The 267,899-nt window shown below is 38.7% G+C and overlaps 2 protein-coding genes and 1 pseudogene across 3 annotated transcripts; 1 reads left to right on the plus strand and 2 right to left on the minus strand.

Annotated features, from left to right (window-relative positions):
- Nucleotides 1-4,118: 4,118 nt before the first annotated feature.
- Nucleotides 4,119-34,596, minus strand: LOC145984365 (CAP-Gly domain-containing linker protein 3-like). The gene is made up of 3 exons (XM_083118024.1): nucleotides 34,474-34,596; nucleotides 19,419-19,716; nucleotides 4,119-4,262 (listed from the first exon to the last, which is right to left on the minus strand). The coding sequence occupies exons 2-3, from the start codon at nucleotides 19,695-19,697 to the stop codon at nucleotides 4,251-4,253; spliced, it is 291 nt and encodes a 96-aa protein (XP_082974150.1). The 5' UTR covers nucleotides 19,698-19,716; nucleotides 34,474-34,596; the 3' UTR covers nucleotides 4,119-4,250.
- A 23,051-nt stretch (nucleotides 34,597-57,647) lies between these two features.
- Nucleotides 57,648-214,691, minus strand: Zir (dedicator of cytokinesis). 2 transcript variants are annotated; one of them, XM_083117050.1, is made up of 41 exons: nucleotides 214,593-214,691; nucleotides 207,046-207,148; nucleotides 205,427-205,605; nucleotides 202,212-202,431; nucleotides 191,937-192,116; nucleotides 190,359-190,480; nucleotides 188,238-188,517; nucleotides 187,200-187,368; nucleotides 181,339-181,529; nucleotides 180,926-181,106; nucleotides 173,115-173,240; nucleotides 168,458-168,596; nucleotides 165,053-165,194; nucleotides 162,017-162,205; nucleotides 161,440-161,543; nucleotides 154,207-154,375; nucleotides 153,367-153,548; nucleotides 142,454-142,551; nucleotides 137,809-137,823; nucleotides 123,010-123,139; nucleotides 120,786-120,954; nucleotides 119,868-120,026; nucleotides 113,804-114,060; nucleotides 112,020-112,201; nucleotides 110,711-110,853; nucleotides 109,905-110,081; nucleotides 105,519-105,645; nucleotides 105,006-105,196; nucleotides 103,884-104,018; nucleotides 101,962-102,114; nucleotides 100,673-100,831; nucleotides 99,406-99,582; nucleotides 95,975-96,235; nucleotides 91,961-92,055; nucleotides 91,172-91,343; nucleotides 88,256-88,436; nucleotides 75,926-76,071; nucleotides 72,693-72,819; nucleotides 69,261-69,387; nucleotides 62,324-62,479; nucleotides 57,648-59,684 (listed from the first exon to the last, which is right to left on the minus strand). In XM_083117050.1, exons 1-41 carry the CDS (start codon nucleotides 214,631-214,633, stop codon nucleotides 59,630-59,632), a joined length of 6,309 nt encoding a protein of 2,102 aa, XP_082973176.1. In that variant the 5' UTR covers nucleotides 214,634-214,691; the 3' UTR covers nucleotides 57,648-59,629. The 2 variants fall into 2 exon arrangements, with proteins under 2 accessions (XP_082973176.1, XP_082973177.1); XM_083117051.1 differs by lacking the exon at nucleotides 137,809-137,823.
- Nucleotides 130,975-132,288, plus strand: LOC145984313 (uncharacterized; annotated as a pseudogene).
- Nucleotides 214,692-267,899: the final 53,208 nt, after the last annotated feature.

Below are 267,899 nucleotides of genomic sequence, written 5' to 3' on the forward strand. Positions count from 1 at the left end.
GTCGGGGTTTGGTTATACTGGATCCTGGGGTGTCCCTGGAATGAAGGGTTGGGGTAGCCCTACGGCCTCTCTGTCTTCTGGTGTGACAAAAATAAACAAGAAACAGTTGATCTGAGAACAGCAAAGAAGAAAAAATTATGGGCTTGCCAACAAGGAAAGAAAATAAGAAATAGTACTAATAACAACAAAATAAAGGTGTGCAGCACAAAAGGTTTGAAAATGTCAAAAATGATCAAAATATGAAAGTATATATGTACACTGTATTTACTTGTGTAGAGTTACGGACACTTCTGGGTTATAACAATTCCATTAACTTTCAATGGAATCGTTACAACCCAGAAGTGTCCATGACTGTACCCTATACACCCTTAAAAGAAAGTAAGAAAAAAGAAAAAAGAAACTATAATTGTGGTAGATCATGAAGGTGCAAGACTTACATGGGTAACAAGCTCCTAACCAGACATAAATAACATTTGTCTTGCATAGGCAAGCAACCCATTATGATGAGAAATGAGAAAAATCATTTAAAGAATGTTCAGATTTCATTAAGCCACAATTAAGGACACTTCAATAAAATGTACTCAATTCTGCCTTGTAATGCTTAAACATGCAAAAAATTTATTGTATCAATTGATCATTACAGTTGAAACTATGATGTATCACTATTACTTCCCCTGCATCATAAGGAAGTGACTGATAACCAAAAAGCTAAAACACTTTAAAATTATAAGCTTTGTTCAACTATGCTGTATCAATAATGCAAAAGTTTTATCTAAAAATTTCTGATACTTTTTCTTTTTTGTTCCTTGGATATGTATTATTTTTATTTCTGCTAAAAGTAGATTTTTATCATGATTTGAGGAAAATAGCCTGAAAAAACTCACTATGACTTGTATTACATTCATTATTTTTAGCATTATAAGCTCTCCTTTACAAGTTTTCCAAAAAAAAATGACAATAGTAGAACCTCAAGTATTTAAAGCAATAATTTACAACATTTTCTGAAGAAAAAAAAACTTTTTGACTCGGTTTTTTGGTGTTTTTCAAGGTGTTTTTTTCTGAAAAAACCTGCATGGGGGAAAACTGGGCTGGGACAGCACTGGTTTAAAGTAGGTGCCTCCTCCGGGTATCGAACCTGGTACCCTTTGATTATAAGGTGACAACACAACCATTGCGCCATCGCCTTTTCATGAATTGCTGTGTGTCAGATAGATTATTCTGCAAATAACATTAATAAAGTATAGAGATTGAGAGATTTCGGTTTGTTTTCACTGCAGCTTTATTATTTTCCTTACTCAATTAAAATAAAAGCTAAACTGTGAAAACATGGTACAGGGCATTTATAAATACGTATGGATTCAAAGATGTTTGGATTAACAAAAGCTGAAATTTTTCACGTCTACGGAGAAAAGTTCACGCATAATTCACATATAATTCCTGGAGCCAATAATTCATGCATAAATCCTGGAATTCAAGGAATTCCTCGTGAGTAGCCACCCTGTCAGCAGCATCTTTATTTTACAATTATAGATGCCATTGCCAAAATGAAGAGTCTGTGTACTTGAACGATGGTAAAATGTTTGAGTTTGGCTCTTATATTGTCCAACAAGGCCTTGATGTCACACCAAGATCCAGATTTGAACTGATAACCTTGAATTGTTGTTGGAAAGTAGTTCAGCATGACTGTTTGACAACCAAAGTATTATCTCTCTTTGGCTGAGGAACTTTGGGAGCAACTTCGATCTCCCTTTCTATTGCATGGTTGCTGCTGGTGATTTATTGTAAAAAACACTTTTTGGAAGAATTCTATTTATACACATGCTTGGGGGTGAATGGGAATTTACTGTTTGCAAATGTAAATGTGTTTCTTTATCAATCCAACAAATGCCTTGCCCAATTTCATCTATCCAACTGTATGTGTTTGCACTTGCTGCAAAGCATATGATTGATTTTGGAATAAATTATTGGTGTATTGTATTTACACGTCATCTACCACTCGGGGTTCCCAGCAGGATCTGACACTGATAGATAATATGTTTCTATTGCTGCCCCTCCCTTCCCACCTCTCACTAAAACATTATCCTCTACAACTCTAGCAGGATAATTGAAAACATGTGGTCTTCAGGTGAGGGATCTCCCTCTCCCATGAGCTCGCAAGGTGGGAAAACGTTCTCAAACTGTAGCACACCAGTCCCCACATGGAAGATGCATTAACATAGATTTCCTTTTTGGTCTCTTTCTCAGCTTAACAATATGGATTTGGAGCAGGAAGGGGCTTTTCTTTTTCTCCTCCCTAGCTAAAGGCACAGGCAGAAAATATCTATCAAATAAAATACTTGCATATGTGCATAACGACATGTATAAACACGTCAAATGTCAAGAAATTAAGTACTGGTTGAAAAGCAGCTACAAGCTACTTGTTTACAGATAATACGAGGGAAAGTCAATATATAAGTCGCAAAATGAAATAGCTTTGAATTGCTGCAGATCAGCAATTCTCGTAACATCGAGTAGCTGAGGGACCAAACACTTTAAACTTTCTCTTCTGATAATACAGGTCTATGGACCTGATTGTTGATTATAACATAAATTAGATTATCACTTATTTTCTCTCTCCCATGGAATAAATTATCCATGGTTACGCTAATTAAGGGCATGGTCTTCGTACCATCAAAGAAGTTAAATTGTCTTAGCAATTTTCATTTTATTGCAATTCATATTTTTACTTATATACTATATATTCATCTTTATATTTCTTCTAATTCTATGTTGTTATTTTGTATATATTATTTTTAATGGTGTTCTTTGTATGTTTTTCTACTGTCTTAAAGAGTAAGGAAGGAAGGGAAAATGGAACTGGAAGAAGAAAGAAGAAGAAGCGATTAACCCACCTTCTAAGGGTTACAAGTTTAGCAATTCTCCTAACATCAAGAAGCTAAGGGTCTAAGGACCTTATACATCATAACTACTTTTTTTATGGAAACAGGTCCACAGACCTAAACAGTGTCTGTTACACAACCTGAACAACACTCAGATTATATTCCACTCATACAATTCTTTATTTTATTAGACACCACTTATCTAAGATTATAATATTAAATTATATTTTCACTATATTCTTTAATAGTCATATTATATTATTCTTATACATGTATTTTTCATATATTATTTATGTTGTATTTCTTATTGTTAAAACATGAAAACAAGATAGGAACCCATAGTACACAGACCTTGGTTTTAATCTTCAGGAACTAAGGTAGCTTAATCTTGATCTTTCCAATGTTCCTTTTCCCAACCCCACTGTAGTAAAACCATAATCCTAGAGGGGCACAACTGCTCCCAGCGATTAATAGGCAAAAAGGAAATGCCATCTACGGCAACTAAGCTGGGAGAGAGGGTTACATTGTGAGCAAGGAGAGAGGTGGCTGGATGACCTCGTCCCCTGTGCCCCCCCCCCCCTTTTAGTGGCTCACATACGGTCCCTAGGTTGGGAACGACTGGAACATCCAGCCTACAGCCCAGATTTGGCACCATCCGACTTTTGTCTCTTCGGCCCACTGAAGAATCACCTGGGTGGTCACAGTTTCTAGGATATGGAGGAGATCCATCGGGAGGTTACCAGCTGGCTACAACACCAACCACAAACCTCCCTCGATGCCAGCTTTGAGGGACTTGTAAAATGCTGGAACACATGCCTAAATGTTCACGGAGATTACGTTGAAAAATAAGCCACATTTCATCACGTAACTATTTCAACTTTTCTTTCTATTCCATTTTGCGACTTATGACTTACTCTCGTATATTGTTCAAATTACAATAAAGCTTCAAAAAACAATCACATTTGTGATTTGATACATAATGTGTTAAGTTAGGCCAAAATTGACAAATTTGGAGCTAAAAACAGCTGAAATTTGCAATTCAATTGTGTTGCGATGTTTCACAGCTGCAAAGGTATCCCTTCATATCTACAATATCGAGACCATGCTGACAGTCCAAGTCCTGGCTCACTGTGAGCAATATTTTCGAAGATATTTTCCTTTTCTAACATGGGTCATAACAATGTCCTGATGACAGTGGTGGTACTAGTGGTATTAAAACAATATGTGACTTACCCAAAGGAATTCATCCTAAATCATCCTTCGTCACAAGATCTGCTCCAAACTGGATAAGAACACCGGCTGCTTCCAAGCACAAATTCCCAGCTGTTATGTGCAGTGCAGTGCCATTGTCATATTCATGGCAAGAATTATTTATATCCACTCCTGACAGAAAATTAAAAAATCTTGTGATATCCAGAAATTTAACATTGCATCAGCTGCTTATGAAATAGTTGTGAGGTATAAAATTAAAAAACACAATCCAAACACCAAAGTTAACAATAGAGGCACACAACGTAAAACTAGTTGTGGACAAATTTCATGCAAAAGCTCCTAATATTTGTATAGCTGCATTTAAAATTTGTACATGCTTTTAGCTTATTTAATACTTCAACCAAAAACAAAAACAAAAAACATGCTGGACCATTAATCATTGGATGACAACATGTTTTTCTTTGATAAATAATTACAAATTCTTTAGCCACAGGCTTGTGAAAAAATATATCCATGGCTTAGACAAAGAAAATGCAAAAGGATATTTATACGTTTTGACAATAAAAAAAATAAATACTATTTCAGAGTATGCCACCATATGAACACCATAAGTGATGTTTTAGACTGAGTATCAAACTGGCATTCATAACAGTCAACAATATTTGCAAATGTTTGTAATGTAGTGTTAACCATTCACCATGTCTGAACATTCATCTCAAGCTCCAAAAATATATACAATATATATAAATCGTATAGTACATAAATACACACATGTCCATTTTCAACAGCAATTATTTATTTATTTATTTGAGAAATCCTGAATACAGAGAGAATCCATTTTATATCAGGATATCAACAGCAAGAGAAATAGAAATTAACAAATGAGAAGCACATATGTAACAAGAATAATACAATAAAAATAATAAAAATTAAACAATAATAATAAAACAATAACAAGGGTATAAAAAATATTAATTACTCTTCAGCTGCTTGATGCATGCATTTCTGAAAGCCTGCTTAGATAGATGGAAGCCTGGAGGATCAACTAGTGTATTGTATCTTGTTTGTAGCCTATAGAGCAATGACCTTTGTTCTAGGGATAGCCTTGAGGTTTTTGTATAAAAGAAGTTGTTGCATTTGCTGTTGGTACGTGGGATCCGGATGTGAAGATGTGGCAAGAGTTCGTTAGTGAAAAGTTGTCCATTCATGATTTTGAAAAGAAATGTTAGATCTGAAACTTGACGGCGAAGGGAAGGATCGTGAATTTGAAGAGTGGATAGAATTTCATGTTTGGAAAAGTTTGCAAGGGCTGGGCATCTATGTTTGACTATTCTGATAAAGAAATTTACCACTTTGTTTGTTCTCTTTATATTGCTATCACAGGCCATTGACCAAATACAGGAACCATATTCAAGAATAGGTACGACGCACGATGTAAAGTAGGTTTTGAGGGCAGAAACATGTGTGATATCTGTGAATCTGTAAATTAGCCCAAGGGTTTTCATGGCTCTCGAAGTTATGTAATCTATGTGGTGGCTGAAAGTGAGTTTGCTGTCGAAAATGACTCCAAGATCTTTGTGCTGTTGTACGAACGGGATGATTTTGTTGCATAATCTATAGGATGGTGCTGTAAAATTGGATTTGAGGGTAAACCTCATAAAAACAGATTTCTCGGGATTTATTTTTAGATTCCAGTCTTGGCACCAGCGTTCAATGTGTGTGAGATTGTCTTGCATGGAACAAGTGTCTTCAACTGAAGCGATGTTTCTAAATAACTTACAGTCATCAGCATACAATAAAATTGAGCATTCTGGAGAAATATATTCATGAATATCGTCCATGAAAAGAGTGAAACACAGGGGCCCTAGAGAACTTCCTTGAGGCACACCGGAAACTACAGGGAGCCATGACGAAGAGCAACCAGATATGATAACCTTTTGCTTTCTATTGTGCAAGTAAGATGATAGTAATTTAAGAAGAGGTCCGTGAATGTTGAATCTGTTTGAAAGTTTATGGATGAGTTTTGTATGAGGGACAGAGTCAAACGCTTTAGAAAAATCTAAGTAAACGACATCCATGTCTTGCTTGGCACTCAGGCAGTTAACCGCGTTGGTGAACAAACAAGCAAGGTTTGTGTCACATGAAGCATGAGGAAGAAAACCGTGTTGAGTGGGAGAGAGGAACGGAGTAGCATGCGCAAGGATACGATTGGAAATTATTTTTTCGGCTAGTAGTGCAAGTGCAGGAAGTAAGGAAATTGGACGATAAGAAGTAACGTGAGTTTTGTTTCCGTGTTTGAGTATAGGAACCATATTTGCTTGCTTCCATGCAAGAGGAAATACACCCTCGGAAAAACATTTGTTAAAGATTATGCTGATTGGTTTGGATAGAATATGGGCTAATCGTTGTAGAAATATGCCAGGGATATCATTAGGAGCGTTAGCTTTAGAACATGAAAGAGATTTTAATAATTCGTGGACTTCATTGCAGTTAGTTGAGATTTGAGAGAGTGTGTAAGGAGTGATGGGCTTGACTTCAGGCAGTGCGATATCGATATTATTTGTAAAGTTGCTGTGAAAATACGAGTTAAAAAGTGATGTGCGCTCCTTCTTTGTAGCAGACTTACCATTCCAGGAGACTTGAACGGGAATACGGTCGTGTTGTCGGCGTGAGTTAATTAGCGTCCAGAACATTTTGGGGTTTTTAGCAGCACTTTCCGTCACAGTTTGAATGTAATATTTATAGTATCTTTGCATTAAGTTTTTGCTATGTTTTCTTAATTGAGTAAAAGTGTTCCGTGTATGAACGTTTGGGACTTGTTTCCACAGGATCCATGCATTATAAATATATAATCATTACTAATCATCTAATGTGGTGCCACTTAAAATGTGGAGCTTTTTCTAATCCATCCTCAATGCAAATATTTCATTCAAATTGCAAAAGTTGCACATTATCATCATAATAATACACCTTAATAAAATAAAAATACTAATATTGCCATCTGTAATTAAATGTCAAACTAAACAATGATTTATTGCATTGCAAAATTGCTGCATTCATTTTATCACTTTTCTGATTAATGAACTTATTTAATGTACAATGACATATCAGAAATCAACAAATTATAACTTGTATATCATTTGGAGCTGTGGATATATTGTATAATTGAATTATGCCCCACTGGGTATGAATCAATATCAAGATATTTCAGGCCAACTTTAACACTGATTTGTCCATGCAGGTATGTGATACAGGTTAAAATTTTAGGCCACTCACATGAACCACCATGCTCTCTACATACCATAGTTACTATGATAGCAAGTGGTCAATATCATATCATATCATTACCAACAGTTATATCCAGGTGCTACGAATCATGGAAGTGGCATCTAACTACCACATGGGAGACCGAGAGTGGGTGATCTCAGACACGCATTTTCCGTTGGAGAGCTCTCAGCGACAAATGACACGGAGGGTTCAGACTCAAGTGGCAAGCGGCATAACCATAAACTGCACACACACAGAAACAGGCACTTTCCCTTCCAGCCTGCTGAAATAAAGCATTCACTGCACATGCGCCATCAACAGATCAAGGTGATACGATGAAAGCCATTGAGAAAATAGACCAGTCCAAGTGACAAACAACAGGTGTAGCTTGTGTCACTACAGTATGAAAGGTCACATTTATTTCTCAGGGTTTCTTTTCAAGTGACACATATCATTTGTCGCTTCTGTCTAAATGCTCCCCAAATATCCCTGCACAAGAGGCTCTGGGTCCAGTCACTCTCAACCAGTCTGATCCTTATCTAATCACTTTCACTATGACAGAGATAGAGAATATGTGGAGCCTTGCCACCACATTTTAATGTCTTCATAGCACAGTGCAATGTATGGAGAAGAGCTTTAAATCTTTGAATGAAGATGGTCTATTTTACAAATATCATAAGCCTTGTGTTATATTTAGAAACCTTTCAAATATACTCAAAAGAACCTCCCTAATTTTATAGTTCATGAGTATAAATAGGTACCATTATGCCAAACTTTGGATTGCACAGATAAAAAGGGGGATAAAAATAGGTATAATACATTCTCCTAGGCTACACTTCAAGAATTCTTCATGTGAATAATCGCACATCTCTAGCTGTTATAATTCATGAGATACTGAATATGATATCAGTTGATGACAGTAATGGAGGAAAGAAAAATTACTTCGAATTGTACATTTTTTGACATTTTTTGGATTTCTTATCCCCATAGCACTTACAGTTGTTGTGATCTCATCTACAGAATCCCTGCTCTAGAGGTACAAGAGATAACCAGACTATTAGAAGTTTGTCTAAAACACAATTACTTTCAGTTTGAGGATAAATTCTACAATCAATCCGAGGGCCTTGCGATGGGCAATCTGCTATCAGCTCCTTTAGCCAACATCGTTATGCACCTGGCTGAAAAAGAGATACTCCACAATCCAGAACTACAATACATCCGATATGGAAGGTACGTGGACAACACAATAGTTGTATAAAAAAAGACAGAAGAACTCAACCTTCTAGTGAACAAACTACAGAAGGTCGTTCGGGATCTATGAGGACAATGTTGGAAGGGTGATAAGTTCATGAAAACCCATGTCGCCACCAACAATCATGCTCAATTGGAAAACCAGCATTCCGCGCTATAGCCCGACAATGTAATTTCCATTGCAACAGACTTTTCCGAAGAGTTATCATGTCCAACTTTTCCAACTCCTCCTGACAGGCTTTCCAGAGGCCATTGAGAGTGCATGGATGTCTATCCTAAGGCCCGTTTTAGGAGTCCAAATGCACAGAAGTCCATGGGTGACCCATCTGGCATCTTGACCGGAATGTCGCTGTAAGGAATTGCACAGATGTCAGTTTCCACCTCCATTCGCTGTAAGAACAGACGAGTCGAACGGGAGGTATGGCTGGATGCTTTATCTTGGTGCACCCAGACCTGGTTTTTGGCCTCCCATACAGTGCCGGGATATCTATGTTATAAATGGGTGCTAAAACCTCATCCTGATAGTACGTGGAGTTCACCTTCACATTATTAGCTACACAGCGAATTGCTAGCTTGCCATTATAACAGTATCCAGCGATGATCATGAAACCCCGTGGAAAACTTTCCTGGAATTCTCGATACAATGTTTGATAATTGTTTTTGTCGCGAGGGCGGTAGTAAATTGCGCGGGGTTTGTGACAGTCACTAAGGTACACATATGCTTCGTCTAATGTCACCACATTTTTCCATCTCTCCCCTGCAAGGTATCTCATAGAGCTTTCTAGCGTTCGTGCGACGTTCCACAATGTGACGAGGCAACAGCTTGTGAACTCGCCACTTATGCCGCATTTCTAGTTGCAGGTCCTTCTTGATTATGGTGTTCACTGTTGACACAGACATTCCCAACTTACGTGCGATACTCCTTTGGGGGGCAGGGTTACCACCTGACACAAGGGCCTTCACTTTTCTCACTATGTCCGGTGTACGACTCGTAGCTGCTTGCGGATTTGCCTGTTTCTTCCCCTGTGGAATTAGGCCCAGTCAGCCTTTGCCTTTTTAGTTCAATACCGCACCGATCCCGTTCTTCGAGATCACAAAACCACACTTCTTGCACATTCCTTTGATTGGTGAATAGCTATATTTAGCATCGGAAAGGGCTGTTATGTAGCCCTCCCAGTATGGTCCAATTTTCTTCGGCATCATTGTAGGTAAATGGCACAACACTCTGCACACGCATTCTCGGTACTGACGTGACTCACCATGCACCGTTTGGATGGACTGACGTTGATAACAGCGCCGCCAGCGGCTTTCAAAATCGTCACCAGAGATCCCGAACAACCGTCTGTAAATAGCTTCCACCCCAGGCTCAACTTCATTGTAGAACAAGAAAAACATGGTAAAATCAACTTCCTGGACATCACCATCAGCCGTGCAATTAAAAAATTCACAACCACTCTCTATAGAAAACCGGATGCAGGCAACCAGTATATACATGCTCTCTCTAGTCACCCCCTCAAGCAAAAAGCAAAATTGTGGCTGAACTTTTATCAAAGAGCCTACTCCTACTGTTGAAGAGAAGAGGATCTACGATAGGAGATAGATAGCCACAATCACTGAAATAGCCCTGAAACATGGTTACACTGAAGCACAACTTTTCACTTGGTGCAGTAGAGCGGAAATACAGGTCAGACACCCTAACCAATCACATTCAACACATCCGCAAACAACCCAACCACAATCAACCTCCAGCAGGCAATATAAATGGTTTGCCTTCCCCTACCATCCCACCACTTCCAACCGCATATCCAAAGACCTTCTCCTATATGGCATCAAAGTAGCACACAAACCCAATTCCAAAATAGCTGATAAATTGAACAAACACAAACGGTACTTCCTCTCCCACATTGATAACCCAGGTGTATACGATACAGAGTGTGAATGCAAGGCACATTACATCGGCATGTCCATCAGATCAGTCAATGAAAGAATCCAACAGCACCTAGCAGATGCGAAAAAAGCCCAACCCTCTACTGGTCTTGCTAAACATATGAAATACAATAGCCATAAAAATCAAAATATTCAAGTCAAACACGCTGCCCACATGCTCGTGGACACCAAAAACCAAGGAAACGCATGCCATAATGCACTTCCCGCACGAGCTAAACATCGATAGTGGGCAAGCGCACCACACTTGGATTCCACTACTACAACAGTTATCGCCCGGAAATAGCAGACGACACAGACTGAGATGCACAGTTAACAACAGTGCACCTAGCGGCAGCCAGAGAACTACAAACAAAATACGCATGCCAAGCAACAGTACAGCAAGTTCCAACGAGGATGGTGGCAGTGGCCACTGAAATTAATCGAAAAAGAAAACACAGCTTCTTGGATAAAAGTGAGTACTAGTTTCTCCGTATTTATAGAGATCTGTATCAGGATAGAGAAAAAAACAAAATAAGAAACTTCAATTTTCATATCAAATGTGTTAATTCCTCTAATTACAAAATCACATACACATACATGTACATATGGCATCTACAGTCCTTTGAATCAGTCTCCCAAAGAATCGAACACACGCTGCCAACGATATGGAAGGCACCAAATACCCTCAGCCTCACCATGAGAGAATCTTCTGATCTCATGTCTCATTACTGTGGCAATCCCATATCCCATGCAATGGCTCCTTCAATTTTGGTATGAGGTCGATATCACAAGGAGAAAGGTCCAGCGAATAGGATGGATGCAGGTGCTATTCATGCTGAGTCACATTCATCCTGCACGACTGTTAAAACACGCACTGACTTCCCACTTCCCTAAGTTCAATGTCTTGGCAGCCAATTCCAACTAGTGGTGTCACAATACACTGCATGTGATGGGGTCTCCACTGTATATTTTAAAATTTCTTGCCTGACCTGTATTATCATGACAAAAAATTGTTGCCATGACTTTTGCTGTAACCCTTGTATAAATTTGAATATTTTCCAACCTCAGGAGGCTCTTCCACTATGACAAATTTTCAAGTGAATCAAATATGTGAGGGTGAAATGTGCCTCTTGATTGGTTGATTTCACCTCGAATAACTCATTATTTAAAAATGAGAAATAAGCATAATTTTTAAACAGCATATGTTATAATGAAATGTTTTAAAAGCCAAGGCTACAAATATAAGTCATACCTTAATTTTTAATTCTTTTTTGTAGCTAATCAGTGGTGATTTATTTGGTGGAGCCTACGCCACCTAGAATAATCCTCCAAGGCAACCTTTTAGACATGCTACCCTGAAGACGGAGGCAGATGCAGCCTCCGAAACGTTGGTAAATCTCTTTCAAATAACAGTGGTTAAAAGTCCAAAAAAACTAGAATGAACTTAATTTTTAACATTTGAAATTTGGGATAAAAAGTGTAGCTTATTTTTTGGTCAATATGGTATAACTATGAGAGCAAGTAATGCTAATAAAAAAGTATTCCATATATGGGAGAAATTATGATCAAGTGGGATTTATCACCAAACTACACACATACAAAAGTTCCATACAACAAGATGTATTGATGAAACACACGTGAAAAAGGAAAGGAGAGGCACCAGAAGCATGGATGGAATCATTTATTCTTGGTACTCATTATAGATTGATTGATTTGGTTTACTTTACTTAGCTTTTTTGCCATTTTTTGCTAATTGCGAATATGGGGATGAGTTATGATATGATGAAATTGATTAATGAACATGCACATACAACCATGCCCAGGCCAGGATTCGAACCTAACACCCCTGGAGTCATAGCGCTATGTGCTAACCACTCTGCCACACAGGCCAGCAGCTCCTAAGTATCAATTTGAATGGCAGAATTAACCCCTTCCTTGCAGCGTAATTGAACAAAAGTGCTTTAAAAAAAATTATCAATATATAGATGCAACTGCAAATTTATTTATCATTGAAAATGATAACTATAAAAAGACTTGCCACATAATGAAGCTAAGCAAAGCAATCTATAAGGAGAGACTGTCAGAAATTGTAAAACACAAGGAAACACTAATTACAAAAAACAGAAAAATAAATATTCAGGAACCGACAAAGCATTAACAATGGATTGTTTGCCCATGTAGACTAATAAAAGCACAAAAAAGAGGTGTCTATAAAAATGACTTGCCACGATATAACTGTCAACTTTGAAATGCCACCTATATATAGATGCTCAGCCAAAAATGACCACTTTTCGAGTGCCTATATATAGATTCACTGCAGGTAATGGGCTAAGCTATTTATTTTCTCAGAATTAAATACATTAACTGTGAAATTAATTACATTCTGTAAACAAGGTGCTCCTCTTGACCAAATTGGTCTGCTCCAATGAGCATAAAATCCTCTGATGTTATTTCTTGTTTTCCATTCACATATACAATTAATCAGAACAATGAATTTCTTAAAATACAAGATGCAAGAGGTGGTTTACGCCTGTGAAAGTTCCTTTGAAAGAGGTCAGTGTACACCTTTGTACATGATTTCTGGACAATCCATTCTGTTCAGTACTGTAATATAATTAAAATTTAAAAATTATGTTAGTGTTGCTCGCTAGATGGCAGGGGGTCTGCCACATGAAGCACGTGTCATATGCATGATGCAACAGGACTGACTGAATTCGAATGTCTTCGTGTGTGTGTGTGTGTGTGAGAAAGCGCGATGCGACCACAAGTGGTGGTACTTCGTTGTCGTATAACCTGTGTCTTTGTGTATAATATCCATTATTATAATATATGTTTGTATTTCATGAGCTATGAGAGATTTCATTATTTAACCCAACACGAGATCAACACACTCCTGGACTTGGGAACGTTACGCCAGGTGTTTTATTGGTGTAACGCCCCTTCATTGTCCTCCAAACCCGGATTTGCGCAGAAAGTGCAACGTGCAGTGATTGACTTAACCAGCAGTTTTTGTGCATTCTCTCCCATGCCGGGTGTGTTCAGACTTTTGTGTCTGGACTATAATTAGTGTTGTGAACTATGGAGCAGATACTTTCGTGCAAACGTGTTCTGAAACGCGAAGTTACACGTGTTGAAAACAAGATTGCATCAGACGCCCTCTCACAAGAGAGCGTCATCGTGTACATCAACAAAACCGTGCAATTAACAGAGGACACTCAGAAGCTCTTACGTGATCTGTCTTCAGAGTGCAGTGATGAGCAGTTTGCGGAGTTTGATGCAGAAATCAGCTCGATTCAAGACCAATTAGAGCAGATGTTGGTGACATTGTATCGTGCTCAAAAGCAGCAGGGCGTGGCAATGGCTGCCAGTGCATCTTCGGTTAAAGCCGGTAGTGATGTAAGACTACCTAAATTGGACTTGCCTGTGTTCGCGGGAAACTTACAGCAGTGGCTGTTGTTTCGTGATTTGTTCATTGTGTCTGTACATAATAATAGCTCTTTGTCCACTGCACAGAAGCTTCAATATTCGAAGTTTAGTATACGTGGTGAACCTGCATTGTTGCTGCAATCTATTACGATTACAGACACAAATTACAAAGAAACATGGGAAATTTTGAACAGTAGATATCAGCAAAGGCACATTCTTGTGAATGACACGATCAAGTGACTCGTGTCGCAACCTTGTATCCAGACAGAATCAGCTGTTGCCTTGCGAAAACTCGCAGATGTAACAACCGAGTGTGTTCGTGTACTCAGAGTTCTAGAAGTTCCAGTTCAACATTGGGATGCAATTTTGGTTTTCAATACCATGGAGAAGCTCGACAGTGTGTCACGACAGCAGTGGGAGCTAAGTGTGTCAGCCGATCAACTTCCGACGTTTGAACAGCTACGAGCCTTCCTCGATACGAAAGTGAGAGGTTTGTCAGCATCTTCCAGACCCCCCAAACAACAAGGATACTCAGTGAAACAACCCTTTAGTGATTCCGGTCCCAAAAGAAATGCGAGTTCATTTCATGTGTCAGTGTGTTGCCCTAAATGTTACCAGGAGTCCCACCCGCTGTATAAGTGTAATCAATATAATAGCCTTTCGGAGCCTGAGAGAGAGGCATTTGTGAAAAGTAGTGGCTTGTGCTACAATTGCCTTAGTTCTTTTCATAGAGTAAATAAATGCAGCACTAGTTTGTGCCGTACTTGCAATAAGAAACACCATACATCCCTTCATCGTGAAGTGACACCCTCCCCCCAAGGAAGTTTGGCAACTTCGCATCAGACTGTGACATTACATTTAGCGGCCGATCACGGGAAATTGACCACTGAAGTGTTACTTCCGACAGCAATTGCAAACATAAAGGATAAAAATAAACAGTGTCAGCCCATTTCGGTTATTAGTTCCAATGCAGTTCAAATGTTACGTCTGAAAAGAAAGAGCGTGTTTGTGTCAGTAACATGCATTTCTTCTGTTAACGTTGGGAAGTCACATTCAGTTGTTGATATCACGATTGCGTCCCGAGATGGTAAACATTCCTACACAATCTCTACTTTGGTGGTGAAAAAGATTACGTCACCACTGCCACATGTGACTATTCAAAACACCGGGAGCTGGAGTCACGTACGCAGACTTCACCTTGCTGATCCCACATTTCATACAAGGGAAAACATTGACCTCCTTTTCGGGTGTGATATATATGCGTCGCTGCTAATGAGAGGAAAACGAGAAGGCAAGGAAGGAGAACCGATTGCCATTCAAACTCGCTTAGGTTGGGTTATTTGCGGAGGAGTAAAGCAACAAACTTCAAAACATTAATTCACCTCTCTTCACGTGTCAGTTGAAGAAAATAATGTAAACCAGTCATTAAGACAATTCTTTGAGATTGAAGAATTGCTGCAGAGAGAGTTCGTAACAGAAGAAGAGCACTTATGCGAAGAGCATTTCGAAACTACACATCGTCGCAAAACAGATGGACGTTACATCGTAAATTTGCCATTTCAGAGCACTTGGGAAGAGTTAGGGTTCTCAAAAGAGAAAGCAAGAAAGTGTTTGTTATCACAAGAGCAAAGATTACAGGAAGAAGGAGAAATACAGTGGGCGTACGTTGCTATACCTGCCGCAAAATTAGTTTGGCATTGACGCTTGGCAAGCACGTGTTGAAATAGGGTCTACGTCACTGCGGGAGGGTGGGTTGCTGGCATGCGAGCCAATGAAAACCTTCCCAGTGCTTCGGCCAAGCCCTGGTTACCTAGCAACAGAAACGTTTATCTTGGTGTTGCCGCTTATCGGGCAATTCTTCCTGCAATCAGATTTCATGTTGTTGGGAGAGGACGTGTTGTTTGTTTGTTGTGTTGCTGTGATATTTTAACCGGTCCTTTTGTTTAGTGTTTATTGAATTTAGAATATTCTTTGCTGTATATAGCATGTTGTTTTAGTGTGTTATTTTTTGTACATAATTTTCTGTGTTCTGCTTGAGCGTGTCGTGAGCTTGTGTGAAGAATGTCAAGCACAGGAGGCAATACTCGAGATGACAATGTACCAAAGAGGCCATGCACTAAAAGAAAAATGAATTCTTCTCATAGGACAAATGCGGGAGAGGTTTGTTCTGAGCGCAAATAATTTGAGCAAGAGAAAAACAATGGGGGGTCCAATCTTTTCTGTAAATAAAGTTCTGGACAGGACTGCTGCTGCTTTCGGCATGTCTAAGAACACTATTGTTACCATAGGGAAAGAAAAATATAATGTGGTAGAAATAAATAAATAAATAAAAAAATGTGAGGCTTCAAAATTGGAAACCCCAGGAAAGAAGAGGAATATCAGTAAACGCGTGACAAATTTAGATACCTTTCAGCAAGATGCTATTCGTCGTCATATTTACTCTTATTATAGCAGGAAAGTTCATCCCACTGTTGGGAATCTGCGCATTTCGTTGAAAGATTCAGCATTTTTTCAAGGTGGGGAAACATCTTTAAGGACAGTCATAAAATATCTGGGATTCTCATACAAAAAAAATAATGGACGCAAAATAAAGTATGGAGGCATATGGGGATGTGGAGGTAGAGCTCCACACATTCTCGACCTCGACCTAGGCCATATTATGGAGGTGATGCGGTGATGTGCTTCACCAACCTCCTTTACCGCAGGTTTGCCCCAGGTACTCACTTGGGCTGAGTCGACCCCGGAGCCGCTCAGGATATTTGAAAAAGTTCCACAAACCACCGCGGGTCTCACGCGTGAAAGTCCAACTGGACTTTGTGCAATTCAGTTGCGGAATAATTGAAAGACGGATAGACTTTAACGGCAACTTCGGAAAGAAATGATTATTGAAAAGGTAACCTGTAAACAATGCTCGTTTTGTTCATGTTGTAAGGGAGATGGAAATGAAGAAAGGAAACAATAACACATTCATTGTTGTTGTCATCATTGTTATTCCGTTTTCCTCGAAAAACAAGAACACATTTCATCATTGTTATTCCTTTTCCTTCCTCGACACAGCATCAGACGGCTGCACTGCATTGCGTACCTAACAGTACCACATGATATGGCAACACCGTGACACGTGTTCCTTCAGCTCTCAATACCAAACTAATTTTGCGGCAGGTATAGCAAGGAAAATCCAGCAGACAGCGCGAGCCATGGAATCTCGACTTCGGCCTTACTTAATCATCCATTATGGTGGACTGGCCCCCCATTCTTAATAAATTCAGTGTTGCCAGTGGAACAGTCTTACACATGTGATACTGATGAAGTGACATCAGAGCAGAGACAGTCATTTGTAGCCATGGTGAGTACAGCAGAAAATACATTATTTGAGAATTACTCGTCGCTGAGTAAATTGCAGCGGGTTGCAGCATGGTGTAGGTGCTTTGCATTCAACGCCAAGCATAGGGACAACAAGCTTCATGGTCCATTGAGCGCATCAGAGCTGTGGTTAGCATTGCTTGCATTAGTAAAACTAGCCCAACAAGAAGAATTTTCGTGTGAGATTCAAGCCCTCAAAAAAGGAGCAGCCTTACCTTCAAAGAGCAAATTACAATACTTGAATCCATTTGTTGATAAAATGGGTGTTATTAGAGTAGGAGGAAGTTCGGAGCATAGTAACCTTCTGCATAATGTCAAACATCCAATTGTGATACCAAAATCACACAAATTAACAGAGCTGTTAATCACACACGAGCATAACATTAACTTATACGCAGGTCGGCAGCTTGTCCTGTCAACACTGCGACAAACATTTTGGATAATAAATGGCCGAGACAAGGTTCGTCAAGTGCTGCGAAGGTGTGTCATCTGCCACAGATATGCTTCCGTGACATCACAACAGATAATGAGTAATTTGCCTCCACCAAGAGTGACTGTTAGTCGACCGTTTTTACACTGTGGTATAGATTATGCTGCCCCAATTCAGTTGAAGTATATGGTTGGAAGAAGTGCTCGAAAATACAAGGGGTACATAGCTTTATTTGTTTGTTTCAGTACTAAGGCTATCCACTTGGAGCTGGAGTCCAATGCATCTACAGTGGCCCTCAAGAGATTCATCTCACGTCGCGGTAAACCTAGTGATATGTATAGCGACTGTGGTACTAACTTTGTTGGAGCAAGTAGGGAACTGAAGGAGCTATGTGAAGTGACAAAACAAGTAGAACGTGATGAAACCACATCGCATTTCATTGCTTCCAGTGAGATCGAGTGGCATTTTAATCCACCAGGAGCTCCTCATATGGGTGGACTTTGGGAAGCAGGTGTGAAGTCTGTAAAGCACCATTTCAGGAGAGTAGCTGGAAACACAATTCTCACATTCGAAGAAATGTACACTGTTATCACGCAGATTGAAGTGTGCCTCAACTCACGACCAATATCCCCAATGTCGGATGATCCAAATGACTTGCAAGCCTTAACTCCAGGTCATTTCCTCATTGGAGATTCTTTAGTGGCGGCACCAGAAAGGGACTTCAACAAGACTTCTCTTAATCAACTATCAAGATGGCAGCTAATGCAGAAACTTACGCAATATTTTTGGCAAAGGTGGTCAAAGGAACATCTGTCCAGACTTCAGCAGCGTCCCAAATGGTTCTCGAAACATTGAGACTTCAGAGAGGTCGACATTGTCATTGTAGGAGAAGATAACACCCCTCCACAAGAATGGAAACTGGGGAGAGGGGAAGAGGTTCATGCTGGACGAGATGGAAGAGTGCGATCAGCAACAGTAAAGACTGTAAATGGACTGTGGAAGAGACCAATTGTGAAATTATCATTGCTACCATTTGAAGTAGAGAAGTAAACTTGAGAAATCTATATGTTAATGTCAAATATTCAATATCAGAAGTTATGTTTGAAGTGTTTATATATGTTAGTCTACATTGTAATTTCAATATTATAATCAATGTGTTAAAGGTTAAAAATATGTTGAAATGTATATTTCAAGGTGGGAGAGGATGTTCAGTACTGTAATATAATTAAAATTTAAAAATGATGTTAGTGTTGCTCGCTAGATGGCAGGGAGGTCTGCCACATGAAGTATGTGTCATATGCATGATGCAATAGGACTGACTGAACTCAAGTGTCTTCATGTGCATGTGTGTGTGAGCGAGCGCGATGCGACCGCAAGTGGTGGTACTTCATCGTTGTATAACCTGTGTCTTTGTGTATAATATCCGTTATTATAATATATGTTTGTGTTCATGAGCTATGAGAGACTTCATTATTTAACCCAACACGAGATCAACACACTCCTGGACTTGGGAACGCTACGCCAGGTGTTTTATTGATGTAACGTCGCTTCACATTCCAAGTTTCATGAGATAGATTCTACACTATACATAATAAACCAAAATGAACAAATTCAACAAGTATGGTACAAACACAAACTAAATTATCCTCGTAGTGAATTCTTACCTCATTTACAAAAAGTCCAATGTTCTGCTGAGTCTGTGGAACCCATTGCCTCATGATAGCAAATATTTCTGCAATAGTTGTATTTGGATTTTTGAGTATTTCCAAACATCCAGGGCAACTAGGATCGAAGAAAGCCAAATCTAACTGGCGACAATCAGCGCAAAGAGGTGCATCTACAGCTGGATGGGTTAATGGTGTGCTTCTAGATGGAGCTTTAAATTCCACTAGAACAACATCCCCAGGGTCCTTACTGTCTTGCCTATTTTCTACAGTCACCATGGTTGATTATGGCTACATCCTAAACAGGAAAAAAGCAATGAACACTTGTAAAATTATATATTTTTATTAGCAACATAATCAAACATTACAATTAAAAAGTATTTTAAAAAACACATTCATTGACTACATTTACAGATATCTGTCTGCATCTCACACTATTGAACCAATAAATTTTAAAAGTTTGCTGCTTCTGTTATCAAAGATAAAATTATGATATCCACCTCCCAAAAAATGCTGTTTGAGAAAAGAATAAAATGGGAAATTTAACACAAAAAATTCCCTCTTTGCCGAGTGTCTGTGAACCTTCTAATAAACCAAAGTTTGAGTTTCTATTTTAAGTCCACTTTATGCACAGGTGAGCTAACACTTTCTGCTGTTTTGTTGCTTCAAGTTAAAAATGAAGATAAGGACATATACTCTTTGGTCAACAAGTTTAATTTTGTCTTGGCTGTTGCTGGGTGGGACAGTCATGTGAAGTGATATCACTAGGAAGTTTTTGTTGTTCTTGCAAACTGCACCACAGAAAACCACTGAGAAAATATTTATTATGTTGCATTTTTTTTTTTTAGAAAAGTTCCAAGAGATTTCAGAAAAAAAATTAGATAGATAACCAGGACTCGAAAAATCCCGGTCGCCATGGCGACTAAAAATTTCAGCCTGGCGACTGTGATTTTTGCTGTAATATGTATGACATTTTGATTATTCTAACTTCAAATTGCAGTAGCTACAGCGTAAGTTAGCAAATGATTTTTTTTTTTTTTAAATCAACGTTGTGAACATTCCAGAGAGTCAGTAATATTGTCTTACTTCTTGTCCACACCGCATTTCCAGTTTTCTCGAATGATTTAGCATTGTTTTGAATGCCATGATGCTCAGCTTCATATACAGTGTGTTTCAAAAGTTGAACAACCCAAACTTTGAAAATGTATATCATGAAAACCGTAAGAGATATTTACACCGAATTTTCTCATCCAGTGAAATATTTTTCAATGCTTAAAATTATCAGTTTTCTCCATACAGAAAATGTAGATAAATTAATAACTGGCGGAAGGTAGCGTTAACATTTTTCCAGAAATGCACTTTTGAATGAGAAAAATATATAAGAAATTATCGAAGGTCATTATTAGATGTCTGATGACTGATGCCATGTCAATCTGTCATTTGCGACCAATATTGGTCATGTGCAACATTTGATGGATTTTATGGGTTGAGTGAAAAAGTGCCATTTTTGGGACATATATGGCAAGGCTAGCAGGTCGAAATATTGTCAACAGATGCATGCCACACGTGCCTAAGTACTGGCTATACATTTACGTGAAAAATCATAAACCAAGATTTTGTGAAGAAAATTGGACTCTTGGGAGAATCCTAGTCTGCCTCTGGTTACAATGAATTCTCTTCGCTCACTTTCGATGCTACTATGCCTGTTCCTTTAATTGATTCAGCATAGCGTATTCTTTGGAGCAGCGCATGTGCATTGCTGAAGAGTATTCTACTACTCATTCTTACACTCATGTGCAAGAGGTTTTCCAAGAAAAATCTCCTGCTTCCACTGTACCTCACAAGCAAATGTTTTACGACCAGTCAAACACCAACAAATGATACCACATATTATTAAGAGTTGGCATTATTATTGAAGATTAGGCGCACACAGAAGATGTACATACTACGTAGAAATTTTCAGTGAGAAATGCAGGCTCAACCAAGACTTGAACCTGGGTCTCTGGCACAGTGGCGCAGGAACGTTTTTCATTTGGAGGGGTACAAAATTCAGCCTCCCATATTATATATGTACCTATACCTAGCAGGCACGTATCTAGAAATACATTTCGGGGGAGTCCAACTAAGTGTCGCAATAATAATCAAAATAAATAATAATAATTAGAATACTTATATTTAATTAAATTAAAATATTAATTAAATATGTAAATTAATTCATATTGTTTTATTATTATTACAGGAATAGGTAAAAGATAGTAAAATAATAGAGATATAACAGCACGTCCTCATTATCTAGCTTACATGTCATTAATATCGCCAAGATTTGCATAAAAACAAGAAACACATGAATGTTCTGTTATTTAATGCAAAATTTGCATAATTTTTTCTTTGTTTTTCTTATAATTCTTTTTAACATATTTTAAAGCAGATAACAATTCTGCAATATATAAAGCTCTGGACCTCGTTCTGGGTTTATTTGGATTTAACAGAAAGGAAAATCAGGAGTTCAAAATGTAAAAATTGCGAACAAAGATACATCTATTCATTTTAATGCACATTGAGATTAAAGGGTTTGATTGATTGATTGAGTTAGTGTTTTAAGTCCACTTTAGGCACAGTAAGGCTAATCGGGACTGGACCTACAGTTTAAAGTGGGATCCGAACCACTATCTTCCTCCACCGGGTATCGAACCCGGGACCTTTTGATTACAAGGCGACGACGGAGATTAAAGGGGCTGACTGAGATTAAAAGGATCTTGAGTCACCCAACCAGGAATAATCATCTCCCACCCACTGGATATAAAAACCACATTATTGAATATATCATACTTAATAGAGATCCAGTTCAGTTCATTCTGTTTTTAAAGTCCCATAGCTACACATAAAAGTATCTTTAAACAATATATGGCAGATGTGTACCACATCCAATGCCTTTTAGAAGCCATGGATTTGGTATTTTCGCAGACATCTATAGGGCGTGGTAAAAAAAATGAAGTTGAGATGATTCCCGATCAACAAGTAGGATGTCTAACTTTGAAATATTTGTGAAACATTTGACAAAGCATTTATTTGTTATGTAATTAGCTGTACCTAATGGCACTCTTCAAGCACTGAAAGTACTATCATTACATATACAAAAAAGAAATTCTTCAGATCTCAGAGGAAGCAAGGAAAGCCATACGCTCAAAAGTTTCTTTTTCTTCTCAATCTTTGGTGGACAATGTGAAGACCCGATCAAGGTATTTTTTTTTCATATATAGTGGTATTAAATGCTGATACATGCGTGTGTCTTAGTGTGATATGTCAATTTCTCGTTTATGTGAAAAGGTAAACTATAATATAAGCAAACGCATGTGCGCATCACAATTAAAGATTTTCGCATCTACAAAGAAAATCCAAAACCATTTCCACCTTGCCGGCCTCTGTGGCAGAGGGTTTAGCATAGCACGCTACGATGCCAGAGGTCCCAGGTTCGAATCCCGGCCATGGCATGAGTGTTATTTTTGAGTGTCCATCAATTTCATCACTCATCCTCATCTTCGCGAAGAGCCAAAAGTGGCAGAAATGCACAGTAAAATAAACCAAATAAATCAATCAAACATTCCCATCTCATTCAAAGACCTTGTGAATCCAATCCTAAATCTACCAATAGTACCTGCAATGCACTTATCTCGTGCATTCATATGACTAATGTAATTTTCTTACAGTTTGACTTTAGGATTTAACTTAAAATGGTGTTGTGCTTGTATTGCATTGGATATCAGAATTAGATTTTAAGCAATTTATGTCCAATTATAAGTATACCTAATTAATAGGTAAAAATAATAAAAAAATCGCAAATTGCACCTTGTTTAAATGTCTAGGAAAAATTTCATTTCACGTAGGAATGATATCGCGATGCAATAATTGATTAATTGTTAATTGTCACAGCCTCATCTTGTCTCCTGTGTGGTGAGGTCTTTCTTATCCTTGTTTGTGCTTATTTTTGTTTCGGTTTCCACTCTGAAGTTATGAAAACTTATTATAGATGCACTTCATGCTCAGATAGGCTATTTGAGACTCTATTTTCAAAAAAAATGTCTGAATATGTAGATTTAAGTATAGTTTTCCGAACACCCTCTTACAAAGTTATTAAAAATATGTGTGTCAGGTACAGGAATACATTATACCCCCCCCCCCCCACCAAGTTGGTCTGTCCTGTCTCGTCTCGTTAGTGTAAGTATTTTGTTTCGGAAAATTCCATTTTAAATAATCAAAAGATAATGGGATCAGTCATATACTCTTCTCATGAAGATTTGTATCTTATCTTCGAATCAACGCGACCACTTCATTAGAATAGTGTATCCTCTACCCCCTTACCCAAAGGAGCATTCGTCTGCAGCATGGTTTTCTGATGGAAAATCTGATTCAATTGTTCCACACACATTTTAAACAATTTTCATCTCCTTAAAGACGTTTCCAAGAACATAGATCAATGAAATAACTAATAGCAAGCACAATGTAGTAGAATAAGTTTACAATGGTTTGAATTTCTGTTTTAAGGAAGATAACGCTTGTAGTCATAAAAAAAATACACTTTTTATTGGGCGAATTGAAAATATGTTCTTTTAACAGTAGCACCTTGCGTCTGCTGTCAAAGTACCAAAGGTGTGGGGAGGGGGTACAACTCGATTTATGGATTTAGGGGGTACAGTACCCCCTTCAAAAATTTGAGGGGTACAATGTACCCCTGAAACCCCCCCGTTCCTGCGCCACTGCTCTGGCATACCATACAATTTCTCTAACCACTGAGCTACTGAGCCGGCCTGGCCTCGCCTGATTTTTTGCTGTCGCTGCTTTACCTACGTGGAATCTTCTCTGCCAGTGCTACCGCAAGGGGATCTGTTGCCTTTGAAACACAGTAGACTTTGACGTTGCCTGGTTCCAAACAGCATAGAGATGTTAATGCATTTTTTGCTGAAACTTTCTACGTAGTACATTTCCTGTGTGTGCCTGATCTTCAATAATTAACATCTCTACCTGGGAGGAACCAGGCAATGTCGAAGTCTACTGTGTTTCAAAGGTAACAGATCCCGTTGCAGTAGCACTGGCAGAGAAGATTCCACGCAGGTAAAGCAGCGACAGCGAAAAATCAGGCAAGGTCATGCCGGCTGGCTCAGTAGCTCAGTGGTTCGCTACGACGCCAGGGGTCCTGTGTTCGAATCCCGGCATGGGCATGGATGTTTATGCGTGTCCATTCATGGCGCATGATGACCATGGTGGCTCAGTCGGTAACGCATCTGACTACGATGCTAAAGCTCCAAAGTTCGATCCCCGGCCGGTTCAAATCCGGGAACTTTTCTAACGTTGGAAGCAGTCCCGGTGCCTACCCAGCATCGAATAACATGGGTACCGGGGGGAAACCCTGGGGGGTAAAGGCAGTCAGGGGCGTGATTCTGATCACATCACCCCCACTCATGACCGGATCAAGAAAGTGTGGGGCGTTACCCCCACACCCCCTATATGCCTTCATGGCATGGTGCTAAGCATAGGGGAGCACTTTACCTTTTTTTTTACCTTTACCATTCATCAATTTCATCATATCATCACTCATCCCTATCTACGCAAATTAGCCAAAAATGGCACAAGAAACAAAGTAAAATAAAGGAAGTAAATAAAAAAAAAGTGGTTAGAGCAATGCCACGGTATATCAGACCCCCGTGTTCGAGTACTGGTCAAACCTGCATTTTTCGCTGAAAATTTCTACGTTGGTATATATTGTTGAAAATCAATTCTCAGATGTTTTCAGTATATTAACAATATTTTTTAAAATAATGTAATTGCTTTTATTTGGAAACATGCTAACATAAATTTATTAAACCAGTGATAGCGTACATGATTAGTTTAGTGCAGAAAACCTGGTGTAAATACCTCTTACGGTTTTCATGATATACATTTTCAAAGCTTGGGTTGAGCGACATTTGAAACACACTGTAGTACGCACAATTGCTAGTAGGTAGTTTCCTGGTGCCTAATTTTCCTAGCTGGCGCCTAGCTTTGAAGAAAACTTTTCGAGCACTGTACATAACCACGCATGGATAGAAGGCCTTTATGACTGTCAGCTCATGACAGTAGTGTACACAACCATGCTGCAAGTTCTGTTACAAAACATTCTCATGGAAAATAACTGAATTAAAAAGTTACAAAGCCTAAAAGTTTTATAACCTCAAGGCCCCTGTGACTAAGATAAATCAAGTGTCTCCATGGGTAGCAAAATTTAACTATCGCTGACAACACAGTGATGCGTGAGTTGGACTGAAGCAACTACATCAAGTTTCAAGCCTCATTACAATGTACTAGGGTAGGCAAAGTCAAAAGTCCCTTAACACCCATTAAAAAATTTATTTATTTATTGAAAAATTTCCACATACAGCACAAGTGGACATTTCACACTGAAATTGTCAACAATGAAAAAGCAATAATAATAATAATAATAATAAGCAAAAAATTGAAAGTAACAAAATAATATAAAAGTGAATAGCAAAATAACAAAAAAAAACAAATTTGATATTAATTACAAACATTTATTCTAATAGAAGACCGAAAGGCAAACTAGGAGGAAAATATATTGATATTTGATGGGAGATCATTGTATTGTGTAGCAAATCTGTAAAAGAGAGATTTTTTTCGAATTTTTAGTCTAGGTTTTATTGTATAAAATAATCTTGTGTTGCATGTTGTGCTCATAGGTACTTGAAAATGGAATTCCTCAAGAAGTGTGTTGCAGTGTATTTTGCCATTGACAATTTTCTATAAATAATTGAAATCATTCTGCAAACATTGCTGATATGCAGTCTGTAAGTTTAGAAAAGACGAGAGATGCGGAGATGAAAAATTGCATAATGTGGGAACCCTGTAAAGAACTATAGCGAGAAAAACTTAAGAACAGAAGTGATTCTAGAGCGCTGAGTGGGACATGCCATGGACCAGATGGGACAGCAGTATTCTATTATTGGGGAAATGAATGATTTGAAGTACAAGCTGAGGGATGATATCACTAATTTCAGTGAAACAATACAGTAAACCTAAGAGATGCATGGCCTCTTTTTGGAGTGCCTAAAATTTGTTCCACAAATGTGAGCTTTCGGTCGAAAACAATACCTAGGTCTTTGTGAGAGGATACTGATTTGATGTTATTGCCAGAGATGGAGTAAGATGACTTTAACAGGTTCTTCTTGAGAGAGATGGTGAGAGTAGTACACTTTTCAGGATGTAATATAAGGTCCCATGTGAGACAGCAGGATGACTTAGCAAAATAATAAAAATACTGCATTTTAAATATTTTAGAGAAGTAGTAAAAAATAAGTCAGAATGTTCTCATATTTGTGTGAAGTAAGCCAAGTGACACCATGAAACAGCAGAGAAATATGCAAGGGATTCGCTAAGTTTAGCGCATCGGAATGAGAGCCCAGTACTATGTGAATGGTGTTCGCTGGCCCAGATCATCACAGAAAATGTGATGTTTATGGCAGAGTTTCTCTGACATCATTAGGATTATTTTTTTTTCCAAGTGCTATTTCCATCATTGTAAAGCATGCAATGCAATGCTGCTGCAAGTAAAGAATCTCGACATTCTTCGAGAAGGCACACTGGACTGTTTTTATATGGTCTATAGTAAGAGCCAAGGAGAAGATTTTCCGCATAGGTCACTCAAACTTCCACCCACAGTATTTCAGAGTTCCGTTATAAGTCATGGCATTCTTTGATTGGCCATTTTTGAATTAACACAGATCAAAATGCACCCACCGTGAGTCACACAATTGTTTCGATATATAATGAAATGGCTCACGAAAGGCAACTCACTGTTACGAACATTTTCTGTTAACCACGTTTCACTAAATATTAGGCAGTCACATATCATGAGTTCAAATGCAAAAGTAGCACAGTCTGCAAGCTTATTCTTAATGCTGTGTATTTTGGTAATGCACAGAGAAATTTGCCATCATTTTCACAGGTCCCGCATTCATTTGTATGTCCCCACAGATCAAACCCATGCAGAGGAGGTGAAAGTACCGGACCGAGGTCCCCTTTCCTGCAGAGTGCTGTTCCCTGCTCCTGGGTGAAGTCATGGTGGAATCACGCACACGTGTTGCCACGAAACCAAAAACTTCTTACAGCACAATAGTGCAATAGCTCATGAGAATCTTTTGGCACAGCAGAGGAAACACTGCACCGGAGACACGAGTCCACCAGAACTAAACACAGACTGAGAAAAACCACTGAACAAATCTATATATAATAAAAAAAGAGGACGATGATGAGCACCACTTCTACAACTTGCCACCAGCTAGGATTCTAATTGAAAATAATTAATTATGCTGGGTACAATTGGTCATGATAGGCCCAGGGGGAACCATAGTTGTGTGTGTCAAGTAGAGGTCCACCATATTGAATTCAACTCGAGCATTTTCATCTGCAGAATTTGTGCAGAGGGGAACAAAGAGAAGAAAACAAATTTCCAGTGCACAGAATGTCATGTTTCCCTCTGCACCTTATGCTTCCGAAAGTACCATGCCTGGTAGGAAGTACATGGCAGCCAGGTCAAGGTATGATGATATATTATTCTTGTAGCTTCGAATTTTTTTGCTCTATATTGAAAAATATTATTTTACTCCAAAAGTATTAAAAATAAGTGTGTAAATTTGTCCACATTTTGGAAATTCGTCCTGGCGTAGCCTGCGTGCGGGTCCAAAGAATTTCAAATTTCGTGTAAAAAAATAGTTTCTCTCCCTTTGTCTTCTTCTTCTAACTGATTATGGAAAATTATTTTATCCCATCAGGATTATAGCCCAAAGCATACTGAACAAAACAAGGTATCATTCATTTGTACCTCTTAACATTCTTAGTCCCGGAAATATAAAATTTCATTTAGAAGAATGCAGAATTTAAAATTTCCCACTGAAAACAAGCTGGACATTAGTACAAATACCTGGAAAATCAACCTCGGCATCTAAGGGTTAAGGAACTTTTGTCTTAACACATTCGGGTCTGGCCTCATAATACAGCATTGTTACCTCTGGTCTGCGGTTTTTGGTTGTTTTTCAAAAAATCATAGAAAATATATTTTTAATTTGTTTTTATTTACCATTTTGAGCAAGACGTGTAATGTTCTTTAATTGTATTGTTCATTGATTCCATTCACATGAAGATGAATGAAGTATTATTTCTTGTACACAAATGTGAATGTTAGCAAAATTTGTACCTTGTTGGAGTGCATTTTTTATCATCACTTGTAAGTTCAGACCCACCCGTTACTTACATGTAATTGTTATTTGGGAAAAAACTTTTTTATCAACGAACCACTTATTTGTTAGCTATCAGAAAACACTGAAATAAGTTCCATACAATGAGCAGTTTTTCTCAATTCATCTTTTTATGTGGAAAATTGTAATTTTTTTAAAAAAAACAATAGAAATTCGATTATCTCGAAAACCACTAATTTTCGGAAGGGGTATCATATGGTCAAATTTATTGCAAATTGACTCTACTTTAACCCCTTTCAGGGAATACATCTAATTACCAGTCACCCTGTATATAATATACATACATGCGCGATTTGTAATTAATACACTTACAAGGGAGGTCTAAGTCTCCCTCTCCGATTTCCATGAAACTTGGCAGGTGTATAGAGCCGCCAAAAGAAATATGTGTTTTTTGTTTCGACTAAAAAAAACTGTTTTAGGTGGCAACCCCCCTCAAATGTCAAGATGAGGACAAATTGAAGTGGGAATTGACCCCTGTGTCCCCATCCAATTTCCATTAAACGTGGCAGGTGTATGGAGGGGCCGAAAGGAAGAAGTACATGTTTTTGTGTTTCAGCTAAAAAATTGTTTTAGGGGGCAACCCCCCCCCCCCCTCAAATGTTAAGATGAGGAGAAATTGAAGTGGGGATCTGACCCAAAAACCATGTAAATATGTCATAGGAAGAAACAGGGGGCATAGGGTGCCTCTATGCACCTGCCAAATTTCCTGGAAATCGGAGGGGGACACTTAGATAACCTCCCTTGTTAGTCTTACACTTTGTAATTATATAACACTGCATATATTATAATGTTTTATTTTAATTTGTAAAACTGTAACTGTAGAACAATTGTATAATTTTTGTTGCTCCCTTAAACAGTTTTTTTAGCCGAAAGAAAAAAATCACGTATTTCTTCCTTTGGGTCCCTTTATACACCTGCCAAGTTTCATGGAAATCGGAGGGGGACACAGGTGTCAGATCCTTACTTCAATTTGTCCTCATCTTGACATTTGAGGGGATTTTGCCCCCTAAAACAGTTTTTTAGCTGAAACAAAAAAACACGTATTTCTTCCATTGGGCCCCTCTATACACCTGCCAAGTTTCATAGAAATCAGAGGGGGACACAGGGGTCAAATGCCCACTTTAATTTGTCATCATCTTGACATTTGAGAGGGGTTGCCCTCCAGAACAGTTTTTTAGCCGAAACAAAAAACACGTATTTCTTCCTTTGGGCTCCTCTATACAACTGCGAAGTTTCATGGAAATCGGAGGGTGACACTTAGATAACCTCCATTGTTAGTCTTACACTTTGTAATTATATAACACTGCATATATTATAATGTTTTATTTTAATTTGTAAAACTGTAACTGTAGAACAATTGTATAATTTTTGTATAACATTTCTATCTTGTTAAATGTGTTAAAGGTTTCATCCTGGAATGGAATGTCTCACATTTATGTGTGTTTCCATTTCCAATACATTCGAATGAATACATATTCTTTTCAATGGCATTTACAAAATCACCTCTGACATTTTATGTTAAACAAGTAAGATTATTTTTGTGCACGAGTGTGTTAGCCGATGCGTAGCAAATTATTTTAGGAACAACACTTGAAAAAAAATTGAAGGACTAACTAATGAAAACTTTCTTTGTAATCGAAGATTATAATACCTTTTAAGGTGTGGTAATATTATAATGGGATTGAGATACGAAACTCTCGGATCTGGATTTTTCAGATCGGGATCCATTTGGCCATCCCTAGTTCGATTCCCTGCACAAAAAACTTTATTTCAGCTACCTAGGCAATATAGAAGCAGAGTTACAGCACTTATAGTATAGCTAAACGAGCTCAGAAGGGGCAATTTCTTTGAACAAAACCTTAAGTTTTGCAATTTTTAGATGATTTGATTTCGATGTACGTCTGTTAACTCATACTGCAGAGTTTTAGCGATTACTTAAGGTATTGTTCAATATATGCTTTCGTAGTTAGGTTAGGCAGGTTAGGTTTGGTTCCCTTAGCATTAAAATAAAGTCCCTAAATGGATTCTACTAAGGTTCTGATTTACTTCTACATTCATTCCAATGCTTCTACAATATTTACTGTCGCTTGTCGACTGAGAATATCTTGTCCATGAGAAGTGCGTAAGGTAGTTTTCAAGTTGTTTTTTTTCAACATAAATAACTTTTTCCAGTCCAAACAGTGCTCATTACTTTAAGGAAGGTTCAAATTTCATGTGACAATGATTTCCAAAATTCTACGATAATTAGTCTTTGTGCTAGGAGAAATCATAAAACAATCGGAACCGTTACCCACGTTTCAATACGTATGTTCATTTGAACGTGCTGAATGTATTTAAAATGACACGTGCAGGATGCGTGGTACAGTTGAAAGGCATTGAAGATGTAGTAGATTTCGTAGTAGAGCATGGTATTGTGAAAGAAGAAAAGGAATGTCTGAAATGTGGTAGCACATGTAAGCTGCACATTTCACATACATGTAACACCAATTTCAACTATGTTAGCCTAACCTAACTTCACCTAACCTAACCTAGCCGTGCATGTTTCATGATGATGTATCATGATTGACTGTGATTTTGCATTTCTAACATGCCTTTAACAGGGACTCTATAGAGAAAGCAGTGTAGCCGGAGCTGAGTATAGCGGAATGGAGGCAGGGCCGTGGTAGCGGTAGGTCAAATACCCCAGGGGCAGAGCCCAGAATCAGTTGGAAATCTCAACTCAAATTTTTTTTTTTCACGAAAATAATTTCAATCTTTCACATTAACAGTAATTACTGTTCTTCCTTTCTTGGCTTCCGTAACACGCAATATGGCGGGCACAGCTTAAGTCGCATCATGGATCATGTCGGTATGCAGTGTTTCCAAACTTTGTTACCGAAAAATACCTGAATAGCCCCACAAATGATTGAGGGATAGCCCCAAAAACCATTCACGGATAGCCCAAAAACCATTTAATGATAGCCCCATGAACCATTTCCGGCAAGGTTAGGTAAGCATAGTTAAAATTTTGTTCGTAAAACAATTCGAAACTGCTTTTTTTTAAAAAAAAAAAAATCACCTTCACTTATTACAAAACAATGGCGTGATTGAAAACACTGAAAGAAGGTTACGTCATGAAACGTACAGAACATCCTGTTGACAAATACAAGCAACGGTCATTGTGCATCGGAGAGAAATTTTTCTTCAAAAATACATGAATTCCCGGTCAAATAGATTCCACGATGGAAGAAAATACGATAACAGTTAGATATAGTGAAAACACATTTCTTCAAATTTACAGGAGAAAAGATGGGAAAGTACTTATGGAATCGAGTTCCTGTGGACGTTTGGAAGCTGGGAATAGTGTTTTATCCATTCGGCTGGTAAATAATGTCATTTTCGACATTAATGTATCTCCGTTGCACGATAGCTCGTGCCACCATTACCGTCGACCATGTGAATCAAATGTTCCATGCGTTGGATTATGTAACCCCCTGTCAGTGTAGCAACCTTGCGCTAGTTTTACAAAATGACACATGAATCTTTTTTTTTTCAATTTAATTATGTATGCTTGCCTAACCTAACCTTCTGTGAATAGTTTGTGGATCAATTTTAGCCCAAAAACCATAATTTTTTCGGTCAATAAGTGTTAGTGTAGCAACCACGCACTACTATAACTAGATGACATGTGAGCGGTTTCTTTTTCCCCAATTTAATTTTATTTGTTTGCCTAACCTACCTTTCCGTGAATGGTTTGTGGATCAATTTCTTTTGATTATGTAACCCCGGTCAGTGTAGCAACCACGTGGTAGTTTTATAAGATGACGTATGAGCGTTTTTTGTTGTTGGTTTTTTTTTTCAATTTAATTTTCTATGCTTGCCTCACTTAACTGAACCTAACCTAACCTAACCTTCTGTGAATCGTTTGTGGATCAATTTTAGCCCAAAAACCATAATTTTTTTTAGTCAATAAAAGTTAGTGTAGCAACCACGCGGTAGTATTACAAGATGACGTGTGAGCATTTTTTTTCCCCCCAATTTAATTTTCTATCTTGCCTAACCTACCTTTCCGTGAATGGTTTGTGGATAAATATTCGCTTAAAATTTCTTTGTAAATAGTTTGTGCGGTATTTTTCGGTTCATAAGTTTGGAAACACTGCATATCAGCTGGCAATAGACAACGTGAATCAGGATTTGCCCACCATATTTGTCTAACGAAAGCGAATTAGTAACGACCAATAAATACTTGTAATGTGAAAAATTACATTTGGCACCAATCTGATATTCCCAGGACTGATTTATTCAATTTTTACAGAATAAACTACTTACGGTAATAAGTTCCTGTAGCATTGTCTAACATCTGGAAGGTGTTTTGTGTGATGTAACGGATTTCTTCAAATTTAAAAGTTTGGGGCTCACTTGGGGGCAGGTGACTCCGGCCAATTTCTAACATGCCTTTAACAGGGATTCTATAGATAAAGCTGGGGAGCCGGAGCGGAGCAGGCTTCTACAATGTTTACTGTCGCTTGTCGACTGAGAATATCTTGTCCATGAGAAGTGCGTAAGGTAATTTTCAAGTTGTTTTTTTGGTAAATGTTTACTATCCTTCGAACACCCATAACTCCCGAGTTTCGCCAATTTTTGACATTAGTACTTACCTATCAGCTTCGCGGAACATTCCGTGAATGGTTTTTGGGGCTATCCATCCTGGAATCGGTGTAAAATTTAAACCAAAAAATTAGGTTAAAATTTGGTGTCGTGTTAGTATCAGGATCTAGAAATTGGAAATAATTGCAAACCTTTGGCGCTAGCCCCACGAGCCATTAGCAGGTGGTTAGGTTACTTCTGTTAGGTTAGGAAACATAGTTCAAATTTCATCAAAACAACGTTGATACACCTTCAGGAATGTTCCGCGAAGCAGATACGTAATTACGAATGTCAAAAATTGACGAAACTCAGAAGTTATAGGTGTCCGAAGGATAGTAAACATTTACCTTTAGTTCCTCTGGACTTTCTGAAGCTGGGGAAAGTGTTTTTTCGAATCGTGCCACTTATTCGGCCCGTAAATAAGGTATTTTTCGACATTCATGTATCTCCGTTGCATGATAGCTCATGCCACCATTACCGTCGACTACGTGAATCAAATGTTCCGTGCATTCGATTATGTAACCCCCAGTCAGTGTAGCAACCACGCGGTAGTTTTACAAGATAACGTGTGAGCGGGATTTTTTTTTCCAATTCAATTTTCTATGTTTGCCTAACCTAACCTTCTATCAATGGTTTGTGGATTAAAAACAATCGTTTTTCGGTTAATAAGTGTTAGTGTAACAACCACGTGGTAGTTTTACAAGATGACGTGTGAGCGGGTTTTTTTCTCCAATTCAATTTTCCATGTTTGCCTAACCTAACCTTCCGTGAATGGTTTATGGATCAACTTTCGCTTAAAAACCTTTTGTGAATAGTTTGTGCGGCATTTATCGGTTCATAATTTTGGAAACACTGCACATCTGCTGACGATAGACAACGTGAGTCAAAATTTGCCTGCCGAATTAGCAACGACCAATAAATAACCATAATGTTAAAAATAATGCTTTTTTCATGGGAAAAAAGTGATCCTAAGTTGAAAAATGTTCCGCTATGCATATGAGGTAAGTAGAAATGAATTGTATTTGAAAATAAACGAGTTAAATGTGTTTCCGGCATATCTAACTGGTACCCAATATTCACCTTGAGAAATATCTCACAAGAGACAAACTGAATTGAGAAGCACGTACTAAAAAAGAAGAAAAGCACATTCCACTATTTTTTAAAAAAAATAAATCAGCACGCACGCAAACGTGAAACCACAGAGAAGATAATTAACAGTAATAAGCATAAACAGCATTTACAGTGCAACAGGTGTCGTTCTTGTAGAACCTAATATATACAGTGTATAATACAATTCCCTAGTTACACGGGAAAGTAAATAATGATTATGTACTAATGTGAAAAATTTCGTCATTTATGGCTGAAAAAAGACGTTATAGAAATTTAGTTTTATTGATAAAGACAAAAGTCGAGTTGTTAACAGACAAGTATAGACGATGACATCACGATGTATATATTACTTTCTTACCATAACTTGAAGCAACGTGTAGCATGCCACTAGTGAATAATCACGTCGCATGAAAAAATTGTTATTAAATAAAATAAATAAAATAAAATAATAATATAATTTTCTTTCTCTATTACTTCATTTTCTTCCTACTAGTCCTTCACCTAATTCAGAGACAACAGCCGCTGCTGGTGTGCTCCAAAATACTTCAACAGATGTGGCGTTGCCAAGGCGTGTTGGTAACGGTCATAACCCACCTTTGGTGCAGAATCTTTAGATAAAGAACCTCAAAGGCAGGAAAAGATGGCAAAATAAGAAATATTTGAATAATATTCTACCATTTCTTTTCAGCATTTGACACTTCGTCGTCGAAATGTTTAAAGCGAATGCCACATACTTGATTCGAATCAAATCAATAATTTGATTTATTTTAACAAAGCTGTCAGCTTAGATAGCATTCACATTTGAAATATATATATAGCCTATATAAGAAACAAACATACATTTACATGAACGATCGCAGAATTCTCAGGAAGAGGTAAGCAAGTTATTGTTTCCGGGAGAGGCAAACCAGGGACATTTTCCTCCATAAAAGTGTTGTTCCCTCAAAAAACACTGCTTAAATTTAAAGTTATCATGATCCATCAAGCCCTCGCAATAACCAACACATTTATTATTAGCTGTGAATGAAATTAAATAAATAATACAGTGGAATATATAATTTTTTGGCGAATTTCATTTTCCAGGGGGGCCGAGAGCCCTTGCTCCACCATCTGGACGTCCATGATATTTATTTTTCTATATAGAGAATATTTCGACTTACCTATTGGTTAGCACAGCGCGGTAAGGCGCCAGAGGTCCCGGGTTCGAATGCCAGCCTGGCTAGTGTCCCCTCATCAGTTTCATTATCTTCGCGATTAGCCAAAGAGGCAGAAAAACGAACTAAAACAAACCAAATCAAACAATCGCCTTGCATGTTGCTACTGAATCAAAATGCACAATAAGTTCGAAAAATTTAAACAACTCGTGATATTCCGCTTTGCTCATTTTATTTAGGCGGATCATTGTAAGGACAAACCTTGTATGGGTATACAAACGAACAGACCTTAACATTCGTGATCATCTATGCTCCGACCTTCATGTTCTACTCTCAACAGATATTTAGCCTAATTAAAGAGTTAGTGTTTTCCTGTAACTTCTCCGTGCATTGTAAGTGTTAGATATTATATATTATTATATATTATATATTAATCATATTAATATTATATTCTATTAAAATATGATATGAAATGTACAGAAAATAATAATTATTAGGCTACATTTCATATTGAAAAGCTGCAACTTTTAAGTTACAATTCAGGCGAGAAGATGGCTAACATTGATTTTACAAACGTTTATAATATGAAGTCTAAAAATATATTACATATAAAAAATATATAAATATGAAAGAATGTTAAGTGAGACATTAAAGTAGGCCTGCTAGCATAATATTGAGTATTGCTTTCCCGATGTTTCTCAAATTCGTCTGAACGTATATCCCATAATGTGCTGAGCTTGTTAGCATTGAAATAACGCTTTATAATTATAGGTGCTGAAATTTGTTAATCGTATGGTATGAGTTCTGACAATTGTACCCCATCCATTATTATGTGCCCTGTATTGGTAAAGGAGAAATACGACAATCCTAGCTTGAAATTTTATGTACCTCACTCAACGGATTTATCACTGCTGACTTGAAAGTGAATACAATTTGTGCATGTGTGTTAATAAAGATGATTTTTCTGAAGTTTTAAGAGAATCGAACTTGGATCAAAAGTGTCACTGAACCACAACAGGGAATGTGATGTGGGTTATTGGCCCTCCCAACTGCCTAAATCAGGTTCTTGCAAATGTAATGATGCTTGAGGATCAGAGTTTGTGTGATGATTTTCCTTTCACTTTCAGCCTTTGAAGTGGAAATTTTTAGGTGGAGGATGTAGAGTCTTTGGAGCAGCTGGAGATGATGGTGTAGTCATGCCAAGGCACTACGTCAGTTCTTATATGTAACCAGGGCACACCCTGCCTCACAAAATGACAGGAAATGTTTAGTTTCTAAATTTCCTTTATTTAACATTAATTTGTTATGTGTTTATCTAAACAAACCTAGCATAGCACGATGACTCCTTTGTTTACAATAAGAAGATAATGATTTTATTTGGAAACAACGGAGATGAAACTATCCCACAGAATTTCCTTTGATTTCCTTAAATTTCATTTTCCTGTATATTTAAAATCTGCTGAAACATCTATTAGTCAGTGCCATACCTTAATTGTGTGTAACCAGTTGTACAGGGTTATTCATAAGTCTGTGAAACATTCGAAAAAATTCACAAGACATGAACTACTGAACAAAAAATGAACTTTTTATATTCAGAGTAAAGACAAGTTTACTTTACAAGTTTTGTTTCCAATATCACAAAAGTCACAAATGCTCTCTGTGTCCACCTTTAGTGATGCGGCAAATGTCTATGCGATAATCCATCTCATAAAAAAAAGTAAAGGTAAAGTGCTCCCCTGTGCTATGCACCATGCCATGAAGGCATATAGGGGGTGTTGGGTTAGGGCCACATACTTTCTTGATCACGGCCGAAGGTGGAGGTGATGTGATCAGTACAACATCCCTGGCCACTTTTACCCCCCAAAGTTTCGTCCAGGTACCCACTTTATACGATGCTGTGTGGGTGCTGGAGCTGCTTGAACAGGTGGAAAAAAATCCAGAATCTCCCCCGTCGGGGATCAGACCTGGGTCTCTCGCATGGTAATCAGATGCCTTAATGACTGAGCTACCGCAGCTCTCGATAATCCATCTCATGCCAGACACAAGTTAGCACATCACTGTTGATAAGTGTCACGACATCAGTGATTCAGCCCGTGAGATCCTGGATATTAGTGGGCAGTGGGGACACATGTCATTGAGAGAGGCGGCAATATCGAAGCAAAATATTAAAATTATTGCATTTTAAATATTTTAGAGAAGTAAAATATAAGTCAGAATATTCACATAATTGTGGGAAATAATCCAAGTGACAACATGAAGCAGCTAGAAATCTGAGGCGTGGCATGCATGTAACCGGTGTTACCACAATGTAAAGAAATTTAAGAGCTTTTTCTCAATAAAATAACAACATTGTTAAATAAGTTAACTGACAGCATTGCAGTTGAGCGTATATTGCAGAGGACATTTTTTCTGCAGCCAACAAAAGCAAAAAGACAGGCCGTTGCGCTACCCTCAAGAGGCAACAGGAGGAAAGGGCGCCAATGCAAGGGAACAGTGGGGCAAGACTTGGAGGCAAGTGTGCTAGGGGATTGTTCATATACCTGTTTAAGAGGCCTGTTGCTGCTGTGGCCTACCGGATCAGCAAGTGTTGTCACATTTTATTTCCAGAAAAGAGCTAAATCCCACCTTAAATGGGGATACTATTTCTCTGAAGCAACAAGAGCTAGACTGCAAAGCCAAAGCTGGATTTAACTACAACTGAGACCGTTTACGTAATAGACGAAAAGATAAGTACTTGATGCGATTCGTGATTTGAACAAACATTTGCTCCAAAAAACTAAGTTGGCAACAGTAGAACGTACATCTGGACTTCCCTTCCACTGCTGGAGAAAGGGAATTCTGTCGTCTGCTCACCGCAGAAACATCAAACTGACCCGAATGTGTGGTTCTTCTTCTCCTTTCCACCTCCTTGCAAAGAAACAGAGATGGTTCACAAGGCTCGACCACTATTCACTGGATTTTCACGGTAACTCTCTCATGAGTGGTAGTTCTTTCTAGGAGTGATTGTGGCTAAATAAATCATTGAGCGGATTGAAAAAAGACCCAAAAAAAATCCAGATCAAAAGGATGTTTTCTTTTGGGTGGGGGGGGGGGGTAGGGTGGAGATGATAAAGTCTGATGACCGGTAACGGTAACACTATTGAAAAAGTCACACCACGCCACTGCTAGAAATACACGAGAGATTTGCCAAGCTTAGAGCATTGTAATAAGAGCCCAGTAGTACTCACCTCACCGAACCCTCCTGCTAAGTTTCTTATTGAGTGCAATGGTGTTATACAGCCCAGCCCAACACAGAATTGTCTGAATCCCTACTATGTTCGGTAGCATTCAGCTGTTCTCGGCAGACATCCTATGACAAGAAAGACGAGAGACTCCGCTGCCCATGGTCTGACCATATGACAGGCCTTTTATTTCAGCCCCTATGTTTACAATTCCAGCAGGGTTTCTCTGATGTCATCAAAATTAAACTTCTTCTGAGTGTCTGTTATTTCCAGCATTGTGAAGCATGCAATGCTCTTGTTTTTAAGAGGAACAATACATATTGAGTGATTTGAAATATGCTTTGCATTATCAAAACCAACGTAAAAGCTTCACTTAACATGACTTCAGATTTTGATGTATCGAGTAAGTCCCATGGAAAAGTCTCAGTGATGTTCCTGTGTCTCCCTCTCACAACAAACATTTAAACGTGACAATTGGGGTGTTTGTATTTCAGTTTTAAACATGGTAAGAGAGAGAAAAAAAAGAGAATGGTTGCTTCTTCATTTTGCCCAATATAAATAGTGCTGTCTCCAAATTATTTTCTTCCAAGTTTATAATTTTTTGTGTTATTAGTAGTATTATTAAAGTTATTAACACTATGTAAACTGACAATTTACAAAGTAATATCAACATGAAAATAAAATACAATAACATGCTGTACTGTAGCCTTTATGTTCACTTTGTAATTCATACAGGTGGTGGACATTGAAACTGAAACACCTGGAATGAAGACACTAACTTTTATTAGTATGATGGAACACTGCAACACATCTGGGGAAGGACTGATAGAGGTCCTTCACAGTGGTAAGAGGGATTTGCAGCCATTCCCTCTGAAGCACGCCAATGAGTTCATGACATGTTGTTGGTGGAGGGAAATGTCGCTGCATGTGATCCTCCAAAAGACCTCATAAGGGCTCAATAATGTTTAGGTCCAGTGACTGGGTGGGCCATGGCAGATGCTTGCCTCACATTCATTCTCATCAAACTATTTTGTGACCTGTTTAGTGGAGTGTATTGGTGCGTTATCATCCTGGAACACTACACCACCATCCGGTAACAATATTTGCACCATAGGGTGTAGATTGTCCTCCAGAATGGCCCTATAGTCCTTGGCAGTGACATGTCCCTCTAGACTGATCAGTGGTCCCAAAGACTGCTACTATATTGCATCCCACACCATCACGGATCCACTCCTATGCTTCACTCTGGGCACTAAGCAGTCTGGTTGGTATGATTCGGGTGGGCTTCTCCACATGTAAACTCTTCCAGATGTTGGTAAAACAGTGAAGGTGGACTCATCTGAGAACACAACATGTTTTAGGTCATCTAAAGTCCACGATTTGCACTGCTGGCACCAGTCAACCTACTTTTGGACATTGGTGCTAGTGACCAGGGGTTTCAGTATAGCAACCCTGCCATGGATGTTGGTCCTATGAGTTCTTGATGGATGGTTGTGGTAGAAACAGGTTCAATCAAGTGTATATTCAATTCTGTGGTGCCATTTCCAGTGGTGGTTTTACACTTTTTGGACACAATCCTCTTCAATACCCTGAGTCCCTGTCAGACAGCTTCTGCTTTCCTTGACAGTTACTACTCCTGGATGTGGTTCATCCTTCATTCTGGCTGTGGCTCTTGAACCCTACCAGGCCAGTAGCGAGAACTTTATTTCGGAAGGGGCTCGACCCTTATCAACAGCTGCCATCTAAAGGGTAAAAAGTATGAGGTAGAAGCTCTGAAGATGAATTTCTCAGTATATTACAACTTATTATACAAGATGTTTAATCCTGCTAAGGAATAAAAATTACTTACTACTATACGCTATTTAAATTAGAAATTTGTAGGATTTTAGGGAGGGTTTCAGCCCACTGGGCCCATCCCTGGCTACATGCCTGCATCCTACAAATATTCACAGTCTCCATTACTGATGCACCGGCAAGACGAGCACCAACAATTTGCCCTCTTTGGAACTCTATGTCCCACATTCTATTGCATGAAACTGAATATTGGATATGCAGTCCAGCTACTACTGTGCCAATGTGACTGGCAGGCACACACCTACGTGCTCAAATGCATGCTGTGCTGTGCATGACCAACAGGTGGCACAGACAAGCCCTCCAGCAGCACGTTCTATAATAACCGGTGTTTCAGTTTCAATGTCCACCAGCTGTACATGTTAATTTGTTATAAATACGGAGATACTAGTACTCACTTTTATCCGCGAAGCTGTGTTTTCTTTTTCGATTCATTTCAGTGGCCACTGCCACCATCCTCGTTGGAACTTGCTGTACTGTTGCTTGGCGTGTGTCTTTTGTTTGTAGTTCTCTGTCTGCCGCTAGGTGTGTTGTTGTTAACTGTGCGTCTGGGTTTGTGTCGTCTTCTATTTCCCGGCGATAATTGTTGTAGTAGGGGAATCCAAGTGTGGTGCGCTTGCCCGCTATCGATGTTTAGCTCGTGCAGGCAGTGCATTATGGCGTGTGTTTCCTTGATTTTGGTGTCTACGAGCATGTGGGCAGTGTGTTTGACTTGAACCTTTTGAATTTTATGGCTATTGTATTTCATATGTTTAACAAGACCAGTAGTGGGTTGGGCTTTTTTTCGCATCTGCTAGGTGCTGTTGGATTCTTTCATTGACAGATCTGATGGACCTGCCGATGTAATGTGCCTTGCATTAAAACTCTGCATCATATACACCTGGGTTATCAAAGGGGGAGAGGAAGTTCCGTTTGTGTTTGTTCAGTTTATCAGCTATTCTGGAATTGGGTTTGTGTGCTGCTTTAATGCCATATGTTCGCCTACTGTCTCACACATGCGAAAAACAAAGGAATAGGCTGGAAACAACACTACCACCCACTAGGTGGGAACATGCAAAGGATAACATCAAATACATGCTGCAAATCTTGGAAAACAAAAAAAAACGAGGTCTCTCCGTAACAAACTTCACCACCTGGGAGGAACATGGCCAAGTGAGAATACGATCAACCCGGATGGCGGACAAGAAAAAATCATCATAAATCTCTCGATCCCAAACAGATTCAAAGAACTACTTGCTTATGGTGATAAGTTTAACTTACAAAACAGTAAGTCCACCACCCTCGACCTCATATGTGTGGCAGAAAAAGCAGCTTGTTTTGCCCCCAAACCCCAAGATTCAGAAAATATCATAAAGTCAGCAGCCGGGATGTTTCAAAAAGTGATGACCAACAGTGAAACCAGGAAACCTAATGCAGTGCACCAAGAAATTTCTTCTGTCCTCTCCAAGTTTGGCAAATGGCTAAACACCAATGAAGTTTGGTGTCTAAAATCTGACAAAACTAACCAGTATGTAATCATGCACAAGGGCGTTTACTCTACGAAAGTAATAGACAAACTAAACAGTGACTCGTACAGTGTCATCAAAAAGGACCCCACAGACAGGTACAATCGAATTGTGAAAAATGCAGTGAAATCTAGTGTCATACTCAGTGAACAAGACCACAAATTCCTTTTCAACCCCCATCCTTCACCTGTCATTGCCTATGGCATTCCCAAAACTCATAAACCTGGAATCCCCATGCGCCTTATAATAGCTGGCTTCAATTACCCCACGGTCCACCTAACAAACTGGCTAAAAAACAAAATATCTCAATTCAACCACAAACTAACATATGTGTTCTGCAACAGTGCCGATGCTAAAAATCTGGTGACTTCAATAGTGCAAGCTGACAGTGCAAAATTAGCCAGCATTGACATAGTAGATTTGTACAGTTCAATCCCCATAGACTTCTAGCACTGCATTCAGTTGAAAGATGGCTGACAACAAACAGAATCCCTGCTCTAGAGGTACAAGAGATAACCAGGCTATTGGAAGTTTGTCTAAAACACACCTACTTTCAGTTTGAGGATAAATTCTACAATCAATCCAAGGGCCCTGCGATGGGCAATCTGCTATCAGCTCCTTTAGCCACCATCATCATGCACCTGGCTGAAAAAGAGATACTCCACAATCCAGAACTACAATACATCCGATATGGTAGGTACGCGGACGAAACAATAGTCGTATACAAAAAGACAGAAGAACTCAACCTTCTAGTGAACAAGCTAAATAGCATCCACCCCAGGCTCAACTTCATTGTAGAACCAGAAAAACATGGTAAAATCAACTTCCTGGACATCACCATCGGCCGTGCACTTAACAAATTCACAACCACTGTCTATAGAAAACCGGATGCAGGCAACCAGTATATTCATGCTCTCTCTCTAGTCACTCCCTCAAGCAAAAAGCAAAAGTGTGGCTGAACTTTTATCAAAGAGCCTTCTTCTACTGTTCAAGAGAAGAGGATCTACAATAGGAGATAGATAGCCACAATCACTGAAATAGCCCTGAAACATGGTTACACTGAAGCACAACTTTCCACTTGGTGCAGTAGAGCGGAAATACAGGTCAGACACCCAAACCAACCACAATCAACACATCCGCAAGCAACCCAGCCACAATCAACCTCCAGCGGCCTATATAAATGGTTTGCCTTCCCCTACCATCCCACCACTTCCAACCGCATATCCAAAGACCTTCTCCCATATGGCATCAAAGTAGCGCACAAACCCAATTCCAAAATAGCTGATAAATTGAACAAACACAAACAGTACTTCCTCTCCCACCTTGATAACCCAGGTGTATACGATGCAGAGTGTGACTGCAAGGCACATTACATCGGCACGTCCATCAGATCTGTCAATGAAAGAATCCAACAGCACCTAGCAGATGCGAAAAAAACCCAACCCACTACTGGTCTTCCTAAACATATGAAATACAATAGCCATAAAATTTAAAACGTTCAAGTTAAACACACTGCCCACACGCTCGTAGACACCAAAATCAAGGAAACTCACATCATAAAGCCCTTCCCTCATGAGCTAAACATCGATAGCGGGCAAGCGCACCACACTTGGATTCCCCTACTACAACAGTTATTGCCCGGAAATAGCAGACGACACAGACCCAGACACACAGTTAACAACAGCGCATCTAGCGGCAGACAGAGATCTACAAACAAAACATGCACGCCAAGCAACAGTACAGCAAGTTCCAACGAGGATGGTGGCAGTGGCCACTGAAATGAATCGAAAAAGAAAAAAACAGCTTCGCTGATAAAAGTGAGTACTAGTTTCTCTGTATTTATATACTACCGTATCTCACTTTTTCCAATTATGAACTAATTTGTTATATTTAATTACAGGAAGAATACAAATGAAACAGTTTCATATTTCTCATCATATAGGATAGAATAATTTGTCTTTTGTAGTCGTAAGGTGTATCATACTGTAATGAGCTTTTACATTGAATAGGCAATGACCTTGGCATTTAGCACAGAGAAATATTGTGCCTGGTTGAAAGTAAGTCCTGAGATGACTTCGTAAAAATGTCACACTTTGCCACTGCTGGCGGGATGTTTGGTCAAGTTTAAGGATGGGTGGGTGGGGGGATGCTTATGCAAATTATCCTAGCTGGAGGGAGGCTTTATGCAAATTTTCCTTAACTCGGGGGATAGCATCCCCCACTTTGAGCACTGATCTTTATGTATTCACTACTACTGGAACAAGGGAACAAGAGAAGAACCTCTACCTTTGCCATCTCCTCCCTGTCCTCTTTTGGGGGAGGCAAGAGGCTTGGCAACTTCAAACTCACCTTACTTTGTCAGTGTGTACTACACTCCAAGACTGGCAGATCGTAACCATAAATTTGCATTTATCTCGCAAATGGTTTGTTTGAAACCCCATGTTTACATAGACTTTCTTTGTTCCTACTATCCTGTACTTTTCGCAGTTTCAGTTTGTGCTATCACTTTTGGTACACCCTCTACATCAGATATTGGTTAAAAAGATAACTAATTAGAAAATAGTCGAAATGGTTCTATTATGTAAAAGTTTTGGCTATCTATTAATACAAATCAAATAGAGTTCATACTTATATATTTGTGTGGAATTCTTGCTTTACTTTTACTATGCATATGTTGTTATTGGTGGAGATCTATTAATGGTCTCTTGAAAGAGATAGAAAGAGAAAGCATAAAACACTCACAAACACATACAGAGACAGATATTATCCTTTGTTCTTTTGCAACTAATTGCTTATCTATGTTGTTATAACAAGAACTCTCCCCTCAGGAAATTTTCTGTGGGAGGTTAGGACAAGATTTTTGATTTTATCTTTCTCCCATGTGTTCACATGCTGCTAAGGGTGCAAAAATGACACCTCTCCTGCAAACATTTCAACAGTCAGGTTGAATCCAGACCCGAGCCACGTTTACTCATTTCTATGCTGTCACACACTGGGAGAGATCATCTGATCCTTTTCAGGAGCACTTGCAAAGTGTAATGTCAGTCATTCTTAGTTTTGGACTTTTAACCACTGTGTTAATTTTAAAATACCAATGTTTTGGAGGCTGAATCTGCCTCCATCTTCAGGGTAGTGTGTAATCTACTAAATCATATGGTGTTTTTATGGAGAGTGAGATAAATTGTTGCCCTGGAGGATTATTTATTTTCTGTGGGAGGTTAGGACTAGGGTGACCAGACGTCCTCTTTTATCTGGACGTGTCCTCCTTTTTAGGTGTCTGTCCAGCATACGGGCGGATTTTTTAGAAATCGGTAAATGTCCTCCTTTTTTGGAAAAAGTATGGCATCGACCATAGCAAATGTGCTGCATTGAGAATGCTTCCACACATAACGATCATCATATCACTTGGGACACATACAGGGCCGGATTAAGATGAAATTGGGCCTGATGCTTGAACAATAAACACAACAACGTTATAGTTACGTCACAGCGCAAACAATAATAGTAACTGTATAATAAGTAACACTGTGTCTAGCTGTCCGAAATTGGGGCTCCAAATTTCATTCTAAGATTTATTTTCAGGTTAATATAGCAAAAAAAAACAAAAAAAAAAAACTGTTCAGCTTTTGGAAAATTCTCATCTGTTTTCATCTGGGCCTATTTCAGGAATGAGCCTAATGCTGCAGCATCAATAGCACCCACCTTAATCCGGCCCTGGGCACGTAAAGTATTCTAACAATGCTCACGTAGCATCTGGGAGCTGAACACGATTACTTTCCCAGCTGTCATTAGTAGGGTGCGGATTTATACACACTAAAAACCTCTCAAATAGGCACCAAAATGATAAAAATAGGCACTTAAAAGAGCACTATATACTAAGAAATGCACGAAAATAGGCACCCTAATATTAGAAGAAGGCATTAAAGTGTGGATATGAACAAATGATAAGAAAACAATTTTCATCATTGTGACCAAAAAATGTAAACAGTGTTCCAATTGTGACCCTCAAATCTGGCGAATACCATATATCAACAAAGCCTTCTCCAATGCAGGGAAAGCCAAAGGCACGTAAAAATAACTGAAGTATGCAAGAATTGCAGAATAGTAATCTTTTTGGCACAATTAAGCGAAATAAGCATTAACCTTGAAAATAGGCATTTACAGGCACTATAAAAATTCGTTTTCGGACTAGAAACACCATGAAACGAACTCTAAACATTAAAGCCTATGTTTTACTACAAAGTAATAAAATAGGCAAAATTCCACATCCTAGTCATTAGTATTATTCTAACTCGTTGCTTCGCACGTAGTCTGTAAAAGTAAAGTGCTCCCCTGTGCTTTGCACCATGCCATGAAAGCATATAGGGGATGTGGAGTTAGGGTCCCACACTTCCTTGGGGGTGATGTGATCAGCACCAAGCCCCTGGCTGCCTTTTATCCCCATAGTTTCCTCCAGGTATCCACTTTATATGACGCTGGGTGACCGTTGGAGCCGCTTGAACAGGTAGAAAATATCCCGGATCTCCCCCGCTGGGGATTGAACCTATCTCTCACATGGTAGTCAGACACCCTAATGATTGAGTCTGTGCAGTTCCTTTTCGATTGATTGATTTGGTTTATTTTACTTCGCTTTTCTGCCACTTTTGGCTAATCGCGAAGATTGGTAGGAGCGATGATATGATGATTTTGATGAAGGGACACTCACAAAGAACACCCATACCAGGCCCGGGATTAGATTCCGGGACCTTGGAATTGTGGCACGGTGGGCTAACCTCTTTGCCACGGAGATCGGCCAGCTCCTTCTTGAGTTATACATAGGTGATACAGAAATGTGTAGTGAGAATTTTGATTATTAAGTAATATTTACTTTCATGAAATAACAAAGCAAAAGTATGAATTCAACAATGATCTTGAAAGAAAATATCGTGCATTTAAAAGGATAGAAGAATAAGGTAAGTGTAAGGTGGCTGTCACTTTCCCCTGCTCTTGAAAGAGTGCTAGAAATGTTCCTGGCATTAAAATCATATTTCTTGAAACAATCTAAACTACCTAAAATTTTAATTCGGTTTTTGGAAATAAGATAAAATAAATCTTACTTGTTACATTTGCATTCACATGTGGGGATATTTCCTTCTAATATCCAAGAATTCTGTGCTTCAAAATGTAGATATTCTTTGCCATTTGTTAAATAACAGATTAGGAAATTGCTTTCTTTGCTTAAAGGCAAGAGAAAGTTATTGAAGGAGATCACCTGAAAAGTGTCTGTGAGCAAAGTGTTGGTAATTTTTTTTTTTTAAATATTGCTTAAATTATGAGTAATGACAAATGTGGTGCCATTTTTTGCGGTGTCCTCTTTTTTATGACTTTGTCCTCCTTTTTTGCCATGCTCTGTCCTCTTATTTTAATGTATGTGTCTGGTCACCCTAGTTAGGATAAGATTTTTTATTTTACCTTTCCCCCCATGTGTTCACATGCTGCTAAGGGTGCAATCCTCCACAGGATTTATTCTCTCTATATATATAGACACCATATGATTTAGTAGATTACACACTACCCTGAAGACGGAGGCAGATTCAGCCTCCAAAATGTTGGTATTTTAAAATTAACACAGTGGTTAAAAGTCCAAAACTAAGAATGAATGAATCACCACTTATCAGCTACAAAAAAGAATGTAATGTCAGTGTCTATTGGCATCACCAGGAAATTTTGATGGAACATCAGGTCATTGATAATTGTTGCAATAATATAATGAATAATCATTGTTATATTGATTGATTTAGTTTATTTTACTTCACGTATTGTGCCTCTTGGCTAATTTGCGAAGATGGGGATGAGTGATGAAATTGATGAATGGACATTCACAAACAACCAAGACCAAGTGGGATTCGAACCTGGGACGTTCGCATTGCAGCGCGATATGCTAATCACTCAGCCACAGGGTCCGACTAATCAGTTATAAAATAGTATTATTTCTATAATTATATATTTGGGAAAAACTCTTCTACATGTTTCCAAAACACACCTAAAGTCATACTATTCTTACATGCACCTCTACAATCAACATTTTCAGGTATTTGACCGTACCTTCAAATCCTTGTAATTTTCATGTTCAGCATGTTTATTTACAAAGACATCTTATCATGTTTAATGAAGAGCAAAAGTTAATGTGTGGGGAGCCCTATTTTTTATAGTAGTCTGCCTCGCACCTAAATTAAAAAAAAATAAATAAAAAGAAACCTCTCTCAAAGTAATGGTGCAAACATCCTGGCCCCTGGTAGTCATTTTAATTATGGATATTTCTTGCTTTCACTTCAGGTGGATATGGCTGATCCAACCCAGAACTACCATCTGTGCATGCAAGAGAAGAAAAGAATGATGGCACTGATGGAGCGCCTGAGTGAAGAGATGAGTCGAGCTGTTGACGCTGAGACTCATGCTCAGCTCCTCGACAGATTGAAGGCAGTGATTGTCGAGTACAATCGTAATGAGCAACTGATTGCAGTGCTCAAGTGCAACAGAAGATAAATTAAAGTTGTGTGGGCCATCAGCTAAGTGCCAAGTGATCAGTTGTTTGAAGTGTTTTCTGTTAATGTTTGATACTAATTTGTGTTTAGTTTTCTTCTCTTCTGGTCAAGTTTCATGTTTTCTTCTATCTCTACTCTTGCATGATGATTTTCTTTGAAGGCTATGCAACACAAGCCCAGCTTGGAGCAACTGAAATTTCATATGATGATTTACCTGTCTTCTCAAAATTAGAAACAAGAAGAATTCCACAGCTGCCATAATTTTTTCAAATAATCTATAATCACATGAGGTTTCAGGGTGAGTCAGAATTTGTATCAGTTTTCAGAATAGGATGTGAGAAAAAATTGTTGGGGATAGTGTTTCCTTTTTTTGGTTGCATGTTAACAAAGAGTTTTTCATTATGTAATTTATCTTCATGTTCTTGTTTTGAATACATGTACATTTTGAATTAAAATGGGAATGTCATTAATTTCTCTCACTTGTGCATGAAGCATCACTGACATTTTATGACGGGGTCTCTTCAAAGCAGAGAAATCTGCCAAGGGATTTCTCGAGGATCCGTCGGAGGTTGTTCGTGCATGAAGGAAAGAAATAGGGCAGCCTGTTGTTAAATTATTTGTATATGTATGTAAAGTTTATATTTTCTTTCATTTCATACATAAGTATTTTTGTAACTTCACAAATTTTACATTACGCTGTTAAGTGATAAATTTTACATTACACTGTTAAATGATGAAAGTGTTGTACATTATGCATTTGGTAGGCCAAGAAAAACACGTGTGTTTGGTAATATGAAATAGGTTTCAAAGAATTGTATTGTGTCAATTTTTACCGGATTTCTCTTCCTTGCTAGGAGAAAAGGCTGGATGTACTTTTCGATTGGGAAATTCATGTTCAAATGTCTCTTTGACGGAAAAAATTTTGACTTAAAGTTTCACTCTTTCGTGTTGGAATTTTGTTGCTCAAACACAAACAGAACTGGGGTATTATTCTGGACAGGGCCTCTTAATTTTATGGAACCATCGCACGTGTTTAACCTGTACAGTAAACTGCATAATTGAGTGGGCTGTAATCAAATTGTAAGTATTATCAGCGACGGAAGGTTACCTAATAAGAATATGTGTGAACTACAGTTATGGAAACAATTCATAAAGTAATAAACTTTTTCTGAAAATGTTGCAGCAAAACTACTTACAATATTCAACTGTTTAATAATTTACAATGGTCTATCTGAGTAAATTTGTCTCCATGTATTAGTCAAACATTACATGATGTATAAAAAGTGAATTTCATGTTGGGAATATGTTTCTTTTATTTCGGATAGAAAATGAAGTAAATATATTTCCTTGTAACAAAAAGTGGAAAATACAACTTTCCTGTTAATAATATAGCACTTCACCCAGCACCTACCAACAGTATGTCAGAGGAGAAGAGAAGGACTTCCTGTGCAGCCCCCTCCCCCAAAATATATAAGAAAAACTTTTTGAATGAACTATTACCTCAAAGAGTACATGTAGAGTGCAGTGGCATGGAACAGAGGGAACAGGCTGTTCCCTCCTACTTATCGCCTATTGAAGCTATTTAAATTATCTATATCAACATAATAAGAAAACTTCTTTCTCCTGAAAACAACATGCCGAAGAAAAAAAATTCACCGTGACTGGACTGGACGTTTGTTTACTTCACCTACCCTCATCGTTCCACCCTCTGGTGCCTGATGAAGAATATTTCCGACCACGCAGGAAGGTAAACGATTCTGATGGTCCTACCTACGGAAGCTGAACTCTATAGCTGTTCCCTACGAGAGAAATAGCGAATTCGTTTTCCTTTGAGTTCTTGCTATGTGCTAAAGTTTAATTGCATCCTAGTGATAGTTTTGAATGTAGTAAGTCTATAGTTTTCTAATCTCATTGCAAAATTGTGTCTAACATTCATAACGAACTGGAAAAATCTTCTACAGTCTAAGCGTCTGCTAAATGCTTTGGCTAAACTCTGCGAAATATCTTCCAAGGGAACATCTCGCACCAACCTGTTCCACTTCCCAACCCCAAGATCAGACGAAAACAGAGGCAGGGCAAGAAAGCGAATGTTGTGAGTGTAGGGTTGCGAATGTTGTACGATTGACAGGCTGAAGACGAAAGCTTTTAGCTCATTGAACTTTACAGAAAAACAGCAAACCAAGACCTATCCTAACCTAATTAAAAACAAAAACAAAATCGTACACAAGGCATTTTCAAACAAGTTACTACAACTCTGCAAAATTATTAACTGGATACTCTTCCAGTGGCAAATTATTGTTGTCCTTGTTTGTTCCCGAGAAGGGAGTTTGGAACAGTTCAGGTTTAGCAAATCTAGCCAACGTCATGAAAAAACTCAACCATCTGAATGTCATTATTGCATTGAGGACGTTTGAATTACAAGAATGCTCAACTCCACAAAAAAGTCAACTTAATCTACAAATAGAGATATGAAACAGGATTCGACAAAACATTTTTTTTCTCTGATCACTCATAAATTGCTTTTTATTATTTTTTACTTTGTTGCACAAAAACAATTTTGTTTTTAATGTTTTCTTTATATTATATCATATTTGCTTTGACCTTGGTGTGATGGGCACCCCTGTATTTAGTTCATTTCAATAAAAAGGTAAAGTGTTCCCCTGTGCATAGCACCATGCCATGAAGGCGCATATGGGGTGTGGGGGTAACGCCCCACACTTTCTTGATCCGGTCGTGAGTGGCGGTGATGTGATCAGCATCACGCCCCTGACCGCCTTTACCCCCCAGGGTTTCCCCCAGGTACCCATGTTATTCGACGCTGGGTGGGCGCCGGGACCGCTTCCACCGTTAGAAAAGTTCCCGGATTTGAACCGGCCGGGGATCGAACCCGGGACCTTGAGCATGGTAGTCAGACGCGTTACCGACTGAGCCATTACGGCCACCAGTTCATTTCAATAAGCGTTTCAATAAGCGTTGAATTTTACTTGGTCTACTGTATTATATTACAAGGGGTATGGGAGGGGAGGGGGCAAGTGCAGGTCACCTGCTCCGCTGCCTGATTTAGCACCTCATGCCACTGGTAGAGTGAATATTGTAAGTTTAAATTAAACCTGATGCAACCCCTCCTTAAAATTGCCACTTTTGAGAGTGGAAAGTTCTAATAATACAAAATATCTTATTTTGCACGCCACTTCCCTAGAAAGCAGCTATTTACTATTCACCTTTCCAATTCCAGCCCCCCCCCCAAAAAAATCTGCATAGTGAACCTTTAAGAACACAGATATGCTGTAGTTTCACAGTATTTTGGATGCAAACTAAACTGTAGGTCCAGTCCCGTTTAGCCTATCTGTGCATAAAGTGGACTTAAATCAACAATTCAATTTTTTTAAAAAAAAATAGTACATGCTGTAGAGTGAGGGGTGTGAGCAACACAGCAACATTGATTTCATCCACATAGGAATCTCTTCTTTGAATAATTATACATTCTATCCTCTAATTGTTACTTAAAAAGTAACAATCCTGAAAAATTCCCAAAAATTTGCACTTTTTGTTAAAAATAAAACAAAAGATGCATTTATAGCAAAAATATGCAAGACGTATGTAGTGTTATTAATTTTGTTTGAGTTGTTTTAAGTCCACTTTTTTGCACATGTTGCCTAATTAGGAGTGGACCTACAGTTTAATAGTTGCATTTTTGGCAAAAGCATAAAAAAGGCATTTTTTAAATATCTCTCTCCAATAAAAAACATTCATTTGCACATAAATCATCAGTCTAGTCATTATTAATTAGCAATATGCAGAACACAGAAAACACATTATATTTTTTAAACTAACTTCTTCCAGACATTTTAATTTTCTTGTCATGCTCAACATTGGGTAATTGTGTTTAAGAAATCTGTATAAATATTGATATTATAATTAAGTCCTTTTGCAAGATTTGTTTTCAGCCTACAGTCCTTTTGCAAGATTTGTTTTCAGACTACTTTAGGCACAGATCCAAAGCACTGAAAATCAAACATGGAACCCAAGAGCAACTTGGAAATGACATCACACAGAGAGATTGAACTAGCCTAGGTTCTAGACATAGGGAGTTAAGTGGTCGAAGTATTTGATATTGCAAACACAAATTGTACACATGCATTTTGTACCTCCTGCGGAGATACTGCAAAATAACTGTTCATATTAATGTACACTAAGTCACAGCAGTCCGTACACGAGAAAACTATTGACTGAGCATTTTCTTGGTTACTTGTGGCTGCATACATATTTATGAAACCATACATGCGATGTAGAGCTGCACAAGATTGTTTACAAATGGCATTCATGTGATCTTTCTAATTTGGGTTTTGATATTTGACGGAGCATGGTGTTTTCTCTTGGCCATAAGAAAGTTGGTTTGAGCCAAGAATGCATTTGGTTTTCCCTGCATATACACATAATCCAATTGCCTATGATCCATGTCAGATATTCATAAAGCCAGAGTTTATCACTATTTTGGCATAATTTATTCCTGTTTTGGGGGAAAATCTGAAACACTGAACATTATCAGGACATGCAAAGAAGTGTTATATCCACCACTAAACATCTTTATGTTTACAATTTTCACAATATTAATAAAAATGATGTAGAGACATTTAAATTTTATCTCTAACCTTTCTAATGAATCCTGAAGAGCTCTACATGCACAAAAAATATTAGATATAAGCATAAAATCAAAATTTGTTATTTACTTAAGTACAGTGAGTATATACTTGTCAAAGACAACGCTTTGGTGGCAACTGCCCCCTTCTTCAGGTCAAGAAGTCTGCTTTACGGAAATCCACAAAGCTTCGTCATTTAGAAAGGAAATAGGTTAAAATCCTATATCCTTTCTTAATGACGAAGCTTTGTGGATTTCCGTAAAGCAGACTTCTTGACCTGAAGAAGGGGGCAGTTGCCACCAAAAAATTGTCTTTGACAAGTATATACTCACTGTACGTAAGTAAATAACAAATTTTGATTTTATGCTTATATATGATAGTAAGTCACACTCATCCAAAAAATGAAAAAAATATTAGCAACTGGTACATTTATCACACTTGTCATGATCAACACAGAAAGAAAATGTACGTGCAGCAGAAAAATATTAAAATACAATGAAATTTCAACCCTTTGGGGACAAGACATGCTCAAACATAATAAAACACAACTTGTTGGGGAAGGGAAAAAGCGTGAGGTGATAAGACTAGCTAGAATAGTCAAAAGCCCATGATTAATATGTTAATATACTCTCTTAGGCAGTTTGTGTGTTTTTAACTAAAGCTTCACCAAAAAATTATGATTTGTTGTCAACACTTGACTTAAATAAACTCTTCCAATATGGAAAATATATTTGAAAAAGAAGTGTTTTTTAATTGAACAAATATGGTACAAAATGTTTAGATTATCTATAATAAATATGTTATAAAATATTACAATAAAGCTGAAAATTTTCAATCCATATTAAATACATGAATCTGACAATGCAAGATCACTTAAAAATGCAGTCAACAATCACTCACACTAAATACAAAAATGAGATTCAATACCTTAAACTCATCTTTCAGTTGGAACATAAAATGATTTCTGAAGTCAAGTAACACTGTAACATGTTGTATATTAGAGAAAACAACTTGATTTAGAGTCACACTAATGCCAAAATGAATGGAACAGTTGAAATACTGAATAGGTTCCTAGGTAATGCATCAAAACGTACAATGGTATGCCTATGATAGATATGGGATACATAAAGTTTGGCTTAGCACTCACAGTACATGACTTCATTGTTCAACCACAAGTCAAGGCACAGTTTACGCATTGATTTATGTCCATTTGTTTCAGTTCTGTTTGTGAACTTGATTTCATTCACAATAACAATTTACCAAGAACCAAAGTTGGCTTGTGGCAATTGCATATATATGTGGAAGTGAATATAATGTTGCAAATTTAACACCATACATATAATAACAGAGGATGCTAGTTTTACATTTCACATGCCATGTTTGTTCAAAATCACAAAATATTATACACATACATTAGAGCAGCAGTGATCCTTTACATGGAAGATAAGAACTAAGACAATGAGGAGGAGGATTATACTAAAATACCAAAGCACACAATGAAAAATTACTACACATTTGTCATGCTTTTATACAGAGTGTCATTACATTCTGATCACATGTTAACTGGTTCCATTTGTTCAGACGAGATTGAGATGTTCAGGAGAAACAGTCCAATTAAAGTTTCTCATAACACTCTCTTGTTTAATTAACCTTCCCACACACATAGTGACCAAAAATATATGTATTATATGTGAATGAATGATCATATATGTTCCGTACTTTTTAATGTTTTAGTAACATTTGATTCAATTTGACATGATTTTAGTATCGTGATTATAACCTAATTGTCCCACAACCTTGGCCATGCAGGCTCCGGCAGGTTCAAGTCTCCTGGGGAAAGCGTAAAAACTATTCTCTTGAGATTTCAGCCTGTGTGTCAGACTGGTGGCCACCCACCATCATGAGAAAATTGGGGAGCTATGAATGAGTAGCATGACCAGGTCACGGAAACCTTCAAAAATGACAGGGGGTTTGTAGTGCTGACCAAACGTCACCCCTTAACTGGTTGGATGATTTCCCACCTCGGATCAGGTGAGAGTGAGGCTGGCAGTCGGTAGAGCCCAGGCCCTCAATGGGCTGTTGTGCCACGGATTATTATTATTACAACATAATATACTTTATAAGCAAATGATAATACAGCAGCCAGAGTGCTTAAAAAAGAACTCAAAGAAATAACCTCTAACAGAATTTCTCTATTTACCAGACCTCGTCTTTCAATAGATTCTCAATGCTGGGCCATTCCATGTCAAATCCAACAATGAGGAGGTGCTTAGCAACCTCACATATTTTGATTCATTTGAAATTTGGCATACTGGAAAGGCAGGAAAATATGCAAAATTGCAGATCCACATCTTTTGTACTTCCGAAATCCAAAATGAGATTTTGACAATTTTTTCAATATCTTGTTAACTTTAGATTGAAATATTTCAGCAATCAAAACATCTATTGAAGTGATTTAGATGGCATTGAATAGGTCTTGAAGAGCTCTTTCACACAATATATTACATGCTTATGTCTGGGTAAAATAAAAAGACATCGTAAAGAAAACGTTTGGCAGCTTTTTTTTTCATTTTTTTTTTTTTTCATAATTTCCTACCTCAGGTCACCCTTCCAGTACGTCATATTTCAAATGAATCAAAAAATGTAAGGTTGAGGAGAATCTTTTGAACCCTGCTACTAACACTGCCCACATGCTACATAATAAACTGGTGTTACTGCTTACATTAATCAAATATTCTCATCAAGAATCAAATCCAGAATTTAACAACATGGCAATTTTGTTCCAACACAGGATGAAATATTTACACTTCTCAGCCCATGTTTACATTTGATATACATGTACATACTGGAACAAAAACTAGTTTCACATCAGTTAGTGCAAACCAGATCGCATTAACAGTAATATACCCTAAATAAATACCATGCCATAAATACTGTTACAAATGTGTGACGTTTACCATCCAACAAGTGTAAAGAATAGATCCGCACCTATGTGCTGGCTTCCACCCTGAGCAGTGGCGGTCCCTCCATGGAACAGAGGGAACAGGCTGTTCCCTTCTACTTATCGCCCTTTTTAGCTTTTTAATTATCTATAACAACATAATAAGAACACTTCTTTCTTCCGAAATCAACATGCCGAAGAAAAACTTTCAATGACTGGACGTTTGTTTACTTCACCTACCCTCGTTGTCCCACCCTCTGCTGTCTGACGCCGAGTATTTCCGACCACGTGCGAAGGTAAACGATCCTCACCACGGAAGCTGAACTCTCTAGCTGTTCCTTACGAGAGAGATAGCGAATTCGTTTTCCTTCTATTTTTTGCTATGTGCTAAAGTTTAATTGCGTCGTAGTGATAGTTTAGAGTGTAGTAAGTCTATAGTTTCCTAATCTCATTGCAAAATTGCGTCTGCCAGTCATAACGAACTGGAAAGATCTTCTACACTCTAAGCGTCTGCTAAATGCTTTGGCTAAACGCTGAGTAATAGCTTCCGAGGGAACAGCTCGCGTCCACCTGTTCCACCAGCCCCAAGATGCACGCAGCAGCAGGACAAGAAAGCGAATGTTGCGACCGTACGGTTGCAAATGTTGTATGAAGGACCGGCTGAAGACGAAAGCTTTTAGTTCATTGAACTTTACAGAAAAGACAGCAAACCAACACCTATCCTAACCAAATTAAAAACTAAAACGAAATCGTACACAAGGCATTTTCAAACAAGTTACTACAACTCTGTAAAATGGTTAACTGGATACTCTTCCAGTGGCAAATTATTGTTGTCCTTGTTTGTTCCCGAGAAGGGAGTTTGGAACAGTTCGGGTTTTTTCACAATTTCTACAAATCTAGCGTACGTCATGAAAAAAGTCGGCCATCTGATCGCCATTATTGCATTGAGAACGTTTGAATTACAAGAATGCTCAACTCTACCAAAAAAAATTCAACTCAATCTACAAATAGAGAGATGAAACAGGTTTCAACAAAACATTTTTTCTTTGATCACTCATAAATTGCTTTTATTAGTTTTTTTCTTTGTTGAGCATCAACAATTTTCTTTTTAATGTTTTCTTTACATTATATCATATTTGCTTTAACATTGGTATTGTCATAATGTTAACGTTGTTCGTTTATGCCACTTCTGACAATTTGTAACATATGTATCGTATGTTTATTTGGTTCATTTCAACAAGGGTTGAATTTTACTTGCTCTACTGTATTATATTACGACAGGTATGCAAGGGGAGGGGGCAAGTGCAGGTCACCTGTTCCCCTGCCTGATTTAGCACCGCACGCCACTGACCCTGAGTCATTGCGAGTGTGGCTGTGGAAGAGCAAGAACGTACCAGCAGCTGTCAACATGGAATGGGGAGATTATGAAAACCATGTCGCTGTGATACCATTACACAAGGTTGGGAAATCAGTCAGTGAAATTTTCCAGACCTTAAAAAAGATGAAAATCAGTCGAATGTTTGTGCACCATCCGGCACTTCACTAAAACCGGGTCTGTTAAGGATCACCTGCAACAAGGTTGTCCTCACATTCTGCGGACCCCAGCAGTGCAGAAGGCAGTGGCGGCATGTGTTCACTGAAATCCAGTTCGGAACCAGGCAGTGATGGCTTGTGAGATGAACATATCGAAATGATCAATGTCCAGGCTACTTTGTGAGGACCTTGCTGATCTACCAGACATTACCTTGAAATGCAGACGCTTCCTGCAGTGTTACACCCAGAATGGACATTGGAGGATTCTTTTCACTGATGAGAAAATCTTCATGATTGAAGAGAGCTCCAACCACCAAAATGATCGGGTGTATGCCAATAGCTTGCAGGAGGCCCGTCAACAAGTTCCCAGAATTAAGAGGGGCCATCATCATCCCTCAGTGATGGTTTGGTGGGGGGTGAGTTATTCTGGTGGAATCCTGCTGCATTTTTGTGAAAAGGGGGTTAAAACCAATGCAGTAACATATGCAAACACAGTCCTGGAGCCCATTCTCAAAGATTTAAGTACCACATTTTTGCAAGCCAACAGTGGAATTTCCAGCAAGATTCTGCTCCAGCCCACAAGGCATGATCAACACAACAGTGGCTCGAGCATCATGTGCCTGATTTCATTTCACCTGCAGACTGGCCTTCTAACAGCCCCGACTTCAACCCATTGGGCTACAAATTGTGGTCAGTGCTTGAGGGCATTGTCTGCAAGAAGAGGCGCCCCACAATTGCCAGATTGAAGCGTTCCTTGGTAGCAGCAGTAGCAGATTTTCCAGTGGACATCATGCATGCTGCAATAGGTGAGTGGCCTGGTGACCATTTTGAAAACTGTTTGTGCTAAGTGTGGTGAATACTCTATATAAGTGCCATGTAAAGTTACATTAATATACCTTTAACCACTGCTCTTTTCTTCATTATTTACGTTGTAACAGTATTTATGGCAAGACTAGGTATATGTAAAGAAAGAGGTATGCACCTAATGTTCTGCATACTCTCTTTATCAGTGTGATATTACTGCCAGAAGCACTGTTGGAAAATTATTGTGTAAATGGACAAGAAACTATTTGTTTTATGCAATATTAAAATTATAATATTTTGAACATCTATTTTTATTTATTTACCTGACCACATGGTTGGTTTTCTCAAAAATTTGCACATGAAACAATTGTGCAATTTTCTTCCAGCTCTTCCATAAAAAAATGAAATTATTACAACTAAAATATCATTATGCTTATACTGTTATGTGAATATTTACATACATGTTTTACATTAATTTGTGTTATTCTCCTCCACAGATCGTGAAATATGTGCCTTAAATTCTTCAATCCATACAAATACAATAAGCAATAAATAAATTTGCTCGTAGTTATTATGAAACAGGAAGCTAAATAACTAACTGTTTCTGTACCAAAATAGTATTATATTTGACAATATATTTCAGATATAAAGTCAAGTTTCAACATTATACAAATCTGCATTTAGAGTATGAAAATTTCCAACTATATATAGAATATATACAATGTGCTTTATATGAATATCTAAATTCTCAACAAGATTTAATATTCTAGCCTTCAAGAATAGTGTATGGTCCAAGGTAAAAAAAAAATCCATTAAAATTTTAGTGTTAAATTACCCTTTAAAATTGTTCAGAGCAGTACTCATTAATACTGAATAAATGTAGTGTTTACATGTATGTGTGTGTTAGTGTGTATACACACACATCTCTCCCTCTAATGCCCACCCACATTACCACAGTCACAACTGTGTTTAGGATATACATCTGCCTGCATCAGATATATTATCTGAGCTCTGCTGTGAATTCAGTCAATCCTTGGGTTGGTTCCTTTCCATGACTAAAAAGACAAGAGATAAAAACATATGTATTAAAATCATAAATGTAACAACTGTAGATGTAATAAATGCAATGTATAATAGGTGTAATTAAGAGCATATTCAAACTGTGAACTATGTTGGAGGTGTGTGTGTGTGTGTGTGTGTAAATCACTGTGGTAATATAAAAAGATAGTTTGAAAAGTAGAGTAAACAGAGCAGAAATTGCAGCACCTTAATCGAAATTGATGCATGGTTGATAAGTTTGATCCTTCAAATGAGCACTTGCCGAGTTTCAGCCCAGTGTGTTGTAAGGTTGTGGGAGAACAAATGGAAGTGTGAGAGAGCTAGATCGAGCTAATAGGGTGGATGATCCAACAATTCGAACTTGAGTTCATGGATTTTAGCCACAGAAACCATTGATGTGTGGACAGGTGCATTGTCCTGGTGGTTTTGTCCACCATTTTTGATAATGCTTGCTTGCATGTTCACCTACTTCGTGTGATCAAGAAATAACCTCACAATGCACTGGGCTGAAACTCTGCAAGGGCTCATTTGAATGATCAAAATTGTCGACCGTGCATTGAATTCAATTATGCTGCTGCCATTTCTGCTTCGTTCACCTTACTTTTCAAACTACCCTCGTATGTAGCAAATTACATTTATAAAGCAATTAGTTTCCCTTGTTTCACAATGTACTTGAAAACAATCATTTCTAGGTAACAATTACTTTCATGCACATATTAAAATCATCACATTTTATCAACTGGACATGGCACACAAAATATTACATCACCAACAACTTGGAGTCACTTTGCTTTCATAACTTATTGATATTTGGAAAAACGTCATTTAAACATGCACTTTTTAAAGCTAAGCATAAGTAACTGCCACTTAACCTATTTGTTTCAATAGATTTTGTTTCTGTAATGTGGGTGTAGCTTGGGTTAATGGGTGTAGAAACTGAAGTATTGGAAGCTACCCGTGGATCGAAAAGTGCCCCTCAAACTAACTGCATACAAAGTCTCTTATTTGAAGGTTAATGCTCCACTGTTGTATGGCACCTTATAACTCTAATGAGTCATCAACTAATACAAGTTGATTAAAGCAAATTGTAATGATGTATGGAATCGCCCACGCAGAAATTACAATTAGATCACAAATAACAATATTAGTGTTATGCAAGCAACATAGGTAACCCTTCCAAAATACACAGCTGCAACATAAGAAACACATTAGAAAATGCACTTATCTATGTTACCATCCACTAACCATATGTAGTCTTACCATTTGTACGTATAATAACGTCGAGTGTTACCATATGATACTTAAAGGCATAGTAGGGAAGTTGCCGAAGCTGTATAACCTATTGCAATATAATTAAGCCTTGTTTCCATATTAAAAACACTAAGTTGCTGACCAAGGCAGTTTATTAAGATAAAAACACTTAACAGGTAACGTTTCAACCCTGTATCAGGGTCTTCCTCAGACGAAGAACTAACTAAAATGATGAAATATACTACACACAGAAAGATTACATACACATAGCAGGGTCACAAGCCACACAACAACAAATCAAGTTCACAGTCCTTATCTAGGAAGATTTCTCCAAAGGAATTAAACATATCACCTCCTGACAGTTGTTCACTAATGGGTCTACTAAACTGACAGTTGTATGACAGGTCAAGATTAGCAAGAGTCTAGAACCACCTGCTTACCACTCCCCCACCCCTCCTGCATTTTTGGTTATGGATGAGTACCTCCTCCTCTGGTATTCTTCTTTTCTCTTCTTTCTTCCTGGTTCATACTTCTTTTTTCCTTCATTCATTTTCTTCATCCTTTCAACTTTCTCTAACACACTCTTACATTCTTTGTTTATCTTGAGTCCTCCATTCCAATTCATGATGTCTTCTCCTTTCTTTTCTATTTCTTTGGCCTCCTTCCATTTTCTCACTAGTTCTCTCTTCTCTTTTCCTATTGGCCTAGCCGAATCTCAAGGACTCAAGATAAACAAGGGATGGAAGAGTGTGTTAGAGAAAGTTGAAAGATGAAGAAAAGGAATGAAGGAAAAGAGAAGTATGAACAAGGAAGAAAAAAGAGAAAAGAAGAAGACCAGAGGAGGAAGTATTCATCCATAACCAAAAAGGTAGGAGGGGTGGGGGAGTGGTAAACAGGTGGTTCTAGTCTCTTGCTAATCTTGACCTGTCAATCACCTGTCAGTTTAGTAGACCCATTAGTGAACAACTGTGAGGAGGTAATATGTTTAATTCCTTTGGAAAAATTTTCCTAGATAAGGACTGTCAACTTGATTTGTTGTTGTTGTGGCTTGTGACCCTGCTATGTGGACCTTTGCCACTGGTGTTTACATGAACCTAGCACATACAGAGGAGGAAAAAATATTGGAAAGAATGCTATTTTCAATAACCAATTTGTCATCTGGTTACAATGCAATATGATGCCAACTTATTTTCTCCAGTGAACAATGCAACCAGGCTGTGAAATATAGAAATGTTCGTCTTGTGAAGCCAGTGATTATTGCTTCCCTCTATTTTATTTATCTACCCTTCTGCAGTACTACATAGAAAGACACAAAAACACATTTTTCTGCATTCAAGTAGTATATATTGAGATAAAGGTTAAAAAGAAAAAAAGAAAATTTTACCTTCGACTTCGTGGTAGATGAACAAGAGATGCATTTATAGTTACTAAAGGCAACAGTCGTTCTTGAAATCGATGATAATTTCTTTCCAGTTCCCTCTGATAATCTCGCTGATCTGCTCCAATGAGATTCTTATTTTTGCGCAAAGCATCAGCACACCTGAAAAAAAAAGTTATGACACTGAAATATATAGAAATTGAAATGGCCGAACAATATGATGTATCAACAAATAATGATTACACGTTAGTCTGTGTGTAACTGTTGCAATGGTAAGGTAAAGTTTCCCATGCATATAGCACCATGCCATGAAGGCACACTTAGGGTATGTGGGGGCAGGGCCACTGTCTGAGGTGATTAAAATTCTCACATTCGAGAAGAATGTGTCGAAACACTTAAAACAACGTGGCAAGTACAGTTCAATGGAGGGTCCAGTCCTTGCAGGAAATGACGATGTTTTAGATGGCTGGGACCAATTCGAAGCCTCGATAAAATTACTTCATCTCAGTGTGTGGGACGAGAAGAGGAATGCCAAACACCAGTGATGGGCTTGATAGCTCACAGCTAGTTCCCCCATATCTCATCCCACTGGGCCTGCAGAAGGTGGACGAGAATGTTGCCGTCTGCATCAGCAGACTTAGTGACAGCTTCAGATTCTTCATTCCCCCTGATGCCCACATGACTACGGATCCAACAGAAACGAACTTCAGCTCTGGCACACAAGGACACTAGCCGTTGAAAGATACACTGCATACAGGATGTCTGGAATTCTGTAAATCCAGACTCTGAAGCACACTGGTGGAATCTGTGCACAAAAGGACTTTCTGCAGGGCATACGTATCAGCAAAATCCAATGCCTTGAGGACTGCATACAGATCTGCCGTGTAGATGGAACAGGCAGGATGTAGGACGAAACTGTAACTTTGAGAGTCCACAACAAAAGGCACACCCCACTGATTCTGCAGATTTGGACCCACCCAAGTAAAACACATTAAAATTGGGGTGCCGAGTTCGAAGCTCTAAAAATTTGTGCTGGTATTCTTCCATTGGTGTTTCTGCCTTTGGGAGGGCAGTAAGACAAGTCGATAGAAGGTGCAGGAAACTCCCAAGTTAGGAGATGCGGTAAGTGTGGAGAGATGCCAGGCAAGTGCTGACAGTATCTCATCTGCACGAGCACCAAATGGTCTAGTGGCATGAGGGCAGGCGATATACAAAGCCAGACCTCTATCGTCCGAGACGATGACATATGACTGATGCGAGGGCATCGAGTGAAGATGGAGGAAGTAGTTCACTATAGGCCACCGCAGTCTTTGCAGAGACATCAACGACTCAGATGACTCGACATATAAACTGGCAAACGTGAATGGGTACGTAAAGCACTCGTACATACCCAGATACCAGCATGATGGACTGTGTCTAGGATGCAAAGCCGAGAAAGATGGGTGGATGAATACACAACACATCCGTAATCCAGCTTCAACCTGATAAGTGAACAGTACAGGCAAAGCAGTACGTACCATCCTATCAGCACCCCAAGATGTATGAGCTTAAACGCGTAGAAGGTTGAGAACTCTGAGACAAGAGAACTTTAATTGGTGAAGGCGAGGTTGTGCAGGGGTGATCTCCCCATGTACAGGTCAGGATCAAGATGACTGCTACATTGACGACAAAAATGAATGCACACTGATATCTCTGATGAAAAGTTGAAACCAGTTTGGGAGGACCACTAAACCAGTTTATCATTAGTTGGAACTGACAGGAAGCTGGCGCAAGATTCTGTGAGCGACAAAAAATCGTGAGGTCATCCACATAGAGGAAACCATGTACAGGGGAAAGTATGTAACACTGTTTACTTCGATGGCAAACAGTCATGTTCAAAATGCTACCCTGAGGGACACCGTTGTTTTTTCGATAAACATTCAAAAAGGAGTTCCCAACACATACACGGAAAGAGTGATTGGATAGGAAGTATAGGATAAAATATGCCACGCTGCCATGGACTCCCCACGAATGGAGTTGCTTAAGAATACCAAAATGCCACATTGTTTCATAGGCCTCTTGGAGGTCAAAGAAGACTGCTACTAAATGTTCCTTTTGCAGGAAAGCATCCTGAATGTGCGTTTCCAACTGAAGCAAATGGTCCGGGGTGGAATGGTTGGAGTGAAACCCACATTGAGAGTTGTGAATAAAGGAGTTTGCCTCTAAGAACCAGATGTTGACCATGCGCTCCATCAACTTGCACACACAGCATTTTAAGGCAATGGGCCTGTAACTTAAGGCTGAGGTGTGATGTTTGGCTTGTTTCAAGATAGGAACAATAATTGCCTCCTTCCACTATACAGGGAATAAATCCTCCAACCAAAGCCTGTTGAACACTGTGAGAAGGAAATTTTTATCTTCACTGGGCAGGTGACAAAGCATCTCATAGTGGATCCTGTCCACTCCAGGAGCTGTATTCTTAGAATATCGAAGTGCCTCATCAAACTCCCATTCGGTGAATGGAGAGTTGTAGGGCTCAGTGTTATGACTTCTGAAAACTAGAGGATGTCATTCCTTCTCACGACGGAAATGTGGCTTCCACACTGGAAGCATCAGAAGACTAAATGGCCAGGATATTAGCTATGTCTCCAGAATCTGCATGCAATGTTCTGTCATGCTCCAGAGCACTCAGAGGACGAATGGATGCACCTCGTTGGATGTGATGTACTTTGGTCCAAAAGACCTTCAAAGACACGTATTGAACCCAGCATGCCATCTTGCTTCCTCGAATGAGCCGATGGGCACGAGCATGCTTAATGCGGAACTGCTCAAAGTTCGTGGTAGAGTGGGACTGGGCAGCATATCACAGGTCCACTGGGATGTCAAATTGAAGAGTGTGCAGCATCAAGTACACGAGACACAAACATACAAGGTTTATTTTTTAATTAGGGGCCATTTTAAAATAAAACAAAAACATGCAAAAGAAGAAATTTAATTACCTCTGTGGCTGTTCATATGTACATTCAGCTACTTCTCAACATAGTTCCCATAGTTGTTGAGACACTTGTCATAGAGGTAGAGGAGCTTTCGTAGACCCTCATCAAAGAAATCTGCTTTCAGGTCAGACATCCAAACCATCATAGTCTGTTTGGCTTCATCGGCGCTGTTGAATCGCTTCCCAGCAAGGAAAGTCTTCAAGTGGAGGAAGGGCGAGATCCTGTATGCAGGGTGGTCCATCCACTCCCAGCCAAATGAGTCAATGAGCGACTGTGAGGCAGCTGCAGTGTATGGCCGTGCGTTGTCGTGCAGCAACATGATACCAGAGTGTTGCAATACACGGCTGCATTAAGTGTTTGTTCATTTTGCAGAAACTCAATCAGAAGCAACCCGAACCTGTCCCAGAAGATGGTGAGCATGAGTTTCTTGGTGGAGGTCGCTTGCTTGAACTTCACCTTTGTGGGCAACGATGTGTGGTGCCATTCCTTGGATTGTTGTTTTGTTTCGGCGGTGTAGAGGGACACAAATCACTCGTCCCTAGTGACGATATGGCTCAACAGTTCATCACCTTCACTTTGGTACCGTGTCAAAGACGACACAGCTTTCTGAACTTCAAATTCTTCACTAAAATCGTGTACAGTACAGAATGTGAAGCTTGTGGAAACAAATCGGACAGCGTTGACACTGTCAAACGGCGGTTGGAGTAAGAGAAGGAAAGGATCACTCCCACAGAGATCAGTAGGAATGCTCCAAGAGATGCAAAAGGACAAGTCCAACGAAGAGTACGTGCCTGAGGATGAACTGAAATATGTGGGAGTTCCATCATTCACATTCACCTGATGCCTCACGGAATTGATCTACAATCTGACCTCGAGGCTCTGTAAGGATGGAGCCCCACAAACGATGGTAAGAATTAAAATTGCCCAAAACAACCACAGAATAAAAAAATTGTTAGAATAGAAAAAAGGAGGTCCTCAAAAGAGAATAGCTCCTCCCTCGTAATATATACACAACACACAAATATTGGCTGTGGTAGATGAACCCGCACAGCAACAGCTTGGAGGGGGGTGGTGAGAAAGTTTGGAATGGAGTGGATGGAATCCCGAACACTGATTGCTACAGCACTATGAGCATGGCAACCCTCAGGAAGCTTGTCTGTGCAGTAAAGTGTGTATCTGTTTAGCACTGTAGGTTGGCTTGGGCAAAAATGTCTCTCTTGGAGACAAATTAGGGCAGGGTCAAATTCAGAGATCAACATCTGAAGTTCCTCGAGATGCATGCAGAAACTGTTAAGCCATAGATGTAAGTATTATTAGTTACCTTTTAAGGCAAAATTTATTCTTAATCCATGTCACCTTGATAAATTCTTCATCCACGGCTTTGTCTTCTATTATGTCCTCGGGGAGGGACAAAGAGGGCGAAGGGGGTGAGGATGGGGGAAGGTTAGTGGGTGCTTTCAGTGCACAGCAGGCAGCTTTCAGTTGTGCTTTAAGTTTCAGGGTAGTAGATGTCATCCTGACAGGTGAACTGTTGGATTTAAGAAAGCGTTCTCTCATGTACCGGAGAGCTGAATGTTTCTTCACTATAGAGTGAATAGTGGGCACTGGCTGGCTCGATGAAGCATGTGATATATCAGGAAGCGATGTTGTTTGTGTTGATGCATTGCTGGTTTGGACACCTACACTGCAACATGTAGCAGCATTTGCAGCAGCAGTGGAGAAGGGCACAGGTAGGGTAGTGAGGACACTCTCACGGAGACGATGTTTAGCTTCACCATAGGAGATTTGTTCGGTGATGACCAACTCTCTGATCTTCTTCTCCTTCTCCTGTTGGTACTTTGGGCAAACACGGTGCCAGACCGGGGCCTCCAAGAGGCATGTATTTCGTGTATACTCTGTATAAGGGCCACAATCTGTGATGTTAAAAGGACTAATGACGTCAAAGGATTATTCGTGTGTTTTGGGGAAATACACGTATTTGAATGAGCAAGTTGTTCCAAAAAGAGTTCCTGTAAATGTTTTTATTTCAGAGTAAGAATAATATTTATTATTGCAAATTAAACATAGTTATGTCCTGATCAGTTACAAGTAAATTTATGTGCTTGAATGTAATACAACATTTAATTACATGACAGTAAAAAAAAAAATGTTCAACCAGTGCAAAGTACGACATTTAATAATGTGTGTATGGTAATATTAATTACAGGGATGCCGAACTTGTAAACTTGCGACTTTAACATGAAAAAATGTGCAGACAAATATTTGCCAGATTTCTAGAAAATTAAAAATTTATTCAAATTGCACATGGGAATTGAGTTTCCAAAGTTGGAAAATTTATTTAATACCAAATTCCAATCTTACAAGCTCTTTCCTCAACCTAACCTTTACAAAATTATCTTGCATGCATAAGTTGAACGGTAAGTGTTTATTCCACAGCAATTCAAAAGCAATTATATACTAAAGATGATAATTCTTTACAAATTTAGAGTAAGTTTCAAATGTAGGATAAAATTTTATCTCTATCACCTTTTTTCCTTGGTAATTTGAAAAATAAACGTACATTATCCAGAACGGTAAAGATTGGATTTTGCTTTTATCAATATTATTTACGTATTTTTTAATGGCCTATAACATATGAAATGTTCTTGAGGTGAAAGCAATGTTCTGAATGAATAAGAAAGGATGATTCAGTCAGAAAAATAAATATTCCACTCTTATAATGCCCTTTGTTTAATGTTGTAAATGGACTATACTTTACTAATTCTGTGACATCACGGAATATGGTGTGAGGCCTGTATATAAATATCTAGGAGGCCCCGGCCAGACAGTGTGTTTGCCATTACAATTTGGGCACATTTGTCCCGATGGACAGGGCTCCGTGCCATGATCGGATTGACTGCATTTGCCGAAGATGGTGATAGTGGCCTTGCACGATGGTTGAGTGTGTCCAAAATGTTGGCATTTGAAACAATATAACGTGGCACGGTCATAGCAATACTTGTCTGTTCCATACTTATCGGGCTCAAAGGCCTCACACATTTTGTGGGTTTTCCTCCATCTGAAGTGTTTTTAGCAATCATAAACAATAAGATTTTCTAAGGAGGGTCCATAAATTGTTGCCTCGACATGCCCTCTATGCCAAGGAAGGCCTACCCCCAAAAATAAAGGCTACTCAAGGACCAAGCCTATATCCCTGAGGCCACATTTGCGACTGCAACTAACCTTGCAGCCAACACAGTCCCATCGGCACAAAACAACCACCTTGGGATAGGGTTTCATTATCAATGTTTCTCCTCTAGCACGACCCTTAGTTATAGGCAACTCTGGGCAAGCCCCAGCATCTAATGACCTGTTGGGTGACATGAGTCAAGAGGCAAAAGCTTATAAAACATTTTCCTGCTCCCCCCCCCCCCCCCAAATGGGCTAGAGAGAGGCTGGAGAGTTCAATGAACTAACTGATCTATCTTCAACTACAGGTAATCTCCCTTAAACATGTAGCTGAGGAAGACCAATTGTTAAGGTTTTTACGATATTATATATCGGTAGAAATGCTGATAATTTTACAAAGTTGATATTTCTATAAATAGCCTGCAACTTTTTCTTAATTTTTATGAATATAAATGTATAATTCATGTATGCTCTAATTTTGTAAATATTGTCTAAAAATGCAGTTTCTGTTTTCAAAATCAAGCTCCATTGCAGTTACATTAATTAAGGAAATTAATTAGCCATTTATATTCAAGGAAATTTTGCAATTTTATATCTGTACCTTTTCAGTATCACCAAAAATTTCATATCAATCTATCCCTATGAAACGTGCAAATTAAAAAATGATGCAAAACAGAGAAAGAAATTGTAATTCCTCTATTAGGTAATTGTTAGCAATTTTACATAAAACCAATAATTAAAATGAAATATTAAACGTACTAGAAAAAAAGGGTTGACACAAATGTTGCAACTATACTTACTTTTTTGAAAAATCCTTAAAGCAAAGCCTTAGTTTGTTTTGAGGTTTAGTGGGAGTCTTCTGAGACTCAACCAGCTCAGACAAAAATACCACTGCTACTTCCATAGGGCCTTGATTTACAGTTGTCCCTGGAATAAAAATAAAGGTAAGCTTTAGTATTTAAACATTAAGTATATAATCATCTATGCAGTGTGAATTTCTGGTTTCTAATTTTCAGCATTGGCCGAAACAGTAATTTTGAGCTTTAAAAGGGGGAAAAGAAAACTTATTATTTTTGTTGAAGAATACAATGGTGTTCTGAGCATAATTGTGAAGCAAAAACAATCGTATTTTACTTCACACATCCCTTACAAGATGGAAGCAATGTCACATAACGGTACAGTCTCTAAGTTGTTTGTAGAAGTCGTACAACTGGTTTCCAGAAAAAAATGGATAGCTAGAAAAGGTTCCACTCCTCCACCACAGACGCCAATTTTTTTTTTTTTCTTTTGGGGGTACATAAAATACATTATGTGCCAAGAAAAATTCCAGCCACTTGACCACCTGCACCAAACAATAACCACAATCATAGATATTATTCTAGATATGCTTTCCAGAGTGTTAAGACATTTATCCCACTGGGAGACGAGACGATCAATTCCAGTCTTGTAGAAAGAGGTAGGTCACTGACGGATCCACAACCTCACCCACTGTTGCACTTCCTCGTCAGAATGAAACCGACATCCACGAGTCTTTCTTCAGGTCACCAAAAATGTGGAAGTCACAAGGGGAAAGATCGGGGTTGTACGGAGGATGTTCAAGCGCTTCCCAGCCAAATGTCTGAAGCTTATCCCTCACCAGATTGGCAGTATGGGGAAGGGCGTTATCATGCAAAAGGATGATTCCATCCAACAGCATTCCAGGGCGTTTTGATTTTATGGCACGTCGCAGTTTCCGCAACGTGTCTGCATAGCGCTGCGCACTGATTGTGGCTCCATGCTCTAGGAAGTCGACAAGCAGAGGGAGGGGCCTTGCAGTCGAAGAAATGCTCAGCATGACCTTACCAGAAATCCTATGGATAGCCTTGAATTTCTTTGGCGGGGGAGAATCGACGTGTTTCCAATGTTGCTCTTGGTCTCAAAATGGTGGCACCACGTTTCATCCCCTGTGCCAATAAGTGACCGAAACACATACTCTTCCTCATGGTACCGCTGAAAATGACTCAGACATGCAGTCATTCTGTCAATCTTTTGTCCCTCCGTCAGTTCATGCGGAACCAACTGCGTGCAAATTTTTCGGAACCGCAGCTGATCTTTGATAATGGCATGCACAGAGCCATGACTAATGCCAACCTGAACACGAATTTCTTCCTCTGTGATTCGTCGGTCTTCCCAGATCAGACTATCGATCCTCGCAATCACATCAGACGTAATGGCTCGATGGGCCTATCCTGGGTGCGGATTGTCTTGCAGTGATGTGCGACCTTCGCGGAATCTCTTCTGCCACTCGTGCACACTTGTCAGGGACATGCAGTGTTCGCCATACACTGCAGTCATGCGACAATGAATTTCACGTGTTCCAGCACCCTCAGCCACCAAGAAACGAACCACACCTCTCTGCTCTTCTTTGCTTGCCTCCATTTCCAATGCTGGACGAACACACTTTTCACTACGCTCACCTCCTGAGCAATGACGAAGCCACTGTGTGGATCTGTGCATTGCAGTGGATGTGTGGATTACCAAAATCCTGTTGCTGACCCCAGGTAACCACCATCACAAAATAGACTCCTTCTGGTACACCGCCCATTCCATTGCCAGTGACCTTAACACTAAACACCTCCAAAAACTCTCCAATCTCTGCCGTCAAGCTTTTCAGACTGGCTGCACCCTTCCCCTTCCACTGCCACCCAATTTCAGTCCCACACCAAGATGCCCGCTATTACCCGACCCCCCTCAACCATTGCCCACCCCAACCACACCACCACAGACCCCCCTGAAAACCAAAACTGCACTCCCACACATCGCACCTTGGGAAACAACCAGCCCACGGACAAACCCACCCCTACCAGATCGATCCGTCTATTTCTTCTCACACCGATGATGCTATGAAATTAGCGAAAATTTTGAATTTTTCTACTGTCTGGTGAGTGTTTCCTTTTACCTTCTTTGATTTTTATATATATATATATATTTAAAACATTTAATTTACGGTGTGGAGTGTACATTTGCCAATTCACATATTCAGGTTCAAAACACATCTACAAACAGAAGCCACAAATGTTACGGGATATACAAACCTACTACAAGTTGTTAATTGGACATAGATTTCAAACTCAAATTTACCTAATCAACTTCAAGATATCTTATCTTGCAATATTCTTCCGTCTGTCTAATAGATTGTTTTGCAAATGACACTAAAAAAGTAAGTGGATTGGGAGAATTCTGTTTTTTTTTTCCATGCAGGTTTCTTTTCCTTCCTCGATACAAATAAAAGCTAGACTGTGAAAAACCTTCCCTCATGGCATTTATAAATACGTATGTATAAATTCAATGGCATTTGGATTAATAAAAGTTGCGATTTGTCACGTATACAGAGAATAATTCATGCATAATTCCTAGAGACATAATTGACGCATAATTCCCAGAGACATAATTCAGAATGTAACAAAATAACTTGAATTCAAAACCCCAAAGTTCTTTTACAAACAGGACACACTGTAAAATGAGATCAACATGTCAGATCTCACCACAAAAATACAACTACAATAATAACCAATAACTGTAGCCAAATTTAGTTACATACGTTTGTTTTCGTAGGGTGCACATGAGGTTGGTATTCAAAATTCAGTTGCAGACCCATGGGCTGAATGTGACTTTTTCTCCCCCAAAGGAATTTCATTTTTGCTATTTAGTGTTGCTTTTAAGCAATTTTTGCTAATTGTCACAATAAGGATGAGTGAAGGTATGATGAAATTGATGAAGGGACACTTACAATGAACATCCATGCCCAGGCTGAGATTCAAACCAGAGACCCCTAGCATCATAGCATCCTGTGCTAATAACTCCATCATGAAGCTGATTTTTTCTTTTTTTTTTTAGAGAAACAGTGGGAGGATAGTTAATATAGTTTTAGAAGAAACAAATTCATGAAGGATCATTTTTTCTTGCTTCACTAACAATATTAAATTTAACATAAACTTGTATACAGTATTTGTGGTTCATAAACAGGGATACAGCCAGCATCATTTGGAAAGAGTAGATGCAAAATATTCAGATAGATGGAGAAAGGTTAATAGAAATAAATATGCAAAATAAAGGTGGGAATCTGAAGCTCATACACAAATATATATTGCCTATGTAAATAAGGCCTAACATGAATAAAGCATGCCAATTTACAATACCACAATAAAACAATGAAGCTTATCAGAGAAGGTTAAAAAAATTAATTTTCTTACCAATACAACCCTGCAATACCATTTGCAAAATCTTTGGATCTGGTGGCTCCTGTTGAGTTGCTAATGATAACTCTATTGTCTTCTTTTGAATATCTTCAATGGCTACTTCAATTGGTGTTAGCACAACCTAAAAAAAGTAAATTTAAAGAGAACATTTGAGAGTCGATTTTGAGAATGAATAACCTACGTAAAAAGGGAAGGAAGAAATTACATTTCATATTATTGATAGTTTGATGTTAAGGTATGTTACCTAAGAAACATTTCACAGAATGATCTCTATTGAAATTAATTTACAATGGTAAAAAAGTTAGCAAAGGATGTACTGGGAATGAGACAACAAAAAAATTAAATGAAGAAAAAAGGGATGAACCACCATCCATACTGATGATGGTACTCTTACTGATTCCCACCAATAATGATGCTTAAAAATTGCAATAATTAAAAGTTGCTCAAAATATTGATTAATATTGGTGTGCAAGTATTCCACTAAAATTATATGTACAAGTTTACCAAGATTTTTGCTTTAAAACATTCAAGAATTGCATGAGAATATTGAAATATTTATGTTATTACATTTTTTACACAAAACTGGTACAAAATTAGAAGAAACTTAAAATTTTATGTAATTTCCAGACTAACTAGACTCCACAGAAGTGTCCCAAGCCCTAAAAGAAAAATATGAGATCTATTTGGGACTGGGTAAATATTTCAAATTATTTAAAATTTGGAAGAATCATGAATTGATGCAACAGAGGAGGGAACACACACACAATGAACAAACTCCATGTCTTACCCAGAATTCCAATCCAGGAAACCTGGTAATGAGAAAAGGTCATGTGAAGTCAAACATGGAGCTGAAGGTTTACATCTACTGTAGAGATGGCCACCAAGGAGTCCTGACTTGACCCTTCAGGCAAGGCTTTGTGGGGTTTCATTAAGGATAAGGACAATCAACAGCCGTACCAAACAATAGTCAAACTGCAGGCTGCTGTGGCAGAAGCATTCACATGTATCACAGAAGATTTTCTAAACAAAACTTCTCACTGCACATGGCATCGCATTCAGATGTGTTATGTAATGATGGTGCTCATACTGATATTATGGACATACAATCTTCTATATGTGATATGATATAAAGCAAATAAATATCTGTTGTAGTTATGAAATAAAGAGGTTGCAACGTGACTTATGGCTCACTCTGTAAAGTCAGTGAAACAAGAATTGAGTTTTCAAGCATACAATAATTTGATAATATTGAGGCATTGGAATACACTTAAAATAAATTACAGAAATTTCCCATGGATAGTATACAGGTAAACAGGTTATAATTAGACTTAAGCGAGTTAGCAATTTTTCTCCACAAAACTTACTTGTAGAGGTTCTATTAATTTTGGTGGCCTCTGCCACAATCTACTTGGGAACTTGCAGCCAAGTAAGTTTCGCGGAAAAAAATAGTAACTCGCTTACATCTAATTGCACTTCTACAAATTCTCACCTTTTTTTCTAACAGAAAGGAAAGTAGCTGTTTCTTACTGAAATTGACCTCCTAAACATGAATATGTACTTCATTTTCTAAGATTGGCTCTTAATTTGAAGTTACGGCATAATTCAGGTTACCCATAAGCAATGCATCATTGGCTCTTATTTTCAAGGTAAGCATGATTTATGTTATATAACAAATTGAGCAATATGGGCATACCTTGATAAATATATTAAGAGCATCACATAAGGAGTCCTGGGAGTCCCCCCCCCCCGAAATATCTGGGAAGAATTAATACAATTTGAATTTTGAAATTTTAGCATGAAAACATAGATGAGAGGTGCCATGACAAACAGATTAAGCATCTATGCAAATTAACTTAGTGTGCTGTAAAAAATTGCAATCTTCTTCCTTTAGTGGTCATCTTGATTTTAGCATACATCTGTGAAGCAACATAAAAAGGACGCTACTCAAATGAGTCACTGCAACATAAAACAAGCCTTATATTCTCTTCCCTTCTGTCTGCAAGCTTTTCATGAATTAAGTTGACCCAATTTTTTGGAGGAGGAGAAGGGGGGGAAGTGAAGAAACAATGCACATAATGCATGCAGGGAGAGAGAACTGATTTAATTAAACCAGGAAATATTTAGAATGATTTTTTCCACTTGATACACAAATTATGGCAAATGTATTTTGTTTTCTTTCCAAGAACACGGGCTGTGAGATAACATCTTGACCTTCACTCATTCTCTCGTAAGCTTGTTGCATACCTCCACAGGATAAATTGTTTACGCCTGGTGATAAGCTCTATACTCGAGTAAGCCGCGCACCCCCATTTTCTGCCACGTTTGTAAGGGAAAAAAGTGCACGGGGTATTCAAGTAAATAAGGTATTCATTGGTGCAAAGAAGACTTTGTCATGGCACAATGTCAGGTCACCTTTTGTTTTGAAAAATGGTAGTAATTCTTTGTCTGTAGGGAGTAGTACCTTCACATCATCTGCCAGGTGATTCCATTGTTGCAGCTGTAAGGCCAACAATTAGGCTTTATTTTTGGGAAGTTCTAAGTCCCTGATTAGGAAATTTAATTTGGCCTGTGTTATCTTGTGGTTTGCAGAATTCTTGTTGGGAAACCTGATGGTAAGAGACCTGTAGGAATACCAAGATAAAGATGGAGGATAACGTTGAGATGGACCTAAAGGAAATCAGTAAGGATGGAAAAGATTGGATTGATCTTGCCCAGGATAGGGACAGATGGGAGGATTGTGTTGTTGCAGCCATAAACCTTCAGGTTTATGAAGGCTAGAGAGTTAGTTAGTTAGGTATCTTGTGGGGTTTGTTAGCAGCCAAAGGTGGTGAAATACTTCCCTGAATACATGACATATCAGAATGGAGTGTTGTTGTTTAGATGCTACCTTGTCAAATGGCCACAAGTGTTGCCACATCGCAGTATATACTGCATATATGAAATCTAACAATACTCTGGAAACACTGCACAACTGAATGCAAACTGGCCAATGTTGAGGGGATCTGAAACAGCAAAGGATGGTGTGATATGCTGGAATGCTACATGCCAGACCATCAGCAGTGTTGCCAAATATACTCAAGTTGAGCTGGGCAGCTTGAATGTGGCCCTCTCCAACACCCCCATTCTGTTACGCCAAAACGAGAGTCAACAGTGTCCGTGACTGTACAGTACCCTGAATATGGCAAATCAAACTTATGGGAAAAGAATACAGCATATTAATAACCTACCTGCTTTCTATCCACCACTTGTATCCTGGTCTTAACGTACGGAAAGTGGTTTGCTGTTGTTAGGATAGTCTTACGCTTATATTGTTCATGCAATTCACCATGTGCTCGCCCATCTGGTGTGAATGGTGTGGCATACACAAACCTCTCTGCAAAAGAAATTAAAATTATATGAGTCAGGTTTTAACATAAAGATTAGGTGGCAAAGGAGGTAAGAATTGATTGAGTGATTTGGTTTATTTTACTTTGTTTTTCAGTCACTTTAGGCTAATTGGGAAGATGAAGATGAGTGATGATGAAATTGATGAATGGACGCTCACAAACATCCATGCCCAGGCTGGTATTCGAAGCCTGGACCTCTGGTGTCGTAGCACGATGTGCTAACCACTCCGTCATGAAGGCCGACTAGGAAGGTGGGGGTAAGAAATGTGATGGAAAATTGAGTGCACTTACTTCATGATCAAACTATCCTGTACAGATACCTAAAATTTACATTGCTTCCATTTTTTGAGTCAAATTACCTCAACTTGTTTCATTTTGCATTCTTTGGACAAGAAAAAAAATTAGAATTGATCAGGAGGTCCCTTCAGGTATATGACCAGGTGTGTTCTGGAAAAAATTCAAATCTTCCAAGTAATCTCATTACTCTGCAAATCTTTGAGCCTGTCTCCAGAAATCACTAAGACAATCCTTTCAACACGAATTGCATTGAAACATGAAAAATTAATTAATTACAGTCAAATCCTGATTTTACGTTTTTCAGGGGCCTGTAAATAAAAAAAACGTAAAATACGGGAAACGTAAAAAGCAAGAAAGCATAAGGGAGGGGTGAAACTCAAAGTGTCAGTAAGAAATAAATACACAATCGACTTTTTATGGGGTATATTGTATCAAAAATTATTTAACAACAGGAAAGAAGTATGATAATCAACTTCTAAGGTCAAAAGCAAGACGTGCTGTTAAAATCAATGGCAGATTAGCAGGACCCACTTTCGAGGGTAGGGATGGTGGATGACTGCTCATAACTGCCACCTATTAGGTTCAGTTGATGCATCTGATCATGTGAGATCTCCGTTTACTCTGTAAACTGGTAATTAGTTGCTATTTTTAAAAGTCCTGGGTGATTGGAATGGGGTGATGATTTATAGTTGGATGCCAAGCATCTTTATATACTGTAATCAAAGTGTCCTGAAGACATGCAGAATGGTTCAGATTCCACTTTGAGCTGCATATGTATCGAGTCCCAATCAGCCAAACAGCATGAAGTGAACAAAACAAGCTTTGTCAAACTTACACATTTTTACACGTCGCAATAAATTATCAGTGATGCGCGTAGGATTTTTGAAAGGGGAGATGGGGTTACGTATACTTTTTATAGTAGTCAACCCTCATTTTGCCATCTTTTCCTGCCTTTGACGTTCTTTTTCTTTTTTTTAGATCCATGTTAATTGATGATTTATTATTGGATTTAGAAGTCTTGCGGAGGGCTAACACCCCTTCCACCAATAGTTTCCCTGTAAATAACGTGTTCGTTTAGTTTTTTCTCGCTTCCCGTCAACATTTAATATTGTGTGATTTATTTTCAGCACGTCAATGGTTCCGAAGAAAAGCGGCGATTATATTATTCTTAGCATCATGTGCATTTCCTTCCTGCACTGTTCTGTGTGTTCAAGGTGTTTACCAGAAGGCAGAACAAGAAAAAAAAAATCTAACTCCTCGCTTTGTGTCTGGTACTCATGTTTCCTAATCATCAAAACAAAGCAATCTTCGGAGAGGAGATTCAAAACAATGCCGCTTTTCTTCCCTTTGGATAACTCATAGCTCTGGAGCCAGGAGACGAAACATTTGGTGCCAGTTGCCAGCTGCCCATTGCTCACAGACACCCTCCCACTGGTTTGTAATGGATGAACAGGTGGTTGAGCGGCACTGAACAAGTCTTATCAGAAGTGTGCCTATTCTGGGCCAAGTTGCATGAAGAAAGAAGGAAGGGGGGGGGGGGGGTAGAAGGATCATTGCTTGAAGTTCTCGAATGTTGTCATGTCAATGCTTCAGACATACGAGCAAGATTTCCGATGTGGGGCATTAAAAATTGAGAAAGGGGCTGAATCCTTCAATTACTGCTTGGTTCTACACAGTGCCCGTGTAATGAGCTCATGTTGGGAAGATGGGAGTCTTTTTTCTCACTTGCAGTATGCTATGTTCGTTGAATGCACGTATTCAGGTTGAAGAGCAACTGCGTAATTTTAGATGCTAGAGGAAAGTCTTTCCCCCTTTATGTTAATTGGTTAAGTTGTCTCGTGTAAGGGTGCTCACTTCCACAGGAGCAAGAAAATCGGGGCAGAAATACTTGGTGCACGTTTCAGTAATTACAAGGCTAGTGATTAGTGATGGGCGAATCGGAAATTTGATATCACGATATATCGTCAAGAAAATATCGTCACAGACGTAACGATACTATATTTTTTCTGTATTGTGATATCGGCATTATATATTATATATATATATATATAAATGAAAGAGGATTGAGGAAACACACACCGGACAAAGAAAAAATTCAAATTTTCGTGATGGTATGTCACATCTTCAGGAGTAGAGAGACATTGTATAACTAAGTGACTAGAGGGAAGAGTAAGCATGACCTGCAGTGTTGCTAGGTCCCGAAGGAAAAAAAAAAGTGTTGACAGTACCACAAAAAAAAATGGTTCTTTCGCCAGGCTTGTCGAAAACTGTAAGTGGTGGGGGGGGGGGGGGGTTGGTTGGGAAAAGGTGGTGGTGAGGATAGGAGATGAGGGGCGTTACTGGGTGGCCTTGTTCAGGCTTGGAGGTTTGGTTGCATGAATGATCTCCACCAGAACCACCACATCAAAATCCTCCCAGCTGACAAGGGATCCACCACGGTGGTCTTGAACTCTCAAGATTACCTGGCGGAAGCCACTCGCCAGCTGGCGGACTCCTCCACCTACAAAACCACCACGGTCGACCTTTCAGCCACACACCTCAACAGAATCCAGGATTTTATCCACACCCGAGGTCCTCCGGAGGGCCTGACAGCCTCCACCATATCCATGCTCATCCCAGACAACCCCCGCACCCCCACTTTTTACCTGCTGCCCAAGATCCATAAACCTGGCAACCCTGGCAGACCCATAGTGTCCAGTTACAATTCACCTTCTGAAAGAATCTCAGCCTTTGTCGACTCCCACCTCCAGCCTCTTGTTAAAGCTCTGCCCTCCTACCTCCGGGACACCAGCCACTTCCTTCAGAAAATTAACACTCTCCCACCATTACCTGCCAACACTATCCTTGCCACCATCAATGTTACTTCTCTCTATACCAACATACCTTACTCCCATGGCCTCTGCTCCATAGAATCCTTCCTCAACAACAGACCAAAACCCCACAACCCCAGCACTAATTTCCTGACCCATCTAGCTCACCTGGTCCTCACGTGCAACAACTTCACCTTCGAGGACAAGCACTATCTCCAAATCCGGGGCAAAGCCATGGGTACCAGAATGGCCCCATCCTATGCCAACCTGTTCATGGGCAAACTTGAAAAAGAGTTCCTGGAGACCCAATCTCTCAAACCTCTCCTCTGGCTACGTTTCATCGATGACATCTTCATGCTTTGGATGCATGGAGAACCTTCCCTGACCACCTTCCTAGACAAACTTAACCACTTCAGCTCCATCAATTTCACCTGGACTGACTCCACCAACCAAATCACCTTCCTGGATGTGGATGTGCACATGAAGGAAGGACATTTGGAAACCTCCATCCACATCAAACCTACCAACCATATGCAATACCTACACTTCTCCAGCTCCCATCCGTTCCACACCAAGAAAGCCATCCCATTCTCCCTGGCCCTCAGAGGTCAATGCCTCAACACCTCAGCCACCTCCCGACAGAACTATAACCTCCGCTTACACCAAGCCTTGACCAACCGTGGATATCCTTCCACCCTGGTCACCAAACAAATATCCCGAGCTGCTTCATACACTCACACCAAGAAACCTGCCACCAATCCCCCTGCACTTGTCGCCCAATATCACCCCCACCTCAACAAAATCAGACACACTCTACGTTCCCTCCTTCCCATCCTGCACAGTGATCCTGACACCAGAAATATCTTCCCCGACAAGCCCAGAGTTGTCTTCAAACGCCCTCCCAATCTCCAAAACATCCTGGTCCACCACAATCCACCTACTCACAATCAACTCACACCTGCCCACAAATGCAACCACCCAAGGTGCAAAACCTGCCCCATATTTGTCACTTCCCGCACCCTCCAGATCCACACTGCCACCAGCAAATTCACCCTCTACCCCAAAGGAACCTGCAACAGCTCTAACCTAATTTATATCCTCACGTGCAACATCTGTGGGAAACATCCACAGCCCTGAACCTCCACATCAACAACCACCGCTCCTCTACCCAAAACCTGGACTTTGCTGTTGCCATTCACACCAATCACCACAATATTCCTTTTAATGACTGCTTCCAGGTAGCGATCGTCCACTCCTTGCCCCAATCCACCAACACCTCAACATGTATAAGATGGGAGAGGGCCTACATATCGACCATGAATGCAACCAAACCTCCAGGTCTGAACAAGGCCACCCAGTAACGCCCCTCATCTCCTATCCTCACCACCACCTTTTCCCAACCAACCCCCCCCCACCACCACCACCACCACAACTCACAGTTTTCGACAAGCCTGGCGAAAGAACCGTTTTTTTTTTTTGTGGTACTGTCAACACTTTTTTTTCCCTTCGGGACCTGGCAACACTGCAGGTCATGCTTACTCTTCCCTCTAGTCACTTAGGGCTGGTTGCACCATCTCCGCTTAACGTCTTATCCCCCACTTAACACCATTTTGTGGTTGTTCAATGTCCGCCTAACGTTATCTAGTACTTAAAGTCCCGTGTACCGTAAGTGGCGGTCGGGGCTCCGCCTAACGCATTAAGTGTCGGATAAACATGGAAAAGCAGTACACTGTGCAGCCAACGGATACGTGCAGTACCTAGTATTATCTGTGTTTGCACTTTCATAGTTGATAAAATGGCAAAGTCTCGATCAGCTGATGTAAATTGCGAAAGTTTGCTGCACGTTTTGCATTACAAAATATCAAATAACAGCAAAAAAGGTGGATTTGTTAATTATCCTAGGAACAGCAATAAATAAAGCATCGTTTATAAATATATGTGTAAAAATGAATATTAGGTGGTTATTTTCGTGTGTGTTGCGAGAATGTTGTATATTGATATTAGCGTTAGCAGTTTCACTGTAATTTCGTAAGTAGGATTTGAGTGCATGCGGGTACAGAAATATAAATAAAAACTACCGTTCCAGACTTCCAGGTTAAAGTAATGCGTTTGATGCTTGCAAAATTGTATTAAAATTGCGTTCCAAATAAATGAATGTGTGTTTGCTGTAACAAATTTCTTCAACCAAACAACACAATATACGAAATGTACACCATGCATCAGTTGCTTTTTCGCAATCCTAGTAATTTGTAATCTTTAAAATTAAAACTCTTGTAATATTTGAGTCACTTCCGTCGCCATTGGTGTGAATGTAACATTGCAAATAAACAAGTAACCTGTTGTTTCCGAATAATAACTGGCAAAGAATGCTTGTATAATATTTAGCAGTACTCTTACCGTCCAGTTCATACATATGTACAAGCATGGTACAAGGAACAATTTCCGAATGGTGGTTTGTTTTGTACGTACAAACACACACATTTACAATAATAACCATGCAAGCAACTACATACCTAATAGTACATAAGACGTAATACCAATCTTTAAAAAAACGTATATTTGTACACGTGTGATTTATTATGTTAACTTTCAAAATTGGCAAAAAAAAAAGTTTACTGTTAACAAGCATTCTTACGATGTTGACACGCACATACAAGGAACAATTCCCTACTGGTTTTGTACCTAACCTAACCTACCCTAATATACATGGGAGTGCATAAGACGTAAAAGTTTTTTTTTCGGTATTTACTATTTACAGGAAACATTTTATGCGAAGTAACATTTTTTAATGACATTGTGCGATATTTTGTACTTTAACTTTAAGACTGGCAAAAAAATAAATAATAATAGAGACAGGTACAGCAGTATATTTACGGCGTTGATACGTATATACAAGGAACAATTTCCGAATGGTGATGCAAAGAAAATGCACCATTGTAATAAACCTTGCACGAATCTGATGCCTGGAGATGCATAAAACGTGAACACATGTTGTTTTTTTCTGTTTTTTTTTTTTACATTCATATGCAATATACATGATCTTGTATTTAATATTTCAAAATAACTAGCCTAAAAAGACGAACGGCTAGGGAAAGAATTATCACCTTGGGAAATACATGCTAAGAACACCAAACCTGGCCTGCCTAACCTATCCACGTTGGCATATAATAGCATAAATAAGCATGTAAATAGGTTTGGCAAGTTATAATTTGTTTATTTAAGTTATTATATGCATACATGCATAGGTTAGGCAGACCAGGTTTGGTGTTGTTAGCATGTATTACCCAAGGTGCTAATGCTGTCCCTAGCCGATCGTCTAAAATATACCACAGCTTGTACGTATGTACAATGTATATTTTCCAGGTGGATGTTGGTGTTTTTTGTAAACAAAACTAGATATAACGTTGCACGAAACTACCTATCTGAAAGTATATACAGCCTGGAGTTTCTTCTTTTTTTCTTAATAAGAATAAAACATGTGTACATAGAATATTACGGCGGTACTTGACATTACTATTTGATTATTCCTTTTGTGCTAAGATGATTAATTCCCAATATGTACCTAGTACATAGAACTGTTGATTAACGATTTTTTTGTGCTATCCGAATTTGTTTTGAATACAAAAATGTTCATTTGCCTCGTTATTGCACAAAAGCTGCATTATACTAAAGAAGAAACCTAAGTAGTATAAGATAGCCAACGTTGATAATACTGATACTCGATATTCGCTAAAGAAGGTGTTACGGATTGGTAAATTATTAACAGAAACGAATGATAAATTAGTAAGAGCAGAATAGAAGATTGCTCTTCTCATTCCGTATATTTACACAAACTCAGACATGTCACCCTTGCACTAAAAATTTTAAAAATCTAACTTAAATTTGTTACGACTTCGTAAAATTTTGGTCACTGTTCAGTAGGAATATTCTACTTTAAATTATTTTAATTGGAGTACGTGGAAAATAATTTGAAATGATTTTAAGAATAACTCCCCCCTACTTGGAAACATTACGTTTTATATTATATCATATAACATATATCTGATATTAAATGAGAGTACGACACATGCATTACCTACTTCGATCAGCTGTTTCATTTTATTGCAATAAATATTTCGTTTTTTTTAAAACATATTTCATATTTCAGTTGAAAAAGCATGCATTTGGAATTGACAAGCAGACATTAGCACGTAATAAACAAACAAAACACAATCGAAAACACAACTTTTTCCAGTTTCTGTTGCCAGGTCGTACGCAAGCAGAAAAAAGTTCCACCTTACAAGGCAGAGGATAAAAATGCTTGGTGCAACCCACCTCCGCCTAAATCTCCCGCCTGTCGTTATCCAGCACTTTGTAAAGTGGCAGATTGAGTGGTGATGGTGCAACCGGCCCTTAGTTATACAACGTCTCTCTACTCCAAAAGATGTGACATACCATCATGAAAATTTGAATTTTTTCTTTGTCCAGTGTCTCTCCTCGTTCATTTTTTATTTAGCCCTTGTGGCCCTCCTTCCTTATATATATATATATATATATATATATATATATAATGGATAAAAGCAAGGAGGGCCAAAAGGGCTAAGTAAAAATCAAAGGCTTCGTTTCCGAGATAGGAGCCTCGCAAAAGGTGACAAAGTGAACGTCACACCTAGCTGGAACGAATACTATCACAGATAGAGAGGCGGTTCCAAGGGAATCATCAAGGAATCGTATGTGCTCAGTCCGGAAGTCACTGTGAAACGTTCACTGCACGCATGCGCAATGGAGTCCTCAAAGGAAATGGGGATTTCCAGCAAGAACAATGCATGGAAAGGGTATGTAACGCAGCAAGAAGGACCGTGACAATGAGAAATGCGTTAAAGACAACACATCCCGACCTCAAACATCAAAACATGAGCACGGAACACAAAATCCGAAAAGTTGAGCACGGTTGCATACCCCAGTTACACGCGAGGAATGAACGAATCATGTCATGTGGCATACGAGAGACACATTACTCCACCAGGAGGAGGGAAAGAAAAACACAATTTCAGATGATTGTGACAACGTGTATTTTTACATGCGACAACTACGTAATATCCCCCCCACACACACACACAACAACAACAACAAACAACAAATGCTACAATGTCTTACGCACAGACAGTGCGTGTCACTGTACACCAACTGAAGATGTCACTTTCACCACACAAAGGGGGTGGGGAGCAATACCAAGAGTGTTCGCACGCGATCACTGTGACGTAAAAGAGACCAGTTTTGGAAGCGCTGCGCAGGCAAGTCTGGCTCTCGTAGTCTACGTTTGACCTTCATGACTGCTGTACCCGCGAGAGCAGCTCAAAGGGTTGATTCTCTCCGGCAGTCATCCCAGTCGTGTTGCAGGTGCTGGGATATGATCAGCAGTTCAATCTAGGTTGTCATACACTTTGAAGAGTACTAGTATGTTGTATTGAAAGAAGTTGACGTGGTGGAGTGGGCAAGTCAAGTATCGCAACAATTGGTCTGTGGTGTTCGTACGGTGATACGGCCAATTTGTGCAGTGTGCCAGTGTTAAACAAAAACGATACTTTGAAGTTCCAGCTAACTATTACACAGGTGGCTGCGTATACGGTCCAGCAGCTAGCAGACATGCATCTCATGTATGGGGAGGCACGTGGTAATAGCCGTGAGGCAAGGCATCTTTATGGAGAACGCTTTCCACATAGACGTTTAACGTCTCATGCCTTCTTTCAGGTAGTGGACAGTCGACTGCATGAAACAGGGTCAGTGTTACCACCGCGGCAAGAAGTTGGAAGTCCCCGAAGTGTACGCACACATCAGTTTGCAGAAGATGTGTCAACAGCGGTCTCAGAACATCCTGGCACCAGTACGCACGTGTTCGCTCAGGCACGAAACACGTCTCGTGTGAATGTTTGGCGAGTGTTGTCAGAGGAAGGAATGCACCCTTTTAAACTGCAGAAAGTACAAGAACTGTTACCTCGTGACTTTTGCCCTCGTATGGAGTCTTGTCAATGGTTGAAGAATCAGCTGGACACAAACCCTCACTTCGGGCCAAAGGTATGGTGGACAGATGAAGCCATTTTCACCAGGATGGATGTCTTCAATAGTAGAAACAGTCATGTCTGGGACTTTGACAACACACATGCACTTTTTGTGGCCCATCACCACCACAGGTTTTCAGTGAATGTGTGGTGCGGAATAGTACATGATCATTTAATTGGACCATACATTCTCCCTGTTCGCCTGAATGGTCGCACATATCATGCATTTCTTAGTGAGGTTCTGCCTGAACTGTTGGAGACCGTACCTTTGGCACTGCATCAAGAAATGTGGTACCAACATGATGGGGCACCAGCTCATTTTGATCGTAATGTACGACATTTCCTGCATGACGTGTTTTGCAATAGGTTCATTGGTAGGGATGAGCCTGTGCCTTGGCCACTGAGGTCGCCTGATCTCAACCCTCTCGATTCTTTTTTCTGGGGAGAAATGAAAACGCTCGTATACGACACACCTGTCACATCAGCTGAGGACCTCGTTGCTCGCATCAACGTCGCCGCCGCGACAGTAGCAGATACACCTGGCTTGTTTGCTTGTACTCGACAATCCTTGATTCGTCGCTGTCATCTCTGCGTAGAAGTGAACGGCAGACATTTTGAAAACCGTCTGTGATTATCGCTCTCGGCAAATCCCAGTGAGAACAATCTTGGTATTGCTCCCCACCCCCTTTGTGTGGTGAAAGTGACATCTTCAGTTGGTGTATAGTGACACGCACTGTCTGTGTGTAAGACATTGTAGCATTTGTTGTTTGTTGTTGTTGTTGTTGTGTGTGTGTGGGGGGGGGGGGATATTATGTAGTTGTCGCGTGTAAAAATACACGTTGTCACAATCATCTGATATTGTGTTTTTCTTTCCCTCCTCCTGGTGGAGTAATGTGTCTCTCGTATGCCACATGACATGATTCGTTCATTCCTCGCGTGTAACTGGGGTATGCAACTGTGCTCAACTTTTCAGATTTTGTGTTCCGTGCTCATGTTTTGATGTGTGAGGTCGGGATGTGTTGTCTTTAACGCATTTCTCATTGCCACGGTCCTTCTTACTGTGTTACATACCCTTTCCATGCATTGTTCTTGCTGGAAATCCCCAATTCCTTTGAGGACCCCATTGCGCATGCGTGCAGTGAACTTTTCATAGTGACTTCCGAACTGAGCACACACGATTCCTTGATGATTCTGCCTCTCTATCTGTGATAGTATTCATCCCAGTTAGGTGTGATGTTCACTTTGTCACCTTTTGCGAGGCTCCTATCTCAGAAACGAAGCCTCAGTCGTAAAAATGGAACTCACACTTTTTGCTTGTTTTGTGTGAGGAATCACCTCCCAAGCATTGTAAACTACCTTTAGAAACACCCTATATATATTGATAAAATATCATGACAATACATTGCCAATATGATATATATCGCTAATATATAATCTAGTTGATATCGCCTGGATGATATTTTTTCAATATAGCGATATATCGTCTGACGATATATCACTATATTGAAAACATATCATCCAGGTGATATGGTCTGACGATATATCGCCCAACACTACTAGTGATGATAGCACAGGGGGCATGACAAAGCAAAGCCCCCCCCCCCTGCAAATCAGAAAAAGGAGAAGGTAAAGTTTCCGATGCACTTGCACCATGCCATGATGGGATGTGGGAGATGGTGTGATCAGCACCATGCTCCGGCCACCTTTACCTTACATATTCTTTGATTTTTGCCAATATGAAGGTGATGTGTTCAGCACCAAGCTTGGGCAGCCCCCGTGCTCTTTTGGTCCAAATTCGCACTTTAATGACATTTAGATGTGCACTAAATTTGGCTGCTCTCAGAAAATATTGCCGCACATCTCGTTTATTCACTCATTTTTCCTGGCCCCATCATACGAATTACGTAATATGCATAGAGAAAACATTCTCTGCCTCATGTAGAATAATCATTTATCACAACCTTGCCCCCCTCCCCCCACACAATTGATTTGACACGAATATTTTTCCGTCAGTGAGTAAAATATCGCCCTATCTGCCCATAGAAAAAAATTATCACTTTAGCTTGTGCGTTTTCAGCTTCGTTCTGACAACCAAATGATATAGTGTTTGTTCGTGAAAAAACAGATTAAAAATTATCGAACAACATCCAATCATATTACCTAAGGAATCTAAATTAATTTCCATTGAAGAAAAAGTGCCTTTGTTATCCGGTATGGCAAATCCTTAATTTTTTCCATTTTCAATGTTGCTAACGAGAAGAAAGGACAAGTTTTTACAAACAAGTCCCCATCTTTTTTCGTTCTTGTCAACTATGAAGAATTCAGTAAAGAGTGGGCAAAGAAGCGAATGGTGATTGAGTCTCATTGTCAATTTTCCACTTGCGTTTTTGTGGAGGGGAAGAGCAAACAAAGACACCTCAGTCACACACATTGTGTCCAAACTCTAGGGAAGGCAGCATTTAGAGAGAATCAGTTTGGCAACAGTGCGCTTGTTGTCTGAACCCACGGCAGAAGGATCGGCCCATTTTGTCTTCACAAGGAATGCAAGAAGTGCTTCCTGTCCCTCAAGGCAGGTATGACAAATGCAAGTTGTACCCTGCCTCTCCTCTCCCCCTGCCCATGCCTCTTCTCTCCCTCCTCTCGCACGAAGTTCAAGGTCGCATGGTGAATGAAACAGCTGCAAAAGCAAGAAAAGGGATGGAGAAGTTGCGTAGTCAACAGAACAGGTTTCTGCTATATTTTAAGACTTCGAGACGGCTCGGAAAATGTATAAAGCGGGAAACGGGAGTTAGAGCGAAAGTAAAATCGAGGTGAACGTCCTATTATTTAACATGGCCTTTTGCCGGGGCCTGACTGGATGGACGTATTAAGCGGGGAAAATGTATAATGCGGGAACGTAAAATCGGGGTTTCACTGTACATAGAACAATTTAATATTAATCTTATCTGGCTCTATAAAATTATCAAGTGCAATAGTTAACAATTTGAACAATATGCTCACTTATATATATATATATGAATACTCACTGATATTGTAATTCCTGTCAAAATGAGTCACACGATATCTCAGCTCATATGTCTCAAAATATGGTTCTACATATGTGATCTGTATGTAGGCCTTCTCTGGATTTAAGTTGCTCAGATCCACTGCATTGGAATCCTTGATGATGACAATATTCTCAGAACCAAATCTCTCTGCATAAAAATTCTGAAATATGATAAACACATCGCTAAATAACCTACAAAGCAATATTTTTTGATAAAATAGATTCGTACATATAATAGGGGATGGAACAGATTAATCAGTACTTTTTTGTTATCAGCTGAAACAGGCATATTGATTTATTAGTAATAAATAAACTGTCATTTAGTATTTTAGTAATTTAGTGAAAGTCTGCCATTTATTACAATTATTATGAATTTAGATGTACATGCTTTTCACGTCATCCATGGAGAGGTGGCTAGCGTGCCAGGCAGAGAGAGCACATCTGATAGCATTTAGACCCACAGCTGTACACTGACCTTGGCACTGGACGCATTGGTGCTTCAATATCCAGATAGCTGGTGTTCAGTTTGCACATGTTTGTGAAGTGTTAAGGTGCTAACAAGTATTTTAGATTGTTTTGTTTTAGTTCAATAATACCACACTATATGAACAATAAAACAACAAATTTTTATGTATGACACTTATGTCATTACGAATTCCTGTAGGAAAGTTAGAAGGAATTTGCAGCAGAATTCCTGGACATACCTGTTCCACACAGAGACAGTATTAGAAAACTTGTCAACAAATTAAAGGTAACAGGGTCTGTTCTTGATAAGAAGCAAAGGGTGAAACGGCATGTGCTTACTGAAGAGAAACGATGTGATGTTGGAGCACGATTGGAAAATACTCCTCAAAAATCCCTCCGGCACCTTGCACAAGAAACAGACATGACATCTGAATGGTGAGCTACCAAGCTCTTAAACCTGAAGCCATACATTAGAAAAATTGAAAGAAAATATCAGGAGAGAAATTGAAGCACTTTCGGAATAGGAACTGATACGTGTCAGTGAAAATTTCCTAAAAAGATACCCAAAAATATGTGGATGCAGGAGGACAACATTTCCAACAGCTCTTGTAACAAGGTGTGTTCATTTTAATTGTAACTGTCAATGTAATTGCACAAGCTTACTTCATTACATATCTAGCAGTTCAAGTTTCCCAGCAGAGACACACTCACTGCCCAGCATGCTTAGCTGCCACTCCATGGACGACTCAACTATACAGGGTAAGTCAAAATGATGGACCCGATTACAAAAATTTATTCTGTGAAATCTAATAAACATATGTTATTGTGAGACATGCGCTTCGAAAGATTAACTTTCAAAGTTTAGTTTCCATGCAGTGTTTCCACTTTCTATCGCTAGGAGTCAGCAGCGAGCAGGAAAATGGCGTTGACTGGAGAACAGAGATCTTTCTGTGTGCTTGATTATCATGTGAACAAGTCTGTGATTACTGTGCAACGGCATTTCCGTACCAAATATCGGAGAGAACCACCTACGGGAAAGGCCATTCGCAAGTGGTATGAACATTTCAGAGATTCGAGCTGCATCTGTAAATGAAAATCGACTGGCTGTCCGTCAACTGAGGAAGAGACAGTGGAACGAGTGCACACATGTTTCGTGCGGAGTCCACAGAAGTCCACCTACTGGGCAGCGAGAGAACTTCAACTTCCACAGAAAACTGTCTGGCGGGTTCTGCGGAAACGTTTACAAATGAAACCCTACTTCTTGCAACTAGTTCAAGCCTTAAAAGACACTGATTATGCTTTGCACGCATCCTTCTGTGCTGATTTCCTCGCATTAATGGAAACAGATGGGTTCTCCGAGAGGTTAATTTACAGTGATGAAGCAACTTTTCACCTTTCAGGGAAAGTGAATAGACACAATGTAAGGATTTGTGAACTGCTAAACCTCGCGAATTTGTGGGACACAAATGCGATTCTCCCAAAGTGAATGCCTTTTGTGCCATATTCCATGTAAACATTTATGGGCCCTTTTTCTTCCATGAACGTACTGTGACAGGACTGTTTTCCTTGATATGCTGCAACTATGGCTCCTTCCACAGCTTGCAGAGGATAGCGCAGATTTCATTCTCAAATTGGATGGTGCCCCTGTGCATTACCATGGCAGCATTCGGGACCATCTCAATGGGGCATTGGATCCTCCGTGCATCTCAGGAGGATCGACCTCTCCTTTATTGGCCACCTCGTTCCCCCAACTTGAACCCATGTGATTTCTTCATGTGGGATTTTGTCAAGGATCATGTTTACGTACCAACACTTGCAACAACATTGGATGACCTGCGTGCGCGCATCACAGCAGCCACTGCTGATATTGATCGCAACATGCTACACAAGGTTTGGCAGGAGATAGACTACCGGCTAGATGTGTGCCGTGATACGCGAGGTGCTCACATAGAACACTTGTGATTTGTTTAAAAAAAACTTTGACAGTTTACCTTTCTTAGCACATGTCTCACAATAACATTTGTTTATTATATTTCACAGAATAAATGTCTGAAATCGGGTCCATCATTTTGACTTACCCTGTATAATTCCTATGACATGATTTTATATGATAAATTTCTAATATCCAAAAACACAGTGTATTTTTTCAAAGGTGAAACCTTTGAACTCATCTGGTTATGTAAATTAATTAAGGAGGTTTCTGATGAACATTTGCAATTTTATATCGGATTGGTAGAATATCGGTTATCAGCATATAATGCAACAAATGATGCATGACATACTGTATACAACAGAGAAAATAAAGAACAGGTTCTTAATTATTATACAATCAAACTTCATTAACACAGATGCATTCAAATACAACTCACAACATTGTATTTTCAGAATGTTCAAGAGATTGTAAATTATAAGACAAAAGCACAATGCTTACCTCTAATCTGCTGAATATCTCTGGAAGCTTAGTTAAAGTTGGTTCCTTGTATATGAACTCCTCTCCATTCAAATCACCAAATTTAGCACCATAAAATCCAACACGGAAGTAAGTTCCAAACACCCTTTTGCCTTGCAACTGTTCTATGCGAGTGAAAGCTTCATGGAGTTTCCTTTTGATGGAAAACAAAAACATGAAATTGTTAATTCAATATGTGCTTTACATATTTGATCTTAGAAAACTCATTCCAAGAATTAACCTTCGTACTTGTCTCGTTGACTTTGATAGAAATTTAAGTAAACTCAAAGAGATCATTATTTTTGTTGTACAGAGTGCTTAAAATGACACCAATACTGATCATGTTCAATGCCTAATGAGTTTGGGAATAGTATGGGTGAAGTAAAATAGTGGCATTTTAGTTACATATATTGTAATTAGCAACACTAGCAGTCCTAAACGCCTTCATGGAATGGTGCATGCAAAGCACAGGGGGATCATTTTACTTTACAGCAGATGCTCTCCTGACCTGACCACCCTGTAAATTTGTAAACACTGTGTTGTAATAAAGATGTGGAGGTCTGTCCTAAGTTTTGTTGGATGCAATATTCAATGTAATATTCATTTCATCAATATCTCGAAGTAAGTTATTGTATTCATAATTAACCAAGCAGAATATTTTAAGATTTTCACTGGAGATCTTCACATATTACAAAGTGTTAAAATTATTTCTCAATACAGGTTACGTTTGCCACACTATTCTTGTAATAAGAGCCCTATAATGTCACTCACCCATGAATATTTGCCAGCTTCTTGTAATCCCTGTTGGCTGTTGCTACAGGAATCAATATTTTATAAACTTCATTCATAGCTTCATACATACCAGCCTGGAATGAACAAATGATACTGGGTTCAATACAAGGTATACTACACTAAATCAAAAAATGATACTAGGGTTAATACAACATATACTATACTAAATTCTGTTTCCATGCCTACAATAAAGAAACTGAGGTTGTAGGACATCTTAATCACAAATAAGGAAGAAAACAGGACAGTGCAAAAGGAAGATTTAAAAAAATCTTTAATACAGTTCCTACCATCAGCACCTCATTAGCTTCAAATTGTTACAGGTATGTCAAAAGTTGATCTTTTCACACAGTACAAATGGGACAGATTAATCCATACTCTATTGATATTAGCTGATATAGGCATATTGGTGTGTAAGTAAAATTACTGATAATGTTACTGAACTGATATAACTACAAGTAGCCTGTAATTTAGTGCAAAATTCTGCCATCTTGTTCTTACTTTTATGTCCATGCATAATTCTTATGGCCTAGCTTTGTGAAAACCCGATTTTACGTTCCCGCATTATACATTTTCCAGCTTAATACGTTCATCGAGTCAGGCCCCAGCAAAAGGTCATGTTAAATAATAGGATGTTCACCTTGATCTTACGTTCACTCTAACTCCCGTTTCCAGCTTTATACGTTCTCCGAGCTGTGACGATGTTTTAAAATTTGTCAGAAACCTGTTCTGTTGACCATGGGACTTCTCCTCCCTCCTGTTTCTTGCTTTCACATTCCCCACGCAACCTTGAACTTCCAGAAGTTAGGTTTTCATGCTAGAGGGAGGGAGGGAAGAGTCATAGTTCCCGGGAGGGGGAGGAGGTGTACAAGTTGCATTTGTCATACCTCCCTTGAGGGACAGGAAGGGAAAATGGCACTTCATGCATTCCCCATGAAGATGAAATGGGCCGATCCTTCTGCCGCAGGTTCAGACCACAAGCACACTGTTGCCAAACTGATGCTCTCTAAATGATGCCTTCTGTCGAGTTTGGGCACAATGTGTGTGACTGAGGTGTCTTTGTTTTCCCTTCCTCTCCACAAAAACGAGAGTGGAAAATTGACAACGAGACTCGGATCACCATTCGCTTCATTGCCATGCATTTACAGAATCCTTCATAGTTGACAGGAACGAAAAAAAGAGGGGGGGACTTGTTTGTAAAAACTTTTCCTTTCTTCTTGTTTGCAACGTTGAAAATGGAAAAAATTAAGGATATGCCATACCGGATAACAGCGGCACTTTTTCTTCAATGGAAATTAATTTAGATTCCTAAGGAAGTATGATTGGATGTAGTTCGATTATTTTTAATCTGAAGTTTTTCATGGACGCTATATCAGTTGGTTATCAGAATGAAGTTGAAATTGCACAAGCTAAAGTGATCTTTTTTTTTATGGGCAGTTAGGGTGATATTTTACTCACTGATGGAAAAATATTTGTGTCAAATCAATTGTGTGGGGGAAAAGGGGGGGGGGCAAAGTTGAGATAAATAATTCTTCTACGTGAGTCAGAGAATGTTTTCTCTATGCATATTGCATAACTCGTATGTTGTAAACTGATGGGGTCAGGAAAAATGAGTGAATAAACAAGGGGTGTGGCAATATTTTCTGAGAGCAGAAATTTAGTGCACATCTAAATGCCATTAAAATACATATTTGGGCCAAAATAGCAAGGGGGCTACCCAAGCGTGGTGCTGATCATATCACCTTCAAATTGGCAAAAAAATCAAAGAATATGTGGGGTAAAGGTGGCCGGAGCATGGTGCTGATCACACCATCTCCTACATCCTCTCATATATATACATATGCGTCACGGCATGGTGCAAAGTCACCTTTTTCTCATTAGGGGGGGGGGTATTTGCTTTCTCATGCACGGTATTGTATCATTGCTAATCTTGTAATTACTGAAAAGTGCCAAGTATTTCTGCACCAATTTTCTTGCTCCTGTGGAAGTGCAAGCCCCTCACACAAGACATCTTAACCATTTAAGGTAATGGTGATAAGCGGATTTCCCCGTCTCCTTTCCTCTGACGTCTAAAATTATGTTGTTGCTTTTGAACCTGAATACGCACATTCAACAAACATAGCATATGGGCAGTAAAAAGAAAAAAAAAGCCCATCTTCCCCTACAGGAGCTCAATAATCTGCCAGTGTGCACAGCTATGCAGTAATTGAAAGATTCAACCCTTTTCTCTTTCCTGAATGCCCGGCATCGGATATCTTGCTCATATGTGGAAAGAATTGACATGACAGCAAGGGAAAGCATCTAATCAGTGATCTTTCTCCACCCCCCCCCCCCCCATGCCTTCCTCCTTCTTTCTTTCTGCAACTTGGCCCGGAATGATCACACTTCTGATAAGACTTGTTGGGCGTGGCTCCACCACCTGTTTGTCTCCCCCTTCCTCCCCTTACAAACTGGTGGGAGGGATGTCTCCGAGCAATGGGTAGCTGGTAACAGGCGCCAATGTTTTGTCTCGAGGCTCCCAGACCTATGACTCATCCACTCTGAAGGAAAGAAAAACGGCATTGTTTGAATCTTGCCTTCAAAGGTTCTTTTGCTTTGACAATAGGAAACACAAGCACCAGATATAAATAGAGGAGTTAAAGAGAAAAAAACTATTTTTCTTGCAGGAAGGAAATAATAATATAATCGTCGCTTATTATCGGAACGATTCACATGCTGAAAATAAATCACGCAATATTAAACGTTGACGGGAAGACAAAAAAGAAAGAAAGGAAACATGTTATTTATGGTGAAACTATTGGTGGAAGGAGTGTTTGCCCTCCGCAAGACTTCTAAATCCATTAATAAATCGTCGATTAACATGGATGTAAATAACAATCAGTGGTGTGCCCAAAGGGGGTGATGGGGGTCATAATCCCCCTCCCTCTGGCCAGTAGTAAAAAAAATTAAAAAAAAAAACGTCAAAGGCAGGAAAAGATGGCAAAGTGAGGACTGACTACTATAAAAAGTATACGTAACCCCATCCCCCCCTTTCGGAAATCCTGCGCATGTCACTGATAATTTATTACGACGTCTAAACATGCGTAAGTCTGACAAAGCTTGTTTTGTTCACTTCATGCTGTTGGGCTGATCGGGACTGGATACATATGCAGGTCAAAGTGGAATCTGAACCATTCTGCATGTCTTCAGGACACTTTGATTGCAGTATATAAAGACGCTTGACGTCCAGCTATAAATGATCACCTACCCCTCCAATTACTTGCAACTTCAAGAACTAGCACCTAAATGCTAGTTTACAAAGTAAATGGAGATCCTACACAATCAAATGCATCAACTGAACCTAATAGGTGGCAGTTACAAGCAGTCATCCACCGTCCCTACCCTCGAAAGTGGATCCTGCTAATCTGTCATTGACTTTCACAGCACGTCCTGCTTTCTTTTCTTAGAAATTCATTATCATACTTCTTTCTGGTTGTTAAATAATTTTTGACACAATATACCCCCTAAAAAGTCGATTGTGTTGTCCCTTCTTACTGACCCTTGAGTTTCACCCCTCCCTTATGCTTTCCCACTTCTTACGTTTCCCACATTTTACGATTTTTATTTACAGGCCCCTGAAAAACGTAAAATCGGGGTTTGACTGCACAGTTTCGCGTTCAAAGCAAAACCCATTGCAGTCACCTGGTTACATGTATGAAGGGGGTTAATGAACAATTCATGTTCAAGAAAAGTGGAATTTTACATCAGATCAATAGAATATCAGTTATCAGTATCAGTAAATATTTAATCGGTACTTTCAGTATCAGCCCATCCCTAAGTCTAAAGGACAAATGAGCATTTTTTTAAACACACACAAATCTTACTTATTACTAGTTATCTCCAAACCAGGAGACTTCCACAATGAAAACACATGCAGAGATCAAGCAACATATACTATAATGCACTCCACATACCCTTATATAAATAATAATAATAATAATAAACTAGATATCTTACAGTGTAGAACGAGCTTGCAGCATGCTCTAAAAGTCCAATAAGTCCACTTTCTGTAAAATCCTTCCCTAAGCATACACCCTCTTCATCTGGACTTAGAACATCATCAGAAACGGCACTTTCTTCTAGTGCATTTGGTGTTACATGCTCAAATGTCACAGCACCAATGGGTAAATGAGACTGATCTTCTAACATGTGTAGGTATTCTGCTACTAGAGCTGCACTATGTACTAAACACATGGCTGCTTCAGTGTGATTGTTACGCTGAAATAGACATTAACAGAATTTAAATAACCAACATAGAATGCCAACCACTACAATTAAATTTGATTTCAATATAACAGAATGACTGACTGATTGATTTGGTGTTTGAAGTCCACTTTATGCACAGTAAGGCTAATCGGTACTGGACCTACAGTTTAAAGTATGATCCGAACCACTATGTGCCTCCATGACACTACCACTGTGCCATCTATATAACAGTATGATAGTTGAATTGTACTATTAACATACAATAACAGTCTGCATTACATCATGAATATCTTATGAGGGCGTACCATATTGAATTACAATATTTTTCTTTACAGCAGATCACTTAAGAACTTGGTAGATAGTTCCACCTTCTCAATATATGGTCCCTTCTGCTGTATGCACTAGTGTTACTGGTGTGCAGTAAGCATTTTTTTTCAGAGCATGCCTGGACAGCTGCTTCAAGTTATTTGATGTCTGCAAAATTATATTCATAGGGGTTGCCCTTATGCTTCGTCTGCATTGATTGAATTTCGGTGTCCAGTTCATGGTAATGGATCCATGATTGTGGCAAGCTTGGACATGAAGCCCACTGGATCTGGTTGTATCCTTTCAGGAGATTACTACTACTCATATCCTGTCACATTTGTCTTTGCCCTGCAGTCAAGGACTTGGGAACCCAACTGGTAGACATCTTCCCTATCTGAAGATGTTTAGAAGATGTGAGTACTAAAATGATTTCCGCGAAACTTACTTGTAAATGTAAATGTTCTATTAATTTCGGTGGCCTCTGCCACCATCCACTTGGGAAACTCTATGCTTCACTGTTAGGTTGACTTCTGGTTCCTGTTGTTTCCTTGCTTACTGCTAGAGGTGCTGGTGTAGCAAGTTCATCTGCTGCGTGTGATAGGTTTGAGTTGCTGCAAAAGTGGGAGCCAAACATGATGTGCCTTACCACTGTCGATATTCAGCTTGTGAAGAAAGTGCATAATTGTGTGTGTCTCTTTTTTTGTGTCAGTGTGTGCGCTGTATGCCTAACTGAAACTTTTTGGATCTTGTGTTTGTTAAACTTGAGGTGATTTTCTAGTCTGGTAGTGGGTTGGGATTTTTCTGCATCGGATAAGTGCTGTTGTATATGTTCATTGATGGATCTGCCAATGTAATGTTAGTTGTACTCACACTGAGCATCATATACTCCTGGGTTGTCAAGTGGTGAAAGGAAAGATCTCTTGTGTTTGCTTAGGACACTGGCTATTTTGTTCACTGGTTCGTGTGCGAGTTAGATGTCATACTGTTTCAGGGTTTAGGTTAGGCAGTTGGATGTTGTCTGGTGGTAAGGGAAGGCAATCCATTTTGTTTTTAACATGTTTGTGTGCAATGCACTGGAGAATGCTTCTTGGGAGTCCCATGACTACTTCCATATCTGAGAATGTGATGTACCTATTGTCTAGGATGAGCAGCACCACTCAGGCAATATTGGTTTGCATGGTGTCTGTCACTTTCCATGCAGAACTTGTCCCTTTTTCTGTTGACATGCAGCCATTTTCCCAGCCTACACTTGTTTTTTGTAACTATGCATGCTCTCCATTTGTGGTAGTCACACTCTCTTCACAGCAACCATGTTGTCCAGCACTGGTTTCAACAAATGCTCTCTGTGGTGTCCTCTGTGAACTTAAGTGGCAGGAGAAAAGTGCTGTGTTGTACACACATTGCAACCCTCTTCTCAATGTCACCATCAGGTGACAGACCAATGTACTACCTACCAATGATTGTCATGACCAACCAAATAGCAGGCTGTGGGTTGTGGTAAATTTGAAATTTTAAATCAGCGTGGTGTCCTGTACCATGGTAGTGCAGTCTAAGGCTTCATGCTCTGGGCTTTGGCTACAGAATATGTGCTGGTTCAAGTCTCTTGGAGGAAGTGTAACAACTTTTCTCCTGAGATTTTGGCCTGTGTATGGGACTGGTGGCTACCCAACTTCATGAGGAAATTGGGGAGCTACGAATGAGTAATGTAACCAGGTCATGAAAACCTACAACAAATATTGACCACATGACACCCCTCAGGTGAGTGAGTGAGTAGGATCATCTGGGAGTGAGGCAGTCCATAGGTAGGCCAGATACTCAATGGGCTATTGCACCATGGGTTATTATTATTATTATTAAATCAATATGGTATGCCTCTTGTACTTATGACTTTCAGTAACAAAATCCATTAATGACATTATCATGTAATGCGTACAGAGTTTCAAAGTTACACTATTAATTTTGACCATAAGCCAGACATAAAAACTGTGCAATTATACCGCTGCTGCTGCATATACACATGTACTTAAAATGAGTGATAACATGCATTTTTATAATCAATTTGTAGTTGTTTATCCCCAGGAAAATGCACACCCATTTAAAATCACTTGTTGCCTTATTGTCTTATCTAGAAAGTCAGGTAACAGTGGTACTCAACAGTACTCAATTTACTGGCCATACTTCACACTTTCAGAAACACCTTAGCTATTGCACCACAGAGTTAGCTTACAGATTTATATTTTCAATGCAATCAATACTTGTAAACTAATGAAGAAAAGTCTCACCTTAGGCATGTTTTATTATTTGTTTTCAGAATTCTGAACACAGGGGCAATATGGTTTAATCTACATACTGTCACCGCCCAAACATATGTTTCCTTCCTGAAGGGATGTGATAGTCAATAACATCATGAAATTTAATGATTGTTGATTCTCTTACTCAAAATCAATGTGTAACCTCCATGATACAAGTAGCAGATAAGGGCACAACAACAAGGTATACAAAGGGGCCCATTTCTGCGCACTGTTATTCACTGGCGATTAGAGAATCGATTTGAAACTGCTTTGCATTTGTTGCCCTTTTTTTCTATGATGTGATACAAATAAGACTCCAGTAATATACAATGCTCTACACAGCGTGTCCCTTGACATGGAACGTAACGGGTCTTTTGTATTTGTGAACTAGTGCATGTAGGTTCTGCTTTAACGATAAAATACAATATACGAGGGACAAATTTGAAAAAATGCAGTATACAAGGGATATATTTTTCAAAAACATTAAGATGTATTATATAAGTTATGTTCTCAAGAAAAGGAAAGACAAGTATTATGTAGATGTAAATTATATACACTCAAGAATATGAACTATAATTTGCATACCTCCATATGTTTCTGAGCCATATTTGCCAACCATGTTAGTCGCAAATCTGGCGAATTTTGATATCCTTTAGCTATGCGATACATTAAATCCAACAACATCTCTGGATCTTCTTGAAATTCCTTCATCTTCACTGTGTCTGACAATATCATATGTAGATTGAAAACCAAATCCTTAACCTAAAAGACAAAGTGAAACAATTAGTGAGATGCAGCACTATACTAAACTGACCATACTTAACTACTATTAAACATTAAACTAATTGCCATATGCTTTAACCCTTCATAAGTCACACCTGGGAAAATAACACGATCAGTTGCTCTGCATTTGTGATACACTAGTATAGTTTTACAAACATATTCATGATTACTTTTTCATTTTATATTTATATGAAAATATTGTCTATTTATTGTCCCCTTACAAACATTTATTAATATGTGCCATCTGCTGTTCACTGCACTTGTGCATCACATTCTACTGAAGTCTTCGAATCACATTGTCTTTACATTTTCACAATCGCTGACAGATCACTAATCAGTGATATCATTATCTTCAACATCACTGCTGCAGAGATTGGAATGAGTTCAGCATTTAGACACAAACAGTCCATTCTGCAAAAACAGGCTAACCTGAACAAAAGCGGTTGCTCTGTATCTCATAGACACAAGCAGCTTACTAAGCCTAGGCACAAAGGAGCACCAGGCAGAGATTGTGGTCATCTGTATTCAAAGAGAGAAGGAGCTACTGAGAGGCTTACAACCGCATGCCTAATTGCTTCCATAAAAAATTAAACAATTTTAGTCTCATGTATCAGAGATTCCGCAGTGGTCTAGTTGGTAGGGCATCTGACTGCCACACGAGAGTCCCAAGTTCAATTCCCGGGGTTGATGATCTAAGGGTGGCATTTTTCCAGCCTTGTCCCCATATAAAGTGGCTCTGGGGCTCGCCCAGCCTCAAATCAATGAGTACATGGAGGCAATCCTGAATGGTGGTGGGGGTAAAAGTGGGCAGAGCATAGTGCTGATCACATCTCCTCCAGAATGGTTGAGATCGAGAATGTGTGGAGTCCTACCCCCACATCCCCTAAATGTACCTTCATGGCACAGTGCTATATGCATGGGGAACTTTACCTTTTATACCTTGTATCTCAGAGATCAGGCACAACCGTTGTAGGGTTAAAAAACCCTAATCGATCCTGTTTAGTTTTTTAATAACATATTCAAAATTCCAATGAACTAATGTTACAAATCTCAATTATATGTATTTTACCTGCTCTGGAAAAGTTGTATCTTGTAATTCAGCATCTTCTTCAGCATACACCAAAACAGTCTTCAACGACCGACGCAATGAATCTTCATTGAATGTCTGACTAGTTCCAACTAATGAGCTCAGAGACATTGTAACTTGCATTTTTACTCTGGCAAAATTCTGAAATGTAATAGAATAAATATGAGCTGGAAATGAACACATAGTTGTAACCTATGTATGGTATAATAACTCCAAATCTTGCAAAACAACAAATACTATGAAACATTTTAAACACTTAAAAAATTAAATATATTTCATGGCTCTCATTAATGTAACAACTAATAAGAACAAATAGCAACAATGTTTACTATATTGTCCTGCAAAACTGTACACGAAAATTAAACAAATGATTTTTCCACATGTCAAAGAACAATAAGTAGAGTTGAAAATAAATACTTTAATTAAAATATATTATGTGAGATAAAGACATTGTGGTTAACATTTTGCCGCCCAAGGCCTTTTTCACAAGTAAGCCTCTATTGCCCGAGCCGATTTTGAGTAAAATGCAGAGTTTCAATTAAATGAGTGTAGATCGGAGGCTAATTGTCCTAGAGAGATGAGTCATATACCGTGGTACGCGGAATGAACCAGAGATTCAGACTATATGAATTTTTTGAAAATTCGGCGTATATTTGGCGGGGGGAGGGGGCTAACTCCCAAAATTCCAAAATTTCGGAAAAAAAAATTTGGTTCCCCCACCCTCCCCCCAAGAAAAAAGTACATGACAGTGTCGACATGCACATGGAAATGATCGCTGACATGTAAGGAACACAAAAATATTTGCATTATTATCATATGACCAATGTAACTTGAGTTGTACACCCAAAAGGAATGTCGGCACGCCACTGATTCAAGCTTCAAAATGCAGCGGTACCTTGAAATTACTATAGCTCAGAAACTAAATGCCCTAGAGATATGAAAGATATACCGTTGTACGCAGAATGAATCACAGATTTAGACGATATATAATTTATGCACATTCGGCATATATATGGAGGGGGGAATCTTGGGGGCAGGTGATCTGGACCAGGAATTTTCCAGTCATTTCCCTGTTTCTGTATGACTGTGGCTCTGAGGCCTACCCAACCTTGTATAAATGGGTACATCATTCCAACTATGGCTGAGATCAAGAATATGTGGAGCTCTACACCTCCACATCACCCCACATGTCTGCATAGTAAGAGGCACCTTTACCTTTTACACATGATTAATTTTTAGTAAATAATAACTTCAAAACATAATACACTTACGTTTCCAATTTCAAAGTTTTGTCTCATTAATAAGTACAACGATGCTGATGCCTGTGAGCGTACACTACTGATGTTGGAGCTGCAATGCTTTAACAGTCTCAAGCAAAGGTCAGCACACTGCTCAGATTCTTCATCAAAAAGTAAGTTAGGAAACTGGAAAATAAAAAAAATAAAATAAGAATTAAAGTTTTATACCTTGTCAGTGCAGCAACAATGATTACACAGAAGCCCATGTAGAAATTGAGTGAGAAATATGATTCGAGAATGATTTGAACCTAGGATCTTGGGTATTGTGTTATCAGCTAAGATACTGAACCTGGGATAAGGTCTTAGGTACTGTTGAAGCCAACATTTTCACTCCATTTCTGCAAAATAATACACATACCTATACCCAATTAACAGAAAGCAATATTTATAACAGTAAAGAAACATAAAAAAACTACAGTATTTACAGTTATTATGGAATTGTCTTTCCAAACTTGATAAACCAAAAAATCACAAAAATATTAATTTCATCTGGAGTTCTCTGTGTTTCATACTTGTGGAAATATTATTCTAGCTCTTATTATTCATTCGCCTATATTACATGAAGGTCTGAGTTTGAACTGGTGTTTTAAGTCCACTTTATGCACAGTAAGGCTAATCGAGACTGGACCTACAGTTTAAAGTGGGATCCGAACCACTGTGTATCGAACCTGGGACCTCTTGATTACAAGGCATCGACTCTACCACTGTGCCATTAGGTAGCAGAGACTGTGCTAACCACAGAGGTCAGCATGGATGTAACCTCTCATATAACACAAAGGTGAGCTTGAATGATAAAATTTGCTAGTATTTTGTGAAGGAGAATAAACACTAAAAATAACTGATCATCCTTTTTGAAGACTAGTGGCAATGCTTTGAAGAGGATTATGGATATTGTAAAACTGAATGGCAAACAAAAGAAGCTATGTAAAATAACTGTTTTCTTCATACATTGTCTACGGAAAGAGGGCATCAAGAAGAGAAGAGATGTGTTGTCATTCCCAGATTTCAAAATTCCAATAACTAACTAACTCTCCAGCCTTCTTAAACCCACAGGTTCATGGCTGCAGCAACACAGGCCTTCCATCTTTCCCTATCTTGAGGAAGTTCTATATACTCTTTTCCATCCCTTACCGATTTCCCTTAGGTCCATCTCAACGTTGTCCCTCCATCTTCGTCTTGGCCTTCCTACAGGTCTCTTACCATCAGGTTTCCCAACAAGAATCCTGTAAACTCCTCTTTCCTCTCCCATTCGTGGCACATGGACTGCCCACCTAAGTCTTCTTGATTTAATTATTCTAATAATATCTGGACATGAATACAAATTATGTAGTTCTAAATTATGTAACCTTCTCCAATCACCTGTCTCCTCATCCCTTTTAGGTCCAAAGATTTTCCTAAGGATCTTATTTTCAAATACTCTCAATTTATGTTCCTCTTTTAATGCAAGGGACCAAGTTTCACATCCATATAATACTACAGGCAAAATTACTGTTTTGTATATTTTAACTTTTAGTTTCTTAGATATTAAACGAGAAGACAAAAGTTCAAAATTCCAATAATCAACATGAAAGGCAATCAATTACTTCTTTACCCCTTTTGTTGATAATGATTTTTTATAAGATGAATGATCTATATTTTCACCTAGTGTTCAGTAAAGAACTATTTTTACTTATGGTAAAATGAACAAGCTGAAGAGAGAGAGAATAATTTCCTTTTTATGAAACTTCATGTTTAAAAACAACATATTATCATTAGATGAAAAGTGTACATCTTCAAGAAGTTTTTAAATCGCTGAATATTAAATAAGTAACTGTTAACCTGAAGTACACTTTGAGAAAATATTGCTGACAAGAAACACGTTTATGGAAAATAATATACACTATTCAGGTACTTACCTTAAATACTATAGAACGTTGAGAGGCAAACATATTTTGCAAAACACATGTACTCAGATTCCTAGCTAAAGCATGAAGCAGAACTTTAAGCACAATACTCAACAGCCCTTGAAGGTTGTCAGATTGGGAAGCTACCTACAATGGACAAAATATAATTTTAGCAAACACGTTATAGTTCATTCAAATATTAAAAAATATGTGTAAATAGCACTTTCAAGATAACTGGTCAGATGTGCACAATTACAGAAAAAAAAACTGAGCATTTGTGATTAATAAGAAGTACATTTTTCTTTCATTTAGAACTGGTTTCAAAGATAAGTATATTCATCAAACATTATTTACACAATTTTCTACAAAGAAAATTAAAGAAATTTCTTATCAACAGCATAGAATCAACTGAAAGAGACCTGGAAATTTCTGAACAAAATCAAAGTGGAAAGAAACTGAAGAAAATCAACCCACGTGTGTTTAAAGTTTCAAGTAGTTAACTATTTTAATTTTAGGGATGGGACCGATTAATCGGTACTCTATCACTATCAGCAGATATAGGCATATCGGTGTATCGGTTTATCGGTAAAATTACCGATTATTTTACCGATCTGATATATCGATAAGTATCTTATAATTTAGTGCAAAATTTTGTTGTAATTTTTATGGATAATCTCCATGCCCTACTTTCTGAAAAACTAAATGTCTAAATATTAAACTTCTTTTGCATTGCAATCAGCTCGAAACCCACATTTATTACGGAGATCAATGAAAATTTCAGGGTCTTCAAGGACAATTTCAAATTTTATATCGGATCGGTAGAATATCGGTTATCGGTATTGGTAAATTTTATATCGATACTGTATCGGTATCGGCCAAAATTTCATATCGGCCCATCCCTAATTAATTTGCAGTGAAGAATTCAGGCTCAACCAGGACTCAAACCCAGCAAGGTATACCAGAGAACCAGGTTCAAGTCCTGGTTGAGCCTGCATTTTTCGCTGAAAATTCTACACAGTACATCTCCTGTGGGTGCCAAATCTTCATGTAGTTAACTGCATATTTAAAAAGAAACACTTAAAATACCATTTCATTTGCATGCTCATACATCTTGCAAGTAGCTATTGCACTTACTTGAATAATGCATTCCAAGGTGTCCAGTATAATCAAACTAACTTCTGTAGCCAAGTTTCCCTCAATATGAGCATCAGTTTCGACTTCTGCTCTTGGACGTTCAGGAACTTCCGAACTTGGACGCCAAGCCATTTGTTCCTTCCGCCAACGTAGCCTGTCCCCAGGCCATCCTGGTGAAGGGGGATTTCGCTCTGGTAAAAAATTAATATGGTAAAATGAGTAGCTCTCACTTTACAAGTCAATTTTTAACTTCTACCTATAGACTATGAATGATGCTGAATACTCATTGTACATAGCTACCAAATCATTTCTACCATGATCCAAATTTTAATGCGAGACCTCATATTTCCCTAGAAATACCCTAACTTTCAGTTTGTTTGAGTATCAACAAAGCTATCAGCTGGAGACTTCCATAAGATAAACAAAACACACAGCTGAAGTAGGAAACACAACATTTGTACTCACTGCTTCATAGATATTAGTAGAAGGTGTAAGTAATTAGGAAAGAATTACCCTTGCGGCGCATCATCATTTCACTTCGTGCTGATCCTTGCCCTAATATAACATCTTCCAAACGAGACTTGATATCAGACGTTTTTCGAAAATTTTGCTGTGCGCATTTCCTGATGATTTTCTTACCCTAAAATTGAAATACTGCATTACAATTAACTCATATTAAATAAACGTTTAAGTAGACTTCACATGTAAACTGATGTATCCATTTTCTTTTTCGAGTTACCTGAAATCTATTAACTTCAAAGGCTCACTGCTTCCACTGCCTAAGTGTCTGTTATGTATCGCATTGAACTCCAACCAGACAATCATAAAGAAAGGATCCCTGCAATACAACATGAAACCAAAACACCTGTTGTGTGGTTTTAATGCACACAGCTGTGAAATGGGAAAATTTATGTGGAACATTTTATATGTTTGTAAATGCTCTTGCCAAGGTTGCCTTTTGCTCGGTAGCCACAAATTAAAATGTTAGTTTATTACCAACAGCTTTCTGGTTTAAAAAGTAACAAAAGGGCCTGCACCCCAGTGGGTGGGAGTGGACCAGTTTTCTTGCACGTATAAATACTAAGGATGGCCAAAAAAATCCGGATTTCGGAGGCAAAACAGGTTCTGGAAGGATAACGGATTACAGAGGTAAAGCGAATTTTGGAGGGAAAACTGATTTTGATCCATATTTTCAATAATTGTCTCATGAATTTAACAAGATACTCTAATGTACCAACTCAATGTCAGACTGTCTTCCACGTAGTACACCCTGGACTGCATTTATCAGACTAACCAGACTATGGTGTCTGTACTCACAGCCAGTACAATCCTACGTGGAGCTTTTTTGAGGTTTCGTGATATGCCCATGTGTGTTTTTGATTGTCCCTTCGTCTGCTTCATCTTATCACAATTCATCCTCATCTTCACGATTATCCAAAAGTGGAAGAAGAATGAAGTTAAATACAACAAATAAATCAAATCAATTAATGTAATATGTCATTCAACTAATAAAGTATGGGTTATGATGAATTTCTTCTTAATTTAAAGGGATAATATAAAGTATTCCCTGTACAGTCACAGACACTTCTGGGTTATAGGAATTCCATTAACTTTCAATGGAATCGTTACAACTCAGAAGTGTCCATGACTCTACAAAGCAAAGTACATACTGAGCAATTGAAGGGCATCAGGGAAGGGACACATAAATAAGAGAAGTAGGAAGGCCATATCAAGATTCACACAGGAAAGATAGATTGATTGAGTTGGTGTTTTAAGTCCACTTTATGCACAGTAAGGCTAATCAGGACTGGACCTACAGTTTAAAGTGTGACCGAAAGACAGGAATGATAGCCAAGAGGCTTTACAACAGGTGACGACATTGGTTTCTTTCGCTATTTTCTTCTAGACTGGAGGGGATAGAGAGAATTTTAATCAGAAGATATGGTGAACGGATTACCCGTGCAAGCAGATGTGTCTTTTAGAACACAGAGAAGGGGGGGGGGGGGGTAATACAAGCAGAGAAAAATAGTGGAAGGGTAAAATAAGATGTGCAATAACAATGAGAAAAGGTGAAAGAAATACAAAGGAATTCGGGAGAGGGCAAGGGAATATCTGTGTGTGAAACTCAAACTTTATATCTGTCAACCCTAATTTATCAGTATTTGGCTCCTGCCCAGCCAGTCAAAATTTTCTGGCACCGTGTATGAAAGAAACAGACTGCACTTATTAATATAGTATATTTCCCTACTTTTATGAAATGATTGCACTACTTCATGTTTTCATTTTTGACCATAAAATAATTGGTACAGGTTAACAAAAAGTTGGTACACGAGATCAGTTCCGCAACATTCAGATGTAATCTGAATATTTTTTTGTACGTTTGATACGAGAGCAGCGGTGGTGCCAGTATTAATCATGTAGGTGAGCTGAGGGGGCATCGAATGACATTTTTGGGGTGTGATGTTGAAAATAAAGAAAACATGCATTCTTTAACCATTACATCAAATACCAATCAACATTTAAGAGGCTTTTATGAAAATATGCCAATCAAACTGAAGACTACTAGTGACTTGTTTCAGTTTTGTTTGTTTTGACCACTACAAGCGCATGTTTTGTAATTTGAAACTAACAAAGCTTGTTTATGCAGACCAATGACCTCATACTGTGTCTTAAAAAAGGTAAAAAATTAACAAAAAAATAGTAATGGTGGAAGAAAGACAACAGTTACTAATAATTGCAGACTCCCCCTCCCCCTAATAGAGGAAAGCAAATGCAGGTACACTTTTAGATTAATCAATATCTGTTGTCTACAATAACAGTGGTGTTACTCCAATGTGACGAAAAAGTTTTAGTAAGTCATACATAACGTAACATGGCAGATGCGGAAGAAAATTAAGGGGTACTGAAAAACCCCTTCACACCTTCTTCCCCGCGCTAGCCATGCATGAGAGCAAGAAAAGTTTGGTCGAAAGCAGAAAGAAATATATATGACATTTTGTGTTGTATACGATTTCACTGTTTGAGCTCCGAAGCATGTAATCTCAGGAAGCAGATGCAAATGATTATATTCTTTCAACGTCAGAAAGTGCTTGTGCATTAAACTGAAGCACGAACTTGTCCAATCTATCAAAATATCACTCTTGTGCAACTGCTACGACAGATAAGGAGCCATCGAGCAATGTGGGCTTGTTTGCCGAAACAAAGAACTGTTGTACGTACAATACTACTGCAACAACACTGATCACAAATGCCCTCCGAAATCCAGATTTCCTCCGATTTGGCCATCCGTAATAAATACCCAGTTCCGACTCATTTGGGAGAGATACAGAGAGAGAGACAGAGGTTCTGTGAGGTTGAGATGATGTCAAGTTGAAGTCAATTCCAGCATATGGTTGGAGAGTGTTGAGTGGTTAGTTTACTCATGAGTGCTACATGTAGCGACTCCTGCATGATAAACTGCAGGGATGGGTTAGCGCTATGGTAAATAGTGCGCTTGTAGAGCGAAGTTCTGAAAAGTGCCTTTTTCTGTAATAGAGCAACAGGCAACCTGGAGCATATTTGTACCGGAGCTGTAATGAAATGTTGTATGTATGGAGAAGGGGAGGAGTGTAAATAAATTGTACATCAAAGATATCTTCGTAAGGTGTCATTGAGCAACTGCACCATGGAGGAGGGCCAGGTTGTAGGTGCATTCTAGGTACTAGGAATGTAAAGTGAGTTGGTGGTTTTGGATAAGGTCAGCTGTTAGGAACCCCTAGACTTCGAGAGGACAGCCGAAAACAAAATGGAGGCTCGTTGCAAAACACACCTCAAAAAAGGTAGGTAGTGAGTCTTTGAAATGAATAGGTTCAAAGTAAATCAAACCAAGCAACGTGGATTCACAAGTTTTCATTTGATATTAGCACCAACCTACCAAACTAATTAGTAGTCAAGTAGGAATACCACAGAACTGTAGGTCTCATTTGTCACTCTTAGAGTTCTGACACAATTGAATTAATTTTCACACTCTTCCTACCTGGATGTATTTTTGTCTTAATTCAAAAATAGTAGAAAAGGGAGTAAATTGACTATTTTACACAGCATGTAAATAATGTGAAATCTATGAGTAAACGTTTATTTAAAAATAAGTACAGTCATATACACTACTACATTAAAACTAGCACATTGAAAGTCAATGGGGTCATTATAACCCAGAAGTGTCCATAACTGTACAATGTTTAAAAATTCACTTTACACATAAAGTTATTGATTGATTGATTCATTTGATGTTTTAAGTCCACTTTATGCACAGTAAGGCTAATCGGGACTGAACCTACAGTTTAAAGTGGAATCCGAACAACTATGTGCCTCCACCAGGTATTGAACCTGGGACCCCTTGATTACAAGGCAATGATGCTACAACTGCACCATCGGGGAGGCCCAAATAAAGTTATTGAGACAGTATTGAGTCTAGCAGTGATATATTGATTGATTTAACATCTCTTATTATTTTCAAACCTCATCTTGAAGTCACAGTTCATGTAGGACACACTACTTCACATGGTTTGAATGCCATTATTGGCAGGAAAATGGAGCAAAATATGATATAAATGACTATTCTTTTTCTTTTTTCTCAAGAAGATTAATTCCAAATGAGATTTTGACCCCCATATGTTTCCTTCAATTTGAACGTATGATGTTTCTGTGCATGTTTGTGCACAAGTGTAGCAAACGCATGAAGAAAATCAAAATGTACGTAAGTGCAATCTTACAGGATTTTCAGTCACCCAAAGTATATGCCTAAAATTTGTATTTGGTTATTTACCATCTCTCTTCTTTCTCTTTAATTGTGAAAGTGAGGTATAATTTTCTGTACTATCTACTATAATGTTACATTTTGTTTAATGTGAAACTGTTTACCTTGTACTCAAAACAGGATATGCAGATATTTAGCACTTCCAACAATTGTTGAAGCCTTGCTATAGGTAGTTCCATCCACCACTGCTTCAAGATGTTCTTATCCACATTTTTTATGACCCACAGGAAACAAATCAACAAATTTTTTGTTGTTTCACTGCTTAAAGCACATTTGCGATTCTGTAAATTAAAGGGAATGAAGTGTGTTAATATATAAGAATCACTACCATGGCAGAGCAACTGAAATAATAAATCAGTTGTCAGATTAATCATAAATACTTCACATGAGTGACTTAGTCTGTGACTATTGAATCTACATGTCTGGACTGAAAGAATAATTAATCCCTTATAACAGAATTTCTGAAGCAATCTCTCAACGTCTGACCTACAGACACACACCCATAAACGTGACCTTTGGAGCAACAAAAAATTTCAGCAACTGGATTTTAAAACAGGAGAAAACTATCACCTACTGCCTGGTGCTAACATATATATTTTGTTATTTACTTAAACTGTTACTACAATTAAATAATATTAACAATGTTCTTCACAAGAATCATAAGACCACTGAAATCTGAAATAAGAATACTATCAGAAATTAACGGGAGATAGTATTCAACACCTACTGCAAACATTAACAATTAAGTTAGTAAATATCATATTCAACAATAAAAATCTAACCCTATCTCGAATTTTGCTCTAAAGTACACAAAATATGCAAGTGAAATTTATTTCTTTAAATTGATTTGCATGCAGTTTTCAAATTATGAAGTTTCCAACTTAATTTCAACAGGATAATGGAAACTAACCGGTTGCAATGAATCATAAAGGTCAGAGGCGCCTGTACTTTTAGAGGCAAACATTGAAGTTCCTGCAATTGCCATAGCTAGGGATTGGTTAATCCCAGCCTGTTGATCCATCTCCTCTTGTGTCGCAGCAAGTAGCATACGACCTGAAATTAACAAACAATAAATAGTTTATCAAATATGATTTACACATAAAATACAACAATTTGCAAAAAAAAAAAAAACAACATTGAGCTTGTCTTCCACAATTTACAAAACTAACTAGTTAATTAAGGTACTCACGTTTTCAGCGAAGCTGTTTTACATTATTTTCTATTAATTTCGGTAGCCACTGCCACCATCCTCATTGGAATTCGTTGTGTTGTTGCTTGGCACGTTTCTGGCATTGACAACACTGAAATTCCACTCTATTCCCATAATAGAAGATGAAATAGTTATAAATTTGCATGAAACAAAATAGTTTTCTGTACATTAATCTGAGAATATCAGTCTATCCTGTAGGCCTACACTTCAATTATTTCATAGGAAATTAGGTTCAGACAATCTGTTGATTTGTATGTATAACCTGTGCTTATCCCATGTGGCTGTTATGAGCCCAGGCTGGTTGTGAGGCCTACACTATACACTAATGAGCAGCTCCCACCTCAACCGGTAGGTGAAAGGTACCACCCCTCCTATAAATCATCCCTTATCTCTTACGTCTCCAATCTAAAGTGAATTCTCGTTCTTCTTCCAATGATTTGATGACCTCCGATAGGATCTTTTTTAGTGATTTTAATATAAGTTTGGATTGTTTTAATGAAATTTTTAGCATGCTGAGTTTCTTAAGTTGGAATATGGCAGAGTTTTTGTAAGTGTTTTTAACCTCAACCCTTAACCAAATCCTCATTCAACACTTCTTTTACGAGGCACTATGCTCTGTGCCTAGAAACATCCACGACCTGATGGAGGCAGTTTGACCTCCGAAACATTGTCCTAATAAGACTCCATACTAACTCTCATAAGTAGTTAAATTTATTAATACTATTAACGTATTGATTTTATTTCATGAATATAACTGGTTGCAAAAGATGAGAGAGGAAACATCTGTGATTCAAACCTTAGATGTGTAATAGCAACCACATTACGGAAATTAGCAGTTTCAAAATATTAGCAGTACAAGTGAAGAAAAAAGAAATTTAAGATACAATTTAAAGTTGTTTGATTAGAATATCTATCAGTACAAAGGCCAAAGAAGTTTTCTGCACTGCAACGAAAGTTACTACAGGTGATTTGGAACACTGAGAACAGAAAAAAACATAATAAAAATTACCTCTATAATCTGAATGAAATCCATAGAGCTGGGGCAAAGCATCGATTATGATTCCAATGAAAGGCAGATAGAGAGCTGCAACACGTGCTTTACATTCTGGTTCAGTGTATCGTGGATCACAGTCATGGCATGTCATTAAATTTCGAATTGTATTAACAGCTTTACTATGTAGTCCTGGGTTCCTGTCACAAGGAAGAACAAAAAAAAATGAGTGATACTGCACAATTGCTTTATGGAATATTCTGATAAATGATTAATCTGTTATAGGTTTCAAAAGAACAGATATATGCACTTACAATTAGGGCTGAGGATTATCACTTTGACAGATACCCATACCATACCCATACTGATGTATCAATATGGGTCCAGCTCTTTTGCAGACATTCACAGAACTTACAACTAAATCTACTGATGGCATCCATCCTATGTATACCATATATTTGGAACTAGCTTGAGCATATCACTGAAAATTATACTGAGTGAATGGAAATTATGAGTAGAAAATATTGGCTCTACTAGAACTCAAAACATTGGACTAAGTGTAACAATTTATGCATGAATCATATTCAATATAACAATTACATTAACAGAGTGGGAACTCTAGGACCATGATTAAATTCAAGTATTATCCCAGTTTTCAAGGCGAGCTTTCCAAAAATTCAAAGGTACAAGCAGATGTTTTCCCTATTTCAACCTTACGTATTACCACCTCTCACCACCCACACACACATGCACACAAATATATTGGCAATATAAAGGGTCTGTGAGAATCCAATTTATCCCAAAATTCTAATTCATTTCAATAAAATGAAATTTTAATTTAAGGTGCAGAGTTTACATTTGCTATTTCACATACTCTGACTCGAAACATATTTACAAACACAAGTCGCATATGCTATGGGATATATTAATCTATGAAAAGTGTGTACGAATTTCAAACTCAAATTTGCCTAATCAACCTCAAGATATCTTGCAATAATCTTCTGTCTGTGAGATAGATTGATCTGGAAAGGACGCTAACAAAGCAAACAGATTGAGAGAATTCTGCTGTTTTTTCTTCCACACAGCTTTCTTTTCTTTTCCTTCCTCAATAAAAATAAAATCTAAACTGTGAAAAACTTGCCTCAGGGCATTAATGGGATTTGGGTTAATAAAAGTTGCAATTTTCCATGTCTACAGAGAAAAATTCACATAGAAGTCACGCATAATTCCCAGAATTCAAGGAATTCCCGATGATTTGGCTTACTTCACTTTTCTGCCACTTTTGTCTAATTGTGAAGATGAGGATGAGTGATGATATGATGAAATTGATGAGGGGAAACTCACAAAGAACAACCATGCTGGGATTCGAACCCCGGACCCCTGGTGTTGTAGTGGACCATGTTAACGACTCCACCAAAGAGGTTGGCTTACTGCAATGGTATTATGCAAGTAAATATCATGCAAAGATGTTAGTATCTTAATCTTACTCACACAAAATTTCCACATCAAACAACACCAACACCGATTTTTTTACCTTTCTTGTGATATCATGATGCTGGAAAAAAAACTAGAAATATGATGATGTATGGGACTTCTGATAATGAAATATGCAAGATATAATTCGAGTGGAACTTTGATTTAATGTTTTTAAAGAATCTAAGATTGCAATACTGGCCATCAGATCAGTAAATTTCATGGAAAATTTTATTTGTAAAAGTTGTGTTTGTTTCATGCAGGTCCCTATATAGTTCATTTTTATTCTAGATAAATTTGTTATAAAATTTTAACAAAACAATACTTACTGTATTTCAAGCACTGCTGATAAGTCACTCAACACAAGACCAATAAGAAAATGCTGCTGGCGGAAATCATGTGACAATTCAGCAAAATTTAATTTGTCACCTCCAACAAGGGTAGAAATGAATGATGACTGACTTGTTGATGATGCAATCGATGGACTTGGAGAAGCAGGAGCTGAACTTGGAGTAAAAGGGGTACCGAATGGAAGATTTAAGGCAACAAAGTGTTCATGGCTGCAAACAATCCTCATAAAGTCAAGCTGAAATGCAATACAAGCTTTTTATTATGCAGAAAATTCTGTACATATGCATGTCATCTTATTTAGAAATTTAGTATTAAACTTAGCTAAACACTCATGACATAACATTAGTTTTGCAAGTTTTCAGAGTTACTCAATCCAATATACAACATACATTCTTGGTGTTTGTTTGTTTGTTTAGTAAAATTTGGAATGAGAGTCTCAGAACTTGAGGCTATTTGCACCTGTCTCAAGATAAGAGAAGAAATCCTCTTAGCTAAAAACCCATGCCAAAAGTTAAAACCAGGGTGGTAAATGTCCCAGAGAGATAAAAGTGCAAAACTATATAGGGACCTGCATGAAACAAACACAAACACATTAAAAGAGCATGGCATATGAGAAGGTATTTAAATGTGGTGCCAGATTCCTGTCAGGGGTAAAAATTCAAAAACCTGCTCCAATACCTTTGGAATTGTATCCCAACAGGGAGGACAAGTCATTGGGGAGCTGAAGTCTATGCCTCAGGGCTATAAAATCAACACATTTCAGCAGTATGTGTTTGATACTTAAATTGACACCGCACAACAAACACAATGGTGGATCAGTGTTAAGAAGTAGGTGGGAAAGAGTAAAAAGGCAGTGGCCAATCTGCATATGCGTGAGTGCGACCTTCTCATAATGGGAGGGTCGCGAGGAGGACTACACGTCTGTATGGTCAGCTTGATGACATGAAGTTTGTTGCTGGTCTCCAAATCGCCAGAGGACTGCATTTGCTGGAAAAGCAGAAGCCCAAAAATGCCCTGTACATCTGTATGCAGGGCTCTTACAGGTTGCATGATGGCAAGTATATGACCTTTCACAGCTGTGTCTGCAAGGGTGTTTCCACAAATACTGTGACCTGAGACCCATGCAAAATCAATATCACAGTGATTTAGGCATAAGCAGTGGTATTTATGGAGGATAGTACAGATCAGAGGATGTTTACTGTCCAGGCAACTCATAAGGATGCTCTGCGAATCTGTGAGAATCAAAGCCACGAAATAGGAAGATTGAGATATAAAATCAAGAGCCTTTAAAATGCCATATAATTCAGCGGTGAAGATGCTGCATTAAACAGGCAGACTAAAACTATGTGGCTCATTGCCATCTGTGTAAAACAGATTAAAATTGGTATACTTGTCAAAAAGGTTAATAAAAAGTGCTGCTTATACACCAAATCGGAAGTATTAGTCTTACAAAGAGCACAAGGAGGGACAAGAGTCCAAGGTGGAGAGACACAGATAAATAAAAAACATAAATCTGGTATGTCGACCTTAAGTTCATTGACTAGCTCAGGACCACGTATGCCAAAATGTCGAGTGGTGTGCGGTCTCGCAAGGTAGCATGCCATGCGCTCCACCCCAGTGATGGCAGGAAAGGTAGGGTGGTATGGCATCGTATATGAGCACAGGTAATAGGAGGTAAGCAACTGCTTTCTCCGTAATGCCAAAGGGGGTTCAAAAGACTAGACATAGAGGCTAGGAATTGGACTTGTATGAAAGGCTCCTGTAGCCAGTCTAAGAACTCAACGATGAACCATGTCCAAGCGTCGTAGGACCGATTATCTGGCCGATGAATACACAATGCAGCCATAATCTAACTTAGAGCAGATGAGAGATTGGTAAAAAAGGTAAAGTGTTCCCCTGCGCATAGCACCCCTCCATGAGAGATTGGTACAAACAGAACAGTACTGTGCCGTCAGCACCCCACATATGGTGGGATAGTACATGGAGTAAATTGAGAGCTCGTAAACAAGAATATTTCAGTTGGAGAATGTGAGATTTCAAAGTCAGTTTACTGTCAAAAACCAGTCCCAGGAATCATACTTCATTGACGAAAGTCAAACGGGTATGCCCCAGATAGAAATCAGGATCCAGATGGAAATTTCTCTGCCGGCAAAAGTTAACGCACTTTATCTTCAGAGGTGAAAAACAAAGACCAGCATGTCGAGACCACTCATTAAGATGATTCAACGTCAGTTGGAGTTGTCAAGTGGCAGAGTGCAAATTTTGTGCTCAACAGAAAACAGCAAGATTGTCGACATATAGTAAAGCTGTCATGGGAGAACGGATCATAGACATAACACAGTTCACAGCAATGGCAAACAGCATCATGCTTAGAACACAGCCCTGGGGGGACTCCATTCTCTTCTACGTAGCTCTCCGAGAAGGTATTTCCCACACGAACACGAAAGTGACGATCAGTTAAATGTTGGCATGGAGGCCCCAATCATAGAGCTGAGGAAGTATTACAAATTGCCAACAATTATCATAGGCCTTTTCCAGATGAAAGAAGATCGCAACGAGATGTTCCTTGTTGAAAAGGGCATCTTAAATGTGACTATCGAAGGTGATAAGATGTTTGTTTAAAACACTACAATAACACACAAACAGCACGATGAAAAACACTTCGGAGTTCTTAAGAGCTTTCAACTCCTTCACGGAGTAATCTTCAGGGCTGGTTGAGGGAAGATGGATTGGACGTGGTTGTAGTTCCGCTGGCGTTACTTGATGTGTCTGCTGGCAAATGTCGTTGCAGTCTTGGTAAGTCCTTGTTTGTTTGGATTGTTGGCTGGGGGAGATGGATTTCTAAGTTTTACTGTGTCATACCATGATGAACAAAAGATTTTCACATAAATTGACATTGAGGTTATTTGTGTTTTTGATCATTTGTACCCCTTCCTTAACATCCCCTTCTATTTTCCTTTTGCCTATTTTTTTCTTTCCTTTCTTCATCTTGATATATAATGAGGAAGTCATCTACATATCAGTGTAAAATGATGTGTGGGAAGGGTTGTTTTGACCTGATTTCATTTTCGTAGGCTTCAAGAACTAAATTTGCTAGCTACGGAGAAAGTGGGTTTCCCATGCCTAACCCTTCTGCTTGGTGGAAAATTTTCTTTTCAAAAGTGAAGAATTCATTTTCAGGGCTTCCAGGAAATCCTAGCAAATTTAGTTCTTGAAGACTACAAAAATGAAATCAGGTCAAAACAACCCTTCCCACACATCATTTCACACCGATATGTAGAAGACTTCCTCATTATATATCAAGATGAAGAAAAGTTCGAAGAATACGTCAACAGCTGGAACTGGGTATGTGACTCCATTCAAGTTACCACAGAGAAAGAAAAGAATGGTACCTTAAATTTCTTCAACATCACCATATTCAGAGAAAGCAATCATTTCGCAACCCACGGCAGGATCCCGATTCATACATAAACATTTCAACCACCCACCAGGCCAAAAATACAACATCTGGAACAACTTCATCAGAAGAGCCTTGCACTTAAGTTCCAACAACCAAGTGCTACAAGAAGAATTGGATATTCTAAGACAAAAGACCTCCCTCAACAGCTATAGTCCCAGTACAATATACCAGAACCTGCAAAAAGTGAAAGAAAAGGAAAAAAAAAACAACAGAAAAAGCCAGAAACCACCATCCCACAAACTAAGAAGAGGATCCCCGACTATGGCTAGGAATACCATTTGTACCAGGCCTATCCACCAAACTGGTAAAACGGAATTACAGAATAGCATACGAACCCAGCAAATCCATAGGACAAAACCTAGCAGGCTTCAAAACTTAGGACAAAGATCCCTTAACAAACTCTGACATATACAGCATCAAATGCAATCGAAAATACATACCACAATGCAAAAGACCCATCAAAGATCGATTCGCAGACCACATAGGATACATACGCAGGAAAGAAAGTTCTTCTGGTTTATCCAAACGTATTATAGAAACCAACCACCAACTTCCACAGGATTGCATTTCCTCCCTTGCACAGGCGAAAGGAAAAATAGAACAGGATGTTAAGGAAGGGGTACAAATGATCAAAAACACAAATAACCTCAATGACAATTTATGTGGAAATCTTTATTCATCATGGTACAACACAGTAAAACTTAAAAATCCATCTCCCCTAGCCAACAATCCAAACATACAAGGACTTACCAACACTGCAGGACCGCAACGACATCTGCTGGCAGACACATCAAGTAACGCTAGTGGAACTACAACCGCGTCCACTCCATCTTCCCTTGACCAGCCCTGAAGGAGTCGAAAGCTCGTAAGAACTAAGTGTTTTTCATCATGCTGTTTGTGTGCTATTTTAGTGTTTTTAACAAATATGTTGCCGGCACGTGACGTAAGAAGTTTTCTACTGTCATATGGTGATAAGATGGTCGGTCGTATAGTGGATGGCACGGAAGCCAGAATGGAAATTACTGAGGTGGTGGTTGTGTTCTAGAAACCAGACCAGGAACCTATTCACCATTCATTCCAGCAGCTTACACATGCAGCTCGTTAGAACAATGGGTCTGTAGCTGGATGCGGAAGTTAGAGGTTTGTCTAGTTTTACAATGGGAATAATAGTAGTTTCACACCAGGAAGAAGGGAATGAACCCTCTTCATGCAATTAAAGATGCACAACAAAAAGGCCTTGTTGCCAGATGGGAGATGGTGGAGCATTTCATAATAGATTCGATCTGGGCCAGGTGTTGTGTTCAAAGATTTTCTTGGGGCCTCATCAAATTCTGCTTCCGAAAATGGAATGCTGTACTGTTGCATATTACCACCAGAATAATTCAGATGGTTCTGTTCGGTACGAAATTTTACAGAAGCAAACTGTGGGTCACAAAATGTAGAACTCGAGACCTTAGCAAATGCCGAAGCAAGAGAGTTCGTGATCAGAGCAGGGTCCATGAGAAGTTGACCCGAAACCTCAAGAGCACCCACACCAGATGCGCAGGTAACACCTTGGATTCGACGAATCATCTCCCATGCTGCCCTCACCGGAGTGTGGGAAGTGAGGGAAGACACGTACGATCTCCAAGAAAGGCTTTCGCTCTCACAGATGAGGCATTTGGCCAGTGCTTTACAGATTCGAAAACTGATCTAGTGTCTCTTCTGTCAGTGACTGTTTAAAATTACATAATGCAAGATTGCGGTCACATATAGCTTACTTAATTTGATGGAATCACCAGGGTACTGGAGGCCTGTGAGATGTTTCCGTGGGACATGGGAATGCTGCAAGAAGCAGCACTTAAGATGCTGCTCGTGAACATGTCAACCTCATCTTTGGCATTTGACCCTGGTACTGGCTCCAAGTGAAATGAAGTAGCATAAGTGCACCAGTCCACGTCATTGAGTTGCCACTGAGAAGGTCGGACAACAGAAAGATGGTTAGGAAACCAAAGGATCAAGGCAAAGTGGTCACTGCCACATTCTTGGTGTTACAACAATTACAAAGTTATCTGAGAATTTCACTTTGTGGGGAAACATGATTTGATGAAGGGAAGTTGAAACTGTGTGCATGAAATTAATGAAAATAGAGCTAATATGACTGGCAAATATGCATGAAATTAATGAAAATAGAGCTAATATGACTGGCAAATATAAAAATGAAAGGAAAAGTACACAGTCACAAGACACCAAAAAAAAGTGAATAATTGTTATGCAGACTGACTACATCAACAGAGATGATCAGTTACACCATTTCCTGCTTATATTGGCTGAAACTGATAAGAGTACCAATTAATCTGTACCATTCAATTTCTATTAATAATGTATCTAGGAATTGGTTAAATATCAATCAAAAATAATTTACAAGTATGCCAGAATTGGTAAACTTTGTGTTTTGGCAAATCACTAATTTTTAGAAACCCTGTAAATAAAATAATAATGCTAAAACTGATTTATCACATTTTTTGGTGGTAAGTTTGAGACACTGGACGTTCATAACATATCAACATTTATACTGCCAAAAACTAATGTTTTAAACCTACCTTTAATCCAATCAAACTTGCGGCATCAGGAAGAGAGGAAATCTTTGCAGAGATCTGCTTATAATATGTCTTTAGAAGGCTAAATACATAGCCACGGTCCATCACAGACAACAGATCATACAAAAAAAAGGCCAGACTTGCATTTAAATTCTGCGTTAACTGAAATGAAAAAATAAAAACACAAATATCTTAAATATTTAATCAACAAAGTTGTGCAACACATCAAATCCCCTAAAGTAATTTTCATTTCACATGGAGATATACAGCTGAAATTTGAAATATCATTTAGTAAAATTATAATTGTATTCAGTTTCATGTGTGCAAAACATCACTCCTGGTTGAAGGACAAGATGTTGTAAGCATTTAATTTGTATTGTTGTGTAGAGGCCAATTGCATATTCCTGATGTACATAGAAACTTTTGTGTTGTGAAACAAGTACACAGTGTGCATAATTTCTATACCTCTAGCATAGCATATGCTACATGCTTCTTAAATCTTTAATGTGATATTTCACAATAACTGATTAATGGTTAGCGCCACCCAAGTGGCTAGTGCATTGAATGGTTGACTGGGCATGGATGTTTCTGTCTCTCTCATCATCAATTTGGTATAAACTCTATCCCGGGAATCTCTGGAGCAAGGTCATGCATAATGGGTAGAAAGTGAGTGGGTGGAGTGAAGCAGTACACCCCACTGCAGTCTGGCAACTGCAGTCACTCTACCCCCTCCAAGCAATACCATGCCCTCATGTGTGTTCATTCAGAGGCTTGCTTTCGTTCACTCACTACAGAGATTCCCAGGACAGAGTATAATCATCAATCACTCTCATCATTGCAATTTGCCAAAATTGGAAGAAAAGTGTGATGTTTAGTAAGAAAAATACAAATGAATTAATGTTTAAAGGAGAAAATTAATACCTTTGCATCCTTGTTATAACGTGATATAATATCTGATGTTACAGTTGTCACTAAAGTAGTTACATCATCTGTAAATTGTTCTGAGAACCTCATTTTACGTGGGGCATCTAGAGTTTGTGTTGCAGCAAGTTGCTCTACCATGCTCTTCACAATCAGCTCAAAGAAAAACCTATAATTCAAGAAATGTGCAAATTATCAATTACATATTAGTTATTACATAGCAAGCCAATATTTAAATTTACTGCAATGGAACTACTTTAATTGTTCAGTTTAATGTGAGAAATTATTGTAATTGATTCTGTCCTTAAATTTGAGAATATAATACATATTTACTTGTTGTTTCATACTTTATGTGCAAAGGCAGTTGGGATAGAACTTCAAACCGAAACTAGTCAAAATATCAGTTAAACTTCAGCCAAATCAAACTCAAAAGAATTCCAATATAATTTAAGTGACAATGACTATGGAAACTCATATAACTCTTGGGCCTCCCCGATGGCATGGCGGTAGCATCGTCGCCTTGTAATCAAGGGATCCCAGGTTCGATACCTGGGGGAGACGCATACGTAGTGGTTCGGCTCCCACTCTAAACTGTAGGTCCAGTCCCAATTAGCCTTACTGTGCATAAAGTGGACTTAAAACAACAAATCAATCAATAAATCATATAACTCTTGTATATATAATAAAACAAAATACAACATACTAAAAAGATACAAACATAAAATATTTCTAATTAAATGTAAGCAAGTTACTAATTTTTTCAGAGTTTGGAAAACCAAAATTAATAGAACCTCTAAAAGTAAGTTTTACAGAAAAAAACTCACTTGTGTCTAATTCTTATCTACCACATCCTTCATTCCACAGACAAGAATAACATATTTCTATGTCACACACACATGGAGCATGGTAACAAACATTCCATCTGGCTACATAGTTGTGACAGCACCTCACCACAACTGAAGTATTATCTTCAGCAATGACTGTTGCCTGGACTTTGAGGACATTGGCAGATACACAGAAAATGTAAGATTTAAAAAAGGCTGACTCTTACATTTTAATGCTGTTATGTTATCGTTATCTTGATCCGGTAAGATTTATGTGCTTCTCAGCCCATGGTATTTAATTTATATCTACAATTATTAATAATAGTTGGGAATGTAAGCATGTAATTCTCAATATTTCATGTTCTGTGGATTAACTATACATAACTGGAAAATAATAAATCATTTAATTTTTGTTCACAAGTCTCTCACAGAAAATACCACATTTTTCAACCTTAATTCTCTTTACAGAAAGAATTATATGACACTATTAGAAGTACTGCTCCTTAGAGGGATATATCATAATAGTACACTGCCTATTAAAAGTATTAGGGTGGATCAAATGAAAATGGAACAGGGGCCACAGAATGAAATCAACAAGGTTTATTTCAAACATAATCTCCAAAGTTACCCAAGCACTTGTCCCACTGTTTCACCAAGCAGTGAATACCCTGCTCGTAGAACTCCTGTGGCTGAGATGGAACCAGTTGCAAATATTGTCCATGACTTCATTGTCCAAGTTGAAGTGCCGGCCCTTCAATGCCTTTTTCAACAGACCAAAGATATGGAAGTTGCATGTTGATAGATCAGGGCTATACGGTGGGTGTTCCAACACTGGCCACCCAAAACGTCGCCAACATGTTCTTTGTAACAGCTGTCGTATGTGGCTGCACCTTGTCTTGCAGCAAAACCACTCCAGAGGACAAAAGGCCGGGCTGTTTGGCCTTTATTGTTGCTCTGACCATACTGCAGCCCGACCACCTATGCATATCACATGCTCATGTGTGACTATCTAGGGCAAGTCCATTATGCAGTAGGGGTTTCCTTCCTTGCCTCCCGCTCTACCTCTACAGAGGGTTGTAGCCACACACACACACACACTTACACACACACATAAATATAACCCAATACATCCACTGTTCAGTTTTCATTTGATTCACCGTCATAGTGTATCGTATTGACAAAATGACATGTGTCATATTTCCTAACTAGTTGTTAATGTTGTTTCAGAGATGAATGTGTTTCAAACTGTTGAACATAAATAATGAATCTTAAAATATTAGAACTCTCAATAGATTAACTTCATTACTTCTGCATTTTTTAGGAAGGGGTGCTAGTAACTAATTGCATTTGAAAAAAAAATGGAAGATATTTAACAACAAATATCAATTTACACTACTTACCAAGAGTTGGACATTGCCAATTCTCTCGCTGAACCACTGGACACAACCCACTGCAGTGCCAACTCCTCATGTACAATCTTTCTTGGGTGAACTTGAGATATCATAAACATCAAATTATCATGATTTGGACCTGCAACAATATATCATTTTTGTTAATTTTCTATGTGCATAAATCTGAAAGGTTATACTCACCAACCACTTACTAAAGACATTAATTACAAAATAATATGGAAACAAAAAACAAAATCACACTGTTAATATTTAATCTATTTCTACTCTGGTTATTTTACATTGTTTTTGCACCTCTTGAGTTGATTGTAACATTAAAGATGACAAATGAATTGATAAAATTAGTGATGGGACAAACAAAATGGTACATCCATGTCTGGCTAGGGTTTGAACCTGAGACTTCTAGCTTTATAGTGCATTATGCTAACCACTCCACCACAATAGGTCAGCTGTCATATTTAATGTCTTGAGTACTAGTTGCGCATAGATTTACAAATTGGTTCATAAGATCTTGCTTACTAACCGAGTACTGGACATTAAGTTGGCAACTGGTGAACTAAAGCACCTATATTAAACAAACAAAAATAGTAAAAGTAAATAATGGTAATAACATGAGTTTCTACATATTTGCTTCATTTAAGGACAAGCAATATTAACATCTGTACATATGTAATCAATGACAACAGGTGTTTGAATGCTTGGGATAAGACATACCTAATTTTTCATTTCTACTCTTGACATGAAATGTCATGTAGCCATGCACAATTCAAGCATCCATGTCTTCAAACCACAAGTGAATTTGTTTAGGATAAAAAGGAAAATGGCTAATTTCTGAACCTAGTACAAGACTAGGAGGATCAATATCTAAGTCATAAGAAAATTTGTGTGTGATAGGGAAAGAAAACTAGGATAAACAGCTATGTAAGGAAGAAAAGAAAAAAATATGTGGTAAAATTTCCAATTTTATCATGCTAACAAAACAACAAAAACACAACAAGCAATTAACACAAATTACTATTAAATGTTACATGAAGAAAATATTAAGTACAGTCAAATATATCTATATCTATATCTATATCTTGTATAATCTTCACTTGATATTTTTAGTTCCTTCCCAAAATTACAAAGATAATGATGTGCCCACTTCCCCTCCCAAAGACTATAAAAATTGCATTATTCCTAAACAGATTTGCAAATTCATACTAGTTATCAAAATTGTATTTTAATTTATCAATATATTGTAGAATTAAAATGATTGGAACTTGCATCCTTAGTGCTACAAAGTCATTCGTTGGGAGAAGGCACAATGAATGTGTATTTTTGTATTTCTGTCCAGTTTGCAATAAGTTGTGTGCACTACCACCATGCATAAGAATAATTTGAAAATACTTGACTCTTGGCACTGGACACATATTCATTAATGACACATGTACATTATTACAGATAGTAATTGATTTGGTTTATTTTACTTTGCTTTTCTGACACTTTCGGCTATCCATGAAGATGAGGATGAGTGATGATATGATGAAATTGATGAAGGGACACTCACAAAGAACAGCCATGCTCAGGCTGGAATTCGAATCTGAGACCCCCCGACATCCTAGCATGCTGTGCTAATCACTCCACCATGGAGATCAGCATTGTTACAAATAAAAACAATTTTAAACCCTTGAAATACATTTTTTGTTGTTTTAAAGTGCTTTATAATAGTTCTCATTCTCATAAATCCTACTGCCCCATGAATTTGATTGAAAATACCAAGAACCTTGAAATATGAATTCTCTTGCACCATTCAATTTCACACTAACAAGGTTAGTTTGTACATTGGAACTTGAATATACAGTTTTCAGGAGCACAAGATTAAAAACTTTAAGGTCTTGCTCTAACATTTAGTTGAGCTGGGACCATAAAAATTAAGTGTTTTATGCAATTTATGGATAGTTACAAAATTATGTGATATTAAAGGACATTTAAGGAGACTCAAGTAGTATAATTACCGAACATTGTCGTTTCTATAGTATCTATTCATATTACTATATTTAAAGATAAAATTCTCAAGCAATCAAATGGTAGTGTGTATAACTTGTTGAATAGCATTCCAGAAAGTAATTTATTTAACAGGATATACAATACACTGAATTTGCATGCACAATTACAGCTTGCCTGTGTTCACGGATAACTTAACAGTGAATGCACATTGGTACAACACAGGCACTTGAAGGTATTTAAACAATCAGGTTCCACTACACTCTAGAACATAGACCATCTGTACTGTGTGTATCGTAATAGTACTTTCAAAAACTCAATTTACTTTATTCCAGTTGCAATGATTTCTACTTAATTTCTTGATTGTATTATATTTCTTTGCCAGCTTATCAACAGAACATCAATATATGGTAATGACTAAAAGAGTTTAAGCTCCTTCTGACACTCAAATTATTAATAAATTATGGAACACCAGTTACATTCACAGATAAAAGCTAATGTTCTAAAATTTCATAATAACTGCAGCATTCTAAGTCATGTTACATAAACGTCAAAATGCACAGACAAAATTATAAACACTGCTACGATACTTAATATGACTACCAGGGGTGCCAAGAGGGGAAGGGGGTATTATGATGTGCGCTGCATCATAGGAATTTGGGGGGTGATAAGATAATCGAACCTTGATAATGTAATAAAGAATTTAAAATCATTTTATATAGTTTATCCAGGGTAGTATCGAATTGTAAATTACCATGGAACAGAGAAATAAATAATGGAAAATGTTCACAATAAGTGAATTTTTCTACAGGTAAGAAACTGGAGTTCTGCTGTAGTGAACATCGTGGAGGATCTGCAAGAACACATATGAAAACTTGCAATCTGGTAGTTGATGACTCAGTCATTTGCTAGGTAAACATCTGATGGCTTCCGTGAATGAGGTGAATGTATAATGATAGAGAGGAATAAAACGAGGGGAGTAAGAGAGACAGGGATTTTTGGACAGAGTAATTGGAGAGAGAAGGAAGTCGTTAGATGGTGAAGGAGACAACACATCTTTGTGCCGAGACTGGGTAAGTTCTAACCTTTCCCCCCATGAAGTCTGCCATTCTCAGTCAGAAGGTATTGAAAAAATGTAATCTCTCGTCATTTCTCTAAGTCAGGTTTAGTATCCCTATGCACCTCTCAGGGGGGTCTACGCTAAGCAAGTGGCATACCTGTGGGTTACATTAAGACATGGTCAGGCAAGATAGAAGCTGGTATATATTTTGCTATGGATTCCTTATGGGGTCAGAGAATTGCTGTCTGCACATGAATATTAGGAAGATTAACATTTGTTCCAGACATGGGGCTGGGGGGAAATTTATGCAAAATGCATCAAATTCTATTCCCACCTGGGTGCAGAAAATTCTAGCTACCACTCTGGATGCCAAGATATGTACTGTTATAATTACAATTAAACATACCATTAACATTGTTACTCTAAATTCTGAGATCACTTGGAAGGGGGAGGGCTGAGGCTGATTGAGATTCCAGATTGTATATCCAGTTCAACTAACGTATGAAAAACTCAATATGCTGACCAAGGCCGTAATTTATTTTATTATAAAACAAACTAAACGTAATGTTTCAACCTTCTAGCAAGGTCTTCTTCAGACTCTGCACCAAGTACAAAAGTAACAAGGTACAAAAACAGGACGTATTAGAAAGTTGTTCTGGAACATTCTAGCAGGTGGCTTTCCCTTATCAACTGTACTTTCACCTAAAAGGCTAAACATATTTACTTCAATCTAGAATGTGGTTGGACTCTTTATCTCACACTCTTTTTCCTTCATTCTTCTTCCTTCTTCTCTCCTCTTTCTCTCTTGTCCTTTCCATTCTTTCTAACACCTTCTTCCATTATTTGTTTAATTTCAGTCCCACATTCCAGTTCATTGTGTCTTCTTCACCTTTCTTCTCTATTTCCTTGGCCTCCTTCCATTTTCTCACTAGTATTCTCTTCTCCCTTCCCATCTGCTTAGCCTCATCCCACTCTATGGCATGTCCTGTTTCTCTCGTGTGTTTAAATATCGCATTTCTCTCTCTCTTAAGTCGTACATCATCCCTATGTTGTTTCAACCTGCCATTCAGCCTCTTTTTCGTTTCTCCTATGTACACACTGATATTCTTTACATTTACATTCTTTTCTTTACATTTCACTTTGTAGATAATCCCTTCCTCTTCCTCTTCTCTGTTTTCACTTTTCTTGTTTGCATTCTTTGCTATTCTTAAGATGCTTCTCCCTCCCTTCCTGCAAGTTTTAATGCCCGCTTTCCTAAGCACTTTGCATATCTTTTCTGTGGTCTACCCCATACTCCAAGAAGACCTTGCTAGAAGGTTGAAACATTACGTTTAGTTTATGTTTTATAATAAAATAAATTACTGCCATGGTCAGCATATTGAGTTTTTCATATCATGGAAACAAGGTCTAATGGTGTTACAACTAGTGTATGTATGTAAAAAGAACTTTAACCCATTAACTGCGGTGGACCTATATATAGACTCTCTAAAATTGGGATTTTTTTGTGGACCATCTATATATATATATATATATATATATATATATATATAGATGATATTTAAAAATTAACGGTTCTTGTATTGCGAAAAGTCATTTTTAGAGACACCGCTATGTCTATGTGGGCTATTGGCAATCAAAAAACCCATTCTTGATGCTTTGTCAGTTACTGAAAACTATTGTCTTGCAATATGGAATTAGAGCTGCGGTGGTGTAGTTGGTAGGGTGTCTGACTGCAATGCGGGAGACCCGGGTTTGATTTCTGGGGTGGGTGGGTGTTCTGTGGTCGGTATTTTACTGGCCTGGTCCCTTTATAAAGTGGCTCTGGGGCTCACACAGCATCAAATCAATATGTGTCTGGGGGCAACTCTGGAGGGTAAAGATGGCAGAGTGTGCTGCTGATCACATCACCTCCAAAATGGCTGAGATCGAGAATATGTAGTATAGGGTGGCCCTTAGTTATATGTGATTTTCTGAACTTAAATATTTTTTATCTCCCAACCCTGATAATTGTTCCAATTCATGTAAAAGTACTGTGTGTAAAATTTCATCCCAATCCGATAATATTAAAGTGGCCCCCAAAAGTCCCTAAACTTTCAGACTGTTACAAAAAAATTGACATTTCTCTATATTAAACTGTTTTGATCTTTTTTATCGTGTCATTTTCAAAAGAAGTACAAAATATCATTAAAAGATAATTTAATTTGCAATAAGAAACTGTTCTGGAAAATTGTAGAACCTTCCACAAGGTTCTAGAACCGATAGCATATTGTAGGTTTGTGCGTGTTACTCACTATTAAAGGAAATAAATACGTTAATTAGTATTGATTAATTTAACTACTTACTTAAGTGAGTATGGAGTCTTATTAGGACAACATTTCGGAGGTCAAACTGCCTACTTCATGAACATCCATGAACCTGATGAAGTAGGCAGTTTGACCTCCGAAATGTTGTCCTAATAAGACTCCATACTCACTTAAGTAAGTAGTTAAATTAATCAATACTATTTAACGTATTTATTTTCTTTTGTTCTAGAACCATCTAGAAAATTCTTTGGCCTATATATAGGTGGTGCCAACATCACAAAAAAAAACTCTCAGTCAGTTCAAGTAAAGTCTTACGAGCCAGAAAGACTGCTTCCAGGGACACAGATTTCAAGTTACAACAGGTATATTCATTAAGATTTTAGTGAGTTCTTGTACAACACACTGAGAATACAACTAAATCCATCATTCCTTCTGTCTGCAGGTACATGAAGTATGCATGCAATGTCTTTGTAAACCACCTCTGCTGGCAGTAAACCTCAGCCTCTCATTGGTATCAACTGCAATGTAGACTTCATGAATGGTGAAGAACCAACCTTCTGCTCTACAAACTCTTTGACCTGCTTAGCTCCCTATCTGCAACATGGAGCTCTCCATGTCACACAAATATCAGGACAGGAGACACCACGAGAAAATAAAGAAACCAAATTAAGTCGCTTCTGACAACAATGCTTGAATCTTGCAGGGTTCAGTGTGTGCTTACTGAAGTATGTTTCATTCCATCGATATAATGGCATCATCGTCATCTAAGTCCACTTCAAGAATTTCATTCTGCTTGCAGAAAGATTACGAATGTACCCTCATCAGAAACATAACAAACCAAATTGTGGGAGTGAAACTATCAGGTCATCCCATAAGTAATGTCGTTTTTCGAGCACCACTGCAATGGCTCTATTTGACGAGTGAATTGTGTGGTACATGGCATGTGCCATAGCTGTTTGTTATAGGGCATGTCATTGTGCATGAGTGCATAGAGGGAGAAACGGCCTACTCCACATTTGGGAACAGATGCGTGTATTTGATCCTGGCAGTGTCGTAGGAACACATACGGCGGCATGTCATGCTGTATGAATTTCACCAGGGACATTCAGCCATTGCAGTGGCACGAACATCAATGCCGTATATGGGCAGGGTGCTACGGATGTGCGGAAGTGTAAGAGGTGGTTCCAGAGGTTTTGTTCTGGAGACACTAGCCTCACTGACAAGCCACAAGAAGGGAGACCTGTTGAGCTGGACAATGATGCCCTGCGAGCAGTGGTGGAAGCAAATCCAATGCACACTGTTGAAGAACTGGCCAGCAAACTCCATGTCACCCATTATACCATTCATCGTCATCTGCTGGACCTTGGGTACATGTCGAAACTCAGGAAATGGCTACCCCAAGCGTTAATGCCTCAGCAGAAGAAGAATCGAGTTGACATCTGCAGTTCGCTGCTCACCCGTCACAGACATGAGGCATTTCTGGACAGAATGGTGACAGGGGATGAAAAGTGGATCCTCTACCATAACATTACATGCAAACGGCAGTGAATACCTAAAAAAAGGGGGGGACAGGAACTGTGCCAAAACAGGACCTCCACCCTCGCAATGTGATGTTCAGTGTTTGGTGGGATATCCATGGGATAATCCATTTTCAGCTCTTGCCACGTAACCAGACTATCAATGCAGATGTCTACTGTCAGCAGCTGGAATGCCTACGGACTGCATTGTTGGAAAAAGTCCTGCTCTGGTTCATCACAAGGGTGTGCTCATCCACAGTGATAATGTGTGCCCACACACGGCAAGAAGGATCTGTGCAGAGGTAGAGGACTGGAGGACTGGCTGAGAGAAACTCCCCCACCCAGCATTTTTACCAGATCTTGCACCAACAGACTACTTTCATTTTCGCATCCTGCACAACCACCTGTCCGGGAAAACACTGCAAGATGAAGATGACATGCGATGAACAGTGACCCAGTTCTATGCTTCCAAAACTGGTGACTTCTTTCAGCGGGGGTTTCAACAACTGGTTGGCAAGTGGCAGAGCATTGGGAAGTTCGATGGAGACTATTGTCCTGACTAACAGTAGTGTTCCAGGCAAGTTATCATTCTTTTTCTCACGGTGCAAACATACGACATTACTTATGGGATGACCTGATACCTTCAAATTGGCAAGTACTCAGGGTCCTTTTCTTCAATTTAAATGTTGTTAAATTATCAATCAAAGACAGTGCCACCTTGGTTGTAAAAGAAGTACTAGTTTTCTGGTAAAAGGGACGAATTCCCACAAAACGAAGTGATCATTGCATTGAAAAAGTTATATCCCTACATAAAGAATGGAAAAATTTACAGAGGTGTTTGGATAGATACTCAAAAGTGGAATAGAAAAAATGAACAAAGTTCTTGGATAAATTAGATGATTTATTTGACCTTGCCCACGAGAATGCGTTAAACATCATGAAGAACGAAGAGTAGTTTTTATTATTGCAATGCAAGAAAGGCCGACCAGGTTCCATGGCTGGCATTGATCACAAATTTAAAGCCAACAAAGAAAAGAAACAGGAAAGCATGGAAAAGGATACAAATTGAAGAAAGAGAACTTAGGAGTAAATGGAACAAAAACTCATGGTTCCGATACCATCATTGTCAAGCAGTGATAGTGAAGATGAAGAAGATAATTATGGTAATTATCCTGTTAAAGATACACAACCAGATTCAAGTGATACCAAGGCAGTGAACGATCCAAGTTCTTCGGGTATTAGAGGGACACTAGATTTTTTCACTCCATCACTAGACAGATGCAAAATATCCATCCAAAATGCAGTTTATCTTCTAATCGCTGCAGCAGAAGCTTTCAAATGTAACACTGAAACCTTAATTATTAATTGTAGTTCATTCCAACATTGACGGAATGAATTAAGAGAAGAGACAAGCAGAAATTAAAGGAAAATTCAATCTAGCAGATTGCAATGCTTTGGTGTTGCACTGGGTGATTGGTGATTGATTTGGTGTTTTAAGTCCACTTTATGCACAGTAAGGCTAATTGTGACTGGACCTACTGTTTAAAGTGGGATCCGAACCACTTGTGCCTCCACCGGGTATCGAACCCGGGACCCCTTGATTACAAGGCAACGATGCTAAGGTGTTACACTGGGATAGCAAGTTGATTCCAGCTTTATCTGGTGTAGAAAAGATTGATAGATTAGCCATAATTGTTACTTTTCATGGTAAAGAACAATTATTAAGTATACCTGAAATTCCAGCATCTACAGGAGAAGATCAAGCCATAGCCATTTACCAAGCAGAAGAAAAATTGGGCATAGAAGAAAAAGTACAGGCATTGTGTTTTGTTACAACTGCAAGTAAGAATAAGTGGTGGCTGTACAAACCTTGAGAAAATGCTTGATTGTGATTTACTCTACCTTCCGTGTTGACATCACATTTTCCAATTAGTCTTGAGAAGTAGTTTTGATGCAGTAATGGGTGCAATTTCTGGACCAGATGTGAATTTGTTTAAAAGATTCAGGGAAACCTGGTCAACCATAGACAATAAACAATATCGTAGTGGGTAGAGCATGTCACCGAAAATGTCCATGTCAGTATGCTGAAATTTTTACAAGAACAGCTATGTCAGAAACAGCATAGAGAATATTACCGCAAATTATTAGAATTGGCTATGATATTCCTCGGTGGTTGTCCCCCAAAAGGAGACTCATTTTGAGTTCCTGGAGCTGTGAGCCACACTCAGTGGATGCCTTTAAAATATACTTATTCCACGAACAATTTAAACGAACCAAGGAAGAGAACAATTCCATCGCAAGAATATGCACTTTTCTTATCAGACTCTATTTACAATCCTGGTTCCTAGCACCGCTGGCTGTGAAAGCTCCCTATCTAGATTATATTTTTTTTTCCTCAAATTAATCGAGTATAAGGAAATAGATCCAGAAATTAGTACTGCTGCCATGAAAAAATTCGCAAACCATTTATTGTATCTCTCCCCAGAAATTGTGGCATTCACATTCTTTCATGATGAAGTTCCACTAGACATTAAGCAAAAAATTGCTACTAAAATGATGAATTCATAAGACAGTGACGCAGAAAATAAAATAAAGCGATACACTGTTGGAAGTGAAGACCTCAACCGTTTAAAGGAGAAACACTTCTATGATTTTATTTCTGCTGGATCGAAGATGATGTTCTCACGTTTTTCAATAAATACAAATTCTCTACAAAACTACCCATCTACTTGGAAAGATGTAGACTACCAAAATGGGTTGGAAACACTGAAAAACATTGTCGTTGTTAACAACGTGGCTGAGAGAGGAGTGAAGCTAATTCAAGAATATCAGAACGTTCTTACCAAGAACAAAAAAGAAAACCAATACATTATTCAGATTGTTAGTGAACACAGAAAAAAGTACCCAGATGCTACCAAAACTGTCCTAATGAAGCAGTAACATCTTGTATCTTATTACATTTTAATTGTTACTATTTCTATTTTAGACATTATTCTGTGAATAATATGCATTTCTAATTTGGTTTCAACGTTTGCTCAATATCTTTGCATACAGTTATGTACAAGACAATTTAGCTGAGGACAGTTATCATTTTATAAAAAAGGCATGTGTGACTTACTCACATTGTTACAATACAATATAAGTACTTAAAATGAGTATGTGTTTTATAGAAACACAACGTTTTGAGACGCAACTGGTCTCTTCCTCAGGTGCACTTCTTGGCAATCGGAATTACTTCATGCCTACGTCAATTTACACAAAAGAACAACGAATAAGGTGATAGTAAAAGATCATGGTTAAAAAAGGTATTTGTTAAAACTGCCCTTGTGTGCATAAAAACTCACTTTCTCACAATGCCAAGAATGAAACTCAAACCTAACCCCATCTCAAGCAATGGTTATAGTTATATTAAAATTTGTCTTTCGATTATGCTTGACTATTATTTTGGTGAAATTCGAAACTTTAGTGGTTTTGGAGGTCACCTTAAAATATTGCAAAAGTAGCTGAAATTTTGGTAGGTACCCTATTTTATATATTGGAACAAGATTAGGGGTTGGGAGCAGAGAATTTCAAAAGTTGGAAAATAAGGGCCACCCTAATGTAGCGGGGGTGTGGGGCCCTAGCCCCATACCCTAAATGTGCCTTCAAGGCATGGTGTTGTGTGCAGGGGGAACCTTACCTTTGACCTTACCTAATATGGAATGTTTATTTGCAGCAGTCTCTATATAGATTGTTTTCCTTAGCGTCATTTTGCGGCAAGTCTTTTTATAGTTAGTTTTTGCATTATTTCCTTCCGATGACATAAATTTGCGGTTGCATCTATATACAGATGATCTTTTTTTGTGGTCGCACTTCTCTTCAACATCGCCGCAGGGAAGGGGTTAATACAATTTTTTTATTTACAAATATTTTTTCTGAAATTTCATCTGTCTAAAAAGTTTAGAATGGAGAGGATTGTCATAGGCTGAAGAGGTGGGGGGTGGGGTAAGGGTTAGATAGGCACCTCTGATGTCTACTACAATATAGAAACTATAAACATAAATTAATGTAACATCATAAACTTATTCCAAACTCTTATTGTTAGTAAATTCAAGTAAACTTGTAAAATTTTCTACTTAATGATAGTCATAATAACAACACAAACTATATTGGTACTTTTGTTCCATTAAATAATAATTCACACATTTAATGTTTGGAAGACATATTCACATACAAATCAAATGTGTATTTTATCGTCCATCACAAGTTGCAATTAATAATAAAACCTCTACTTTTTTCTTTAAAGAATGACAGTTCTTCATGTATTGTGTTCATTGTTAGATCTCTTTAAAAAAAAAAATTACTAATAATGGGAAAATTTGATCACCATAATGTGACAATTGATCTCAATTACTTCACACTTTTTGTTATTGAAAAAAAATAATTTAATCCTTTTCAAAGAATTTCACTATTGTGCATGCTAATGGGACTTACTTAAAGAACTGCAAAACAGCTTACAAAAAATCACTATCCTCACCTGAAGTATTCATTGGCTATGAATGAATGATAGTGAATGGTAATGAAAAAGAAGGTCGTCTATACTGATATCTCACTGACAGATACATCACCCACAGATCAAAATACACAACTGGAAGTCATAATACGCAGTAAATTTGATGTATATGCCAATTTTGGCTCTCGAGCTGATGATGATGGATGAAGGGACAATCACAAAGATACATGGATGACACAGCACGAGCCCCACAGAGGATTGTAGATGCTAGTCTCTTGCTAGTCTGCAAAATGCAATCCAGAGTGTACACTGATCGATTGATTGATTTGGTTTATTTTACAAACACATTTCTGACATTTTTGGCTAATTGCAAACATGAGGATGGGTGATGATGTGATGAAATTGATGAAGGGACACTCACAAAGAACACCCATGCCAGGATTCAAACTGATGACCTCTGGCATCATAGCGCACTATGCTAACCACTCCACCACAAAGGCCCAGGGTGCACGTGGGAGGGAGGCTTCAAAAAGGTCAATCCTTACACCACCCAGTATGAACAACAGAACATAGTACATAGTAAATGGATCTCTTGACTCATGTGCAAAAGTGATATATCTACGCAACAGCAAAAAGGTGATGATGCTCAAGAGTTTTGCTGTACTTGCAACAATTCTCATTAAAGCACACCTTCCAGACCCTGGCACATTACAAAAGGCATTTTTGAAACTGTAGCATATCTATTCATGTTCCAGATCGATCTGGCATGTAGGTCAATCCAAGCAACAATGCAACAAGTTCCAACGAGGATGGTGGCAGTGGGCACCAAAATGTATAGAACAAACTAAAAACAGCTTCACGGAAACAGTGTAGTTAACCGTGTAATCTGTAATTATAGGTCAATCCATATGCTCAAAACATTCATTGTTCAGCATTGTGCTATAAATATTGTTGTGAGCTTTTCATTATCACCCATTACTACAAATAATTTACCTACTGATGTTATGACCAATCAGCATTGGGCATACATGCCCACACACAAATAACCACAGGCCAACCTAAGTACAAGGGCCATTAGGTTGGCATCAGGGAAAGCTTGTGAGAGCTATTTTCCCAGAAACCTATACCCCCCTTCCCAATTAGAATCATGGGTCATGTTTACCAACCAGTTGTCACTCATGGGAGGGGTAGAAATGCTTTATTTATAAAGAACCAACCATTGTTAGGCTAACAGTAGCCATTTTGGAGAACAAAAACCATGTGCTCCAAATCACATGTTTACTAAATCTTTTATTCTTTACTGAAAATCAGAGATAACACTCACCCATAGGTAAAATAATGCCTAATTTATTAAAAGTAAACTCATTTGCAATTATCTGGCATAATTAAGCCAGAAAAGCTGAAAAAACACTTTTGTTTATGCTTTTTAAGCAATTGATAACTCTGCCATCTGGTGGGAGAAAGTGGCAATTCTCCCAAAGACAAGGAAAGATCTCAAAGGACTCCAGCTGGCCAATGAGAAGCCGTCAAGGCTGTGACGTCACAGAGGAGACTTTCAGATGGCCTATTGTGTTCTGAGCTTGCTAGTCAAGCTCACTTGTATTACAGACCCACCTGAGAGCAGGTCAGCTTGGAAGTTGCTGGTAAAATCCAGTGTGAGAATGGCCACCTGTGCCAGCAACAAAGAATACATAAAGGGAAAAGGGATCTAAGGTCCTGTTACAGTAAACACAGGCCTAAGTGTGTGTGACCAAGTGGGATATTGTGTCCACAAGTGCATTTAAGGATCCCAGTGAAAATTCAGCAAAATAGCGAGTTTTGTGTCCCTCATCCCATGTGGAAATCCAGACCACATGGTCGGCAGAACTGACGCCATAGAAGCATACATAGGATATCAAAGAACATCCAAGTTGTTCTTAGCCATCCATCCAAGAAAAGCCAGGAAAACTCATTTATCACCCCCCAAAGCCTTTGTTACACCAAGGAAGCACATAATATTAATTTTTTAGTGTGGTGTACCACAAATTTGTCCATGTGTCGTGATGTGGCGATAAAGAGTGAAATAGCGTGTGTAAGGCCCCAGGTATGAGTGATATAGTGTGAAAACGGCTGATATGTAAGTACAAAATCTTTTGTATATCTTTTTTGTGTCTTGTACAGTGAAGTGCTCATGTTTGGTGGCAGCTATGCCACAAGCGATGTTCTTTTCAATGAATAAATATGTCGTTTAAAGGTGTCTGACCTTCTATCATTTTAGTGAATCATAAGCCTATTAAGCCCTCCTCTAGTTACCGATTATTAAAGTTAGGCTAAAGTTCGTCTGTTGCTTAACAGATATCTCAGGGGATATCTGTTACTATACGGAACACCACACGTGGAATAGGGTCTGCGTGTGGCCGCGTAAAGCGTGGTTCTCTTTTGTTTTTGCTGTTTTTGATATATTATATATTTAAAGTTAACCTTTTGTAAAACCAACTTTAAAGCAACGTAATATAATATAAACAAGCAGCCCCCATTAAAAAACCAATCCCCCCTTATAATGTACCATATTAAAGGACAATAGGTCCAAGGATCTCAGGTGGGTACCTCACACCTGTAACAAGTCTGTTTTTGATATTCTGTAGTTCACTGCCCAGTTGATCTTTTTTTCACCATTTTGAAGAATATGCCCAAGGATGGCCCAATGCTATGCAGCCTTCCCTCGTTGGAGTATAAGAGCTGTGTGAATAAAAGTAATGGTATTTTCCATTCAGAATTCACAGTGGGATATGTCTAGGAGGAGTTGATCCAAGTGGTGTTCCACTGTCCCAGAGTCCCTTTTTATCTTGATTGCATTATCTACTAATTTTTTTGAGCAGTGTATTTGATCTGGCTATGTAGCTCTAGTACTTTCTGCGATATGAGATGTGGATGGACAATCTGACACAATACACGCTTCAAAAATAAACATCGAAAACATCATAAACAAAAGTACCAACATTATTACTATACTGAACAAGTACTTGAAATTTGTAAATTAAATGTAAATCAACACTAGTATAGAGGTTCACTTACAAGTGACCACTGATTTTCAAAAAGTACTGCAGATCTTGGGACAAATGTATTCTCCATATGCTTATTAACTTGTGTGCTAATGGATTGCATTCTTTCAAATATACACATCTAACTGTGATGCTTAGAAAGCATTAATATTTCCATATGCTTACAAAGGAGTATATTCTAGGTTCTAAATTTTCTAATTCATGTATTATTTTTACAGAATTGATTGGAGTGAAAATTTTCATACCGTAACATTCACTATTATTTTTCATGTATTGATTTACATTTTTGTTCTAAAGGTAATTTTTTGTCACGATACATACAAACAGTGCATTCACATTTTGACTCCATGCATGCACAAAAAATTACGATAAAATAAAATTTTACACTTACTTTCCTCCACCTCAGCTGCCAATAAAAAATTCCAAATCCAAGTAATGACAGCACACATGAACACAAATGCAAAATTTTATAAGAAACATATAAGTTGTAATCAAGTACACATAAGTCTACACACATGAAACACAAGAAAAATATTTTGCTGCCACGCATCAAAAGTAAATAAAACAATATTTTTTGTACATTGGATGTATATGTATTGCTATGTTAATTTCAATAATGAGGAAGAATGATAAACTGATGAAGTAGATGATAAAACAAATACAAGTAACATCCATGCTGATCAAGATCTTGAATCTAAGACCCCATTTCATGCCATATAAGCCAGCAGAGGTAACAGTAGGTGAAACAAACAGCAATAAATATGCAGATATTAAATGCAGACTTGACAAGGACTCAAACCCAGGAGTTCTGGCATACCATGTCATTGCTCTATCAACTGAGCTACTGAGCCAGTCCTGATTTCACCTGACTTCTTGTTTCTGCTATTCTTTCCTGTGTGAAAAGTCTCACAAAACCAGGACTGGCTCAGTAGCTGTGTGTAGAGCAATGACACGGTATGCCAGAACCTCTGGGTTCAAGTCATGGCTGATCCTGAATTTTTCATTTGAATATCTACATAGTACTTCTCCTGTGTGTGCTAAGTTGTAAAGAAATAATTGTAGAAAGTTACATGATACCATAATGGAATAAGAATAATAGAAAGCTTGTTAAAAATTCAATGCAACAATTAAACAATCAAAGCAATACCTTTGAATGCATCATGTATTAATTCAGTAAAAGCACCTCAATCATTTTAAATAGAGAAAATAGTTTAGCATTCAGAGGTAAAACTCTGATACATTTTCCACATCTTCTTCCCTCCATATTTCACAGCATTATGTTGCATGGGAAATAAGTTACAGGAACGAGTATAAAGCTTAGGATGTGTGGAAATATGGAGGTGCAGACACAGATGTAAGACAAGTCTTTTTATATTATTCAAATGTGGACATGTGGCATTCATATTGTCAGAAATGTATTTGCAATAGATGTGAATATTATTTATTCATTCATTTATTGTATTAGTTACAAGAATATCTGGCAGAACAAGGAACAAGTGGAAAATTGTGGTTAGAACTTACAACCTTGGTGACAATGAAGTTCGACCAGAAAGGAATACGTGATTAAATGCACAGAGGCATAGGCGGTGGAATGGGTGACCCACAGAAGTGACGCATGTAAGAGGAGGCGTGTAAGCAGGCAAGAATCGTGATCCCAGCATGTTGCACCCAAGGTCACGTAAAGAACGAAAACGGGGAACTATATGCGTGACATTGAACTTCGACCAGGCACCAGACCCATACAGAAAATTCCAGATAGTGGCGCTTTCGACGGAAGCATGACGTCACGGACACGATAAGGGAGTCCGCCGTATATAAGCGTGTGCTGTGCACCAAGGAACCACAGTGCATCATCACCATGGCCAGGGGCAAACCTATTGACAACACCGTGAGGAGAAGAGTGGTGGAGTTGCAACGGGATGGACTCAGTGAACGGGAAATAGGGCACCAACTGAACTTACCCAAGTCAACCGTCCACTGCATCATCAAACACCACCAAAATACGGGTACTACAGAACCAGGTAAGGCCCCCGGTCGAAAACGCCTGCTGAGCGTGTGTGACCTACGGATATTTAGGTGCTATATCCAGACCAACAATCATGTTTCTCTGGACTTGAGAACGCTTTCACATTGAAGTGTCAACCAGAACCATTCGCCGTTACCTACAGCGATGCAGTTACCGAGTGTACAAGGCAAAACGTAAACCCTTCCTTTCCATGTTGAACAAAGGCAATCGACTACGGTGGGCATGAATGTACCGGGGATGGACATTTCGGCAGTGCAACAGGGTTTTGTGGACGGACGAATCCATTTTCAATGTTGTGTATGGGAAAAAACAGAAAACAGTCATTTGTCGGAAGGAGGAACAGAATGAAGCAAAATGTTATGCACGTCGGGTACAGAAACCTGCATCAGTGATGGTATGGGGATGCATGACGGCATCTGGCGTTGGCCCACTACACGTCTGTGAGGGCATTGTGAATGCACACGCCTATACACGCATACTGGAGCGGCATCTTCCCACAGTGCGAAGGCACCTGTTCCACAGGCGGCGTCTCATCTTTCAACATGACAATGCCAGGACTCATACAGCGCGGTTGACAAGAGAATGGTTGACTCGCCATCACGTGCGAACTCTGCCATGGCCACCATCGAGTCCCGACCTCTCGCCCATTGAGAATGTGTGCCATGTTCTTAAGCAATGTGTGCAACAGAGGGGACCCACGACAGTGGCTGCTCTTATTGCCTGCCTGCAGGAGGAATGGCACCGCATTGATGTGGAATACCTTGAACGACTCGTCCGCAGCATGCCCCGACGCATTGCCACAGTTATTCGCCGACGGGGCGGCGTCACACCATGGTAAACAGGATCCCCTCTAACAGTGGTCGAACTTCAATGTCACGTGTAGATGGACGAAAATGTTTTATTTTGTGTGGACACCATACATTGCTGCGTTGCAGCGGAAATTTATGTTTTCCTTTGTTCCATGTAGCCTGCTGAATAAAATATGTTCAGCACATGCATGTGTTCTCCTTCTTTCACAACGCACTCCTATATTTGTGACTGGTCGAACTTCATTGTCACTAAGGTTGTAATTTATACTTCAAATCATGGACATATTGTACCACTTTTCACAATATGTTAATTTCCTCACTCTGTCGGAAGTTATTCCTAATTGAAATGCACAGAATGTTACAATTAATACTATTTAATGACATTTTCATCATGTACTCTGTTGGAAATGCTGTGCAAAATTTTTGAGACATTAAATTAGGATTTCAGACATTCTAATTAAACATGTTAACAGTTGTTCTACAGGATTCCACTGTTTAATGTGTAATTTCTTGAGTCACAACTGTCATGTCTCAACAGGATACATATTTTCTTTTTCTGTTTTACCTTCCAGCTAAGTTTTTATGAGCACATCACAAAGATCTACATTCAATGATGTAGATGTGCATGTTCAAATTATTAACTGCCTGAATGCTGACATTATCAAACACTGGCAAACAAAGAAGGCATTTGGCTTCATTATATTTGGAGCTCCATGTGGTTTGATGTTAATATGTAGGGCTGGATTTTGATGCAAATGCATCTTTTTTTTGGTAAGGCAGAAACTTTGCATAAGTAGATAGAAACGTGCTTTACACATAAGTGAATTAATTGGGATTCCCTTGTTAAAGCATTTTTTGACCCTTTTTGGAGTAAAAGTCACTTTTTAAACTTTTTAAACAGTTTAAGTCATTTTTTGGCCTTTTAAAAGTAATTTTATGCATTTTTCTACATTTTGGTGAAAGAAGGGACATTTTACATGCAAATGCAACCCTTTGAAGGAGAGAGGTTCCCGACTCTCGTCTCATTGTCTTCAGCGCAGATCTGAATGACTGTGTTTGAAGAAACAAAGACATTCTGTGCAGTATTGTTGACACAAGCTGTTGTGTAACAATTCAGCTCAAACAATGTGATTTCCCCCTCTATCAGTAAAAATATTGTCGCCAGACGGATTATTGTTAAAATACAAGGGATACAAAGTTTTGTGCTCTGTATTGGACATTTTGTCAGGGAAGCAATTTGCACTCTATGGAATTGAAAGTGACTTAACAGCAAGTGATATTGTTCATTTCAAGTACGCTCATCTTGTGTCGGTGGAAGTCGAGAGAAATTTTTCCGTGTACAAGGCTCTCTTGTCCGAAAACAGACAATCATTCACTTTTGAAAATTTGCATGATTTTCATTGTGTACTGCAACTCAGTACTTAAAGTGTAAAAGATGACAAAAAGTGAACTTTCTTACTTGTACTATCATACGCAATGAACATGTGATAGGTACTGTAACGTTGATTTGTAATTTGAATTTCTCTTGGTAGTTTATAAATTTGTTTTACAAATCTTTCAGAATTTTTAGTTCATTTTCTAAGTCTATAGGTCATTTTCTTGTATGTATTAGGTCATAAATGAATTTTTTAAAGGTCATTTTTTGGCAATTTTAAGGTCATCAAAATCCTAGCCCTATGAATATGTATTGAGCTTCACCAGGCAACATTACTGGTACTCAAAAACTACTTATAAAATAATGATGCCATGGTTTTCACATCTTTTGAGGATGACGCAAGTGTAAACTTCAAAAACAGGCATGTCAAAAGCTCTCAGAGTACAGACAATACTCCAAATATTTTGTCAACATACATATATTGCTGACATATTACAATGTTGCATGACTATATTATGGAGAACCGAGCAACCTGAAAGGTGTTAAAAGATGTACTGCAGCAGTCTTTATTGAGATGCAAAGAAAACATCTTCAGGGATGTTTTTATCCTGCTGTTTTAGGATGTGTTCATATGTGATGTGGTGTGCATTAAATAAAATAAAATAAACTTTCTAAGGTATAATTTTGATTCTGCCAAGACAAAGGAATGCCACACAATATATACACAAAATTTGTGCACACTCATTCATTAAGTTCAATTTGGGCTGAAAATTTATGAATATTTGTCTTTAGAAGACAATTAAAATAAAACCAAATTTTGCTTTACCTGTTCTCATACTTGATGTTCGATCCAGACCTCTTGCTAAACTATTGACTTCATCATCATCATCTATCATCACATGGACATCTGGGTTACTGCTGCTCCTGTTCAATAGGAAGAAAAGGAAAAAATACATTACACTGTCTTAGGAATGCCTCTATGTAAAATGTAAGAAATTCTAAAACCTCATGTAATAAAATTATAGACAATACATATCCAAGTATTTCTTAATTTTCAATCATGCTAATGATACATGGCATAATGTATGAGCCTTTTATATATGCATCTACGTATACATCTGTAAAATGTTTATATCACTTTTCTTCCTCTTTAGGCTATCTGTAATGGCAAAGATGAGTGATGATTAGATGAACCACAAAGGAACACATATGACCATGCCAGAACTTGAACCTAAGACATTCAGTACATTTTGTTTATTTTTGTCACTTTTCTACTTCTTTATCATGATGATGAAAGGTGATTTGTTGAAATTGATAAAGAGGTACATAAAGGTACACCCATGTCATACAGGAACCTGAACCAAGAACATTCAGTGGCAGGTTTTTTTTTATTATTTAAAAACTACCGATACAGTACAGATATCAAATTTACTGATACCAATAACTAACAATCAACTGATTTGATATAAAACTGCAAATATTCCATAAAGAACATCCTCAATCAGGTATGTAATCACAAAGATACACAAGGTTTTACTTAAAAAAGAAAATGCAAATTTTGACATTTATTTTACAAAAACCAGAGTATATGAATTATATTCAACATTATTCAACATCTATTTAGAAGAAATAGTCAAACACTGCTTCTAGAGCAAGGAAGGAGTAGCAGTGGGAGGAAAAAAAATATATTGTATAAAAGCTTTGCAGGTGACATGGCCCTGTTGGCAGAAAATGAAGGAACCATAAATGACATGCTAGCAGAAATGGATACCCACTGTGAACAGTTCGGGATGAAATAAATGTGAATAACATGAAAGCAATGGTGACTGGAAGAAAGCAGAGGAAGGCAAATGTGAGTATCACAGGTAAGAGAATCGATCAAGTATACAGCTTTAAATATCTTCGATGCATCATAAGCAATGATATGAAATGTAGCCAAGAAATAAAAGTAAGAATAGCAATGGTAAAGGAAGTCTTCAATAGAAAGAAAAATATTTTCTGTGGATCTATTAACAAAGAACTGAGGAAAAGACTAATGAAATACTTTGTATGGAGTGTAGCTCTGTATGGTGGGGAAACATGGAACAACTAAGAAAAAGTGACTGGAAGCTCTGGAAATGTGGTTACGGAGACGAGTGGAACGGGTGAAATGGACAGAAAAAGTGAGAAATGAAACAGTGCTAGAAAGAGTTGGGAAAAGAGATCAATGCTGGACATAATCATGAAGAGAAAAAAAAATTGGTTGGGCCACTGGATGAGAAGAAACTGTTTCCTATGAGATGCTATTGAATTAATGGTCAAGGGAAAGAAGATCCAGGGAAGAAGATGAATCCAAATGATTGACAACATCAAAATAAATGGGTCCCACACTGCTACAAAGCAAAGAGCTGAAGATTGAACAGCATGGAGGTTGCAAGGAAAGACCTTCCTCTGGTCAGAAAACAATGAATGAATGAATTATATTATACCTTTATGTACATAAAAATTATAACAAAATGGCAGAACTCTGCTCAAGTTACAGACTGTTTATATAAATGTTGGGTTGGTAAATTATTGGCAATTTTACTAACTGATACACCATTATGCCTATATTAATGTGAAAAAACTACTGTATACATCTGTTGTGTATTTGGAACACACGCAGATCGCACTCAAGGTGTCGAATAGATTATCAATGATAAGCACTCATAATTCAACAATATTTAATTGATCACAAAATTCCATTTAACAAACTATAATGAACTCCATTTATACAAGACCAAACACAATCTGTTTTTACCTACATTTTGACAACTTCAAAGGTCTTATAAACCATACAGACTATTTACGCAATAAGCGTCACACATACGACATTCCCCCGCGTCGATGAAATTTTGCACTAGCAAAATTTTGGTTTTAATGTCTTTACTTCTTTTAACCATAATCACTCAAATCCAATCTGTCAGGTGGTTTTCTTTGCCTCTGACTTCTCCTTAACACTCTTGACTCTGCTGCTTCACGTCTATCTAAATCTATGTTACCTCTTGCAGCTTCTTCCACCACTTCATGATTGTCTCCTCTCTCGTAATCCTTAAACGTATCGTTCGCATCTAAATATCTTCCTTCGTGGACTTCTGAAGATGCGTCATTATTCTTATCGCCTGTTTCATCACTATCATGATGATATCCTCTATCATTTTCTCTCACATTTCTCCATTTTATATGGTTCCCATGCACTAACTTAACATCTTTACCAACTTTAATATACCAAGTATATGTCCCTGCTCTCCGGACAACTTCACCTTGAACATAGGATGCACCACTGGAATCTCGGTTGGCAAGTTTCACCCAAACTTTGACACCTCCTCTGGTATCCTCGCGTTTGCTTTTATCAGGAATATCCTGCAACCGACCTATATCATCTTTCGGTCTCGGCTCAAATGCATACATCATTTCAGCAGGAGATTTCAAATTAACGGTGTTTGGAGCCATTCGGACACAATGTAGCACATCCAGCAAAGCATTATTTAAATCAAAATGCTTGTCATCTCTTCTAGTTTCGTACAATTTACATCTCAGAGCACTTTTTATAATTTGTACGTGTCTCTCAGCTTGTCCATTACTAGCCGGATGATAAGCTGGTGAATGCATCAAAGCAATCCCTTGATCTTCACAATATTTCTTGAATTCTGCAGATTGGAAGGGAGGACCATTATCCGTAACTAAGGTGTATGGCTGATTATACCTTGAACTTAGTCTCGACATAAATCCTTTTACATCCCTGAATGATGTAGAAGATACAACTTCACATTCTGGCCATTTTGTAAATGCATCAACAACGAGAAGCAACACTTTTCCTTGAAAATAGAAAAAATCCATGTGTGCTCTCTCCCACGGCTTACTTACTTCCTTCCAATCATTGTATTCTTTCTTTTTGGTGTCAGGTTTTACAGCATTACAAACGTTGCACGATTTTACGTGATCTTCAACGCATTTGTCTATACCAGGCCACCAATATCTTTCACGCAATAGTAACTTCATTTTAACTACGCCATCGTGATTCTCATGAGCTTTCTCCAAAACTTGTTGTCTCATTGAATTAGGTACAATAACTCTAGAACTCCACAGCAATATATCTTCTTCACATTGTAGTTCATTTCTTCTTCTTCTCAGCGCTTCGAATTCACTTGCATCTATATTTGGATCCTTAATCTTAGATTCTGGCCAACCTTCCATAACGTACCTTTTGACCTGTTTCAACATCACATCTTGTTCTTGCAAAGTTCGGAAGACATCTTTCAGACGATCCGTGAGCTTGATTGCATTTACAAACTGAATCCCGTCGATATCAACTGTTTCCCCTTGCAATGGTAACCTCGACAACAGATCCGCTACTTCAACATTCTTCTTGTACACAATTTCATATTCATAAGTAGCCAAGAACAAACACCAACGTTGAATCCTGGATGAAGCCATAATGGGTATAGCCTTTCCATATTGAAGTAGTTGTTTGGCGGGTAGTGAATCAGTCCATATTTGAAATTGCTTTCCATAAATATATTTTCTAAATCTCTTCACGGCAAATATAATTGAAAGAGCTTCCTTTTCATGATGAGGATAAGCCATTTCATGTTGCGAAAGAGTAGTAGATGCACACTCTATTGTTTTCAATTCACCATTAATTCTATGGCATATCTGAGCTCCTAGTCCATAGCTCGAAGCGTCACATATGATTACTGTATCCTTGCTCGGATCAAACGTAGTTAAAGTTTCGGATGACTGCAGTGCTTCTTTAACCTTTTTGTACTGACTTTCACAGTCATCACTCCAATTCCAATGCACATTCTTCTTTAATAAATTGTATAAGGCTGGAATCAGTATAGCCATATTTGGAATGTATCTTCGAAAAAAATTAATGCCTCCCAAAAACGACTTCAATTCCTTCACATCATGCGGACGTGGACAATTAAGCAATGCTTCAATCTTGCACTGGCATGGTTTAATTCCTTCCGCAGAGAGTTCATATCCTAAGTATTGAATGGATGATTTAAAGAACTTGCACTTTTCCAAATTAACCTTCACGTTATATTGTGCTAACCTGTGCATGACCTCAATACATCTGCTAACCGTTTCATTCAGTCCAGATCCACAAATTAGAATATCGTCTTGATATGGAATTACATAATGCAGACCTTGCAATATCTGTTCAATTACTCTCTGAAATATTTGAGACGAAATTTTAACTCCAAACGGTAATCTTGTGTGTTGTAATAATCCCCATGGCGTGTTCATTACAAGCAACCTTTTTGCTTTTTCACTCAAAGCTATTTGCCAATAAGCTTTTTGTAAATCCAAACTAACAAATACGGCATTTCCTCTAACTTTCTGGAAAATATCCTCTAACAGTAGTAGGGGATAAGAAGCATTTTCTACATATTTGTTCAATGTACTTTTTAGATCGCAACAAATGCGCAAATCTCCATTTTTCTTTTTAATGACAACCATCGGACTGGCCCATTCACTAGTATTGACTTTTTCATAAATGCCATTTTCTACCAATTTATCCAATTCTGATTTTACTTTATCTTTAATTCCATAAGGTACATTGTAAAATCTCTTAAAATTTGGTGTTGCGTCCGGTTTTAATGGAATATCAGCTCTAAAATCTTTTATAGGCAAGCTTAAATCGCCATCAAATGTAGAATGAAATTCTTCCTTTATAATATCAACGATCCCTTGTACATTATTAGTTTTTATACAATTGTCACATTTATTTAATATATGCTTGACATTACGAACATCAGAGTTCATTGCATTATTTTCTGTGACATTGTGTGCAATAATATCAGACTGCGGAGAACAAGTTCCCCTTGCACAAATTTCAGTCAACTCACAATGTAACTTGGGTATCATAATTTGAATCCAACTTCTTCCTAAAAGCGGATATTCTAAATGACAGTTAATTATGTACAAATCTAGACAATAGAACTGATTTATCCACGCAACATTCACATTAACTTTTCCCAGTAAAGGTATTACATTATTATCAGCACCTTTCAATGTACAGTTAGGTTCAGACATTTGTACATTATGCAAAAACTTTTGATAAAAATCTTTACTAGCTACAGATGCATAGGATCCAGTGTCAATCTCAAACTTGGCTTCATGACCATGTACATTAATATCTATTAAATATGTACGCTGGTTAATGTTGGAATCTAGTTCCCTTGTACACACTTTTAGATCCTTTTCCGAATCGTTGACCACATGTTGTGATGATTGAAGTTTGGATGCATGATCCACGATTTCTTCTTTATCAACTTTACTATTAAAGTTGATTTGAGTATCATTAGAATGCGTAAAAATAGTGGCAATAAATAAATCTTGAGTTGCAGCTGTGTTTGTTGGACTAGCTTCAGAGTTAGGTGCGGATTCTAACTCAGTTGTATGAGCAACAAATTTGTTATTGATTTTATAATTTGTGGATTTTCTGCGTTCAATGTTAATCCTTTTATAACATTTCAAATAATTATGTCCTTGCTTCCCACAAAACGAACAAAAACTTCTTTCATAATGCCCTTGCATTTTGGACTTTGATTTATATGATTTTGAATTATTACCTTGACCATGAAGATTACTTTGCTGATTGCTAAATTTGTAATCAATTTCATTTTTACGTGAAACGTTATTCGCTTCATGAAATCTTCTGTCATTGCCCTTGCACTTAATATTATTCATTGTGCCTTTTAAGTTCACTTCACGGTAATAATCCTTCATATCACACTCGAGCTTTTCCATTTGTCTAGCTAACTCAAAAGCTTTCTGGAATTCCATGATATTTTCTGCTATTATTTTCTTCCTAATAACGTCAGACCTTAAACCGCTCACGAACGTGTCAAACAATGCAATAGGTAAAAACTTACCATATCCACATGCTTCACCTATCTTTCGGAGCCTTCTTGTAAAATCTTCAACCTTCTCCACATCCAATTGTGTACATTTTCTTAACTTTAAGCGTTGCACTATAAAATTACTACTTGGATTGTAATAAGAAATGAGCCTATCAGAAATTTCTTTGAACGATTTCTTCTCTGGTAATATTGGAAAGAACAACTCGCGTAACACTTCATAAGGTTTGGCGCCAATTACAGATATGAATCTAGGAACTTTGCTTTCCTCAGATATGTTGAAAACTCGGCAATAATTATCATATCTTTCCAAATAAGAGTTAATAGTTCCTTCATCTGGATCATATTTGTCAAATCCTGGCACGTACGACATGATGCCTACAGCAGAGATTAAATCCAATTAATCATAGACAAAACTCACCTAAATCTGTACTACGCCCTTAAATATTTTTCTCGTCGCCATTTAATACATCTGTTGTGTATTTGGAACACACGCAGATCGCACTCAAGGTGTCGAATAGATTATCAATGATAAGCACTCATAATTCAACAATATTTAATTGATCACAAAATTCCATTTAACAAACTATAATGAACTCCATTTATACAAGACCAAACACAATCTGTTTTTACCTACATTTTGACAACTTCAAAGGTCTTATAAACCATACAGACTATTTACGCAATAAGCGTCACACATACGACAGCAAGGAGGTTAATACAACTACTATAATGAATATGATGAACACTTAACCTTGAATCTCCTAACTACTATGCAATAGGTACAATTATTATGCTTACATTATGTTTAATTTTAGAACTAATCCTCATGCTCTAATATTTCTCTTAAATTGGTCTCTGCAACTAGCATAAAAATTGGTGTTGTTCTAACTTCTGTTATCACAAACCTCCACCCTTTTCAACATTGATCATGCAGATCTTCTGTGAGGATCAATCCAAACAAATACAGGAAAACCTCGTTAATACGAAGTTCAGGGGACCAAAAAATGTCATCTTCGAATTAAACGACTTCGAGTTATCCAAACTTTTCAAGAAGGTGCCTGTTTTTCAGGTGTAAATAAAGTAGAGTATAAATACCCCCACAACAGATGTTTTATACTTGGTGGTAGCTCAGAAAATAAGCTTTATATGTACTATATCATAATATTGTACGTTTTAGAGAAAGTGTAAAAAATGTTACACAAAATGAGAACACGGATCTTACGCGGTCACAAAGATTCCAAGGAGACGGTTAACACCATTCATTCTGCCTAGTTATACAACCGGTTATGCACGGGATGCATGTTGTGGCAAAAAGTCTTTTAAAACACGGTAATTTTTTTTTGATTGTGCAAAGTCGTTGCTCTTCCACGAAATTCTTACAAGTTTAGTTCATAAGAAACCCGTTTGCACGGAGACCTACGGAAAGCAAAACAATCTCGTTTATTGCAAGAAGTGAAACTCGGAAGAATCTTGACAGTAGTAACACTGGCACGAGCAAGAGACGGGAGATAATCGGACAGAATGAATATTGGATTTTATGTGCCTTCACTAGAACATTGTTCGTTACAGGATTAACTGGTAAGAGAAGATACTCTTGGGAGAGAACACAACCTTTCCATGGCAAAAAAAAAAATCGGTGCTGTAAATTTTGTTCTGGTTCGACTGTCTAAAACACATCGTAAAAAAATCATGTTTTCTTTGCTTCAGTTAACTTCATATTCGCCCCTTCCCCCTCACCCTTTACAGGGATCAGTCCAAACTCTTCCTCAACTTGCATTGTAATCCACTCTGAAAAAGTAAACACTCAACTTGCGATCTGTTTGCACCGAATGTGTATCCTAGGACACATTAAACAGTGCCGCACTCGATAATCACTCTGGTTTGGATCCCACTTTAAACTGTATATTTAGTCCCGCTTAGCTCATCAGCATAAAATAAAGTCAAAACAACCTTTACGAAACTTGCGTATTTTCAGATTAATCGACAATTTATTGTAGGATTCAGGAGTATTCTGGAAGTCAAACACTCCCTCCGTCAAAACTTTTTCTCTCGTATTCCTACATTAAGCATTGCGGTGGTTGTTCCTTTAACAGCAGCATGCTAATGGTTCTGAAGAAAAGCCTCTTGTATCTCTTTCTGGAGATCGAATTTCGTTATCGTCAAATCAAAACAGCTCTGCGAGATTCAAAACAATGATACTTATTCCTTCGTACTGGATGAGTCATTGCCGTTATGGGAAAGCCACAGCTTTCCAGACGGTAGACTAAACACTGGTGCCAGCTGCAGTGTAAACACAATGAGACCGGCTGGAAGTTAGAGCAGCAGGTGGCAGAAGGGAAATCATTCTCATTTTAAAGATAATGCAGTTGTCGAAGACCGAACTTTTATCAGCAGTGTGAAAAAGAAAAAAGATCCTTGCATTACGTTTTACCATGCAACAGACAATAATACGGGCAATATTTCCTACCCAGACAGCTGCATTCAAACAAGAAAGAGGGACCTGAATTCTGCAATTATCACATTACCATGCACATCAGTGGCGGATAATGAGCTGTTGTAGGAGAAGGAAGGAGGTCACTTTTCTTTTACTTATTCTGCTGTTTTTGTTCGTTTTGAAGAAGGTATTCAGAACTGGTCGTTTTTTTTTTAGATGCTGCACACACGAGCAAGAAACGCGTGGCCAAAAGAATTAGCAACGAACCCAATACCCCCCCCCCCTCCCCCGTTTGCTCATAGAAAAAGGGGAGAAGTCACTAGGCCAACAGAACACTGTTTTGGCAAATTTTATGACCGGCACAGTTGGGAAACGTATGAAGCAGGAAACTGGAGTTGCAACATACGTAAGATCGACGTCAAACTTTTGCGGTAAACCTAGAAGACAACGCATTAAGCAGGTTGACGATATTGAGTTGGCCTATGTGGGTTTGATTATCTGTAACAGTTTCCATTTTTTTTTTTTTTTATGAAGTTCTACAGGGCACAAAGAACACACTTTTAATGAAAGTGGTTACTGGAAATTGTCGGCTACCAGCCCAAAAGTTGCTCGCTCACGGGAAATTGCTGAATCTCGAACTCAGAGCTAGACAGATGGGTGAGACTTCCAGGCGCCATGCATCTTGTATTTTGGAACATTCCTGCAATCTTATCTCACATTTCTCATCTAGCACTGGTGAATATTTCCAAGGTGGTGCATTCAGCAGGAAAAGAGCTTGACCTGCCATGCACATTGACAAAGAATGTCAATGTCCAGCGGGCATTTCGAGCTCCTTCCCTCGAGTTGTCAGTAGCTCTTAGGACAAGGAAACATGTCAAGGTCCAGTTAAAATAATGTCCAAGCTCTCTCCACATTCGATCTTCTCTTGTCAATTTATGCAGGTGTCTGCTTTGAATTAAGCAAAACCAGTTTTGCCGAAGGGTCTTGTAAACAACTTCATATTAAAAATTATTTGTATTTCAATTTATCCGTACTGAAATACATTATAAATCCTATCTTATCGGCTGGGGAATGGGAAGAACTTCAGATTAAAGGGTACTTCGTATTAACCAATAGCGTATTAACGAGGTTTTCCTGTATTCATTCAAAAATCACCTATAAGAGACAGAATGTAATCAGTCTGTGCAAAGCACCTGTTGAGAAGAGAAGGACGTTCTCGTTACAGTGGAACATAATGGACATATCCATGCAGACACAACATGCCATGATCCAATTCCTGTGAAAAGAAGGTGTTGCATCCAGCAAAATCTTTCACCAAATACAAGAGTAGTATGAGGATGCATGTTTGAAATGTAGTACTGTGTTCAAGTGGTTCACTGAGTTTTGAGGAGGATGGGTAAGTGGGTCTGATGTCACAAGACCTGGACAGGCACCTGCAACCAATCGGAAAACAATTGATTGATCAATTCATGGATTTGTTGTTTCGAGTCCACTTTATGCACAGAAACCTACAGTTTAAAGTGGGATTCGAAACACTGTGCCATGTGCCACCTCCAAGTATGAAACCCAGAACACCTTGATTACAAGGTGATGACGTTACCACTACACCATCAAGGTGGCCCAGGGGAAACAATTGAAGATGTGGACACATTGGTAAAGAAAAAGCACAATACATGAACTTTCAATGGCTGTCAAGCTCAGCACTGATGCTGATGCTCCACTCACAGCATCCTTCACAAAGAACTGGCAAACCTGGTGGCATCATTTTGAGAGGATGGCAGGAATGGAGACGTCCTGTGTCAACCACTGCCTAAATGGTGGGGGTGCCTATGTTTGGGCTCACTGGAACTGTCCTCAGTATGCTGTCATTATGACATAGCATATGGTGTCCAGTGTTTAAAAAGATTCTCTTTTGGACTATTGAATCACCTGGTTCATAGCTCAGGAAATATTTTCAGTTTTGTCACCAGGAAAGCTTCGAGACTTACTTCACATAGTGTTTTTCTTGGCCCTTGTCTATGTTTCATTTGAACAACCCATATATATGCATGCAAAATAAATCTATCTGGCTGTCCTTCTTTGCTTTTCATTACCTAAGTTTTCCTCCTCAACAATGCAATGAGAAAAATATCTCAGATAAATTTTAGTGTTTATTTTCATTGTGTGTTTTTAAAAGGTAGAATTACTGACCAAGGTAAAAAAAATTAACCAGCCCATGGCACATGACATATCTTAAAAAAATATTCAAAGTATTCTTAATAGCAGTCAGACTTTGCAAATTCTCCCATCACACACACAATTCATTTCTGCAGAAACTACATGGTAACACAACACAAATTGATTAAATCATAATGTGAAAAGGGAAACTCAAGGTAGAAATGATTCTACAAAGATGTTTTATTCTATGAAACATACCTTAGGTGTCTTCTTGATGTTGGCAAGGAAGTAGGTCTTGGCATGTATCCTGGGCTTTGAGGTGGTGATAACCTATCAAGTGAATGGCCGTCCACAGGATGAGGTAAATCACATTGATAATGGATGTAAGATGTTAACAAGCTATGGCGTCCATGTTGATCATGATGACCTTCTTGCAAAGACTAAAAAAAAAGAAGAAATTACCTTTATTTGTGACAAAATGTTCTGGAGGACTAAAATATGACTGCTTCATACAAAGTAACTACAAAAACATGTGGATCTTTTCCAAGCATCGGGAAACTAGATATATAAAAACGAATGCCAAATAGGTGGAGAAATTGTCATATTGTTGGCAATCATTGTTGTTTATCCTAGTATCTGGCCTAAGGCAAATCATAATTCACCATCTTAGAAAACAATAGAATCTTTCCTTTCTTACAACTCATATTGCTACTTATATACTACATTCTTGTTTAAAATGTAACATTAATTTCACCCAAGTTCTGGCAAACTGTCCTACAATGCTGATGATATGCGATGTTTTTTTGAAAATTACTCTTTCATAATTACATTAAAGAAATCAAATTTTTATAAAGGTCTGGAATGTATTCAGAAAAAAAAGCAAGCTTTTAAAATACCTCATTTTAACAATTTACAAAATTTCCTTAAGTATTTTGTGTCAAATTAGACAAATGGAGAAACAGATGGTGGTGATGGTAAACAAACATAATTGCTTTCTTCTATTTTCAGCAACCTCCCTCAAAGCAACATTTTTTGTGCCATACTAGGTTACAACAAATATATTTTTGAAATGTAATAATAATAATGCATCATACTTACAGTAATATTTTTAACAAGGATAGCAATGGCTTCAAAGGCTGTCTGCCCAATGTTCATCAGTTGACCTGCTACCATAGGAGGCTTCACCATAAGACGAACTAGTTTATCAAAAACTAGTGGCAAAAACTTCACCAAAGGCTCAGATTTGGCATTGGTAAGATCCAAAATACTAAAAGAGATACATATAAAAAAAATACAGTACAAATACTAATGAATGAATTAATTAAAATTTTTCGGTGCATCGGAACTTAAGGCCATTTTGCACCCTTCAATATATTCGGGAAAATATCCCCTTACTTAAAATTCTGAGTGAAAAAATTTAAAACAAGGGGTGTAAAAAGCCCCTTGGGAAAATAAAAGTGCAAGGCTGCACAAGACAAACACAATATATTAAAAAGTCAGAAAAAACTAAAAGCTTCCTCACAGACAGTGGAAAAGACCAGTTCTTCGCAAAAAGCTAAAAACCTTGATAATATGAGGGTTTGGGGTCCAAAGCAACTTAGCACTGCCACACAAAGACCCTATGCTGTTTTCTGAATAGCAGTGGGTGTCCCATGGGAGGCCCGCTAGCATACAGAAGAACTTAAGAGCTTATTCTCTACCAGTAGGTCAGAGAGGCATCACAGTCTTACAACACACAATACATGATGACTAGATCAGTCACAGTGAAAAGACACATTCATTTCGACCAGATATATATATACAGGGTGACTGGTAATTAGATGTATTCCCTGAAAGGGGTTAAAGTAGAGACAATTTGCAATAAATTTGACCATATGATACCCCGTCCGAAAATTAGTAGTTTTCGAGATAATCGAATTTCAATTGTTTTTTTTAAAAAATGACAATTTTCCACATAAAAAGAAGTATTGAGGAAAAACTGCTCATTGTATGGAACTTATTTCAGCGTTTTCTGATAGCTAACAAATAAGTGGTTCCTTTAAAAAAAAGTTTTTCCCAAATAACAATCACATGTAAGTAACGGGTGGGTCTAAACTTACAAGTGATGATAAAAAAATGCACTCTTAGTTTACTTGGCAACGTATTAATAAAAAAAATGGTATGACACGAAGCGTACAAATTACTTAAATTACTTCCTTGTGTCATCAGCTATCCAACAAGGTACAAATGTTGCTAACATTCACATTTGTGTACAAGAAATAATACTTCATTCATCTTCATGTGCATGGAAACAATGAACAATACAATTAAAGAACATTACATGTCTTGCTCAAAGTGGGCACCTCCGTTACGAATGCAGGCACAGAGGGTTTTACGGACATTTGGTCTCGTAACTCGTGATGTGATGGTGTCCTTGATGTGTTGACCAGCTGTTGAGATCCCGTCCCTGAGCTCTTCTTGCAAGTTTACTGTTGTCTTGTCATGTGGCTCCAAATGTAAAAGTCGCAAGGCGTGAAATCGGGGGATTCAGCTGGCCAGCGAATCGGGCAGCCTCGGTCAATCCATTTCTTTGGGTAATTTTCATCCAGCCATTGTCGCACGCCCAGGCAGAAGTATGGATGGGCGTCATCAACAATCATTTGATCCAGCCATTTTTCCTGTCCCAAATCTTAAATGGCATCACTTATGAACATTTTTTGAGGAACGGGATGGCAATGTTGTTGGAGGATATGCCTCTAGCTACAAGATGTGACATGATTTATCAGCATGATGACTGCCCAGCTCGATCCCCAGATCGATTTGACGCCTGGCGACTTTTACATTTGGAGCCACATGACAAGACACCGGTAAACTTGCAAGAAGAGCACAGGGAGACGATCTTAACAGCTGGTCAGCACATCAAGGACACCATCACATCACGAGTTACGAGACCAAATGTCCGTAAAACCCTCCGTGCCTGCATTCGTAACGGAGGTGCCCACTTTGAGCAAGACGTGTAATGTTCTTTAATTGTATTGTTCATTGTTTCCATGCACATGAAGATGAATGAAGTATTATTTCTTGTACACAAATGTGAATGTTAGCAACATTTGTACCTTGTTGGATAGCTGATGACACAAGGAAGTAATTTAAGTAATTTGTACGCTTCGAGTCATACCATTTTTTTAATTAATACGTTGCCAAGTAAACTAAGAGTGCATTTTTTTATCATCACTTGTAAGTTTAGACCCACCCGTTACTTACATGTGATTGTTATTTGGAAAAAACTTTTTTTTAAAGGAACCACTTATTTGTTAGCTATCAGAAAATGCTGAAATAAGTTCCATACAATGAGCAGTTTTTTCTCAATTCATCTTTTTATGTGGAAAATTGTCATTTTTTAAAAAAACAATTGAAATTCGATTATCTCGAAAACTACTAATTTTCGGACGGGATATCATATGGTCAAATTTATTGCAAATTGTCTCCACTTTAACCCCTTTCAGGGAATACATCGAATTACCAGTCACCCTGTGTGTGTGTGTATATATATATATATATATATATATATATATATATATATATATATATATATATATATATACACACACACACAGGGTGACTGGTAATTCGCCTGGTGACGAAACAGTGTTTTTTTCGTTCTACGCACCGCTTCTTCTTCAATGGGGACCTGGCAACTCTGCAGGACCCCAACTTCCGGTTCCGTCTTCTGTTTCTTCTCACACTGATGATGCTATAAATTAGCGAAAATTTTTGAATTTTCCTACTGTCCGGTGAGTGTTTCCTTTTACCTTATTTGATTTTTATATATATATATATATATATATATATATATATATATATATATATACACACAAATAATGAAGGAGACAGTAAACACTTACCACACGAATAGAAATAATTCAATATTTCGCGATCTGAGTCGCATTTTCAAGAAGGTAGATAAAAGATCGACGACACTTTGAGTAGAGGCACAGAATACTGACCGTAGCGTCTCTACGGTCAGTGTTGCCAGAAATAGTAGAAAGGAAACACGAAATACTTTAGCCAGTGTTTACTGTCAGGTGGGTGGGTAGTTTCGGGGAGGAGAGGAAAGAGTTACTGGTTGGCTAGGTTGAGTCCGGGGGGTATAGTGGCATGCATGCCTTCTATATAGGCCCTTTCCCATCGCCTGCGGAAAGATGTGTCAGAGTGGGGGGGTAAAAGGTGGATGATGGCAACACGGAAGCAGTTATTGAAGGTGGTGTTATGGCTGTTGGTGTGGATGGCACCCCCCGGACTCAACCTAGCCAACCAGTAACTCTTTCCTCTCCTCCCCGAAACTACCCACCCACCTGATAGTAAACACTGGCTAAAGTATTTCGTGTTTCCTTTCTACTATTTCTGGCAAAACTGACCGTAGAGACGCTACGGTCAGTATTCTGTGCCTCTACTCAAAGTGTCGTCGATCTTTTATCTACCTTCTTGAAAATGCGACTCAGATCGCGAAATATTGAATTATTTCTATTCGTGTGGTAAGTGTTTACTGTCTCCTTCATTATTTGTATTTATCCGCCCTTCTGTCACCATTTCTAACCCTATTCCTGTGTATATATATATATATATATATATATATATAGTGACATGGCCACAACCAAACATGAGCATTCTACTTTAAAACAAAAATCATGGAATATATATGACGTCAGTACTTACATTTCAGCCGATGAGTACTATTCTATTTTACCTTGGGGCACCAGATCTCCCATCCTTTCTAAACCTACAGACTCCCTATCAGTGCCGTTTAGTGAATGATTTTAGGTATCTTTACAAAATTGTCAATGGCAAAATCCATTGCATCACGCTCCTCCAGGAATTCCACTTTCGAGTGCCTATGCACTCAACACGCAACACAAATCTATTTTACACAAAAAAGCCTAGACTGGAAATTCAAAAAAGATCGCTCTTCCACAGACTTCCCACTCAATATAACGACCTCCCGTCAAGTGCTGATGTATTTTCTGCAGAGTACGCCTTTCGGTCAACCATCAGAACATATGTTGCTAAATAATATTTAATTGTGCTACCTTGACTTATTTATATTAAAATTTTGTCTTATTTTGCTATTTTTATTATTTTTTGTTCTTTTCATTGTTACTGATTTCAGTGTAAAATGGCTACGTGCTGTATCTGAAATTTTCTCAATAAATAAATAAAATAAATAAATAAACACTCCACACATTCCATTTTTTGGTTCCTCACTGGAGAAGAAAGGGGAGGATACCTTGTGTCACCTACAAATGTGGACTTCCTGCAGCTGGATCTTAGGGAATTGGAGATAGTATTGGCAGATTTCGAGGCTCCCCTGTGTGGATGCCTGATGTGGGTATGGATCCTGGTGGATACTGCCTGGATGGTTAACACAGTCTGAGCAACTAGGCCCTATGCCCTTGCTCACCACATTTAGGGGTGTAAAACACAATTTTTCACTAAAACCATTGTAGGTCACCCTGTAAATCCCTTTTGTGAAGTTGGCTTGGACCTACAAAACTTCGGTAGTCCCACTTGCCTATGTTAGGTGCACTCGCATATTAGGAGACTTTAAATTATGCCAATCCCTTGTTCTTGGCCCATGCAGCTATTCATGGACTTGTTGTCACCACAACAACTCTCCACAACCTCCTCTGAGGCAGGCAAGAAAGAGAACTGAACTAGAGAGGCATGCTCTCAGGATGATAAAGGACCTAGCCACTTGAAATGAGTTGACAGTTAGGCTTTGGGCACTGTTTTGCATATGCGCAAATGTTATCTTTCAAACTTAACAAACTTCACTGACATATAACTTGGGGCACATAGTTCTCCTGCATCAACCATGGCCGTCTAAAAATGGTTTCTTTTTACTGAATAAAGAATTTTTATCTAGACTATGAGTGTTGCATAAGGTTTTCATGCAGCATCCATTGTGCTGTTTGTTATGATATGAGAATGTGAAAAATTGCTCTCATTGGCCTTTTCTACTTGGAACCTAATGACCCTTGCACTTACAACGAAGGATATCTAAGTGCCCCCCTCAGATTTTCATGAAACTTGGCAGGTGTATGGGCCCAAAGGAAGAAATACGTGTTTTTTTGTTTCGGCTAAAAAAAGGTTTTAGGGGGAACCCCCACCCCAAATGTCAAGACGAGGGTATTTATTTATACCAATCTTCTATTAGACAGGAAAATAATGAATTCTAACTATAGTGTAAACTGAACTTGGAGTTGAATGGCATTGGGAAGACAGGGTTAGATCCCCACATCAATTTGTCCTAATCTTGACATTTGCAAGGGGGTTTTGCTCCCTAAAACAATTTTTTAGCAAAAACAAAAAAAAATACATATTTCTTCCTTTGGGCCCCTCTATACACCTGCCAAGTTTCATGGAAATCAGAGGGGGACACAGGGGTCAGATCCCCCACTTCAATTTGTCCTCATTTTTACATTTGAGGGGGGTTTGCCCCCAAAAACAGTTTTTTAGCCGAAACAAAAAAAACATATTTCTTCTTTGGGCCCCTCTATACACCTGCCAAGTTTCATGGAAATCAGAGGGGGACACAGGGGTCAGATCCACACTTAAATTTGTCCTCATCTTGACATTTGAGGGGGGTTTTGTCTCCTAAAACAGTTTTTTAGCCGAAACAAAAAAACACATATTTCTTCCTTTGGGTCCCTCTATACACCTGCCACGTTTCATGGAAATCAAAGAGGGACACTTAGATAACCTCCCTTGTTAGATGGGATATGTGGGTGTCTGTATTTGGGTATGTATGCCCAATCCTTGATTGGTCACAATAAAATACTGTAATCATCGCCCAACAGAGATGACAAACAGCCGGAAAGGTTAAAAGTGTGTCGGAGGTAAGCAAGATCAGCACATTCAACAAGAATATGCAGAATACTTAAAACTACATTACAAACACGACACAATGAAAGGTCCTGCACTCACACAACAGGTGGCCATGGGTGAGACAGCTGTGTCCAATATGCAACCTGGTTAGAAGAACTTCTTCTCAGCAAGAGGGATGGGATGAGGAATGCCAAGCAGCTATGGTGAGCTTAATAGCGTGAAGCTTGTTCCCAGTGACCGCATCCCACACTTCCTGTCAAGTATCAAGAAGGCTAGAATGAAACACATTCTGCAGGTCGCATCAGCAGACTTGGCGGCTGCATTGGCTGCTTCGTTTCCCAATATGCCCACATGACTAGGGACCCAGCTGAAGTGGACATTAGCACTGGCAGATAAGGAAACAAGCAGTCAGAAGATGCATTGCACTACTGGATGCCGGAAATTCGGCGAATCCAGAGTCTGCAACACACTGGTTGAATCACTGCAGACAAGTACTTTCTTCCAGCCATTGACATCAGCAAAGTCCAGTGCCTTGAATATGGCATACAACTCTGTGGTATAGATGGAACAGGCAGGATGTAGTGAGTAACTGGAACTTTGAGAGTCAACTCAAAGGTGAAGGTGCAACTGACTGATTCGACTGTCTTGGACCCATCCGTATAAAACACATTGAAATTGGGGTGCTTCATGCAAAGCTCTAAGAACCGCTGCTAGTATATGACCATTGGTGTTGCTATATTTGAAAGAGCAGTCAGAGAAAAATTGATATAAGGTGCAGGAAACTCCCAGGTCAGGAGAGGTGGAATGAGTGGAGAAACGCCAGGAAGATCACTGTCGACACCAAGCGCTGACAGGATCTCATCTGCACGAACACCAAATGGTCTAGTGGCACAAGTGTGGAGTCCATACAGAGTGAACCTTCACTCATCGGAGACAGTGGGATAGGATGGATGCGAGGACATCGAGCGAAGGTGGAGGAAGTAATTCATGATAAGCCACTCATTTCACACAGGAGGTAATATTCCATCTTGGTCTGCATATCAATGGATGACTCATTGCATAGGCATGCATTTTGTTCTTGATGGATATAGCAACAGCTCTAAGGAAGACTTTCTTGAATATGAATTGTGCTGTAGGTTATATGTGACATATTTTTTGTTGCTTTTCCCCATCAAAACCAGGATGTACGTTATACAAGTGTTAATACGGTATATAGTACTCTTTCCTCTTTCTGTGTGTACCTACCTTTACCATTATAATTATCTTTCAATAATACGTTTTTCTCAGTTATAATGTTTTCCCCTTCTGTCCTCCATAAAAACGTATAATTGAGATTTCACTCTAATAGGATGTAAATAGACCAAACAATATTATTGTTTTTCCTTGATCATATATTCAACACATTTTGCAGAAACAAATGTACATAAATAAATGTATATTTTAGAGACAGTCATGATGCTTACTCACCTATTCTTCAGTTCATTCTCTGCATTTGCCTCTCCAATTCTGGGTGGAATGTTTTCATCTTCTATTGCAGCAATCAATCCCAAGAACTTCTCCAAGTACTTATCCTTTTAAAGAAAAAATATATATTTTTTAGAAAGAGATTGTTTTTATTATATTCAATATGGATAGACTAGAATACAATATTTACTTGTATCTTTCAAGTATCAATGTCAAATTTACAGTCACTGGCAACCAACAGTGAGTAGATTGTATTTGGTCATTTGCAAATTACCTTTCCAAAGAGTGAACTTACAAGTGTGATCACATGCTGTGAATGGAATTTGATACACTTAAATAAATTGAAAACCATAAACTTCGTTTTATTTTTATTGTATCTTTCATGACTGGAAAACATGCCTCACACTTTTCAAAAACACGAAACACTGAAATTACAGGGTGTTATTTTACATTTCATGTTTCTGTCAAAAACAAAATATGCATATCTCTACAGTTCGATTAGCATCTGTATCAGCTTAGCACTGTATTTCCAATAAAACAGATACAAATCATTCATAAGTGAAAAAGTGTAATGCCCAACCTGCGTATGGACTGATGAAACAGCTTCCAATACAACTTCAAATATTCCTTTATGGTTATCTACCCACTTTGTTCCAGGAAGGAAAACATCTGGTGGAATATAGGAGTAGTTTGGTGGTGGATGCTCCATCATCACAGGCAAGCAGAATTCCCCTGTTTGCAAACGTCCATCTCGGAGAATAGGAAACCACTGAAATGAGAAAAATGCACATATATCTACAATGCTAAATAAAACATGTAAATGTGTGTAATATGGTACAAATATATAAATCAGTTTTATCCTACTACTACACACATTACATATTACAAATAAAATGAACATCCTTAACACGGTTTCTCAAAAGTATAATTTGCACACAGTGAATAGAAGCAATAGTTTTTTACATCATGTTATGGCTCTTGTTTTATTTTTTCTGCCCATTATAATTGTCAATACCCAATTGGCAAGTATTGGTTTGAATTTAATCACTGATAAATATTCTGAACAACTTTAATTGATTTAAACTTTACTTTATTTAATGTCACATTTCTGCCACTTTTGGCTAATCGAGATGATGGGAATGAATCGTGATAAAATGAAATTGATGAAGGGACAATCACAAACATATAAAGACACAACACAAGTTCAAGTAGTTTCTTAAATAATTCTTGAAGCTTTCCTGGCAGCGAATATTGAAGAGGTTTTCTCGGGCAATCAGCCACGTGATTTCCGGATAGGCTTCCGAGAGTAAACCTCTTCAGTTTCTTAAATGTTCACATAACCACAGCTGCTAATTATTAGAGATAAAATACAGATTTCACTTGTGTGGTTTATTAGGTTCTTTGTAAAACAAACATTTCGGATCTGTCGCAAGATCCCTCTTCAGGGTTCCCTAATAAAATCACATTAGAAAGGTAAAAAGTTAAAAATGGAAAGAAAAATGGCTAAAAGAGTAAAAGTCAATTGATTAAAAACTGCTTCAGTCTTGCGTTAACAATGCACTTCACTACCCAATGCCTGCAGCACTGGCTTCGTAAAGCTTATATCTCATAAACCTTATAAAACAGATGTATGTAAAGTCTGTATTGTATCTCTAACACAAACCCCACAGGAGACTATACTGGCTGTGAATCCTGATGCCAGAGCCTATTTGGTCTGCAAAATGTGGTTCAGGCTGTACTATGTGGAAGCGAGATTGACATTTGGGCATCTTCTGTAAGGGTCACCCCTTACACCCCTGAACAACTTTAAATTGTTACAGATATCAGTACAGGGTGGATAAAAATCATGATTTTTATTTAAAAAAAACATTTTTGCTGATTTTTTTATTTATATCAGATTTTTTTATTTAAATTAATTTTTATTTTTTTTAAAAGAAACATACTCAAAATTGCTTGCATGGTTTCTGGCACCATGCACATTGATATATGTATTTTATAGAAAGGCTTTTTTTAGTAAACAGCCCAGCAAAATATTTGAACAGTTTGATTAAAGCAAATAAAAAAATATACGTATATTTTCTGATACTGTAACTACTATGGAAATGTTTGTTGAGTGTGTTAATGAAAACAATAATAATTTCAGTAACTTTTCTTCCTGTGGAAATTAAACATTCTGGATGTACTATATAATTGCAACTTAAAATATTAACTTAAATATTTTTACAGTCATTGTAGCTGAATTTTGAAGACTTTTTTAATGATAGTTTGAAAAATATCAGCTGCCATGTTTATTTACAGTTTAATGATAGCTGTTTACACTATCTATAGTTTAACATGATTAGTATTTTGTATATTTTTCTACACAAAATGTTAACATAAAATTATTGAATTTTAAATAAAGAGAAATCCTGTGTTTACATTTCCTTTCGTATGAGCTTCACAATTGTATTTCCTATCTTAGAACCTAATAATCACCATCAAATGATAACGAGATTAAGGTACTTTCACCAAAAATGTTTCCGATATCTACAAAATTCTTATGTATATTATTCTATTTTTTAAAAAATTTAGAGTGATTTAACCCTTAACCGGGCAACCAGTGTCTATTAGACACTGTTGCTTATATTTTCTGTCACATACTGCAAACGATACTTCCTGCGAACATGATATTTTTGACTTTGTTTGTTTTTATCTTTTTCTCATTTCACAATATTTGACTTTGTTTGATAAAGAAGGTCAGGCCTAAAAAAATATTTTCCATTTCACTTACGTAAATAGGCAAGCAGTGTCTGTCGGACACAGCATACAATTTATATGTAAAGAAGTCTACTTGAATATGTATTAACAAATGTTTAATAAAAATTAAAGTATTTAATAAGACATCACATAAAAATATTATTAACACTAAAATAGAAAAAATGAAAAATATATGAGCAAATAAAACAATTTCCTCACACTACCTTCCAGCCTAACATGTTTCATATACTATGCTTCAAAAATTACAACAACATGCAATTTTACGATGATGATGAATACAAGAATTATGGACATAACAATGATGATTAGGTTAAATATCATGTTACTCGCTTGTTTCCACAGCAAAAATACATAAAAATCTCGCATTAGAAGAGCAAGATCCATTTAAAACAATGCAGTGTCCGACAGACACTGCTTGCCCGGATAAGGGTTAAATAATGATTTAAATCAATCCACCCTGTATCAGTGGAAACCAATAAAAGTATTGGAACTGGCTCTGCCTTATTAAGTACATCATGACACATCTCAGGATACAGTAAAAAGTTATTTCATAACAAATACAATATTATGTGCCAGGAGTCACTGTACAACATGGAAACTTTCAGTGTACAGAGGACATCAAGGTTAACAGCTTTTTACTGCTCATTGGGATCTTGTTTAAATGCATTGAACCTTTGGAATACAGCATCTTCTATTCACTGTGAATGCAATCATGCAGCACAAATTCATGGTTCCCATTGATATCTTAACACCTTGATGTCAGTGTTTAACAGCAGCATCCTGTACATCAAACATATGCATGCCTTGGGCTACTGTCTTAGTATCTTCAACTTTTGATTTTGTTAAGTAAAATGCTTACTGTATAACCAACAGGCGTTTCTGCACTTGTTTGCTCCAGCTTTCTTTGACAACTGATATGATAAAACGTAAAAAGAAGATGATGGTGATCAGCTAAATTGGCAGGCAATTTGATCTTCATTTCATCATAGAAGTCAGGACATCTGAAAAGAGTAAATTTGATGGTCAATATATTTATAATTAGCAGTATCTTCACAACAGATGGACAGAACATGAAAATTTAATGTAAAATGTAAAAGAAATAGCAATAATATATATCAAGAGAAACTTAAATAAACTGATACAAAGGAAACATGATTACACCAAAACTTTCATTTGTGAATACCAAACTGTGTAATTTGTTTCTATCAAGTTTATTTCAACTACTATTGCTTCTAGAGAAGAAAAAATGTTACCCACTGATTCTGTTGCTGAAAGTTTCAAATTTTATAACTGTGTTTTCAAAACACAATTATAAACTGCTTATGTGTAACCATAGGTCTGCATGAGACCTGGAAGAAACCAGTCTACAAGGTGTGCCTAAAATAATATGCAACAAGCATGTCGAGCCAGGTGTTGGACATTGCACATTGCACTTTTCTGATCTTGAAATCGTAAATCTTATCTCAGTTTCATTCTTACGTTGCTTGTTAAAATGTTTGGTTTAGCACTGCCAGCTATTTGCACCTGTCTCAAGACACTACCAATTATTTTACATAGGGTTACTATCATTGCGGTCTGTAGAACTAGATAACTCGAAAAAACATCAGAGAAAAACAATTTGTTGAAATAGATGGCAATATGCAAATCCCTTTTGTAGTGTAAATACTGATTTTATTATATCTTTTATGGAATTAAAGTTTTAAGTCCACTTTATGCCCAAATAGGCTAATTGGGACTGGACCTACAGTTTAAAGTGGGGTCCGAACCACTGTGCCATGTGCCTCCACCAGGTATTGAACCCGGAAGCCCTTGATTACAAGGTGATGACATTACCACTATGCCACCGGGAAGGCCCTGTATCTTTTATGGACCCCTGTGCCTTAGTGTTCAGCATCATGTGATGTCAGAATGCTAAGTACTACATTGCATGTAAATTGAGGATAAAATTCCCTTCAGAATGAAAATTGTGAGAACAAAACTACCGATCCTTTTGCCCTAGAGGGAATAATAACACTAAGCAAGTGACAAAGTATTTATTAATTCAAGCACAAGCATCATCAATAATTTTAACAGCAAGTATAGCTTTTCAATGAGGGAGGGAAAGATATCTTGAGCAACAAACACGGATATTAAACTGGCAAAATAAGACCAGAGATAAAACCTGTAGCAACATTTTTCAAAGTTCTTGATAGAACTCATAATGTTCCAGAAATGTATTTACGATAGCACCTTTTGGATAAATTGTTTCATACTCCGTTACAGGTGTCAGTAATACAAATGCTTTCTACCACAGAAGAAATCTGACATTTTAAATTGATAAAACGTAATGAACATTTCAAGTGCTCCTTGAACAGTTTAGAATCTAAAAGATGGCAAGAGTGACCACATGACTCACGTATCTGGAGACTGTGCATAACTAGAATGAGCGTTCGATGTAGATAAGAAAGCAGGAACTTGGAAATTTGCAAGGCCTGCCAGTTACCCGTGGGTTTTCGATGCTTGGTGCTTCAAAACCCAAACAGACAATTCTTATTCGCTGGCTCGCTAGGTGGGAGGAGGAGGAAAACTCAGCCCGGCCAGCAAGTGGGCATACTAAGTTAAACCAGTCCCTTATGCAGGGCTCTGTGTGTAACAGCTACAAGTAACATATCTGTTGCAATAAGTAAAAAGTTTTCAAAAATGTGTGTTTAAAAGGATATATTTTTATCTCATTGTGAAAGGTGAAGAACATTTGTGTAATTCAATAAACAGGTTAAATGGCAAAATAGACAGAATTTGACACCTACATTATCTTACCTAGTCACGAGTCCCAATAAAAAAAGAACACAGTTAAAAAACAATGTGTACAAAATACATAATATAACAATTAAAATGGTAAATTATTTTGAATAGTTATTTTTTATAATTTAAACACTACCTCCTATGGACAATCACAACAATGAGAATTAATAATACTCATGTAAGTTGCAATTTGCAGTTAGTATATGGTGTTTGGCAAGCCAGACTCCATGCTAAACCACAGATGCTGGAAGTTCATCCTTAGGATCATTTAGAGTAAAGGTGCCCAACCTTTTTCATGTGCAGGATTAGTATCTACTACAGGTGCTATTTTATTTTATTCACAATAAACACAATGTTTCAAAACAAGTTGTTGTAAGTTCTAAAGCAGGCTGAATGTGGGCTGTGGCTTACCCAATACTAAAAGAGTACTAAATAATACAATTCTCAAAATGTTAGAAATATTGCTATATGTAACAAAGTACAACACTGTTTAAGAAATAAGGATTGGAATGATTAGTCAGTCAAAAGTAAATGAAGATTTTCATTGGTAAATCACACACAAAAGAACTGTATCAAATTATTGCAGATTTTATAAAATGTTCTTAAGTAGAATGACTGTGTAACTGTACCAAATGGCAATATTCATAGTGTAAGATAGGCATCCCATGGCAACGTAGCATGAATATTACACCTGGGAAGAAAGTTTCACCACAAACAGACAGAGGGCATCGAGCTGATTCCATCGAATATAAAACCATTCCTGTATATTTAATAGTAACTGTAAAAAAAAAAGGTAAAGTGCTCCAGTGTGCTTAGCACCACACCATGAAGGCGTATAGGGGGTGTGGGGGTAATGCCCCACACTTTCTTGATCCGGTCCTGATGGGGGTGATGTGATCAGCATCACGCCCCTGACCACCTTTACCCCCCAGGGATTCCCCCAGGGACCTTGAGCATGGTAGTCAGACGCGTTACCGACTGAGCCACCGCGGCCACTGTAACTGAGATAGGTGATTTTGAAATTTGAAAATTGATTTTTCTAGAAATTCGTGTCCAATGCTAATATTCGTTTGAAACCAATTTTCTACACAAACCAAACCAGAAATGATTTTCATAAAAATTTTGTATTATTACGCTTTTCAGAGCCTGAAAAGCTTATTAATTATGACATTTCGACAATAGGATCAAAACTTGATTTTTTGAGAAATTAGCGTTTAATGCTAACATTCGTTTCTAGTCACATTTCGTACTCTGATAAGATATACATACGAAATATAACATACATTATAGCCATTATCTTAAGGATGAATTTTGCAAATAATGCAGCTTACAGTCATAAGAAAACAGCAAGGTATCTCATGCAAAACACAGACAAAACAAGCAGTTACACAACTGTACAAATATATTTCTGATATTGTCTTATTAAAATTCTTCTTAAATCAGCTACTCTTCCTAAAGAAATGAATAAAATTATGACACTTACTTATTATGATAACTGACAGTTGTATAGGCTTCTGTGGTAAATTCTGGACATGATGATTTTCCAAATATTACTGGCAAAGCATGCTGTTCTTCTTCACCACTCATTAACTGGACTTTCACAGCAATATTTCTTGCAGAGCCTGTGAATGATAATTTTCACTGAAGTTATTCTGTATATTTTCATAATATATACATATATGTATTCTTAATATTCTTGTTGCAACAGCACTATAAATTTGCTTTTTTACTGACCTGATGGCAAATGTGAGTGGAGTGCTATTAGGGATGGACTAATATGAAATCTTTGCAGATTCTGATTAAGTACAGATATACAATTTACAGGTACTGATTTTCTACCAATTCAATACAGAATTAATTTGATTGATTTGCTTTATTTCACTTCGCATTTCTGCAACTTTTGGCTAACCACGAAGATGATTGGTTGGTTGGTTGATTTGGTGTTTCAAGCCCACTTCATGCACAGTAAGGTTAATCGGGACTGGACCTACAGTTTAAAGTGGGATCCAAACCACTATGAGCCTCCACTGGCTATCGAACTGGGACCCCTTTATTACAAGGCGGCGACGCTACCACTGCGCCATCAGGGAAGCCTAACTATGAAGATGAGTGTGATGATATGACAAAACTGGTAAAGGAACACTTACTAAGAACACCAATACTCAGGTCAGGAATCGAACCTAGCACCCATGGCATCACAGCATGCTGTGCTAAACACTCGGCCACGGAGGTTGGCTCAATACAAAATAGAAATTTGAAATTCAGGATATCATGGAGCATGGGACAATGAAATGAGTCCCAATGTTCATCAGATAATTTTACATTTGAAAATAATAAAGAATTAAAGAGGAAACGGAAAAAGGGAAAACCAAAATTCAACGAATATGAAGGTCTTGGTATAATTTGCAGGAAGAAGGACAACAAGCACATACACCTGAATATATGCGAGTGGATGATGGGCTACTTTCAGAGGTCCCCTTTCCCCTTAAAAAATAAGTCCTCCAACAAAGTAATTTTATGACCAGACAGAAGCAGACTTCCTGATCTCATTCTTAACATGGTACAACTCTCTGTGACTGGGAGAATTAACGCACGCATCACAATTGGCTAGAATCAAATCATGTTATATATTGACACTGGAGTAAAGTATGTATCACGTACCACCTCCCCCTCTTCCTCCACTGTGTTTAGAATCCCAAAGCTTTCACTCTTTAACCACCTTATTTATTCTGTAATAGTATAAGGAGAGATCAAAATTACGTTATGGATTTGCAGTGCTCAGGAAATTATTTTCTATTATTTGTCGTCCAACAAATACTGCTGATACGAATTCCATGTAACGGGAGGTGCATCCACGAATTCCACAAGAATGGCACTTCGTTTCTTGTTGTCACAGAACATTACATTACAAAGTGAAAAATTGTGGAATATGGCCTTTAAACTTTTATTCATGGTTTTGATCTTTTCCTCTTTACTTTTTCTAAAATAAACTTCAAAATATATACCATAACTAACGTAACATTTATACGAGTCACATTCAGGATCCTCAAACTAGCAGTTTGCAGCACAAGATATCTTCCATTAAGGCATTTATACCAGGGTTGGCATTTTGCCCAGGTTTTTTTTTTTTTTAAAAATCAACCTGGGTGGATTTTTCTGTTGTTGTTTTTTCAGATAAAACCAGAAAACACCCAGGCAAAACTGGGTTTTATTGGTTTTTTTCAGGTTACGTGTATATTATAAATATATATATATATTTTAAAAATGAAATACATTTTTCCATGATAGTAATTTATTGCAACATTCAATTTGTATTGTTTTAGTTCACTGAATAAATAACTATTTAAAATTTTCTGCTGTTAGGAAGGTAAAAGAAACTAAAGAAGAACTAAAATTAAATGGTATGACTCAATTGTTAGCATATGCAGATGATGTAGACTTATTAGGGGATGATATAAATACAATTAAGAATAATGCTAAAATATTTTTCAAAACTGCTAAAGAAATAGGTTTGGAAGTTAACAAAAAGAAAACTAAATATATGCTTACAGGCTGAAACCAAGTGTTAGGTAATAATCAAAATCTAATTATTGATAACAACTCGTTTGAACCAGTTTCCAAATTCAAATACTTAGGAGTAATATTAACAAATGAAAATTATACTAAAGAGGAAATAAAAAGTAGGCTTAATTCAGGAAATGCATGTTACTTCTCTCTTCATAAACTTTTGTCTTCTCGATTAATATCAAAGAAACTAAAAGTTAAAATATACAAAACAGTAATTTTGCCTGTAGTATTATATGGGTGTGAAACCTGGTCCCTTACATTGAAAGAGGAATATAAATTGAGAGTATTTGAAAATAACATCCTTAGGAAAATATTGGACCTAAAAGGGATGAGGAGACAGGTGAGTGGAGAAGGTTACATAATTTAGAAGTACATAATTTGTATTCATGTCCAGATATTATTAGAATAATTAAATCAAGAAGACTTAGATGGGCAGGCCATGTGGCACGAATGGGAGAGGAAAGAGAAGTTCACAGGATTCTTGTTGCGAAACCTGATGGTAAGAGACCTGTAGGAAGGCCAAGACGAAGATGGAGGAACAATGTTGAGATGGACCTAAAGGAAATCGGTAGGGATGGAAAAGAGTATATAGATCTTGCTCAAGATAGGGACAGATGGAAGGCCTGTGTTGCTGCAGTCATGAACCTTTGGGTTTAAGAAGGCTAGAGAGTTAGTTAGTTAATATTTTCTGCTAGCATGGTTAAGAATTGACAATCAAGGTCTCGCACCTTGAAATGATTAAACAAAAAACATACATAACCCATGCTGCAACAGCCCATTGAGGGCCCAGGCCTACCTACAGACTGCTGGCCGTGGGGTGTAAGGGGCGGCCTTCTTCTAAGGCGCCCAAAAGTCAACCTCACTTCCACGTAGTGCACCCTGGACTAAAGACTAACGAGGCTCTGGCGACTGGCACTATGGCCAGTATAATTTTGTGTGTGTTGTCCTGTTTTTTGTCCTTGTGTGTGCTGAGTGCCTGTTTACAGCCTCAGCTTTTAACATAAGTCAGAACATTTTAAGCTTTTTAGTTATGCAACGCTAGAGTTGTTATTTGTAATGATAAGGGGCTGGCCCCCGTATAATGTGACGGGAGCAAAATAGCCTAAGTGCTGACGCTCCCAAAATTTTAAATTCAAATTCAAAATTCAAAAAGACTGCTGGCCGCACTCCCACCTGATTCTACTCTGAGGTGGGCGATCATCCAACCAGTTACGGGTGACGTGTGGTCAGCATGATGAACCCCAGTCGTCATCGTAGGTTTTCATGACAGGGTTACGTTAGTCATTCATAGCTACCAGTCTCACACACAGGCCAAAATCTCAGTAGAAAAGCTGTTACGTTTCCCCCAAGAGACTTGAATCTCCATGAGGGCCTTCCCAATGGCACAGTGGTATCGTCGTTGCCTTGTAATCAAGGGGTCCCGGGTTCGATACCATGTGGAGGCACATAGTGGTTTGGATCCCACTTTAAGCAGTGGGTCCAGCACCAATTAGGCTTACTGTGCATAAAGTGGACTTAAAACACCAACTCAATCAATCAATTGAACCTGCACGTGTCCTGTAGTCAGAGCCCAACGTATGATACCTTAGACCGCACAGCCACAGTGTGGGACAGACAAATGATTAAATTATCTAAAATACTATGTTCTGAAATATTTGACCAATTGTTTGATTCTACTCTTCCTGGATGGCATAACAGTTAATAAATCTGTGATCAGTTCCCAGGATTGCGCATTGCAATACTATACTAATACTTGTTAGCTGTGGTGGTTTAGTCGACCTCCGTGGCAGAGTGGTTAGCACAGCACGCTGCAATGCCAGGGGTCCCAGATTCGAATCCTGGTTCGCACATGGATATTTGTGTTTGTCCCAATGAGAAAACAGAGAAAATTGATGTGTGTGAAAATTGAGAAAATAGAGAAAACGTGGGATACTACTGCTTAGGGGAATTACTTTTATCACAAATATAAAAAAAATAGACAGGCTGTCTGACTGCCATGCAGTGATCTAAAGTCAGAATTTTTCCGATCTTGTCCCTGCAAAAAGCAGCTCTGGGATTCACCCAGCCTCAAATCAATGGGTCCCAGATGGTAAAGGCAGCCGGAGTTTGGTTCTGATCACACCATCTCCAAAATGGCCAAGATCGAGAATATGTGGGGTCCTACCCCGATATCCACTGAATGTGCCTTCATGGGATGGTGCTATATGCACAGGGAACTTTACCTTTACCTACTATACAACACACGATAGCTGCACACACACTTTTAAATCTGCTTCAATACAGTTTGGTCACAGTAGATATGTCACAGTTGTTTTTCCCATTATTTTAGTGGATGTTTCAAGCTTAAATATCTCCTCCGCGTATTAACCATGCCAAAATTATAAATTACCAGCACTTTTAGCAATACACTGACATCAATATATCATCAATCATTTCTATTACCATATTGATTAATCAATTTCATCCATAATTAATACTGTACATAGTTATAGAATGCTAAAAATGAACATGCTTAAGAAAGATAATAAAAATTCCACCATCCAGTTACAAATTATTGTCATGCATGTGCTTACCTGCTCTTCCTGTAAAATTGAGATCTTTAGGATACACATAAAGGAGATTTCGATATTCATAATGTGGCATAAATACTTCTCTTGGAGGAAATTCCAGCACTTCTTTGGTAGGACGACCTTTTTCATCTGTATACAAAATTGGAAAAAAGATAGCATTTTCAAAAACCTTCAACAATTCTTCCGCATAACAAAAAATCATTTTTAAATACTGAAGTACTTACTAATATGTCTATGAAGTCCTTATAAAGATTGTACTTTTACATATCATAAAATAAAAATATTGAAAAAATACTGATGCAAGCAGATATATCCAAAATTTAAATTAAATCATCAAGTCACTTTCTCCTCCTCCTTTCCACAAAATTAATTTATTATGAAAAATAAAAAAGAAAGGTGAATTAAGATGGAAATGGCTTACAATGAAACTCCATACAAAAATTCTTTAACAAACTGAGTGCAAAAATATTTAAACAGACTAGTTCTATTACTGTTAAACCATGAACTGAGGCATTAAGGTAAAGCTTCATAAATAATTGACACAAACCAATAAGACAGGTTGCATTTGATATAGATATTTTTCATAGAAACAGCTTACAAACTCTTTTCCTGCAGGAACAATTGCATACTAAATTAAACTACTTAACTTTTCACCAATCTCAAAATGACCTTTGTGCCAGGAAATAAATATTACTGGTAAAATAAATTGAATAAAACAGACCTAACAAATGGCTTGTTTTCTTCAAAATATTTTTACAATGTTGTTGACACAACAGTAGATCTGATATTCATCATAAGGCAATTACAGGAAAGGCATTGCAAGTATGGAAATTATTTGATTATAGCATTCCTAGATACAGAAACTGCACATGATACGAGGCACATGTAAAAAAAAAAGTGCCGATAATTTTGTACTTGGGACTGGCAACACTGCCGAAGCTGCACGTGCAAGGAAGCATGCTTTAGTATTCTGTGCCTGCAACAGAGGTATATTTCTCAGTGTGGAGGTGCGTACGTGCGAGTAGCGGGAAGTTGAAATGGCTGCTGTAATAGAAAATCCCGCCAAATGCAAGGTGAGGTCGGTGATTAGATTTCTCAAAGGAAAAGGACTGAGTGCAGCTGACATTCATCGGGAATTGTGTGCCATTTACGGACCAACAGTAATGAGTGAAGGAAAGGTAAGACAATGGTGCCGTACTTTTCGGGAAGGACGTTCAAATGTTCATGACAACGAGCCGAGCGGCAGAACTAGTGTTCAGACGGACGAGCTTGTGCAACGTGTTGATGAGAAAGTGCAATCCAATCACCATTACTGATCTAGGCAAGGAGTTTCCTGAAGTGTCTGATAAAACATTGCACCGAATTGTAATGGACAATCTGGGTTATCGCAAACTGTGTGCGAGGTGGGTGCCAAAAATGTTGACAAACACTCACAAAGATGAAAGAATGAAATCAGCACATGATTTTTTGGCCCGCTGAGAGAAGGATGGGGATGACTTGTTTTCTCACATAGTGACTGGAGACAAAACCTGGATATCGCACGTCACTGGTGGGTCAAAGCAGCAATTCATGCAATGGTGTCACTCCGGTTCAACAAAACTGAAGAAATTCAAGCAAACACCATCACATCACAAAATCATGGAAACTGTGTTTTGGGACCAAAAAGGTGTAATCCTCGTGGAATTCCTGGAACCGGGATGAACCATCACAGCAGATGTGTATTGCCAAACATTGTTTCATCTGCGACGTGCCATCCAAAACTGGCGAAGAGGAATGTTACGGTCTGGAATTCTGCTTATTCATGACAACACCCACCCACACACAGCTGACTGTACTGCAATGGGTCGGTAGCTATACTTCTAGGTTTTAAAATTTGGTTATTTACTTATCTTCACTATCCTGAAGGGTACAACTGAACCAAGAAATATATCTCCCTAAGCTACTCTACCCAGCCACACATCTCCCATGTGCGATGTGTGGTGTTCCCAGTTAGCAGCGAGTGTTCAGAAGAAGACTGGTTGGTATCTATAGGAACATTCAACCTAAATCTAATCGGTTACGAGTGGAGCACTTACAGTATGACACCATCAGGGATGAAATTAGATCCAACTCGTTGGAATGACAAATTTATTGGTCATTTGGCCTTATAACAAACATCTTGGATTTACACAGGCAAAAAAAACAACATTTATGTATATGTTTACTCACAGCACTTAGATAATATAGCATTCTACTTACAACATCTGGAACTCATCTTTGTTATGGACACACGCACATTATACCAGACCTGGGGCCCTTTGTTACACACACTATTTGAATTATATTGGCTCTGCTTTGTAAAAGGGGAGAAACCTAATTTGCTGGCACCAAAACACAGTCCCATGCTTCCTGAAGCTTCTCCAAGCTATTTAGGGTATTGGTGAGAATAGATGGGTGTTCCACCTTTCGATTGAGCTGGATTCCTGTCTCTAAGTAACTAATTGTCCATTTAATACAGCCACGTGGCAATGCCCAAAATTTTTGTGACAAAGGAGATCAACATTTCCCGTTTTTGTCACTATTTAGCATGCCCGAATCCCGTATATTGGCATAGATAACTTTCCTGACTGTTACATGCCATTTGAGCCTATATTAGACTTCTGAGGGACTCTTAATCACAATATCGGCAGTCCCCCGTGATTTCTGGGCCATTGTGCTTACTCACTATGCATCTGCATAACACGCTAATTGAACACGATCTTTCCTCCTTCAAAGCTAATACAGAATAGAAGTTCAAGATGGCTTCCTATACACTTAATAAAGGAAGTTATCCATTAAGGCCATGTTGTTGTGGCTGGGAAGGCTCCCATTGGCTAACTCGAAGTCATGGGCAGCTTGGTTCAAGCAGTTCCAAGTCTGGCCACCAGGTGTCAGACTAGGATGGAGCTTTTTAACTGCCAGATTGTTTTACCCTAAAAAACATCGATTTTAGGGGTTTCTTAAGCCCAGTTATTATAACTGGGGTAAATGAATGGTATTTTCAAGGAAAGAGAGTTATTCTGAACCTGCACAAATGTTTGTTTGAAAATACATGAGTAAATAAAAATTTTGCATGATAAACAAGTTATAGCACATGGTGCTTTTGTATGCAAAATGGGTTGGGTATGTTGGTAACAACTTATTTTGTTCTGGATTGTGGCTTTAACATGATTTTAAGCTGTTTATTAGGATTTTTAGGCATTACTCTTAATTTCCGCTAATATTGGTACTACACAAAATGGCTTCCCATGTCATTTTGGCATGGTAGCCTTGAGCCTTGCACTTGAATGGAATAGTGTGGTGTTTTGTTTGTATTTGGGAATGTATGGCCAATCCTTGATTGGTCATAGTACTGTTGCGGCAATTCAAAAATTCTGATGGGAACGTTTTAATCACCCACCATACAGTCCGGATCTTGCCCCAAGTGATTAAAAGTGGCTTGCTTCGCAACGTTTCGATGATAGTGAAGTTCTCAAGACATCAGTTCTCGACAGGCTGAGATCCCAGGTGGCAGATTTCTACACAGAGGGTCCATGTAATTGTTCCACGGTACCGAAAATGCTTGGAGCGTCATGGTGACTATGTAGAAAAATAGGCAAGGTATGCACTTGTATACCATCAAAATAAAAATTTTCTCACCCTTCAATTCGATCGGCCCTTTTTTTTCACATGCCCCTCGTAGAATGGACAGAACAAAGATATGGAAGAGAGATGGGAGTCGAGAAAGAGATAGTGCATGGAGTGCACAAAATGTACAAGGCCAACCAGAGCTGTGTGAAGACACCAGTGGGAAAAATGGATTGGTTCAGCACAGTGGTAGCTTGTGGTCTAGCTCTATGGGTGTTAACTTTAGTCTCGGATCCAGAAGTGTTATACCACCCCTGTCAAAAACTCGCACCCATTTTTGCATACATAATGATGCTTAATATAATGGCAACCCAAGCTTTGATCACCTTTCACTGAAAATGAGGCTATGACAGAGTTATATTTCATGATTTTTTTGACACTGATTTTTTACAAATTTCAAGTATTTCAGAAGTTATCCAGCCAATCACGAGAACAGCGATGTTATTGTGCAATATGTAATTCAGCATCGATAATCTGACAAAATCACTCAAAACATAATATACCAATCTACAATATCAATACTATTGTCGATTTGCAAAATATTTCATAAAAACTTCCTCCTCTGCTCCGCTGATATTAATGAACAAGGAGAATAATAACATTGGCGTACACCAAAGAAGCCGATTAAACTACCACATGGAGGAAATCAATTGTAATCTATCTAGCTGTTGTAACAGCCACATACAATGCAAAAACAGCTGGCTGATTGATGTACACACACTCCGTGTTGATAATTTGGCTACTGCACCACAGAGACCGTTTATTTTGGCCAAGATGCACTAAGCAAAGGCAATATCAGGCATGTTTAAAACACTGGTTTCGCTTTCAGTTGCCCTCCTCACCTTCCCCCTTTTCTTCCTCTGTCATGCTCGGGGCGGAATCGGAGGGACAATATAACATCAAAATTTCCCTTTTTTTAAAAAAAATCCCTCAATTTGCAATGATCTGTCACACGATCTCGAATGGAATAGGTTTGCAACACTACATTTTCTTGCACACCAATTGTAGGGTTCACAGCTTTCCTAAATGATGCAACCTCCCCTCACATGGCACTCAAGCCAAAAGACACAATCAGCATCCTCTACGTGACTGCTGCAACAGCATCATAGGGAGCGAAACTAACATTGATTCAAGCCTAAAGCCCCTAGTGCAGTTCAGTCTACGTGGGTTGATATCAGTGACCGCAGGCTTCTTCACCATCTCTCTTGGTGGAGCGGCGTGGGAACACTTGATGTTTCGAAGGAGATAGAGTTCAATAAATAAGTATAATAATAATGATTTGCATTACAGATTTATTTGGATGCGCACGTGCGAATAGGCAGAAGCTGTTACTGGTTCAGCATTAATAATAATCTGAAACAGGTAAGTGTGCTCTTCATAATAACAATGGATGCAACTAAGAAAGAAGTGAGAAAGAAGATAGGAGAGGAAGAGATGATGACCCTGCTGTTCACTGACAACTTAGTAATATGGGGAAACAGACAAGTAGTAGTACAGAGACAGCTTGATAGTTGGAATGAGGAAATTAAAAGAGCAGGAATGAAATTCAGTACATAAAAGAGTGAGGTGCTAATAACAACAAGAAACAGAGCCAGAAATGTACCAAGAATATAGATGGACATGGAAGAGTTGATGGTAGTGGAGAGTTTCAAATATCTAGGAATCATAACTGAGAGAAGTGGAAGAATAGATGAGGAGGTAAACAGAAGAGGTCAAATGAATGGGGGACTCTTTATCAAAGAATTTGAAGATTAATATGGAACAGGTATGTACCGATGAAATGCAAGGAGGTAATATCGTATCATGCCGAAGGCATAACTCTAATCCAGGACCCCAGGTGCCATAGTCTGATAGCCTAATCATTTCATAAAAAGGGCCCGAGTATGAAAGAAGCTGGAAAGAGCTTCTTTCAAGCAAATGCCACCTGCGATCTTCAGCGGATGTAAAAATCCGCTGATACGAATTCTTCCGGAATCACAGGAACAATACTGCAAACACAGCTTTACGCTGAAAGCACCGTTATTGAGAGACGCATCCTCTCAACGGCCGAAGTTCGAATTTCGTTTAAATAGCTTGAGAGAATATTTCTCGCCCCAGTCGGTATCTGAAATCTATTGCGTGCACAGTTAGTGCCTCGGAATTATACCAAGTTGTTGAACTAAGAAAGTTATGGCGTGAATAGTTGTTACCGAACATTACAAAAGGAGTTACAGCGAGGAGTAGTTCACTATCGGAAAGGAGTTTTATTTCAGGAGAGTTCATCCGAGTTTCATCAACGAACCAGCGAGTCGATCGTCACTTCCAGATCTACAGGTAACGAACGTTCCTCTATCCTTGTCTTTCATTCTCTCACACCCTTGCCAGACCAGTCAATTGTAGTGTTTAAAGTTAATCGTGAGTGTTCTTATTTCACGGGGCTAGCCCCCTTTCTTGGTTAAGTGTAGAAGTAGCTTTTCAGAGTTATACCCCCTCTTACGATACACCTCTCGCAGCCAAATAACTTCGAATATCAGGCTTCACATAGCCTATCTACGATCCCTTAATTTAAACGATCGGGACTTTGTACATGGTGGAGGTTTTGCGTGGCTTTTTGTTTCATACATTTCCCTCGCGAAATGCATGTCCAATTTTTCGTGGTTATTTTTGCCCCCTGAGCTTTAACACGTTCACTCCATTTACGAACTAACTTAACCGTCTATTATTTTTTCCGCTACCCTTTAACTTTCCATTTTTATTTACATTTTTGCGTCTTTTTAACCCCCCCCCCCCCTTTGTGTTTTTATTGGCTTTCAACACGCGTTAATTTTGACGACACGGTCCCCTAGCGAAGTGTCGCCACCTGTTCGAAGCCCGCTTTAAACGCGTAATAGCACCCGAACGCTCCCCCCCTGTAACTCCTAGTCCTTTGGTTCGCGCCCCCAGCCTGTCCGTAATGGCTTTTTCCTGTTTTATGAACCCCCTTATGCTCGAAGGCCTCCAGTTCAATGGAACGGCCGGGGAGGATGTCACTTGCTTTATTGACCGCGTAGACAGCTTCGCAACGCTTAATGAATGGGATTCCGGAAAAAAGTTGCGAATGGTTTCTGCTTTTCTGGCAGGTTCAGCGCTTCGTTGGTTCGAAGGCTGGAAAGCTGTACAGGTAGACGAAGCAGTGACCTACGATTATTTTAAGACCCAGTTGCTCGACGAGTTTACAGATTTGGCCGATAAATTGCAGCTGAAAGAGAAAATCAAATGTCGCCTCCACACGGACGTCGAATCTGTCACGGAGTATATTCGCGACAAGATACAAATGTTGCACCGTCTCGATCCCAACATGCCCATGGCCAAAGTTCTCAAACACTTGACCAGGGGCATCCAACCGGAATTTATGCGCGAGACGTACAGGCGAGAATATGCTTCCGTACCGGACTTTTTACGGGATTTAAAAGAAGTCGAGAAGCTTCAGTTCCTTATACGAAAACGTAAGGCTCAGGAACTTTTGTCCGACGCTAATAAAGATTCCCTGCTGCGCCAGATGGGCGACCTTACCGCGCAGAGTCCCAGATATATAATACATACTATGTATGAATAATTATGTATGGAGCAGAGACTTGGACAATGACAGAGAGAGACAAAAGAAAGATGCAGGCAGTGGAGATGAAATTTTTAAGGAGTATATTGGGGAAGACTAGATGGGCTAGAATAAGGAATGAGGAGATCCGGCAGACAATGGGGGTGGTGAAGCTTCAGGACAGGATAGATCAGGCAGAGATGAGATGGTTCGGACACATGAAGAGGATGGATACAGAAAGACTACCAGTAAGAGCTTACAATGCACAAAGAGTGAGAATAAGGCCAAAGGGGAGACCAAGATGTCGGTGGAAAGAGCAGATAGTGGAGAGTGTAAAGAGAAGAGGACAAGATTGGAACACCATGGAAAGAGAGGAGTGGTGGAAGACCAGAGGGAAATGGAGAGGCTTGACTTCTATGTCGACACAGCCAGAGGCAGGAAACGGTGAAGGAGGAGAATGATGACACAGGCATGAAATATGTATTACCTTTTAAATATTACTGTTTTCTTAACACTAGAACAATTACACAATATGAGTCATATTTTGTGCAATCTTGCTGAACAAATTTGCTTATACTGGGATGACATGAGAAAGAATTTAAATAAAATAACTCACCTGGATAAGGATGTAATCGAGCTAGTTCAGGTGTCAGGCAATACTTATGTTCCTCTGGACATGGTGAGATATCAAGTTTCAAAGTACCAGGAATGCATTTTAATTTCTTAAGAACTGAGCATGGTCGCTTTAAATCTTGAAGAAACTTGTACAAGTCTTCATCACGCAAGCGATCACTTTCCTTGAAAAAAATTGAATTTTATGTATTTGCAGTATGAGAGAAAATCGATTCAGTTACATTTTTTTTCATTATTCTGTTAAAACCTTTAACTATTTTGAAACAGTGTAATACTAAAGAGGCAGTTGCAATGATTATAAACTACTTCATCTTATACATTATACACCAGGCACACAGTATACTTATCTACAGAACATAAACTATTAAATTATAATTATTATCAGGTTCAACATACTTGCTTGAAAAAGCTGGAAACTGTCAATGTCACAGGACGAAAACTATCAAGACTAGAACCAAAATCTTCTGGTGACCAACTACGTCGTTTTTCTGAAACACGTCTTTCCAAAGAGCCCCTTCGAGTAAGTGATCCCATATCACTTGCCTTCTTCCGAAACTGGTCAAAACTACTGCTACTTGATTTTCGATCTGTAACACATTTGCAAAGGAAGTTAATTATTTCTCAATACAGGGTGTTGACAAAACTCAATACCATGACATTAAGTACACACATTCATAAAATATATGCCCTTACTGCTATTGTTCTACAAACAACATAAAAATTACCAAAATAAAAGGGCTTGTTAATGAGATAGCAAGATGAATAAACAAACAACACTGTTGTTATTACTGTCATAGTACAAACTCATACGCAATGTCTATAAAAGTTTCTTCTTTTGTCTACAGTGAATGTTTCACTCTTGGCTTCTAGAATTCTAAGGAAATAAAGCAGCTCTGTATATTAAATTCCTGAACAGGGATTCGGAGCAATGATATTACAAACATATTTTTTAAAAAAAATTGGTATACCAAAGTCAGCACCAACAAAATAAATATAAAGGATGCAAAAGTAATTGATAAATGGCTATATCCAAATACGTATTGTTAGGGACAAAAATTTATGGTAAATAAAAACTGAGGAGAGCGGTAAAAAAATGTTAGATTGGCGGTATGTACCAGTGGTGAAAAAAAATTTCAGTACACTCTTTTGAATGGTGAGAGAATACAAAAAAAACTGAAAATTAAGTTTCGTGATCAGCATCTGCTTGGGCCTTATTGAATTTTTGAAGACAATATTATTGCAAATATGTTATATATTCTCAAGTCCAACAATGAATCGATTCAGAAAATGACAAATAGTTGCATTTCAGAATCAAGCGACAGGTGACACACGTCTCTTAGAAACAAACCTTCATAAATAAATGCAACATTTCAAACCGAAGTGACATGACAAGTTGCATGTGTTTCTCAATATGGTGCATGTTGTCTCCTTGGTCTGTTTTACTTTATACTGAAGCGACCCTTGTTGCATGAGGATATTACCAATCAGTTCAGGCCTGGTGCAGGTTACCATACTACTATGGCGTGAAACATTGTTGTTGATTGGCTCAAACTCAAGTGCCATGTGTCTTGTGTTACTTGCCGCCTAAGTCTGTTGTTAGCGCATACTTATGGATAGGGACCTTGAATTCTTTTTTAAACGACAACACCAAAAAATGTCAATTGCAGCAAAACAACAAAAAATAGCGTTGATGTATGTGCAGTGGCATGTTGTGAATGCATTTTCATCCATTTGAAATCACAAAATATCACAATTATGAACACATCTGTGAACATCAACACATTTTATGAAAATCCACCACAAGTGTTTGTGTGCAAAAGGAAAGTATGGTGCGACGTTTTCTGCATTGTTAACTTTCTCATATTCGTAAATTAGCCAAATGTGGCACAAAACATGAAGTATAATAAAGAAGAAGAAGAAGAAGAAGAAGAAGAAGAAGAAGAAGAAGTCGTCGTCGTCGTCGTCGTCGTCGTCGTCGTCGTCGTCGTCGTCGTCGTCGTCGTCGTCGTCGTCGTCGTCGTCGTCGTCGTCGTCGTCGTCGTCGTCGTCGTCGTCGTCGTCGTCGTCGTCGTCGTCGTCGTCGTCGTCGTCGTCGTCGTCGTCGTCGTCGTCGTCGTCGTCGTCGTCGTCGTCGTCGTCGTCGTCGTCGTCGTCGTCGTCGTCGTCGTCGTCGTCGTCGTCGTCGTCGTCGTCGTCGTCGTCGTCGTCGTCGTCGTCGTCGTCGTCGTCGTCGTCGTCGTCGTCGTCGTCGTCGTCGTCGTCGTCGTCGTCGTCGTCGTCGTCGTCGTCGTCGTCGTCGTCGTCGTCGTCGTCGTCGTCGTCGTCGTCGTCGTCGTCGTCGTCGTCGTCGTCGTCGTCGTCGTCGTCGTCGTCGTCGTCGTCGTCGTCGTCGTCGTCGTCGTCGTCGTCGTCGTCGTCGTCGTCGTCGTCGTCGTCGTCGTCGTCGTCGTCGTCGTCGTCGTCGTCGTCGTCGTCGTCGTCGTCGTCGTCGTCGTCGTCGTCGTCGTCGTCGTCGTCGTCGTCGTCGTCGTCGTCGTCGTCGTCGTCGTCGTCGTCGTCGTCGTCGTCGTCGTCGTCGTCGTCGTCGTCGTCGTCGTCGTCGTCGTCGTCGTCGTCGTCGTCGTCGTCGTCGTCGTCGTCGTCGTCGTCGTCGTCGTCGTCGTCGTCGTCGTCGTCGTCGTCGTCGTCGTCGTCGTCGTCGTCGTCGTCGTCGTCGTCGTCTGGATACTGGCCTGTACAGGGATGCTTGTGAGTGTCCATTAATCAATTTCATCACTCATCCCCATATTCGTAAATTTGCCAAATGTGGCACAAAACGTGAAGTATAATAAAGCTAATCAATCAATCAATACATAAATTGTCCCAAATGTGCATGCTCCCTTTCCTCGAAACAACTGTTCATGCATTTAAAACAAAATCAATGAAGACAAGTCTTATTTCTCTGTCTGTCTCTCTGGCAGAGAACAACATTTTTTTTTTTTTTTTGGCAGGCTGAAATAAATATTGATTTAATAGGCTACAAATAACATCACAGGATGCCAATGCATTCTCTGTTTTACAACTTTTACCATCGGGGAGGCATAAGGGGTCATCAAGGGGTCACCGATTCGATACCGGTGGAGGCACAGTGGTTTGGATCCCAATTTAAACTGTAGGTCATTCCGATTAGCCTTTCTGTGCGTAAAGTGGACTTACAACCACAAATCAATCAATCTTACAACTTATTTTCATTTAGATCATTCGGCGCCCAGGTCCGACTCCCATTGCTACCTAAAATGCTTCCGCCCAAAGAATGGACTTGGAAATTCTATATTTGTCTTTTCTGTCGAAAGTCAGGGAGAGTCACGTGAACCGCTGGACCAATCAATCGACTTTGACTAGTTGCCTTGGTGAGGGGAAATTCTCGTGGTATTCTGCATTGTCAAGTGCATGCCTGACAGCAAAAGTTTGGGGTTATTGTACGGTTTGTTTGTGCTTTTTTTTTCTTCTTGTATCTGTGATTTTTATACTGAATTACAATGGATGAGCCTAACGTGAATACACCGGCAAAATCGGAAGAAAAAAAAGTTGTCGGGAATGGTATTCCTCTGCGTGGCCAGACTCGTGAATTAGTATGTGCAGTGCGACGTTATTTTGAAAGAGAAAGAGATAATAATGGCCCTTTGCTTCCGTTTATGATTAGGACAATGAAAAAAGTCGAAAAGTGTCTGGTCATGGTACTCCATGGGATATTTACGACGGGGGAAGGGTGTATTCATATTACAACTGCAATTATCCATTTTTTAATTGTTTAATTGTACTTCGTGCACAGCGAGACTTAAAACTGTGGTTTATATTTGATTTCACCCCTTTCACACATTTCCCTGAAAGTCGCAACAATTGCGATTCCTAAGGAAGTTCTTCGCATTGACTTCCGATGGAATTGCGTGGACTTGTCAGTCGCCACACCGGCGCCATGTTGCCCATTGTTTACGTCTGTTCAGTTGCTATGCAGCTGGCTGAAAAGGCATGTAACTGAGAGCCCACGTTTGTTTACGTTTTGGCTTCGCGGGAGGGTGATTCATTCTCCAAGTCTTTCTTATCTTATCTTACTCCTCGCAGACAGACTAATCCTGAAATCGTTGCTACAACTAGCAAACTAAATGCAACTGGCAGCTGTGAAGAGATTAAGAGAAAAGAAGAAATGCAGGTTGACAAGTGTCACGTGCCAGTTTCGATGACACAATGAGAGTTGCAAGGAGGAATGGTTTCTCGGAATCGATGAGAGATGGCAGCACGCTATATAAAGAGGAGCAAAGGAAATTATAAGCGGAGAAGAGGGATAATATATATTATAGTAAATTGAGAAATATATAAAAGAAGAGTTCAAATACTATAAAAGAAGTAAATAGAATGTTGTATATAGTAAATTAAAAGAATTAATATGGCCGCATATGAAACGTTTAGGAAAGTTATTAAGTAAGCGAATGAATTCAAAAATCTATATCTTTTTATTTCTCTGACGAGGAGAACATCGTCAGTGTTTTGGTTGTTTGTCCCCGGTGGCGCTGTGTCAAATTAGACGCCCCGAAGCACTTTTCGGTTGCGCTCTTTATTAGTCGCACTGGGCCATTGGTAGCGCTTGTTATTAGCGATCCTGGTTATTCCCCTTTGGTCGTTAAATAGGAGGTGGCGCTATGGTCAGTTTAGTCGACCCTACTCTTTCTACAAGTATAGCTTGTATTGTTTGCCAAAGAAGCGGGGAAAGCGAGCGCATAAATAAGATTACGCTTTAAAAAGAAAGATAATAAATTAAAAGAAGAAAAGAAGAAGAAGCCTTTTCCATATTAAAAGAAGAAGTCTTTTCGATAATAAAAGAAGAAGAAGCCTTTTCCATATTAAAAGAAGAAGTCTTTTCGATAATTAAAGAAGAAGCAGCCTTTTCCATATTAAAAGAAGAAGTCTTTTCGATAATAAAAGAAGAAGAAGCCTTTTCCATATTAAAAGAAGAAGAAGCCTTTTGATAATAAAAGAAGAAGAAGCCTTACAATAATCAAAGAAGAAGAAGCCTTGTTGATAGCCAAAGAAGAAGAAGCCTTTTCGATAATCATAGAAGAAGAAGCCTTTTGATAACCAAAGGAGAAGAAGCCTTTTCGATTATACATACATATATTTTCTCTGTATTTTTGTATAGTTCTCAGAATATAGATCCGCATTTAACTATATCCTCTTGGCTATAAAACGCTTTCTCATTTGGAATTCTGAAATAAAGAACCTACCCCCCTGAGATTAAGATATCTGTAGCCGTGGAAAATAACATTTAAGTACGTACCCACGAGGGGCGTAGCACAAGCACAGGGAGGGGAGACTATGTGCATAAGAAATTGCAATTTGCAGCTTTTTCCGATGTGATTGAAGATATTTTTTTTTTACAACAGCTAGTAGTAGGTTATTTTAAACAACTGTTTCGTCACAAATCGGCAGGGTAAACACACTGGCTCGATTGACAGTTCTTGCATGTTTCCTACTTAATTCAATGATATTTCGCAGCTATTTCACGAAAAGGCATTCACTTCGTGGAAAAGCACACATTTCGCATTACTTCGCGAATAGAACTCGCACATATTTCATCATTGGTGATGTAGTTATTTGCAGAACATTAGAAATTGCAACGTTCCTTCACATTTTGCGCATCACAAAAATTCAATGTCCCTACATATTGTTAAAGTCGGTGTTCTCATGATAGGAGAAAAAGTGTACAAATTGGTTGGGAGGGGCTTAAGTAATTCACTTATGACTAGGAAACTGAAAATATGACTTTTTATAGTATATTTGGCTATTGCATGTCTAAACAAACATGCTAAGTGAAAAATTTGTTTGTGAATTTTCATGAATTTTGCCACAAAATGTGAACTTTCCATGAAGTCTTCTATTTTCCTTGATTCCCTCCATTCATTTGAATACTTTTGAATTTTCTTTCTTACTGTATCTTTAAGTTATTAGCAACAAGGATGAAAAATGAAAAGAATTTATTGGGTGTGTGGAACAAAAACAAAGTGCAGCTGTGTACCTACCATTATTTGCAATTTCTGTGATTTTTATGAGAAGCTTTCCATGTTTTTGTATGCAAATTTTGCAGGTCCCTACTTACGACTCTTGCATTTTGTTCAAATTCTGCATTGCATGACATCATTCTACATAAAAGCAGCACAATTTCAGTTAACATTTCATGACCACTAAAAGTTTACTTTTACTTACAATGTCTTGAACACACTCACCCAAACTATTTGAACCCGTGCTCTCTCTGTCACTTCCTGAGTCTCGTTCCAAGCTGCTTACCCCATTAACAATATTCATAAGATATATGGCTGTCCACGCAAATGGCATTCTGTACTCTCCCAGTCTTTCACAAGAAGCAACAGCATTTGCCTTGACCTTGTCACGATTCTACAGAACAAAAAAGCACATGCAACACCACCTTGACAAAAATATACCAATTTCATATTGTAACCAATTAAAATATGCACATAAAAAGGGCTGTTATTTTAATTATGTTTCCATTTGTTCCTCTTATTGAACTCCAATGATAATCATATGCTGCCACAATATTCATGTTCATCCCAGGTTCTATGCCTGGTGGAGGCACATTGCACAGTGGTTTGGATCCCACTTTAAGCTGTAGGTCCAGTCCCGATTAGCCTCCCTGTGCATAAAGTGGACTTAATGCAACAATTCAAGTTCAAATATTCATGTTCAAAATTATGAAGTACATACAACATTCAGATCTACAGGGACAGCAAACTATTTGCCTTTCACAATTGACATGAGATAGAAACACTTCAATTTGACATTTGACATATATATGTTCAATACCACATTACTGAAAATCATAGCAAATTTAATTCTTTGAACTACTGGTCAAAACAATCTATCTAAAAGGTACAGCGGAACCCCAATTTTCCCACATTATATCTTGATGTCTCCAACATAACAAAATGTTATAAAGTTTTCCATGATCTTACATTTTCCACATTTTAACTTTTTCTTTTTGGCTTGGTCACCTGAAAAACATAAAATCGAGGTTCCACTGTATATTGTATCTAACAATATCTGTTTGGTGGTTACGCAGGGAGAGGTAATCCATGCTAATCCAGTATATGCCAGTACATGCCTGACAAAGCTACGAGACAGGTGATGAAATTGATTGTGGTCAAAAATCTGCATTTAAAATTAAACTGTAAGTGGATTAGAATGGAATCAGCAGGCATTTTCATTCTTAACACACACACTAACAAATAAATATTCATCAAACATACCTTGTCTTCTTTCAAGTAGGGCTCAGCACATTCATTAATATCTCCTTGAAGAACCTTTTCAAGTTTAATAACAAGAAATAAGTCTGTAGATGGGTAGGTGATGTCAAAAATGCATGAACGACTCAAAGTGCTTATATCACAATACTGAATATGAGATCCTAACATACGTTTCAGACTCTCTGGATTCATATCAAAGTAGAAATTCTCAGATATTTTCTTTTTCTCTTTGGCATCATATAAAGCCATTGAAGCAAATATAGGTTCAACCTCCAAATCTAGCCTGTAAAGAGTGATATACATAATATCAATAAAAATCTGAGTTTCAATGTAGTATCTCCCAACCACAGGTATAATACAATTTAAAAACCACAATATCTCATGTTCATTCCTTATAAGTGAGTTAAGAAATGTGTGTCTGAAATGGTTACACTTACAAACAAAAGCTTCAAATATTACTGTCTCTATTGTAAACAAAAGGACACATATCATGTCTTAAGAGGGGCAAGTTATTAGTGATACTAATATACAAGTGTTATTGGAAAGAATTTAATAACCAATACTAGCCAATACTTTCCTAGAGCCTTGGTATCTTACAAGTTCCACAAAATGTGTAGTTTTGAACCAACATTGTGTGGCAAAAGTGGAATTCATAATGGAATTGCAGCTAATAGCTTAATTATCTCTCATGAGAAATTATTAATATTTTTAAGCAGAACTAAAATAAATTGATATGGACTGCTATTGAATGCTTTCTATAATAAAATTTATAAATACGAGGATGGATCATTAGGTATTGCACAACAATTTTTACCCGCAATGTTATTGTGTCTGGGACGTTGAAATTTTACAGACGTATAGTTTGAAGTTCGCGCTAGAGACGTCATTTATTCGATCAGGTATCACTTTTGCGGCAGAAGCATAAACTACTTAGCAAAGATGGCATGCATGTTATTGTCGTCAACGTGTGAAGAGCAGAGAGTTGTAGTTCGTTTTTTGTGGGCGAAAGGACAAGACCCTAGTGAAATTTGCAGGGACATGTTGGGCATGTATCGGGAAGACTGTTTGGACCGTAGCAACATTTCCAGGTGGTGAACCTGGTTGACTCATCACGTTCCGGACAACCAGTAACAGCTGCAACGGAATGGAATGTTACAGCCATTGAGCAGGCAATTCTCAACGACCGGCGGATCAATCTGAGAACCTTGTCAGAGTGGTTCAACATTTCTTACAGTACGGTATGCAATATCGTGCATGACAAATTGAATTTTCGTAAAGTAAGTGCCCACTGGGTGCCGAAGAAGTGCAATTGGTTGTGCGCAGATGGCTGTATTCCCAAATGACTGGAGTTCTATGAACAGAGTATATTGAAAGTAATATCATGATGGGAAAAATGTGTTGAAAGACTTGGCTCCTATGTTGAAAAGTACCTAAAAGATGTGGTTTCATTGTGTATAATTTATGTTGTCAACTTCTTTTTTTTAAAAAAAATGTTGTGTTATACTTAATGATCCACCCTTGTATTTTGGACAATTTTCAATTGTTACAGACAGCCTTAATGCTAATACAGACTTGATATCTGATCTGTGACCATTCATGTTGACCTCTGTCATTTCAGAAGTAAAAAAAATTGTTCAGAAGTTACATTACATCCTGCCCTTACTGAACATGGCATGTTGAACTTACACGAAAAGTTGTGTTTCATTTATTTATTTCAAAATCATATTTGCTTAGTTATTTTTTATTTGCTGTTCTCGCATCAAACCCAACTGGATACATATAAAAAAACATTGAAGAGCAGAAAGGAAAAATATTAATGTAGTGTCACTTCTCAATGACTGATTTAATATTTTGAATCTAATCTCGAGGTATTATAGTACACATTTAATTTATCTTTGTAAGATTCTATGCCAACATAGAACGACATTCAAGTGAAAGTAAATAACAAAAATATAATACAAAATCAACATGCAGGATGCTATTCTCACACTCAACTTGAAATCTCTCTTTCAAAGTCACTGCCCAGTAAGTATATTCTACTTAACAGTACACAGAAGCCATTGAACCAACTGGTAATTTGTTATATTTTACATTACAAGCAAGAGAATTATTCAAAATACATACTTCAATTGAAGGCATTTGACTAGAATTCTATGGCCCATATGTTCACTTGGAATCTCAGCTGGCATTCTCCTTTCAATAATTTCCTCTTCATCTTGAAGTGGATACAGAGAAAATAATGCTTCCTGTAATTATGAAGAAAAAGAAAAAATGTTATATTTGCCCATTCAATAAAAGATACCATCCAGCATTTAAAAAGATGCACATGTACCAAGACTGCTGAGATATATGAAAATTGCAACCATTAGTTGTCAGACAGTACTAGTTATCAATGATGGTGTAATATTGAAACTACATGAAATGGAAATTATTTTCAACCTTGTACTATTAAAATAATAGAAATATAGGTATGTGTTGATAATTTTTTTTCCTTTCATTTCCAATGCATAATATGATACATTTTCCATATTTCAATCAACTTGTAATGCATAGTAAATAATATGTAATTAGTCAAAACCCATTAAAAAAGCACACTCCCTAATCAAAAATACATGCTCAGCTCAATGACAATAATGAAAGTCAATTATTGTATATACTAGAGTATCCCGTGAACTTTTATTAACTAAAATTGTGGCTTTTATGGGTATAGAGACATAACCAGACAAATAACTTATCCTGTATAAGAATGCAATCTATTATGCACAGTCACTATCATGATGTGTGTTTTTGGAAAGAAGTAAAAAAAGAAGAAACGTTTACATCATATTGCATATGAAGTGAAATAAAGATAAAAATATTCTAATTAATTATGAAACAGCAGTCACATTTGTTGATTTGTTTAATTTTATGTTAGCCACTTTTGGATGAATGGTGTTGAAATAGATGAATGTACAATCTTAAACACACAACAAGACAAGGCCCCCCCCCCCCCCAGAGGATTATATTAGCTGTGGGTCCAAGTGCCAGAGCCTCGTCAGCCTGCAAAAAAAGCAGTCCAGGGAGCACTATGTGGAAAAGAGGAACAGTTACAGTTATGTGTTTTGTTGTTGCAATGCTAATACCTGAGAAACATGTCTACTGAGAATGCAAAGAATAAGAATCTCTCCATCACATTTTCCAAGTACAGCTTATAGGATCATGTCAGATATCACAATGATGGCAACAAACATCTGAGACAAAAGAGCAGTGCTGTTTATGTCTGCTCAGCTGAGTCATTCATGCTGCAAAGTATGTTAATGTGTAGCTGGATAATGAAGTTTTCACATGAGAAATAATATTGTTTTGCAAAGAAAGACGACATTACTAGAAACTTTCAAATGTGTTTGAAGATCAAATCTTGCATTTTTGACGATATACAAGTAATCTGTGAAGGAACTTCCTTATCTGTTACGGAATACCCCATGCAGATCAACCTCCCTTGCCCCTACATTTAATAAAAATAAGTGTTGTTCTCAGTTGCAAATGTAGTTTTGTAGTGGTGCATGTTACAACAGCCAGTAGAAAACGTCTGGAACGGAAGCATGAGACAACTAGTGACATCAACAAAGAACCCTCATGGATTTCCTTTCTTCAAAATCCAAGTGATAGGTTTATTTGAAAGCAAAGGGTGCTTGAGTAATTACATTTATATATGTCGCTTACCTGTCTATCTTCTTGTCTTCTTGCTTCATTTAACTGGTCAATTGTTTCTGGAGGAATTCTTTCCAATAAAGAGGGAATTAAAGTATCGCTAACAGAATTGCGTAAATCAAAACTTGCCCAGCTACCTCTTGGAGTGTCAGCAGAGTGTATTGATGAACGAGAAGATGGTGGAGCTGAATCCTAAAATTTCACAAAGCATTAATTTTTTTGAAAAAAATCATAAATAAAAATACAAATCAGGGTTTTACACATCAAATAATCCCAGAAAATACAACATACATCAAAATTAAAGTATCTCATTTCTAATTATTATGTTGTTACTCTCCACTAAGCACTATTAAGTTAAGAAATTTGCATAAACACTGGGTAATACACAAATATGGAATAAGTATTACTTTAATTATTAACACATATTTGATATGTTGCATCGATTAAAAACACATAACTGAACTCTTGCTTAACCACCTCAATGAACTTAGACAAATATAAATTACAATAAAAGGTGTTTCGATAAAATGGACATTTGTGTTTGCTGCAAGAGTGTTCCCTCATGTTATTGGCAACACTTACTGACTTCTGGTTGTTGAAACTTGGATTGGAGGAGTGGATTGCAACATGCAGTTGCTCTTTATTAAATGCAGTGGCATTTCATTAAAATAGTATTTGTTCAGTTGTTCCAAAGTCACCTGATTCCATTGCTTCTAATTACTTCCTCTGTAGGGCACCTAAAAGCTACTGATCCTACATCACTCCCATGTACACAAATACCATATATTATATACATAAGTATGCATATTCTGCAAATAGTTCAAACAAATAACTCCTTAGACAAGGCAGATTTTAAATAAGTAGTAGAAAAATAGTGGAAAGTTTAAATTTTGATGATGGTTTTCAAGGTTTTAACCTGGTACCCTGACACATTGTGCCGCTGACCAACACTTGAGCCACAATACAATCATTTATTTCACAATTGCCCCAACTCCTTTTGGTTCAGCATGCATTTCTGTACCTTAATATTTATTTATTTATTTATTGAAATTTCCAGTACAGCAGAAGCCATTTTAAACCAGAAAGAAACAACAGTAAAACAAGAGACTAAGATTAAAAACACAAAAGAAAGGATAACATAAAATAAACAAAAATAAAAACAAGCCAAAACAGTACCAAGGTAAATAGATCAGTTTCACAAAAGCATAACTTATGTACAATTTTTTCTATGTTGCTGATAAAAAAATAATATGAAGTGAATATATCTATTTGGTTTGAGATGATATTGAACTGATTCGGTAGCCTATGGAATAGTGAACGTTGTATGAGTGAGAGCCTGGGAGTTGTAGTGTGGAAACTTTCCTTGCTACGTGTTTTATGTCTAGGCATTCTGAGTGAGAGTTCGTGGAGTGGGATGCTGCATCTTAAGTTTCCATTTATGATATTATATAGCAATTTCATATCTGCAATGTATCTACAAGTTTCTGGAGTATTAATATGCATAGAGGCATGCTTGTCTTGTTTTCAATGGAAACACGAAATGTGAAGTAACACACAGTAATGTTAATTTTTCATTTCTGAAAGGTGAGAGGTGTATTTTCACACCATATTTTATCACAAAATGATTCGAAATGAACTGAAACTGTGAAATAAAACTCTGAAACATGAAATTTTGAGTTTATTTACCAATGTGACACTTTCTGAACACTGAAGTCCTGTGAGTTAAGCAAATCACAGAAAATTGATTCATCCTGCTATAAATATTCGAGAAACAAAAATTCACTCCTTTACACAGGAATAAATGTAATACTCTAATAACTGTACTATTAGTAGGGAAATGTTTATTTTGATTAATAAGTGTAATTTCGAAAACCAAATTTAGGGTTACATTCAAAATGTTAATACCAAAATGCCATTTAATATACAACTTTTGATTCTGAAATGTGTCCAGTGTTTGTACCAAAATCTTGATCTTTTATTCACCATAAATATGTGGCTCTACAAATGCAGGTTACTTTGATTTGCTTTACTTTACTTTGCTTTTTGGGCCACTTTTGGCTAATTTGCAAAGATGGAGATGAGTGATGACATGATGAAATTGATGAATGGATACTCACAAACATCCACACCCAGGCTGGGATTCGAACCTGGGACCCCTAGCGCCGTAGCACAATGTGCTAACCACTCTGCCACAGGGGCTGGCAAATGCAGTTTACTATGCAATTAGTTGCATCAAATAGTGTAGTGATTCATTTATCCTAGCCCCATAATCAAGAGATTCTAGATTCAATTCCAGAAAGAGGTATAGCTTTCCATGTTCAGATCCACTTAAAATGGAAGTTCCAGTCTTTCAGTCTCTGTGCATAAAGAAGCTTGTGAATTTATCAGTGTCAAGCACCTTGAAGCAGCAAATGTTGGGGTGATTCTCAAGATATATCATCCAGGTGAATTCTGGAGAGGTATTAAGAGCCCGTATCAGCGTCACTCGAAAAAAGCACCGGACAGATGTCAAATTTTCTTCCTAGTCTTACCAATATTGATTCCATTTCCCCCTTTGAACGCAAATCCATTGCATGGTAGACCGTTTGAGACTTTACTGGTGGGAGGGTTGCTCTGTCGAAAGAAACAGAAGACAAGGTTCCCTGTCCGCTACCCACCCCACCCCCCACCCTGCCTGGAAGATCAGGCTCTGACCATAACAGACCTTTCTTTTGAGCCCGCACGTTTATAACACCGAGCCGAGAGGGTTTCTGTGACAGGACAACACTTTTTCCGAGTGTCTGAAAGAAGAAAAACACACATTGACGAACATCGCAATACAACTTACATGTATTAGCGAATCTTCCACGAGAGACTTACGAAGTACTAAAATTAAATTATGTAAATATGCTTGTTTTGTTTAGCATCTGTCGTATAATCGAGAGAGGTGTATTTCTGTCAAACTTATTGTAAGGGAAGGATTACATTGGGGTCATACAACTTTGGATGACTGTATCAAAGAAGATTTATACACACCACTACCTAAGTAATATGCTTAAATATTAAATTAAGAACTTTACTTTTCGTCAAATGGGTCTAACATCCTTTTTCATTATTCAATAAATATTCAATTCCTTATCTGTTTCACAATCACCTTGCCAGGTCAGTTGTTTTTATACAAATTGAAGCGATCTTAACTATTCATGAGCTAGATAATGAATACGTGCTGTTATATTCCTATTCTTATGCCATCTTTTCCCATTCATGTGATAACAATATTAATTAATATTTTAATATTATTAATTTAATATTACTGTTATTTTAACTTGTTTTTATTATTAGAAGAAGGTACCAACATCATAGGCATGCGCAGACCCTCTGATAGGGGGGGGGGGGCAAAAACCTTGAAAATTAAGTCAGATCGGCAAAGAAAAACCTCATTTTATCTCACTGTTTTAGTTTTTTGCATTGATGTGATATATACCGTGCGTCCATTTCGATCTGCAGCCGAGAGATCGGGAGAAGCGTGGTGGGCGGCGCTGACGGAGATGCCGACATTTGCGGCCTGAAATGCCCGCTTATTTTTATGGACATATGCAGACATTTATATAAATATTGCAAAACGAGCACTAACCTGTGTTATAAGAGTATGGTTTTAATTTTAGTAGCTTAGTGACTGTATGTGCCGATGATTTTGACACGCCCACCTCTTGTGAAACACGGCGTAGAGGTTTGTTTGGAGAACGTTCTAACGCTGCACCAATATCATCGAGTTTTGCTTCAGTTAGAATCCGTCGTTTTTGCTTAGGTGTTTTAAAATTTAACGATACAGTTTCTCGTAATTTAAGGACAAGATGTCTAACCGTATCTCTGTGTGGAGTTGAAATGCATGGGAATTTCTGTACAAATTACCTACACACGTCTCGACACGAGTTTGTTTTCACGTACGTGTCATACATAAAAAATCTTTGTTCTAACGTGAATCTTGCGGCTGGCATTCCAATCGTCTCACTGACACGTCACACATACACACTACAATAACACAAACAAGTAACTGCAAGTAACCAAGAATAACACTCTTGCGAACAGTACGAAATTAACACGCTCTTGGTTTACATTGCTCGCCACTATATTTACAACTCTGTCTTCATCTAGTCGCGAAGGAACAAAAAACTCGAGCTCGGATATTTCGGATTGCAAGGAAGCTCACGAAAACCATTCACTTTTATCGGTTTCGTCTGCAGTGTAATCCTGATACAGTGTTGCACATTCGAAACCTCCAAACGATTCCCATGGCCACAAAACTCTTTCAAGGATATAAACTTAAACAGGACGTTACTGGTCAAAACTATGATTAAAATGCTTTATTATCTGTGGCTCTTAACATCGTTTCTATAGCGTATTTATTTGTGTATATAAGAGCAGAACTTGGATGAATTACAGAAGAACTTTTGCGTGTTATAACACAGGTTAGTGATCGTTTTGCAATATTTATATAAATGTCTGCATATGTCTATAAAAATAAGCGGGCATTACAGGCCGCAAATGTCGGCATCTCCGTCAGCGCCGCCCGCCACGCTTCTCCCGATCTCTCGGCTGCAGATCGAAATGGACGCACGGTATATGTGTGTGTGTTTGCGCGCGCGAGTGTGTATATTATATATATATATACCTAGGTATTAACATATTATTTAAATACATTACGTAATCTATTCATCTGCCCCTTAACAAACCAACAGCAAAAATTATATAGATTGTCTCTGAAATGTGAGCGCTCGTTTTCCTCCAAACCAAACTGCTATAGCAGCAACTGTCTGAATTACTTATTCATTCTTACTTTCTTTCTGGTAATTTACAATGTATTGGAGAAAAGAAACTGCGAGCAAAGCGAGCAAGAAAATTTTTCGATCCAAATTTTTGAAAGTTGAAAAGAGTATTGATTTAATAGGGCACAAAAAAATTCATGGGACGGCATGCCATTCTCTTTTACAATTTTTCTCAATCAGATTGTTCGGTGCCCAGGGCCAACTCCCGCTACTTCCTAGCTACGGCTCGGAAGTTGACAAGAATGCAAGAAAAGCAGGTACCCCGAGCGAAGCGAGAAAGAAAATTTTACGAAATGTATTTTTATTTGTATAAAATTTAAAGTCGAGGGGACAATTGTCCCTCTGTAACCCCCTGCAAGTGATCCTGACCATCTGGAAGAAATAATGCAAGATGGACGTGAAAACTAATTCCGTCTTGAGTATCCTTTTGTCCTGCTACTAGTAGATTCTGCTAGTCTTGCTTTCTTTTACTTCAATGATTTCCGTCCAAGGTTGGAAAAAGGCATAAGCAATGCCCCCCTGTCCCATTGTGGTTGCGCCATTTCCTTTTAGAGTATAATATTGTTTAATAACAGTGACAATATTGCTCTCCACTAAATTTCTAGGTGAAAGTATAATAATATAGGGGCATGGAACGTCTGGAAGGGGGGCAAGGATGACCACACCTTGAAAACGAAGGTCAACCTAAAAGTATATATTTCACAAGTATAATTAGATTTCAGTCATAGTAATTTACATTAATTATTATGTAATGGGGACGTAGGAATGCGATAATTTCAAATTCAAGTGGTGTTTTTTGAGGGGACAGCACTAGTATCGGGGTAATATGCCCCATGAAAAAAATACCTTTCTTGTCCCTTTGTGGAAAAATCTGCGAACGTCCGTGATTAGGGGGCAATCCCCCCCCCATGCGCATGCCTCTGACCAACATATATGGAATAGTTTATAACATCGAGTAGCAGGATATCTCTCCTGTATGGTGCTGTAAACTAGGGAAATAATGACGATGCTTTGTAGTAGTGCATAGCTATTCACCCTGTTGCGACACATGTGCAGAACAGGCGAAGACATTCTTTTGTGTTTTCTGCAGTTGGTGGATTATCCTAAGTGAGATGATTTTGATGTTCTTTCTTTTCTTAACGTAATAAAAACGTGTCTTACAACCTAAGGCATCATGCTTTGTGCTCCGCCTGAGGATGAATTGTATGATGAAACTGATGAACGGACACTCACAAAGAGCATCCATGCCGGGATTCGAACTCCCGGATATGCTAACCACTTCATCACGGAGGCCAGTGCTAATGCACGTGAATATCAATCCAAGTTAGCCATTTGGAATCATTGGGAAAGTCGTGTAGTTAGTAAAATGTGTACTTTTAGCATTTTTGATACAATTAAAACTATTTACAGCCAATGCATATTACTCATATTGAACCGGAACGACGAATTTGTGAATTTACTACAGGACTTTTCAAACATCCGCAGATAAGGCTAATACAGTTTCTTGTTCATATCTATCATAGTTATCCTGAAATACACGTATGTCAGTTTTCACGCAGCTTACTAGTTTCCAGATATGATTGATTCTGTTAACTGTACACTCCTCTTATTCACAGTTGCGAACTATCTCTCCGGATCCGAGCATGCATGTGAAAAAGAACTGAATCACTCTGCCACGGGGGGCAGCTTTTCTGATTGTAGTTTCTCATTCGAGTATTTGCAATGAACATAATTGTCAGCGATGTTTTCTCAATCCTTTCATCGTTACATCGTTATTGAAAACATCCGAGAGGCAAAAATACGACATTAAGGAATTAAAAGACTAAAGAAACTAACTAACTCTTAAATGTTAATAATTAGAAAGATTATAAGTGAACCTTCCTGCCTCGGTTAGCGGTAATAATGATGCTTTGTAATCGACGGGTCACGAGTTCGATCCACGGTTAGGGACATTTAATTAAGTGGCTCGGATTCCACTATAGGCTGTAGGTTTTGTCCCGATTAGCCTTTGTGCAACTAAACATTGCAATTTAGTGCAAAAATCAGCAAGCTTGGGCAGTTTTATTCCTTGTAAGCCTAGGTCTTCATGTTAATAAATTATTATTTATGACGTTGGAAAATAATTTATGCCGAGTGGCCAATTTCTATTCCATGGAGAAGAATCAGATGTGAAACATATATAAAACTATTGGTAGTTATTTTCACTACTAATCACATCTGCCCAGTACGAGAGCTGCAACTGTATCCATTGATTTATGTCAATGATATTGATAGTCAATGCTTTTGTCTCCTAGTGTAGGTGAATTTGCACTGAAAATATGTTTGTTCTCTCAGTGTTACCTTCACAATACAATTGGTAAGATCCTCCAACTTATAAAAATTAATTTCTAACACTCGTTCCAAAAATAGTGACATGATTTACATAGGATAATAATTGTTATCATTTAACTTCGTAGGCATCGTATTATCATCGTTTGACCCTCCAACAACCAAACAGCAATCCCACAGCCACTGAACACATCCACCTACCAGATAGGCAGCAGAGTATCTGTAAATTTTTTTTTTGGCAAGTTTGGAGACTTGTGATTTAACAATTACTTAGTACGTATTAAATAATCAATGTCCGTTGTTGATCCATGCAGATCTGCAGCTGCCACCTCCAACCACGATTTTATGCACAACACGTTGTAATAATCTTGCGATCTTATAAAAGCAGGAAATGTATTTGAACATTGCAATGGCCTTGCCCTAAGGGAAGTTTTATAATGGAAAATATTACGTAAGATAGCTTCTACTTCTTTAATTTTCGATCGAAAGGCGTCTACCGTACTATAAAAATCTGGGGGCTGCAGGGAGCTTAGATATGTTGTTGGGGTTTCATCACCCCTAACCTCCTTGTAGCTCCGTCCCTGGCTGTATGTATTTCGTCCAATGAGTAAAAGCTAGCAAAACTGTGAATTTCAACAAGTTTGTAGATAATTCTGCAGGTGTTCATAAAAACAAACATATTTTATTAGTTTCTTGCTGTGGTTCATTTTCCCATTTCAGCAAAAAAGTATTCACACTCTTTGCATACAGTGAGTAAATGGGGGAGAAGGGAGAAGTTGCCCCTTAATAGCCTCACTTAGAAATTTAGTGCAAAGGAATCTAATAACAGTTCTTAAACAACATTATGCTTTTATAGAAATAAAAGTAAATACTATTTTCAAACCTACGAAAGTTCCAAGTAACTACGTAAGGAAAGGGTAGTGTATTACTTCCTATGTAATTGGACTCTCCCACTAGCAAATTTCTTATTAACACCTCCACATATTTTATTCTTTAGTTGTATTATCTGTATGTCTCTGCAGAATAAATTGCCCATATATTGCACATGAATAAATTATGTGTAGTTCTTTTGAATTTGCGGTACTAAACCACGTTTATACGTACAATAGTCTTTGAATGGCAGAGATGGAAAATTAAGTGCCAGCAGAGAACAATGGTGCCACTGAAGTTGAAATTCATCTAATAAAGTGATTTTAGGTGCGTCGGGACACACACAACACTGTTTTGTTCCCATCAATGTAATAAAAACAGTGAGATGGAATGAAGGCTTTATTTCGTCAGCTGAACTCTTATCAAGGCCCTTGCTCCCATAATCGGAGGATCTGAGCACGCCTAAAATTCCTTATACAGAAATAGTGTTATTTGTCGTATATCCAGAAAGTTGATTGATTTGCTTTATTTTACTTCGCTTTTTGTGCCACTTTTGGCCAATTTGCGAAGAAGGGAATAAGTGATGATATGATGAAATTGATGAATGGACACTCACAAACATCCGCGGCCAAGCCGGAATTCAAACCCGAGACCCCTGGCGTCGTAGCGCGATGTGCTAACCACTCCCCCACGGTGGCCGGCCCCAGAAAGTTGAAAGTGAATGAAATTTTTATGGTGTGTTTTGTATGGTCATTATCAATAGTAAGTCTGTCATATTATTCAACTAAATAATGTCTTTGGAAAAGAAAAAACAACATATAATTAATGTATTTTATTTTACATAAGACCTATGCCTAAAAGTATTTTTGTATATGATGACACAGAACTATCTTATGTTGTGACTTCTTTGGGTCTGACTGTAAAATATTGGTTTGATTTGGTGTTTTAAGTCCACTTTATGCACAGTAAGGCTTATCGGGACTGGACCTACAATTTAAAGTGGGATCCGAACCACTATGTGCCTCCACCGGGTATCGAACCCGGGACCCCTTGATTACAAGGCAACGACGCTACCACTGCGCCATCGGGGAGGCCCTAACTGTAATAATATATATATATTTGGTGATAAAATAACGCAGTAAAGTATTAAGTAAATATATTTTATCCCCCTACTTACAAATCATGAAAGGAGCCAAATTCGAAATTAAGTTGAACGGACGTTCAAAATGTTTAAAAATAGCACTATTTCCATAACAGATCATCAAGTATTTTTTACCATTGACCCTCAGAAATATCTCAAACTGACAATGAACGTTCATTGAACTTATTTATGATCGACAGCTAAAAAGTCATTCATTTGCGTGGCTGGTTGATAATCCACCACCAGATAGAATTTACACAATATTTACCTAAAAACTTTGAGTAAAGTCACCTTCCCCCTAAAAAAAAATCCCTTGGTAATGGACTTTCGTGTTCTCACCAAAAAAATGTTATAATTTGGCACAATTTTTCTTTTGCAGGCAAACCTTTTGTAAAGGTGTACTTGAGTCTGTGCAACCAGCCCTTCCCATTTGTGAACAATATACTGGGGAAATCCCCGTCCTTCACTGTTGTCATTGCACTACAACCCCATCGTGATTTAGTATTAAGATATAGCGTAGTGAAGAACTGTTTACAAGCATCGCCCAAACCATTGATTCTCCCCCAAAACCTTTCCCTGCATTCTTTTTTCTTTTCCTAGCTCTCAGCATGCGGTTTTCTTGGAAGACTGGCCGATTGTTAAAGAAAAAAGGGACGGCGAAGGAGTGTGGAGGTGGGGGGGGTTTGAGCGCGAGCGGTACAGAGCGGGAAACGGCTAGCGCGACCAGCTTACAAAAGACGAAGTTAAAATTTACATACATTGCTCTGTACGTCGACAAACTACAGACATTCTAAAGAAAATTATGTAAGATCAGTTTCATTTCTTTGCTGTAGAAGAACAGTTGAAGCTTTCTTGCGCTTTAAAATGTTGATTTAAGTTATTACATACAATTGGCGAGCAAGTGAATTTTACGAAATTGAGATCAGGAAAACTACGTAATAAATAATATATTTAAAAAAAGGCTGCGCGACATAACTAACTTCATATTTGATCTTTAACTCAGTAAAATTTAAATGCCACACACTTGACTGTTCGAGCACAGAAGGTCGACGCAAGAACCTATTTTTTAGGTATCGTCACCAGCGGTGATACGGGCTCTTAAGTTTTCAAGGTGCATAAAGTGGACTATTATTTAGAACTTACCTTGTATCCATCATCTTCTGGAGAGCCATTTGTGTGGTTTTCCTCTTCAATATCAACCTCAAATTCTTGATGAGGAGTGTTCTGTACTACGGACAATCTCTCCCCAGTGCGATCTCTTACCCAGCAGCTACTTGAGTGCTGCTGATGCTGGCGAGTCACAACTACCCAATCTGAAGTATAGCACTGCACACAATCACGTACATGAGATGGAAGTTGATCCCTGCATTTGAAAAAGAATTTCCATTAGATAGTAATGCTTTAGGAGAGTAGTAGGATAGTACAAAAGATTAATATAAAGATTAATTTTGTCAGGAAATTGTTATATAAATCAATGAAAACAAAATTCTACAGGGTATATAAATATGAAAGCTGACACTGTACCAAAAGCCATTATTCCTGGGAAATTAATAGAAAAAAAAACATTTATTTTATGTAACCCAAGAGAAATTTCAAAATTTGATCAATTCAATATGATCTCTCTTCACGACTAAAAGAAACAGGTGCCTCCTAAGTTGCCATTTACAGTTGTAGGGCAAGCAATAAATCTATTTTGTATCACTGCCACTCATTTCCACAGTACTCTTGCTTTGGTAAAGTTAGTAATTATCCTAGTTTTAAATATCTAGTTCATGAGGGGTGAAAAGTGTAATCATCAGAATTTCAAGTTCATTCTACACACAAGACACACAAATGTGGAGAAAGTTTCACAGCCAAGAACAGCTTCATGGCAACTTTTAAGATATAGGCATAGCTTGAGAAAATGTGTACACACAAAGTGGGAAACAGATGTTCAGTTTACATTCAACTGAAGTTAACACTGTTTTATTTAATGTGGTATTTTGCCTAAACTTTGACAACTAAATGTATTAGTGGGGAAAATGTAAGGAAAACCCAAAACATAAAGTCAGGCTCACGATGTTATTAATATTTTCCTGAGATATGTTGTATTCCATTCATTGCTTCTTCAGATGGAGCGATTTTACAATACAGGGAATTTCTCCATTTTGTTTGAAATTCGGCATACTCACTAATTTTGGCCCCCTAATCACGAATCTGCAGTCAAAATTTGGCGCTCACACGTGGAAATAGCAAAATAATCGAAATTAAGTTCTTATTTCCACACCCGCGATTTCCGAATTTCCCGCCGGTTCCGGGCTCCGCCCCTGGGGTAATCGACCTACCGCCCCCAACCGCTATCGCGGCCCCGCCTATATCTATAGACTCCCTGTTAAGGGCATGTTAGAAAGTGGCCGGATTCACCTGCCCCCAAATAAGCGCCAAATTTATACGTGAGCGCCAAATTTTAAGTGCAGATTCGTGATTAGGAGACCCAAATTAGTAAGTAACCGAAAATTCAAACAAATTGGAGAAATTCCCTGTATTGTTAAATTATACCCTTCAGATATATGATTTTTATAAGTTACCATTATTCTATTTACATCATTTCTTGAATCTTTACAGAATTTTTACAACCTATCGTATCACGCCTCAGGCGTGACTCAAACCTAGGACCCCGGCCATCATAAATCAATAAGCCAATCACTTTATAAAAGAGGTTACGAAAGAGCTTCCTTCAAACACATAACACCGGCAACCTTCAGCAGACCTTGAAAAATCCACTGAGGGGAAATAAGCAAACACAGCTTTACGCTAAAAACACCATTATCGAGAGACGTGCTCGAGTCAATGGTTTTACCAATTAAATGTTCAAATTCCAAATAAATAATCCGCATGAGAAAATCTTGCTCTTAGTTGTTTTCAGCTTTACATCAGATTAAGTTATAGCAAGTGAGCTCCATAGTTGTCGTAGTAAAAGGAAAAGGAAATAATTATGAGAAGAAAGTTATAGTTCGAATATTGGGACTACGTTAAAGTAGTATTGGGAGTAATGGAGTTTGCTCCCTAGTTAGTTTTATTCCAGGATAGGACCACATCGAAGCAAAGACAAGCGGAGACGAGAACTTCCAACTACACTACAGATACTAACGAATATTCCTATGACATCTCCTCACCCTGCCTGTTTAGTCAATCGAAGTGTTTAAATCAAATATTTTAGTATTTTCTTATTTCATGGGGCTAGCCCCCTTGCTTGTTTGAGTGTTGACACCACTCTCCAGAGCGACACCCTCCACTTACAAACATACCTCTCGCTGCCAATATAATTCTAACCCCAGGTTCTCACATGGCCTGAGGTTTGATCCCCTAAATCTCTTTAAGAGATTAGACGCTATAGTATGCTTTAGGATTGTACACTTCATTCCTGAAGTGGACTTGTATCATTGAAAAATCACAATCTGTTCCAATTGCATACTTTCATGGCTGGTCAAAAAAAAAAAAAAAAAAAAAAAAAGTAGCAATTGGTGATGTAACACCATGTACTCTATTTCACATAATCACTATTTAAATGAAAAGTTACTTCATAATATTTTCTTATAGAAATATAGATGTAGTCATGCATTCATTCTTTTACAATACGTATAGTGGGGTGTAAAGGGTGACCTTTGCTGAAGGCAGCTTAAAGTCAACCCCACTTCTGCATAGTACACCCTGGTAACAGGCCGACGAGGCTCTGACAATTGAACTCATGGGCAAAATTATCCTCAGTTGGGCTTGTATTGTGCTGCCCATTGTGTTTGTACCTTCATGCACTTCAACTTATCAACATTCATATCTATCAACAGAATTAGCCAAAATTGGCAGAATTGTGACGTTAAATAAAGTAAACCAATCCATTTTGCAATAGTAAGATATTAATATTTGGGAAATGAGAGATGCGGTGAATTATTGAATGAAAGAATCTGGCAGCAACTAACAGCTGTAAAAAAAAGCCCAACCTACCACTGGACTTGCCAAGCAAATAAAACACAATAGTGACACACTCGTAGACACTAAAATCAAGGAAATGCATGCCATCGTGCACTTCACACATGAGCTAAATATTGATGTCGGACAAGCACACTACGCATGGATTCCCCTACCGCAGCAGTTAACACCGGGAATAGCAAACAACCTGGACGCAGGCAGGCAAATGACAACAGCGCATCTAGCAGCAGCCAAAGAACTAAAAACAATAGAAGCACACCAAGCAACAAGTTCCAATGAGGATGGTGGTCAATGGCCACTGAAAATTAATAGTACAATGAAAAAGAACTTCACGGAAAAAGTGAGTACTAAGGTATTTATAGTAAGAGCATACTAATGGTCTTATTACTTACAAAGGTTCCTCTGGAACAATTGGCACAAGAGTTCTTATCTTCCGAGGAATAACTCCAACTTCAATATCATTTGATGGAAAGTCGAGAACATGCCGCAATGCATCACGATCTACCATCAGCTGGTGCTGTTGCACAAAGTCTTCATAATCCAAGGGATCAACAATGTCACATAATGACATCTGAAAAAGAAAAGTACATATATATTGAAGACTGACAGTATTCCTTTGGATAGTTTCTTTCATATGAAAGTATGCTTAAAGAGAACACACACACACACACTTGAAAATATTCAACTTCTAGTTTACAGCTCCAGACAAAGTTAAAGTTGGGCCTTACATTTCTCACAATCTTTATGGCAAATGTGGGAACAGGGTGTAGTTTCTAAAATTGCTGTAAAAAAATTGAGTGGAAATGTCCATTGTACCTATCATATTTTGCTCATTTTATGTATTTTAATTTTGTGTTATGATTGTAATACTGCAGAGTAATACAGTGGAACCCTGATTTTACGTTCCCGGGTTTTACATTTTCCCGCATTATATATTCAATCATGATGGTCCCAACGCAGCAAAATGCTATAAAAATTACCTTGATTTTACATTTTCCCGCATTTTAAGTTTTTCCAGTTTGGTCCCCTGAAAAATGTAAAATCGAGGTTCCACTGTATTATGCACTTCAGTTAGTGTCTTTTGCACCACACATGTCAAGTTATTTATTCAGAAAAAGAGACATGTTGCCTATCTTCCAAGGGACAAGATAAAAACTTTCCTACAAGTTAAATTATACTTGAAGTTGTGAAACTTTGCACTTCTCACTATGTTTTTCCTTTGTTTAAGTCTCATCATGATCTCCAGTGGTAATGGTGCACTTCATTTGTAAGAATTTCTATGGCATACATGGTGGTCAGAATGACTGCATTTCACCATAGTTTTGTGACAACTGTACAAAAACTGCAAATGATTCAACTCATGCTCAAGTTGTACATTCAGTTTCTCACCATACATTCCTCAGCATTTCACTAAGGACTAATGTATGTGACACTGTTAAACTTAAACAACTGATAGCAGAAGCCATTGGAACAAAAATGCCTGGAAATGCTATGGAAGGCACAGCAAGAAACTGAATACAAAGTGGATACTGAACATGTCACAAATGGAGTACATACAAAGTTGTATTAAATGACCATACAAATAAAGACAGCTGCTCTGTAATTTAATGCATAATAAAATAATTTCTTATACTATTTGAAGGGCTCGGGTGTAAAACATGATAAGTGACATTTTCGTAATTTTTTAGTTGCAAAATAAAATATTCCATTCTTCAATTTTTGAGTAAAATTGCCATGTCATACAATTTGCATTGGACTCAGTGAAGCCTTGTAAAATTGGTAAACACAACACAAAAACAATTTATTTACAGTATAGCTTCCAATAACCTTTTTTCTTCACGAACTCAGAAATGACCATTGTACCATGTTTTACACCCCAAGCCCTTCATTTATCATTGAGAAGAACTAAATAATTTGTGATCATGGAGCTATCAATACAGTACAAACTAACTTTAAACATATAAATCAGATACGTCATATTCAGAGTATTTAAAAATAACCTGATACTCACTGAAGAAGAAAATCCTGAAACATTGCTGCTACTTTTTGTTAAGTCCCTTGTGTACGATGAGGAACCTGAAGCAATTTGTTTCCTAACATCTGCTGCATGTTGTCTGAAACAAATAATTAGAAAACCACATTAAAGAAAATAATTGCTCAATACTCGAAATAAACTTAACAAAATTTAATTCAAAAACAGCAAAAAGCTTACACTGGAATCTACACTAACTCTATCTGCAGTATACTGATGGCTATTCTGCAATGTTTATTGTCGGGACGCGCTAGCAAGCGGCGTGGGACCACCCACTCTGGTAGCGACGCGCTGTTGCCGGATTGACCTACTTCAGGATTCTCGCGAGCCCACAGAAACATGAGGAAGGCTGAACTACTGCTGCTCCTTATGTTACACAAACCCCAGTTCGCCATATATCGAATAGACAAGCTTGCAGAAGAAGCGGGACATACGGTGGTCCGTCTCCCGCCTTATCATTGTATGTACAATGCAATCAAACTTATTTGGGCACAGGTCAAAGGGCTGGTAGCACAAAGGAACACTTCGCCACCTTTTACACCGTCTAAAATTTTGCAATTGACAGAACAGGCTATCGGGGATGTGACAGCAGATAGGTGGCATTCGGCTATAGAACACACAAGGAAGATTATTTCCGAAGCATGGGAAAAGGAGGGAGTTCAAGAGCAGGAAATTGAGGATTTTGTAATTTCACTTGGGCAGGAAGACAGCAGTGACAGTAGTAGCTCAGATGAAGATGTTCCTTTAATAACCAACAATGAAGATGATCTTGGGATAGCGCCACTGCAATGGTAGCCGGTAAGCAAAAACAACTGATTCCTTAACTACTACTTCTGTTCTTTCATTCATTTTTTATGTTTTTACATACAGGTAGCCTCAAAGCATTAATAACACATGTACCAAATGTATCATTAATGTTAAGGAAATCGAGCAATTGCCAAGCGTTTCGTTGTAATTTATTGAACTCTGTATTGCCAGAGCCTGTATTCTCATATAGCTCCCAAATTGTCTCACTTCACACACCCACATGTGCCTCCCCGATGGCACAGTGGTAGGGTAAGTCTTGTCGCCTTGTAATCAAGTAGTCCTGGGTTTGATACCCTGTCGAGGCACATAGTGGTTCGGATCCCACTTCCAGATTAGCCGTAGTGTGCATAAAGTGGACTTTAAAACACCAACTCAATCAATCAATTCACACACAATTGATTTGTTCTTGATAAATTCATCTCCGTAATACACACTCAGTTCTGTAAAATTCTGTTTTGGAGGTGAATTTTTGTAGGTTCCTCAAAATATAATTTCAAAACGTGTTAACGAAACGAAGTTGAACGTAATTTGTTTATACGTAATTTGCCCTAATTTCCAAGAAATACATTTCATTTGTACGTTCTGAAGCTTCAACAATCGCGGCGTGACAAAGAAGGCAAAGAGAGGCGGCATGAAATCAAAGGAGAACGATTTGCCACAGTGTTGTTCGTAACACAAGACGCATTTTCTTTTGTTGGTAATTGTGATACGATACAACATAAGTAAAAAGATGCCGGTAGCTGATGCTTGCAATGTACCATAATAAAAACACAACAAAGGTTCTTTCAGTGAAGGTTTTCGATTGCTGTGTAGAGCAGGAAGATAAAATGTTTCATGCTTGCCAGAATGCCCGAGCTTGCCAACAGCTGACTAGCCTGTCCGTGTGTTTGTGCGAACGTGGCAACGTAGAAACCCCCCAGCCACATGGCAACCAAAGAGGAGACAGAATTTGGTCACGTTCTGCCGTTCTGCGTTCTGATTGCACGCCGCTTCTTATCGCATCCGTACAGTAGGATCTGAGAAGCCAAAAAATTGAGTGATATGAATCGGCAAGTGCTCTGGTATGTGAAGTCAAACCAGCAGGCTTCATTGGACACTGTGGCTACAGACTTTCAAACGGCATTGAGAAGTTACGAAAGTGTTTGTACCAACCAACAAGAGTGGTGGCACTGGGATTCCATGGGAGAGCTGTAGCACATAAGCCAATGATTACTACCCAGAACATGACATGTTGATTATAGTGGTGAATTATGCTACATGTTGTGGCGATGTGATGGATGTGTGGGCATAGTGAATATCTGGGGAGCGGTTCTTACTGGTGTATTGTTCCCACTGTGAAATTCGGAAGGGGTTGAATCATGGTAAGTGGCTGTATTTCGTGGTAAGGTGTTAGTCCCCTGGTTTTAGTACCTGGAATTCTGAATGCAGATGCCTATTGTGCAATATTAGACAACTTCATACTCCCCACCTTGTGGCAATAGTTTGGAAGTTGCCCTTTTCACTTCCAGCATGACAATACATCCATTCAAATAGCAAGGGCTATAACCGAATGGTTTGACAGCATGGGAGTGAAAGATCTCAACCCCAGTGAACATCTGTGGAATGAGTTAGTGTGTCGGTTGCAATCCAGGTCAAACTGCTCAAACACCACCACCGAGCTGTTCACCATTTTGCAGGAGAAGTGAAAGCGACCACAGGCTGACATTTTACTGCAACCTGGGTGGAAAGTCTTCCTCGAAGGGTAGCGACTGTGATAGCAGCGAATGACAGACCTACCCCACACTGGCACACAACAAGCTCTACATAAGCACATTCCTACAGGTGTCCGGTCATAATTGGCAATTTAGTAAATACCAGTAAGCTCATTATCAGGGAGGTTTACTGATTTCTCATGTTTTGTGTAGAACGATCTTTTTATCTCAAATAATAACATATACACGTCTCAAGGCAACAACCAACAACCGAGTCAATAGTTCATAATAACTTGTTCTAATGTATTTATATTTCTGTGTTACAAAAGTCAGTTTTGATGTTCTTGACATTTAGTAGAGGAAATATACAGTTTCACATGGAAATAATTGCAACACACATGTTTTTGTGCCAGATTGTGCGGAATGGTATAGTGAATAATATATTAAAAATCCGCCATCCAAAGGTTTGGAGAAAATCCGCCATCTTGGAAAATGGCAGCAAAAATTCAACTTAATAATTTTAAAAAAATAATATCTCGAAAACTATGCATTGTACACAAAAAGTGAAGATAACCAAAATGAAAGAACAGAAAATTTGCTAAATTATGGTTTTTGTTTCATAGAGCTACCATCAATCTTAATTGAATTTGAAAGATTCAAAATTTTCCTTAATTTTTAGAATTAGCGTAAAAGTTGGTATTTGACACAAAAAACAGAAAATATGTAAGAAACTGTAATTTACGTCCTAAAGTCACTGAATCAAATTCATAGCTTATGATTTCCTCTAGATATTGGTTCTTGTTTCGTGCCTTTAGAGTCAGGGGTTGAGGAGATATGTAGTTTAATGCAGAGTCATGCATTTCCCTAAATTTATGTGTTCCATTTCATATGATATTGGTTGATTAATTGATTGATTTGCTTTATTTTACTTCACTTTTGGCTAACTTGCAAAGATGGGAATGAGTGATGATATGATGAAATTGGTGAATGACATGCACAAACATCGATGGCCAGGCCAGGATTCGAATCAGGGACCCCCGGCGTCGTAGCACGATTATGATATTGATGAGAACGTAATACATTGTTTTATGCAGTGTTTCGTTCATGAGACGTTTGTTACTTACATGTTGTTTTTGTTGTTTCAAGAATGTATGCACACAGTGGCGGTGATCAGGTGTCTTAAGTGAGCAAGGGGGGGGGGAGAAGCAAGGATAGTTTACTTTCTACTGACTGCAATTAGAGAGAAACGTATTGAAAATGGAATTCGGACAGATGATTTTGGGTCAAATCTACTGGTAGACAAGGGTTAACATTAAGAGACCATAGTGCGGGGACAAGAAGTGTGTATGGGGGGGTGGCTGCTCCCCATCCATAATCATAGCTTCCATTAGGGATTCATGTGACAGGCGCACGTCTACACATTTTCTTTTTCTTCTTTTAAATGACTTGTGGATTGTGAATGTTTAATTTCCTTATGTTTGAGTGAATAGTCGAAAAATAGTGTTGGCAGGTTCAAACATGCCTTTAAAGGGACTCTATAGAAAAAGGCAGAGCCACGGTAGGTCAATTACCCCAGGTGTCGAGCCTAGAATCGGTGGGCAATTTTTATGGTTTAGGCCTGAAAAAGCGACTGTTATATATATCCATCGGTACGGGTGCAGGTGGCTGCTACAAAAACATTGCCACAAGTAGTCTTCAAACTCACAACTAACGGCTGTATCTCCACTTTAAATGGATGTACACTCGTAAATTTTTGTTTCCGCGCTGCAGAATTTTGTTTTTAACAACTTGCAACACACAATCTTGCTAAAATAAATTGACTACCAAAATCAAGGGTGGAGGATTTCAGGATGGACCCAAAAAAAAATTTCAGATATCAACAACTTATAGGCATGGTCACTTGTGCCACCTACTCTTTATAAAATATTCTCATTTTAATACTTTTCGCAAATTTGAAAGATGCATGTTAATTTGCCCAACTTTTACTCCACACTCGTTTACGGTAGTAAACAACTTGTAACTTATTCCTGTACAACTTGTAAAAGTCATTACACAATTGGAACTTAACCCTATTTTTTCATTGAAGCCAGATTTGGCAATATACAACCTTTGTTCAAGAAATACGGTGAATGAATTGCTGGTGTGGAGTGTAGTTGGTACTACTGGTTATCGTTCAGGTCAGTGAACCCCTAGGTCTGTCAGTAATCGTTTGCAAAGCCGTGTGGTTGTCCAGACATGTAGTTTGTGTGTACGTGTTGTGGAAGTAAGGTGTAGTGCAGCGACGTTGTTATGGATGAAATGGAGCAACGTATGAACGTGAAATTCTGCTTCAAACTTGGGAAAACGCCAAGGGAATGTCACGACAGGTGTATGGAAACAGTGCTTTATGGATAAAGTGTGTGTACAAGTGGTATAAGCTCTTCCGACAGGGTTACCAAAATCCAAAAAGGTTAGGTGCGAAATGTCGCGCATCAAGACAATGCTGATCTTTTTTGATGCTGGAGGGATCATTCATAAAAAATACCTGCCAGAAGGCACGACATTGAATGCGACCACATACGTGAACATTTTGGATCGCCTCCTGAAGATAATCAGACGTGTGCATGCCCAGTATACCAAAAATGGATCCTGGTATCTGCTGCACGATAATGCATGCCTCCATACTGCCATAACCGTGCAGCAGTTCCTGGCACGTAAGGAGGTTGTTGTACTCCAACACCCCCCTTATTCACCAAATCTGGCCCCTGCCGATTATTTCCTTTTCCCTCGCTTGAAGAAACACTTAAAAGAACAATGGGGTACTGGTGCAATCTCGCACAAACACTTTTCACTCGTTTCGTCATTTTTAAGATTCGTACTTACCGATTATGCATTGCGAAAGGTTCTCAAATGTGAGATTTTGCTCTTGTGAAGAAATTAACTTCAATTTATCACATTAACAGTAACTATTGTTATTTCTTTCTTCGATTGCGTACCATAAGATGGCAGCCACATCTCGAGTAGCATGGTGAATCATCAGTGGGTATGAAGTGTTTCAGTGCTTGAGTGCTTCTGCATTGAAAAATACCTACTTTGGTGTTACTGACTTTGGATTTTTCCTGGGTTCGAACCCCAAAAAACCATTGACGGACAGCCCCACGAACCATTTCCGGCAAGGTTAGAGTAGGTTCGGTTAGGTTAGGCAAGCATAGTTAAAATTTTGTTCACAACACAATGCGAGGTACTACTTTACTATACCTGAGACACCTGGGAATCATTTCTTTCGCACTTTTTTACATTGCTAACGTACTATTCTGCATTCTGGAACACTTATTTAGGTGAAATAATTGAATTTGTTAGGAAAGTAATGTATATTTCTTACATTTACGAGTACTTACTGTTCTTGTTTATTTCCACACACAACATGGCGATAGCTTACCGTTGATCGTTCCTTGAGCCAGAAAAACCATTGACGTTAGCCCAAAAATTCACGATAGCTCCACAAACCATCACGGGGACGAGGTATGCCTACTAGGTTAGGTTAGGCCTGTTATGTTTGGTTCCATTAGCATTCCTTTCGTTCAATTTAGCATATACGGACAATACGAGAGCGTATTGTGCTCTCATGCAGGAAGCAAATGGCGGCAGCAGCAATAGCACGTCGGAAATAGATTTTCGTACAAAACCACATGCATTCGCATTAAAATGAATCAAAATTACATTCCCGAACATCAACAACGCTACAGAAAATGATTTGCGTAAGTACTTTCTCCTGTAAATTTGAAGAAATCAGTCTCAGGTATAGTAAAGTGTTACCCAATGCGATACAGCTGTAAAAAAATTTAAAAAAAGTTATTGTAAAACAACCACGTGGTTGGAAACACTTGAAGGGGATTACATCATGAAATGTACGCGACATCTGCTTACCGGAGAGCGTCAGAGAGATACATGAATTTGTGGTCAAATATATTGCATGATGGAAAAAAATATATCATCCACGACCTTTAAACAATCTACAGAAACTCAATTCCCTATGTACTTTCTCCTGTAAAAATGAAGAAATTCGTTTGTGCGAGATCGCACCATTACCAAACAACAGTTTTCGGACATTGCCGACATCCAACGCAATATGAACGTTGAACTCAACAACATCCCACAGACTGCTGCTGCCCAAAGTATGCGAGACCTCTACATGGGTTCTCAGAAGTGCATTACCATTAGAGGCGATTATTTTGAAGGACAATAAGCTATGTTCCTGCATAAATGTACCGCCTTTTCTGCAAATAAATCATGAAAACATTCATTCAATCTTTCACTGTATTTATTGAATACAGGTTGTATAAGTCGTTCAACACATATTAAACAGGAAATATTCTAAACCATTATATGTTTTGCAAGTGGCATGTAGTCAATGACTAATTACAGTAACGTATAAATGAGTTTGGTTTGGGTTACTGTTTTAAGTCCACTTTATGCACAGTAAGGCTAATCGGGACTGGACCTACAGTTTAAAGTGGGATCCGAACCACTTGTGCCTCCACCAGGTATCGAACCCGGGACCCCTTGATTACAAGGCAAAGACGCTACCACTGCGCCATGGGGGAGGGCCACGTATAAATGAGCCTTGTATGTTTCTGTAGTTGGTGCTCCAAGTGGGAGAGGATCTACTAATATGGTTCAAGATGATGAATGACAATGAAGTAGGTGGGGGTGTTTACGCCAATTATCCTAGCAGAGGTACTGGATTTACCCTGAGTTTCTTCCCACTTCGGGGACTATTGCTCAAATACAACAAAAATCTACAGTGTGCAACGAATTAAGTTGATAGTCGTTTCGAAGATATGCACGAAGGGTTCTCTTATAGACTGTGCATTAAAATTAATTATCATAAGACAAAATCACACAGATGCAGAAAAACCAGCTGAAAATACTAAAACTAAGTGAAAATACTGCGCGTTCAGTTACGAATTACATGGCTCACGAAAACATAACAATAAGAAAGCTTTAATACAACTTAGAAAACTTAATATATTCCACATATATCCTTACTTTGATAATTTGTGGGCAAAAGCTCTTTGAACAGAACTCATGCTTTCAGAAATTAAAAACGCCCTTTCCTGCTGTCAATTTCAGCTACATCGCGACAACTCCTTGGCGACGACAATGAATCTCACTTATCGGACACTTCTCTAACCCCTTTACTGTCAAGCCCCACCCTTCGACTTGTGACGTCAGAAAATTTTTCAATGTATTATGCTGAACCAATGAATAGATTTAGACTAACGTCCGAATACGAAGGGCGGGGTTTGACCAAGAAAAGAGGTTAAGAAGCGTGCCGTCAGTCAAACGCCCCCATCGCGACGACGCTCGGCTTTTTTTTTTAGCTAACACAGATGGAACCAGTGTAGCCACATAAAGGGAAATTTCCCTTTTTGAAGGGAAATTTGGAGCTAATTTTAAGTGAAAAGGGAAATTCGATTAAAAATAGCGAATTTTCAGGGAAATTTTAAGACAGACTCAACATTAATTATATTAATCATTATAAGAGATTCCAGTTTTGAAAATGAGAACTTTTTTTTAAAAAAAAATTGTCGTATACTTTGTTCCAAGAGGAAGGGTGGAATTTGGGTTGGTCCACATCTGGGTACCGTTTGGGGCCGGAGGTTATTGACCATTCACCCTTATGTCCGACCCGGCTTTGGGAGTGGGAGTCTGAGGGTATTGTTTATGTAAAGCTTTCCGCGGTTCACTGAATTTTGCCTCAACACTGCACGTGCAAACCATAAAGTTCTCTTTGTCGCAAACTATCTTTACTTCAGTCTTCATTGGATACTGGGTTGGGTTATTCGTGTGCGACTACGATTGTTTGATGGAAGGTTGTGTCCGTCTTGGACGATGGAAGAACAAGGACAGCAAATGAAACCATCTACAGCTCCAGAATATATTACAAAACGTCGTGGAGAATTATTGGAAAATGAAAAAACACCGCGGAAACAAGTAAAATATTTCCATGTGGAGTGGCAAGAAGTGACCAACAATACCTCTCAGACTCAATGGATTAAATTTTATTAAAAATCTTGCTGTGTTTTAGAAGTGTTCACCTAATATGTGAAATTTACCAGAATGGAACATTTACTCAGGTATGTACTATAATTTTTAAAAAATAAAACGCCGAATTTCAAAATTTTGATGGGGAGGCAAAAATGTGATTCTCCACACAAACTCTTCATATCTAAAGGAAGTGACGTTTCATCTGCGCCTTACTAGAATATTTTTAATTTTCTTCTGATGGCGTGATGAAGACAAGCGGTATTGGCCTTCCTAAATTCAATCTCTGTTTGTGTGTTTTGCTTTTTTACTTAAGAAATCTTCAGTTTCCAACTTTAACGTAGTTTTGGCTTTCATCTCAAAATGAAAAAAAATGGTTTGGTTTAGCAATAAAATCTAAATCTTCCAAAAAAAAAAAACCTTTCAAGTTATTGATATATTGAATTGGTTTATTTTACGGCCGAGTCTGCTGCCACGCACGTGTCAGCAGTAAGAATAAGCGTCAAATTTACTCCTGCCACGTAATTCGTCTGCTAAGAGGATGTTACTAATCTTCAGAATAGATTAAGACGAGAGAAATGCAAGTTTATGATTAGTGGGAATGAATGAACAGGTAATTTAGAACCTTTTTCTTTAGAGAGCATTTAACGATATTATTTTAATGCTAACAGAACCTAACCTAACTACGAGAGCATTTAGGTTTATTATTAAAAGAATGCTGAGGGACCTAATCTTCAAATATTTTTGTGTAAGTAATCGCTAAAACTTCACAGTATGTGTTACAGACGTAATTGCATACATAGCATGATGAAATCACTATAAAACAAAGACTGAATCTGCTCCCACGCGCATCTTTTTTGAGGATCCAGCAGAAAAAGAACGTGGCACCAGACACGACTGTATTTTACTTCACTTTTCTGCCACTTTTGGCTAATGGACATTTCCACTTAATTTTTTTTTACAATTTTAAAAACTACACCCTGGAAAAATGACCCCTGCAAGTTCTCGCGTTTATATGCGTCCAGTTTAAGGCAGAAACGAGACTTCCAAAGTTGCGAGGCTAGCGTTGCGCTGAAAACACGCCGTCGCCATGTTACTACGTCACTCCTTAGGGAGAGCTCGTTTGTCGTCTGCTTCGAGCGTCCAGTTCCGGATGGGTAGCCCACGGTGAGCGAACACGTGCAACAGTTTTACAAATCTGTACCGATTTAAATAATGGAAGAAGGAGCGATAGGAGAAAGGAAAGCTATGCTTTGTAATGATCATGCTTCTATGAAATATCCGTGCTGCTCACGTGCAAGATAAATGAAAGGGTTCTGCTGCGTGTGTGTTCTCAGCCCATGCGAAAAATATTGCTTATAAAATTGGTTGCTGACCAGACACTCAAAAATATTTTTTAAACTTATATTTATTGATATTTACCGTAACCTATGTAGTGCAAAATTGGAATTTTCACATTCTTCACTTTTTTTATAAAGCCTATATGACTTTATTTTCCATAAAGCAATTTCAGTTTGTGTTCCATTTCTGTTGCGCAAATTATGATCAAATATTTTTGTGCAGATAAGAGAAAATACACTGAGAAGATTACATTAGTTGCACAGTACATATCTATACTTAGTTTATGTATAATTATTACAAGGAAATAATGTGTATAACCATGGGCGTATTTAAGGGAGATTCAACGAGTCCAACCCCCCTCTTTTTTTGGTTCACTAAAATTACCAGTTTCCTTGTTCTATCCGCTTGTTCATAAAAAATTCCTTCGGACTTATTTCATTCTCTTAAATTAGAGACGTATAGGACGGGATACGGATGGAAAGGAAATTTCGTAATTCCACACACGAGATGGAACTGCAGACCAATATCTGCAATATCCTATTAGTTTCGGAATTTCTGCGATAAGAAACTGCATTGAGACTGTCAAATCGTTAGTTTTCCCCCTCGAATCATATTATAGAAATTTGGTTCTTAAAAGCGTAGTGACACAAGATGAACAGAAAAGTATCAATACTTCGTGACTACAAACACACAACTTTGTCGGGTCCAACATCCCCTCCCCCCATGCTCCCCTAACAAGCTTCCGGCCAGCAGTGTCCTGGATTTTCACTTACGAAATAAAGCAACCCTAATCATACCAAAATTTGATCCATCCCTTCCCCCACCCCCCGTGAACTATATATACGCCCATGTGTATAACAATATCCCATACTGAAATGGTACGATATAATTATTTTGAATTTTATACTGAGAAAAAAGCCGCCTCATCTCGTTACCCCGAACGCATTAATCGGTTGGTTCACAACTTCACCACTAAGGATCCTATCGAGACGAGACATGGCAGCCTTGGTTTCGTTCTTGGTGACAGTTGTAAATGTCTGTCTCGTGTTTATTTGTAAATGTCTCATTGACAGTCTCGTCTCAATTTATAAACATCCGTCTCGGTTTGGGAGGGCAATTATCGTTCTCGTCTCAAGTCTAGAAAAATATAGAATTAACAACGTATGCAAAGGCTTATCATTATAAATACAAAAGAAAACATTTCTTAATATTTTTTTATTATTATTATTTTTTACTCCTCGTTTCGACGGTACACAAAAATTCGAAAGAAACGCCCTCCCTTACGGTTATGCAACCCGGAATTTTATATCGTCTAGTTTCGCCTGGTAGAGTAGTTCCCGAGAGGAGCAGTGTTTCCAAACCTATAACCGTAGTGTTTCCAACCCCGTATTGGTTGGTTGGTTGTTGATTTGGTGTTTTAAGTCCAAAATGCACAGTATGACTAATCAGGACTGGACCTACAGTTTAAAGTGGGATCCGAACCACTTTGTGCCTCCACCGGGACCCCTTGATTACAAGGCGACGACGCTACCACTACGCCATCCAAGCCTGTATTGCTTCGTAGAAGACGAAACCTTCACGTAACTTCTTCATTCGTGATTTACATTTGGTTTACAGACTCACATTACAGGACACTCTTTTCCTGTATTGCATGTTTTCTGGAGCATTTATTTTTCCTTCTGTGGAGAAAATTCTGTTATTATTTTACATCTTATTTTTCGCAGCTTCTCTACCATTTATTGGCTAATCGCAACAATGAGGATGAATGATGACTCGATGAAATTAATAAAAGGACAGTCATAAAGGATCCATGGGGAACTAGATTCAAAAATTTTTTATTACTAATATCTTTCTCTTTTTTTACTTTACTTTTGGCTAGTCGCAACGATGAGGATTAGTGTATGATAAAATTCATGAAGGAACACTCATAAACAATCATACCCAGGCCGGGACTCGAACCCGGGAATTTCGGCAGCGAGATCAAAAGCCGACGGTTTACCACGCTCGGGCACAGCGGCGGCCAATTATTATTAGTGATATTGTCTCAAGTAGTGTATTTTTCCACCATATTCTTTCACACAATCATGAAACGGATGAAAATTAAAATGTTAAAATACCTGCCTACGTTGTTTTTTTTAGCTTGCAATATAAAGCCCAGTAGAATGACAGCACTATGTTCCTACGCGTCAGCAAAAAATTGATGCGCCTGGTGTTATGTTACATCCGGTGTAGCGGGCCACGAGCGGTTTTATTGTTGAGTCAGCAGAACGTGTCTGATCACCTTGAAGGCATCGGAAGCAGTGGGGGGAGGGGGGTCAATGGATTTGTCACGTTGTTTCTTGATGTATGCTAACCTAACACGTGCGTATGTTTGTGTGTGTGTGGAGGAAATGCGCGCGCAACCATTGCGTATGATTCAAAGACATGAAGAAATGATTTAAAGATGGCGCCGAAGGTGCTTTACCCCGAAAGTTTAGCGGCTAAGGTTATTGATCTGTAAAACAAGAGGCGTCGAGGGTTCGATTCCTGGTAGAGTCAATATTGATTGATTTATAGATTGAGTTAGTTTTTTTTAAGTCCACTTTATGCACGGCAAGACTAATCAGGAGTGGACCTACAGTTGAAAAGTGGTGATTCGGACCACTATGTGCCTCCACCGAGTATCGAACCTGGGACCCTTTGATTACAAGGCGACGATGTCAATATTGAATGGTCTCGATTAGCCTGTGTGTAAATAAAGGCAACAAAATGGTTGAGTTCGAAAATCGAGTTGGGTTAGTGGTTAATGTTGTCACCTGGCAATGAAGAGGTCGCGGGTTCGATTCTCTAGGTAGTTAAATTAGGCCAATTGTTTAGTCCCGCCATTATAGGTCCTCGATTAGTCCATCTGTGCATAAATAGTGTTTGAATAAAATCAAGATGGCGGCCTTGGGTTAGTGGTTAATGTTGTCGCCTGGTAATGAAGAGGTCGCGGGTTCGATTCTCTAGAGTAGACCCAAATGGAGAATTCAAGAACCGAAAGTGGAGCTCGGTGGAGCTCGACTTAATGGTTTTCTCTTGTAAGGCATAAGCTCCATTTTCTCGCAGTGTTGCCAACACCTACCTACACCCCTTTCTTCTTCTTACTTGGCAAGGGCTTACACTGGCGTAACATACACACACTGGGCAAGGAGAGCCGGCAACAAACACACACTGCCGTAAAAGAGAGAGAGAGAGATGGATGGATGGATGGCAACACAGTATGTGTGTGCGTGTGTGTGTATAATATGTAGCATTATTAACTAGAGTGTGTTGGCAACCCACCTACAACTAAAAAAAAAAAAAGAGAGAGAGAGAGAGAGATGCCAACGTTGCTGTAAGATGAAGAGAGAGAGAGACCTATAGCTGGCAACAGTGGTGAGCGAATGCGCCTTATCGTAATTTTCCAAGTCCCGGGGGGCCAATGTTTATATATATATCGTGACCTTTGTAAACCTCTCTCGGGGGAACGATGTGCCACACACGCGCGCGCGCGTGCCTCTCATTATTTCCGTATTGTGACGCAAACAAACAAATAATAATTGTTTTTTTTTTACTTTTTTTTTAGGATTCCTGGCCCCTATAACCTCGCCAGGGTGCGTGGTGCCCAACCAAAAAAAAAAAAAGTAAAAGGTTCTAACGGCTGCGTTTCCGTACGGCCTTCGAACGTAGAATTGATTGACGTGGGGGCGAATCTCTTCCGGAATGTCTTTCAGCTCGTACATCTGACCGTACATGCTATTCATCATCAATTTAGCCGTATTCTGTTTGGCGTCCATTTCGAGCAGTTTGCCCGGCGGTAAAGTCTTATCGTTTTTTAAATTCTTTGATTTTTTTACGCAGGGCCATGATCTTGCGTGTGCACGTGGCATTGAGCGTGTCCCGTGAGAAATACACGTGAAGATCAGCTTCCGTGCAGCCTGTTTGGGATTCGTAACGCCGCGATAAACATCAACTTCCGTGCCGGGCGGAACGGACGTTCCGTCATGGAAAGCGCGCCATTCTAAGTTCACGTTGAAGGGGGAGAGGCCGGCGGCTACCATGACGCTCGGGTAGAGTGACGTAAAGTCCAAGACCAAAATAATCTCGTCCTTCCCGTCCTGTTCTTCAGCGCCACGTTCATGTGCGGGTTACGGTAGACGTAACCCCCAATTAGCTTGTGATGATACTCAAGATGTTGCCGTGGGAAACACAAACATCGCTTGTTTTGCAACGCTTCGCTGAAATAATAATGCGAGAGATGCAAGTTAAGTTTGTGCCCTCGAACCTGGTCCGCACGCAACACGCTCTGGCAACACGTTGAGACGATCGTTTGCACGAGTCCGTTTTTCAGAAACACGTCCCTCACAAGCATCGAATCCTGGACGTTGTACTGCAACAGATCGTCTATTTTGTTTTTCTCGTAGAGAGTCTGCACAGTTTCACCCTCGGGCATCATCTTCTCTCCCAGGTTGAAGTACAACGAAACGTACTTCAGCGTGTACGAGGAGAGGTTACCGAAAAGGTAACGCACCACTTCAATGCCGTCCAGTTCGAGTTGATGGCGGGCGGCGACGGTGTTCGGCTGCACACCCCAAACCGCTCGCACAAAGTCGGGGGTCGCCCTGAACTCAGAGGCCTAGTGAGTTGGCAATACTGACACGACCTAGTTTTGCTTATATTGTCATCGCAACCGGATGCGACGACGGGAGGGGGGGGGGGAGACTTTCGTTTCTGTGGTGTGGATGTAGGTCAGATCAAACACAGTACTGTGAAAGTTTCTGTACAGAAGAGTAACGTTTTTTGCAACTGTACGCGATTATACTACCGTTTTGTGTGTGTTAAATTGCTAGCAGCTTTTTTGTAGGTAAGTTTTGTTTCTTGTTATTTCTCTTGCATGTGTGTGTGTTAATAATAATAATTGCGAGTTGTGTTAGTGAACAGGAAGTGTTGTTTTGATTAAACAACGAAAATTACGCTAAACAAAAAAAATATGAGCATACATAACGTGCGCTTGAAAAAACTATTCTTCATCGGGAATAACATAAAAGCGAGGTAACAATCGGAGGGAGGGGAGGGACGATGATTATGATCATGTTAGTTTACTCATGGTGGATGGTATTGACGCGTGTACTCTGGGTTGGATTTGTTGTTTTAAGTCTATTTTATGCACAGTAAGGCTAATCGAAACTGGACCTACAGTGGGATCCGAACCACCTCCGCCGGGTATCGAACTTGGAGTTTAAAATTATACAAGTGTACAGGGGAAACTTTATCTTTTTGAATTTGTTGATACTCTGGGTTGGATTTGTTGTTTTAAGTCTATTTTATGCACTGTAAGGCTAATCGAAACTGGACCTACAGTGGGATTCGAATTATACATGTACACAGAGGGAAACTTTATTTTTTTTGTCTGTGAAGGTTCCAAGGTTTTGTGAACATGTTGGAAAAGCACTAGTATATACATAGAGCAAAGTTACAAGGTTCTACGTCCCATAAGAGTCCTATTGGAAACATAATGATTAGTGCTTAAACAAGAACATTTTCATAGTTTCACACCTTTACTAGAATGGTAGAAAAATATACTAGTAGGCAATAAAATCTGAAGAAGATTCGTGTCTAGCAAAAATAAGCTAAATAGAATTACACATGCATACAATATTTATTGTGCTTTTTTTTTTCTATCTAGAATCATATTTTTCTTATATATTTTTTTTTATTTTTTATAGGGTTGACTAAAGCACATATTTGAGGAAGACAACACCACCCATATATAAATAAACCCCTCAAACTAACACTAATTAGAATTAGCTTACAAAATTTTTCTCATAAGGCATTTTTGTTTTGTAAACACTCTACCACCAACAGATCACATATAAATAAACATACCCCGAAAAAAAAAAATGCGCTCCATGAAAAGTTGCCCTGTTTGCAAAAGAACCATATCAAGCCAACATTTTGCAAGACATTGTCGTACCTGCGTGCCAGGCAAGCATTTGGCTGCCACCGAACTATGTTCCGGATGCAATAAACACATCACAATTGCGTATGCCAAGAAGCATAAGCTTACTTGTCTAAGCGAAAGTACATCTGGGGCCCAGCCTTCGACCTCCACCAAGAGGAACGCAGAAGCAGCCTCCATCAATGCACCACCCGCCAAACGCGTCAAGTCTGCGATGAAAGCAGACCGGTCTGCTTTCGGAGGAATATTAGAAGATTACGTCCGATTGTCGGATGGCTCTTGCGATGTTCGTAGCTTTTTAGAGGAGAAGCGAGCAGAGATAGTTTCTATTCTTAGTAATGCACTGGCTACGCACTCCTCCACTAAATTCTACGGTACGCTATGTTGCACATACAAGAAACCGACCGATGAAAGATACACTTTCTTTCATGCAACGAAAGCAAAAACGCTGCATCTGGCGGATGGTGACAGCATTGGAGAAATTTACGACAAGTTTACCGAAGAGCTGCTTGTTAAACAGGAGGAGCACGAGGCCACAGGCTCGGGCGGTTCGCTGTGTGGAGAACCCCATAAATTGTGTGTTACTTTTAGTCAGTTTGCACCAATGTCCGGGTCTAGTTACGTCCCTCTACCACCAGATGTTGCAGCAAAGAAGGCTGTTCTGAATATTCAGAACAGGGATAACAAGTGCTTCGTTTGGTCGGTGCTGGCGGCGTTGCACCCGGTCGAGCCAAAGAAACAACCGCGCCGCGTTACCCACTACGAGCAGTACGAGTCGGAGTTGGAGGATGCAATGGTGGGAATCGACTACCCGGTGGCGCTTTCGGATGTTGGCAAGTTTGAGGCACGTGCTCGCAACTTACAATTAGCCATAAACGTTTACGGTCTCACCGAGAACAAAAATGAGGTCCACCCCATCCGGGTGAGCAACGTGAGCAACAACAACGAGGTACGAGAAATCAACCTCCTGCTCATGAAGAATGAGACACAACACCACTACACCCTCATTCGCTCGCTCTCCCGGTTGGTGTCGAGTCAAAAAAGCAAGCATCATGGTAGCATAGAAGTTTGTCGAAGGTGTCTGACCACTTTTGACAACCGACAACAAAAACACCAGAGCTTACAAGGAGAAAACATCGCTGCCGAAAAGCTCGCTCGCCACATGCGTTACTGCAGTACCAACAAACCTGCACGAACTATTTTACCCAATCCTGATGCGACAGAAAAATTTAGCATGCACAGCGCCATGGTAGAACATCCTGCCATCATTGTAGCAGACTTCGAAGCCTTCCTCGAACCCCTCTCCACCTGCTATCCCGATCCCGAAGTTTCTTCCACCACCCCCTACCAACTCCACGAGGCCTCGAGTTACGCCTACGTTGTGGTATGGCAAGACCAACGTGTTGCCCCCGAGCCGTATGTCTTTCGCGGTCCCGACCCGGTCAAGCACTTCTTGCAGAGGATGGTAGAGGAGGCCCAAAAGATAGGAAAGGTGTTGCTGTCCCCCAAGCGCATGCGACAACTTTCTCCTAAGAATAAGCGTAGGCACGAGGAGGCAACCAACTGCCCTGTTTGCAACTTGGTCTTCACCGACGATAACAGTAAAGTGCACCACCACGACCATTATGGTACTGGTAGCTACATCGGGCCGTGGTGCAACACGTGCAACTTAAAAGCTAGGGACCCGCGCTTTATTCCCATCTTCTTTCACAACGGCTCGGGATACGATTTTCATCACTTGGTACCCCATCTCGGCTACGATGATAGTCGTATCAGGGTCTTAGCACAGAACGAGGAGCGCTACATTAGCGTGAGTAAGTGGGTGTCTATCCCCGAATTGGAAGCAACTATCGAGCTTCGGTTTCTTGACTCGCTGCGTTTCCTCCATGCAAGCCTTGATGCTCTTGCAGGCAAGCTTAGGGACGAGCAGCTGACTATCACTGCAGCTAGTTTTCCAAACCTTGGATGTTTGGGGCTCATCAGACGTAAGGGGGTCTACCCCTACGAGTACGTAACGGACCCCGACAAGTTCGAGGAAACATCGCTCCCTCCACAGGATAAATTCTACAGTCGGCTGAGAGGCTCTAACATAACAAATGAGGAATACCAGCACGCCCAGTCCATGTGGAAAGAGTTAGGTTGTCGAAATTTTGGGGATTATCACGACGCATATTTAAAGCTTGACGTGACGCTTCTCGCGGACGTTTTGCAGGCGTTTCGCGCGACAGCAATAAACATCTATCACCTAGACCCTGCCTACTTCTACAGCCTCCCCGGACTGGCATGGTCGGCCATGCTGCTCATGACCAGGATTAAACTCCAGCTTCTTAACGATGTGGAAAAGTTATTTTTTTTGGAACGAGGCATCCGAGGCGGTATGGTCCAGGTGACGCAACGCTATGCACGTGCTAACAATCAATACATGGCCACCGGTTACGATCCCTCTAAAACAACAAGCTACATCCTCCACACAGATGTAAACAACCTGTATGGATTTTCCATGATGCAGAAACTTCCGTACAAGGGATTCGAGTGGGTTAATCCTTCGGATTTCGACATGAAAAATTTCGAAGATTGTACATACGGATTTTTTGCCGAGGTGGACATTAAATTCCCCGACAAGCTCCATGATGTATTCAGCGAGTTACCACCTGCTCCAGAATTTAAGCGTTTACCTAACTCGAATCAACCCAAGCTCATCATGGATGTTGAGCCCAAAGAGAGATATGTGCTACATTACCTGAATCTTGCTTGGTTGATGAGGCAAGGTGTTACAATTGGTAAAATTCATCGCATCCTCAGGTTCGAGCACAGTAACTGGTTAGTACCCTACATCAAAGCCAATACCGAACACCGCATCGCTGCAACCTCGGAGCTTGACAAAAACTTCTTCAAGCTGATGAACAATGCTGTGTTCGGTAAAACGATGGAGAACGTGAGAAATCGCGTGGACGTTAGGCTGGTTACCAATGCGAAGCGATGTCGTAAGCTGATGGCAAGCCCGTTGTTTAAATCAAGGACTATTTATAATGAGCAGTTGGCTCTGGTCCACATGGATAAACCTGTGGTGCACCTAAACAAGCCAATTTATGTTGGTGCCACGATTCTGGACTTGAGCAAGTTGCATATGTTTGAGACACATTATGTTACACTGTCCAAACATTATGATCGTGGCATTTCTCTTTTATATACAGATACGGACAGCTTGGTCTACCATGTTCGCACAGTTGATGCATATAAGGATATAGCGTCGATTCCAGCTTTCATCGAGCTCTTCGACACATCAGGCTATCCACAGCCGAACCAGTACGGCATCCTGCCCCGAAACAAAAAAGTGCCCGGTAAACTCAAGGACGAGAAGGACGGGGATGTTATTCTTGAGTTTGCTGGACTTCGGGCCAAAGCCTATGCAATTCGGGCCGAGGGGTCTGTCACCAAGAAGGCCAAGGGTGTAGGTAGGCAGGTTGTACAAAAGCATCTCGCATTCGAGGATTATGTTGAATGCCTGAAAACTCGCTCACCTGTTCTACGAAAAGAGTATCGAATCCAGAGCGTCAACCATAAATTGACAACCAACATTGTCAGGAAGATTGCTTTGGATGCTCACGATGATAAGAGGTGCATCCTGAAGTGCGGAATTCACACACTGCCGTGGGGGCACTTTCGCTTAGCAGAAAGCAAAACCTGCAACATATGCCCATCTTCAACAGAAGATTCATAAAGAAATAAAACAAAACAACAAAAATCATTTTGTTAGTCATTACAAAAAAAAACAAAAAAAACACTTTGACTGTCATTACAAAAAAAAAAAAAACTTTGACCGTATTCTTAAATAACCAGCATGCCTATGAACTTGTTCGGATACAGAAAGCAAACCATCATGGAAACTGCACCACCAAATTCCAATAACCACTTACCTTCTGTGTTATCTAAACTCAACGGTCTACTGATCATTCACCTCAACAGCATTTGGACAAAATTGGACAAGGATGTGGGTAAAACCTTTTACGTGTTCAATAACAATTTACATTTCTACGAAATTCCGATCGACGGGAAACTTCGGATCACCGTGAATCCGGAGAACGAAGGGCGAAATATTGAAATTTCTACCGGCAAGAATATTTTTCGAATGAAGCACGACAAGGTGCTTTCTAACATGGCGTACGATGTTTCAGCAGGAGATTGTCTTTACGTGGAACTCCTCGGAGATTACGATAAACTCATTCCTCTCTTCGTAGAATTACGAATCACCTATCCTATTATAAATAACCGTTAACCAAAATGCCTAACGACATTTTCGGCAACACCAAGCGTGTGGACCACGCAGAAGAGATTCTCATGCTCGATGTCCGAATTAAAAAGTTGAGGAGCGATTTGATCGCTTTGCAGGAGACCTTAAACAAAAGTTTAGAGTCGGAGATCGCTACGCTCCAAACGCAATGTCTCGACCCCATTCTGAAAATCGATTCCGAACTGAAAACGCTCATAAAAAATTATGTCGACGTACCTTCTTACGACAACGTTCAAAATATACAGTTGAGCGTGGATTCGCTTCAAAATGATTTGGCCAAATTACAGCAATTTCAATCGAAAAATGAAGATTTGGAAAAATTGAAACTCGAAATCGAAGAACGAACTTCCGCAATAGAAAAGAATTTCTCTGAACTTCAAACCGTCGTGAACGATATTGATGTAGAACGCTTGCATGTCGTCGTTTCCAAATTACAAGAAGAATTCACCAGCACGTTGGAAGAAATTAAATCCAAGTTACAGACTTTGGAAGATACCATGACGAAGCTACCATCGTCGGACGAACTGCAGGTCATCGGTAAAAGCGTCGCGAACATAAAAATTCAATTGGAGGCTTATCGAGATTTCGAACACATTCAAACCACCATCGCTACGCTTCAGGCGTCTCTGGAGTTGATCAACGAAGAAATTAAAAATATTAGAGTTCAAGCGAGTGCGTTGACGAGCATTCAGGACACGTTGAGCACGGTTCAGCAGAAGATGGAATATTTAGAAAATTTGAACGTCGAATCCAATCTTGCTCATTTTCATCACGTACTCGACAACATACAGGCTGACTTGGAATCGTTACGGACGAGCGTGCCTTCGAGCGAAGATTTGGAAAAATTGAAAACGGAGGTGACGGCACTATCCGATTCGAGCGACATCAAAAGTTCGTTGAGCGATCTCGAGAGTAGGGTGGCCAATCTCCCCACCTCCAAAGAATTGCACGCTTTGAAAAGGAACATATCACGTATGCTGAAACGACTGGAAACGGAAACGGAAACGGCGAACGTGGAACAGATTCGAGACGAAATCAGTTCGCTGGTGTCGACGCTGCCCACTTCGCAGAGCGTCGCCGACCTTCACGCGCAGTTTACCGAGATGCGAAGCATCGTGAACGATCTTACCGAGAAGAGTTCGAAATTGAATCAAGTCGAGAACCTTCAGAGTATTGTCGTCAACATCAGAGATCAAGTTGGAGTGCTGGAATCCACGCAGGAATCGACGCTGGCCTCTTTCGGTGCCAAGTTGCAAGAACTCAACGAAAACTACAAGCAGTTGAACGTGGAAGTGAAAATCAAACCGTCATTTTCTACAGTAACGGATACCATAGTCGAACATTTGTTGCCCGTACAAAATACACTGGGACAGCTTCACAGCAACCTCGTTAGCGTCGATACTAAATTCGCTAAACTGCATTCTCTGCAAGCCATCGAAATCAACAGCGTACCCAATCAGCAGAGAATCTCCACGTTCGTCGAAGGTAACAAACTGTACATGTTGCATCCTTATCATCCGTACTACAAGTTTCTCCTCGATGGCACGATTCAGATAAACGAATTTTCGTACTGGTCTCACGGCAGAAAAGCTAGCGTTCCCACCATGACCTTAATATCGAATCGTGGTGTCCAGAAAGCAGGAAACATTCCTCTGGCACGTTGGAACGAAACGCGCAACATATATGAAATACACGAAGACGAAGATCTTACCGTTTTCGACGTGAGTGCCGGCGATAAGCTGATCATTCAAAACACGAGCGAGGTGCCACCCTCTTTGAATCCCATCACACTGGTGCTTCTCTTCAAACGTAATCTCTAAAAAAAAAATGTCTAGGCAAGCCATCGTCGAAGAATTGCATAAACCTGCACGCCGCAACTACGAACGTTTAGCTGTGGTAACCAAGGGAATCGATGACCTCTGGCAAAGTGACCTCGTGGAGATGAGCAGCGGAAATTTGAAAAATATACATAAATTGAACAAAGGCTACAAGTACCTCCTCACCGTCATAGACACATTTTCGAAATTCGCATGGGCTCTACCTTTGAAAGCCAAAACGGGAACATGCGTCACGGAAGCATTCAAATTAATTTTTCGCGAAAGCAACAGACGACCTCGGTTTTTGCAAACAGATAACGGTAAAGAATTTTACAACGCCGTATTCCAAAAGTTTATTCAAAAACATGACATTCGACATTATTCGACTTTCAGTCACATCAAAGCCAGCATCGTGGAAAGATTTAATCGAACCTTGAAAACACACATGTGGAAACGATTCACGCTTCGGGGAAATTACAAATGGGTCGACATTCTGCCGGAACTCGTCGACACCTATAATGATACGGTACACAGAACGATAGGCATGAAGCCAGCTGACGTTACGAAATCTGACGAGCAGCGTTTAATTTCTACAGTTTACTGTCCAAAGTACACTCCCACGACTACGAAGAAATCAAAATTCAAAATTGGAGACCAGGTGAGAATCAGCAAATTCAAACGCACCTTCGAGAAGGGATTCACAAAAAATTGGAGCACGGAACTTTTTACGGTGGTTCGAGTTCTACCCGGAAACCGACACACGTATATAATAAAAGATAGTAGCGGCGAGATTTTGAAAGGAAGATTTTACGAAGAGGAACTTTCTAAAACGAAACACCCCGACACGTACCTCATCGAGAAAGTATTGCGTAGGAAAGGTGACAAACTGTTTGTCAAATGGCTGGGACTTCCGGAAAAGAGTTGGATCGACGCGAACGAAGTGATCTTGTGAGTACGTGGAACGTGGTGAAGCGTCTACCGGATTCGGAAAGTCAAACGAGAAAAAAAAAAGAACGGCGAGTTGCTTCCCGACAGCATCCGCTGTCTAATCGTAGGTCCTTCGGGGTGTGGAAAAACGACACTGCTCGTGGACAATTTTCTCCTCGCACCTAATTGGTTAGATTGGAAGAACAGGCACCTGTACGTGTTCTCGAAAAGTTTGGAGCAATCCAAATACCAGCAACTGATGAAACTGTACGATGGTCTGGACATTGCAACGTTCTCTTCGGAAATAAAACCACTCGACGATTGTCGTGAAAATTCAGTCGTTGTGTTCGACGACGTCATCCTGGAAAATCAAAATGAAATTCGCAACTTTTTCACGCAAGGTCGTCACAAAGAAATGGATTGCTTTTACCTAGCTCAAACGTTTTCCAAAATTCCAAAACAGTTAGTACGCGACAACGCTAATTTCATATGTTTGTTTCGTCAAGATCACACCAACCTCAAGCACGCGTACGATGACTACGTAGGCGGAGACATGAACTACAATCTATTTTCTAAAACCTGCTCCCACTGCTGGAACAGTGACGATTTCGGATTCGCGACGATCGACATGACGAGGAAACCCAACGACGGAAAATACAGAAACAAAATCAACGACTTTCTAAACGTTGCAACGTTGTGAGAAACGACGTGTATAAATAACGTTATGACGAAACGAAAAATCGAAGACGAAAATCTTAAGCTTCGCGATTACCTCGCGAAACGCTTCAAAGGTTGGAAATCCGAGAATCGCGGATTCTACGAAGAGAAGAAACGTCAAGATCAACCTGTGATCGACGCCATCAGCGATCTAGGTAAAGAAATTAAAGGCGTCACGGAACAAAATAAAAATTTGATCAACGAACTCGTACCACTCGCAGCTAAAAATTACATTGTACCCACGCCCATTTCGAGCATTCCTTCGACGCCGTTCGAACTGAAGGACGTACCACGACGTCAAGCCATAAGCAGCACGTCTTCGGATAAAATCGAGTTGGGACCTTTGGCACGAGACTACCTGAGCACGGGGAAGTTCGACAAGGATGAAGTGTTCGGATTGTATCCGAGCATGGAAACCAACGAGGGTGTGGTGTGGAAGATTGGGAAATCGAAAGTCACCTTCGAAGGCAACGACATTAAAGTTAATTTAGGCGAAAAGAATAGTTGGAACAGGTATCCGGGTACGGTGGGACTGTGGGAACTTGTTGCCAAAAAGCAGCCGAAAGATTACACCGAGGAAGATTACCAGAGTTACAGGGAAATTCTGATCATGACGGATGCCATGTACCAGAACAACGATGCCTCGCAGAATAGGGTGAAATCGAGCAGCGGCGAGAAGTACAGGAATCTCATCAAACCGATATGGAACGAGGTGAAGAGTGGAAGCGGCGTCAAACGCTACAACACGTTACCCAAAGAATTCGTTTGGGTGGACGACGTGAGGAAGCTCGTGGACCGATTGTTGGTGATAGCCGGCGAAGAGAATGCAGGCAATCGTAATTTCCACAACGAGAAGGTTGGCATCGTGGACATGATCAGCACCAAACTTTCCAACTTCATCGTGAACAACGACAAGGGTATAGGTTACCTCATCAAAATCATCAACACGCTGCCTCCGAGATTCTGGAACGTGGCCGAAGGAAAGGGACTCGTGAACGACATCATCAACAAGTTACCTTTCGAGATGCATTTACCTGGCTACCAGTACTGCGGACCGGGTACCAAACTCGAGAAAAGATTGGAGAGAGGAGACAAGGGTGTGAATCCGTTGGACGCCGCATGCAAAGATCACGACATCGCTTACAACACCACGCAGACGGATCTGGATGCACGTCACGAAGCAGACAGAAAGTTAGAGCACGCAGCTTTCGAAAGATTCTTCAGCAGAGACGCATCATTGGGTGAACGAGTTGCAGCACTGGGCACCACCATCGCCATGAACACGAAACAAAAATTTGGGTGGGGTGTGTAAATAAATAACATACAGTAAAAAAAAACAAAAAAACATCATGTCTCGTATAACCGATTTGCCGCACGAACTGCTATGTAAAATTTTTAAACAGGCAGTAAACAGAGATGTTAATAAACTTTTAATCATAGCGAGATCAACGCCGGAATTTCGCATCCCTTGTGAAATGGCTGTCAAGGACCGTCTTCGGGAGATCAGTGGCATGAGGTGCGGTGATCTCGACACTCTTCTTTCGGCTGCAGGGGAAAAATTAAACGATAGGTTAGATGAACTGCACGAGGCGAGGCAGGGAAGAAGACGATACACGGATGATTGGCGTAGATCTAAACAAGAGACGGAAGATATTATTACGCACATCATCGCGTTTTCCGAAGCACGAACTTTCTTCCTCTGTTAAAAAGTAATAATAATATATATACGTGTCAAAACTTGATATATAAATAACACACATCGTGAAAAAAAAATAATCTTCGGTATATATAAATAACACACATTGTGAAAAAAATTAAATTTCTCTAACACACACACACTGAAAATATTTTTCTCCTTCGATATGACGACTGAAAAAATAAGTGATCTCCAAGCATTAAAACAAATGCTAAATTTGTCAGTCGAATATGTAAAAATTCAGGAATTGGAAGTCGGCAAACCTTACACGATAACTTCCGCTTCAATCGATTCTACCCAGTATGGTCCCAAGGTGCGTCTGTTGCTCGACGGACAATACAGTCTATTTTTACCAGATCGATACGCTAACATGTTATCCGACGAGAAGCTATCTATTTTAATCGAGAACAAAACTCGAATCGTGTACAAGGGGACAAAGGAACTTCTTGGTAAGAAAACAAAGCACGTAATAGAATTTGTGTAACGACGCTGCGCGGAGTATATCCTTGAAAAAAAAAATTACACGAAACAAAAAAAAATCTCGGAACATTTATATATAAATAACATACCGTGAAAAAAAATTACACGAAACAAAAAAAAATCTCAGAACATTTATATATATAAATAACATACCGTGAAAAAATATATATATAGAGCATCAACATGAAGCCCAAGGGTGTCGTGTACCAGATACCATATTCGAATCTAAAAAATCTAGGTGCCCTGGATGGGTTACTCACCAAGAAACAACGCGAGAAGAAACGTTCTTGCTTGACGAAAGGACACGGAATGAAATTGCTTCTCAGCACACCTCAATTGAGACGGTTGCAGCGTTCGCGGAAACAGCAAAAGATCGGAGGTTTCATATTCAGCATCCCGGCCATCCTGGCAGCATTGGGGGCCGTTGGAAGTTTGGCCGGCGGAAGCGCCGCCATCGCGAAAACCGTCATCGACTCGAAGAAGAACAAGGCCGAGTTGGAAGAACAGAAACGTCACAACCTGGCCATGGAGAAAAAAGGGGGGAAGGGCGTGATGAAAAAGTTTAAAAAAAAGAAACAACAGCACTCACCAACCGAGACATTGAATCTCTGATCGAACCGTTACAAATCAAACACTTCAGAGGCGTTTTCATGTCCGACTCGTTACCTTCAACCGTTAAGAATAGAGAATGCGGAGTAGTCAACTTGGACAGTCAAGAAAATCCAGGCACGCATTGGATATGTTACCACAAAAACGACAATAACAATAAAGCATTCGTTTTCGATTCTTTCGGAGGCGTTCCACCTACAAATTTAGTTCATTATCTGAAAACAAACAAAACCTCTATATACTACAACGATGAACGCATTCAAAATTTCGGAGACGAGAACTGCGGTCATCTCTGTCTCTCCATGCTCGCGTTTCTCTCTAAAATAAATAAGCCACAGGTGGAAGATTTCCAGAAAGCATTGTGGAATCTAAAGCATCACGACGATGGGCGTGTTCCATCTCACGAGCGAATCTTCGATCTTGAAACTCACGCTGCACGACGACATCGTCTATCCTAAATCCGTAGCTCTGCGTGCATTCTACAGCATGTACCTCATACCTAACGTCACGCAGCACAACAACAAAATTAGCGTCGGAAGCGAACATATCGTCGTCACGCCAGGTCAATACAATCTTTCTACTTTGCAAGCTCAGTTACCCAAAGGCACGTACCTTTCTCAAAATTCGGTCACGCACAGAGTGGAAATCGTATCCGCGTCGGAGACCGTGGACCTGGGCACCATGGGTGAACTTTTAGGTTTCGAGAACGACACCAAACTCGAAGCTGGCATCAAGCACACGGCAGCAAACATTCCTAAATTCTTAGCCATAGAGACTCTGAACGTACACTGCAACGTGGCGGAAGGCATGATCACGAAATCTTCGGACGGATTACTAGGAAGTCACAAGCAGACGGGAATCATAGCCACATTCAAACCAAGTTCCGAATTCATGGAACCGATCATCTACACACCCTCTTCGCCGATCTATTTTCCAGTATGTCGCAACCGCATAGACAACATAGAGTTGGTGGTGACAAACGAGAAAGGAGAGGTGGTGGATTTCGCAGGTGCCACTACGACGGCCATCGTGGAGATCAACGTATAATAAATAACACACATAGTGAAAATGGAGCAAATCGAAAGTTACGAATTGCAATCTTTCCCTCCGAACCGTCGCACGTTCGCCAATTTGAACGAAGCGAACAGGGAGATCGAATACGACGTGGACGTAGGGGATGGGTTCGTTCATCCTCACAGAGCGGACCTCTACCTTCAATTCGACGTGGTGAAGAAGGAAAGCGGAGACGCGTTTCCGCCCAATGCAAATTTGATACTCGTGGACAACTTCGTGCCTCACCTGTTCTCGCAGGTGGAGGTGAGGAAACACAACACCGTCATCGACAGAATCGATTATCCAGGCATCACATCGACGGCAGTGGGAACATTGAAATTATGCAAAACGGACGCGGCATACTACCAGGCCGGGTGGTTCGAAGCCGGGACGAAAATATCGACGACAAGTCACACGGTGCTCTTTCCCATGCGTCTGCTTCCAGGATTCTTCTCGGACTACAAGGAGATCATGTGGAAGGGAGGATTGCGCGTCACATTTCGAAGAGCGGCCAACGACAACGACGCACTGATGCGATACACCAACTTGAACGCAGACGGCACGCCGATAGCCAACACTTTACCCGAAGCAGCCAAGTGCGTCATCCGGAGCATGGAGTTGAGAATGCCGATCGTGGAATACGAAACGAACTACGCCCTCAAGTACAAAGCGGAGATCTTGAAAAGTCCGCAGGTGCCGATTCACTTTCACGGTTACCAGTGCGTGCAGAAGTTAGCGTCGGGGAGTCACATGGAATTCGACGTGACGACGCAGTTCAACAACATACAGTTCGACATGCCAGATTTCGTCATTGTACTTTTTCAGACCGGGAGGGACAAGAATCAGGAGAAAGATTCAAGCAAGTTCGACGACTGCAAGATCAAGAACGTTTATCTCAAGAACGGCAGGAACGAAGTGTTCCCGCGCGAAAATTACAACCTTGACATGACCAAAGACGATTACCTCAAACTTTACGAAGCTTACACGGCTTACAAGCGCGTGACCGAGGGAAGCGTGGACATGTACTACGCGCCCAGCGAATTCAAAGCACGCAGGCCGATGTTCGTCATCAACACGACGAAAAGAAAGCAGGTCGTGGTCAACGATCGCACCAACATCAAGGTCGTCTGCGAGTTCCACGACGCGCTGCCTGCCGATACTCTGTGCAGCGTCATCCTGATCGCAGAGATGTCCTTCGTCCACGACGTGAAGAACGAGAGGGTCACAGAGCAGTTTTAACAGGTTTTTTTTAACATCTTTTCTTGCACAAATAAGGAATTTTTTTGTACTAGTACAATCAGTTACAATGGCACAATACGAATTTCACTAGTTCAGATCAGTTACAAATGTCAATTTCATCAGTTATCAGTTACAATATTTTTCTTTTCATCAGTTTTTTTTTGCACTATAGCACGAGAGACAAATCAGAATTTGCACAAAAAATTTGTTGTTATTTTTACACGAGAAAATTAACAATAAAATTCTTTCGTTTCAGATGCTGTCGAAACATCAAAAAAAAACACATACACATACACACACACTAGAAAAAAAAAGCATGCAACTTTATTTGTAACACACACATACATTCTCCATCTTCATCAAGAAAATATTATAATAAACATAATTATTTTTTTATCTATCTCACAATAAAACTCTATATATCCAAAAATATTACAACATCAAAATAACACTAGAGTCGTTAGTACACGTTGCATGCATTTACGGAGGTCCTCTGTAGAGTTTCATGGAAGTTTGAGGAAAAAAAAAAAAAACACGTGAAACTCTATAGAGGTGTGGTTATCTACAACCGCAGCCGTTAGAACCTTTTACTTTTTTTTTTTTGGTTGGGCACCACGCACCCTGGCGAGGTTATAGGGGCCAGGAATCCTAAAAAAAAGTAAAAAAAAAAACAATTATTATTTGTTTGTTTGCGTCACAATACGGAAATAATGAGAGGCACGCGCCCGCGCGTGTGTGGCACATCGTTCCCCCGAGAGAGGTTTACAAAGGTCACGATATATATAAACATTGGCCCCCCGGGACTTGGAAAATTACGATAAGGCGCATTCGCTCACCACTGTTGCCAGCTATAGGTCTCTCTCTCTCTTCATCTTACAGCAACGTTGGCATCTCTCTCTCTCTCTCTCTTTTTTTTTTTTTAGTTGTAGGTGGGTTGCCAACACACTCTAGTTAATAATGCTACATATTATACACACACACGCACACACATACTGTGTTGCCATCCATCCATCCATCTCTCTCTCTCTCTTTTACGGCAGTGTGTGTTTGTTGCCGGCTCTCCTTGCCCAGTGTGTGTATCTTACGCCAGTGTAAGCCCTTGCCAAGTAAGAAGAAGAAAGGGGTGTAGGTAGGTGTTGGCAACACTGCGAGAAAATGGAGCTTATGCCTTACAAGAGAAAACCATTAAGTCGAGCTCCACCGAGCTCCACTTTCGGTTCTTGAATTCTCCATTTGGGTCTACTCTCTAGGTAGTTAAATGAGGCCAATTGTTTTGTCCCGCCATTATAGGTCCCGATTAGTCCATCTGTGCATAAATAGTATTTGAATAAAATCAATATGGCGGCCGCGTTTTGTGTTTAGCGGCGGCGGCGGCGGCGGCGACCGGGGCGCGGCGCGGCGCGGAGCGGGGCGGGGCGGCGCGGCGCGGGCGCGGGAGGGGTGTTTTTTATTCCGCGAGATGTTTCAACCAAGTGGTTGAGGGTTCGATTCCCAATGTTGGTGAAAATTGGATATTCAATTGTATTTGTTTAAAAGTTCCGATTAGCTTTTTGTGCACAAAGAGAAAATGAACTAATTGGAAATAGGATGTTTATGCTGTAATGAAAAGGTCCCGGGTTCGATTCACAATGTCAAATTGGCTGATAATGATGTTGTTTTTTTTTTAAAAAAAAGAAGTGTGTTGAGTCCCCATTAGTTTTTAGGCAGGAACAGATATTAAAAATCAAAACAAAATGCCTTTTGATTACAACGCAAAGACTTTACCGCTAATGTATAAAGATAAATTAGAATCTGTTGTTTTGCCGTGTGGGGCCCCAGTACCGATTAGCTTAAATGCATAAAGAGTAGGTAAAATAAGCAAGATGGCCGTCACTATTGTTTTGTGATCAAAGAGGAGTCACAGGTTCGATTCAATCAAAGGAGGCAAGATTCTATGTTTCAATTCCATGTAAAAGTCTAAAGTTATGTTTCGATTAACCTCAATGCATAAAGAGGAATTGAACAAAAACAAGCAAAATGGCGACAGATGTGATAAAAGAAAAATTGAATTAGTTTTTTATAGTGACAAGAAAAAATAGCGAATCATTGTTAGAAATAGAATGAAAATAAAGATACTTGCCTTTGCGTGTCCAGCGCTGTGCAGAAAAGCTCTCATGCTTTATCTCCGACAAGTCCACAATACACATTTTTTTTATTGTATAGTTAATTATTAATGTTGTTATTAACACAGATTCTTACCAGTGTGAAGAAAAGCTCTCATGCTTTATCTCCGACAAATCCACAATACACACTTTTTCATTATATAGTTAATTATTAATGTTGTTATTAACACCGAGTTTTACCAGTGTGAAGAAAAGCTCTTATGCTTTATCTTCGACAAGTCCACAATACACATTTTTTCATTATATAGTTAATTATTAATGTTGTTATTAACGATTGTTACCAGTAAAAATATAAACCATGAGGATTTTTAAAGGGGTGATAAGTGAAAAAAAGCCAAGACATATATTTTATCCCTGTTTATTACCAATATTTACAAAATTCAAAAGAGCCGCACACACACACACATACATATGTAAAATGTTTATATTGTGTCACCAGTTTATCAGCATGTTATTTAACAAGTTTTTATTCTTCAAGTTTGTTCACTCACCCACATAAGGAATTGTGTCACTATCATATCCATTTTCTGCTGCAACCACTGAATTAAAATGTTTCACTATTTTTTCCACAAGCATGTTCTCGCAAAAAACAAACACTTCTTTGGAAAGTCTTTTTCCGTCGATGTTTTGTATAGACAAAGGCTCAGGTTTTGTACATCCATGTAGATGGGAAAGCACAAACTTCTCCTTATTACATGCATGGACAGGGGAAATATCTGTGCAACCGAAACATTGTTCGCGAAGGTCGAGAATGCAAGATTCCACACAGTTTCCAAAATATGATTTCAGATACGGCGACACTGTTTCACACATAACTTTCGCATGCTCGATGCACACAAATATCTTCATAAAGTTCCGCCACGAACTTTCTGCGATGAACACTATCTCCAGGGAACCGTAAGCTGGTTTCTTCCTTATAATGATCTGACGGCGATTGTACAGTGTGGTTATCAGCAATTCATGTTGCTCACTTAGTGGGTAGGAAACACGAGGCTGCTCACCTGGAATAGCGATGTAATTGTCGATTACTGGAAACAATTCCTGAAGAGCGTGCCACTCCTGCAACTGTAGTTCAACACCGGCCGCCCCGCTTCTGTGTAGCCTGACCACAGGTTGGAAATCCAGATGAGAGGAAAGTCCGATTGAGATAACTTTTGTTTTCGAAGCATTCAAATAGTAGACGTGATCAAATAATATCGACTGGCGTATAAGACTAGTTACTTGTTTTTGTTCTTCAGGTAAATGCTGATCGCTCTCTTTCTGAAGAACCCCCTTGAAATTAGTGTACGGTTGAAATCTTTTTTTCAGCGGCATCGAAATAGAGGATTCCATGACTAAGAACTGCGAGATACTGCATGTCGCAGCGTGCAGGTATACATTTGAAGAAATGCGTGGGTGTGTTTTTGAGACGCATGCGCGCGTAGCAAACCAAGCATGTGCTGGACAAAAAAGGTGGAGGGGGCGGGGCATTACAAAGATCAATGGTGAGAGAAAAATCAGCAGAATATCATAAACGTCATATTGAGGAAATATTGGATAACAAATATTAATTAATTTAATTAAAGCATCAACCGCATTGTCGATCTGAAATTAGGTTTATAGACAGGGGGCAAAATGGAAAATATCGACGATGTTCTAGTATTGGATTGTTTCTGTATTTCCATCGGTATAATCCTCCACCACATTTGAAGCATACTGTTTTATCCTCTTTTTGAATGTAAAATAATCCTGCTTCGGACAGAGCTTCTACAAACGGGAATTCTTTTGATTGCCAGTTTCTGAAAGAGGACAATCTAGCATTGAAAGATCCCATCTCTGGATATTGCGTCATTGTTCTGTAAAGACACAAAACAAGATAAATATTATAAGTAAGCTGTTGTAAACTGTAACGCTACAAAATTATTAATATACTATTAGGACTATATGTAACTTGTATAAAATATCAAACAGTATTTACTGTTAATATTTTCTAGTATACGTACCGAGTATTATAAATTTAATTTACGAGTCAGCAAATAAGTTGTTATAATATTGTCGTTTTTTATCGGTACTGGGAATAAAATTTGAAATTTATGCATGGGTTTACCAGAGGCTCTATGGAATAAATACAGAAAACAGTAATGCCCACAGTACACAGACCCGTAACTTTGTATCTGATGAGTGTTGTACGTATAGAATTTAGAGTTAGTTTCCAAAAATCGCAAATGGTTATGCACATGTGGAGGTTTTCCGTAACTATCAAAAAATTCCCCCCGGGAGTTACTGTCTATGTAAATTGCTACCCAGTGCTTCCCGGGGCTATCTTTGGGATCTGTATTTACAATCAACGCTGCTGGTAGTTCCACATGTACAGGTAATTCATTAGCTGCGAAAACCCCAACATGATGATTGTCAAAGGCTCTATTTGATATTAACCCGTGAAGCAAATTTAAAGTCGACAGCATTGCTGGACACTAAATAGTAATATTGTGCAACTCACCTTGTTATACAATTAATCCAGATGAATATCTCTTTGATTATTAATTTCCATGAGAGCGTCAAATTCAGAGTAGATAACACAACTCACAGTAGATTCCAAAGCTGATTTGAAGTGGACTTCCAAGCTAACAGCCCCTTGCCGTTGAAGACTGCAGTGGGATGTGGCACTTGCAGCTGCGTCTGGTGTTATATCGAAAACAAGTAATGCGTATTCCTGGGGGTATTCCTCACGCGATATATTGTTTCCTTCATCCATATAGTGTATCCCTGTTCCAGAGAATAATGTGTGAAATGCTGTTATGTACTTGTTGTTTTCAAAGTCTGGTTGAAGTGGTTTGCCGGGAATTTGGACTCCATCAACATATAAAGTAAAGAAGTTGTAATTGAAATGTTGAAAATTGAATGGATTTGTAGACAGAGTGCCGTTGAATGCATCGTTGGTAACAAACCCCACAACTAATCGTTTCGGAAGACGTCCAAGTATCACATTGTCAATTGTTTTTGAAACAATATCTTTTGGAATAGTTACAGCTTTAAGTTGTACTCTTGTTAGAGGGTATTTTGCTGTATGTTTTTGCAATATGCGATTGTGACTAAGTTTGATGGATGAACTGACCGATACTTTTCTCACATATAGTGTAGCATCCAGAATTTCCACTTTGCCTTCACTGTCATCTAATCCCATCAAGCAGAAAGTGTTTTTCGAAGGAATCAGTTTTATTCGCATTTCCACTCCATTGATCAAAAATTTCTCTTGATTGAAAATATCAGAATGCAAGTAACCAAACATATCAAATGTTTTACTCTGTTTTGTTAGTTGGTTACGTTTTGTAAAGCCTTTGTTGTCTTCCGAAACGTTATCAAAAGCGCCTGCTGTATCTTTGTACCACAATGCACTTTGGAGATGAGATGATTTTGCAGATATGTCATAGTTCAGTGCTTTTTCAAAATAAGACCTGTATGGGTGCATGTGAGATGGAAACGAGATGAGTTTGTTGTTTAAGTAGATTTGTACTTCGCTGAACATTGCATTGAGAAAATCATTGACAGGTCCAATTGTTTTATCTGTGGGTAGCAATAACTGACCATTCGCTTTTACAATTCTGGCATCTATATTCAACATTGTGTGTGCTAAATCCATATAATCATCACCATGTCCAGGTATTACAAACTCGGTGGGGGCATTATCTGCCAGAGACCTAACAGGTTTGTATCCGATGGTGTGGTGTTCTAAGATGCTTGTCTGAGTAGGTTTTACCGAGAAAATATCCAATTCACTTTTAAAACACTCACATGATTTCTCCCTAATTAGCGCCATATCTAATCAAAAATATCTGATGTTATTTGAATTTTCTTACGGTTGCGTTTGGTTGTTTTCTTGGTGTTTGTATTGGCACTGGATCCCTTCTTTCTCTGAGCGATCCTTCCAGTTCGCTGTCCCGAAGCAGAGTGATTCCTTTTGAAATGTTTATGCCCCTGATAACCTGAACCAATCATTTCCTTTAGCTTTGTTTCAGCTTTTCTTTTAAGATTTGATCTGGCATCCGAAATTCTGGATTGTAGTGACTGTTTTAGGGGTGTTTTGTCTACAACATCACCTAACACATTTACCCCTGTTTTTAACATTTCTTTCCCTACAGCTTTCGCTCCTTTTTTGATAAGAGGCAAAGCTGACCGAAAAAGTCCTCCAAGAAAACTTCCAATGCCATGTCCTTTTTGATAGGCAGCACCGTAATATATGTTACCCACACCAGATCCAGCTTGTTGATGGTAGTATTGAAAATATGGGTCATTCATAATCAGAGCTTTTCACCACAACGTCTAAAATGAAGTTTCAAACACACTAGTCCGAAGGAGAATGGGATGTGTGCACCAGTGCTATCCCTTAAGTCAATTTCTATTTGTTCGAAATTATGTTTCTGCACTGGGATGTAATGTGGTGAATCGAAAATTTGAACACCATCACTTCCAAAAGTATGTTCCATAGGATTAATGTTTATAATACGTAATAGAGGGGCGACAGCATCTCCCACCATATGTGATTCCGCAATATCTGTGTAAATATACATCTGGGAAGGAATTTCTCTCACAACATTTGGAGGCGAGCGTCCAATTTTTACTTCTGATAGATCATCGGTCGGTTTAAAACCTAATATCCGTGCCAGTTGAGGTGACAATCGTACATTTATGTTTCTCTGCTTGGTAGATATATCAACAGTCACATGTTTGTACGCAGGATGATTTCGGAGACTAAAATTTAATGTTTCAGAATATTTATTGATTTCTGCAACAATGCTGTTTATAGATGCGTAATAGCCTTCGGATATTCGAAGTTCGTTCCATTTGACATCATCCATAGATTTATATTGAATATAGTTGTTAAATCTTGTAATGTTTAATATTGAATAAGGATAATGCACTTCTACCAATGCCATCTCCCATTTGTTGGTGTCCAACTCCACACGGTTCTGAAGCTTTGTGGTGTAATTAGTTAGAGTATTACTTGGGAAATATTTCATGGAACTGTTACTAGGCAAAGTAAGGTAGAAAGCGTTTGCTTTTCTCATGATGTGTTATGAAGGTTATTTGTACCACTGATGAGAATACCTACAAAAATTTATGCCTCTCTCTCTCTTTTTTTGACTCCAAAAACGATGCGCTAATCCAACTGTCAAATAATCTGGAGTAACCTTTCCAATGAACTAACAACTTTTTACTGGCTCCTTTACCTTTGGTCGCAAGGATTTTATCAATTTCATGCATATCCTGTAAGCGGACCAATTGCAACTCTTCCGTATAAAATGTTCCATCGATTTTATGTCCTTGTAGATCTTTTAATTCATACACTTGAGGATTTCTTTTCAAAATACGTTCCACCACAAATATTTCTCTTGTCCAATTTTCCATGTAACCTTTGTCAAAGCGTTTTTTGGTTTTTGTTATTCTCACTGTATCTCCTATTTTGAATGGCATCTTCAATGACAATAGTGGAGATGAATCAGATTTGAGTTTTTTGTCATACATATTGTGCCATACTTTCAAAACCTTCTCAGGAGTAACATCTGCTGGTGCCATTTTAATACTCGAGTGAATTTTATGATTATAAGCTTTCAAAAGCTTTGGGAGTACATTAACATAACAGCTGGTTCTTTGCTTAGTAAAATACTTCCACATGCGTTCCTTTAAAGTTCTGTTGAATCTTTCAACAATACTAGCTTTAATATCAGGATTCTTTGTTGTAAAATAAATTACATTTTGTTTTTTGAGATATTCCTGCACAATACTGTTGGTAAACTCACGGCCTTTGTCAGTTTGTAATTTCAAAGGTTTTCTTTTGCTTTGTTTGAAAATTTGCTGGAAAGCCTTTTTTATACATACACCAGTTTTATTTTTTACAGGGACAGCCCAAGCATGCCTGCTAAAAATATCGATAACTGTGAGTATATATCTGTACCCTTTGTTGTGATTCCGCAAACTCTGCATGTCATTCAAGTCAGCCTGCCATTGGTCATCGATATTATGCACAAAATAAAAGTTTCTCGGAAATCGACGCTTTACAGGTCTATGCAAAGTGTATGCAGTTTGCTTTGTCAACCAATGTTTGATTGTTGACAATGGTATGGATTTTTTTACAGCTTTCCATAGTGTTGAAGCTGTAGAATAGGATGCTGGATGAGATGGATTGTACCAGATATTCTCTAATATTTTTTCGCTCATGGTTTGTATCTTGACCAAACTGGAACAGTACGTTTACGTTTGTGCCCTGGAAATGATGATACAAAAGAAATTGGTTCCTTTTCTTCTTCTTCTTCTTCTTCTTCTGCTTCTGTTAATTCTTGTGCCTCTTCTTGGTTAGCTCCGGACAGCGGAACATGGCGTCCGGGGTTGCCAAAAACAATCTGTTGAATAAACTCCTGTCTCCGGGGGTTTCCAATATATTCTTGAGGAATATTAGATAACGCCAGAGCTCTATTGAATAGTTGCCACCCAACAGGATTGCTTGTTTTTCGTGGTCGAATTATATCCGATACTAGATCGACAATATTTGAGCCTTCAATTTTATTATTGTTAATAAAAACTGCCCCATATTTATCCCAATCAATATTACTATTATGTAAAAGACGTTCATACAACAGTTCGGCTTTTCTACGATACATGCTAGGTGTAGCAGCTAGAATTTCTTCTTTCATATCAGTCAACTTCTCAGTAGATTCTGTAATCGGTAGCGACACAGGTTCTCTTTGTTTTCGAGTAATAGACAGAAATTTTTGGAGCACAATACTGTAACGATTCCATTTTTCATCATCCGAAAGACCTTTGAGATTCAAAATTACTTGCATATCCTGATCCAATTGCGATAAGGATGTAGACGGTGCAGACATAACAGGATGTCTCATGTTATCCATAAATTCTTGAGGTATTATAACCATTTTTTTGGCATGCTCCATGTTCAGATTTTTTTTCACTTAAATAAACTTGATAACACACCTCCTATTAAAGGGGCTAATAACGCAGGTAGAAATCCTCCGTGTTGCACTAGTATCTGTTTCTTCTGCTTTGTAGAGTGTCCTTTGGCAGAGAGATTACGTATCACCTTCTTGTACCGGCTCAATCTTGTTTTCTGAGGTGTTGAAAGAGGAACATTCCCTTTTAGAACATTGTAACAACACTTACAGATTGAATTAACTAAGGAAGAATCAGCAGCTTGTAATATCGCTGTGCGAAGAGCTGGTTTAGCATCCGACAAAACTTGGAGCACTTTAGCGTGTTTCACTCTTGGAGCCATGATGACAGAATAAACGACTAGTGATTATGCTTGCTTTTTTTGTAGGAATATATACATAATTGATATCATCGTCGGGAAATATCCGCGACCGAAAACGTACTTCTTCCGGAGTGTTCTGCTTCAGATCAAACAGCAAATATCCATGGGGTTCAGCGGTGGCATTGTAATATGCATCTTTTATAAAATTTGGATTCTCCGGGTATACTTGTCTAGATAAATAATTAATTTGGGCTCTGTCTCTTGGATTTTTGAAGCATACAATATAATGACTATTTAAAGATATATCCCTATTCCCTTTTCCCTGATGGAATAGATTTTGAGTGATAAAGAAAAGACTAATATCACGATGATGACACCCTTTTGTAAATAAATCTGTGACTCTTTGATCGCATTCCCTCATCTGATCATCGATAATAATAAGATGAGGTCCAGAATTTGGCACAAATTGGTCAATATTAGGCATTCCTTCCCGAAATTGTACAAAACCAGGGAAATCATTGTATGCAGATTGCCATTCCCCGTAGCACACCAAAATATTGTTGAATTTTACATTTACCATTTGGGGTAAACACTGGAGAAAATGCTTCACAAAATATGTCTTTCCACATCCTGATGGACCAGCCAATATTGCAGAGAACGGGTGTTTCCACAAGCACTCCATTTCTCAAACTGTGAAGAATGTTTTAAATTACATATAATATAAAAGTCGAATGTTATGAATATTTTTCTAGTTGTTAGATTTTACTGATATGTTGTATCTTCAAATTACATATATATATATTATATTGTATTATATATATATATATATATATATATACTCTATGTGATCAAAAGTATCCGGACACACCGCGAAACGTGTGTTTATCATAGAGGGCGACACAGTACTGCAATCTACCGCGTGGAACACATAGTCAGTGAACTCAGTATTCTGCAGACAGTGTGAGACAGCAGTATGGGATGGTCTGAGGAACTCACAGACTTTCAACGTAGTCAGTTGGTTGGGTGCCACTTGTGTAGGAAGTCTGTGTGAGAGATTTCCACCCTCCTAAACATCCCTCTGTCCACTGTTTCCGATGTTATAGTGAAGGGATGTGTACAACCCAAAAGCATGCAGGCCAACCTCCCATGTTGACCTCCAGAGACCATCGAGTGTTGAAGAGGGTCGTACAGCATTATCGTCAATCATCCATCGCCACCATCACACAGGAATTCCGAACTGCATCAGGATCTACTCCAAGCACCATTACTGTTTGGCGCAAGGAGCGGCAACTTGGTTTCCATGGCCGAGCAGCTGCCCATAAGTCAAACATCACACAGACTAATGCCAAACTCCGCCTGGTGTGGTGCAAGGAGCGTCGAAATTGGACCATAGAACAGTGGAAAACCATTGTGTGGAGTGATGAATCACAGTACACAATGTGGCGATCCAATGGTAGGGTGTGGGTGTGGCGAATGCCTGGAGAACGACATCTACCAGCCTGTATAGTGCCGACAGTGAAATTCGGAGGTGGCGGGGTTACACTGTAGTCATGTTTCTCCTGGAGGGGGCTTGGCCCCCTTGTTGCTTTACATGGCAATGTCACGGCACAAGCTTACGTTGACATTTTCACAGCTTTCATGCTGCCTACCGTCGAAGACCAGTTCGGGGATGACCATTGTGTCTTTCAACACGACCGAGCACCCGTCCATACTGCAGGGCTTGTGGGGGAGTGGTTTGACGACAACAACGTCCCACTAATGGACTGGCCTGCGGAGAGTCCTGTTTTGAATCCCATAGAACATCTCTGGCATGTTTTGGAATGCCGACTTCGTGCCAGACCACACCTATCCACATCAATACCTCTTCTCATTTTGGCGCTCTGCGAGGAATGGGCTGCCATTCCTCAGGAAACCTTCCACCACCTGATTGAAAGTATGCCTGTGAGAGTGAACGCTGTCATCAAGGCTAAGGGTGGGCCAACACTGTATTGACTGCCAGTGTTTCCGATGGAGGGTTGCCCAAAGTTGTACTTTATTTTCAGGTGGGTGTCCGGATACTTCTGATCACATAGAGTATATATATATACACACACTTCATCAATAAATAAATATGCGTGTGTGTCTGTATATATATATATATATATACACACACACACATACAGACAATTTTGTTATAGTACAAAATTCATTTTACAACAGCACAACAAATGCCTGATAGCATTGTACGCATGCGCGTTTGTAAACCCCGCCTACATATAATAGGAGATACAGTGAGAATAACAAAAACCAAAAAACGCTTTGACAAAGGTTACATGGAAAATTGGACAAGAGAAATATTTGTGGTGGAACGTATTTTGAAAAGAAATCCTCAAGTGTATGAATTAAAAGATCTACAAGGACATAAAATCGATGGAACATTTTATACGGAAGAGTTGCAATTGGTCCGCTTACAGGATATGCATGAAATTGATAAAATCCTTGCGACCAAAGGTAAAGGAGCCAGTAAAAAGTTGTTAGTTCATTGGAAAGGTTACTCCAGATTATTTGACAGTTGGATTAGCGCATCGTTTTTGGAGTCAAAAAAAGAGAGAGAGAGGCATAAATTTTTGTAGGTATTCTCATCAGTGGTACAAATAACCTTCATAACACATCATGAGAAAAGCAAACGCTTTCTACCTTACTTTGCCTAGTAACAGTTCCATGAAATATTTCCCAAGTAATACTCTAACTAATTACACCACAAAGCTTCAGAACCGTGTGGAGTTGGACACCAACAAATGGGAGATGGCATTGGTAGAAGTGCATTATCCTTATTCAATATTAAACATTACAAGATTTAACAACTATATTCAATATAAATCTATGGATGATGTCAAATGGAACGAACTTCGAATATCCGAAGGCTATTACGCATCTATAAACAGCATTGTTGCAGAAATCAATAAATATTCTGAAACATTAAATTTTAGTCTCCGAAATCATCCTGCGTACAAACATGTGACTGTTGATATATCTACCAAGCAGAGAAACATAAATGTACGATTGTCACCTCAACTGGCACGGATATTAGGTTTTAAACCGACCGATGATCTATCAGAAGTAAAAATTGGACGCTCGCCTCCAAATGTTGTGAGAGAAATTCCTTCCCAGATGTATATTTACACAGATATTGCGGAATCACATATGGTGGGAGATGCTGTCGCCCCTCTATTACGTATTATAAACATTAATCCTATGGAACATACTTTTGGAAGTGATGGTGTTCAAATTTTCGATTCACCACATTACATCCCAGTGCAGAAACATAATTTCGAACAAATAGAAATTGACTTAAGGGATAGCACTGGTGCACACATCCCATTCTCCTTCGGACTAGTGTGTTTGAAACTTCATTTTAGACGTTGTGGTGAAAAGCTCTGATTATGAATGACCCATATTTTCAATACTACCATCAACAAGCTGGATCTGGTGTGGGTAACATATATTACGGTGCTGCCTATCAAAAAGGACATGGCATTGGAAGTTTTCTTGGAGGACTTTTTCGGTCAGCTTTGCCTCTTATCAAAAAAGGAGCGAAAGCTGTAGGGAAAGAAATGTTAAAAACAGGGGTAAATGTGTTAGGTGATGTTGTAGACAAAACACCCCTAAAACAGTCACTACAATCCAGAATTTCGGATGCCAGATCAAATCTTAAAAGAAAAGCTGAAACAAAGCTAAAGGAAATGATTGGTTCAGGTTATCAGGGGCATAAACATTTCAAAAGGAATCACTCTGCTTCGGGACAGCGAACTGGAAGGATCGCTCAGAGAAAGAAGGGATCCAGTGCCAATACAAACACCAAGAAAACAACCAAACGCAACCGTAAGAAAATTCAAATAACATCAGATATTTTTGATTAGATATGGCGCTAATTAGGGAGAAATCATGTGAGTGTTTTAAAAGTGAATTGGATATTTTCTCGGTAAAACCTACTCAGACAAGCATCTTAGAACACCACACCATCGGATACAAACCTGTTAGGTCTCTGGCAGATAATGCCCCCACCGAGTTTGTAATACCTGGACATGGTGATGATTATATGGATTTAGCACACACAATGTTGAATATAGATGCCAGAATTGTAAAAGCGAATGGTCAGTTATTGCTACCCACAGATAAAACAATTGGACCTGTCAATGATTTTCTCAATGCAATGTTCAGCGAAGTACAAATCTACTTAAACAACAAACTCATCTCGTTTCCATCTCACATGCACCCATACAGGTCTTATTTTGAAAAAGCACTGAACTATGACATATCTGCAAAATCATCTCATCTCCAAAGTGCATTGTGGTACAAAGATACAGCAGGCGCTTTTGATAACGTTTCGGAAGACAACAAAGGCTTTACAAAACGTAACCAACTAACAAAACAGAGTAAAACATTTGATATGTTTGGTTACTTGCATTCTGATATTTTCAATCAAGAGAAATTTTTGATCAATGGAGTGGAAATGCGAATAAAACTGATTCCTTCGAAAAACACTTTCTGCTTGATGGGATTAGATGACAGTGAAGGCAAAGTGGAAATTCTGGATGCTACACTATATGTGAGAAAAGTATCGGTCAGTTCATCCATCAAACTTAGTCACAATCGCATATTGCAAAAACATACAGCAAAATACCCTCTAACAAGAGTACAACTTAAAGCTGTAACTATTCCAAAAGATATTGTTTCAAAAACAATTGACAATGTGATACTTGGACGTCTTCCGAAACGATTAGTTGTGGGGTTTGTTACCAACGATGCATTCAACGGCACTCTGTCTACAAATCCATTCAATTTTCAACATTTCAATTACAACTTCTTTACTTTATATGTTGATGGAGTCCAAATTCCCGGCAAACCACTTCAACCAGACTTTGAAAACAACAAGTACATAACAGCATATCACACATTATTCTCTGGAACAGGGATACACTATATGGATGAAGGAAACAATATATCGCGTGAGGAATACCCCCAGGAATACGCATTACTTGTTTTCGATATAACACCAGACGCAGCTGCAAGTGCCACATCCCACTGCAGTCTTCAACGGCAAGGGGCTGTTAGCTTGGAAGTCCACTTCAAATCAGCTTTGGAATCTACTGTGAGTTGTGTTATCTACTCTGAATTTGACGCTCTCATGGAAATTAATAATCAAAGAGATATTCATCTGGATTAATTGTATAACAAGGTGAGTTGCACAATATTACTATTTAGTGTCCAGCAATGCTGTCGACTTTAAATTTGCTTCACGGGTTAATATCAAATAGAGCCTTTGACAATCATCATGTTGGGGTTTTCGCAGCTAATGAATTACCTGTACATGTGGAACTACCAGCAGCGTTGATTGTAAATACAGATCCCAAAGATAGCCCCGGGAAGCACTGGGTAGCAATTTACATAGACAGTAACTCCCGGGGGGAATTTTTTGATAGTTACGGAAAACCTCCACATGTGCATAACCATTTGCGATTTTTGGAAACTAACTCTAAATTCTATACGTACAACACTCATCAGATACAAAGTTACGGGTCTGTGTACTGTGGGCATTACTGTTTTCTGTATTTATTCCATAGAGCCTCTGGTAAACCCATGCATAAATTTCAAATTTTATTCCCAGTACCGATAAAAAACGACAATATTATAACAACTTATTTGCTGACTCGTAAATTAAATTTATAATACTCGGTACGTATACTAGAAAATATTAACAGTAAATACTGTTTGATATTTTATACAAGTTACATATAGTCCTAATAGTATATTAATAATTTTGTAGCGTTACAGTTTACAACAGCTTACTTATAATATTTATCTTGTTTTGTGTCTTTACAGAACAATGACGCAATATCCAGAGATGGGATCTTTCAATGCTAGATTGTCCTCTTTCAGAAACTGGCAATCAAAAGAATTCCCGTTTGTAGAAGCTCTGTCCGAAGGAGGATTATTTTACATTCAAAAAGAGGATAAAACAGTATGCTTCAAATGTGGTGGAGGATTATACCGATGGAAATACAGAAACAATCCAATACTAGAACATCGTCGATATTTTCCATTTTGCCCCCTGTCTATAAACCTAATTTCAGATCGACAATGCGGTTGATGCTTTAATTAAATTAATTAATATTTGTTATCCAATATTTCCTCAATATGACGTTTATGATATTCTGCTGATTTTTCTCTCACCATTGATCTTTGTAATGCCCCGCCCCCTCCACCTTTTTTGTCCAGCACATGCTTGGTTTGCTACGCGCGCATGCGTCTCAAAAACACACCCACGCATTTCTTCAAATGTATACCTGCACGCTGCGACATGCAGTATCTCGCAGTTCTTAGTCATGGAATCCTCTATTTCGATGCCGCTGAAAAAAAGATTTCAACCGTACACTAATTTCAAGGGGGTTCTTCAGAAAGAGAGCGATCAGCATTTACCTGAAGAACAAAAACAAGTAACTAGTCTTATACGCCAGTCGATATTATTTGATCACGTCTACTATTTGAATGCTTCGAAAACAAAAGTTATCTCAATCGGACTTTCCTCTCATCTGGATTTCCAACCTGTGGTCAGGCTACACAGAAGCGGGGCGGCCGGTGTTGAACTACAGTTGCAGGAGTGGCACGCTCTTCAGGAATTGTTTCCAGTAATCGACAATTACATCGCTATTCCAGGTGAGCAGCCTCGTGTTTCCTACCCACTAAGTGAGCAACATGAATTGCTGATAACCACACTGTACAATCGCCGTCAGATCATTATAAGGAAGAAACCAGCTTACGGTTCCCTGGAGATAGTGTTCATCGCAGAAAGTTCGTGGCGGAACTTTATGAAGATATTTGTGTGCATCGAGCATGCGAAAGTTATGTGTGAAACAGTGTCGCCGTATCTGAAATCATATTTTGGAAACTGTGTGGAATCTTGCATTCTCGACCTTCGCGAACAATGTTTCGGTTGCACAGATATTTCCCCTGTCCATGCATGTAATAAGGAGAAGTTTGTGCTTTCCCATCTACATGGATGTACAAAACCTGAGCCTTTGTCTATACAAAACATCGACGGAAAAAGACTTTCCAAAGAAGTGTTTGTTTTTTGCGAGAACATGCTTGTGGAAAAAATAGTGAAACATTTTAATTCAGTGGTTGCAGCAGAAAATGGATATGATAGTGACACAATTCCTTATGTGGGTGAGTGAACAAACTTGAAGAATAAAAACTTGTTAAATAACATGCTGATAAACTGGTGACACAATATAAACATTTTACATATGTATGTGTGTGTGTGTGCGGCTCTTTTGAATTTTGTAAATATTGGTAATAAACAGGGATAAAATATATGTCTTGGCTTTTTTTCACTTATCACCCCTTTAAAAATCCTCATGGTTTATATTTTTACTGGTAACAATCGTTAATAACAACATTAATAATTAACTATATAATGAAAAAATGTGTATTGTGGACTTGTCGAAGATAAAGCATAAGAGCTTTTCTTCACACTGGTAAAACTCGGTGTTAATAACAACATTAATAATTAACTATATAATGAAAAAGTGTGTATTGTGGATTTGTCGGAGATAAAGCATGAGAGCTTTTCTTCACACTGGTAAGAATCTGTGTTAATAACAACATTAATAATTAACTATACAATAAAAAAAATGTGTATTGTGGACTTGTCGGAGATAAAGCATGAGAGCTTTTCTGCACAGCGCTGGACACGCAAAGGCAAGTATCTTTATTTTCATTCTATTTCTAACAATGATTCGCTATTTTTTCTTGTCACTATAAAAAACTAATTCAATTTTTCTTTTATCACATCTGTCGCCATTTTGCTTGTTTTTGTTCAATTCCTCTTTATGCATTGAGGTTAATCGAAACATAACTTTAGACTTTTACATGGAATTGAAACATAGAATCTTGCCTCCTTTGATTGAATCGAACCTGTGACTCCTCTTTGATCACAAAACAATAGTGACGGCCATCTTGCTTATTTTACCTACTCTTTATGCATTTAAGCTAATCGGTACTGGGGCCCCACACGGCAAAACAACAGATTCTAATTTATCTTTATACATTAGCGGTAAAGTCTTTGCGTTGTAATCAAAAGGCATTTTGTTTTGATTTTTAATATCTGTTCCTGCCTAAAAACTAATGGGGACTCAACACACTTCTTTTTTTTAAAAAAAAAAACAACATCATTATCAGCCAATTTGACATTGTGAATCGAACCCGGGACCTTTTCATTACAGCATAAACATCCTATTTCCAATTAGTTCATTTTCTCTTTGTGCACAAAAAGCTAATCGGAACTTTTAAACAAATACAATTGAATATCCAATTTTCACCAACATTGGGAATCGAACCCTCAACCACTTGGTTGAAACATCTCGCGGAATAAAAAACACCCCTCCCGCGCCCGCGCCGCGCCGCCCCGCCCCGCTCCGCGCCGCGCCGCGCCGCGCCCCGGTCGCCGCCGCCGCTAAACACAAAACGCGGCCGCCATATTGATTTTATTCAAATACTATTTATGCACAGATGGACTAATCGGGACCTATAATGGCGGGACAAAACAATTGGCCTCATTTAACTACCTAGAGAATCGAACCCGCGACCTCTTCATTACCAGGCGACAACATTAACCACTAACCCAAGGCCGCCATCTTGATTTTATTCAAACACTATTTATGCACAGATGGACTAATCGAGGACCTATAATGGCGGGACTAAACAATTGGCCTAATTTAACTACCTAGAGAATCGAACCCGCGACCTCTTCATTGCCAGGTGACAACATTAACCACTAACCCAACTCGATTTTCGAACTCAACTATTTTGTTGCCTTTATTTACACACAGGCTAATCGAGACCATTCAATATTGACATCGTCGCCTTGTAATCAAAGGGTCCCAGGTTCGATACTCGGTGGAGGCACATAGTGGTCCGAATCACCACTTTTCAACTGTAGGTCCACTCCTGATTAGTCTTGCCGTGCATAAAGTGGACTTAAAAAACTAACTCAATCTATAAATCAATCAATATTGACTCTACCAGGAATCGAACCCTCGACGCCTCTTGTTTTACAGAGCAATAACCTTAGCCGCTAAACTTTCGGGGTAAAGCACCTTCGGCGCCATCTTTAAATCATTTCTTCATGTCTTTGAATCATACGCAATGGTTGCGCGCGCATTTCCTCCACACACACACAAACATACGCACGTGTTAGGTTAGCATACATCAAGAAACAACGTGACAAATCCATTGACCCCCCCTCCCCCCACTGCTTCCGATGCCTTCAAGGTGATCAGACACGTTCTGCTGACTCAACAATAAAACCGCTCGTGGCCCGCTACACCGGATGTAACATAACACCAGGCGCATCAAATTTTTGCTGACGCGTAGGAACATAGTGCTGTCATTCTACTAGCCCTACTGCACGAAGCCAAATTGTGGGAATACGAAACAGAACCAAGTTAACATATCTTGGCCGTGGAAAGTGTTAATAGAAAATCTAGAAAAGAGCCATTTAACAGTTGCCTGATTGCTTTTCCATTTGTTGTATGGGAAGAATTGTCTGAAATGTGTGTGTAGTGGCAGGCAAAAGAGAATACAAAGATCGAATAGAGAGGCAACACTGTCATTGTTCTGCACTGCACAGACCACGCGTCTCGTCGAGTGGGCGGGGCACTGTGGGTGCGAGCGAGCTGCTGTTGCTTCTGCAAAAAGAACACTCACAAACAACTGAATGACGCTCCGCTTAAAATCTAGTCAATCGAGAAAGGATTTGTTGAGGAAGTGAATTGAAATATAAACGCCAGAATTTGGTCTAAGCCTATAATGGTTACTAGCAATAAGAGCTGATCAATTTTTACATGTGGAATTCCGTAATGAACGAGGCAACAGGCCGCACTCCACACCTTTAGTCTGGTAACACTAATAAATCATCTCATTATATGCGTTCGGTTTTGCTGATAGTCATGTTTAATATATTACCTTCAAACATAAACAATATCATGGACTCACTCAGAGGCAGAATTCAATTTTACGCTTTACTTTCCTGAAGATATTGTAGCAATATAATCATTCCGCTCTATTTTCGTATTCTCAATTGAACTCGCACTATTTTTTCCAGAAGTTGAGCCCCTCCTCCCTCCTCCCACCTTAAAAATTTTTGGGTGAGAGGCTACAAACTATACTAAAACTGAATTACAGACAATACTTTACGACTCAAAGTGACGTGACCTAGAACGTAGTGAAAAATCACTGGTGCAAAATTCAACGTAATGATGATAAAATGAAGGTAGGAAAATGGATGTGCTAGAAAGTTTTACATACATACACACAGTTAGCTCCGAGTAGAAGATATTTCTTCACATTTTTCTCACCTTGGCTTCCTTGAATTCACGAAACTGTAAAGCCATGAACGCGTTAACCCCCTATAATCACGGAGTCCCAGGTTCGATTCCTGGTGGAGACACAACTGCCTAGTGGTTCGGATCCCACTTTCAACTGTAGGTCCCACTTCGGGTAGCCTTTTTGAGCATGAAATGGAATTAAAACAAAATCGGAACACGGTAACCCATCACAACACACGCGCAGAGAGCGTTGAACTTAATGACTGACAACTACATCGAACTTTCAGCGAAGCTGGAATAAGGTCTATTTGCCATGCCAAATAGTGTGAATTTTCAGTCTCGTGGTGCTTTCTATGCGAAGTGCAAGCAAGTTATCTAAAAAAATTCAAATGTGAGGGTGAGTCGAGCTATGTTTCATTCAATAAGACTCTTCACTTCAAACGTATTTTGCTCTATAGTTGTCGATTTCGAATGGGCATCTAAGACTGGTTGCTTAGCGGACCGGATTTGGAAAAAATCACGGACTGTCATAGTTCCAATCACACTACCGACATAGCAAAAATTGATCGCCTGAAGATGAGAGAAGAGGTGATCTCTTGATATGTCTCGAAATATATAGATAGAATATATAGTCAATCAAAAAGAAAAACAATGGATAATGTCCAATTAAGTATAGAAACGCTGTTAGAACCGGTGTTCATTCACAGAGCAGAAGGGTTATTTTGACAAAATTCTGTTTCCCGGCTGGCTGCTTCGGAGAAGAGGGCTTTGTGAAGTTGCCGCTTCTTGCCCAAGCGGTAGACCTAATTCGTTGTTTGGCCACGAGTTCCTTCGTAGGTAAACGCGGCAACAGAGGATCACTGCCATAAAGGTGGTTCCCTCGCCGGCTGAAAGAGCGACGGGAAATTAAAGAACCATTGTCACTAACTTCAGACAGACATCTAATCATTTCCTTAGGTTTCGAAGCTGATCCGAAGGGACAACAAATACCAAAAAAACGACATGAATTAAATGATCGATTGGTCCGTCCTTCTGTTGATGGATGGCAATCCATATTTACAATAATAATCGTAAGCTTATCATTAAAGAGTCAACAATCAAAGCTAATACGCATCTATTGATCAGAAATTACTAGAGGGTTAAAGTTGTTTTTGTACCTCTTGTTATTTTAAGTCGCTCTTCTGCCACTTTCGGCTAATGAGGATGAGTGACGATTAGATTAAATTGACACCATGATACCAATACTGAAGCCGTGACTCGAACCCGGAAATTTCGTGGTATCGGAAGTGGACCATTTAACGCTCTTGGCCACCAAAGAGAACCTTCTCTGCGGCCAAGCGCGGTTAGTGATGGACTAACGATCCAGACACCGAATGTTCCGGGTTCGAGTCCCTTCACAATCTAAGACATAACACTTTATCAAAACTTCATTCCCCTCCCCTCCACCTCAAATTTAATACTCAATCTTCCCAACAAAATTTCCATGCCAATTTTAGACTTCCTGTTGATATTGCTCCCTCCAAAAAAGCAATCTAAGACGTAATAGTAATACACAAGAGTTGGGATTCCCTGCCCCCAAAATAATTATCAATCCAGCTACCTGAAAATCCCACTAACTTCATTAATCGCCCACCATAATTTCCCTATCAATCTAAGGCCTAATATGTAAGAGTTGGATATCGCCCCCCCCCCCCCACCAATATTACTTATTACCCGTAACAATTCCCCTGACAATCTACAAATTACTATTTGTATAACAGCAATGGCTAATTGATAACGTAATTAAACTTGTTCCCTGTTTACTCAGTCAAATTTCCATCACAGTCTGCGCCATAATGCCCCTCCCCCTGGGAACCACTGATTTAGAACTGTGACAACGTGATAGGTGTAATGTAACTAATAGTTAAGTGTTAGGAATGGGTGCATGTGTGCTGCGCATTTGAATTTCATGTGAATCATATCTGTCAATAATGTGAATATTAATATTATAGAATATAATATAATGGTGCAGGTGTGTGAAAAAGTAACCATGAGCACCAAGGTATCAATAAAAAGAATTGGAAACATAAGTTGCATATGGAGATGTGTGTAATTAGTTTTGTTCTGGGATGTAGCAAAGAACATCGGTTAAACCGTGCGGAGTTTCAATACTGTGTCCACCCGCCGTTGGATTCAAGCACTGCATCTAGTCGACGAGGCAAGGATTTCACGAGCAGATGTTTGGTCTTCTCCTTAAACTCTCCCAAACATCAAACACGTGAAAATGTTTTCGATTGGGAGACTTTGCTGGCCAATCTACTCTTGAAATTCCTGGGTGCTGATTAAACCAGGTGGTGTTCGCTTTCGATGTATGGACGCTGCTGTTGTCTTGATCGAAAGTCACGTGCGAAATCTCATTTTCAAGGTGTCTCTCTCGCACGCTGGGAAGCGTGTGGTTTTCCAGCACTGCGATGTATTCCTGCGAATTCATTCTCGAGGACACTTCCACCAATCCACCTACTCCAGACGAACTGATCCATCCCCACACCGCCACGGATATCCTGCCACTCCTAGCATGGGTAGAAATGTTCTCGGGGCCGTAGCGAGTGTTGTTGCGCCTCCAAACATAAACCTGACCATTTTCGTCAGACGAAAATACTTTTTTGTCGCTCAAAATTACGTTCTGCCAAAATTCTTGAGGAGCTGGTAAATATTGTAAAGAAAACTGATCCGTGCTTCGTGATGGAAATGCATCATTGCTTCTTTCTTTGCCGCTCGACGGTGCCGAACTGTTGCAGCATGGCACTCCAGTTTCAACTCTCGGCGAATCTTCGTTGTAGCCATGAAGGGATTGCCCTCGCTCATCTCAATGATGCCTGCATTTTCTTCCCTGGTTGCCTTCCTCGGCCGGCCTTTGTTGGGTCTTTACTTCATTCCTTGGTCCCCTTTTTCCTCGTAACACCGAATCCAACGCCTGACGCATGAATCGTCCACACCAAGGGTCGTAGCAATCTGTAGTGCAGCAGATCCGCCGCACAAGAACATGCGGACTATCTTCTCTCTTGTAAATTCCGAAAGTAAGGCATGATGAAATGATATCGTAAAGGAACATTCGGACCGAAGGGACATGCTGCACGTGGCACATGCCTCTTGAAAACACCTTATCATTGGTGCATGTAGAGTTTCACGCCCATTCCGGTGCAGAAAGTTTCATTTTATTGGTTCCGTTGCAAGTGGCATGCTCAAGGCATAGATACGAGTAAAACTGCTGCAGGATCTCGAACGAAGCACCCACCGGGGCTCGAATTAAAGCCAAAGCGTGGTGGCAAAAGGCAACCGTGAAGTTACTGCATCTGAGATTTACGTCAAGCAGGGCCTGCGTGGTGTGTGCAAAGAAATTCACGCTTGCTTTAGGAAATAAGGATACTATTGAATCAATGCAATATAAAAGAGTATATACCGTAAAATATACATTATTATTGACTCATGCATTCCCTGAAAAAAATGCATTGTTTTCTCGCACATTTCTGCCCGCAATGAATATAAATGTATAATCTATTAAATTAAGCAGGTGCATGCAGATTTAAAAATATTGATAAGATAATTCAATTAAATTGAATTGAATTGTTGTTTTTTTAAGTCCACTTTGTGCACAGAAAGGCTAATTGGGACTGGACCTACAGTTTATAGTGGGTTCCGAACCACTATGTTCCTCCATCGGGTATCGAACCCGGGACCCCTTGATTAAAGGTGACGAATCTACGATTGCGCCATAGGGGAGGCCCTAGTCCTCATACGGAGATAATTCGTTCGAAGCAATAGAAATGCCCTATCAAAACAATTGGGGAATATTATTTTCAATGTGGATATTCTTCGGAAAATATGTTTCTAACAACAGTTTACCTAAATAGTGGGGACTTGGGGTGAGAGAGAGGGACGGAGTTGGAAGAGAGAGAGAGAGAGAGAGAGGAAAAGCACACAATTTTCTGTTCAGTGCGAAGCTTTGGGATTGCTTTTTCCTAGCGCACCAAAAACACAATACGTATAACCCAAATACAACCCAAACCTTCAATGGCAAAATTGTGAGTCAATCACTCAACTGGAATAAAAAGTACGGATTTAAATCTAGGCCAGAAGATAGTTATTGCGCTACCATGTGCCAAAAAAATCCACTTTGCCCGCGAGAATTGTCATGCCTGAGTGATATGTAGTTTACGTTAGTTGTGAGAGTTGCTTCAATTCCATTGCCTGCCAAGAATAATGATAGCGCTGAAAGCATAAAATACAGAAATGTGCATGTTTGGCGAGCTATGAGAAAAGCAGATCCTTGTGTTTTCTTTTCAAAATTTACTAATTTTATGTCAACTTTTACATATAGCCAATGGCGACAGAGGATGAATGATGCTTCGGGGAAATTGATGAAGATTGAAGAAACAACGAAAAAGAAAAACTCATTATCAGAGGCTAGGACCCAAGAACCCTGGCTACGCAGCATGTTATGATATTTAAGCATATCACGGATTGCTGCTAAATCCATTCCTAGATATTTGTAATGAATGAACCCCCGCCCCCGCTACGAGAAAAAGAAAGACTATAGGATGTGAAACATTCACAATGTAATTGCATTGCTTTACATCGCTCTTGGCTGTATTCCAAATGTAGTAAGAGATCAGCGATAAGTTACATTTTTTTTTTGTGCCAAGGTATAAGTGTATTTGAGCGCAAGGGCTACCTATTTCATCATTTATAAATGATGATTAACTTCATCGTTACACTAACACCAGGCACAAATGCATCTATTTATATTTCGGTTATTTAACATCACTCTTCTGCCTCTTGAGTTAATCGCGATAATACGGATGAATTATCAATTTATAAAATTGTGACGGGACAAACTCAGTGATACATTCATGCCTGACCAGAGTTCGAATCTGGAACATATGACCTCGCTTCGCTAGAAAGGCTGGCAGAAATGTATCGGAAAAGTGTAGGAGCACCAAGAACCGGTTTCACCCAGCACAGACAATGAAATCATTTACAGCGACTCGCTGTGGCAGTGTTGCTCGTCACCCCCTCCCCCTCACTCGCAGATAGCATAGCCTTCTCAGCACCCATATGCTGATGGAAGAGTGGAACCAGAAGCAAAACAACCTGCGCAGACCCACGACTCCTGTGCACCGTACTCCCGCGAGGAGGGGCGGGGGAGAGTGGACCATGCTTCCTTATGGCCCGAACTGAAGGGAAGAAGGGTGATCTGCGCGGGTACTTTTCGTCCCAAGGATTTTTTTCGTTGTGGTCGATCTATACTTTTCGTTTCAGGCATATTCCGACTGGAAGGTTTCTGGCACCCCTCCGCCCCCCCCCCCCTTCCCACCATGGTTAATAAATGAGACCCTTGCACTTTCAAAACCCTTATCGCAAGAAAAAGCTAGCATCAATTTTACACCACCATACAATAAGATTTACACGGGAAACATTTCCTAACATATTTTCTTGATTCGGACTAAGGGCAAATTAAAAATAGTCAAAGAATTAAATTACTGAAAATATGGATTTCGATACCGAAATCTGTAATGAGTGCGAAGGGAAAATCGAGAAAAGAAAAAAAAATAAGTATAAAAGTATTCGAATAACCAGATTAAGAGAGAAAGTTATCACGGCTCGAACAATGCAAATGAAAAAAAACGGGAATACGAATTGAAATATACGACAATCGGAAGTAGGCTGAAGGAAGCAAATTTTAATAAACGTGGAAAGAAAACATAATGAAAGGAGCGCTGGTTCGATTCGCGACGGAAGCTCATATTTGTTGTTCGAATCCCACTCTACACTGTATGTCCAGATGCATTTACACTTAAAACAAACTTCGTGGAACTTTTTCCAAATCAGATGTCGCCAAAAATTTAAAAACAAAAAGAATAACTCTGAAGGAAAAATGCCGAAAGCGTTATTGCAAAATGAAAAAAAAAAATCTTCACATATTCGTTCGGAAGTGGTAAAAGAATAATAAAAAACTCAAGCATAAATGTTAATAACACTTGTTATTATTACCAGAGACATTCTCAAAATAAACTTCTTGTCCGTTAAAATCAAATCAACAGGAAAGCAAGATCTCCACCCGGTCGCGTGAATCTGTGGCTGGATTCAAGAGTTGGAAACACTACGCTTCTCGCGAGCTGCTATTCCTGGCGAAACTAGGTGATATAAAATTCCGGGTTGCATAACCGTAAGGGGGGGCGTTTTATTCGATTTCGAGTGTACAGCCCTCGAAAATTGAATATTATCCTGCTTACATATGCAAACCAAACTGCAGATTCAGAATTACCAGGAATGAACTGGCGTTGTAATTATTATACACAAAATTCATGATTTATCTGAGGAAGTCGCATGTTCCAGGTTTGACTCTCGACCTGGGCATGACTGTTTCCTTGTGAGTGACATTTCATTGAACTGGAAATTGTTACATGGGGGCCGACCCTGTGGCCGAGTGGTTAGCACATCGCGCTGCGACGCCAAGAGTCCCGGGTTCGAATCGCGGTCGGGCTTGGTTGTTTGTGAATGTCCATTCATCAATTTCATCATTTCATCACTCATCCCCATCTTCGCAAATTAGCCAAGAGGCACAAAACGCGAAGTAAAATAAATTAAATCAATCAGTCAATCATGTTACATGGGAGGATGTTTGCTCGAGACTTTGGGGACAGCTAGGGGGATGCTTCTATTGTTAATGTTTGTGTTGCTCACGAGACGAGGCATGTTCCGTCTCGACTCATAAAAGGAAATGGGGCAAGTGAATGATTTCGAAATGAGATGGGACAGAAGAAAAAGTTCGTCTCTTATCATGGCAGGTTGGGTGATACTTAAATTGTGCAGTTGCTGGTAGTGTGTGTGTGTGTGGGGGGGGGGATTACTCCTGCACCCCGACTTCGAATACTGCTTGTAGTTATTCATCTTCATTGTAGCGATTAGCCAAAAGTGGGAAGAAATGTGATGTTAGAGATGATACATAATAAATTAACCATGCGTTCTCATCGTTGCGGTTAAACAAAGTGAACGGAAAAGCGACGTAAAAGTAGGCTAAATACAAAAATTTGCAATATATATATATATATTAACTGAAGTCAACTGTCATTTACTGCAGGAAATTTAAAAACTCACCGTACCTTTTTATACCGTATCACCTCTTATATTGCAGAAATTGGCGTGTAAACCAGAGTGTTCTAAAAGTATTATGTTAAAATTTGTGAAGAAAATATTATGACGAAAATAATTGTAATTCCAGAAAATTTACTTAGTATATAATAGTATATAATTCCTATAACATTAAGTTTTTGCCAGTCAGAACTAACCTATGTATTCGCAATGAACAAGGCTGTTCACGTATTCAGCCATTGATTGATGCAAGGTTTGCTTTGTCACCCTAATGGGAAAACCCTCTACCGAGTGGCTGAATAAATACTACTATACTGCTAGGGCATAATTCATCTCAAAGAAATGGAGCACAGATTTTTGCACTGGAAGTTATAAGATACTTGTTTTACACAGTAACAAGTGAATTTTCTGTCGCTTCCGCGGCTCATGCTAAGTTGACGGGACGAGCAGAAGCCCCGCCTGCACGCATTTCTAAGTGATGACGTCAGAGGACCTCCTGTCTGTGGAGAGGACGTTTTCAAATCCGTGACGTAGTAGGTGAATTTCAGCGGTGTTTGAAGGCGTGTTTCTCGAGAATCGAAACAAATATCGCCGAGATATTTTGCACATCTCATGTTTGTGTCAGTATCTGTAAAATGAATGGATTTAAAACGTTTTTCATGTCAAAGTGGAAATGTCCATTGCAAAGATGGGGATGAGTGATGATATAATGAAGTTTATGAATGGACACTCACAAACAGCCATGCCCAGGCTGGGATTCGAACCCGGGACCACTGGCGTCGTAGCATTTAAAAGTTAAATTGTTTAACAATTTATACATGCATAGATGAAGGGAAAAATGGACGAAAAAGGGAAATTTTACCCCTAGCAAAGGGAAATTGTGCTTACAGATTGTGGCAACACTGGATGGAACTTGTGCTCTTGTGCTAACTATGCAAAGAACAGGCTAAACTTTCCATTAGTATTTACCATAGACATACTACTACAAGATGTTACAGCTGCGGGTTAAAAATGGTTGACAGTATGGCGGCACTGGAAGGTCGTTTCCTCGCGACCACCGACGGCAGCAAAGTCGGGGAAAAAACAGAAGACGAACGCTATGCGCAAGGACTCGCGGATTGCTCGAAACGACAAAACACTATCATGTTCCGTACCATTCGCGTTCCGATACTTTCTAACCGCGTTCAGCCGATTTGCGCGTCGTAGTTAGAAGTGGCGGAAATTAATTATATGCAATGCTTTCGTTTAAGTACAGACTGTTCGCATTAAAATTGATTTCTATCACAAAAATAAAAGTATACGAAAATTATATGGAAAACGTACTATTACCAAAACTTCCTGAAATTGCACTCTTACTTTAAGCGGAAATATATAATTTCCTCTAAAGGCATTTTTAAAAACATTCATCATCATACGAAAATGACAGTCTTAAAATAGGTGATTTTTTTTTCTTGGGTGGAGAAATGGAATGAAATAAGTATACAATAATTCAGAACGATTTATGTCATGCTAATCCATATTTGCAATAAAAAAAAAATATAATCCTGACTGATCCTTCCGCTATACAGGATTGTATTGCAAGATAATACACCGATCAATAAAACATTTTGTTTACCACATATTAAAACGAAAAAAATGACTGCCTACAGCAACTACGCTCCATTCGATAATAAAAATTTCAATACTGTCAGGGATCAGTTCACATACCTTATGGCCATGGACGTCCGAAAGGGGGGAGGGGCACGCCCGTCCCCCTGGATAATGAATGTCTGACAAAAGGTATATATTTCACACATAATTTCATTTCAGTCAGTAATTTATGTTAATTATTATAAGGGCGTTGAAGAACATGATAATTTCAGACTGAAGCAGTGTTTTTTGAAGGGACATCACTATTATGGGGGAAAATATGACTCCTTTGCCCCTGGAAAAAAAAAAATTGCCTTACTTGCCCCTCCCTGGAAAAAATCCTGTGGACGCCCATGCTTATGGCACTGATTAGAAATAGGTTAGTCTGCACAGAAACAATATAATAATTACCAAGAGAATGCTCGGAATTTTTCTCAAAAATCAAATAAATAAAAAGTACTAGGTTGAATGCTACGAAAAGGTTCAGCCTTTTAACACAAATTTACTGTCATGACACTGACCATTAAGTTGAAGTGAAATTTCATACCTTATTGTAGCAAGTGCAGCAGCACCTACTATACATATATGATTTTTACACTGAAAGAAAAGTATGAAAATATACTTTGGAAAATTAATAGTTGTTCCTTGAAGACTTCTTTCAGCATTTAAAACAATTGAAAAAATGAAAACCCCTAATATTGAAAATTAATATTTCTACTTTAAAAAAACAGAAAATATTAACAAAAATAATATCTACACACACACATATATATATATATAAAATGATATCTACAATATCTCTTACATAAAACAGCTTATTTAAAAACCAAATACTCATCATTTACTAAATAGCTGAACATGAATGAAGAAATGTTGATTTATTTCCCTCCACGATGAACTTTGTGCCAGCTGATACGAGACTTAAACAGAGAAGTGCCATATTTATTACACTTCCCACGTCCAAGTCCCATACCGGACTTTGCATTTGTATCTCTTCTATCTTGATGTGTGCATAAAACACGCACACAGGTGGATAATTCCTAGAAATGAAATAAATGCTCTACAGTGCCGTACAGTAGGATTCATTTTCTTGCATTTTCATCTTCAAATACTATGTACTGGGAATTGCCCAATGGGTAACATTGTTTTCCTGGTGACACTAACATTTCAGTAGCCAACATGCTAGAATGCTCACCACATAAATGAGAGTACACTTTGAAAAAATAAAGTTGACCGACGCTATGGCAAACAAACAAAAATAATGTACTTAATGTACTCACTTTAAGAAATGCATGACTTCATTATCAACTTTGGCTGCTTTTTCCTAAGGACATACGAGCACCATTACAAAAATGAAAAATTCATATTGGACCTTGCTACTCCATACCTCCTTTCTGTAGTTATTATGCATAGTTTTATAACATGAGCAACTAGTATTTAATGAAATACAGCATAAACAGTGTGCAGCAGAGACTACTTGCTTTCATACATCTCACTGGACTTGATTAATCTGTTATATCAGTAACTACTGTACTGCGTGTATCATGATACATGCATGTTACTGAACACAAAAATGATCATCAAAATAGATAAATTGTGGAAATGATCACACTCTGAAGTGTTGTTTTTTTCCCACAGAAAGGTTTCTCCGAACTGCAAAGTTATTCCCACAGTTGTTTGCAGTACTGAAAGCACCTTTTCATTCTCTTGTATAGCTTCTAAAAAATAAAAAAAATCACACAATGGGAACCATGATTTTCAGTAATTATTCTCAAAATAAAAAAAAATGTGCAACTACATTCATGAGGTGTTGAGACTAGCAGATCAAGTTATTTTCACCATTTTTTTTTTATTATGGTAACAGTTTCATACATCGGAGACACATTTCTTCATTTTTACAGAAGAAACTACTTATGGAAATGAGTTTCTCTAAGGTTTCCAACGTTAGTAGAGGTATTTTCTTTCATCGTGGTATCTATTTGACCGGGAAATCATGTCAGTGTTTCCAACCCACCCTTTTTTTAACTATTCTTGCCTAACCTAACCAAACCTAACCTTATCGGAATGGTTCATGGGTCTGTCCGTCAGCTACCAGTGCATAATGTACAATTTGCACACGTGACGAACACAATAGTAGGTATCTTTCGGTGAAGGTTGGAAAACACTGATATTCGAAAACAAAAGATGCGATATCATTCACAAAGTAAGCGATATAGCACCGTTACGTGCGTTCAGTAGCACTTACATAAATTAGTAGAAAAAGTGTTTGTTTTCGTGTAAAAAGCATATTGGCACCTTGAACTATGTTCCACAATACACAATTGGTAAGTACGAACCATGCAAAACACAAAATATCTGATTTTAATGTGTCTCGGATCTATGAAACTGGTACCTTTATTATTAAGTACAGATGCTATTATATTTCACACATTGTCAATTTTTGCAAGTTAAATCACTCAACTAACCACAGAGCTTAACACAAATTAAAAATGATGATTATTGATTATTATTACCACTTTTTAGAGAGAGCAGTGATATCACATGGTATAGATGATTATTTTTTGAGACATAGAACCTAACAAGCAATGCAAAACAAAATCTTACAAGAGAACGTGACTGTTTTATAAAATAATTCCCACATTGTGAGGAATCATGAGTTTAGGTGAAAATTGCACAAAAACGAGGTTGACCACTTGGTGAAAATAGTAACTGAAAATATGTTGCTTTCAATACAAAGCTGCATTTACCTCAAATGATCCTTAAGCATTAGCTACATACAAATAGAAAAGGCTGCGACTATTTTCAAATAATTACCAGAATCATAACATAAGTAGGATAGGATCATTAGGTTTAATTATCAGATTATTTCCGCGCGTGTGTATAATTATAAAAGTAAGAGAACCAAACCTGGTCCACCTAAACCATTCAAGCAAGAAAATACGAGAGGAATTAAAAAATAAGTTATTGTAGAAGCATAACATCACAGAATAAGTTATACACGTGGAACTTGGCCCTTACAGAACAGTATATAATATTATTACCATTTCATTAAAATTCCTGAGTTTTTATTTTAAACAACAAATGATACACAATTACAATCAGAAATTTCGATTTCGATACTGAATGCAAGCCTGTACCACAGAGATGAAATGAACGGAATTTGGTTCGCGTTTGGCGATACTTCTTTATCACTTTTTGAAAAAAGCTTTGATACGTATTACGCAGTGATTTCATACAATGTTAAATTACGATTTCATTAACTACATTAGGCAACACTTATCGCATCCCCAAAATAATATTCTAATGACAAGAATCAGACGACACAATTTCAAAATGTAAACAGACTGATCGGCCGGATGAAGCTACTTATCCAAATTAGAAACTAAATATTGTGTAAATGAAAGAGTTGTAGAATACGTACATTCCTGGTACTATTTGTAAATATTACACGTATTCTACTCTCATTCTCGCAATAAAATTTAGTAGAAGAAAAGGTTCGTGAATATGGACACGAATTTGACTTCAGCCGGTTCGCGAGGAACAGTAGAAACACAGAATACTAACTACGGTCAACCAATCTCCCATAAGACTAAAACAGCCCTGGTATTTACTTTTTCTGTTTATCTTCAAATATAAATTCACAAAAT

The sequence above is a fragment of the Lepisma saccharinum genome, chromosome 2, assembly GCF_977018435.1.
Source record: "Lepisma saccharinum chromosome 2, izLepSacc3.1, whole genome shotgun sequence".
Lineage (NCBI taxonomy): Eukaryota > Metazoa > Arthropoda > Insecta > Zygentoma > Lepismatidae > Lepisma > Lepisma saccharinum.

Bases quoted from the DNA above. Each gene is read 5' to 3' on its own strand.
- LOC145984365 (XM_083118024.1), bottom strand. From the start codon at position 19,697: ATGGTGACTGTAGAAAATAGGCAAGACAGTAAGGACCCTGGGGATGTT.
- Zir (XM_083117050.1), bottom strand. From the start codon at position 214,633: ATGAGTTCTGTTCAAAGAGCTTTTGCCCACAAATTATCAAA. The intron at 207,149-214,592 runs GTAAGGATATAT...TATTTGTTTCAG, and splicing joins TTTGCCCACAAATTATCAAA to ACAACATGCAGCAGATGTTA. The intron at 168,597-173,114 runs GTAAGCACATGC...TATCATTCACAG, and splicing joins CAATTTTACAGGAAGAGCAG to GCTCTGCAAGAAATATTGCT.